Source organism: Ciconia boyciana, chromosome 2, assembly GCF_034638445.1.
Source record: "Ciconia boyciana chromosome 2, ASM3463844v1, whole genome shotgun sequence".
Lineage (NCBI taxonomy): Eukaryota > Metazoa > Chordata > Aves > Ciconiiformes > Ciconiidae > Ciconia > Ciconia boyciana.
The window spans coordinates 8,093,706-8,382,063 of NC_132935.1; the positions used below are offsets into that span (position 1 = coordinate 8,093,706).

Sequence of the window (288,358 nt, forward strand, 5' to 3'; positions counted from 1 at the left end):
ACGGGTAAAATAATTTTCATGGTTTTTAAATGAGACAAATCTGGGGTACACTGCAACGAGCAAGAGTCTTGTATAGCTTGAGGTCATGTTGACTGGCTTTTTAATCCACGGCATAATGAAAATGTATCTGTAAAATCTGCAGGTGTGATGCATCTGTGGCCACTTGTATCTGTCTTGGGCACTCATGCAGCAGCACTAGTACGCACAACACTTACACACACACATACACACACACAGTGCATGACATGCTATGACTGAAAAACAAGTTGGGATTAGGGCAACTGATGCAAAGCTTAAAGCCAACTGCAAGATGCCACAAATGACTTGCAAAGGTTACATTCCCTTCTCTGCAGGCTTACACAAAGCTCAGGTTGGGAAGGTCACGTGCCTGTTGACCACAGCCCCACTTCTACTCTCCTGCAGGGCACAGAGGAAACAAACACAAGAAGGTGCAGATTGAGGCAGTTCAGAAAATAGCAATGTTTGTTTTGACAACTCCTGACTTCTCAAGCATGAGTTGGTAGGATTTTCCTTGGCTTTAAAACTGTAGTTTCAAAACTCATCATGCCCAAAATGACTGTGCCAACAAATTAACACAATTTCAGACATGGGGGAGAACAGCTAATCAGAGCAGGAGGGTGGAGGAGCTGAGAGATTTTGAAGAAGAATATCCTGAAGGAAGAAATTGCTGCCCTTTCTTCCGGATAGTGTTTTGATTGCTTTTTGGTTGTTGCTGTTGTATGTTCTTCACAGTCATTTGATGAAAGACGATAAAAAATATAACACAGTAAGAACAGGCAAACCCTGAAAATAAAATGTCTCTGCCAGAGGGGGTCTAAAATTAGGGAGAGACTGTGCATTCACTTCTTATTGCCTTTTCTTTAGGCTGGGGAAATGGTGTGAGCTGCAGCTGTCCTTCAGGCCTCCTCCTGCTCCTCCAGCCACCCACCTCTGCCTCACCAAGCTGCTTTGTGTTTGTGAGCCCTCCTCAGAGAAGCTGTTGCCGACCTGGCAGCTCCTACCTGAGAGTGTAGGACTGCAGAGAAAACACTGTTTTTCTGTTCCCTCACCCTGCCTGATCCCCTTGGCCCGTGGCCGTGGATCTGGCCAGCTTCCAGAGAGTGAATGTGGTGATAAGGGAAGGCAGAAAGGATTTGGAAAGCATAGATATAGTGTTACACTGGGCACCAGCAAGGAAGGTAATGTTATTACTGTGATGCTGGCATGCGATACTGAAGGGCAACATAGTGCGAACTCAACCATACAGTCGTAATTTAACCCAACTCTTGGAAATGGCAGAACCAAATATTCAGTCAAAAAAAAAAAAAAAAGGAAAGAAAAAAAATGTCATTTGTAATAGTACCAAGCGAAAAAAGTAGCAATTCTTGCTTTAAAAACATTATCAATGCGAGTTCAATGGAAAGTTTAAGAAAATCCTAAGGGATAGGAACAGAGAACAGATATTAAAAAAAACCAAAGCCACCTCCTGTTTGTAGCCACTGGAAATGTCTCCTGCCCTGCTGTGGAGGCTGACAGAAAGCAGGGAAACGGGCAAGCTCCTTTCTCAGGAACCGCAGTGCCGGAGGGGAACTCAAACTGCACCACTTCCTCGCTCCAAGGTGTGATGAAAAGTACCTACACCCTCCAAAGATGCCCGCCACCCCATCCTGGCCTTTCATAGCCTTCCCAGTAACGTGTCCCAGTATGTCATTATCCTCCTAATTGCTAAGTGTTTCCTAATGTCTAAGCAAGGTTGCTCTTAGTATATAACAAACGGTTCTTTAGTCCTGTCCTCAACCTGGGGAACAAATGGCGAGTATCCCCTTTGTAGCACTGTCCTCTGTGCTTCGAAGCCTGTTTCCACATCCACATTTGATGCTCTCTTTATTAAACTAAAGACCCCCTTTGGTCACCCTTTCTTGATAGGTCATGCTGTCTGAATCGCTTAGCACTCCTGTCACTCTCGCAGAGCTCTCCCCTATATACACAGATGTACGCATGCACATACGCACACTCTACTTCTTAAAGTATGTGTGCCCAAAACGGGACACATATCCCAGGAAAGGTCTTGCCCCTGCTAAATAGAGTGGAATAATAGCCTTTCATCTCTTACATGTGACATACATGAGAATGGCTCAACAGCATCTGATCTGCTGGCTTATATTCAGCCTCTGGTCTAATACAACCCTGTACTCTTTTTTTTACTATAATGGGGCATAGACCAATATTCACCATTTTGGGGATTTTTGCATTTCATTTTTCTTTCAAAGGTGAAAGAAACTTTGCAGAAAGAAAAAACACTTTGCACTCACTGTTACTGAATTTTACTTTATCAATTATAGCCTATTTCTCAAAGTTATCATGATTACTTGAATTCTAACGCTGTCTTCCAAAGCACTTGCATTTCTTCCCAGAATGTTATCTTCTGAAAATTGTATGAGAGTGTGCTCTATATCACCAGGAAACTTGGCAACGAGAACATCCAACCATTCTGGAATTGGGGCAGACCTGTAAGCCCCAAATGACTTCAGTGGTGGAAAATGAATAATTTATAAATTGTCTTTTGAGCATGACTTTTTCAGGCACTTGTGCTCTCCGCCTCATAGCAATTTTCTTTGAACGAGGATGTTGCTCCTTCTCAGACAGCTCATGCCTTCCTCCAGCCAGTGGAGGCTTCCTCATGCCTTATCACAGAAAGTGGCCTCAGGGACTTGATGTTCTGGACTTTGTCTGCTGATGTGGGGTATCATCTGGGTTAAGCAGTGCTCATCTAGACCAGTTTTCTTTGTCAGTCAGTGAGGACATTTCACAGGGATATGCCAAGAGTTTTACTACAGCCAAGACAAAACTGTTTTGCCTTTATCCACTGGGTTAAAGAACTAAACTGAATTAATGTGATATGCTTTATTCTTAACAAATCCATTTGGCTGCTTCTCATAGGCTTATAATCCCCTAGGGATGAGCAAATAATTCATTTCAGTATCTTTCCAAGTATCAGAGCTGCAATGCTTGATTTACAGTTGTGGGACCTCCCTTCCCCTGTTTTTTGAAGACATAATTTATTTTAACATAAATCAGCAGAGCTGCGATGCATGTTACACCCATACAAATGGATGGAACAGTGCAGGGAAAGTTCCTGGGCACCGGGACTGAATCCTCCCTGTCTTACAATGTGAGAAGAGTGATGGTTTTATCTCAGCCAGCTAGCATTTTCCCAAACAATTCCTGCACACCATGCAGTCTAGATGAGGCCATCCTGTTTTGGATGGTAGAAGTTTAAAAATATAACTGTAGCCAACCATGCCAGTCAGCCCTGAGCAAGATAATGGACTCAATGTTTTTTATTTTGTAGATTTTGCCTCACTGATCACTGCAGAAAAAAACCAACAGAATACTTTCAGAGATCTGAAATAATTAACCACGTAGGTAAATGAAGGAATATGATCCACTTCCTACAAAAGAAAGAGACTTTGGGGAAATGGCTGACACCAAAAATTTTTGTATATTTGATATACCCCCATCAGCAGGGGTCTGATACAGTAAAACAGAGCATCACACACAGCCCTTCAGGATCACAGCTCAGTTGCTGGGGCTGGATCACTCCCTCTGCTCTCCATCCAGTCTGTCCTCAGCACCTGAGGTTTTTCAGAAAAAATTTGGATGGGGTACAGTTAGCTGTAGCAATTAATTCACAGCCAGTCTATGGAGCTACATTAAGCAATGTTTCCAATAATGTTTCCAATTAATTTTTAGGTAATAGTGGTGCATGGTGTTCAGCGAGGAATGCTGAAGGTTGGTAGAGGTCCATTCATCAAAAAATGATGGGAACCATGGCCTCTGTGGTGTACACAGATGTTGTTCTGATCTAGGGAAACATTACAGAGAAAAGTTAACATAGCAAGACAAAAGATATATCACAGTAAAGGATTTCTAGCCTTATAACTAAAAAGAGAAGAGGGTAAAAGTATATCTATTCAGCAGAGAGAGTGGAGTAATAACTAAAGATAATCTAATTACAGTCTAAAACAGAAAGAACTTTTTTTTTTCAGTTTTCAGTGAGACACATGACTCTGTAATGTGGAGGGGACTCAGAAGTGAGCAGAGACTATAATGATCTCCAGCAAAATCCTTCTGGCACGTGTAGCAAGAGAACAGAGGTGTGACAAGGGTGAGATGTGATGGCAGGTTTGACGCCCTGTGATGGGACCAGAGCGGAGCCAAAGCCTTAGTGCAGATCCACTTGCAAATTGTCCTCAAAGTGAGCACACCAAACCACAAAAAGAGAGTTGACTATGAAGAGTTTGTTTTTATTAGAAGACAAATTAGAACAATCAATTTTTTAAATAGAGAAAATTGGATGTTCTGGGTGAGAGATTTCAGTGTTAAAGATTTTCTAAGTAAGTTTTCCCTCCACTTGTGAAATAGTCAATGAAAACTTCTCAAGGGCAGATCTTGCCTGACCAGCCTCACGTGATGAGCTGAGGGGCAGCTTCGATGAAAGTCGAGCAGCCCAGCGTGTTGCTTTTGGCAGGGTTGGGCCACATCCAGGTGCTGGCAGGGGGCTGCAGGGCGGCCTCTGTGAGGAGAGACCGGGGCTGCCCCGTGCCAGACACAGCCGGTTCCAGCCGGTCCCAGCCGGCTCCAAGGGCCCCACCGCAGGACACAGCTGAGCCCCTCAGCCAAGCTGGGGGTGCCTGGGGGAAAAGAGGTTTCCGAAAGGGCACAAGGCGGCAGAGGCAGAGGAGGAGGAAGCCAAGGAGGGAGCAGCAGCAGAGGGACCCCGAGGCCGGAGGAGGAGGAGGGCAGGAGGTGCTGCAGGCCCGCAGCAGGGCTCCCCTGCAGCCCTGGAGAGACCCCGCTGGAGCAGAGACCCACCCTGCAGCCCGGGGAGGGCCCCACGCCGCAGCAGGGGGATATTTCCTGCAGGAGCTGCGGCCGTGGAGAGCCCGGGCGGGAGCAGGTTGTCCCTGAAGGACACCTGTCCCTGAAGGACCAGGTTGTCCCCCTGCGCCAGTTGCAGGGAGAGGAGTCGGGATTAAAGCAGTGAAGCTGGACCTGGGAAAGGTGAGGGTGGGAAAGAGTAATTTTATTTTTTTCTCTTTGTTTCTCACTACCTGAATCTATTTTAATGGGGAACAAATGAAACTACTTTTCCCCAAGTCCAGTCTGTTTTGCCTGTGACGGTACTTGGTAAATGATCTCCCTTTCTTTATCACTTACCTAGTTTATCACTTAACTACTTTTTCATCCTCTTTTCTCCCCCTGTGCTGTTAAGGAGGGGGAGTGAGAGAGCAGCTGAAGGGGTGTTGGCTGCTGGCCAAGGTTAACCCACCGCACCCAGATAAGATTGACTTTAGGACAGCTTTCAAGACAGTCTCTCACCACAGCTGAGGAAGCCTGAGCTCAACGAACAGAAGGGAAGCTGAGCTGGAAAACTGGCTGGATCTCTGGCTCACGCGGCTGCAACCAACAGCTGAACATCCAGCCGCAAGCTGGCAAGGGAGGACCCCCGGGGACAACACAGGGCTCCAAACACACTCGTCAGCAACCAGGAAGACGATGCAGAGTGCACCCTCAGCAAACGAGCGGGTGATAGTAAAGTGGAGGTGGGCAGAGAAGAAGATGGCGCTGACACAGTGAATGGCAGCACTCCTACCAACAGACACAGACCATGATAAACGCGAGGACAAGGCCAAAAGAAACCTCCTCATCAGATTCAAGAAGGAAAAGCGCAAAGCTCTGCACCCAGGGCAGAACCACCCCATGCATCAGCACAGGCTGGGGAGGGCTGGCTGAGTAACAGTCCTCCTGGAGAGGGCCCAGGTGTCGGGGCAGAAGCCAGGTGAAACAGGAGCCAACATCTCACTGCAGAGAAGAGAAACCGCAGAGAGGACTGCAGGTAAGGGATGTTAGCCCTTCTCTGCCTGCCACTGGCAAGGACACTCTGCAGGCACCAGGTGCTCAGGTGAGGACCCCCACTTCAAGGAGGATGCTGAGGAACCAAGGAGGGTCCAGCCCTGGGCTACCAAGGTGGTCAAGGGCCTCAAGGGCATCGCCCACAGAGAGAGGCTGAGGGAGATGGGCCTGTTTTCTCTGCAAAAAAAAGGCTAGGGACCATCTAAGAGCTGCCTACAGCTACCAAGATGGGAAGTATAAAGTCAGTCAAGCCTAATGCTTTCTCAGCACTGGCAGATAGGATAAGAAAGAGAAACAGCCACAAAAGCCAGCATGGAAAATTCCGGTTGGGCATGATGACAAATTTTTTCACTAGGAGGCTGGTGAAGCCCAGGAACAGGCTTCCCAGAGAGGCAGTGGATTCTGTCCCTGGGGGTTTTCATGGCTTCATAGGACAAAGCCACGGCTGACCCCACCAAGTGCTGGTTAGAGCCCTGCTTTGAAGAAATGGTTGGACCAGAGACCTCCAGAAGTCTCCTCTGACCAGCACTTCAATGACTCTGTGATTATTACAGCTGTAAAACAAAAATGTGGCCAACTAGTTTTGATAAGTAAGGAAAGTAATATAAGTCAAGAAAAATATTTGCAGTCACTGCAGAAGAGTTCCCATGTTTGGAATAAGGAGCTTGAAGGTTAAGTCGTCTTGAGGAAAAACTGCAATAAATATAAAGGTGGTATAAAGAAAGTTGGCGAGATCATAAAGATAGATGACATAAGGGATCACACCTTTTTTATTTTGGACATTTATTTTGTTTTGTTCTGTTCTGCTTTTTAGAAAAAAAACTGCTGCTGTCTTTTCAAGGGAAGCATAGCAGGGAATGCTCCTTGCAGCAAAGGTATAGCTGAGCAACTACTGCTATGTTCCTACAATTGCTGGAGGGCTGGTGGGCTTGGGATCCCTCGCAGAGCCCCAGCAGTGGTGCTCCGCTGTGTGGTAACATCTTTTCCCCATGCACTCCAAGCTTTTGGGGCTTGGACACAGGTGGCAGATCCAAAACTAAGCAGGAGCTAACAGCTGCCATCTTGAATACAGGTATGAATACAACTCATCTTGTACAAAGGGTTTCTGCACTTCTAGAAGTGAGGAGGAGCGGGAATCACTGCCTCCCTGGAGGCAAGTTACCACCAGCGAGAGGATCTGCAGGGTCCTGCCTCTGTTGGGGGGGAACGGCTGAGTCTGAAAACCCATGTCCCCTCAAGTACTCCATTGGGAGGAGCAGAAATGGGATGTAGGGACCATGACTGATAGCCACTATGGATGCTGTAAGTGCGTAATGACTGGCAAGGCTGAAAGCAGGTCTCAGAGACCTGTGGTGTGCAGCTATGGTCCCAAGCAAACGCTGCCATCCATCTAGCCTCTCTGAAAAACTGTGATCACATCTGACTGACCGAGTTCAGAAAAGACAAATTCAGTGTGGACTAGGTGAAAGGAATGGCTTTTTGAAGGACCACGGGAATGGAGAGTCTATCTTACAATGTCCTATTTCATAACAAGTCTTGTTTAGTCTGGCAGAAGAGTGGCTGCAAGGGAACATGACTGCTTTCTATAAATACAGCAGGGAGGGAAACACTGGGGAGAACTATTTAACTGAAAAGCCATTTTTGGTGCAAAAACAAGTGGTATAAATTGTCTCAGAAAAAAATTAGTCTAGAAGATTTCTAACCAGCCGAACAGGGATGTCCTAAGGCTGACTAATAGCTGCAGTGTGTTGAGGAGGGGCATCCAAACTATTTTTCTGACAGAGTTTGACAGGTTTTGAACCAGATCATGTGTTTTTGTAATAGCAGATGATGGGACTCAGTCACCCAGGAGCTGCTCTGCCTCTGGCCCTGCAGGGCTGGTGTGTCAGAGGGCAGAGATGCTGCACCCCCCCATGCTGTTCTGCCATCAGGGCAAAATTACACTGCTCTTTAAATTGCTTTAGTAAACACAGCCTAACTGTTTTCTTTTGCTTTCACAAATTTCTTGTTAATCTCAACACTCTTCTTCCTTCTTTGTTCCCCTGGTGTCCTGGGGAGACACTGTAGTCCAGGCAAAGGACCAACGCCTTCTTCTGTGCTTTATCCTCTGTTTTTTCCAGCATCGTCTGACACTGCCTCTGAAGCAGCGTACCTGTTATTCCTCTTCTCCTTTATCTTTGTGTTCTCCCATCCATCTCATTCTTCCTCCTTATTTCTTTTCTTCTGCCCTGTGCTACACCTGCTTGATTGTCCCCATCATCCTGGATCTCTGACTTCAACTCGCAGCTCTTCTTCCACCACCATTCAGCGCTTTGCCTCCCACATCTTCCTGAAGAGAGGTTGATATTACTTACCTGCAAACTGATATTACATGGGAATCCATACCTACCAGATTCTGTGGAGTGTGTGCCTAACAAGAGTATCATATGATAGAGAACATAAATTAAACAAGAGCAGATATACATTGATATAAAGTGTGGCTTGAGGGACTACAACTGCTCATTTCTATGAATGGACCATCAAAGACTGCAGGAGACTGCAAAGCACGTGTTGGGAGACAGAGAAGCAGCACAGCTGGGTTAAGGAGAATTTTTTGCTTGGGAATTTGCCTTCCTTTTTGAGGTGTCAGCCTCCTGGCTGGAAAGAAAGTCCCGGATCCCTGGTTCCTTGCTACATGGTTCCTTCTATGTGTGACTGTTTTCTGGTGTGCAGAGTGTTTAAATTAGTTGCCAGCATGCTCACTAAAGGGCAAAACACATCCTGCTCTGAAATATGTGTCATCTGAAAGTCAAGCAGAGAAGCATGATGATTATATACCCTAAAGTGGACACTTAAGGTCTGGTCAACGGGATGCTCTCTAGTCTCGACTGACTGGAACTCCGTTGACTCTAATGGGAATTTAGACACCCAGCTCAGAGGTAGATGGCCGCACACAGACACTTACATGTAACCAACTGATACGCAAGTGTCAAGTGTTATTGGAGATGTCCCAAGATATCTCAGATGTACTTATGGGACTGGCAGAAATTACACAGGATCTACAGTGGACTTGTCACCTTCTGAAGCAGGAGCTGGAGGTTAGGCAGAGTCCTCTAGGACAACTTAAATGGCACTGAAGTTCTATGTGTGGGCAACTGAATCAAGCTCTGTGTGTCTTAATGTGGAGCTGGATGACCCCTGAGATGGCTTACAGCTAAAATAAAAATTTTCATGTGGAGCTGAAGAAGCCAAATAAACTGGGTTTGAAAGCTCCAGAGTTTCAGTGCAACACTTGCAACTCAATATTGATTATCCACTACAATAATCTACTGTAGTGGATAGATTTCTAGTGGATTTTTCTAGGTCTGTTGAAACAGACCTAGAAAAAAAAGAAAACACTCATGTCTCCAAAGAGGAGCAAAAGTAAAGTCTGAGTGAAAAATGATAAAAGTAGGTGACTGTTAAATGATTTATATCCCAGGATACAGTGGCTGAAGACTTTGATACTGTAAATAGGAAAACAGTGTTAGAAATGTCCTAAACTGAAATAAGACCAACTTTGAATGAAAACAAAGTGTTCACTGGCTCGGAGATGTGAGATTAATTTGGCTGCTGATTCAATGGATCAAAAATTGCATTGATCTAATGCCTCTGACTTTCCACATTGTGTCTATAAAATGTAACCTAAGTACAGCTAGACTGGAAGATTGCTGCCTGACAAATGTTTTTTTTTTCTCTTAACGGAAAATTTCGGCTCCATTTTTCCAGCGGTCCAAAACATCCTCTGCTTCCCACATTGTGAGATGACAGCAATGCTCAGCTGTCTTTGGCCTGAGTTATGGCACCGTGCCAGAAAGTATCTCAAGTTGTGAAAAGTCTTAAATCAACACATTTTACCACTGAAGAGTGAGGCAAAACAGTTTCTAAACCGTATGAAATATTCATGTCTAGCATCTTGTGAGATACCATCTGGTTAGATCAAACCAAAGCAGAGCTGATAGTGACATAGAAACACACTAGATAGAAAGTAGGATGATGTGACTTGAAGATTCATTGTTTCATGACCTGCAAAAGACCACTGCAAAACCAGCAAACATTACTTCAGGAAAAATTAACTTTTCAAACAAAGAATAATCTGAAAGAGAAATGTTCATCCTTTGGGTCTGTTATTAGGAAAATCACCACGTACTTCAGATAAAATCATGCCTCTCATGAAGGCATTGACAATTTAATTGTGATTTAATATTTGCTGAAGGTGTCAAAAAAAAACCAAAACCAAACCCCAAAACTACCAGACAAGCACTTCTACAGCCAGAAGAATAAACAAAGGGCAAATCCTACTGCAGACACTGTGATCTCCAGGAATTTTATATTTATATTCCTAGAAGTAAAGAAGTCCTTTTTTTCCCTAAAAGCCATTGTTCGCAGGGCATAGTGCTGGGACTTGGGAGACCTGAGTTTTTCTCCTGCCAGAGCTACTTTCCTGATATATGACCTTGAGACAAACATTTTGGTTCTATTACCGCTTCCCCTCCCACTTTCAGTCTATTCCAGACAGAGACAGTTTTGCTGTGCCTTATACAATGGGGCCTCTAGGTGCTATTGCAATGTAAATAGTGGCAGCACAGGTGCAATTGCGAGTGGAATATGGCTTTTATTATCCAGTTACAAGGTCACCGTTGGGTGAAAGGATTGCTGCATAAAACATTACTGAGCCATCAGCCTATGGCTGCCTCCCGGTAATATAATAATCTTATTTCAAAGGCAGGGAAAGTATTTGAGGCTCTCCCAAGCTCGCCAAGTTTGCGTGCCATGGAGCATCAGGGGTAATACGGCCTCGCGCAGGTGAGTATGAACACGGAGACGCTTAAACTGCCGGGGCCTTCCCCACTCTGTCCCTGTCGTTTGCAATTTACCCATTCCTTTTCTCAAGGTTAATTAAGCTTCATGACACCTTGGAGGATAAGGAAATATTGTACCCAGCTTCGCAGAGGGGAAAGATGAAGGAGGCAGACATGAAATGGCTGACTTGGAGCGGCAGAGCCGGAATCAGGGTAACCTCCATTCCCTCGTGGCGCTGCGTACCTTGTGATAAAACTGAAATGCTAGAACTTTAACAGCAGTGTCAGTCACACAGCATGGGCTCTGCATAGGCTTTGAAAACCAGGGAAGAGAGCATCAAATGTTCCAGCCCACTTAATTTGAAAGCTGCCTATAATAAACCCTTGGGAACATGTAAAACAGACAGGTCAAATTACATAGTTACACAAATATCACTGGATTTCTGGCATTTAGGAATAAAAGGCTTTGATCTGTTCAATTTAAAAGTGCCTAAAACATGCATACACTATGTTAAAATCTAACATTAAATGCTTTTCTTTTTGTATTTTCCAAAAGCTTAGCTAGAGGCAATTTGTACACAGCACGACAAAACTTTCCCTTAATAAATAAATATATATGCACAAGTCATTTGGCACAATGTGGCATTGCAAAATATTTTATATTTGGTAAAATGACAGTTCTTATCTAGTTCTTATACACAGAGACCCTTAAAGAAACAATCTATTGCCCTTTAAAAGCCCCTCTCTATTCCTCCCTTTCCCATCTGTCTTATTTATAGCTCTCCTTTGTAAAGCTGTCCAAGATCTAGGAATGAAAAGTACTCATAAAAACTCTGTGTGAGCCGGGATTTGAAATCAGCAGCACTTATGGATGTTACGCATATGAAGGAAAGACTTCAGCGCAACGCTCCAGTATTCAAAATCAACCCTACATCAGCGTCCTTGTCAACAATTTCGTGTTAAACCAACGCTCACTCGAAGTCTGTATAAATGCATCAAAATGCCTCTTAGCCCTCCTCCCACTTATTTTCAGCAGGCATTTCACTGCGTCTATGAGCAGGGATCCTCTCTCCCTGTTTTCCCTCACTGCACAATTTGCTTTCCATGGGCCTCTTTGGCAGCTCCAGCCCTTTTGGAAAGCAGAGTTTATTCCTCCCCTCCTCTTTCAGCCTTGCATTGAGGAGGAGGTCTGTGGCAGGGACTCGATGCCGCAGAATGTCAATGCCAGAAGAGGCCTTTCTCATGGAAATCAGGCGCGGAGTCCGGCATTGTCCATGCAAGAACCAGAGACATTGCTTTTTTTTTTTTTCCTCTCCCTTTCTGGGAGATTATATTTGAACCGATGAGCTCTGGCTCTCTCATGCCTCATGACTGCCAGATCCTTCCTCAGGACTGATTTCTCCATCTCCTCCCTCACCAACATTGTTGTGCCATCTCCTCTTCATCATGTCCAATTAGTCATTATGGGCTTATCTTGCCATTTTTAAGATTTCATGGATAAAAATGCCAAGTAAGTGGATTTTACATGAATTTACTCAAGCCAAGAACTGTATTTACTTATGCCAATATATGGCACGCAAGCACTGATTACACCGTTTGACCCCCCAGGAAAAAAGAAAGTACTGTCCCTGCTGAACTAGAGGGCAACAGGCGATGTGCAGGAAGGAAACCACTTCCCTGGGGACACGCTGGTGTCATATTGACGTTATCCCTGGTGGTATATTTATTTATGCCCTTCCCAAGAGTTTGCAGTTCAAAGTCTTCCTCCTGATTTGACTCCAGAGGGATTTTGTGAGGGGATCAGTAACATGGATGCTGCAGTTTTCCAGCGTTACAAATATGAAGGTCCAAGTCCTGGTGTCTTAATACGCAGCCCATCGTGGTTGAGAGTCACATCAGCCCCAGGTGGTTGTCTGTTACGTTAGAATAAGGTTGCTCCTGGTTGCTGCTGACTGGCCAAACTCATCCCCTTCACAGCCCTGTGAGCTGGCCACCATCAGGCTCGTGGTTTGGAGACTGGAAGAAAAAAAGAGACCCATCAAAAAGCAAGCTCCAGCAGAGCTGTGACCTACCAGAACCACTGTGCAAAGCCAGCAGATCCACGCATGGGCTCCCCAGGACAGGCTGGCGTTACCCTCACCAAGCAGGTCAGCACCCAGCCCTGCGCCCACCACGCTGCACCTGTGCAAGAGCCACCTTCCACCCGAACGCTCCTGCTCTGAGTATCACCACATTTGAGTGTTTTGTTGGCAGTTGGGAATACAACACTAAATCCAGTTGGGCTGATAAGAAATAAGCCACATTAGAAATTCAGTGATAGTTAAAAAGCTCTCTTTAAAATAATTTTGGTCTCTGCCTTCAAATGAGCAAGACCCAGACCACGTATGGATTCACACTGCAGATCCTGGTCTTGCGGTGATAGGATTTAAACCGGTTTTAATTAACCCAGATTTAATACTCTGGGAGAAAGGTATGATGCATTTCAAGGCAGGGAAACTGTACCCGTGCCCTTTTATCCACCTTCAGGAAGGGTCTGGTGAATACATCTCAGTATGTATTTCTCATGAATACTGAATTGTATTTCTCAATGAATATTTCTGATTAAAAATCACTTGAAACTGTCATTTTGGAGCTCTGACAGATCCGTGGCACATATAAAGTACGCAGTGTGTTCTGCATGTAGGGTAGATGAAAAGCGCAATGTAATTGCTAATTGATAGCGTATTTAAATATCATGCCTGCGTACTTATCTCAACGTAGAGCCTGCAATACATAATGTGTTGTTTACGTGTACACCTTTCATGAAACAAGGTACAAGCCCCGAGTCTAATACACCGACCTCGCACAGGTTGCATGCCGTGTGTGCGTAACCTTTTCACAGCTGAGAGTGTTTGAAGCAAAGTATTTACACATAAAAAATTTATGCACACATTATGCACTGAGGCATTGAGATATGCAGCCTTCCATATGTTATACATATTACATATATGATATCTATGCCAAATATTGTGGAGAAAGTAAATGCAATTGCCCATCTGCTCCCCAAACAAGGGGAATGTACTGTAAGTTGTGGGACTGGGGCAGGAGCTCGATGCTCGGGGAATACTGAAGCACCGTGGGGTACGGAAGAACACTACAGATGGAAAGGAGCAGGCAAACTACGACGGCACTAGCTTGGCTTGTGCATGCGTGTGCGGAGAAAAGGCAGTGTTTAAATTCATGTGTTAAGATTTCCTTTCTCCCTCTGGAGAGGAGGGAAGGATTCACTCCATTGAGGAGTGTGAAAGAGCGTGTCCTCCCTCTTTCACCCCCATCCTTCCCCTGAAGGATGAGAGGCCTTTACTCCACAGCAGCCATGTGCAGCATTCCTCCCGCTCCTGCTCCACATCCCTCTACCTCTGCACCATCTCCCTCGCCAAGAACTTTTGTTTTCCCTCCAACGTGCTCTCCCGCGTGCTCCACCACCAACCCTCCCGCCTACATTGCCGACAAATATTTCTAGCGCTTGCGGTGCGGAAGCGGTGAACTGCATGCTGGCGGTGGCCGCAACACAGCACACGGTACAACGTGAACGACATGCACAGTTCACCACGCGTACATACAACGCACAGTGTGGTCCCTACAGACCACGGTGCTCTGCGCATCATGCACCATATACACCATATACACCATACACACCCCATGCACTCCGTGCACTCTCTGCCCCCCATACGCCATACGGGCGATGCACACCGTGCACCCCACACGCCACGCACACCACGCTCTCAGTGCAAGCCATGCACCGTACGCACCCCGCGCCCCATAGGCGACGCGCACTTTGCGCACTTTGCGCACCCTGCGCGCCCCGCGCACCCGGCACGCTGAGGCCGCGCGCCGCCGGGGGGCGGGGTGAAAGCGCCCCGGCCCGCGCTCATTGGCCGCGAGGGAGGCGGCCCCGCCTCCCCCGGCGGCGCGTGCGCGCGCGCTTGCCTGCGTGCGTGCGTGCGTCCGGGCAGAAGTGAGGGGGGTTGGGGGGGTGGGGGCGGGCAGCGCGCGCGCGAGGTGGAAGGGGGCGGGGATTGGTTGCCATGGGAGTGACGTCAAAGTGTGTCGGGGACAGGGAGCGGAGACACGGAAAAGGTCAAACTAAAGGCGAGGAGAGAGGCGGCCGCCGCCGGGCCGGGGCCGGGGCCCAGCCCGAACCCAGGCCGAGCCGGCCCGGCCCGGGCGGCTCCGCGGGACCCGCCGGCCGAGCGAGGGCGGCGGCCGCCATCGGGGGGCCGTGGGCGGGCCGGGCGAGGCAGCCCCGCGAGGCAGCCCCGGCGAGGCAGCCCCGGCGGTCCCCGCGGTGGAGCCGGCCGCCCCCCGCCGCCTCCCCTCACAGGTAACGGGCGAGCGGAGCCCCCGCGGGGCCGCCCCGCCGTGGAGGCGGGCTGGGGCGGGGGGCAGGCCGCGGCCTCGGGCGGCGAGCGGGGCGCGGGGAGGAGGCCCTGGGGCGGTGGGACGGGGGCGGCGGAGCGCTCTCGCTGCGCCGAGGGGCGAGGGGTGCCCTGGGCGGGGGGTTGGGGGGCGGGAGTTGGCAGCCTCCCGTCACCCGGCGGTGTGGGTGAGGCTGTGCAGGGGCCCCCCGCCCCGTCGCACTTTGCGGGCAGGGGTTCTTGTGGGCAGGGAGAGGAGCCCCGCACCCTTCACCGTGCCCCCCCCATTCACCCCCGGGCCAGGGGTCCCTTTCCCACCGTGCAGCCCTTGGGGATTGTGCTCCCCCCACACACCGCGATTTGACCCCGTTGACCTGGGAACAGAAGTCGGGCTTTTTTTTTTTTTTTTTTGTATTTTTCTTTTAGTGGGCTGTAGGGACTTCTGCCCCCGCCCCGGCCCCCAGCTTTGCATAACTTGTCTCCCGAGTTGACTGTCCCTTCCTCCCTGCACTTTGCCCTTGCCCGGTGGTCTGTAGCATGAGGGAGTAAAACTATTCAAGGACTGGGTTTTTTTCTTCAGTGAGAGAGCTGAATCATAAACAAGGCAGACTTCCTAATAATATATATATGTACATCCCTTTTTTTCCCACAGCAGCCCAGTGCTGAAGTAGGATTCTGTGATAGTATAGAACAAGGCCCTTGGGCGTGAATTTTTTCAGAAAACCCTGGAGTGAAGCTGCTATTAGCATGTAGAGTTTGAATGCCACAGGCAGTCTGTTGTCTCTTCATGCTCAAAGAATAATTTAGAGGAGCAGCAATGACTCACTAACAGAAAGAAACCAGGTGAAGTTTCTTACTTTACGACAGACTTACTCTGTGACCTTGCATCAGTCTCTCTGCATCAGTCCTCTGTTTGCTTATGAATCAGGAATAGTGATGCTTTCCAGAAATATCCTGTGAATAAATATACTAATGACTGTGAAATGCTTATCTGCCGTAGCAATAACAGGTAGATAGTGATATTATTTCTGCTATAGTAGCATACAGGCTGTAGCCAGGATGCAAGTGTTTTGCTTGCAGAATTTTCCTGTAGTAGCTACACGTCGATGGAAAGTGGCGCTTGCTTAAAAGACGTATAATAACCTGTGATATTGCATGATCTGCGCTGTGTAGTCATCTTACACTTCATATTTTTGTGAAGAGTGTGCTTTAATATGTTTTCAAAGAGCTGCTGTTCCACAGTGCAAATAGTTTGTGGGTTTTTTTTCTCCTGTTTGCCTAGAACAAAGCTGGTGTCCTCTTCCACTGCTAAGGAAACGGTGGAATTTCTAATGTGGCTGATTATCTCTGATAGCTGGCATCTCTGAGCTATATGGTGTTTTGGTAGGGAACTGGAAGAGGTATTCTGGTATACTTGATAGGATGAAGAAATTACTTCTGGCATTGGTTTGTAACTTATTGTGATGCTATTTAGTTGTACTTGCCAGGGTTGGGTATTTGCATTAACTTGATGCTATCTCAGGGCGCCTCTGTATTTGCAAGAAAATACTAAATGGAGTGACAGTTAAGTTCCTTACATGTGTAATGGAAGATAAACTGAGTAGTTCAGTTTTAGGGACAGTATTTTCCCCTCTCACCTTATATGAAGCTCTCCATAGAAACTCAAATGCCTTAAGTATGCCATAGGCAAAAACTTCAATACAGGAACCGTAGAACTGTGAAGGAGTTAACCTGTCATGGTTCACACACTGCTCTGAAGTGGTGTGCAGCCACTGCAATAACAGGTGAAAGCAGTCAAGCACAGAGCTGGAAGTTGCTGCTGTGAATACTGACCTGAGTCAGCTAAGTATTCCCTCTTTACAGTTTTGCTTTATGCTAACTTGTGCAGCTAGATTACTTGTCTCCTTTTTTTTTTTTAATCCATTGTAGAAGGATACACCAGGAGGAAGCACTATTTGACTAATATCTTAGGGGGTTTTTAAAAGTAACTTGATCTATAGTTTCTCACTTGGCTACTCATGGTAATATGAAATTTCCATAATCTGTTTTAACATTAAATAGGGAAACTTTTATGTGTTGAGGAGGAGGTAAGCACAACACAGTTGGGTTTTTTTGGAGGGGGGGAGGTTTGTTTGTTTTGTTTTGTTTTTTCTCCCCTTAACAAAACTGTAAGCTTCTCTGGTAAAATGGCAATTCATTGTTAATTCATAATATGTAGGTGCCCTGGAAAAATCAAATACCCGGTTTCATAGCTACCCTTAGGCGTCTTTAATTTATGCAAGCAGGGCTCACTGAGTAACTACTCTAAGTCTCATTGACCTTAGTAGGTTTGCAGAGGTCATATTTTAACACAGATAAGTTGTGCTTGAACTATTTTTTCAGTAAGTATTAAGAGCAAGTATTTATGTACATAATTACATGCTTTTTCCAGTTCTCCATTACATTTTCTGTTTTTCTTTAGATTCTTGCTTATAAGTGCTACGGTAAATCTAGAGTCTTCTTGGATTTTATTTTTTATCGCTCATCTTGATATTAGGAAGAAACACAGGTTTTTGAAAACAAGTTCTTTTTCAAGATCTCAGTAAAACAGAGAAAACTATGAGATTTTACAAACAGCTGGAAAGGCCAGTTTTAGGATCAGAGAAACTTGGCATACGGAAAGCCAGTGCAACCCAAACGTATACGAGTGACATCAGCATTTTTCTGAGCCATTTATGCTATTCGCTTCTGTTGGTTCCCAGCAGTGCCTTGTGTCTTATGTAAGCTTGCACTGTACATCCTGTCCTGCTGTTCTCATGCATGAAAATTCATTGGCGTTATCTTACTGTAGGTTTTGAGAGCAGAATAGTTACTGACTGCTTGTTGTCTCAAATGTCTACATGCAAATTTCTTACAAGCATGCCGAAGAGATCTGTGCCAGGAGCATAATACTGTCCTCCTAGGAGACATCAGAGGAGTAACTCGGAGTGAGACACAGCTCATCCTCCTGCTCCTTTTGGTAATGGGAACTGTAACCGCCGTGAAGTAATGTGGTTATGGAGATAATCGTGAGAGAGAGGTTTTACTGGACAAGCCTCGATCTGCATCGTACATAGATGGACCACTAATGCAATTGTGATGGCTGGTGATAAAACAACCATAAAAACCAAAGGACTGAAGTTTCAACAGAAGCTTCGATAATATTAAGACTGGAAAATAGAGGCTTTTATATACTATTACTGTGCACTTCCTGTCACAAGGTCTTGGAAGAGGAATTGTGCCTTCAGATACTGATGCTTTAAACTTGTTCTTGTAGTTAGCATTTAGTCATACATAATGAAGATACTGTCACTTGATGGGTGAAATAGAAGCAAACCCTCCATTATAAGCTTTCAAAACCAAACATTCCTTCTGTTTTTCTGCTTGCTAAATCTAGCTGAAACTTGCTGGCATAAAATCCTGCAGTAGTGCAATGTTTATAGTTTAAGTAAATCGGGCACCTTCTTTGAACCGTATCTAATGTTTCAGTTTAAAAAAAGGAAAAGTGTTTCTTAAATATACTCTAGTCTGTTTTGTTAGTGCCCTAGCAGCATGAGGGAGCCAAATTCCTGCTTACCTGTCTGGGTGAACGTGCTTGTCCTTGTCTGGCTCCATGGCTTGTTTTGAACAGCTGGAAAGTTTCCTTATGAGCACTGATGTAGTGCGGTCATGTATGTGACTGTACAAGACCTATAGCTCTGCAGTGGAACCACATATGGAAGGGAAGGAGGGTTGACATGGAGAAGCGCACCTGGAGAGGAGTGCTGATGTGGAAGGCCCGTGGAAGTAACGAAGAAATCTTTCCTGTGACTTTCCACAAGTGATCTGTTCCGTACTGCACAAAACAATCTCTTATTGTAATGGAGAAACAAAGGGAATATAAGACTTAACAAGGGGAATATAAGACTTGACAAGGAGACTGGTTATCTGAAAAGGAACAGGTGCAATGCTTTGACACTTAAAAGCTAAACAAATTCCTGTAAGTGAGCTGTTCTTGCAGAGTTTAAGGAAATTTCTTGGCAAAACATCTAAAAGGGACTTGAATTTTCATTTTGAGTAGGGAATTGAATTATCACTATTGCTTTTATCACACAAATCTAGGAATGCATGGGCTTTCTAGTGCTTTTGTTATTTTTGGAGGATATGCAAATCTGTTTTAGTACCATATACAGGAAAATGGACAGCAATGCAGTTGTATGCATTTTAGAGATGTAGCAGCTGTAAGAGTAAACTTTGTGTAAAAAAAAAAAAATTACTTCAAAAGCACCTGCATGTAGCAGATTCAGGATTCCATTACATTATATTTTATTGCTTTACAGATATTTATGTGAATATGAAAGTCCACATATATGTTGTCATTATTCAATAGCCTTTTTGTTCTGTAGATGTAGGCAAATAAAATGTAGTCTGGATGCTTAAATCTGCTAAAATATTTATAAGAAAGTTGGCTCTTGGAAAAAGTTTCCCACAGGATGCAGTGGGTGTCAGGTCTAAAGGTCAGTGGCAGATAAAATAAAGTGAAGGCTCTTTTGGATTTATTTTTCTTTTTTTTTTTTTAAACAAACCCTCCTTGTGTAAAGAAGCATGGAATCTTTCTTTGTTACTTCCTAAATTTCCGAATGCTAACAGGCATTTACAGCTTTGTTCGTACTTAAGCATTTTGTTAAACTTTTTTTTTTCCTCTCCTAAAGAAAAGAAAATAAAATCAGTTCAGTTAATATATTCATGAACCCTTAGCACAGAAGTTCCTGGTGCAAATCAAAAAAGCCAGATGGAGTTTTAAGTGACTGTCATGTACAACTTAGAAAACGAACATTCCTGATACTAATAAAAGGGCCAGATTGGAACTACATAATTAATCCCAGTGTCCTTTTCAACACATGATAAGATTTGGCTATAACAGCCATAGAATTAATGGAGACAACTGTCAAGTTCTGTGAAGCAGTGGGTTGTTTGCCTAAAATAAAAATACCTGCATGCTTACTCTTGTACATATCTACTGGTGATTAGCACTCATGCTGCAGTTTAAATGGGAAAATAAGCGTGAGTAGTGGCTGAGTTGGTCTTGAATCTATTTCCTGTCTTAAATAGGTATGTAAATAGATTTATATACATATTTAATATGTATAATTTATCTGCATACATATTTTATGTATATAAATCTATTTACAGACAGGAAATAAGTATACAGGGTTTTTTAAGTGTTACGTGGCAATACCTTCTCTCCATTGGAGTAGATTTGAAATGTAATGACTGGGGAGCCCCAGGGAGCAATCTTGCAATTAAGTTTATTCACCGTATGTATCAGTGACCTGGAAGAAGTGTGCAGGAAGGTGCTAAAAAGGCGGGGGGGGGGGGGGGAGGGGAGGAGGTTTATGAGATGGCACAAAGTCTGTGTCAGAGACAGACAGGAGGAGGAGTGGGCAGATGGTAGTCAGTACGAAACAGGTGAATAATCAGATTGAGAACAAGCTGAATAGACTGTGCAAGTGAGTATGCTGTTTGCATTTTTGGTTTAAAGTGATAGGGATTTTTCCTGTTGTGATCTATGGAACAGAGAGGTAAAAATCTTGTCGGTGGAAGCATATATAATGGTGAAAGCATGCCTGCCATTGTCAGAGGGAACTTCTGGGATGAGTACAAAGGTCAGTGCTTTCAGAACTATCTGGACTGGGAAACCTTAAAAAAAATCTATTCAGTTTTGTAGACTTCACCTGCAAGTTTATTCAGGTCTTTGGCATGTATAACATGGAATAATATTAAAATAATCTGAAATCTTAGAGCCTTGATAATATGGATGTGCTGTGTGACGATAGATTTTTATTTTTCCTGAAATGGTCTAGAAAGTAGCAAGATGTGTGATAATTTGTTTACATAATTTATTTTATCGAGTTTGTTTGAAAACTTTTTGGGTAGCTGTCTAGCCTAACTGTTTGTTGCCTGGCTCGGTGATCTTTTCCAGATTGTTGCTTGGAGGCACCATTGCAGTGATGAAGGTAAAGAAGAACAAAGGGATGGTTGTACTGTGATTGATCTCCTAACACCTAGCACAATGCTAAGGATTATACAAAAAATAAAAAATCCAGAAATGGAAAAAATCCTTCCCCACTGATTCTAGCTTCAAAAAGGTTATAATGTAAATTTATAATAATAATAAGGCATACACCTTATGTATGTGAGTGTATTTAGATCCCGTTGATCAGCCTATCAGTAACTCTGTCAATTCAATAGCAATCTTGGTCTTTCCTGTTTATATTTGTTTCAAAATGTTCCTGCTTTTTTCTTTTTTAGGGAGTTCCATAAGTTAAAACAGCAGTGAACTGCTCTAACTGGAGAATGCCCTGCTCCCCAGTAAAGAGGCATTGCTTTGTCTGAGCTGGCACTTAATGAGAAGAAGCACAACCCACCTTGCAGTTTAAAATTTATCTAGTACAGATACGTTTTCTATGCCTGAAGTTACCCTTTAGTAATATCAGTTTGGTCCTTGTATACTGTCATCTTAGGATGCCTCAGTCTGAACATGACCAGTAAAGTTTTAACAACACAAGAAGGTTGAGGGGAGTTAGGTCTATATTTCTGCAGAAATGAAGGTTAGAAAGATAAAGGAAAGAAGTTTAAAATATTCACAAGAAGTGCCCTAGGTAAGATTGTTTCATGTCTGAGGGCGTGTTGAATCCTATGGGAATGAGGAAGCTAAACTACTCAAAGGCTGTTTAATTCTTATGTTTCACACTGAATCAACATGATGTTTCAATATCAAAGTGGTATTAGTGGAGTTTTTAAGAATGTGGACATTTTATGTAAAGAATATAGAGATAAAATAAGTTAGTCCAAAACAAATTTTCTGCTGTGTCGGAGCTGTATGGAGAATGAATGTTGGAGGCTTATCATGAGTATAATAAATCAAAATGCCATATGAGCCTCAGAGGACTTTCTTAATTCACGTCATTGTTTTCTCTGCAGATACAGCATGGTTCAGCCAAATGCAGGGTTGTCATTCTTCTGATGTTGAAAGTGTTTCTAAATGTTGCTGAAGACTGAGCTCTTTTCTAATGTGTTATCTTAAACTGCTCAGTTCATCGTTTGGAGTGTTCAGTGCGGTAGCTGAGTACTTTTATATGCAGAAATCACAGTCTGAGTTCGCAGTTTTGGGTGAGTGGTGAGGTATGTTGTGTACTGTTGATAACCTACAGAAAAGGCTCAAATTATACCTTCTGGAAAGTACTATTTCCCAAAGCTGATGCTTGGCAACAGAAGATGCCCTTCTGACCCTCCGCAGCTTGGCAGAAAATGCTCCTTAGCGCATGAGCTTCCTAAGCATATATCCCAGGGTACAGACTGCTTGGAGCTGCTGGCACAGAGTATTTTTTTTCTTTTTTTAACCTTCACCAAACTCTCTCCTTTCCCCATATCCTCAGTACCAGGCAAACAGAATAGTAAAACAGAGGGCAGAGTTATTTAGTAAGATAGAAATTGGAAACAAAAGGGTAAAAGTAGAACAGACTGAAAACTCTGTTCTGGTTTAAGCACGTGGTGACCTGTCTAGCTCTTTAGCTGCTGTTGCCTAGAATTTCTAAGGCATGTCTCAGCTGTTGAACCTGGAGAGTCAGTACTCATAGCAATAGTCTTGCATCAGTGTTAGCTTTGATGAAGTAAGTAACGTTAAAATTGCTGTGAGTTTTCCATCACACCTTCCTTTCTTTTGCCTCATCCTTACTAGCGCTCTCGCTGGGGGTGCAAAAGCCATGTGTTGTTTGTGGCTCTTCCTGGAGTTGGGCAACTTTGTGCTTAAAGGCTGTTGCTTTTTCTTTTTATCCATATTCATTCTGCTGGCTGACTGGTCCGTATTTGATATGCATCATGATTTTAACACACATTCTTACAACACACTCGTACGCTTAGTGTAATGTGTGTTGCTAACCTGCTGTTTTCTGAGAGTATCTTTAGCTTTTTGTAGAGACCATGTGAGATATTATTAGTGCTGCTGATAAACTTTGTAACTAAATGATCTGATTATATACAGATCATGCTTGTAAATAAATATTCTTTCTCATTATTGCCCCTCAACCTACTTCTTTCTGAGTTTTGCTTATCTTAAATTATTGTTCAGTAAACTTAACCAGTAAAACTTTAACTTAAGAGAAATCGATATTGCACTCACTTCTAGAAGGATAAGTAAACACACTTTTCCCATCAAATTAGGTTAAGATAAGAAATACTACAGCTAACTAATTTTTAATATTAGTTTGACAGGTGTATGCTTTATGTCAATAAGACAAAGGCAGTGTTTTCAAAAATGTTTTTCTTGATGGTGGTTCTATGACCCAAACTCTCTGATCTCCCTGTAGGTCAAGGACATCTTCATTTTCACATGGCCCTTTGCTGTGGGATAACTAAGCCGTCTGCTCACAGGATCAGGCACTTTCAGGTCACTGGAACATTGGGAATGTTCTGGTATCAGGGAAGCTAGTTCTTCTGCAACCTGTCCCTCATCTGTTCTGAATATATCAAGGGAGTACTTCAAGGAAATATCAAGGAAAGTTAAGGTGACTTCTAGAGCTTTATGAAGATTTATATGCTGTATCTGTAGCCTTCATAGCAGAAAAGAAAACTGTAACACTAAACAGAGCTTGCCATGTTAAAAACTTGAATCAGCTGTGATATAAGACAGATTCTTTAACAAGAAAACTTGTGATATTTTCTTTGCTTAAAATACACATCTGCCTATTTTGACTCTTCCCTCTCCTCTGATTTTTTTTTTCAGTCGCTCTGTAACTTGAAAAATGAGTTGCCACATCTGATCCAATGCTTTTAATATTATTAATTACAAAATAAATGTAGTAGTTGATATCCTCAGATATTATGTGATTAGGCATGATTATCTTGTCTTGTATTTTTCATTTGATTGCAGCCTGTATGACTGCTTTGAGTTCAAAAGCCTATTACAATGAGTTTTTTCACTTTGAATATGGTGGCTAAATGACTGGTCTTGATAAACATGCTAGTTGGATCAGGAACTGCTAAGCTGGTGGTTCAGTTAAAAGTCAGGTTATGCCAAATATTAACTAGAAGCAGTAAAATCTCAGGAAAAGAAAATTAATCTGTGTACTCAAACATTCCTTGGTTCTAAAAAAATGATTGAAGCTGTGATTCTATATTTTAATGTGAAGTTGCATACTACAATATCAGGGAGAAGTACTGGTTTATTTGTTGCTCTTTCTTACACAACACAAATTTCAGTGCGAAGTTCTTTATTGTTGCAGTTAAGGATATCTGACTTCTTGCTTATATATAAATTAAGAAACAAGACCTTTATTTACACAGCTTGAATTGCTGTTATATGTAGTATTACTTTTAAATTTCTCCTAAGAATACCAGGCATGCCAATAAAACCAAACCTCTGCTGCAATTCTCAAAGACTGTTAATTATTAATTATTTTTCTTTTTGTGAAAAGGGGAATGTCTTCCTAAGTCACCTGCTTTAAATGAAAAGGTAAATACTGGTTTTCTGTCAATTTACTGGTACACTACAAATCTACTATTGCAGAATTTTCCTTAATAGTTTAGACAGTTTATAATATGCTGTTAATTTGAACTATGTGGCTGTCTGCTTTAGTAATTCCTTCATCCCCTGTAGAATCAAGAAGTTATTTTAGCTGTCTCGTTAATCTTTTACAGGTAGGACTTTCAGATCATTGGAGACTGAAGCACTGTGGTGTATAGGTTATTGATAACTCTGTTTCCTGTCTTTTAAGCTGCTGCTTTAAGTTGGAGAATATAATTCATTTGAGGAGTTCTACTTTTAAATAGTATTGTAGTTAAGTTGGAATTTGAAAGGTTAAATGTGAGATTTCGTTTGTGTATTGAGCTTGACAAATACTGCCAACTGGGATACTGTCTTTCTTGCATTTAAGTGGAGCCTAAGGTAGCTGACTTTTTGTGGCTTTGTGGAAGGACAGTGAGTTTTGGTCTGTTGTTGGTGCTTAAGTTTATTTTATACAATGACTGGAAGCCTGTATTTGCAGCATTTCCTTAAGTGTACCCTCATTGGTCCCATTGTACAGGTTAACTTTTATTTAACTATTTTTACAGACCATATTTGTTCTAGAAATGCTCTGGCTGATGCTTACTACTCTAGTACCAGTTACATATTAATTCGTCACATGGGAAGAAGATTACAAACTGCACATGAAATGGATTTTTTTTTTTAAAATTGAATTGATTCCTTAGAGGAATTTCTTGATGTTTTTACAACATTTCTGTTGAGCTAATATGGACTCCACTGACCTCTGCTTGAGATACCACAGTTCTGCAAAACTGACTGAGAATTTGCAGTTGGTCACTCAGATAAAGAACAGAAGTAGTGGGTGTCTGTAAAAAGGGCTTTCAGTAACATGTCCCACACTTGCAGGTAGACAACATGGAAGAGGTTGAGGAAAATAGCTGATTTACAAGTTGAGTCAATCTCCCAACACCCTGAGAGTTTTCTTCAGTTACCTATCCTGGTTCCTTTGGCTTCTAAAAAAGCATTTGAAACAGATGATAGCCCTTGTGGAAAGCTGAATGAAGATACCTTTCAGCTCTTTAAACAGGTGAAATAAGTCTTAAGGACTGTAGTATCCTTGCTCTTCAAGCCTCTTTCAGGGAGCATCATCTGGTTTTATGAACTGAGTGAAGAGCCACGCATTTGCTTATTTTTTAATTTTTGTAAACACATTATTTTCATATGTAAATGTGGTAAAATGAGGTGGGCAGCTTTAATTTTTTTTTTAGCTCATTTGTTTTGGGGAGATGCCTGGCTTTAATGAGATTTTATTTTGGGCACTAGTAAAGTTCACTTAAAAATCCTGATAAAATAAAATTTATAATGTAGAAACTCCAGGCTTGATGTTTTTGTGTGGGAGCTCTACTTTTGGCCTTGGCTTGCATCTCTCATGCAAACTTTTCTGCAGAGCTGTACCCTTGACCTAATGAAGTAACTAATGTTAATGTGTTAGTAGCCAGCCAGCCACAGAAGGAGGATTGAACCACATCCTTGGTTAGAGGTTTTCACAAATATTTTTCAGGAATATTAGTATTCAGAAATGTATTATACAGCCAAGTTCTTCAGGGGAGGTTTTGCCTTAGGTGCTTTAGATGCTTCTGACTACTTGGAAACATTTTTTGTTTATTTTTGCATTCTTTTGGTTTGTCTTTGCCTCTCCAAGGTCAAGATGCTTTCTGGACTAATCTGTACTGTCCGCATACCAGCAGATGGAGCATTGGTAATGTAAGACAGGCTTCTAACTCCCCCGAGCATTTAGAAAAAGTGATTGCCATGTAAGTCCTGCTCAGTTGATTTTCGTGGAGGTGGAGTCTGCGGACTCTGTTTGGCATAGAAGTCTGTGGGAACAGCTCCATGTTAACATGCAGTGTTAACAAAAAATGCTGAAGGACAGTTTTCAGACTTGCAGTTGGGGTGTGCTTTGATGCAGAGAGTGAAAGGCACCTTGGTGTTCCTCTACTGTGTTTTTGGTTGGTTGTTTTTTTTTTTCCAAATGTCAGTTTCCTGTTGCAAGGCATGGAAGTATTGAAGCCACATCTAAATGGTTATAATGTTGATACTACCTTTAAGGGAGCATGATTTTTCCAAATTCTCTTTTTTTTGTTGTTGTTTACTGTGTCTTTGAGATATACAGCTCTTTCACATTACTGTTCCCCACTCAAAACGTTGATACTAGAGGTCTTAAGTATTGCTATCTTTTTCTGGGCGGTGGTGGGGAAAGGTTCCTGTCGTGGTTAAAGAATTCACCTATATTGATTTGACACTATATTGCCACCAAAACGGGCAGTCTTGTCGGTGCTAGGGATTGTACTGCCATCCAGTAATTGAGATCAGCTACCTGCTGTAGCAGAAAACTGATCTTTTTTCTTTTTTTCTCCCCCCCCGCCCCCCCCCCCCCGGATTAGTTTGCAGCTTGCATAATGAAATTATAAAATACCTGTAACAGTGGAGGAAGCAGGAATCCCTCAGCTGGAAGACAGAGCAGGACTACTCTTCTGCGATAGTGTCCTTACTGTGTTCAATTTAAACCATCCTGAAAGTGCACCAGTAGTCAGGCTCTGTGGCGTGAGTATTCTCTTCATGTTTTTGGAATAGTCATTGTGCAACAGCCACCCTCATTAAGATAACTATAAAGCAATATTAAATTGCAATAAATGATGTTCTTACTGTGCAGTTGTTTTCTATTTGAGGTGTGAAAAAGATCTCAGCTGCATGTAATCGTTGCATTCATGCATTACTCTGTATTTTGCAGGCATGCATAAAATGTAAGTGTTTAGGTTCTGTGAGTTAAAATGCAGCTAATAAAAATTGCTTCAGGATTAACTTTGGAATAACTGTCCGTTATTATCTCCAGAATGCCTATCACTATAGGCTGGATAATGTCATTCTTTGCTGCTGATTCTGTTTTTTCCCCTAAGAAATAGATTTATTTTTTTTAGTTGGTAGGTTTCGGAGAGGAAGATGAAGAATCCTGAATAATTTTCTTTGACAGAGTACTGCACCAAGACTGAATATAGGGATAATTTGTAGCAGATCCTACAAAACTTGTTCTAAATCCTGCTCAGAGCAGGGCACTCCAAACAGTAAAAGTAGCTCGTACTGGATAGCATTTGGCAATGCAGCTTTAGGATATTTCTTGACACTGTGAACCCCAGAATAGACCTGTAAATTTCCAACTCTTTTAGAAAATTTGCTGCCAAATGAAACTGCATTGGGATATTATTCTAATTTGTATTACTGAATTATCTAATGGCTTAAAGCTTCAGAAAGGCTTTCCTACTGTATGTGCTTCTCCTGCCATTTACTTGACTTTGCACTCAGTGGACATCTCGCTAAACTGATTCAACTTGCACAACAGTTGAAAGGTCATGTAGTGAACTACATTCGTGTTTTAATTGGAATCAGGAATGCAATTTTGACCTGACTGTTCTGATGGTCTCCAATTACTGTTCTGTAGTTCTTGTGGAACGTGCAAATCGACTTCTTTTGGATGAAACAAAATTGAAAGGTGTGCTTCTGGACTTGACTAATGCATTTGGTTTAAGGCTATTGAGACCATAGATAGTACTAGAGCTAATTCTGAAATGAGATCCCCTGGAATATGTGTAGTTTGAATATTGTCTTCAGCATGAATGGTTTTGTTTTGCAGATCTCCTCCTCTTGCAGTACACTACCCACTAATGTGGGCCTAGGGATGGGTTTTTTTAGATTAATGCAATATATTAGTTAGTTCACCAAAAGGTGTGAAAACCAGCAGTCAATGCAAGGAAGAGAGAGTTCATTTTAGCTACTAGTCTTATTGATTAAATTGAGTACCTTTCTTTCTTATTTTGAAACTCAGTGACAGCATGAGATAATTCAAGGTTCACTAGACCAAAAGTACCCAAAAAGCAGGATTATAATGTCAGGTTTTGTCTTCACCAAGCTGTTTTGTCTATTGTATTGAATTGTTGCTTAATCCTAAGGTTTTAGAAGTGAGCTGTAGGAACCAGTCCTTCTAGTCCTAAGTTATTCCCAAACTGTTTGTTTACTGTAATTGGTTTAATTCTGATTATCACTAAAGCTCTGCATTTGTAGTGTGACAAAATAACAGTTTGATGGGTCATACTGTCAATCTTCTGTATTTAGTTTATTATGATTTGAAAAGCTATATTTAATAATAGGAGGAAACAAAATCAAGACTTGCTAGGGAAAAATAGACTTAAAATCTGTAGTCTGTCTTTAAATGTAAGGTATCCTTGTGTATTGCTTAAGAGTGACATTTTAAAAATTTTGTGGTCAAAATTGTCTTGTGGGAAACATTCCACTGCCTTTTTCAAAGTTGAGGGAGCTTCTACAAGCAAGCCAAGTGAAAATATCTTTCATATTGCCTGTTCTTAAAGATACTGGCATAAAATTATAATCTTGAAGGGTTTTTTCTGGAAGAACATTACAAGTGATCTACAAAGGTGACCATGGGATAGTGTTTGGCAGGATATTTAAATTCAGTAGGCTTAAGTATTCAGTTTCTATTTTCGCTGTAGTTTTATTTTTTTAAAATACTTGGCACCAGCTGATTAAGAACATTAAATATTTGTGATTTCAGAACTGTTGGAGCTGCTAGCACTGCAGTCTATTGATAACACCTGTCTGTTTATAGCAAAGTCTGTACTGATGTCATGGATAATTCTTTTTCCAAAGACTTATTGACTTCATCATGGCTGAGGATAATTATATAAACAAGGCTATAGTTGCTGGAAGCATATCACAGGAATTAATGAGATCATGGAGTTGCAAGTAGAATGGTCAGAAGAGACTTCTGGAGGTCTCTGGTCCAACCATTTCTTCAAAGCAGGGCTCTAACCAGCACTTGGTGGGGTCAGCCGTGGCTTTGTCCTATGAAGCCATGAAAACCCCCAGGGACAGAGAATCCACTGCCTCTCTGGGAAGCCTGTTCCTGGGCTTCACCAGCCTCCTAGTGAAAAAATTTGTCATCATGCCCAACCGGAATTTTCCATGCTGGCTTTTGTGGCTGTTTCTCTTTCTTATCCTATCTGCCAGTGCTGAGAAAGCATTAGGCTTGACTGACTTTATACTTCCCATCTTGGTAGCTGTAGGCAGCTCTTAGATGGTCCCTAGCCTTTTTTTTGCAGAGAAAACAGGCCCATCTCCCTCAGCCTCTCTCTGTGGGCGATGCCCTTGAGGCCCTTGACCACCTTGGTAGCCCAGGGCTGGACCCTCCTTGGTTCCTCAGCATCCTCCTTGAAGTGGGGGTCCTCACCTGAGCACCTGGTGCCTGCAGAGTGTCCTTGCCAGTGGCAGGCAGAGAAGGGCTAACATCCCTTACCTGCAGTCCTCTCTGCGGTTTCTCTTCTCTGCAGTGAGATGTTGGCTCCTGTTTCACCTGGCTTCTGCCCCGACACCTGGGCCCTCTCCAGGAGGACTGTTACTCAGCCAGCCCTCCCCAGCCTGTGCTGATGCATGGGGTGGTTCTGCCCTGGGCGCAGAGCTTTGCGCTTTTCCTTCTTGAATCTGATGAGGAGGTTTCTCTTGGCCTTGTCCTCGGGTTTATCATGGTCTGTGTCTGTTGGTAGGAGCGCTGCCATTCACTGTGTCAGCGCCATCTTCTTCTCTGCCCACCTCCACTTTACTATCACCCGCTCGTTTGCTGAGGGTGCACTCTGCATCGTCTTCCTGGTTGCTGACGAGTGTGTTTGGAGCCCTGTGTTGTCCCCAGGGGTCCTCCCTTGCCAGCTTGCGTCTGGATGTTCAGCTGTTGGTTGCAGCCGCGTGAGCCAGAGATCCAGCCAGTTTTCCAGCTCAGCTTCCCTTCTGTTTGTTGAGCTCAGGCTTCTTCAGCTCCCAGGTGAGACTGTGGTGGGAGACTGTGTTGAAAGCCATGCTAAAGTCAAAGTATGTTACATGCGCCATTCAACTTTGATGAAAGTAGCCTCTCAGCTCTTCATGTGAGGCTGGTTGAGTACATTCTGCCTTTGATAAATCTTTAACTGTTCATGATTTTCTTTTTGTCCACATTTTTGAAAAATTAATTCCAAATGGGTGTGTTCCATGTGCCTTCTAGAAGTTGGTGGTACTCCGTACCTCCTCTCTTGACTTTCTCAGTCATGAGTATGGTGGTTTTTGTGCTTGTCAGGAACATTCTGTGAATGCCATGACACTTTTTTCTAGATGATACTGGTAATTCTGTATAGAATACAGCAAAAGATGACTAATGCATTTGGTAGTTGGTAAGCAAAAATTTTTAACAGCCAGTATGAAAATCAAAGATTATTTTCATTATGTAGAAAAAGATTTCCTGCTAGAAGTCACTTCTGTCTTAAAAAAAAATTGAATGCCTCCTCTTATCGTAGTCTAGTAACTAAATGTTAAATGTTACATTGCTCCAAGTAGGGAAGCATGACTCAAATTTGTCAGATATACTCCTGGCATATTTACAGACTAGGAAAGTCTATTTTAATTCTTGTTGTGTTATAAATTATTGAAGGAGGTGGCTTGATTCTAGAGGAAATGGTGTTTGAGAGAAAGGGTATGAAAGTAGTAATTTTCTAAGTATATTTGTCAGATCCTATGTAAGATTGATTTGAGAATATGGAGTAATGTTTTCAAGATTAACTGTTTAGCCAGCACATTTTGGTTTTTTTTTTTTCCAATTACTGTCAGTAAATCGTGAATATTATTTTCTGGAAAGAACTTGGTGAAATCTACATTTTAAATACAGATAATTGTTCTGAGAGTAGTTGAAAGGTGTTTTGTATTTTTTTTGTTGTTGTTGTATGGTTTTTGTTTTGTTTTTGAAATTGTTGATCCTGAAGTGGATGCCATGACTGCGTGCTGTTCTTGTGTGGACTGTTTCCTTTGTGGAAGCAGGCTATATATGTGTACTTACAAGAATGAGTCTCTTGGGTATTATTGCAAAACAAATAATTAACTTTTTTTTGACTTGTGCATAAGGACAAAGATGCTTTGTAAAACGAAGTGCCATGCACTTATCTGATGGTCGTGACTTGCATGCTTGCTGGGTTGAGCTTATTTTCTTTGAAGTAATTAAAAAAAAAAATTGTATATGCTCTGGGAGCAAGGTTAGGATTGATACTGGTATACAGATCACTTCAGTCTAATATCTTTCAGGATTTAATTGCCATGCAGGAGTTGAGCTCACTTTATACAGCAGGGGAAATACATTTTTGTGACACTGTACTTTCACCAAAGTCTACAGGCTGCAGTAACAATCTCCAGGCTCTGCTTACCAAAATTAAGTGTGAGAATGCCAAGATTTGTCATGTTTGCAAGGACTGGAATATGTTCACACAGGATTATCTTTAAAATGGGGATGTTTGTCTTGTATTCCCTGTGGATCTCTGGGTGCCCTGGCCCTTACCAGCTTCTCCAGCAATCTAGTAATATGGTGTAGACTTAATTGTTCGACTGCTGATGTAAGCAGACTATCCAAATGTGTCCTTGTTCAGCAAAGGTAAGCAAAGGGACTCTGCAGTATGAATGTCTCCTTGCAATTCTCAACTTGTTTCCATCACAGTGTTACAGAGAACTATTGTTGCCAGCTGATATCACCAGAGAATTAGAATTGCAAATGTGCATGAAAAGTCATTAAGTGAAGGAGTGTGCTAAATGTGTCATTGATTCGAGTCTGCTACATGAGACTCAATTGATATCCACTCAAAAAAAAAACCCCAAACCAACAACCTAGCCTAGCTAATGACGTATTTATGTAGCTTTTTTGGTCTCGATCTTTTTAGGGAGGTTTTTCCATTCATGCTTGGCGATATTTGAGTCAGCAGGCATGGATGGCTTCAACATTTTAGGAAACTTGGTACTGGAAATAGTAAAGACTGAATTATTTGTACTTAGGTTATTTTTTTATGGGTAGAGCTCTTCTTGTACTACTGCAAAGAACATCTATTAAATGTATTCTTTGTTTCTATTTCTTGTCAAGTGTTAGGGTGGCTTTTTGCCCTCCTGCTTCTGTCTTCCACTCTCTTTGAGAGAGTGATCAGATCAGTTATTGTATATTCAGTAGTATGAACTTTCTTTGTATTTTTCAGATCAGAGGATCTTCTGAATCTTATACTTAAAGATGCCTTTAAAAAGAAAGAGCTCATTTTTCTACAGACAGCTTTGTCATCTTGGACCAGAGATATTGGTTATCTTGAAAGAAGAAAAGGCAGACTATGGGCACAAATTAGGAATTGGAAGACTCTTCAAGATAACATGGAGACATGTCATGTAGAGCTAGTTGTAAAATATTTTAAGTTATTTGTTTTAATAGTTTCTAATTAAGTATCTCCAAGAATCTACCCCAGATTTAAACAAGCTACTTTGTGTAGCTGTTTACCAGGAATGAGACAAAAATACCTTTCCTGTAAGAGTGACCAAAAGAGAAAGGTAAATAGTGAAAACTATGAAATTAGAACTGTACTGCAGACAGCAATATTGAGTTATATGTTAAACCCATTGAGTTTGTATAATCAAAATTTCTTGATGAATTTGAAGAAGGAATACATTTATGGGAACATAAGGAAAGGGATCGAATCTTTGAGAAGTCCGGCCTAATATGTTCAGAGTATTCAGGTTTCTACAAAGTTTGTAGTTCTAGTTGTTCAGGTTTCCCTTATGGTCAATGCAGTGCAATGTAGCTATCCTGCTAGGAAAGTTTAAAACCTAAAAAAGTGAAAATAGCAGCGCATGTTGCTATATATCATGTAGCAATATAAACTGCTGAATGTCTGTGCTCTGAGGAAAATAAATACAAGTAAGGGTGCTAATATTCTTTCTTCCTTTTTCTGTTCTTGCTTGCAGGTTAACCTATTGGTTGGGATTTTTATGAGGGTAATTCATTATGATAAGTTTAATGTGGTAGATGGATTTTTGGTTTTAGTTCATTTTTAAAGTAAAATTATCTTGGATTAGCCACTTCCTGCCCCCTGTGGTGACTGTGGAGATGACCGATTACTGCAGAACTTCCCGTTACCTGAAAGACTTAATTTGGCTGAATAACTTCTTGGGTATGTTATTCCACCTAATGGAGAGCCAAGATGGTATTCTGTAAATAAACACTGTTTCTTCAGGCTGAGCTGTGTTGCTTAGCCTGAGGAATACAAGACTGTGGTGGTGGGGTGGGGGATGTCTAACTGCTGCCATCATTCTTAGCCATAGCAGACTAATTTCATTATTTTGTTCTAACTTTGTTCAGACTCAGATGTGGGGCAATTGGGCAGAGGCCCTTTTGAGTCTGAACTTTATTTTGGCTCACACCATCATCCTTTTTCTGTAGTTTGTCCTCCTTAGGTCTCCTTTTGTCAGATAACTTCTTTTACAACACAAACTTCTAGGTGTTTGTTTTTCTGAAATGATTATGTATGGCATATGCATCCAGCTCTCACTTAAATTTGGTTTCAGCTGTGTTAGTAACATTCTACTTTCCTGCTTTCCCATACATTTTTAAAATATCAAGACACTTTTTTTCCCCTCTTCCTTTACGATTGGTAATGTTAGATTCAATCTCTTTCATTGTTTTAGAATTCATGGCCCAATTTAAAAAATCCTTCTACCTCTTGTACCAAAATTGCTAGTTGTACTGCATATGTATTAGTGATCAAAAGAAGCAGAGTGTGTGCTTTCCTGAGAATACGCAGGAAATGCAGTGTTAAAACTACTTATGTATGCTTCCTACTTCATCATAATTCATGATGCATTAACAACTTCTAGTGCTACAGTGAACTCTGGGGGGGGGGTGTTAGAAGCTCACTACAACATACAATCAATATTCAAGGCAGTAACACATACCTGAATCACTGCATGACATAGTGCTATTGGAGATGATGTGATTTGGATTACGTACAAGCTGCAAGCTACAGTTCTTAAAATGTAATGCTGATTCAGACATGCTGTTTGACCCAGGGCAAATAGCTTAATTTATTCTTTGTGATCCCTGAAAAAGTGTAATAAAAATGCTTGTGAACTATAAGGCTAGTTAAAAATATATAAAAATGGTGAGAATTTAATCACTTATACTTCAGAGTTGGATAAATTTCTTTGATTATTTAGTTTAGAAATAAACTGTCTAGTGGAAAGAAGTTGTTCGCCCCTCCCTGGCCCTCCTCCCCCCACCAAAGAAAGGAAAAAAAAAAAGGGACTTCCAATATAAAATCTGTACCTAACTACAGTATCAGAGGAATGGGTTCGCATTTAAATAGTTTGGTATAATTACATGACTATAAGGTAAAAAGGGAAATAATCTATTAAAACCAAATGTTTGGATTTATACTAATTTTTTTTGCCTAGAATTATACTGAGGAGTTTGGGGGGGAAGGAGAAAAGAGCATATTGAGAGCGTATCAATTCATGTAGCCTTAGTCTTTAAACAGACTGTACTATAGTATACTATAGAATTTTAAAATCCAGATTTAACTACTAGAAAATTGGTGAATGCTGGCTGTTGAATTCCATTGTGAAGTTCTTAGTATTTTTTAAATTTGTGTGCAGTTCAAGAATCCCTCTTATATTTAGGATTTAATGTTTAATTCTCAATTCTGTTCTGGTCAATATGCGTGACTAAAAAAATCATAGCAAAAGTGAGCATCTGTCCCCCTCTGTCAGTTCTAGTCACTTTTTTGCTTGCATCAGGCATCTGTGGCTAAACTGCTTTGACTGATGGATGGACTGATTGACAAGACCTTGACTCCAAAGCACACACACGAGCATGCATGCACAGACAGACTCCTTTGACGCCGTTTACATTTAACTATTTTTGTGTGACCGCTGAGGCTTCAAATTCAATGAATTACAGTGACCATGCTGGTTGTAGAGTGAGGATGTCTTAAGATGTGGGGAGAAGACAAGGAAGAAGCTCTCTTTGGTGGCTTGCCTCCTCACCTTCTTCCTTTCTCTTTCCTCCCCTCCTTCCTTCTATCTTGTTGAACTCTTTGCTCAAGGTGGTCACGTAAGGTGCAGTAAAAGTTCAGTGTGAGTGGTAAAATAATGCTTGAGGCTTGGAAAAATTGCAGTAAATCTCTGTGGCCTTCATGGCTTTGATTTGGAAATTGTGAATGAACACAAACTTTAGGTATCATAATGGTGTCCCTTTTTTTACTATTAAACCTTTTTTGTTATTCCAGGGTATTGACAGCTGCAGAACAGTTCCTAGGCAGGTGATCATACATTGCTGTTGGAAAATGACAAATAGGTAAATTTCCTGTGTCAAAAGGACTTTATGTAGTCTTAAAGATTTGCATTGTTCTTTATGTTCCCTACATGTGGAGTTAGGAGGGGATTTCACACTTCAAAGAGTGATATCTTTATTGCTGTTCTTAACAAAATCAGTTAAAGGCATTAACAGAACAATATTCTTTGGTTTGTGATGACATTAGAATAAATCCTGTTTGTTTTCAGTGCTTTTAAGCTCTACGAAAATGAGAGGGCAGTGCCTTTAATGAAAGCTGGAGTATGCTGTCTACTTACATTTAAAAAAAGAAAGTGTTTGGGAGAATAGCTGAAGATGCTTCGTAATAAATATACAGCTTCAGTTTTGATTGAACTTTTATAGAAGTTCAGTCTTTCAAGCGTGTAGGTGTACAAAGTGATCTGTAATGCCTCTACCTTTTTTTTAACACCACATTTGGAAATGACAATTTCAATGCCTTTTATACAAATATAATCACTTTGTAAGATGCTGTGTATTTGTAGTTGACGGTGAGTTTGATAAAGCAGCAAGAGACTTCATTGTCATGTATATTGGCTATTTTATGATGATTTACATGTTTAAACAAAAGGAGGTTGCAGGCAGTTTGTTCTCTTTGGGCAGGTGACATTGTAGTAACCTTCCTTATTCCTTAAGAAGTAAGTGTTAAAGGAAAGCAGTATAAGAAATGGTTCACTGCAACTTAATGCTCAGCAGCCTGATTAGTCAAATACCATGAGCCTACCTTTGCATGAAATAGCCTATTTCTTCCAATGTAAAATAGGAATTTTTAGTTTTGGAACAGCCTGAAGAGGCCTTTGTTGCAAATGACCACTGGCTTTTTAACTATTTATTCTCAAAAATAATGAAGGTCAGCATGGTATCCATAGTGACTGCATGCAGCTTCCTCGTTAATCTTGGCATACTGCTGTAATAGCGAAATTCACTTACTACTGACAAGTTTTCACGTTTCAGGAGGAAACCTTTATTTGAAAACTGGATGTGATTGGGTTTCTGTAACTGAGAAATCTTAAATATTGTAGATTTTCTTCACTTTGAAACTCCTTGTCATAATTTCTTTTTTTATGAGTTGCTGTGGAGGCCTAAACAGAACCCCCCAGAACAAGCAACCTTAAATTGCTGAAGTCTACATATAATCTGGCAGTAGAAAACTTTTTACTTGCAAAATTCTTTTCTTTCTGAAGGGATAAGGACTGCTAAACGGGAGTATATCAATCTGCTTTCAGCTCTGTTAGTAAAAGGAAGACTTTACACTATAAACTACAAAATGAAGGCATATAAATATTATGTGAATATGATCAAGCCTGAATTGGATGGTTAAAAAAAAAATCTGCTGATAGCAGTTTCAGACCCTCCATGTCCATCGCAAAGAAGGGGGAGACTTTAGCAACAGCAGGAGCGCCACAGGAGTCCTTTGAATTTTGACTTTTGGATTACTTCTATGCACGACAGTGTGGAATCGGGGCGTTAGGAGAATATGCAACAACTAACGTGGTGCAATGCACTTAATAAATTACTTTGGTTTAAATTATTTCCTCTTTAAGTGTTAGGCATTGTAAATATTAATTTTTAATATTATAAAGGCTCTCTTAACTTAGAGGAAATTGATTGTTGTAGAACAGAATGCAGTCTTGTGGGAGTTTTCGTAGTAACTTGTTGAAGATGGGAAGTAAAATGTTTCCATCCTGAGGCTGTTGGTGTTTTCCCTCCCACCCTGTCCCTTTCCTTTTAATGCTTACCCAAAGAGAAGTGGGTTTGGGTTTTCTTTTATTACTCGTTGTAATAGAGCTTTAAACTGATCAGGTAGGATTCTGACGCTGAAAGTAAATGTCTTCAGAATTTTGTCAAGTTTCTGTTTCTGATACTTTCTTTATCATGAATATGGCTTGTTTTGCTACTGTCTTTAATTTTGCATATACCTTTATTTAAAAATATAAATAATGATGAAAGGATGGCTATCTGCAAAATTCATAGGATGTCCAAAGTGGAAGTCCATTTATTTTTGCGAGCTCCAGAAATGAGGGTATAGGGAAATAAAGTCAAGGGATCTTTTTTAAAAAAGTCTATTTTATTTATATTTATTTAAAATGTACAAATAAAATATTTATTTATAAATATAAGATATATAAGATAAAAATAAATACATTTGAACCTAAAGAGGTCTTAAAATGTATATTAAAAATTAGAATACAAATGCTTAATATGTTGCATTTAGAAACTTTGTTAATTTAACGTAAGTTGAGAACTGTATTTTTGTTACTGAATGTGAAAATAAGGTTTTCTTCAGAATTAGCTGAACAGTAACTGGTTGGAATGTTACAAAAGCATTTCCTAAATTTTTTTCTTTTTTTATTTCCCCTCCTCTAAAGGTGACCGGCTGCTTTGTGCTGTTAGACAGTTGCAGTGATGCATAGTAGTCTGTTGCTGTAAACATCCCCGACTGGAAGCTGTACCAGTTCTAGCTTTCAGTCAGATGTTTGCTGCACCTGGCTATTCTTGGACAACATCGGAAGGAAAAGCTGTCATAAATACATATGCGCATCTCTCTAACACTGTTTCTATAGACACAGTTGAATTGCCTTCAAATGAATTAATCTGATTGTTATTGATAGCATAGGTATGATTTCTTGAAATCTAGTCTGCAATGGAGATACAAAGCTGGTGCATATGTAACACTCAAAACAGAGTTCTTCGCTGCTTTGTGGTATGAGCTACGGAATTATGCTTCACTGGAACATAACAGCAAGCGGTGGTTCATTTCTTGTACAATTATCCATAAACCAGACTTGTTTTATGAATTGTCTTTTTTAGTAGCTTCTGTTACTTATGTCTCTTAGGAAAAATTATTATAAATGCTGTCAAATACTTAGCAGGCATTTTATCTGATATGCCTTGCTTTTTTGTTGTTTTTTCTGAAATTCCACGTTCTGAGTCTCTTTATGAGTGGGTGGTGCTCTTATTGTTTGTAAGCTGGATATAACCCAAGGCCAAAATAAAGGTTAAAAAAATATGACACAGGATGTATTTTTGCGCTAACAATGCATAGCGTATACACTTGTTTGTGGTATGGTCATCTTGGTTTGTGCTACCCCCCACCATGGCACTGCAGAGGTTTATTCTTTATGTAAATAACAGCTTTTGAAAGTACTTCTTCAGAATTAACTCTTCACTGATTCAGTTTAAGTCAAAATGACTTAAAACAATCATGTCAACAGGAACAGCTATCTGCAAAAAAGCTTCGGCACTTTCCACTTTTCTCCGAGTGAGATCTGCGCATGCTGTTTCCTGGATCTCGTCTGGGATTTCTTTTCTCCTTTGTTTCTCTCTAGTCTTCTATTTTTACAGCAATGGCCTGTGCAAGTAACTTCTGCGGCTGCTAAGAAAGAAAATATTCTTGCGCTATTTTAGCTCTCCATTCTTCCCCCTCCCAAAATGTTATCTTTTTATTCCCTAACACTTAAAAGAAAAACTGTTTAATTTATTTGATATTGTAGTAAACCTAGGTATTTTTTGTTCAACTTTGTTATAGCGATTTTGTAAAAGAAGATTATGTTCAAAGATACAAATACTTAGAAAAGTGAAAGATTTTCTCTTTAATTTATCAGAATTACAACTATTAGGATTTCGTAGTCCTGGGAAAGCTAGAATAATAAGCATTAGAAAGGTAAGGATTTTCAAGCAGGCAGTGAATGACCAAATGTGAACCAAGGACAAGCCATTCTGTGACGGTCCCGTCACCATAACTATTTTGTTTCTGTTACCTGGGTGTTCTGTCTGGTGATGTAGGAACACGTGTGGTGATAGAAGGTAGTGAACTTATTTATTGATCCAATTCATTGCTAGCACCTCTACAAAGATTTGTTTTTAAAGCAATTGCATACTTAATACAATCTCAGTTAAAATCAGGTTTTTTTAAATATTGTCTGTTTGGCTTGATAATTCATGTAGGTATATTTATAAAAAGGACTTTTAAGCAGAATCTACAGATGTTGATTTCTTAAAAAAGGTGCCGGTAGTTGTTTTCTAAGTGTTCTTTGCTGTATATATTTAGCATTTCCTAGTTCTATATAGTATTTGGACTTGGAAGAAAGGAAGTGTTCTCTGTTAACAAACTTCTCTGATCAAAGTAAACATGTTATCTCATAATTAATCTAGTAGACATTTTGGTTAGTGCTGTCTTAGCCTTTCCACATGCCAGATAACAGTGTTTTTTTTATAAGCGTAGTTCGTGTGCAGTTTGTCAGTCCAGTCTTGTGGAATTTATATTGTACTAGTATCTAATACATGTATTCAAACACAGCTGTCATGTCTTCATATGAAAACAAATTGAAGTGGCTTGTAACTGCAGGAAATAAATAAATTAAAAAAAAATACACTCTGCATTTTTGTTTGAGGTTTTTTTGCCAAGTGTTTGAAATACAAGGATCTCTTTTTTTTTTCCTATACATGAAATACAAAGTACTGAACATCTTAACGTGTCAAACATGGCTGTTGTTTGCAGCTGAAGAAGGTGGGGTCTCTTAAAGTGTTGTCCAACTGCATATTTATGCTGTGATTCCAGGTGAGCTCACAGTTCTGCAATTTGCTGGGAAGGGACGATGGGAATTTGGCATGCTAGCTGTGCAGTTCTGCTGGTGGGGAGGAGGAGTTGAAGCAACTGATGCAGAATTAGGCAGCACAGGACCAAAACTCTAACAGTGAATTTTGGGAATGGAAGAGGCAGATTTGACACATCAGCCTGGTGATCAACAAGCAAGTTACCCCATCTCGTTATCCTGTGAGGTTAACCATCTCGTGAGGCCTGTGACTATTGCTTATACTCTGAGAAGTCATGGATCAGTTTCTGATGTTTTGCAGTGCACTAATTTCAAAGTGGAGGAAAATACCTGAATGAAAACCAGGTTGGTGGTCCAGAGGCCAGCAGTGGAATTGTGGAGACACAGCCAGTAATTTTGGGTGTCTGTCATATGCTGTATACGCAGGTGCAATGTGCAGTTGCCTTTGGAGATGGAAGCTAGGGAGGAATACAAAGGTCCTCACTTGCTCAGCAAGTGGAGTGCCTGTGAAGACTAGTGTTTGGGGTCTGGATTCGTTGCCTGTGGTTTTCCTCAGAGTGTTTTTTTTGACTGCTTAAAAGCAATATATCAAAGTCCTCGGTGACTTTGGACTGGCTTCCGTGAAGCGCCGTCTTCCCTTGCTGTGAACGCACAGCTGCATTCAGCAGAAATGCTTGAGCTCATGTTTTTCTTCATACAAAGAACAACTGTTAAACATTTGGAGGGCTTCCCACCCCTTCTCTATGTATGAAATAATCTGTAGCTGTGGTTCCTTCCCCCCAGTAAATCTGCAAAACACCTGTTCAGGCAAGAGCTTTGAGAAGGCTGGGGCTTGGCCTCTTGGCTGATGGAGTTTATTGAAGTATTCTTTTCCTGGACTGCTGAGATCTTGTTTGTTTGAGACTGTAGATGTTAAATTGAACATACCTGTAAAATCTAAGATCAGGTGTTGAAGCTAAAGTAATAGTGTTCTGCTCTCTTGCTGTTATAATGACTTGGATTTCTGAGTAGCTAAATCCATGTGGAGGAAAATAAGTGAAAAAGATTGAAATAATAGAAGTAGCTTGAAAAAGTTCTGGAGGAGGAATGGGAATTAGCTTAAAGTACAACACAGATAGGAAGATGTACAAATGTAGCAACAGAAGCTGTAAAATTTAGCATGCTAAGGAAACTTGAAATGTTCAACACCACAAAGGTTTATTTTTGCATAAACAGTTTGAGATGGACATCTTTGAGGACTGTTACCCAGTTTGTACCACCCCATTAATCTCCCATACATATTTTGGTGGTGAGTTTCAGTTTTGAAAATTGTTTGAATTTGGGATTTCTAGAAGGTGTCCTCTCTGAGCATCAAGGGCCTTGGCAGGTAAGTGCAACAGAATGCTGATCTCCACGGGCTGTGAGAAACTTTTCTTCTATTTTCCTTCTTGTACCTCTACAGCATCAGGGACCGTACCTGTATATTACCGTGTTCTGATATTTAGAAGATTAAATATTAAAAATATGTTCCAACTTCATAATGTTAGTAAGGCTTAAGTGTTGCACGTGCCTTAAGTTGCGCAAATTGTAGCTCACGCAATATGTTGAAGTATGTCTGTGCAGATTCATTTTTGGATATCATGAAAGCCAATGATGTATTTATATTGTTAAGCTAACTTTTAGTTCCTGTAAACATCCTACACTCAGCTATAACAAGTGGTAGGGCTGGGGGGTGGATGTTTACTTCAACTGACTTGGAAAGGCAGCTTTCCTCAATGATCAAGTGACATATTGGCAAGAACGGAATACTATTTTTCAGTAGTATTCAACTAAGCTTATTGTGTTGTAAATACTCTAATTTCTGTGGAAGTAGTATGTATTTCTAGAAATGTCTTAATACTCAAATTATGATTTATATTGGCTGTATAAAGGCGTACATGTTTATTGTGAAGCAGTCTTTAACTGATGAAATCTGTACCTTTTTTCTAATTGCAAATAAACTGTGATAATATGTCTTTGCTTGAAAAGTAACTTCTGATACCCTGATGATAAAGAAATAATCTAAAATCTCATATTGAATGTCAAAGTCTCCATTGCAGCAGTGATTTATTACTGCTATCTGCTTGCTCATTGTCAAAGGAGGAATAGATATATTGGGTAATGCTAAAAAAAACCCCAACAAACCAGCAGATCATTAAAGTAGTAAAACTACTAAGATTTAACCATTTCTGTTGCCCTTTATATCTAACAAAATGAGAAACATCTCGTTTTGACGGGGAAAATCTGGATAGAGCAAGGAAGGAGATGAGCATCTTTCGCTTTCTGTGTAACTCTTCTTATATCGTGTCTTACCTCCTGGAATCCCATTCCTACTTGTGATGGATGTGTTGTTAAATGAAGCATTTGGAGAATATTAAGTACCAAATTTAACTGTTCAAAAAGAACTCAAATATTTTTATTAAAATGGAAGATTAAAGGCCATGGGATTCATTATCCTTGTGAAGGATAACTTGGTTTCTTGAGGATCATTTTTACAATTTTGTATCCCCGTGAATATTTGAAAGGCTCAGACTGAGATGTAACGTATTTCTTACTTATAAGGCAAATCCATTATCAAGAGAATTTTTCTGCATTTAAATTCACATACATGAGCACCTTTTTGCTATAGTTAAGCTTTTTGCTGTGCTTTTTATTTTTTGCTTCCAAACTAAAAGAGGTCTTTTTTAACTTGCAGAAGTCCTTGCAGGCAGGTTATATGTAATATATGGCACAGCAAACAATTGCATGCAAGAAAATGCATCAAATTCTGTATTTAGGCAGAATTCTAGTGTGTGAACGCTGCAGTACAACCATGTATTTACTGTGTGTACGTGTCTATGTATATAAAAAGTTCTAGTGGATTTTGATTTAGTGCATCTGTTTAATGCATTGACTTTTCCAGTTGGGGTGAACCAAGGAAGTATGAGGGATGCGAGTTGTCCTCCTTAAGAGAGATCATGTAGTTAAAAAAGCTTACCTCCAGAAAAGAACCTGCATGTCTGTGTTCTGTTCCCGAGTTAGATGCCTCGTGGCATCCCTAACTATGTCTGAGAGAACTTCACTCGAGGTTGCTGGGGTATCTCTTCTCTCCATTCTGCAAAAGCATCCTAGTGCGGGTTGCCATGCTCTGGGATTGTCAGATTTTGACAGCAGGACAGAAGCACAGAGAAGGCGCTGAGAGGCGAGGAGGATATACTGTGAAGCTGTAACACATTGCAGCTTTGCTGTTGTGTGTTATGTGGTGATTAATGTTGACATACGCTCTTGACCTGTTTCACTCATGATCTCTACCCTTGCTTATATAAAGGAACATGCAGTGTGTGCACATCTCTCTTACCTCACTGCGAGTGCAGTGAAATGCACTTGCTGTTCTTTCTCAGTCTGGATCAGTTCCCTTGCTTGGTGTATTCTGCGGTGCCACATGCTGATGTAGCCATGGGATAGTGCAGTGACAAAAAAAAGGGTTTGATGGTAAGAAAGAATCCTCAAATCAACGTTACTGCCAACCAAAAGGTGTAAAGATTCATCTTTTCAGCAAGTGCCTCTATCTGGAACTAACTGGTAGCGTGGATAGTGAGTAAACAATCTGAGCAGATGTGGATGTGTATTTGGTGTTTCAGCAGGTTTGTTTTAAATGCATTTGAGATCTAGAATTCATATTGCAGAAATATAAATATGGCCAAAACTAGAGTCTTACTGGTTTTTTATTATAGAAAGAACAGTTGTGACTGCTGTTGATGGGACGCTTAAAAATTAAGTAAGAGTAAAATGTTAAAATCCAGTAAAAACAAAGAGCCTATTGAAGCTTGGAATTTAATTAACATATTTTGAATATTTGGGGTTTGCAGTAGTTTGAGTTCTATAGTGGTTTCAGGTTTGGGGGGTTAAATTTTGTTTAGCTACTCCTTGGATAAATGGGCAGTAGAGGAGGTTATAATGATATTCTCGTCAAACAATTTCAAGTAGTTTGGCTCCTCCTAAGGGAGATAACTCACTGAAAAGTGTCAGGACCAGTGTCACGAGATGAAGTTTCTAAAGGTAAGCCAAACTGTTGGAGTCTTTTTTTTGTTTGCTTGTTTTTTGTTTTGTTTTTAGTGAGGATTTGATAGGAGAATGAGTGTTGTGCCTGTGTGCATCCTTCCATGTACTTGGCTGCACGTGCAGGTGTCAAAGTGTAAGCTGCTAACTTGTTTTACTTCTGTGAAAGTCTTAATTTGAGAATTAAATAGACTAATTCTCATCCTGCTTCACCTCAGCTGTATTTATTGGGTACTGTTCATCATTCTAGTTTGTGCTAAAGTAAACCAAAAAGTTAAACTTCTAACCTAGAATGTGTGTTCAAGGATTCCAAGCATAAAATAACACTGCAGAATTTGAAGCTTTGTGTCAAATCATGTAGTTCACGTTTTTCTTCCATTGTGTTGGTGCTTTTTAAACAGATAAGTCATAATCCCCTGGCACCAGTGATGGCATAAAACAAAACTGGATAAATAGCTGGGAAAAGGATACAGTGTGCATGATTTATAAGATTGTCTGGAAGTTTTACATAGATATTGCAGCAACGGTAAGTCACTTAACATTAGTCAAAAATTAAATTTCTCTTGAAAAACGCATAGGCACAGTTAATGTTTTTTTTTCATGGCAGTTTTGAAAATATGCATTTACTCTTCTGTTTAATTCCTCCTGGTTTTGTCTTACGCTAAAAATACAAATGCTTATTTAAATAAAGGTGCATTGATAGCCACCTTTCTTGTCTATTGTGGTGTTCACTAAGATTGTTCTTCCCGTAATTCAGTGCAGTCCCTCTTAACCAGCTATGCCAGTTCTAACTAGCTTAGTTCATGTTCTATAGGGGTTCTGTGTGTGTGGTGAGTAAAGGCATAGTTAAAACTACTTAAAACTTCCACATAATACTCTTGAATCGCTATTGAATCCACATGATTCTGTAGTAGTTGAGTATGAATTGTAAGAGTCCTAACTCTGCTGAAGTCTGTTCAGACAGTTCAGGAAAGCTCTAAATTGTTTGGGGTTCCACCCCCCCCCCCCTCCCCCCCGTTACAGAATAGCAGACCTCCAACGTGTGCATCTTTAAAAGAGAGAAAAGCCTAACCCATGAACCAATGCATGGGCCCTGTAAGTAGAATGAAGGAAATGCAGTTTATGGCAGTCTAGATCATTTGTTGCCTGATAACATCACTTTCTCAGTAGAGAAATAATTTCCTGTAAACATGGCTTTACCTATCTTACAAATCTGCCATTTTAATAAAGTGGAAAATTATTTTTCCAAACTTTATACAAGCTTTATCTTTGACAGGAAAAAAGGGAGGTGGCAGGGATGAAAGATGCTTTTTGAATTGAACTCTGTTTACTTAAGGTGATGGAAAACATGCTGAAAATATATACATTAAGTGCATAGCTTAATGCATTTTTTTATAAACACATTTCCCCAAATATTAATAAATTAATTGAATTGACTACTAACTAGTAGAAAATGATTATATTAATATTCTTTTTTGGAGATGTTTCACACTTAAAGTCTAAGGAATTTGTAAGCTAGCAAATCTCTCCTTAACCTGGATTCCACTTTATTATTAATAGTCAACAGAAATGTTATAGCTGAGTGTGATTTCATGAAACAGGAGCTCTTTTGTGCCCACTACACATGAAGTCTTGTCTGTCCTATTAAACTGGCTGCTCTAGCTGTGCTAGGTTGCTTGCTTCCTCCTACCTGCAATGGAGACGTAACATATACCCGGTATTTCCACTTTTGCAGCTACTCTGGTTCTCCAGGCATAGGCACTTCTCGGTTGCATTCACCTGGTTTTACTGGTCTAGCTCTGTCAGCTGGAGACACACATTTCAGACAGTCACCTTCAGAGAAGCATTAATGAAATCTTTCTTCTGCTATTAAACAAAGAAACACCCTCTACCTCTTCCTGCATAAATCAGTCTTATAAAAAAAGCTGGTGTTGTGGGATAGAGGCAGGAAAACAAGAAGCAAACTGGATCTTACCAGAAGGAGGAATCTTCATGAGGAGGGGGAAAAAAAGGTACCTTAATATTGAGTTTTCCAGTCAGAGGCACTAGTGTATGTGTGGTGTTGGTGCTAGAGGCCAAGGCCAAGAGAACATCTGTTGGCTTCTGCTTCAAGACACCGAATTAAGTGAAGTGAAAGCTGCAGGTATGTCTGAGATACAAACACTGAAAAATAACTTCATAACTTTTATTTGAAAAGCTGAAAAAGGGGAAAAAAAAAACCAACAAACATGCAAAAGTGGCTATCTTAACTGAAGTAACCTGTTCTCTTTCAGAGAATTGAGGCATTCTCCTTTGTATCTTAAAATTACTGCTGCTTCCCATTTTTTATTTGCTAAAGCTGATTAAAAATCAAAGAACACCACAAAAATAAAAAAAAAAACCCAAAACAAAACCAAACAACCCCCCCAAAAAAACCCCAAAATCCTGTCATTTTTAAATGTGTAGAGACTTGGTTTCTAGCAAACTTACTTCCCAATAAGAAACCTAGGGCAGGGAAGGAGAAGCACTAAAATTCAGAGCTAAATTTGTATACAATACTGATCACAGAATTGTATAGGTTGGAAAAAACCTTTAAGATCACCGAGTCCAACCGTAAACCTAACACTACCAAGTCCACCACTACACCATGTCCCTAAGCACCTCATCCAAACGTCTTTTAAATACTTCCAGGGATGGCGACTCAACCACTTCCCTGGGCAGCCTGTTCCAATGCTTGACAACCCTTTCAGTGAAGTAAAATTCCCTAATATCCAGTCTAAACCTCCCCTGGTGCAACTTGAGGCCATTTCCTCTTGTCCTATCACTTGTTACCTGGGAGAAGAGACCGACCCCCACCTCTCTACAACCTCCTTTCAGGTAGCTGTAGAGAGCGATAAGGTCTCCCCTCAGCCTCCTTTTCTCCAGGCTAAACAACCCCAGTTCCCTCAGCCGCTCCTCATCAGACTTCTGCTCTAGACCCTTCACCAGCTTCGTTGCCCTTCTCTGGACACGCTCCAGCACCTCAATGTCTCTCTTGTAGTGAGGGGCCCAAAACTGAACACAGTATTCGAGGTGTGGCCTCACCAGTGCCGAGTACAGGGGCACGATCACTTCCCTAGTCCTGCTGGCCGCACTATTTTTGATACAAGCCAGGATGCCCTTGGCTTTCTTGGCCACCTGGGCACACTGCTGGCTCATATACAATACACAATATCAGTTTCAATTCAGAGGACACTTGCACAGTTTGAGATTTTTCAGTCAACTGTTTAAGTCTTTGAGTAGTTTTTAAATGACAGCTATATGCTAATAACAGAAGCCCTACTTTGCATACAAAGTTTCCTGCAGGACTGTTTGCCACTGCACCTATGCAGTTAGACTATATCATTTAGAAGTTCTAATGGTCAATCCTTAAAATGCTAGATTTGCATTAGAGATGACAAAATTTGTATGCTCGTTTGGGTGCGTGTTAATAAACTTCAACTTTTTAATAATGAAATAGGTTGTTTATAATTCCAATCAAGGAGCATTCAGAAGATGCTTAATTTTGGTTAACATACCAGCTCTGTATTTTCAATTATGTGAGAAATTCTTGTTTTCTACAAGTGAGTTAAGCATAAGTGGGATTTATACTTATTAGTATTTTATGTATGTAAACAAAGCTGTTGACGCCAGTTTAAGCTCCAGGGAGAACAGGATTGGACTTCTGTTTTTGTCTTAACTTCTTGGGATGACATTAAAATGCAGAGACATCTTTACTTTTGCTGAATTTTGCCATATAAACTTTCTTTTCCGTTCTCAATGCCTAAATACCACAGTATGTGCAATGTGTGCTGCTAGAGAGTAAGTGGGTGGCAGTATGATAAGAACATTTTCCATTATTTTACTTGTACATCGTGCTTTATATTGAACTTTGGGTCCAGAAATGGCTCCAGATTAATTTTGTATGCATTTATGCTAGAACAAGTGAAAGTGTTTTAAGCTAAATGGAAACAAGACACTCGTTTTCTCATGTGGAGTTAATCAGGAACAGCTAGGGTTTTTTAACTACTAGAATATACGCTTTCAAATGCTACTACTGACGTTCGTGTTCTTGCATTATTGGTTTACTTGAAATGAGCTGAAATTTTCAAACTCTGCTTCATATTCTGCTGCTCGGTATTGAATTTCTGGAAGCGTGGACTGGTTAGTTTTTGAGTTGCAGGGGAGCGATGGTGTCACTGGTCCATCGCATCTGTTTGACCTATTCTGGGCATTGCTACCTCTTGCCTTCACAACTCCCATCGGACTTGAGGGGAAGCTTCTGCGCAGAACCAAGCCTCTCAATACCTGTTACCTCTTCAGCAGGGCCGATAACGATTTCATTCAGCTGCAGAATGCTTGCCTGTATTGTAAAATGCATTGTATTTTAAAGACATGTTTTAATTTAAATTGCAATGTTGAAGAGAAACTTCCACTTCCAAGGACCTGATTAAATTTACCTAAGAAAGTAATATTACTCACTGAAATGCAGAATTCTTCAGTAAAGTGCTCTGTTGGAGTCTTCCTTTTTTTTTTTTGTCAAGTAGTCCAGGCTCCTACAGAGTCTTGGGTCCAAAATTTAAATTCTAGTGATAAGGCATATGTCCCCCTACCCCAAACTATTTTGATACGATTAATATAAATGCTATTTTTATAGCAAGATGAAGGAACTGATTGTTGAAAGGTGTGTTCCTTCCTCCACTCTTGTGGCACTGTTGTAGGGTCCTACCGGGCTTGTGTTGTGTTTGTCTCAGTTCGAACAGAACAAAAAAGTCTGAAGCTGCACCCACTTGTATTGAGACATTCTGGCTCTCATGCTGTCCAGAGCCTTGCTGGTGCTCAGGAATATACCAGCTGGCTGCAAGATTGGAACAAAGAACTGCTTCGACATAACCATCACTGACTTCCCTTCTTGAAGAGTGCCCCTGTAGCCACAAGGGCTAGTTATTTTCTAAAGAACAATTTAAAAAAAAAAAAGGGAGTAAGAACACGTTTTAGTATGGTCCTAATCACAAAATGGTGTTCCTCACAGCTTGAGATTACTGTGCAGTGACTTTACATGCAGGAATTTAGTATTGCTATTTCTGTAATAAAGTTTTATGTACTCCCATAAAGACTAATTAATAAAGCCTGCAGTGTCAAGTCATGTTATCAGAGAGACACGCACATATAGATCTGCCCGTCTTATCTGTACGGGAAATACTGGCACGTCACTATCTCCACTGCCTTTGTCCTTTTTCTGAAGCTTGTGGTCCCTACCATGTATACCTGAGTGTCAGAGAATGAGCATTACTAGGCTTTTGAATTCTTTGGTGGTGATGTCGTGATGTAGGTTTTCTTTTTTTAACTGGACCCTGTCAGTTTTTTTCCAGGAATAAAAACACTTTGGCACTTACATTGTTAGGAACAGATGTTTTGGGACTTTCTGGATTGCCATGTTTAAAAAGACATTGAAAGCAAATAGAAGAACATGTTTATGACAAATTTCTATTTAATTTGTGGGGTGTAGCATTGGTCCTTGAAAATTTTTTTTTAATCCACTCACAAAATTAATGTTCACAGCTTTGTCCAAACTTAGAAATTGTAGAGCGTTCCAGTTGGTTCCTTTCAGACAAAAGGAAATGCAGAGTTCCTTTAATTGCAATAAAGGAATTCTTTGCCTTTCACTCCAACTTGTCTCGTTAGAAGTAAAGGAAGAGTTCTCCCTCCCAAGGAAAGAGAACAGGGAAGCAAGTGCCAGTAAGGCAAAATCAGAGATAGTGTCTTTAGTGGCCTTAGTCTGAGAGCACAGGAAAGGGAGGAGCAAATCCTCCAAGTTTAACAAAGACAGAGGTACGAAGGACCTTTTTTTGCCAGAGTTACCAGAGTACAAACCTTATTTGTAGACAGTAAACAGAAGAAAGGATTATCCAGTGAACCGGGTTCACTCGATAATGTTCACAAGGATGCAGAAATGTTCACAAGGACCTCTCTCCTTTTTTGTTTGTTTTATAGGAGGGGACTTTTTGCGTGGTAGTTAAATTTGTCCAATGCACCCGTCTGAATGCAGTTTTGAAGAGTTGCTGTAGCCTAACATGGATTATTTTAAGACAGCCTTGATCTCTAAGGGTTGAGTAAGTTCAGGCTCCTTTTGCTTAGATCTGGTATCAGGAACAGGTACATAATTTTTCACTGCTTTAAACAGAGCCTGTTCTTCGCTCTGAGCTGTAAACGCGTGGAGTAGGGAACATGGTGCTGGTTTGTGTTTTAAGGAATTTGCATTGTCAGGGTTAGTTGCAGCTAGGAATATTTCACAAGGGTATCTTCTAGGGGGTTGACAAGATGGCATTTTCTTAGGTGTGGAAAGATACCAGGCAAGTCTTACAGATGATATTGTCCAGGGAAAGAGGATTCACCAAACCCTCTTAATTCGGAGAACACTTCTGTGAAGGCCCAAAAGCTTAACTGATATTATGGAGATAAACTGTCCATCTCTGACCACTAAATTGTCATAACAAACATTACATAGGACAGAGCCTGATCTCAGAGGTTTCTGGATGCGTGGCGATCAGTCTTCATATTTTATGTGGAATAGGAAAACTTCACAGAGCATAAGAATCCAAATTTTTTGAGATTATGAATAAAAAAGAAAAAAAATCAAAAATATGAAAGTGAATCAGGTGAGACTATCCCACTTACAAATGATTTACTAATTCTCAAGGATTATAAAGTAATTAGGTGCTGAAGTAGGCCTGAAAATAGTATTTCCCAAAGTCAGCATGCTACCTCAAAATTTTACCTTCTGCCACTTGAAGGTTTGCCAATGTGTGAAGTCTTATGACTTCTGTCACAGAGATAGAACAAAATATTAAGCAGAGGGAAGTATTCTGAGTACTCTTGTATCACTCTTGGTTTTAAGTACATTGGGCGTACGCTATGAGACAGACCTACTCAACTGACTGGTAAATATGGGAACACGGGGAAACTTGCTCCTAATTTATTCTCAATGTTACAAGAACACTTTAACATTTTATAAGGATTTTAAGGGCTTTGTAGGAATAGTTTAAATTGCACCCTTGGTAACTTGAATCATGAGGGTTTTTTTTTTGCTAGTTAAACTTTCGTTGGCTAGCAGTACTTAAACCCGGAGTTGGCAGGGAGAGAACAAGTAATATGTATCTTTACTGTAAAATGGAATAAAACTTCATTTCTTCAAGTTATCTAAGAATCAATATTTGACCATACTATAAACCGATTTTTCTGAACCAAAAATGGGAGGTAATTTTACTGAAATATATTAAATATAAGTATCAGAGTGGTAGACTTTGCCCACTTCTTTTACGCTAAGATACTGAAAAATGGCAAAAATGCCTCCCCACCACCCAAAAAAAAAAAAAGCTTCATGCCCAAACTGAAACTCCATATTTATTTTCTAGTAAATCATGATGTGGCAACACACAAGCAGCCCATCTGTATAATGTCATCTGTTCACTGCTGCTGTCCTGAGCACAGCTGCTGTTTGGAGTCGCTGCTTCTGAACATCTGTTAAAAATGAACTCACTACCCTTGGAAACCTTCATTAAAACTCCCTCTTTGTGTCAGGTCTGCTAAGGTTGGGTTTTTCATCAGGGTTAGGTGCTGCTCTGAGACAGCTGCCTGTCATACTGAGCAGTGTAACATTTGACTCTCGTACTTGTATGGATGTCGTCTCTCTAATGCCTATTGTAAACATGGTGGGCTAAGGACCCTTTTTAACTTGTTTATTTATATTCTTTCTGTTCTGCAGGAATTGTAACAGCTACGTGACATCTCCCACTAGTAAATATACATCTATGTGTATCTCTGGCTTCCTCCCGTTAGAAAAACTTAGTGAAAACTAAGTTAAGAAGTTGTGAGGAATCTTTTCCACGTACGTTCTCTACATTATGATCAGATGCTTCTTGATCAACTAAATTGATTGGTGTTCTGTAGGCTTTCGGTGAAGCACGGATTCCCCAGATTTCTAAATTTTTTGCTCCTTTCTGAACCTTTTTGACTTTTTGCTACTGCACTTAAAAGTTCCTATTTTTAACCAGTGAATTCAGGAAACAGAAACTTTGGCCATTTCAATTGTTTAGTAGCAGACAATAAATATAATAAACTTGGATCGTGTTTCATGGTAAGAGTGAAGTTTTGGATGTAGTTTTTCAGCTTTATTTTTTAAGACTAGAACAATCTATTGTGTCTTGAACAGATCATAATTAATTTCCATACAGATCTTAATCTTAAACTTTTTTCTATTTATTTTGACTGCTTAAAGTGTAAAGCTCAGGTATTGTACCACAAAAACTGTATATATAGTAGCGGTAAGAAAAATCAAGATCTAGTGAAGGTAAGGTTCTTCTAGGGCAATGTTGATAAGAAGGTTTACTTAGCACTACTTCAGCTGACGGAGCAGTAGTTATTGTGGGATGCACAACCAAGTCTGCAATACTTTATTAAAATAGCCCCTTTTGATGTAGAAGCATTTTAATGAAACCTCATACCTATCTTTGTTTGTTTGTTTTGATAAATACCTTTTTTATTTTACAAGCAGGCAAGCACGTTCTGTGCATCTGTGAACTGTTGTATAAAGGTAGGAGGAGTTTATGCTTTTTGGTTTAGGGATAGAAAAGTTTCCTCCTGTAAATAAGATGTAGGATAAGTCTTGAATCGGTCCAATGTACGTGCTACATCTATACTGATAAATACACTTGCTCCAGGGAGTGATTCCTTCCCCCTGGCTCTTTCCCACCACCCAAAAGATTCCACCCACAGTGCTCAGAGCTGTCCCCTCTAGACTGGCTGGCTCTGCACTACATAGCATCTGACCTTGGATCTCCTCCGTCACCTGTGTAGTGCCCCTGTCATAAGACAAATACATGGGGGTGTGTTCTCTCCTTTCCTTTTTGGAAGTGCCTGATACCAGGAGGCTGTGCTGCAGCTCATTGGAGTAGTGTTCTCGGGGCAGGAAACTGAGGTGCATGTTGCACGCCTGGGGGTGACGGTGGGGGTGTATTCTGGTGCCCGAGGGTGCGAGGGTAGCATTGCTTGGGTGGTGTTAGAGGACTCTGGGGCAGGAGGAGCCCACTTGGTGGGCCACTAGAAGGTGTTCCTGAAGCAAAATAGTCTTAAAACTCAGGGATGACTTTTGGAAGGAACCAATTCTGCACACTCCAAAAGAAAGCTTGGGGATGGATATAATCAATCTAAGAAGTTATTTAATGGCAGGGACTTACTCATTCAATTCTTACTTTGCTCTAGTTTGTTTCTTGTCCTCCTTCTACCAACTGTGCCATTCAGCCCCCCTGGCTTGCCACCAGTATATCCTAGTTAGGTATGTCCATGGTTGTAGTCATCATCGTGCTTTAATGTGGAGGGATTGGGGAAGACACTCAGCTGCTTGCTGTTGCTCTCTGATAGACCTCGGTGGAGGAGGACAACACCTTCTGTAGACTCTGCAGCCATGTCACGGCTCTCTCCCAGGCTACTGATGGTGCTGCTTCCCTCCAGGAGTAGAGGAATAGGAGAATCTCTAGGGCATTACATGTATTTTGTGAGAGGTGACTGAGAAACGTTGTCCAGGGATCTGTATAGGCTTGTAGATGGTGGAATGAAAAGCTGAGTTTCCACAGTTCCAAACGGATTGTTGGGGGAAGGAAGGAAGTGTGTGTCAGAGGGGGGTGTGTGGTAGGGATGAGAAGCTTTCCATGCCTCTCAGGAGTCAGGGAGAGGACTGAAATGCTTATTTCTGTGTGACAGCAGGCATGTGGAGGTTTGCACTATGCCAAGCTCTGACCTTTCACTGACAGCTTCGGCACTGAAGCCCTTGCAGACATGGCCTGCGTGCATGGGAACCGTGAGGTACGTCAAGGTTCTGCTGGCCCTCAGACAGATTTCCTCCAGTGCATCCAGATGGGATATTGGAAAATCCTAGAGTACCGAACTTCCCTGAATTTTTGTTTGAGCTGCAGCATTTCTGCTAGAAAAATAGGTGAGGTCACCCTAAACTAATGGCTTCCAATGCCTTGATCTCAGTGAAAGCTCACATGTAGAAATTAGATTTGATGGCTGTTTTTATAGCAGAATAGTAGTGCTGACTTGAGAGCATTTAATCAATCTGTAGTTGTTGTGACTGAAGGCCAGGTTCTTACTCCATTAAATTCCATTACATCTGGGCGACTTCACTGATTTCTAAGGTATTTTCTTCTGGCTTTCATTAATATGAATGAGATTATAATCAGGCTTCAGTTATGGTTCAGAATATATCTGGAGATGCTAAATATGAGCAAATGTAAACAGTCATGTAAAGCACATGAAGTGTACACAATACATAAGTGGGTTTAATCATAAACAAGTTTTGCAAAACTGACAGCTGAGATATGACAGGGATGACTAATTTATTAGTATAGCTTCCCTCTACAAACATGAAAACTGAACTCCTGTATGTTTATTAGATGTTTAAGTAATGGTGTCTGTGTTACAAAAATAAAACCCAAAAAACCAAAACCCTTGATGTGATATACTAATGAAAGTAGACTGAGCAGATGGTTTTTAGGGACTGCACTTCACATATTATGCAACTGTGCTGTTCTTTCAGAGAAACAGAAGTGAGGCAGAAAGAAATCTAGCTAAACCTTTAAAGCTTAATTTTTCACTCATTGTTAAAATAAAACGGGAAATGACCTGAAGAACACTCCAAAAATAGAGGAAATATTCAGGTATGCAAGCCACAAAACTTATTTTATTTTACCCTCCAATCTGAGCAATTATCTCATGGGAGCACTGGAGTTAAAAACTCGTTGAGTGTGTTTAATTTGTATCAGGGAGGAAGGAAAAAAGAAAATAATTTTTGGACCAGGGAAACCCTGGTAACACGGCCAAGAGAACAATCCCAGACAGAACATACAGTTGCTTGGTTTTGAGATATTACAGAATGAAACCTGAAGATACTAGCTTAAACTGAAGGCGTAATAAAAAAGGAAATTCAAACAGCTTATACCAATTAAGGAGTTTGACCAGAGCCTCCGTCAGCCCTAGTAGATGGAGTTTAGAGAAATTCAGTTATCTTCTCTTACATGGACTTCCTGTAGACAATCCAATTCAGTGTTGTTATTACATCTTAGTAGCTGGAGTATTCAAAACATGAGCAATATTTGTGATTTTAGGAAAACTGTATGTCTTGGTTTCAGCTGGGATAGAGTTAATTTTCTTCCTAGTAGCTGGTATAGTGCTGTGTTTCGGATTTCATATGAGAATAATGTTGATAGCACACTGATGGTTTAGTTGTTGCTAAGCAGTGCTTACACTGGTCAAGGATTTTTTCATCTCTCCATGCTCTGCCAGGTGCACAAGAATCTGGGAGGGGTCATAGCCAGGATAGTTGATCCAAACTGGCCAAAGGGCTATTCCATACCATATGGTGTCATGCTCAGTATAGAAACTGGGGGCTGGGGGGAGTTGGCCGAGGGGCAGCGATCACTGCTCGGGGACTGGCTGGGCGTCGGTTGGCAGGTGGTGAGCAATTGCATTGTGCATCACTTGTTTTGTACACTCTATTATTATTATTTTCTCTCCCCCTGCTGTCCTATTAAATTGTCTTTATCTCAACCCATGGGTTTTACTCCCTCCCTCCTTCCCTCCCCCCCCCGATTCTCTCCCCCATTCCACCGAGGGGCTGTGTGGTGCTTAGCTGCTGACTGTGTTTAAACCATGACAGTCCTTTTCGGCACCCATCGTGGGGCATGAAGGGTTGAGATGACAGATCTGACCAGAGCGTGTTAAAACAGATTTGTTATAAGCATTCGTTATATTCATTTAGTAGTCGCTGGTCACAATGTTGATTTATTTGCTCTCAAAGTTTTTGTATTTGTTCTCAGAGTTGTGTTATGTAACACCTTACTTGCTGTATATACTGTTTATCAGTATTTATGTGCTGTTTATCACCTCTGGGAGGTGGATTAAGGTTATGGCTTTGCTGTACTGTGTAACACTGGCTTATGGTATGATAAAATTATTGGTTGTGAGATCTATCTGGTATTTGTACTCAGCATTTCCATCTCCTCTGTACTTCAGAAGCCATCATCAGAAATTATTAATAATTACCCTTTTTACTTTTTGCCCTTAAAGAGCCAATCTATGGGGGAGACACCTTCCTCTGTCTTCCCCTTCTCCTCCAGGCTAGTTACAATAGCTCTTGAGAATTTTGAATATCCTTGGGATGTTCAAACCAGCATGGTCCTATTGCTATGTCTCCTGAATGTGTGTCAGGTCTTGCTTAGGGTTAAACAACTATTTAAGAACACTGCGGCTACTCCAACCCCAGCAACAGGCACTGCAGCTGAACCAGAGAACCAACCCATGCCGGTATCAGTTGTCCCCATACACAAGAAGAAATCCTGGAAGCGAAAGTCAGCTCGTTTAGTAAGGGATGAAGAAGCTTCTCTGAAGAGGGAACAGGAGGAAGAAGCATACTGCCCTGCCAGCGAGGAGGCAGACTACTCTCAATCACGAGAACAGGAGGAGGAAGAGGAAGAATTTCCCGCATTCCCCTGAGGAAGAACTCAGTGGGAGGGTTCCTCCTCTTCTTTGGAGGGCAAGAAAGAACTCATAGATGAGACAGTAACCACCTGATCCCTATCCCTGAGTGAGCTGCGAGGTATGTGAGAGGATTTCAGCTGTTGTCCAGGTGAGCACATTGTCACCTGGTTGCTCTGATGCTGGGATAACAGGGCCAGTAGCCTGGAATCAGAGGGTAGGGAAGCCAAGCAGCTGGGATCCCTTTCTAGGGAAGGGAGCATTGACACAGAGATTGGAAAAGAGGCACAAGTCCTCAGCCAGTCCTCACTCCTGTCAGGTGTGAAGGAAAGGTATACCTTCAAGGAAGATGTTATATGTCACCCAGGCAAGTGGACCACCATGGAGAGAGGTATCCAGTACCTGAGGGAATTAGCCATGCTGGAGGTGATTTATGGTGATATGGACCACAAGCAGTTATCCAAAGATCCAGATGAAGTCCAGTGCATGCGACCCATGTGGCGGAAGTTTGTACGGAGTGCACCATCATCATATGCCAACTCATTGGCAGTAATGACCTGGCAAGACGGAGAGGGACCAACGCTGGATGAATTGGCTGGCCAACTCCAGCAATACGAAGAAAGTCTCTCTTCCTCCCTATGGGCCTGCGTCTCGGCTGTGGAGAAACTGCCGGACATATTAGCTGAGAAACTGTCCCGGGAGTTCCAACGACTCAAAGAGGTTATGTCCTACTCCCCACCTGTACGAACCAGTAGCTCAGCTATAAGGAGTAAGCATTCCTCTGCTCAAGACACTGTAAATTTTCCTTAAAACATTTTGTGGTGTAATTTCTATACTACCTTCAAAATTCATCTGTAAGAGAGATGGAGGGTGTTTGGTTAAAATACCCACAAACATTGTGCAGTGCACGTGTTTTCCTCCTCGTAAGGAGCAAAGAACAAATAGGTGGTGATAGGACTTTTTGCCAGTCAAGCAGTATTACTCTGAATAAGGACCTATTGACAGCTTTTCCCTTTTTAAGGATTTTTTTTTTTTTCTGTCATCAATATTTACTATGTTAAAGAGTGAATTATTGGGCTGTGATAATTGTGGAAGTTGTAATTTAATATGCAAAGACTAATGAGCAAATCAATGATATCGACACCACACAAGTTAGATAAGATACCTTAACTTTTTTTACCTTGTTTCCTAAGGAGACATGTGTTCCTTTAAAGTGTTGTTTAGATGGTCACAATAGTCCCACCTGTCTCCTTCTGCAGTCAGTGGGAAAGTCTGGATGCTTCTGAAGACCTCAAGAAGCTGTGGGCAGACAGGCTTTGAAGAATTTAGTTTATTTTCCATATATTTTTCCATATATTAGCGTACTTATCCATACAGAGCCAGGAGAGGAAAGTATGCCCATACCTCAGTCACTACTGCTCAAAGTCCAGCATCTTGACTTCAAAAGCTAGTGAAAGTGGGTTTGCCTGTCAGCTGAGGACACTGAAAGGTGCCATCTCCAATCCCCAAGAATGGGAAACTCTTTACTTAATTACTGTCCTGTGTAAAAAATATAGTGAAAAGAATAGGGATAGTGAATGTTAAAGTTTCAGACTGCCTGAATTCTGTGGTGATTTTGTATGAGAGGGAGCAGTGGTCTTTGATTTGAAAAACATTCAGTGGCATGTATTTGATAGACAACCGTCAGACTTTCTAACTAACAGTGGTATTTTTTACCAGAAAAGGAGATCTTTCAGTAAACAGAAGAAACAAACTACCTTTTATTTGCTTATAAGGAAATTCCCTTTATTTTTCCTTTCTCCTTCTCTGGGTGAAATTCCTACGGATACAGTAGTGTATGTGTACTGTTTCTTGTAATTTTAAAACATTTTATTAATGAAGCAATGAGTTCTGAACAACCTTATGGCTGCCTTATCCATTGAGCTTGATGGCTAGATGAAAGCGTATCATATTCTATTTAAGCTTATTGGGGGGGGGGGGAAGCACCAGTGGTAAATAAAGTCTGAGACATGCATTTTAGTAGCACAAATAAAGTGTATGTGGAAAAGAGAACGTGGGTAATTGGGTGTGCATGTAAAATATATATGTACACGTATGTATTATTTAATTGGAGGAATTAAAATTATTTAGGTAGGTAGTGGTGGTGGTTCTCACTTTCCTAGGAGGGAACTTAAGGTATGAAGTATTTAATGACATGCTAATCTTGCAGAAAATGAAGATTAAGAATAGAACAGTAGTCTGCTGAAGGCAAACATACGATGCAATGTCTAATCAAACCAAAATCATACAAATCATGTAGGAACTGTCAGATTTGTATAGTTTGCAGTTTGGGTATATCATGGTTGTCAAATTCCAACTGTAGAGTTAATAAATCAAAACCAGCATGACTGGTGCTGTTTCTCCTCTCTGCTCTACTATCCTATAAATAGCTCACTGTTCAGTGAGAGGTGTGGCAACTTTCCCAGTAGGAATACGATAACAAAGATGTCTGTCTTCTACACCTGTCTTTGCGCCTTTTTCAATACCACTGTCTCTTAGTGGTATTGAGAATATGCTATTTGTACTATGAATTTACTTCTTCTATTTGGTACATACATATTTCCTCTTTCCCTGAATTACAGTAAAAGTGAAGAGAATGAAATCAGGGTGCTGTTTAAATGTCACATGGTATTTTTTAATACATCATCACAAATATAAATAATCTTCTATTTTGATAGTGCTGCATTTTGAAAAGCTCCTGGCAAAGTTTGCTCTCTCACATGCATTTCTGTATCAGTCCAGCTGTGTGGTGTTCGTTTTGTACTAGACTGAAGAAACAGCACATAGTAACATTTCTTCTTAACTTTCATTTTTTAATATCATTTCTTGTCTCATAGGAGCCTGTATGAGAAAGCAATCCCCAATCAAAAAGTCCTTAAAAGAACAAGGGAAAACACCATTTAAATCTGCACAGTGTTCCAGTTGTGCTGCTGTCTCCAGATAGTCTGACATCACCTAGCAAAGGAAAAACATGCTGTACAGTTGTAATAGGATTAAACAGTATAAACCTGCAAGCAGAAATGTGATTAATACAGGGTATTTCAAAGTCCTGCAGTGATTGTAGTGCTGCACTGAGAAAACTAGAATCTGTTTATTAGAAGCATTTTCAGTATGTATGTATTTTTTACTGAAGTTATTTATAATGGTTGCCTTTCTCTCAGGCCTGCAGGAGATAATTTCTAAATTAACTGTGCAGTGTAATCAGTATCAGTAGACTATACAATCCTGAGATGGCAAGAATTATGACAAGCCTCATACTAAGCTCTGGAGAGATTTGTAAATGTGCAGTTTGCACTGCCCTATTTTTATTAGCATTTTCATTATAGAGTTGTTACTGGAAGCATAAAGTTAATGCTCTGTAACAAGAAAACAGCAATTATGCACTGCTAAACACAGAACTCCACATTAAACATAGCAGATAAAAATAACAAGCAGATACAGTTACCTCAGACAGATACTATGGAAAAAAAAATGAAGCATTTACAGTAAAGCAATGACAACTTTTCTTTCTTAAGCATAAAACTAGTTGCAAAACAACCTCCTATAATTTCTGAGCATTCATCTCCTTTGCATTTTCAAGTAGGATGTCCAAAAGTGCACAGCATCAGCTTGAGTTGTTTTCCCTTTGAAATCAATGGGAAAATAAAAGTGAGGTAAAAAAAAAAATGTGAATAGCTTTGAAAATTCCTCTTAAACCTGTGTAGTGGTGGACTGACTTTTGCCATGCAGCTGAACAAACTGATGGAATAGGGATAAAGGGCAGTTGTTATTCACAAGAAGGTGAAGGTAAATTCACTTTAAGCACCTAATACTTTTGTTTAATATAGTGCTTTGAGCTTCTCTTTGGAGGAATCCATGTTTTTATTCAGATTTTAAAAAAAACTTAAATTAAATACCTTATATACTGGAAATTATATATTTAAAATACTTTCAGAATGCTCTCCTCCATGTCCTCTCCCAGAATCTATCTTAAATGGACACAGTTAAATACCTCAACAGTTGTAAATATTACTAGAGTTCTCCCTTAGTGGAAAAACAGTTTACAAAACCCAGGAAGAACTACTTAATTACTTAAAAAACTTTAGCCTTTGCTCTCATGAAACAATGGTGCTTTTATTTTAGAAATAATGAAACATATTCCCTATGTGGTAATACGTGTTCGTCCAGGTCTCCGAGTTGGGGGTGAAGGTGATGGACTCAGACTGTCTCCACAGCGTAAAATGAAAGCTGCTAATTGCACTGATTGGTTTAAAACCTGTTTAATTGTCTAAAATTAAAGAAGAGTTGTTATGGATCAACGAATGGTCGTACAACTCCTGTTCCCACTCTCTCCTGTCTGCTCAGTTGTTTCAGTGCAGTTGTCTATGGGCTGGTTGAGAGAACTTATCCAGGTTACAAATAACTCTTTTTAAACAAATTTTGTATGTAGATTGTTTTGCAAATTGAATATAGAGCACTTGGCTGCACAGAGGTTAACAGTTATAGTTAGACAGCAATAAACTTACTGGCAAGAAAGCCTGAGCAGCTCAGGGGAAAAAGAGTGGGAAGAGCTTCGAACTTTTTTGTCACCAGGAAACTGTAACACCTTGCACTGAAGAAGTTAAGCCTGGAATTAAGTGTCCATATCTTACATGGCTAGACTTGTGACCGAGGAACCGGCATGTCCAGTTTCAGGACTGTAAACTGGGCATTAATCTAGAGTATGTTTTGAGAGCGTAGTTTGAAAACTTGTTTCGGTGGCAGTGCCACTGGTTGCTGGGCTATCTGCAGGCTAATGAAGTTCGCTGCCCACCGCTGCGTAGCTACTGAAACAGGTGTCATGGTGTGAGTGCATGGGCCAAGCCCTGGCTGAATTTCGGTAATATCTGTAATGAATATTACGTCCTCAAAATGACCCAAGGGAAGTCCAGAAATATGAATTGCAGTGATGTGGGGGAATGCAAAATACTGAAATTTATGGCACGGTACTACTGGCAAACTGGGAAATATTTTTGTAAATATTTGTATTTTTGGTTCCAAGCATTCAGTTTTGGGGAGGAGAAAACTTTTGCTCTAGCAATTAAAAAAAAAATAATAAATTCGGGAACTTGTTTTGGTTTTTTTTTTAAGTGCAGCAATAATAAAAATGCATCTCAAAGTGGGAACATGCAAAGGGGGCTCAAGTAGTAAATACTCTAATTAGTATTACTACTTCATTCTACTTCATAAAATGCTAAAGGATTTTTGTCTTAAAAATACTGGTATTATAATACAAGTCAGTATGGTTGCAAAGTCAAGCACTGGAAGCACATTAAGTGTCAAAGTCAAGACTGATATTGTCTGTTACAGATCCTTAGGTCTGTGATGACATAATTTACCGTTTTCTCTCACAGGACTACTGCTTCATTTAGGCAATTAAATAGCACTTGGTTTGTGTGCTATATAGAGCTTTGCATCCTCCCCGTGGCTTAATTAATTTTCTTGTGGGTGCTTATGGGACATTTTTATTGATTTGCTTCTTCAATGAAAACAGCTTTTCATAAAATGCTTGTGGGGAAAAAAGGGAAAGTGATGCATTGAAGTTTAGGGTAAAAAGTTTCCCTAACTTTATATGTTCAATTTAAGACATCTAGGGTGAGGGTTTTTAAAAGCAATTATCACATTTAAGCACAGATGCTAAAAATTTCAGCTATAGAAACACATGATACTTTTCAAAGCACTCTGCAAGATGCCATGCTGAGCAACCATAAAAGGAGGAAGACACAATTAATGAACACTGTTTCTATATCACAAATTAACTCTTTGAGAAAAGTATTATTCTCCTGAAAAATCTGTTCCTAATTTCCCTTCATAAAACCTCATGTTTACTTCTCAGTATTTTCCAGCTTCTGTAACAACTGAGGCAGAGTCTTGTTTTACAGACACCCCGCTTTGCTATGTAGCCCTAACTCATATCTAGGTCAGGTCCATCAACAATGCTCAAGGAGTTAGAGATCCTGCACAAATGCAGTATATGACTCTGATGATAAAGAGTCCCAGAAATAGCTGATACAAAACCAAATGGAAACAAAAGCTGTACAAGGCAGTACTAATTTTAAATTGTTATTGTTTTTACTACTTCAGTTCTGTGGGATCATTCACACTGAACAGCTAAGCAAAGTGCACTTGTTTTCACACCTCTGAAAGTAAAGTGCTTTTCCTATTGTTTGTCAATAAAGCCAAACCACGTAACGGGGAAAAGGAGAAGCCGGTATCTGCTGTGCCCTCAATCATAGAATCACAGAATGGTTTGGGTTGGAAGGGACCTTAAAGATCATCTAGTTCCAACCCCTCCCCCGCAATGGGCAGGGACACCTTCCACTAGACCAGGTTGCTCAAAGCCCCATCCAACCTGGCCTTGAACACTTCCAGGGAGGGGGCATCCACAACTTCTCTGGGCAACCTGTTCCAGTGCCTCACCACCCTCATAGTGAAGAATTTCTTCCTTATCTAATCTAAATCTACCCTGTTTCAGTTTAAACCCATTACACTTTGTCCTATCACTACATGCCCTTGTAGAAAGTCCCTCTCCAGCTTTCTGGTAGGCACCTTCAGGTACTGGAAGGCTGCTATAAGGTCTCCCTGCAGCCTTCTCTTCTCCAGGCTGAACAACTCTCTCCCCAACTCTCTCAGCCTGTCTTCATAGGAGAGGTGCTCCAGCCCTCTGATCATCTTTGTGGCCCTCCTCTGGACTCACTTCAACAGGTCCATGTCGTTTCTTATGTTGGGGGCCCCAGAGCTGAACGCCGTACTCCAGGTGGGGTCTCATGAGAGTGGAGTAGAGGGGTAGAATCACCCCCCTCGACCAGCTGGTCATGCTTCTTTTGATGCAGCCCAGGATATGGTTGGCCTTCTGGGCTGCAAGTGCACATTGTCAGGTCATGCTGAGCTTCTCATCACCCAACACCCCCAAGTCCTTCTCCTCAGGGCTGCTCTCAATCCATTCTCCGCCCAGCCTCTATTTGCGCTTGGGATTGCCCCGACCCATGTGCAGGACCTTGCACTTGGCCTTGTTGAACTTCATGAGGTTCGCACAGGCCCACCTCTCAAGCCTGTCAAGGTCCCTCTGGATGGCATCCCTTCCCTCCAGCATGTCGACCGCACCACACAGCTTGGTATCGTTGGCAAACTTGCTGAGGGTGCACTCGATCCCACTGTCCATGTCACTGACAAAGATGTTAAACAGCACCGGTCCCAATACTGACCCCTGAGGAACACCAGTCATCACTGGTCTCCACTTGGACATGGAGCCATCGACTGCAACTCTTTCAGTGTGACCATCCAGCCAGTTCTTTTTGACCAAGTGGTCCACCCGTCAAATCCATGTCTCTCCAATTTAGAGACAAGGATGTTGTGCGGGACAGCATCAAACGCTTTGCACAAGTCCAGGTAGATGACGTCAGTTGCTTTTCCCTTATCCACCAACGCTGTAATCCCGTCATAGAAGGCCACCAAATTTGTCAGGCACAATTTGCCCTTAGTGAAGCCACACTGGCTGTCACCAGTCACCTCCTTATTTTCCATGTGCCTTAGCATAGTTTCCAGGAGGATCTGCTACAGGATCTTGCTGGGCACAAAGGTGAGACTGACTGGCCTGTAGTTCCCCGTGTCTTCCTTTTTTCCCTTTTAGGGTTATGTTTCCCCTTTTCCAGTCAGTGGGAACTTCGCCAGACTGCCACGACTTCACAAATGTGATGGATAGTGGCTTAGCAACTTCCTCTGCCAGTTCCCTCAGGACCTGTGAATGCATCTCATCAGGTCCCATGGACTTGTGCACCTTCAGGTTCCTTAGATGGTCTCGATCCTGGTCTTACAGTGGGTCATTCTACATTCTCCTAGTCCCTGCCTTTGCCTTCGGCGACTTGGGTGGTGTGGCTTGAGCATTTGCCAGTGAAGACTGAGGCAAAAAAGTCGTTTAGTACCTTAGCCTTCTCCATATCCTGGGTCACCAGGTCTCCTGTTTTTTTCTGGAGAGGGCCCACATTTTCCCCAGTCTTCCTTTTATCACGAACGTACCTACAGAAGCTTTTCTTGTTGCCCTTGATGTCCCTGGCCAGATTTAATTCTATCAGGGCTTTAGCTTTCCTAACCTGATCCATGGCTACTCAGACAATTTCTCTGTATTCCTCCCAGGCTACCTGTCCTTGCTTCCATGCTCTGCAGGCTTTCTTTTTGTGTTTGAGTTTTCCCAGGAGCTCCTTGTTCATCCATGCAGGCCTCCTGGCGTTTTTGCCTCACTTCCTCTTTGTTGCGATGCAATAAGGGCATCTACACTCTCTTCATGGATTCCAGCTCCAGAAGCAGGCTGAAGCCCTATGCAATACTTAACCTGCTCTATATGTGAACTTTGCATTCTCTAGCACTCTGTAGGGGTTTTCATTATTATTATATGAAAGTTGGCTAAGGGGAAGTCAACTGATATTGGCTAGGCATGGAGACTAGAACAAGGAACTACTCAGTGGACTGAAAAGAGGGAACTGGTGGCTGTGTTTGATGAACACTTGTGTATGCAGGAGCTTATCTGCGAGTGGCTAGACAGAAGTTGGGGCGAGAGAGTAACTGCAGAAAGTACCTGGAAAGAGCCTTTGAGGAAAACAGGAAAGATACACCTGTGAATGAAAACTGGGACTGGGAGCTGAAAGGTAGCGAAAGAGGTCAGACGAGATATGCAGGAAAGACAGGGAATGCATGGGTGGAGAGTGGACCTTGAACTTAGTCAATAAGGAAACTAGGACAGAATGAGATGAATAAACAGACCAGGATCAGATTCCCTCTTGAGGTGAGGGAAGGAACGAGTGTATAGAGACCATACTGCCTTGAGGAGCCTGACTCAAGATTCATAAATACTGTTACTCCTGTGTTTTCAGAAGATACCACTGAAACTCCTTTGTATCTTGGTATCTTCTGTTGTTGTCTACTTTGAGAGGGCACTTACAATTGATGCTAGTTATCCTCTTACCTGGATCTGCTGTTGTGTGTGACGAGTTAATCTGAACTCATGCTGGTGATGAATTATGTGGGTTTTAATATGATGGCACATGGTGGAATTTGTGGAAGAACTTAAGGGTATTTTTGTTTAAGCTGTGGAAACTGTGATTCAGAGTTGCAAAGACTTTGCTTTAATCTGGCTCTGTGACCTGGCCAAGCACCCCAGCAGTGATAGTTTTTCTCCTCCTCTTCTGACCTCCAACAGACAGAGCTCCCAGGACATTTTGACTAGGCCAGACAGCAAAGCTCAGAGATTCCAGCTCTGATTTTTAATCTTTGGTAAAGAATAAGCTTTTATGAATGTGGCCTTTACACACGCTTGTGATTGTGCAAAGCAGAACTGTATGAAGTATATGTAAAAAGTAACAAACCACGTGTCATACTGATGCTCAACCAGTGGTTCTAACTATGTGAAAGATTTGGGACAAGTACTTTTCTTGGCAGGAGAATCCACCCTACTTGCTGTAGTGAGGTGAGGAGGAATTAGGCATAGCAGGAGTGAAAGGGTTAACAAGATTGAAGTACTGAGAGTTTGGGTTATGCCTGAGGGAAGGAGGCTGTGTGTCAGGAGTAGGAGTGGATAGCATTGGAGAGAGATAAGGCGAGCGTGTGATTTTTTGTTGTGAAGAAAGGAACTGCAAAGTTGCAAAAAGATAGCCAATTGTATTAGCTGAAGGAATGCATGAAGGACGCGTGAACAAGACATCATATAAACCAATAAGAGTTCTCTCAGTAGCGCATGTACAAACAATTAGAAAGTATATAAGCCATGTAATAGTTCAATAGAGGGTCTTCGATTTACCCCTCGATCAGAGTCCGTGCATCAATCCGCTACAGTGAGGCTTGGTGACTCAAGGACCAGAGAATGTTCTTTCAATGCCAAGGTAAGGATGAATATTACTCATGTCCTAAAAAGAGCACAATCCCTTCCTTTCATGGGTGGTGAGTGCCTGAGCATGCATGTGCTTTCATCTTTATTGCTCCTAGTAGAAAACATTCTCCAGAAGCTGGTAGATACAGTAGTGAGCAGGGATGGGAAGAGGGGCAAAAAGGGGCACTAGGAGTCCCAGAGGTGCAGAGGGTAAGTCAAGGCAGCAAGCTAAAGACAAAGGCAGACTCCTAAATGTTGCTTTTCATCAGCTCAGAATATCCATGCATGACTCTGCTATAATGTTGCTCTGTCATTCAGATCAAATGAGACAAATTAAGTAAATTAGCAGAGGAGTGTGACCACAGCCTCTGGAAAGGTCTGGTCTTCCTTTCTACCTTGTATTTGGGTTCCTGACATAAATTCTAAGCAACACGTTTCTGTATTAGCTGTCTCATGCAAGTCAGTCTCAGCAAGAGGAATATTGGTGGGGTGAGCATTGGTAGAGTACAGCTGCTCAGTCAAAGTCTTTCTGCTGGGGCCCAAGACTCAGCCTGGCTGTGGCCAAGCCCTCCTTGGCAGTTACCTTTCTCTGTCCTTACATATCTGCATCTGCAGCAACTAATGTAGCAAAACTCAACAGAAGACTGTTTAATGCTGTGAGTAGGGTAACAGAGCAGAATGTGACACCAGCTAGGAGAGGTGACCTTGTTTTACACACAAATTATTTCATTTCCTCACACTCGCCCTTTCATACGCACAAGCACCAAGGATGTTTGTTCAGGTAGTCCAGCCAGAATTACTTGTGGTGACATGGAGGACAATGGACACAGACCACTGAGTCTCCATCATCGTGTCTCCTGGTTGTTCCTCGACTGGCAAGCTCGGTGTTTGGATGTGTCTTTTGTGCTGTTTAGGAGCTGACGGTAATTTTCATCTTTTGCGCCTTCACCTTGCCCCACCCCGTGAGTCATTGGCAACACTGCTGATTTACTGTCTCATGTCTTCTCTGGGTGCGGTCTGCCCTCTGCTTTCCTGATGTGGGTGTCTTGAGGAGCTATGCGTAGACATGCCATGGCATCAATGACCTGCTGAGCACATGCCCTTCTTCAGCTCCTTCTGCTCCCCACACTCACACTTCCATTCGTACTGATCTTAACGTTTTTGTTAGAAATCTCCACGCTCCCACCCCTGCTAGATCCTTGACTGCAGCTTCCCATAGGTCCTGGTGAGTTAAGGAGAGACCTGCCTTCCTTTTGGCTACGGGGTGTAGTTTGTTCTCTCTCTTCTTTTATATCTGATCTAAAGGCATTTGCTTCAAGGAGCCCTTATACGCGATGGATTTTTCTACCCAGGCCAAAAGACAAGAATAAAGTATGGGGTAAAACTGTGAGGCTGGTTGTTAGGCTAAAGATCCTAATTATTTCAGCATCCGGCAGAGAAGGCTAGAAAATAAAGAAGAGGAAAATTGCAGACATTAGCCCCCACCGTTTTTTGAGATGGGGTGGTGGTAGAGAGGTCGCTTCCACCGCGGCAGGAAGATCATCAAGTTGCCCTTACAGCTAAGCACTGGTAACGACACAGTGGAATACAGCAGAGATGGTCAGAAAGTGCCCAAGTGATGGCAAGAGATGGCTCGGTCCCAGAGTGGTGGAGAATGGGGTTTGGGGCTCAGGAGTCAATATTTGTGATGTGGATCATCATACTGATATTTTCTAGGTTAAAAACTGTTTTGTCGGACTAAGAAATATATAGGTTTTGTGGCCTTCTGCCTGTGGCTGAATTTTACTTGGCATACTGAGATATAAGCAGCGATGTTTAAAGAATATTTGTATAAGCTATGTCTCAGTTAATATATATGCATTATTTCTCTTACAATAGGAAATTATTTAGGTTTATTACTGTAATTAATACTGAAATGAATTCTTGTTTTCACAATTTCTACTCTTTACACTTAATTGAGTACATCTGCAGTATGACAAGAAAATAATAATGTTTAGGAAGGATAATGAGATTCCTACACAGTCATTTGTACTGAAATTAACTACAGTAACAGACATTATGGAATTCAACACTAAATTCATTAATATTTAATACATACAGCGTTTATGATGATTTAGGAGTGAAAGTGATAAAACTGGTATTCAATGGTTGTTAGGGTAGAAACACAACAGAAAAGCAACAAAACAGAAAAACATGAGGCAGAAGTGGATGTTTATAAGTATTCCAGTGGTACTAGTTGTGTTGCATCACGGAAGTACCTGTCTTCAAGATCCTATTAAGAAAAAAACCCCTAAAGAAATAATTTAATACCCAAATTCATAACCTAGGACCTGAATCAAAAAATTAGGGTGATTCACCAGACTGTTGATACATGTTGATATACTGCTCACTGAGGCAAATGTAAAACTTCTGAAGTACACCGGGATAAAAATAAACCTGTAAACAGTTACGGTCTTAGGAATGAGGCTAAATATCCGCCTGAACTACACATCTCAAATGTTTATGGACTTGTTAATATAGTGGAAATTCTTATTTTCCTCCAAGCTTGTCCAATTATCCTTTGCCAATATGCAAAGGTACCAGGTTCATTAAGACACGCGTTTGTAATCGTTGGTGGTAAATTAAAACGGCTTCGGTATGGAAGGGCTGTGTCACGGAGAACGGTGCAAATCCCATTCTCCCCAAGGCCCTGGGGCAGGGATGAGGCTGCTCCGGGCCAAGGCTGTGGAGAGGGGCACGGTGACTTCACCCCAGCAGGCAGAGCCTCGGCCCAACCGCGGCTTGAGCGGTGACCGCAGAAGTATCCCCCTTGCCTCCATGTATCTAATCCCCGTCCCGCCGGGACCCCGGCCCTTAGCAGCCCGCGGGAAGCGGTGGCGGAACGACGGGCACGGCTCAGGAGAGCAGGGAACAGGACCGTGCGTGTGAGGGGAAGACACGACGCCGCAACTGCGCAGGCGCCGCCCGACAGCCGCGGCTCAGCCGTTGGGCGGTGCGTGCGCTCCCTCCCTGCCCTCGCGCCCCGCCCTCTCCCCCTCCCTGCCCTCGCGCTCTCTGTGCGACGTCGCTGAGGAAGAAGCCGCCGTGTCGGACGCGGCAGATTCGCCATAATCCGCCGCCCGGCTAGTCTCACCCCCACCGCCCCCACCGATTAAAATAATATTTTCTTCACCAAAGGGGGAGGCCCGCGGGGCCTCGGCGCAGCCCGCGTGAGCCCGGCCCGCTGGCGCGGAAGTGATTTTTGTTTTTCCCTTCCCTCCCCTCCCTCCCTTTTATTTTTAAACCAGGCCGCGCCGCTTGGCTTTCAGTCAGCTCCCCCGCTGCCCCCCCACCCTTTCCCCGCCGCGGTTATGGAGGCTGCGGCTGCAGGTGAGCGAGGCGGCGCGGGGCCGGCCGCAAGTGGCGGGCCGGGGAGGGCGGGGGAGCGCGCACGGATCCTCTTACAGCAGGGCCGGCGCTGGCTGGGGGAGTGGGGGGGGAGAAAGTAGTTCCGGCGGCGGCTCGTGTCGCGCTTCATCCGCACGAGACCTAGTTCCCTCACAGCCGGGCTGGCTGCTGCTCCCCCCGTCCCGGCCGTCATCGCGCCTTCGCTGGCGGCAAACGGGGGGAGTGGGAGGCAGCGGCTGCCAGCCGCCCTGGGGGTGTTGTGGGACAGCCTCACCTGGGGAGCCGGGGCCTAGGCCGGGCGGCGCCCCACGGCCGGGTTGAGGATGGCCGCGGGCCGCCGTGTGCGTGTGGGGAGGCGGCGGGGCTGCCGCAGCGCGGGTTCCCTGCGGGGGTGGCGGCCGTGGGCCCCCGCACCGCTCCAGGTCCCTCTGCGGTCAGGGGGCTCCGAGTGGTGCCTGGGAGGGCGCTGGGGCAGCCCGGGCTCGGGAGCCCTGAGGAGCCCCGAGGAGCCCCGGCTGCCTGTCCCCTCGCTCCTGTTCAGGGGCATGTTGGGGAACACCTGGAAAAGACCAGCTGCCGGGCTGCCTACTGTTTGTATTGAACTAGTGCACGTCTGGATTTAAAACGGTCATGCTTTCCTTTGACAGCTTGTGTAAATAGTTTTAGCTCAAGAGCCTAAAAGTTCAGCTGCAGAAGGGAGATAAGTTAAAGTTAGATGCTTCCACTGCGTTGTCATCTCAGTCCTTTATGTGCCTTATATTGGCCTGACTTTCATGGGGATTACGCGTGTAAGTAAACTACACAGACGTGATAGCCATAGTAATATTGTGTACGTGCTTTCTGCATTTCACAATCCCTGTGTGTTCGTTGCAGCAGAAGTTTGTGAAGTGATGTTGCAATAATTTAGTGCTAGTTAATTACCCCGGATACTTAAATTTGGCTTTTGGTTGTCATTCCCTGAGATGACGTTTAAATTTTTAGAATCCTAAGTTATTTCTAGCTGTCCTATGGAGTGTTTACAAACAATTAGTTTACAACTCAAACAGGATTTTATGCCAAAGAGAACAGCACTATAAGGAGAAAACTTGTATGTAAATAGCAGAATATCTAACAGCTGCTGTGTTATTTAAGTGCTATTGTAAAAGCATTCTAGGACTGCTTCATCTTCTCATCCAACTTTAGATGAAACATTAATTCTCTTTCTACTAGTACTCCTACTGCTGCTAATAAATCCAATTTATTCAAGCACGTTTGTCTTAATAAAATGTGTTCTGAGGGTAATTGAACCCAGAACTGTCACAAGTGTCCAGCCTGTTCGGTGCAGAACTGTATCTGCCTCCAGATGCGTTTCTGTGAAGTGTGCTTCCAAAAATCAGGTTCTGAGCATTTCAGCCAGGGCATCCTGATGCCGATGGCTGGTCACATAGTTTGTGCTTATTCTTTGAGAGGTGCCCAGTGTTTTCGGTGTGTCTGATAGTGTGGATTAGGTAACGATACTGTCTGATGGTGTGTTTTAGTGGTAACTTCTACAGTGTTGTATTTAGCCACGTGAGGGCGATCTTAGAACATTAAAAAAACCTAAAGTCTTACTTTAAGTGTATATATTAAGGAGCGCTTTTTTTATGGTGGAAAGATACTTTGTTTATATGTTTGATAAACCGATTATTCTAAACTGCTGCAGATAATTTCGTAGTTATTAGAACATCCTTTTTCATCCAGTTCTGAATTTTGTATATTCTAGCCAAGATAAATGTGTGTAGGCAGTGTCTTCTTTTGAAGAACTTTATTTAACTTGTTCTGGGAACGTTTGTAAAGCTGATGTATGTAAAAGAAAAAAATACATATGCTTTCATTCGCTTTCATTAGCTGAATTTCAGTAGTTTTAAACTCAAGGTTTTTTTGACAAATCTAGTAACAGACTAGTTAAATACAGTATGCTTGGTTATGGTGAGAGTGTGAGGATGTGCTTCAGGCAAAGAAGAGAGATAAGAGCCTTGTGCCCTTTTCCTGTTCCATTGTGTGGCATGAGGCAGGCTCTGGTTTCTGGTAATGTCTTAGACAACTCTGAAGCAAGTCACCTGGATACTTAGCCTTCCAGTAACTCAAGTTAACCATCTAAAATTGATCTACCAAAAAGCAGAACTCTAGCCTGTTACTAGTCTGTTTGTCTACCTTTGTATTGGAGCTAATGATGTCTTTATGTCAAATATTTAGAGATTTCCACAGGTACTGTGTTATATTGGTGAAATACTGTAATATTTGAATGCTGTAGTAACTGAGCTGTATTAAAGTCTACATTGTGTAGTGCTGTTGTGACTTAGAAGAAATCTAAGAAAGCATAAATAATCTGGATCTTAATTTTGTGGCATGCCTGACACATCGTGTCTCTAGCAGTGACTCATGATGGATGTCTAAATAGAGAAGTGTAAGAACAGGGCGAGCACCCAGTGATATTTGTCCAGAAGACTCTCTTAGGCCTTCTTATGGGCTTGCTGAGCCCCAAATAGTGTCTTTCCACTTACCAGTTCTTGATGACTTCCCTTCCAAGAATTTTAACTCCAAGTGGATGCATTCCTGTCTTACAGTTCTATGAAGAACTCTGCTTCTTCCAGTGCAAGGAGAGATCAACTGAAAAGAGCAGACAGTAGTTTCAGAGGGATCATTTGCTGGTCATCTCCTCCATGACACACGTGGTTTTGTCGTTCTTCATTTTACTCTTTGCCTTTTCTCCAGCCCTCAGCTCCATCCTTCCCAGGCAGAAAAATTCTAATTTATTTAACTGTTTCTCGTATGGAACTGTGCTGTGTTGTCAATTGTCCTTACCTTTGTACCTTTTCATGGTTAGTTTTTAATTATTATTATTTTAGTTTTTTAGTTTCTCAAGTTAGAGGAACAATATCCAAAGATGTAAGCCCGGTGTGGACTTTTGCAGCAGTAATCTTCGTATCTGGTTTTTATAGGTCTACGTGTTACAGGAACATCTGTTTTATAGGACTGCCTACTATAACTGTAAGGTTTTGGTTTTGAGTAGTGCGGTTCTTAGCTTTGTTTTGAGGCTGTCTTTAAAGTGTTTGCCAGAACTCAGAGATCTTTCATAGAAAACCTCTCCAAACCCTTGTAGAGCGACAGCAAATTGAAAAGCTTGTTTTTCTACGGGCTCACCTTCTTTAAAGGGTCTTTTCATACACAGATTACTTTCTACTACACAGGCTCTCAGGCAGGCCTGTTACTGTTGAGGTGTGTTAAAATGCTGCATTCTACTTTTTATTTTTCAAGTTGATAAAATTATCCATATTGACCTGCCTTGCTGTGTTCTTACATTTAATTTGTCACAATTTCCAATCTTTTTTTGTTTTCCTTGTTTGACAAAACTTTAACTTTTATAAAGATGTTTTCTTCTACTAAAGCTTCCTTTCACTGCTATTTAGCTGTGCTAGATTTTTTCCTTCCCCTTTCTAAAATCTTCTTTGATCATTAGCATCAAATATGATGCTTTTAAATAGTCTTCATCCTGCTTTCAAGGATTTAACTCTTCTTGAAACCTTTCTAGTCCTTTTTGTCGTTTGCTGTTTTGTGAAAGATGCTTTTTATCTTTATATAGTTCACATTGTTGAAGTTAAACACAAACATTTGGCTCTTTATCACTCTTTTAAAGGATTTTTGAGTGCTGCTTTAATCACGGTTACAGAGTGTGTCACTTTGAATGTGGTCCTGTGTTTCACTGCTGGTAAAGTCAAGAACTGTTTCTCCTCCTGTGGTTTCCCTGACTGCTTGCTGTGTGAAGCAGTCATTAATGGTGTCTAAACGTTTAATCTTGGCATCCTGTCCTGACCTGACACTTAACCAATCTGCATAAGGGTAATTGAAGCCTACAATATATTGTTGTTTCTGTCTTTGTAATCTCTTTTATCCCCTTCAGTGTGTCACAGTCATTCTTACCATTGTGGTCAGACTGTTGCTAATGTAGTCCTAACACTGTGCTTTTCTGTACAATGCGAGTGTTTCAGTCCTCAGGGATTCTGATACTTGTTAAAAAAGCCTGTTAATCAGATTTGGCCCTAAGCTGCTTCTAACAGATGGCATTGCTTCACAAACAATACAGCCTACTTTCTGTCCTCAATATTTTGAGGTGGTAGTGTCCCCCTGGCATCACAACAATATTTTTCATAAACTTGTTTGAATGCATGTCTGCCAATAATCCTTGTCTACAGCTAGGCATTCTGCTTTTGACACCTTATTAGGCTTCTTGCATTATTGTAGTAGTATGTAGGTTTATCTTTTTAAAAGCAACTACAAAGAAATGGAAAACAAACCCGACAATTTGTTTCAACTGTTCTTTGTTGTTTGCTGTTAAAGTTTTACTAATTTCTGTGTCATCCTTGATTTGAAAATAGTCTTCATGATTTTACTACTGCAAGGTGAATCACCTTGATCTGTGGTCTTTTGCACTTGTCACCTACCCTTCAGTCTTTAATTTAAAAACATTTTCATAATCTGTTAAATTTTGGGTTGGATGAAGCCCGTTGCTCCTCTGTATTTTTTCTCAACTTGTAACGTTCCCTTAGGTATATATGAAGCTATCAATTTAGTTCTGCTCACATCATGCAGTCATGTCCCAAGCACCTTAACTAGTACTTTTTTTTCCTGCTTTTGTTTTCTCTGTCCTAGTGTATTTGTATTGTATAGATTTTTAAATGCAGTTTATTTCTTAATCAGAAACATTCACAAACTTCAGTATAATTTAATCTCATATACTGTGTACCTCTCTGTAATGTCTAAGAGCTTCTATAAATGTAGTTTACCTTGTAAACTAAACCTGTGGCCTTGTTAGAAAAGATTTTGAATGTATATGATTAGGTTTTCCATAAAACCATATTAAGTGGTATTGATTTTACTATCATCTTTTCATTTTTGCAGGAATGCATCCTATATCAACATTGCCATAAGTTTCTTTCTTAATGTTAAAATAAAAAATGTTTGTGGCATTTAGCTAATGATAAGTAAATTGTTCTGATTTTAGTTAGCAGCTAAAAGTGAGAACAGACGTGGTCAGGTGCTCCTTTTCCTTGACTGAACTTACTCTGTATTGCAGGTTTTGTCTCAGTAGTCATCCTGTGCTGGTGAATTAAAAAATAGTTGCTTACTGTTCAGCATAGTTCAAATTCAGATGAAGGAAGCCCTAAAATAGCTTTCTATTCTCTCTGGCCTGCTGCTTTTAGTACAGTTAATTTGTTAATTTTGAACATGGAATACTTGCGATGCTGCTGTTCTAATGGTAGCCAATAGTGGCAGGCTTTATATACTTTTTTTAAACACTTAATGAGGATAATGCTTTTGATTGGAGATATGCCATAATCCTGCATATTAATTTCTTGATGAATCAAAATAGAGAAAATAGCAGGAAACAGATATTGATTTACTTTTTTACTCTATCAAATGAAGATAAATAATATTAGTTTATAGCAGCATCTTTATTAAAATAACTAAAATGTTATAAGGTCAAGGAAGAGGTCTAGGGAATAAATCTATGCCTAAATATAGCCTTCTGAGGTTAAAGTGTATGTAATTAAAAGTTACATTCATTTAAAGATCCTTTTTTGTAAGATAGGAAAATGCAGCTGACAATTATTTACACTTTGATGAAATTATGAAATAGTACTGATCACTTGAAGGTATTAAAAACACATAATCATACATTTCACAGTATTTTTAAAAATATGTTGATTTCTTTTTTAAACAGATTAAAGTAGATATTAAGTAAAAAACCCCACAACAAAAAACTGTCCCTCCAGTGAAGCAAAAAAAATCAGAGATACATTATAACATGTTTTTGAAAATTTCATATATTTGAAATAGCATTGAAAATGAAAAAAATCTCTAACACAGAGGAATAAGATCTGATGTCTAAAAAAAATATTTGTAATGTATTTGTCGTTAGTATAGGACATCGTAATTCATTGTACTGTATGTGTCGATTCTTTCATGTTCAGTTCAAACTATTTTTTTTTGCTGAGAAATAACATTGCTTGTATTAAACACAAATTACTGGCTTTTTACATGTTGCTCTCATATTAACTGTTATCTCATGATTTCAATACTTCTATGTAAAGAAGCTCTCAAGGAAAGGTCTTGTTTATTGTTCTTAGATACTTCAATATCTTACATGCTCAGCATTTGTATATAAAGAGTTCTTTAATAAAAACAATAGTTTTATTGGAAGAATTATACCCACTTTTTATTGCACTTGAAAGTTGAACAGAAACCCTTGTATTTTCTCAGTAATTCTCATGTTAGCTTATTATTACAATGTTTAGTATTATAATGGAAGATTTAACTCCATTGAATAAAGACAGCTTGTAGTTAATAGAGCTGTGGTCTAATAATTACAGATTTCAAGATAACATAGTGCAGGGGGAGAGCAGTGGCTAGACAGTGAGGAAATCAGGTACTGAAGTGACGTAAATATATATTTTTTTTTAATAAGCGTGTTGGACAGCAATGCAGTGCTATGCTTTGCTAGTAGATGAAACTACAGTTTGTTTCTGATTGTATTGTAACATTTGTGTTACCTAGTTGTAGACATTGTTAAAGTGTTAGATATTGGGAGTTTTTATAAGAATAAGTAATTGTTTTAGGAATATTTTGAAATTAGTGCTGCATTTTAGGCAGTTGTCTCTGAATATTGTAGTCCAGTGCTGAGATATATTTAGGTGGGACTGTAGGATTTGTTTTTCCTTGGTCCTCAAGCCTAGCTGTCTTTATAGGTATGGGCTTGGAGATTTGAGAGTAGCACAACCTTAAGGAAGTAAAACTTGTTGGAGAAAGATCAGAAACAACATTCTGGGGGAGTCTCCGTCGCAGGCTGATGGACATGGCTGCTGCTTTCCCACCTGCAGATTCAACCAGCAGCAAAGCTGAGTATGTATCCCTAAGACACGCTCTGCACACAGCACACACGAGACACCAACATGGGAGGCGCTGCTTTCAACAGCACCTATGTATAGCACTGACATAAAATATTAGAGACAGCCAAGTCCTCCTCTTCGGCTGGTAGAGATTGAAAGTCACTGGTGAAGGCACACACACAGCACTCTTGAGATTCACAAGCACACGCACATTCACGGATCCCTCAGGTTACTGGCATGGCCCCTCTGTCTTTCCAATACAACACCCACACACCAGGTTTGGGGAAGATGCAGACACTTGTCCCGTCCCCCTGGCCCAGCACCTGGCACCAAGCACATGGGTTGTGACCGGTGTTCCCACTCCAGCTGCTGGTGCTGAGCCCCTTACTCACTTCACTCACCCCAGGCCCTCCCGCAGCTGCACCTGGGACATGCAGTGGTCCCATCCCAGTGGCTGGAGGTGGGGATGGTGAAGGGGGGTTGAGGTCAACTCATAACACTTTGTCTGTGCCGCTCCTTCCTCCTCACACTCTTCCCCTGCTCCAGCGTGGGGTCCTTCCCATGGGAGACAGTTCTCAATGAACTGCTCCAGTGTGGGCCCTTTCCATGGGGTGCAGTCCTTCAGGAACAGACTGCTCCAGCATGGGTCCCCCATGGGTTCACAAGTCCTGCTAGCAAACCTGCTCCAGCGTGGGCTCCTCTCTGTGTGTTGCAGCTTCCTTCAGGGTACATCCACCTGCTCCTCCATGGGCTGCAGGGGAATCTCTGCTCCAGTGCCTGGAGCACCTCCTCCCCCTCCTTCACTGACCTTGGTGTCTGCAGAATTGTTTCTCTCACATATTCTCACTCCTCTCTCTGGCTGCTGCACAACGTTTTTTACCCTTTCTTAAATGCGTTATCACAGAGACACTACCAGCATCACTGATGGACTCAGCTTTGGGCAGTGATGGGTCCGTCTTGGAGCCAGCTGGAACTGGCTCTGTCTCACATGGGGGCAGCTCCTGTTGTCTTCTCAGAAGAAGCCACCCCTGCAGCCTCCCTTCTGCTACCAAAACCTTGTCATGTAACCCAAATACACATAGTCCCACAGATGTTCCTAAAGTGTCCCAAATCTTCCTGTTCCTCATTTCCCTTTTCTTACCAGATACAAAGTCCAGGTGGCCTTCTCCAAAGCTGTGCCTGCAGTTTCTTGGCATCCCATCAATTAGTAACTGGAGACATTTGGTCCTTGGCATTGCCTGTTATCTCGTCTGCCAGATTTGTGTCTCTGTGTATTCTTGTTCATCATTTATCCCATTAACTTGTTGACCTCCTTTGCATTGGATATATCCTTGATCAGATAGCCTTACTATCTGAAGCAGACTCTCACCTTCCACATACCCTTATAAATGATAAGACTAAAATCTTATTTAAGAAGTTGATGTTTCTCATCTCATTCTTGGCTCACTACATTCTGCTTCCTGGCTGTACCCTTGGATGGACAACAGAAGAAGGACTTTTGTACAGTTGTTTTTAAGAGCTTTCATACAGAGAACATTAAAAAAACAAAACAAACTTTTCACCTAATAATTGAATTTGCAACAAGTGCTGCGTGCTATGGCATGACTTACTCCAGATTTGGTAAACCTTAGTGGCGAAGAGTAAGCGGTCCTCTGGACCAGCACATCAGGTGAAGCGACGGAGAGTCCGGGCTGCCGTGTGCTCCCTGCTGCACTGCTCCCTGTTAGCTCTTGCTGAGCTGCCCAGTGATCTGGAGCAGGGAGTTAAGTGACCCGCAACAAATTGGAAATGCAGCCAGACACTGGAGAAGGAGCTGGTGGTGTGGAACTGGGAGAAGGAGAACAAACCTGAGGACGTGATTCTGAGCCGAAGGAGTGTGTTTGTGTTTCTAATAATTCTAGCAGGTTTCGTAAAGAAACTACCACCACCCCAAGGCCTTTCTTTGCAAACCTTGATGTGCTTGTAGATAGGAAGAAAAAAGCGAAGGGAGTTTAGGATCAAGCACATGAGGAACCACATCTGTGGCTAAGTACATGGAGATCCTCTAGCTGTTTTTCTGGGGTAGAAGATGGCAAATCAGTGGCTTAAATTGTGTCTTTACAGGAAGAAGTAACGCTGGAGAAGAGACATGGTGGTTTTCTCTGTGGTGTAACTGGGTGTTAACCCTGGAAATAAAGATATCATTTCTTACTTAATCGGAGTTAAGAATACCAGAATCTTCTGGCAGGATTCAGTAAGACAGCGTCTGGTAGCCGTACAGTATAATATGCCCAATTAAGACTGTGGTAGCTTTCGTCTGACCTGTCTAAATCTTGTGAAACCTGGAAGCTATGTTTACCTTTAAGATTTTACGCTAAGAACAAGTACTGTTGGATTCTAACCAGGCCTCAACAGAGAGGGGCAAAGTTCTTGTAGCTGCAAGAAAAAGGGAGGTTGGAAACAGAAGTACAAGTTAACATGAGTAGTTATGTTGAAAGCTCGGAAGTGTATAGTAAGGAACAGGGAGAGAGAAGAGAGAGTCTGGTAGAGAGCATGGTGTAAGAGATGCAGGAGACAGAAAGGGAAGGGTTAAAAATGCATGATAGGAAGTGGGGGGAAAAAAAAGAATTGGGGACAAACACTAGTATAACTTAAGAGATAAAGGAGTTACTAAACTGAGAATAAAGATTATATTACATATGCTGAAGATGGGAAGAAATCTTTTAGATTTAATATACTTTATTCTTTTTTTCACTTTCACCATTAGCATTACGAATGTCTGTAATACAATCGCAAATACCTAATTGTCATTAAAAAAAAAAAAAGAAAAAAAACCCAGCAAGACCAAGTCCTAGTCTAAGAATGATGTATAAAATTTTTAATTGCAGAAAGTTCTTGTTAAGGATTTGATGGTGATGAAGCGGCAAGGTTTGTTTCAGCTCTGTTGTAAGTTGAGAAGCAAATAAGTAGTTATTCATATTCTGAACTTTATCGCTGTGTATTGTAAGAGGGTTGACCAGGTGCATAAGTACGCATGCTATCAACTTTGTTATTCCACAGACCAACAGATAGCCGGTGAATTTTTATTTTTGTATTTAACTACGCAGTTCTAGTTCCTTTTAACAGTTGCAGAACTTCAAAGGCTATTACAGAAGTTTTTACCTATTGCTTGCATTGAAAAGAGTGGTGAAAAGTTTTGGATACATTAGAATGATTTATGGCATATAAATACAGATTTGTTTCCTTGCTCTGTGTTTCTTGTGATAATAGTTATTTAAAAATAAAACAAAACAATACCCAAGTCCTAGCCTACCTTTTATTCAAAATTAAAGTTTTTGATTAGTTAAAATTAACTCTGAACTAGGTTTTGTCATACAATGATCAAAAGTATATACGACAACATATTACCTGATTCCCTTAAATACTGTTAATTTCAGTGATTTTTCTAATGTAAGTACTTCTTTATCCTGCTTTCTCTCCTCTCTGCTCCAACTTTAAAGCGAAACAGGACAGGTACTGTTTTATGCTTTGTGAAAGGGATTGGGAATAAGGGAACCTGTTTCCTAGTCTGCAATTTTCTGTTTGTCTTCAGTAATCCATTTGTTAATCTCCCTTTGCTGTATATATGCTCGGTGTAAAGAAAAAAAATTGACTAATTAAGAAATACCCTGAGATCTTTGGAGGAATTAAAAAAAACATTGAAATGGCTTCACTTACGTTACAGCTTAATTTGCCACTTCTCCATTTTAGAGGAAAATAACTGGTATTATTTATTTCAGTGTACACTTAGCGCAGTTCATATGGGCAAACTGAAGATAATGAATTAACACAAAGCATGTTTAGTGAATGGAATGTTCCAAATTGGTTTTGGCTGAAATTCCTGTTGTTTGTTTACCTGCATACTTGATTACTGTTCCTTTCTTTCTCTGCATATTTAATTGCTGTCTAATTAATTGCTCTGTTGATTTCCTACATAATTAATTATTCACTAATTAATCATTGATTCCCTGCATAGTTAATTAACTTATTGCTTATTTGATTTTTACACTTAATTGACTATAATTCATTGCTCTATTGCTACACCACCTAATTAGCAACTGGTTAATCAATTATCCTTTGCTTACTCCTAATGTAGTTGTTTAGGCCCGTGATCAGCACAGTTTATCCTCTACTTTATGACCTTCTTTTCTGGTCATTCTTCCTAAAATAATTTGTTTACTCAGTTGTGTTTCCACCTCTGAGCAAAGCACATGTATCGTCTGCATATTCTCCTGATGCTTTCGGAACCTTCGCTGACACTCACGCTGTTCTCTGCCACCTGGTCTGTTCGCTTCTGGTTTTGTTCCAGCTTTACTTTTGTTTGATGGTTTCCCATGGTTTTATTACTTCGTGTGAATCCTGAATGCTTCTTGGAAAGACTTTAAACAAGGGTTTGCGTAATCAGGCACTTTAAACAACCAAACGGACTTTGGGAGATTCTTCTTGCTCTTCTGCCCCTCTCCAAGTCCTCACTGAGAGGAGTGAAAGTGGTGTGTGAGTACTGATTATAGCTGTTGAAGGAGGAGACAGCAGACACAAAGCAGTGAGCCTGAACTTTTAGGGAAAACAACTAGCAGGTCAGGAAGCAGAAACAGTGGCACATAAAACCTGAAAATAGAAGTGTCAGCTAAATCATGGAGTTTCAATGTTCGGTGTTAGTTAAACCTTTGGGTAAACTCTCGTAGGTTTTATAGTGTGAATCGTAAATGTGCATTTACATTTAGAGAGAACAGTTGTCATCTGCTGGGTCAATAACAGGCTTCATTCACTTTTTTAAAAAAATAAAAGAATAATACTAGAGCAGAACTAGTTCAAAGGAACTGATTCAAAGGAACATCTCCATTATAAACATACTGCAATCAAAATAAAAAATGTGTGTGTGCTCAAGACAGCAGAATGCCTGAGAAGGAGCCCCACTGAGCTCTTAAGAACATGTTGAGTATATTATACATTTTACATAGCTGCTTGTGTGTGTATTATAGAGTATATTTCAAACAACAGGAACAGTATTTGAGTTGTTTTTCAGAGATGTTTTAACAGAGATGAAGGCGTACTCTGCCTTTTAGTTTTGAGGTAGTTGTATTGTTTCTGAAGACGAGGATGCTTTTGTTATAGTTTTAGGTGCAAACAACTGAGCCAGCAAAAGAGAGACAGCTCTGCTGTTCTTAACATTCAGAAGGCCTTAAAGATGGATTTTTCTTGAGTGGGGTGAACCATATAATTCATAAATCATGAAGGGAGGGGAATAATGTTGAATAGCGGTAATGATCTTTGCTTGGGATTGTTTTGAAAACAGGTCCCAAAATACAGCTTCGCTGTTCTCTTCCCCCCAGATTAATCCCAAAGTTCACAAAATATCACTTTATTTCTGTGCTTACCAGGCTAATCTGTGGTTTGGTTTGTACCTCAAATAACATTGGTTGTTCCAGTTTGATTTCAGTGAGTGTTTGTCCCTAATTTTCCTTAGGGAGGCGGAGAGGAAAGGAGCAATTTAAACTGGTCTCTGGGCTAAGAGTTTATATACGTAGCTGAAGAACAAGTGCGCTGTTAAAATTGGTTCCTGGTTGTTGTTAGGTTTCATTGGACACTGAAGGGAGCAGGGACTGTTGAAAAATCAAACCATTAAAACAAATGACAGCAGTTTTAGAAAGCAAACAAAGTCCTCTGAATTAACTTTCTGCCAAAAGTTTGTGAGCTTTTATTTAGCAAGATTTTTCTGAATTACTAACTTTATATTAACCCTCCTTTATTGTTATTTACTCTCTTGTGGCTTGGCTTTCACATCACACCGCCAGTACCTATGAAGTAAAAAAAAACAACCTGTGAAGTTTTGTCTAAAAAGTTCTGTAACATTTCTGTTTAAAGCATTGACCAAGGAAAGTTTTAATGAAATTCTTCATTTGCTGCTGTTCCGAAAGTTTTTAGTTTGTTGGGGTTTTTTTTTTGAATCAACAGGAATTTTTCAGAGAACTTGTATGTCAAAGCGTATGAAATAGTAGATGTTTTTGTTAATGTCAAATGTTAATACTGGCTCTGAGGCCGATAGGATGTGTTTTGTTTTGAGAGCAAAACTTTTTTTCCCCTCCTTAAATTTTCCTCCTATTCCTGCCCATTTTTCTCCATGTAGATGGGTCAAGATAAGGCCTGATTTTTTTTTTTTTCAAATATTGGGTTAAAAGAAGAAAAAATTCTGTGTTTGTACAGCTCTGAAGTGAATGGTCAGAAGGAAGAAGGAAGATGATGTGATTGCATAGCTGTGACTGTCATATGATGCAACATTTTGTGGTCTACAGTGCTGCAGATGTTTTGACCTTCCTCCCCACTCTTTCATTAGTGGCAGAGCCACATCTAAGGATAATGACCTCTGAAACCAAGCACTTAACATTTTTAACTCACAGTGTATGCTCATGGTAATGTGCTGAGGCAAAAATGACACATCAAAGCATACATTTATTATAAAATATATTTATTTTCTAAGAAACATTACTACAGTGGAGGAGAAGCTTCCTTTTATCTTTTATGGTATTTAATTCTTTCTAACCTTCTTTCGTTTCCAGCACTTACACATCTAATTAGAGAATTAGACTTGCTTAGGTGAGGTAAGTAGAAAGGTTAAGTACATGTAGGAAAGAACAGCGAGGTCCGTGAACATAAATTAGTATTTGGGGCCCAGCTTCTCTGTATTTTAGAGCTACTTTGTAAAGGATAAAATGTTTTGCAGTTATACCAATGTGATACACATCAAACTTGGACAATGACCTCATGTCTTATATAATTTTATCAGATGTTTGAAAAAATATGAAATTGTAACATTGTCTGAGGCTGGAAGGGAAAAAAGGGTCTTAATCTATCCTGCTTCGTTTTGGGTCTTGTTATTTCTAAGATTTGAGTCAGAAGGAATTTTTTGCCTTATGAGGATCTGGGTAGATGTTTAATAACTTCTTCAGTGAATTGATTTGGGGATTTATGATGAATGTCTTAATTTAACGGTGTAACGTTTTTAGTTTCAGCTCGTTACTGTCTGTTAAGTGTATTAAGTTAACCAATAGCTAATGTGTTAACTGAACTGAAATCTCAATAACTAGTGGTAATATAAATAAACATCTACAATTTGGGAATATTAACTCCTCTTTTAAACTTATTTTTCAGGGATCAATTCCATCTTCATGTGCAAGCTTTGTAACTTATTTTCACCAAATCAATCAGAACTATTGTCTCATGTCTCTGAGAAGCATACAGAAGAAGGGACCAATGCGGATGACATCATTATTCCGCTCCAACCTCTAACAGTACCCACAAACACAAACAAAGATGGAGAAGGTACATTCATAAATTGAGAGGAATGTAATTTTCAAACTGTAATTTAGTTTTTTAATAAAATCTGTGGTATGATGATTCTGCATTGTGTATAGAACGATTTACATAGCTTGTTTCTGTAATGGTCACTGTACATTGCCAACCTGAATTTCATTCAGTGGAGAGTGTATCGGGGGACAGATGTGGGTAAACTCAGGATGTGACAGAGGCTGTTGACATTGGGCCACTAATTATAAATGTCAAGCATAGCAAAGTCTGCTTTCTACAGCTTTAATTTGAGGCTGTGTAATAGCAGTGGGAAGGTTGTGTAATAGCCATGGAAAGCAACCAGGACACCATGGATGCGGGTCTTGAGGCTTAGGAATGGTGGTGTGCTTTGAGTTGTCTTAACTTGTTCCGTGTTGTGTTTCAGATGATATTAATAGTTCTGTTGCAAAAAGGAAATGGCATGATTCATAATTTGTAACTGTGCCTTGATATTGGCACTAGTAAATAAAACAATCTGGTAGTCAAAGGTTGAATTAGTTATACAAAACCATGTTACTGTGCGGTGCAAGAAGTCACATTTTTTCCATTTTTAACTGATTATAATGGCAATCCCTTGTAGTATTAGCAATGGGTTCAAAATAATTCAGACTTCATAATTAAATCTTCTTTTAGACCCTTATTGAGCAATAGATTTATATTGTTGGAAAACCTCTTACTTAACACAACTACTAGGATTTTCCCATCATTATGACTTCTGGATTTTAAAAAGTATGTGCTTATGAATAAAAAACATTCTAATACCATACTTAAAAGAATTTTTTTATCATTAACTTATGCATGTGATATTTCTTAATTTATTTACCAGCAGTAATTCAATAGTTATATTAACTTTGTCAACATAAGAAGATATTTCTAATAATGGTCATATAGTATTCAGCTATAGCTGCTATCTTGCCAGATGGTTGGTGAGGAAAAATTGCACCAAATTATTAGTTCACACAATGCCTAAAATTAACAGTGCATCAGAAGAAGGTGAATAAATATCAGATCTACATCAAGTTTCAAAATGCCATTCTAATTTTATTTTAATTGTACAGAATGAATTTCTCAGGCATGCAGAATGCATCTTCCTTTCTTAAATCTTTGTTTCCTTTTGGCCCTTGAATACAGGAATTTGAAGAGTTCTTCTTTCAAGGCATCAATTTTTTTTCCTCCTGTTATGGAATCTGCAGCAGATAAAACTTTAAAGGTTTCTAATACACATTTTTTTCGCAGTGGACCCTTCTTTGTAGTAGTTCAGTATTGTCACTAAAAGGAGAAGTGATTCATGAATGACAGTTTAGAAATTACAACTTCCTTTTAATACTTGGCTGATAAATGAACATCTTTTTGTCCTTTGAAAGCATAGTTTCTCTTCCAAGTATTGGTAAACACTGTAGCTGCTCCAGAATTGGTATAGATGAGTGAATGCTGAGTTGTTAATGGAGCTCTGTGTTCTGCCTGAGTAATAAATTAATGATTTTGTAAGTGCTGTGAACAAGTAAAATGCTAGGCAAGTAATATGTGTTTATTACTCTAATGTTATTTTATTGGCAATGCTCTCTGATGAATTTTATTTAGTCATGCCACTTTCCCATAGTTAGGTCATGATATATTTATAGTTGATTTGTCCTAACTATTTTGGTAGCATGATGTTAGAATTTTTTTTATCAAGTGGAACCAAGGGTACTGGGCAAATGTTGCTGTTATACAAATTATGCATAGGTCTTATTTTGTCGAGTGCTGGAGTGTGGCATCTTTGTTTGGGAAATGACAGGTATTTACTGGTTAACTGTAGTCACTCATACTACACTTTTGCATAGGGTTTCCTTTCATAACTTTTCATAATGATCTCCATCTCCTTCAAAGTGCTTGTCAAAACTCTCTGCTTTTTTTTTGCTTCTACTTATTCAGATTAGTAATGGTTTGAGGGACAGCATGGATGGCCCTAGCTTCATCTGTTAATAGTAATATTCCCTGATGGATTGTTGTTTATTTTAGGCTATGTCTGCATTATGGGATACGTGTTCTTTGCAGCACAGGCTCCAGGCCTGATCTGTTGGTTATGAAACCTGGCATAAAGTTAGAATCTAGGTATCGTAATTTTCTCCAAGAAGTTTAGCTCATTAAGGTCACTTAAAAATGTGGCGTATGCATCAGCCTCATCCTTACTTGAACACAGGATGCAACTAGAGCACGCATTCAGGCTTGGGTTCCTAGGTGCTGTGATATATACACATAACAGTAATAATATAAGGCTGTGAATGAGATTTATTTGCATATATTTGTATGACACCTTGTGCAGAAGATTGTGAATACAGCCATATACTGTTGTAATTGATTAAATAAAATGTAGACTTTTTATACTGGCATTTGAGGAAGGATTCATGTTGCATAATGCATCTAGCTGTTAAAATTTGTTAAGGATGTTTAATTGAACACTTGCACAAGTGTTCTGTGACTTCTGACAAGCTTTTTGTTTGAATGATGCTACAGCTACAGTGTGGTGACTGTGTTGAGCTACTCACCCAGGTTTGGAGAAAAAGGGCCTTTTTCTAAGTGATAGGGATCACTAAGTGATCCCCCTAAGTGATAGGGATCACTTACATCTCCTGCTCTTCTGGAGTCAGAGATATTTGCCCCATTATAACATTAAAATGGTGCATTGAAGATCTTTTGTACATGTGTAACTTTAATTATACATGTAATTGAGTTAAGGCTGAGGGGTACATTTTGCTGTATTATAATAAAGTAACTTTGGAAAATCCGACCCTTCAAGGGTGTTGTCCTTTAGTGAATCAGTTTTGGTAAAGCTTGGTTTTGAGGCAAACACTGTACTGAGGACCATTAAGCTCAGTGGAATCCATAGTGCTGGTCTGCCATCATCTACATGGTCTACAGTCTAATCTATAAGGAGTTAAAAATGCTCAACAGTGAAGTTATTTTTATTTTACTTTTATGCTTACTTTTATTCAACTTTATTTTTTTAAAAAATAAGCTTTAGAAAATGTTGGCTAGGACCTAGTGCTCCAGAGGTCTGGTTGTGACCTGTATTTTTATGTAGCATGATCCCAGACAAGTAATTCATGGGAACTATCACAGACCTCAGTAGAATTTAATTGAGAGATATCTATCTATCTATCTATCATCTACCTATATTTTGTTTAGATAAACTTCAAGGCATTAATTAAATATAATTCTGCTGTATAATAACATGAAGGCCTCATGAGTGGAAATGTTCTGTGCTGCTTATGTTCTGAACATTTTTGAGACAATTGATTATTAAATGGACTGATATGGAGAAGCTTATGTGAATACTTCCTATGAAGGAACAGTATAAAAATAGGCTTGTATAGTTTATTTCATTATTCTGTTTCTGAAGTACCTTTTTTACTTCTTTGCATACGTAATTGTATAGCATAGCACAGAATGTCTTGCCAGAATATTGCCATTGCGCATCCAATACCAGTCAATGTAAAGATGGGATTCAGTGGGTTTGTGATGAGTGTAAAATCCCCAGAAAAAGCCAAGGTGTTCATGGGGGAACAGGATCTTACTTTTAAAATCTTTTTAATGACCAATTTAAAACTTCTAACTAATCATCCTTGAAATAAGTGTTTGGGTTTTTTTTTTCATTTATTTAGTATGCTACTTTATTTTTAACAGTTAAGCAAATTCTTTTTTCTAGGCAAGTGATGATGTCTCTGATAGGCCAATGTACTACTATTTATTTACTGTGTTTTCTTAATCTTAGGTGGTGCTTTGAACTGTTATTAGTACTGTGCAGCGTGAATGGCTAGCTAGTGGCAAGCTGGGTAGAGAGATACAGCTGGAATTTATGGTCATGTGCACTGTTAAAAACTTAATGCTGGCATTGCTAGTTTAAAGTAGATTGAGATATGTTTTGTCCTGGAAAGAGGAAAACAAGGAGCAAGGCAATGAAATGACTGTCATAAGCCTCAGAAGTTCTGGTGATATATCAGTTGCCCATGTGAGTCCTCCTGTTCCTGTGTATGTTGCTACCCAGCGCTTGCCACCAAGCCTTTTTAAATGTTTGAGAACTGCTGTAAATTCTCCTGATACAGTTATACAACAATATAAAAGTGCTTGCGGTGTAATTTCTGTAAAACTGGCACTTTGACATCTGCCGATCTCAGTAACACAAATGTTATTGCTTTGCAGCTAGCAGAAATGCCAACAAATATTGCTTAAAAATAAGTTTGTGTGAAGCTAACCTTTTTTTAAGCTTTAGGGATAGAGGCTCTCAAACTTAATTTAATATTCCTATTTTTTCAAAGATCAGATGGATATTAGCTGATTAGCTGTGGAATTTAATTATAGCTCCTTTTTAACTTTAACTTTCTTTTCTAGAGCTTCTTGTAGTAAAGAGGAAAAGGGGCAGACCAAAAGGGTCTACTAAGAAGTTTTGTGTCGATGAAGATGTGGCAGAAAGTAACCCTGTTCCAAGCGAAGAAACTCCGCCTGGAACAGAAGAAGGACCGGAACAGGCGGAAGTCTCACCAGGCAGCTTGGAATGTAGAAAATGCAATCGGAAGTTCTCCAACACACGTCAGCTGAGGAAACATATCTGCATTATCGTTTTAAATGAAGGAGAGGAAGAAGAAGATGGAGGTAAGAAAATATCCAACAAAAATACATGAAGCATGTTGTAAAACAGTGTCTTTCCATCCTTTAACCTGATTGGTAACAACTCATAATCCCCAGTGTTAATTTTAAATGGAGTTGGATTGTCTGTTTCTTTTAACGTAGAAAGCATGTTGAAGCGAAACTGAGAATAAAGTTAGACAAGGTATTTTAATATTTTTTTTTCAAAAAGGTCAAAATGCTCATTGTACTAATGATTGTTAAACTATCTGAAATGCTTCTTTTGCATAAGCAACTGTTCTGTTTCTCACAAAGAGGATTACCATTTTCCAGTGAGAAGTGGTATGGGCCACATAGGTAAGTATCACACATAGGTGAGGAAGGATGATCCTGTAGAGGTGTTTCTATCATGTGATTTGGGAAACCTGAATTCTATCCTGTTCTTTTGATAGATTTAAAGACTGCTTTTCTGGATGACTTGTTTTACTGTATGAAAAATAATGTCAAACTCCTCTCTTCTATTTTACAAAACTTTATGTGAAGGACTGTCTCTGCAGTAGGAGAGTTCATTGTTTAAATTTAGCTTTAAGATTGATTTGAATATATTCAGCCTCTAAAAGTTTTAGAACAGAATAGAACAGAATATTTTCAGTTGGAAAGGACCTACAACGATCATCTAGTCCACCTGCCTGACCAAGTCAGGGCTGATCAAAAGTTAAAGCAAATTATTAGGGGCGTTGTCCAAATGCCTCTTAAACACTGACAGGCTTGGGGCACCGACCACCTCCCTAGGAAGCCTGTTTAAAAAGACAACAGTGAATATTCATTTAGAATAGCACAGAATAGAGCAGAACAGAACAGTTGGAAGGGACCTACAGCGATCATCTAGTCCAACTACCTGTTTAACTTTGGTCAGAGGTGAATGTCACACACATACAAAGTAATACATTTGTCCAAGTTATCTAACTTTATGTGAGTTTTGTGTTTGTGTTAAAATTGCTTTTGCTATAATTGCTTAGCATGATATCCTGTTGATTCTACTTTTAGACAAAATTTGCCATTGATTTTTCTCCAGTTTTCTATTACACTTTTGTGTCCAGTCTGTCATTATGGTACACAACTAGTATACTATTTTACTTCCAGTGAAATGTAAAATTTAACTTCTGTGGCAAAGAATAATTAAAATGGGCTTAGAGTCTGTTGACACAGCACAGAAACTCTTGCTTTGGTAACGTACCTGGTTATTTTTTTACTATCATCAGTGGTAGGATTTTTCAACTACGTATAGTGACCTTCACTCCAGCTGTCTGGCCTCTTGACATCACAAGTGTCTGTGCCCTTTGCTGTTTGTATGTGCTAGGTATGATGTTAACGTTTGCATTATTTTGGCAATGTTGCCTTTTCTAATGTCCTTTTAAAATAAAATCTCAGATCAGTGTATAAACTCAAATTAACTGTTCTTGACCTGTTAGCTCATTAGAGCTCCTAAATCTTATCTAGATCTGTTTTGCTACAAAACACACTGGGAGATTTTTCAAAGTAAATTTCTCAGCCTTTTTCTTTTTTAAAAAGAAAACAGCCGCAATTTTGGGCGAATGGATCATTTTTTATTTATTTTCTGGCAAAACCAAAGCAATCAAGCGAAATAAGTCATTCTTGAGCAGCAAATAATGAGGGCTTCCAGTTGTTGGTGACTAGTGCAGCTAGAATGTCTCCAGCCCAAAGCTTCGTACCTTGACTGCAAACTGTGAAGGTGCTGGAGGCTGTTTTTGTCCCGAAGGGGTAATTCTTCCTTGGAATACATCTGGGAAATTCAGTCGTCACCTATCTACTGATTACTGTCCCATCACAGGAAAACTTTTTGCTTCTGGCTTTACCATATGAACTGTTTTGGGACAACTTTTCAGTTTCTGAATATGTAGATAAAACAGCATGTGTATTGTTATTATCCTTTAAGAAAACGTGATTACATTGAGTAGCTCAAAACTTTCTGAGGAGTGGACAAGAACAGTATCGTCTATGCCTAGGATTGTTTGCAATACTTGTGTTGCTTTACCAGCTCAGAAAACATGTTCTTTAAAATTTGAGCTGTTGAATTGTTGTTATCAGACTCAAATTTTGTTATGAAGAAAGTTTTGAGGATGATGGATGAACCTTCTAAATGTGAACAAAAAGTCTAAAATTGAAAAGCCAAGCAAATAATCAAATTGTAAATGTACTTTTTATCTGCTCATGTAATTTCATGAGGACCTGTTCATAATTTAAAAATAAGAATACTTGGACAAATGCACCAAAATTCTTAGTTGTCAAAGTTGTTGACAGTCCCTGAACTAGAGGCTTCACCCATATCACTGGCAACTGAAAGCTGTTAAACTCTTAATTTATCTAAATGGGTTACAAAGCTGTCTGGTTTCTAGTTTTCAGTATGTTCTGTGTTAATGAGTTTAAGGGCATTATTACATAGTTTGTGAAACAGTGGTACTCTTGATTGTTTCTTAAACCTGATGCTGCTCATTTCATTGGGTGCCATCTTGCTCTATAACTCTGGGAAATGGTGAATAATAATGCTGTATTAACTTCTTGCATAAGGTTCATAACTTAGAAATCTTCATATTTGTGTTAAGATTATTCTCATCGTGTATGAGTTAAGTAACAGACTAACTAGACTATATGGAAATTGCTTATGCATCTGGTCAGTCTTATCATTCTTCTCAGCAACTCTGCTGTAACTGTTTTGAGATGGAGGAACAGAACTACAAGTGGTGTTCAAGACGCAAGAGCATCTCTGGTTTACACCATGGCATAATTTTTTTATTTTACTTTTCTATCCTACTCTTTTCTTAATGATTCCTCAGATTATGTTTGCTGTTCTGACTACTGCTGAGTATTGAATTTAGGTTTTCAGGGAACTATTTAGGCAGACAGCCAGATCTTTCTGGTGTTGTAAGAGTCAATTTAGGGCCCATTGTTTTATCAGTAAAGTTTTTTCTTTATGTGCTTTGCTTTGCATTTATTGTCGCTGTAGGTGGGAGTCTGTTCCAGACTAGCACCTGTCTGCATATATGTGTTTATGCACTAGGTTTTCTAAGCTTTAATTATACTTGGCAGAGATCACGTCAGTACTTCAGGGGAGCCTGTGGAGGGGTAGCTGAATTGCTCGTAGGCTCCACTGACTGTATTAACTAGAGCTCTGTCTAGGCAGTTAATAATGGCAGTTTAGAAATGTAGCTTGTGGGTGCCTTAATCTGGTTTAATTTCAGGTTATTCTGTCACCAGTTACTGATTATTGAGAGATCTTTCTGTAGCTTCATTGTCATCAAATGGTGTTGAATCTAAATGTATCATACACAGATAGTGGTGTAGCTGTCCCAGCACATAGTACTGCAAGTATTCCACCAGGTATTTATTTTGTGTGTGTGTTTTTGTGTGTGTATAATGTTCAACAGATATTTCAGTTACTTGAGCAGATGTAGTTGATACCAACATTTTCTAGAGTAAACTATCCCTGAGACAAAAACTTCTTGAAATCACACTTTGGTGTATATGAGGAAAGGAGTACTGAAACTTCTAATCTGATGAGATTTTCTCCTTTGCTGAAGTTCTTAGAGCTAGATGGAGAATTTTATTGAGGGTCTTGAATCTTCCAGAGTTACAGTATCTTCTTTCTCATTTCAGACACAGTAGTTCAGAGTATATGGCTAAAAATCATAAGGAGCTTTGACTGCAAGCTCTTCTCCCCATAGTATTTGACCTCTTACCTAATACATACAGGATGGTTTTTTTCCCCCTTTTTATCCATGCCTTTCCAACTTGAAATTACTTTTATCTGTTTTTCTAATGCTTCTGTGATTTTTCTGTAGTATTTTTTTACTGCTTTCTCATGTTTTTAATTTCTTGCAAAGTTTAGCACTGTATAGACATCTGATTGATAATCAAGTATGTTTTCACTTTGTACTGGGTCTGGCTGGGATGAAGTTAATTTTCTTTGTAGCAGCTCATATGATGTGGTGTTTCAGATTTGTGACCAAAATAATGCTGATACCACACTAATGTTTTAGCTATTGCTCAAATATGCTAAACATCTAAATATTGAAAAGGTATATATTGATATTCTGTGTGATATTCTTTATCGAGAGAAACATAATATATGTATCGAGCTGAAGTTGAAATATTAGGAAAGGTATCCAAGTAATAAAATATTTTGCTGTCTTTTGTAGATCAACAACGGAAGTGTTGAAATCCTTACCATATTGGACATTTAAAATTACAAGGAATAAGTCACTATAAAACTGTATTGAACCTGCGGTGCATATTGGTTAGAGGAATAATTGGTGGATGTAATAGGCCTCTGCTGTTCTTCGCTTCTGTGACTAGTGATCCACATTGACCTCTCAGAGATCAGTGTCTCTTTGATAGTTCTCCCACTCTTTCAGGAGTCACCAAGCCTTACTGGTTACTGACATCCTCTGTGTATCTAATTTAATCCTTTGATGCATAATGATTGCCTTCGCCTTGCGGGCCCGTTCACTAAAACAGCAAGAAAAGTGTGTTAATTTTTTGCACAGAAGTAGAAAATGTCCATTGTGCTTACAAATCCCCCATGTACATGCTTAGTAAACATATTTTTTTAATAGAGGGCTTATTTGCCTAAGAAAGTTGCTGCGATTTAAGCAGAGCTGTGTGTACGCCTCTTTCTGTTTTTATTTGGTTAAACCAATTTGACGGTTTTGGCTAATGATTTGGATCTAGCTGGCTGGAGGTACTGCCATCCATTCTTTTTATCCTAAGACAAAACTAGAAGAGTTGAGATTCTTCCCGAACAGACACATGTCTTCACTGTGTCTACTCCCAGCTGGAAAACGGAGCTGCTTCAGCCCCTGCCGCTGAGATGGGATGGGTTTGGAGATTTTGGCTGTTGCTGGATTGTATCAGTTCCCCAGCAACTGCCTCTAAACTTGCTTGTTTTGAGAGATGGACAACAGGCCATTATTTTAACCACCATCCCTCTCCCACACGGCAGCATACCTGAATCTCTGGCAGATATAAGAGAGGACGTTTGATGGCTAGAGAATCGGATTTGGGTGAAAGACGGATTACAGCAGTGGACAGCCCAGATTCTCGTCTCTGGAGTGAATCATTCATTCCCAGTGAATTAGGAGCCTGCATAATTCTTAAAGGTGGCACTTTTGGCCTTAGTTTAAAATGGTTTTGCCATCAACTGGATTCTAATTCAAAAGAATTATTTCTGCGAGTACTATGTCAGTCTCTGCAAGAGAAGCAATTGCATGTGTTCATTTTGAATGGCCAGTTCACTTTTTTTTCCCCAAGCTACTCTCTTGCTACTGTGAAATACCAGCATCTTTTAGGGGATTAAAAAAAAATAATTTGAATGAAGAGTAGTTTAAAAACATGGCAATTAGATATGTGTATCTGTGCCTGCAAAATGTTGTATATCTAGTTACAAATGCAGAGAGCAGTACCTTCAATTAATGACTCAAATAGAATCATGGGACAGATGAACAATCTAGTTCAACGGGACTCTGAAAGCAGTGATTCATTCAGAGTTGACGGTAGCTTTACTCGTCAACACAGACATGACCATCCCTTAAATGCGTTAGAAGGCACAGGCACACCGTTGTATTTCTTGCACAAACAGAAGCAGGCATTTAAAATGCGTGTCACTAGATAGGGAGGTCAGTTTATTCATCTGTTGAATTGAAGTGCCAGCTGACAAAGTGCTAAGCTGACTGCTTAGCAAGGGAGATGCAAAGTGAGGCAGTTTGTCTAAATAAATCTGTTTAGGAGCAGGCAAAGACCCTTACCACTTGAAGAAACTTTGCTTAGGTGTTCTGAGTTGCATACAGTCCATTTTCTCCTAAATCATCTTAAAATCACTTATGGGTGTTCCTTTATAATACAACAAGAATTTTTGTATTATACAGATGAATTGTCTCTCTTGAAATGAGAGACAAAACACTTATTTTGACTCTCTAATCCACAATAGTAACAGTTAAGTAATTTTCTCTGGGAAGACAACTAAATTACTGATGAGATGGTCCCATATTATGGAAAGGCAGTTTTAGCCCTGTGGTCAAAGTTGAAGCTCTCGTTTTTCATTAAAACATGCTTTTGTCTCCCTCTCTACCCTTTCCTAAAGCACACCTTCTAGTTCAGGGGGTTTTGGTGTAGAGAGAGGTCAGGAATAAAGCAGCTGTCATTGATCATTGAGAGTTAAGATTTTTTTTGGTTTGGTGATTTGATGGAGAGTGTTAGTTTTGGTGGGGGTTTTTTGAAGTCTCTATCAGGTTCCACACAAACTGAAATAGTTATGTTTGTAGCAAAAGGTATTGGCAACGTGTGCAGCTCCAGGTCCTGATCAACAAATTGCTTCTGGAAGATACCCGTTCCTCTCAGAATGGGGAAGAATGGGGCTACTGCCATCAATGTGCATCAGATTAGTGAATAAATTTTAATGTTTAAGTATCAGAACTTGACTTGACCACTCTGTAGAGAAGAGAGATTCTTTTTTTAATGTGTCATGTGAGTGTTGAGAATGTTCATACAAATATTTAGCACTAGTTGAAGATGTATGATTGGTAAATCAGTTGAATTTTCTCTCTTGCCTGTGTTTTGGCTAATATATTTGTGGACTTTTTTTGTGTTAACAAAATTTGCATAGCACTCAGTACCTTCCTCACATCTTTGCAGATGCTGAATGTAGTCCTGTTAGTTGCTGGATATTCTCAGCTTATATTGAGAATACTGAGAAGGTGGAAGTTAAGATTCAGTCCTTTGTTTGAAGTACTTACCAGCTTTGGGTTTATTAAGAAAATATTTTCACATGGCCATAAATTTCATATTTAGTGCTTAGCATCCGTGTACAAGGTTTCTGTGCATATGAAATAGTGACGTTTTCTTAAAGAAATATTTTTATTTTGCAATTCTATATATTATTGTAAAATCTCTTTTAAAATAGCATTTTTGGAGTTCTGTTTTGAAAGCAGGGAGTCATAGGCAGCTATATTTCTCATAACAGGTCTGTTCTTTTCCACAGCTTTTACCCTTGGTTGAACTGCAGGAACTAGCAAAGTGATCTGCCTGATAGGAGGACATTAGGAAAGAAAAACAGCATGAAAGATTTGTTAGCTTGTTACTGTGGTAATAGCAGCTAGTTATTAATCAGTGTGGATCACTAACAAACTCAACTCTGTGGTTTGTCCTTTTCTTCCTTTTCTGTTTTTAGTAGAATTCCAATATTCAAAAGTTACTAGAGTTACAGATTAACATGAAAAAACAATAAAATTATTTTGTCTTTTGGTTTCAACCACTTTATTTCCTCATTAAACTGACTCTTACTTTGTAATGGTTAGAGAGGAGGATTTAAGAGTAGCGTGCTTGGATTCTATTTCTATGCCTACTAGGAATTCATTATGTGATCCTGAGCAAAATGGAGAAGATTCTGTTGTCCTAATCACAGCTTTCCTTTCAATCTATAGTTCTGGATTTCTGTTAGCTAAAACATGCAAAAAATGCTTTAGAGTTTTGTCCACAGGTATATCAAATCTTTTTTTCCCCTAAAACTATCACTAACTCTTACTGAACAAAAAGCAGAATGAAACAAAACAAAACTCCACTGAACAAAAGCAGAGTAATTAACCAAATTCTTTTTTGTATTTGTTGTTTAACAGTATGTGAAGTAGCCTCAGGGAAACACAATTTAATAAGCAGCTTACATTCTTTGTGTATTCTGATTCTTTATGAGAAGACTTTCTTCTGCTGGTAGCCTGGTCCTGCTATGAAATTTGTGACGATTCATTTTGTTGATAATAAACTAACAGAGGCTGTTTCATGAAGGAAATGTGGAGGTAAGGACCCCTGTTCATCCCACCAAAAGAAAACACTGCACAAGCAGATTCTGGTTGAAGGGGATATTTCTTTATATTCAAATATCCCTTTGAAGTATTGCAGAGAAATGTCAGTGTTAGAATTACGTGGTTTCAGTATCAATCAATAATGTACAACTATATCAAGGAGTTAAATGGGGACATAATGAGACCCTTTATATCTATAAAGCAGCAATATTTTCCAAAATCATAGAAATCTACGGAGAAAAAGGTAGTTGAGAAGAGGCATATATCAAGGAATTTATCTAATGAAACTGAAGAAATCATTAGCAGGGACTGAAAAGCAGGGGGCTCTCAAGGCAGAGCATAATTTTCTGTTATCTAGAAACTGGAAGCTGGGGCAAAAACATTGCTAACATGACTCCATAGCAAGATTGCTTGCTAACCATATTTGAATTCAGTTTGCTGTGTGGTTGTTGGTCATTCTAGGTTTTGTAAATACGAATTTCAGATTTACAGATTAACATCAAGTCATTAGCAGTTGTCAGTATACATATTTCTGCCTCAATACACCTGAGAAATCTAAACTAATTCCTACATACCTTGTTTCCGTCTGGTTTTGTACCTGGTAAAGAGCTTGTGGTTTATCCGGGTCTAGTTACTTGATCAGTCCTAATATGATGCTTTAGTTTGTGCTTGTGCCCTTCATTTTTTTAAGGAACAGCCAGCACTCTTTAACCCTTGGTTCCATTAAGGTAAGTCCATGAGAGACAGACTTGTTTGGATCTTAGCTGAATATTAACAAAATATTACTGGAATTAAAACATAGCTATTTCCGTGTAGCATATCTTTCCACTGCTTTTGCTATTTGCATGCCATGAACAACTCTAGACACACTACAGCTTTGCTGTTACTGTTTTTTGTTTATATATTGTTTCCCTATCTCAGTAGAGCAGCTACAGCACGTTATGAATATACATTGAATGACTTATTCTGGAGATTGTGTCAGCTGCTTTATATTCAGGGAATAAAAAAACCTGAAATTCACTAGGTTCATTTATAATTTTCTTTCTTCCATCAGTTTTTGCTTTTCTTACTCATTACCTCAGGAACGTTTGCATAATGCCTTAATTTGCCAAGGTTGTTTTCTCTAGCCTGCATTTTCTGCCACTTCATCTGATGTAAAGAAATTTTCTTGGTATAAACTTGCACCCTCTGTTTTTATTCTTTATGCTGCTAATTCTTTACATATATGTGTGGGGGTTTTTTTGTTTTTTTTTTTTTTTTTTTTAGATTTTTAGTAAGGAATTCCTTGTTTGCTTTAAGGAAGAAATAGCTTCAAGGAACAATGTACCTGATTACTGATTATTCGTTCTTGTTTCAGATGAGTGTTTTGAATACAACTGTTCCGTTGCTTTCTAGTTAACAGGTCGAAAAGTTATCCAATTTAAGATGAAGACATTCTGAGCAGCAACAGTAAGGGTATGATTTAGAAGTGCAGGCCTTCAAAATGAAGAGTTACATGTCAGGAGTTAGACTGAACCAAAGAACTGTTTTGAACCTTAATTCTTTTTGAATCAACGCTGAAAAAGAAAAGTATGTTTCTGGCTATTGCTTCAGAGTAACAGTGGGGGGAAAAAGCCTAATCCAGAGAGACTATTGGAAGACTTTCCATTAAGTAAGATGGATAATGAATCCGGTACTAGGAGAAATAATCCTAAAATCATCAGAACAATTACATATGGAAAGGAGAAAAATAATTTGTTCATTAATGGTGAAATCATAAGAAATTCTACAAAGTTTGTAGAATTTTCACAAAAATCTACAATAATGTCAAGATAATTTAGAAACACAAATGTTTCTGAGAGTCCTTTTTTTAAATTTTGATTTTTTATTTATTTTGTCTATTTATTTGTATAAGTATCACACTAGTTTTATTAAATAGAGGGAAAAAAGTTCCCCTTTATGGACTCATGCAGCACGTCTTGTTTTGATAACATGTATTTCTTTCTACAGTAGCATTAATTTTCTCCTAATCCTTTCTTGTAGCGTTAGTGACTGTGTTACCTGCATTTCTTTTGTACATAGTTACATTCTTTTTGATGTTTGCTCTTTAGGTAATGATTCTGACGTTGACCTTGACAGGAAGGAAGATGAGCGAGAAAAAACTCCAAAGAGGCCCAGAGTTCAGAAAACAGAGAAAACTCCATCAACTAAGGAGACAGAACAGGTTTCAGGAGCTAAAAATCCTATTATAAGTGTGGTTTTGACAGCCCATGAAGCTATTCCAGGTAATCAGAATCACCGATTATATAATCAAATTTGGTTTTGTCCATGCTGATGCTGTATAAAATAGTCATTGGTCTAAGACTGAACTGCTTAGGATATTTATTATCTAAAAAATATTTAGTATTATTTGGTAATCTTGATACAGAATCTCTGCATCTGGCAGCTACATCATTTTAGAACTACCGTCACGTTTCTTCATAGGTATGACAAATGCTGGTCCTGGGTGTAGTTATCTGCATTAACATCAGTTACGTGTAGTCTGTGAATAGTTTTAAAGAAGAAACTGAGAAAATCAGTGACCAAAGAAAAGGAAAGTATTTTTCCCCTGGAATATCTTTATTTCAGCTCTTGATTTCTGTGTATGTTTATGATAGATGTAAATTTGATTATGAAAACACAAACAGCTTAGTGTATATATAACTTAATATTTATACATACGAATATTTTGACAGAAAATAGGTATATATATATTTGAAAATCAAGTAAAGTTCCTATATAATGATTAAAGGATTCTTCATCCATAAATTTTTATAGTGCCTTTTCATCGAAGGATTTTGGAATAATTTCAATTTATTTTAAAACTAGACTTGCATTTGCCTGTTTATATAAACCAGTCACTCACCTGACTGACAGAATCTCTTTTTATAGTTTTGTGCATTATTTTCAGCTTCGTAGCTTTATTGTTCTCCTTTTCATTATTGGTAACATTTCTGAATATTTGTTTTTGCTTATAGCTCTCAGAACAACTAGAATGTATATATTGTTGTGGGTTGGAAGCTAGCTGGATTTTCTGTGTTGTTCTTTAATATCTTTTGGTATTGAGATCTGTGATATGCTTGGACTTTGTTTGCTAGAACGCATTTCTAATTGCGATGGTAAAGGAAGCTGGATGAGCTCACCTACAAATATCCTGTGTGCTTAGAAGGGAAGTAAAAAAACACCTTCAAATTCATTGTTTGAGAAATATCACACAGGGTTTTGGACTTACACTGAGCTGTTAAAAATTTGGTCTTGCAATATTGTAAATATGGGGGAAGGTGTGAGAGGACCAGTGAGCACTGGAAGTGTGGAAACCTGGCTTCAGGGTGGTTTGAGGCCTGCGCTGCTTCGTTTCACTAACCGTAGGCGCCATGCTCTCGTGTGATGTAACCCTGGGCTCCTTCCTAGATGTTACTAAACACTCATTTTCCCGCTGTGTCTCCCATCTCTTTTGCCTGTTTCCCACTGCATGTAGCTTCTCCGCCATCCTGGTGCCCATTCCCCTCACTGCAAAACACAAGGCTCCCCTCATGTCCTCTACTCCTTTAGGCGAAGGGGAATATGCAATGGCTCGTTAAGGGGCTCATGTAGGTGTTTGTAAATGGGTTCATATAGGTGTTAGTTTATGGATTTATACATCCACCCTCCCTTCCTCAGGGCTTTTGGGAAGAGCTGTAATTGGGTATAAATCTCCTCTCTCCAGGTGCTAAATTTTATGAACCTTGTGAGAATTTTTGTTTTTGAGATCTTTAAATTTTTGGCAAGGACTAGAAGAATTTTCAAGAGGGAAAGGAAAGACATGGTAGACAGTGCAATCAAAGACCCGTTTTCTTAGGAAACTAGCCTAAAGAGGCGAATGAAATAATAGTAAATACAGATAGTGAAGAAAATGTAGTAAACGTGATGCGAGAGAGGAAATGAAAATCTAGGGGAGATTGGTGCCTTAATTATTACCTAGCAACATTTTTCTTTGGACAGCAAAAAGTTTGGGGTTTCTTTACACACATGCTTTTTGAGTGACTCAAAAATATTAAAACAACTTCAACTTTGGAGCTATTTGTGCATAGTACATGTTACTTTAATGAACCAAAGGGATTTATGATCAAATGTGAACCTGCAGCTATTTTTGAAGGTCCTCTCATTTATTTGGTTGAAAATTAGTAATCTTATTATATTCAAGTTCACAGCTAGAATATGTGTAATAAAAAAGTAATTATTGTTAAGACAGTTAGGAATTATCGTCCTACTTTTCAGAACTTGGAAATTCTAGAAGATATGATATGAGTGGTTAAGTCTTTGAAGATTCAAAAGAAAAATATTTCATTTAATACAATTATGTTTTAATTTATTTTTCATTGCTTTTCCTTCTATTTTTTTAATTCATTTCCATGATCTAACTATATTTTAATGTCACTAGCAATTCTTAGGTTCTTCCCCTTCCTCAGTAATACTTTAATATCTGGACTTCTTATAAAGATCTTTCATAGTCTTTTATTCCATTTTTCTGGAGATTTATTGTGTGCTGAAGAGGTGAGTTATTGCTATAGACTGCTGTTGAAGAATATGAATAGATAAAACATTTCTCCCTTCTTCCCTGCTTTCTGTGTGCTAGAGCATCTGTAAAGTTACGTTGAAAATAAAGTTTAAAAGTGCTTAAGCACTATCAAAACTTAATTATCTTTCTGCAAGCATTAGCATTGTGTAGCTACCTGTTATCTAGCTTTAAAGATGCCTAGAAAGACCCCATTTTGTGTCCAGTGCAGTAAAATCCTGTTGAAGATGTCATATAAGCATTCTGTCAATTAGAAAAATACAGAAGGCTTTAAGAATTAGTTGTATTTTATCCACAGTGTAGAGGAAATATTCAGACTGTGTCTCCCTTCTTAAATGAAAGATGCTTTTAGGAGTATTACATTAACAATTTGCTGTAATTTTGCTATACACTGTTTAGGTTTGGGACACTGCTTTACATCATGTGTTCAGTAGATGACTAAATCGATCTCTTCAAAATCCCTTTGAACAAACAGATTAGTTAGTTTTTAACTTCCCATGAAGGACAGTTGGACAACATTGATTTTTTTTTTTTTCCATGTTCCTTTTCTGTAACATTTACCTGGGAGGCATATGAAAGGTGATAGATTTACAGCTTTAGAAATTTGAAAGCTTGCATTAACCCACGGAGTAAATACAGTTTGAATAGAAATGGTAGATTTTTTGGGGGGGGCAGGTGTTGAAGTACCTCGACAGGCTAGAGAGGTGGGCCTGTGTGAACCTCATGAAGTTCAACAAGGCCAAGTGCAAGGTCCTGCACATGGGTCGGGGCAATCACAAACATGGATACAGGCTGGGCAATATGTAGATTAAGAGCAGCCCTGAGGAGAAGGACTTGGGGGTACTGGTGGATGAAAAGCTGGACATGAGCCGGCAATGTGCGCTTGCAGCCCAGAAGGCCAACTATATCCTGGGCCGCGTCAAAAAAAGCGTGGCCAGCAGGTCGAGGGAGGTGATTCTCCACCTCTACTCTGCTCTGGCGAGACCCCACCTGGAGTACTGCGTTCAGCACTGGGGTCCTCTCCACAGGCAAGACATGGACCTGTTGGAGCAGGTCCAGAGGAGGGCCACGAAGATGATCAGGGGCTGGAGCACCTTCCCTGTGAGGACAGGCTGAGAGAGTTGGCGTTGTTCAGCCTGGAGAAGAGAAGGCTCTGGGGAGACCTTATTGCAGCCTTCCAGTACCTGAAGGGGGCCTAGAGAAAAGATGGGAAGGGACTCTTTATCAGGGAGTGTATTGATAGGACAAGGGGTAACGGTTTTAAACTGAAAGTGGGTAGATTTAGATCAGATATTAGAAAGAAATTCTTCACTATGAGGGTGGTGAGGCACTGGAACAGGTTGCCCAGGGAAGTTGTGGGTGTTCCCTCCCTGGAAGTGTTCAAGGCCAGGTTGGATGGGGCTTTGAGCAACCTGGTCTAGGGGAAGGTGTCCCTGCCCATTGGGGGGGGTGGGTGGGTGGGTGATCTTTAAGGTCCCTTCCAACCCAAACCATTCAAGGATTCTGAGACCTCCCAAAGACCTTGAAGAGAGGGAGTGCTGTGTCCATGAACACATGCGCCTTGTATCAGATTAAACGGGGTACAGTTTTTTTGTAAGCATTGCAATTAAGAATGAGAATTAATAACTACAATTATGTGCCCATCTACAAATACTTTGTTGTGAATGGCAGATGCTTTTGTTCCTAGTCTATTTTTAAGAACCAGTGAGTAAACTCTGCCAAATATTCAATCTTCTGGTTTTTTATGTATTTTATTTCCCATGCTTAAATTCTGTAATCTTATCAAGGCTTCTAAAACCAATTTATTATTCATGCTCAATTAGTTTGATTCAGGAGACATTATACTTTGAACATTTAAATTGTTGTTTTATGTGACTCCTGTAATATTTTAAAGACTCAGCTTGTTACTAGGAGAGTTGTTTTAAGTTCCAGTAAAGATAGTCAATGGTAGAATTCTTTGGTTTTTTTGGTAAAGCTCAAGATATACAAAAATAACATAAAAGTATTTAAATTCTTGATGCTAATTATTTTTTGATATCTAAAGGAGTTGGATTTTTTTCTCCTACAGATTCTTAATACAACGCTGTGCAGGTTTTTCTCTCCCCAGTTTCCACTGAGGAACCACTTTCCGTACAAGACCAGCTGTGTTCTGCTGCTATACCCTGTGCTGTAATTTATGAACACTTGGTTCCTTCTCCCATCGAGATTTTGGGAAGCGGGGAAGAAGTGGAAGAATGTTGTTTTGCTTACTGTTTTGGGACTGACTTAGTTTTACTGATGACAGTCTGTTCTGTTAAACTGATAATAGTCTTTTCTGTTGAAGGTGACTTCTTTTTTTTGTAGCTCACGGAACGATGGTTGTGGGTTTATGACACATCTGAATGGATTTAATATCAGACTGTTGCCAAGGGAGCTTTCCTGCTTGTCTCTTATTTCCCAGTTCACCTCCCCTTTCTTGCACTGGCACTAATGCTTGTGCCAACCTGTGGCAAACTGATTCAAAAAACTGGCAAAATAAATACACATGCACATACTCATTTTCTCTGTCAGAGAAATTTTTTTCTACCTGTTTTGCTTACCAAACTGTCTCACATTGGGGCCGCACAGTTTTGGAAAGTGGGAAAGTGGAGACAAAATGAGTCTCTTAGGGGGAAGGAGGAGGATTGAGACTACCCCTTTTCAAAGTAGCTGAGTGGCTTAAGTCATTAAGCCCAGTACATGTAGACTGCTATCCCGTGGGCAGTACTGTCCTCCCACCCCACCCCCTGGCCACAAATTCCTGTCTTTTGGAGCATTGTACATGATTATGCAGTTGTGTGGTAAAACACACTAGACAAGTAATTCTATATTTGCAGAAGGAGACATGCAGTGTAAATTTTAGCCAGATCCATTCTCTGACCCTCTTCATCTTAATAAACTCCTATGCTGGCACTTTTAAGGCATCACGAACATGTAGTTGAGTGGAGGGCTAGAGAAAATAAGCTAACCTTATGTTGATGTAAATTAAATGTGCAATTAAGGAAGGTTAAGAAAGTTATCGCTTTCCCCTCTGAATGTGAGCAGGTATCTGTATTACCATGGGGTTACAGATTGGTTTAGCTCAGCCAGTCTAATGTCCAGCTTTGTTGAAAGGGGTAGTAATCTTCATCCCACCAAACACAGGTCTGTGATTCTGTTTCTTTGTCTGAGTTAAAATGTGCTTAACCTCATCGTGAGCTAACCTATAAAAATATTAAAAGGTTCTTCTGCTTTTTTTTAAGCTTTATTTTGGGGATGAGGGGTAGGTTTGCATGGGGAACATTGAGGATTATGGGTAGGGTTAGTTTCTGTTGGTGTCACTTTCAGAACTATTTTACCAGGGGTCATATGCACTTGGAGCACATTCCATAGGATATTGTAGAAACGGAAAAAATACATGCGTTCAAAAGGAGATTGTAAGAAAAAAATACTCACTGCATACCCTTAACAAATTATTTCCCCTATACAGACCAAAGTACCTACATTATGACGGTTTTTTTAAATGTAAAAAGAAAAAAAAAATCCATAGCTTAAGATTGATCTAGTTGGATCAGTTGTCTCTAAAGGCAGCTTGCAGCATCTCTATAGGAAGGAATAAGAAACTTATTATGTAAAGCCTCCCAGATTTTGACAGCCATCGAGCTGGTGGTTGCATCTGGATCATCGTATTTAATACATATCTATTAATTTGTCTAAATCCCTTCTTGAATACATTTATATTTTCAGTCTTTGTAACATCGCACAGTAATTGTTGCATAATTCAATTACACACAGGGAGAAAGTGTACATTCTTTTGTTTTGTTTTAAGCCTGCTAACTGCGTATTTCTTCAAACTTCTTTTTGTTCATGGTTTATGAGATAGAGCATAAGTATTCACTTTTTTCACAGTATTGCTAATTTTAGAAGTCTTTCTGATATTCCTCTTTCATTTATCTCTCTTCCAAGCTGAAGTTCTCTGAGATAGGTATCCCTTTTCCAAACAGAATACTTCTGATTTTGCCTTTGTTACTGTTTTCTAATTCTTCTATATCCTTCTTGTTGTCCATACTTGAAGTTGTAGGAGGTTCATGGAATTTAGTTGGATTTTAGTACGAATTTGGTTGATGATGTCTCCTGTTTTATTTCTGATCAATTCCTAATAATTCCTTTCATTGTGATTACCTTTTAGACTGTTGATAAGTATTGGAGAGTACTATAGTGAAGGGCAAGATTCTCTTCTAAGGGACAGACTGTAAGGGATTAGAGGCCATCACTGAGTTTGAGCCAGAGATAAGGCACGCCGGGTAATGCTTATCTGTAGAAGTTGCTGTCAGAATGTTGTGAGGAACTCAAATCTTATTAGTCTTAAAGCAGATTTACTTAGAACAGATGATATTGACTGAAAAGGGGAAAGCAAAAGGCATAAATAAAGTCTAGTAAACTAAAGTCCATTCTGCATTTGAAATAGAGATATAATAGTGCTGGAGGAAGGATTTTTTTTGAAATAAATGATCGGGACAGTTAACCTCTTTTTTCTTCCCCTGGTATTTGTATACTCTGACTTCTTGAAATGATCGTCCAGGGAAACAGTTAGGAAAATAGAATCACAGAATCGTATAGGTTGGAAAAGACCTTTAAGATCATCGAGTCCAACCGTAAACCTAACACTACCAAGTCCACCACTACACCATGTCCCTAAACACCTCATCCAAACATCTTTTAAATACTTCCAGGGATGGCGACTCAACCACTTCCCTGGGCAGCCTGTTCCAATGCCTGACAACCCTTTCAGTGAAGTAAAATTTCCTAATATCCAGTCTAAACCTCCCCTGGTGCAACTTGAGGCCATTTCCTCTTGTCCTATCCCTTGTTACCTGGGAGAAGAGACCGACCCCCACCTCTCTACAACCTCCTTTCAGGCAGTTGTAGAGAGCGATAAGGTCTCCCCTCAGCCTCCTTTTCTCCAGGCTAAACAACCCCAGTTCCCTCAGCCGCTCCTCAGAAGACTTGTGCTCTAGACCCTTCACCAGCTTCGTTGCCCTTCTCTGGACACGCTCCAGCACCTCAATGTCTCTCTTGTAGTGAGAGGCCCAAAACTGAACACAGTATTCGAGGTGCGGCCTCACCAGTGCCGAGTACAGGGGCACGATCACTTCCTTACTCCTGCTGGCCGCACTATTTTTGATACAAGCCAGGATGCCCTTGGCTTTCTTGGCCACCTGGGCACACTGCTGGCTCATATTCAGTCGTCTGTCAACCAACACGCCCAGGTCCTTTTCTGCCAGGCAGCTTTCCAGCCACTCTTCCCCAAGCCTGGAGCGTTGCATGGGGTTGCTGTGGCCCAAGTGCAGGACCTTGCACTTGGCCTTGTTGAACCCCATACAATTGGCCTCAGCCCATCGATCCAGCCTGTCCAGATCCCTCTGCAGAGCCTTCCTCCCCTCAAGCAGATCAACACTCCCGCATAACTTGGTGTTGTCTGCAAATTTACTGAGGGTGCACTCGATCCCTTCATCCAGATCATTGATAAAGATATTAAACAGAACTGGCCCCAACACAGAGCCCTGGGGAACACCACTTGTGACCGGGCACCAACTGGAGTAAACTCCATTCACCACCACTCTTTGGGCCCGGCCATCCAGCCAGTTCTTTACCCAGCGAAGAGTACACCTGTCCAAGCCATGAGCAGCCAGTTTCTTCAGGAGAATGCTGTGGGAAACCATGTCAAAGGCTTTACTGAAGTCTAGATAGACAACATCCACAGCCTTTCCCTCATCCACTAGGCGGGTCACCTTGTCGTAGAAGGAGATCAGATTGGTCAAGCAGGACCTACCTTTCATAAACCCATGCTGGCTGGGCTTGATCCCTTGGTTATTCTCTACATGCCATGTGATAGCACTCAGGATGATCTGCTCCATCAGCTTCCCCAGTACCGAGGTCAGGCTGACAGGCCTGTAGTTCTCTGGGTCCTCCTTCCGGCCCTTCTTGAAGATGGGTGTCACATTAGCTAATCTCCAGTCAGCAGGGACCTCCCCAGTTAGCCAGGACTGGTGGTAAATGATGGAAAGGGGCTTGGTGAGCACATCTGCCAGTTCCTTCAGTACTCTCGGGTGGATCTCATCAGGCCCCATAGACTTGTGAGTGTCTAAGTGTCTAAGATAAAACTTTTATCTTCCTTATTGGCATATGATATTTTTAATGGAAAACCAAACCTTGTATCTGTTTGCCTTGTTCTTACACTTTTCCCTAACCTGTGTCTGCTTTTAGAGACACGAATATTGAGGGCATTTTCTTGGGGTGTGGGACATGTGGCTTCACTACCTATTAGGTTGGGTAGAGCCTAGAAACCAAGTTTCTCACTTTCTAGGCATATGCGTTAGTCATTAGTTTATGATACAGCAGTGATTGCTGTGGCTACTGGTCCATTAGTAGCCAATACTTACACAGTATCCCAAGTGGATGGAGGCATCTAATGTTTCTTAATGCTTCTGTATCTTCTAAGGGTAGGAAGTTACTACCTAACATGAGGGGACGTGATTGCCCACTGTGAGCAAGTACTCTATCAGTATGTTCGAGGACTTGGATCTCCTTCTTCAGGTTTTTAGAGGTATTTGCCTCTCTGTTAACTGCATGGGGAATGTAGGCAGTACTGTTAAGATGACCTGGAGCATTCTGTCCACTCCAAGTATGCAAAACACTGGTGAGTTAGTATTATCTAGTCCACCTAATTTAGGTGATAAAAATTTTATACTGATAACACAAAAGTCTATTAAACAGTTCAACAGTCTTTTCAGGAAATGCTTAAACATCCTGAAAGGCAGAAGGGCACAGAGGAGGTTTAGTGCAGAGCATTTAATGAGGATCTTTGTCTCATATTCAGGAAATGAGAGGCCTGAAAGAGGTAGCCATGCATATAGAGCAGTTCAAGATCTGTTTTCTTTTAACTGAGTCATTCTAAGTATAGAAGAATTTGCTTCTATTTTAAAAATATTGAAGTATGGGAACACTGGTCTGGTGTCTAATGTCTGTTTTATCATCTTTATACTGAACCCACTGATGGGATCACATCTTCTCTACTGTAACGACAAACTCCTGTCTCACTGGGCTACTACAGTGAACTTGGGAGATGCAGTCCTCCTGGACAACCTGGCATTTGTGGGAGAGGGAGTTGCAGGAAGAATAGAAGTTATAATGTTCTAGTAAAATTTAGGTTGAAAACTTGGAAGATCAGTTCTGATCAGCTGGCAGAATCTTTAGTACAGAACTGAAAGCATTATTAAAAAACAGCAGTCAAAAAAAGCCTTTTTAGATCCAACCAGTTCAGTGAGCAACAGAGCTTCTATTACAGTCTGTTTATTTACAGAATTGGCTGATGTCCCATCTGATACAAAAACCTTCAATAGCCTTACATACTCCCAAATGGCCTCTTCTCAAAATATCTCAATTTCCTGCTTTAAATCACTCTGAAAGACCCACAAGATCTCCATCTTTCTCCCTTGTCTTGCGTACAGCACTGCTTTCCTCAACTTAATGTCCCTAAGTCTTTCACACGTTATTGGGTAACCCCCACTTATTCCTGATTTTTCCCATATACTCCACCTGCCTTTTTCCTGATGCTTTTGCTAGTCTGCAGGCCAAAAGTTTTTTTAGGGAAACTAGAATTGGTAATTTGCTAACCATCTAGTTTTTGTTGGACGGTGTACTCTCTGTGGTTTAGTTTTGTTGTTCTTGTTGTTTCAGAGACTTTATGTTAATACTGCGTATATTTTGTAAATAATATCTTCAGGAACTCTTTGAGTGGAACAAGTATTAATTTCATCCCTTTGTTAGAGGAATAGCTCATGCATTGTTCTTTGAACTTTCTTCTTTCTATTCAGGTGTTTCATTTTATATATATTTATATGTGAATAACAGTGAGAATCTGTTAAATATATGTTGAGTCTGTTGACTCTGTCTTTTGCTTTATAGGGCCTTTCTAGGCTTTCGTGTCTCAGATTTCTTTGATTCTTACAGTGAAGTCTTTCATCTGTCACAAAGGTGTATTGTACTTTTTTTCCCCTCTGCTTCTAATCAGGTGAAGTGAAATGAGATCAAATACTAATGTAATATCCAATAAAAAGAAAATAAATGGAAACTTACCAAATTTCAGTTTTACCTGAAGTTGTTAACTTCATTATTTAATTCAAAGATATTTTCATGTGCAACCTCTCTTGCTTCCTTGTCACCAGTATATGATAGAGCAATCTTTAATTACAGGTCCTGTAGTACTTTTTTCCTAGGACGGATGGGTGTTCATCTATTACTACGTATTCAATGTCATGTTTTCTTTTTGTTATTCAGTATATAGTCCCTCATTTACTATTCATTTTTCAGTATCAGACCAGAAAGCAAAATTTATTTTTTTCAAATATTTTTCTGTAGTACTTGTTAGTAGAATATAAAGATTTCACAAATATTTATGTAATTACAATATATATGTGAATAACTGCATAAATATACAAATATATATAATTCCAACCTTTGAAGTTAATAGCATTCCCACTGAACACGTGGGTGGATGAGTTACAGACAGATTAAGTTAAAAAAGAGGGGATCAATCAATAATGGGTGCTTGGTTTGATATACATGAGGGGTTTTTTGGTTGTTTTTTTTTTTTTTTTTCCCCAGTGTAAATTAATATTTATTTGGATTTTTGTTACCTTCAATGCTAACTGGGGGTGCCTGGCATTAAGTTTTTCCTACCACTGTTCAGAAAATAAAGAACACCCAGCTAAATAATCTCAACTCAATCACATCTCAAAATATGCTTATTTTTGCCTCCACTAACTGTAAAGCTCTGAGGGATAGAATCTGATCTTACTGTGTTTGGTAAAGCCCCTTTACTCCTGCTTCTAATGGAGATTCAGAAGTGCACATATTCTTTTATTCTGAGGGTATGGCAGCATGCCACAAAATATAAGCAATAAAAGATCTATTTAAGGAAAAGATGTGCAGACTTTTCAATACAGACTAAACAGTGTCTTTTCCCCAGCCTTATTTGCGGAACTGATTAAACAGCTTGGCTGAAGTTTTCTAAGGATGTAGTATGAGACAGAAACAGAAAAATTAAAATTTCATTTTGAAAAGTTAGAGTTTTTTAGAGGTGGAAGTATTTGGATATAGGATCTCATAATAGTAGGCATCAAGCACCTGGCATGTTATTTAAGCAGATCTGTGGTGTAAGTACTAATGTCTTCTGAAAGTGTATCCATCATCTTATGCACATGAATTTAACAACAGAAGCTAAAATAGTTGAACTAATGATTACAGAGTTTAATGTTTTGTTTACAATTGTGTATTATAGACAATGCACATTTTAATACGACATTTTTAATAAGCATTTTTTGTTCTTGCTTTTAGGAGCCACAAAAATTGTTCCTGTTGAGGCTGCTCCCCAAGAAAGCGAACCCACAACTCCAGAGGCAACAGTTCAAGACCCATCACAACGAAGAGGATATCAAGAATATGCTATTCGGCAAACCCCATATGAACAGGCAATGAAATCTAGCAGGTAATTTTCAACTACTTCTATTTATGTTCATACAAAATAAGACTGAAATGCTTCCCTATCCATTTTCATGAAACTGAAATATTTTCTGAGCCTTTTAAATAAAGGAACAGCTGAAAATAATCTGTGCATAAGTTGTAGAATTTAAAAAGCCTGTGGAGAATACCTTTTTAAAATAAATTAAAGTAAACATTTCTGTCTATTATGAATATCTAGGGAAATTTTGACATATTATGTCACTAAGTTTCAATACTGTAAATGTAACTGGTTTGGTTTCTTTTTAGGTTGGGTCCAACTCAGCTGAAGATTTTTACATGTGAATACTGTAACAAGGTGTTCAAATTTAAACACTCCCTCCAAGCACATTTGAGGATTCATACAAATGAAAAACCTTACAAGTGTTCATACTGCAGTTATGCCAGTGCAATCAAAGCCAACCTTAATGTTCACATGCGGAAACATACAGGGGAGAAATTTAGCTGCGATTATTGTACGTTCACTTGTCTCAGCAAAGGCCATCTCAAAGTCCATATTGAAAGAGTTCATAAGAAAATTAAGCAGCATTGTCGCTTCTGCAAAAAGAAATACTCAGATGTTAAAAATTTGATCAAGCACATCAAGGAAACACATGACCTTCAAGATAAAAAAGTGAAAGATGTCTTTGATGAGCTTCGCTTGATGACACGAGAGGGCAAAAGACAACTTCTTTATGACTGCCATATTTGTGAACGCAAATTCAAAAATGAACTCGATCGAGACCGTCACATGCTTGTTCATGGTGATGAAAGGCCCTTTGCTTGTGAGCTCTGTGGTCATGGAGCCACTAAATACCAAGCTCTTGAGCTTCACGTGCGAAAACACCCATTTGTTTATGTGTGTTCTGTGTGCCTGAAGAAGTTTGTCAGTTCTGTAAGACTCCGTGCTCACATCAAAGATGTGCATGCAGATTTGCATGAGACTTCTGTTTTTAACAGTTCTATCAATCAAAGTTTCTGCCTCCTTGAGCCAGGAGGTGATATCCAGCCAGAAGCCCTTGGTGAACAGCTAGCACAAAGTGCAGATGAATTCACTATCATGAACACTGATGCTATTAACACACCACAACCATCTGCTTGTAAAGGTGAATCAACACCTGCAGATGTAAACCATAATGGTCAACATAATGGTGACTTAAAAATTGATACAGTCCCTTTGTTAGAATTTGAAAATCCTCTGGTGGAGAATGTAACAGAGACGCTGTGTCAGACAACAGACATAGCAGTCCCAAATATTCAATCCTGTGTAGCATCAGATTGCTTTCTGCTGAAAAATGGTACTTCTGGTTCTGATGAGTTAAAAGTTTCTCCTGCAAATGAAGAGGAAGTTAATCACTGCAGTTCTGTAAATGAGCAGGGTGAAGAAATTCAGCTTTTGCTGTCTGAAGATAGAAGTTTAAATCCAAGTCAGAACAATGCAGTGACTGAGAACCTTTCAGTCTCTGAAGAGAGAAATCAGTCTGTTCATTCTAGTGAATCAGAAACAAGCGATCCACCAATTCAAAATTCAGCAGAAACGACAAACCCTTTGCCAGCACCAGAAGCTAATGCAGCCATCAGTCCCCAGGCAGCCTCTTCTAATGCAGTTACATCAGACAGTGGGAGCGGAGCTGTTGCCTTTATGCAGATCTTGGATAGCTTGCAGAAGAGACAAATGAATACAGAGTTGTGTGAGAGGATAAGGAAAGTTTATGGAGACTTGGAATGTGAATATTGTGGTAAGGAGTAGTAGAATGATGTTTTTTGTTGGGGATTTTTTTAATTTTATGTAGTGGGCCATCTTTTTCCTGCTCTACTAGTTTAGTTTTTGATATATTTGTGTATCTTTGTAGCAGTATTAATTTTGTAGTTCAGTATGGATTCTGGGGTCCAGTGAGATTTGCTTTGGGCTGTATAAATAGAGTGAAATGACTCAAATCTCCTCAAAAAAATCACTAGCGGAATATAGCATAGCAGTGCTTTGCTAGGCTCAAGTTTCTGTTGATAGGAAATTTTATAGAATTAGGTTATTTCTGTCCACATGCCTCTCCCCACCCTACAACTTTAACTGGGGCCAAACACAGCAGATTTAGGCATATGATCAGCATTAGTCAGTCCATGCTTTAATGCTTAAGCTTCATTATCAGCTTAATATAAAATTCAATGTCTTTTTCATATAGTGTGGAAGGATGTATGATAATATACATTCTGTACAATAGATACATGTACTGGCATTTTTGTGACATGTTTTGAACCAGTTTTTTGAGATGAAAATTTTCATTACATAGTATCAGATCAAGACTGTTCTGATTGTAATTGGTTTTTTGACTTTATGAAAGTGGGAAGAATACACTGCTCCCATTTATTCTAACTGAAAATTTTTTGTGTTTGCTTAGGTGGAAAGGAAACAGTTTAGGATTTATTTTGTAGCCTTCATTCTTGAGAAGGGAAAAGAGTCAAAGATTGGAAAAAAAAAAAAGTTTTTGAAACGCCATAACTTTGTATGTTAGATGAAATGCTATGCACTTTTTGGTGCCATTATGTCAGAAAAGCTTTTAGGAAGGAATAACACAAAAGGAAGTAAAAAGGATTTTGACATTCTCTTTTAGTGTACAGTTGCAAACAGATTTAAAAGACTTCCTCATTAGGAAAAAAATCCTTGATATATATTAAAGTTGCACTTGTTAGTCTGTTTCAGGACATATGACACAATCTTTTTAGACAAAAGTGGTTTTGTAAACATATTTTCAGTAGTGAAGGGTCTTTAGGACAAATTTTCCTTAAAGACAAAAGGGACAGGATTCAAACTGTGTTGCCCAAAAAGAAAACTGAGTACATGTTGGAATTTTCACTAACAATTGTTTAGAAATTACTTTCTTCATGTCTAATTTTATTTTCAGGCAAGTTGTTTTGGTACCAAGTGCATTATGACATGCATGTTCGTACGCACACTCGAGAACATTTATATTACTGCTCCCAGTGCAATTATTCTTCCATCACCAAAAACTGCCTTAAGCGTCACGTCATTCAGAAACACAGTAATATTTTGCTGAAGTGTCCCACAGAACATTGCGACTACTCTACTCCAGATAAATACAAGCTGCAGGCACATCTTAAAGTTCACACAGAGCTGGTAAGTAACAAGCAAAACAGTATGTTTGTCTAAATTCAGTGTCATCATCATAATGTTTGGAATTGTGTGGTAATATTTGAAGACATAGGTAAGAGTTCTTACCTGAGCGCCCTCGGCATACTTCTGTACAGGGAATACATGAGCCATAGCAACTAGATATTTGGTCCCTCTGATAGTAGTTTCCAGTAGAATATGTCTATATCCATTTTCTCCCTTTGGTTTTCCCAGTATTCTCAGATTCTTACGGTCTTGACAGAGTAAAATGGGGTCCGGTACTATTGTTACTTTACTTCATTCCTTGGAGCTGAATTCCTTTCCTTCATGAATACATAATTGTGGTAAAATGAAAATATGTTTCTCTCTTAATTACTATAGACGGAAGAAGTTTAAGTTGTTGAAAAGAATTAGTTTTTTTCGAAATAGCTCCAACTAGTTGCAGCCAATCTCTTTGAACTTCTATCATTTTCTGTTGTGGTTACAAAGATGAAGAGATCACTTTTTATCCAGTCTTTTATCCTATCTTATCCAGTAAGCCTTCCAGCTCTGAATTCCATTGTGTTAAAAACAGGTCTGGTCTACTTCTTCAACATGCCCTGTTACATGTTTTCTTTGAGACTATGCAAGGGGCTGCATGCCTGACTGGAAGCCCTCTCTGTGCAAGACACTGCTTTGTGATCTTGCCCTGATCCAACATTATCACATGAATAATCTTTTGAGGAAAAATGTTTTCTACATCAACCCTGCTTGCATTTGTTTCAAAAGTATGTTTTGAAAAATATATTACGGTATTCAGAATAAGAAATATTTTAAAACTAAGGAATGAGATTTTTTTCTTCGTTGTTGATTAAGATGCTTTTTTAAAAGTGAAATTATTTACATGCTTTTCTTGGAAGATTAAGAAAAAACAATTATTTTCTTTACATCAGTGTTGTCTTCTTTTCCTACCATGTGGCAGTATCCTTTCTGCTTGCAAGGTATAGTTGATCTGGGACAGTCCAAAGTTGTGTATACCCAAAGAGGTTATAACGTGCATACACTGACACAGTGTATGAACACAGGTAAGTTCCTTCCAGTTCCAAATTGACCTCTAGAAAAGGAAGTTTGGCAAGTGCCTGCTCTCCTGGAATAATGCATTTAGTCCACTTTTGACTGTAGTCTTTCCTGAAGGCCATCTGGGGTGCTTAGATGGAACATAGGACCTCATACGATATTCTATGAAGATACTGGTAGTGAATAAAGTACAATTTAGGATTTCATAAAATGTTTGACAAGCATGCTCTTTGTAATTAAACTTTTTTGACTGATAATGCCAGAAAATTGGCATGAACTACATCCTTGCAATTTGGATTTTTAATAATTTATGTAGTAAAATACTTCCAGAAGGTGATTTACCCTTCTCCTGAATTTATTTTTATTCTTATTCCAGCAGAGGAGAAAATACTAGTTGTTTAATTGCAACACTCTCTCTTCTATCCTTTAAGAAAAAGGAAATATTCACACAGATGGGCCTTTCTTTGTTCTTTACACAACATTATGGTTTTCACTGGCATTGTCTTGTAAATAAAACTTACGCACCTTAGATAGAATGCACGACATGACACATTCCTCCTAATCACATGAGAAAGATCACAACTCACTTAGTCCTGTGATAAATATTGTTGCTACACTTCTTTTACTAGTGAAATGTGATGCTTGAATTAAGGATTGATGTTAATTTTTCCCCAGATGTAGACAGATTTCTGCATAGCTACTTAAAAAAGCTGTTAACATACAGTGAGTGCCTGTTGGTTTCAGGTCGTCTTCTGCAGTCAGCAGGTGGGCTCTCGACCAATATTTCCAACAGCTGAAGTTACCTTAAAGGTGTTTGTAACAGAACAGAATACTTCACCTTCTACTCTTGTTAAGTCCTATTCTTTTGTAACTGCAGGACAGCTTTAAAAAACAAAACAAAACAGGTGACACAAAAGGGAATTTTTTTTCCTCCTTTTGTCCCTTGATTCTGTAGTATTATAGTACAGAATCTGAATTTGTTATGAAATGTGCAGAAAGCTCACATAGTAGACATTCTTTTAGGCTGCTTTTGAATTTTTTATGTTTATGATGTCCATCTGACAGCAAAAATCTGTGTAAATGGTATCTGAGACTACTTAAGAAAAAAGAGCCTAAAATTAGATATCTTATATCCTTACGTAAGTATCTGTTTTTCAAGTGTGATGAATGTCCGACAGTTCCCACCAGGAAGATCATTTTCATGATACTAAATAGAACCGAGAAGATGCATTTCATAATTAAAAACAGTGTGACAGTGAGATCTTTCAGAAGTATGCTTACTGATGCTTACTGTCAAATATATTTGAGTATTTAAATGGATTGAAAAATTCATGTATTAAAATTTACTCAGTAACTAAACTTGGCAGTTCTCATATTGGCCCTTGTGCCCACTGCTTGGTGTAGTTACTTAATGCATACCTCACTGAAAAGGGCCACTGATTCCAAAATATAGTGCTTTAACAAACTACACACAGTTAAATGTGGAAAGCTACTTTAATGTTAATTTTAGTTTGCAAAATCAATTCTTAATAAATATTAAAGCTTCACTGGAGATAGAAGATATCAAAATCTTAGTTCAGTTCCTTGTATGAATGCCTATCTTTCATTACCTTGTTGCTGGCTGCTTTTCAACTGGACCCCTGTCTTATTTAGTGAACAGGATTAATGATGGTAATTAAAAAGCAGCTTACTCTTCATCCCTGTCACTCAGTATATAGCCACCCATTTTATTCTCTATGCACCATCCAAGTCTTGCACTGAATTTGGGATTGCTTATTCCCTGGGGGATGATGATGGGGACTGTGTATGTGCTGCCTGTTGCCTCAGTATTAGCTACACATCGTTGTTACAGGGAAGATTTTTACTTTTGAAGTCTGGGAATTGAGGCTTGGCTTGATTTAAAACCAAAATTTTCTGTTTATTCTCTGATTTTTCAGTACCCATCTTTTACCTCTAAGGCTTGCGTAGTGTTTTTTGACAATTCTTGGCATTTATGGAGCTCTTTAGAAGTTCAAACCATGACATGTGTGAATCACTTCAATGTCATAGTACCTAGGAGAGGGAAGGTCAGTTTATAATGACTTTAGAATAATTTACAGTTGTGAATGAGCTAGTGGTAACGTTAGGGACCAGTTGTGGAACTAAACAATGCTGATGTAGGTACCGGGGTTTGTTTACAACCTCCAGTGGGTTTTACAATACTCAGTATGCTGAGCAGATAAACATCGCGGAGAGGTTTGTATCTGAAGTTATTTTAAATCTATATATGTAATTGATACTGCAAGATAAGCACCTCTGTAAAACTGGAGTTCAGACCCAGAACCACCACTTGCTCTTGGGTGCCTACATCTGCTTTCACGTACATTTTGGGATGTAAATGATTCTTGTCTTTGGAAGGATGCTTAGAAAATTCATTATGCTGCTGACCTTTCGTGTAATAGCATAGTTAGAGCTTTTGGTAGGAAGTGAGATGCTTGAGCTCTGATTGTTTATTTCCCCTTCCTGAGGAGTGTTCATTTTCAGACCGTCACTGGTATGGCTGTGATACCTTTGCCTCTGGAGCAGTGCCACTATGTAGTCAAGAATGCAAGGTACAGGAAAGGGAAGGAATTAACCAAAATATGTATGATCTAATGATCGGGCACTCAGTTGGAAAATAGCTTTTGTTCTTGGTCCTTGCTTCCATAATGAATGTCAGCTAGCCATTCATTTTTACTAGTAGTTATTTCACAAAAAAATGCTTAAGCAGTACTGTATGCAGGTGCTTGTCATTTTGTGAGCTGCGATTTCTGCTGCTTGCCAGACTTCATAAAAGTCTGTCTAGCCATTTGCAAATTTTTGTGTAGCCTCCTTCACACGTGTGCATAGCTGCCTCCTGGGTACATCAGATCCTTTTAGCTAAGTTGCATTTTAATAGGACATCAGCTTAATTCAAGAATCTTGTGAATATTCTGATTTGAACATCATGACAACTGTGGTGAAGATTTCTGGACGTTTTCACTCATTGGAAGTGTAACTCAGGGGCCTAATTCTGTTCCCATAGGTGACACAAATTAAATTTCTGTTGATCTGAGTAGATGCAGGAGCAGGCTTTGGCTCTCTATTCCTTTACGAAATTATACAATCAAATGTTGTGTTGAGTTGTGGGAAGTTTTGCTGGAAATGGTCTCAGAGTACCACTATTTAGTAGAGCTTTTTTCTATTTCCTGCTCATAAAATCATGCCACTACTACTAAAAGGAGGGGAATGGATTGTTGATATCTAGAATGTATTTGTCTAATTTGGGCCTAAACACTTCTTAGTATGGCCGTGGTCTTAAATTTACACTGTTAATGAAATTGATAACAAAGCAGTCAGGAGTTCACACAGTCTTTTTTGAAATTAGTGGCAGATTGCTGTATAGAACATATAATAGATGATCATATGTATTCTATGTATGTTCATAAGAGAAGATATTTGTGTTATCAGAATGTCTTTACTGATGAGTGCAATAGAATAGCTGCTAATGTTCTGATGTTTTGCCATGTAGGTCCCATTTAGTACTATTTGATTCATTAAATAAACTTCATAGTGGTCTGCTGGTTTAAATGCTACATATACAGAGACTTTTCATTTTTCTTTCGTGACTGTATACTAGTACATCTACCCCTTGAATTATCTTGAAACACATGCCTTAAAGAAACAAAATTATCTTCAGAGCGCTATAAATTGGTAATGCAATATAACTGATGCTTTCTTAGCACAATTTTGATTTATTTATATAAAGAGAAAGGCATTGTGATTCCTATGTAAGTGGCCTTATTTATATAATGAAACATAGTATAAACAAGAAAATTCTGTGATAGTATTAGACTAATTTTTTCACTAGGTTTAAGAATATTTATGGAACCAATTCATTCCTGAGTTGTGGAATGTGAACAGTACTTTCAGTCAGAAAGCTAACTTTATTTTGGAATTATTTTAAGTTTCTTATATTTTCTCAAATTGACTAATAGGGGGATTAAGCAAATCTCAGGAAGTGTGGAAATGACTTTGAAATTCAAGTAGGTGATTGGATTATGCAGCTGGTCTCTAACAAAGGTAGATCCAGCTCTCTTGATACTTTGCTTCTGTTTGTGTCCTTCAAAAAAACCCCCTCAAAGTCATTTAAAAGGCAGGCAGTCCGATAAGGCATAGGATAAATAACTTTTATTCTTACCAGAGGAAAACTTGCATGCTGAGAATGTGATGAAGGTATTACTACAAGCTGAGCCTAAGTCCTTCAAAGTGCCTCTGTCATCACCTATGACAAGAGCACTATGAAGAGCTAGAGCTGTGGTGGGGGAGAGCTTCTCTGGGGCTCTGTGTTGTGACATGGGTGCTCTGAAATACTTCATTTGCCACAGAGGATTTCTTAAAGGCTGGTTTTGAGAGTGATCTACTGAGGGACTAGCACTGTCACAAGGTCTCAGGGCAGCAAGAGAAGTACACTTAAACATTCAAAACTAATAATGTAAGCTCCAAAAGTCTGTGGCACTGATCTGGACAAACAACAGTGAAAGGTTTGGCTTCAGCTGGATGCTTTCTGTGAGAGACTGGAGCTTGACAGATACACTTTGAAGGGACTTGGTGCTCAGAAGTGCAATCCGTTTGTTACACTATAAAAGATAGCCCTTTTGAAGATCATTTACTGCAGAACTTGGTACAGATAACTTTCTAACTGCTTGAAGAAAGCTGTTTGGATTATTTTGTTATTGAAAAATTTTGTTACCGTCATGATGTGGAAAGATGTGTTCTTGGTGCCCATACTTTCATGTTGCTTTATAGCTCTTGATGCATTTACTGATGATTTTGATTTTTTTCTCTCAGGCCTAGGCTTATAACCTTGCCTTCCTAAAGAGTATTAGCAAGAATATAAAGTTGTCACAATTATAGCTTTTTAATTAAAGTAGCGTGTGTGGAGTGGAGTGTTGGGTTTTGTTTTGGTTTTTTTTTGTTATTTAACTTTATGAAACAGCAGGGTGTATTTGTCTTAGTGTTCTGGGCACACTAAAAAATACTTAATACAATGAGTATTAAATACCAACAACACCCAACTGTACATTAAAAGTATACTATTTTTTTTTCTTCAGTTATTGTATATTTTAAAATCAGTTATATCGCAAGTTTGAGGAACAGACTGAGATCTGTCAAGAAATTTCAGCTGGCCCCTCAACAGCCCCTAAATGATACTGTACTTATGGTTTTCTTATATGTGCCAAATTATGACTGTGGTCATGCAACCCAGTCTTTGAAAAGGTGCAAACATTGCTATAGAGTTTTATTAGAATTAATCTGCCAATTTTCATTTGAGTAACGTGTTCAGGTAGAAGTCCGATATCATCAGTAGCAGGTTTCGGGATAATAGGTTGTATCATTTGAGAGACCCTAATTCTGCAAATTAACAGCTCTTTCTCAAAGATTTTGTTAGCATTGTAGGCTCCTTGAATCTCTTCTTCCAAAAATGAGCTAGTATTCTCTTCTCTTCCTTCTTCACTTGAGATTCTCAGGGCTCAAAACGGTAACTGCCCCAACTCCATCATAGCAAGATACTGTCCTTGCTCTACTCAGGGTGGTAATCCTTTAGAAGCTGCCATCCCCAGTCCCCCGTGTAGGTTTTGTCACAGGAGCAAATGACCTTCTAACAGCACAGGCAGAATTCTCCACATTAATGGCAATGAGAGCTTCATATCCCATATCCTACTGTCATGAAATTATTTATTGCTATTTCAGCACATGAGTTCTAGGGCTACTTCTGCTTTTAACTTGTAGGTACTTCAACATAGGGATTTCTTTCTCAGAGGTAAATGATACTGAATGCAAATACCTGCATCATATTCCAAAACCTGCTTGCCGTGAAAACCCATCAAATTTTGCTTTTAAGAGAGATGTCCATTTATAGATGTATGGCTGCGGCATATAGACACTAATAACCTCCTTGTACATTTTTCCTTGCTATTTAGAGATGCTGTTTGGTCTCGGGTCAGAAACTGGTAGAGTCCAGGACCCTTATTTTCCTGTTACCTCCAAATTTCTCTTTCATAACACAGAGGTCTGTCTCTTTTTGATACAGTAATCCTTCCATGCTCTTCAAGAAGTTTTCTGTCCTCCTGAAATAACTAGTGAAATATCTGTACTGTAGCTTCAGCTTGCCTTTTACAGTGATCTCTTGGTAGTTTGGTAGGTACACATCTGCCACCAGGTCATATGTTATCTGGTTATCTACCTAGTTGTCAGGACTAACTAGATTTCACTCCATCTGTTGTTTTGATAATCCATTCATACATTAATCTGGTCAGTGCAGAGGTGACTAGACGACCCACTCATTTGATTGAGCATCCAGTCTGTTGTGTCAGCAGGTGCTTCTGGAAAGAACAACCTCTTCAATTTACATAATAAGTGGCAAAGATTATTTTAAATTGTGTAATTTACCAATTAATGGAGAAAAGTCCTACATTTTTATGTGGACTTAGATGCGTTTGAGGAATGATTAAAATTACAATTGCACTAAAATTGCATATAGGAAGAAATTTCATCAAAACTCTCCAGTGCAGCTTGTTTGATGGTGTTAAATCTTTCGTAGCATCAGTGACACTGATAAAAGCCAGAGCAGTCTGTCAGTTTTTAAATCAAAATAGTAGAATAACACTTTATTGGTAATACATAAAATGCTGAATATTTATAAAGTAGTTAGAAATGTAGACACTGAATAAGTAATGGCATCTGTCATTGTTAACTCTTGTGCTCAGTTTCAGGCCATTAAGTAGTATTATAAATACATGTACTGCTGGATATCTTCAGAATAATGAGATCTGATCCTTAGGTTTCGGAAGGGTGGACTTGTGAAAAAACTGAAAAACCCCTGAATATTACTGCTTATATCAAATACGTTTTCTTCAGTTATGTGACTTGATCTTTCGACTCTTGATTCTCTAAAGAGTCAGTCAGAAGCTAATGCTTATCTTTATTGTGCATGTTCTCATGTGCTGTAACTTGGAGCCGTTCATTCATGAGGATTAATGATGTGCTTAGAATACTTCAATGTTTCTCCTTCACTTATTTCACTATAAATATCTTCATTTTTTCCTTAAAAACTGAACCTTCAATTATAACTTTGTTGAGAACTGTGTATTACTGAATAATGACTACAGTGATTACAACAGTGGACTGATAATGCAATCTCTTTCTTTCTTTCTTTCTCGCTTAAGGATAAAAAGAGTTATTCCTGTCCTGTGTGTGAGAAGTCATTTTCTGAAGATCGACTTATAAAATCTCACATCAAGACAAATCACCCTGGTAAGAAAAAATCAAGGAAGATTTCTCAGTCTATTGCAATAAATGGATAAAGGTTTAGAGTGAGCAGTGTAATGTGATTACATTCCAAAGAAAGAATCTATGTCTAATTTAAGTGGTTTAGCGTAAGAATTGTATTGGGTTTGCAGATGTTAGAATTTAGAGTGTAAAATGTTATTGTTGCAGCTTGTGTGTTGTGGCGTATATCAGGTAATTGTGCTAAGAAATCTGTCTTCACCTGGCAAAGAACTAATTTCCAGAAGAGGACCTAGGTGAATTCAAATTAAGCATTGGGAAGCTTGGAATTAGTCATATAGACATCCTGTAACAACCCATGAGACATAAAATTCCCATTGGCCATACATAAACTGACAGAAATGCCTTCATTGCACATTATTTTGTCTGTAGGTAACTGACGTGAATGCAGAGGTACCTGAGCTGACTCTACACGTGCTCAGTTAGTGTGTGGCTGGGCTTTACCTCCAGGGCCAACTGAAGTCTGCAGCAGGGCTCTTACTAGAACCAGTTGTGATGTAGTATGGCTAGTATTAAGCTGGAGCTGACAAGCCTGGCTGGATCCAAGCTAACCACTGCAGTCCATTCAAACTCTGTTTATACCTTGTATTCTAGTGTCCTGATTTATCAGTGCAAGCACAACATAAAATGAAAGCGGTAAGTCAATGTGCTGTGCCTGAGTAAACAATCCTTTCTCAAATCTTGGGAATTCAGTGCCAAAGTGCTCAAGTGACTGGTGCAGGGGCTGATTTAAATCTGACTGATGGGAACTCGGCAGAGCCGCATTGGCGTGTCCATACTTTCCTCCTCAGTATCTGTGTTATGTTGGTTAGAAAGGCCCACTGCTACTGTGGATGAAGGAGAGTTGCACTGGCCAGTGTACTTTAATTAACTCATCTACAGTGTTACTTATCACCTGACATAATTTGATATTAAGAAAGAAAATACCGGCCATGCTCAAACTGAGTTTGGGGAAGAAAAGATCCAATTAAAATGATGTCACTTTTCTTGTCTTTGTCAGAAATACAACATAATGGGTAAAGCAGTAGTTTCTTATCTTCCTACTGCCACTAGATAGTGCTAGACCCGTGTTTTAAACAATTTCCTTCACTTTAATTTCAGACTAACTCCCACTTTAGCTCTTCAGTTACCAAACCTCTTTATTTGCAGACCACTCTACAACAGTGTGGTTGGAGGGCTTGTCATACGTCAGGGGACATGTCTGATGCAGCAAAATGAGATGAGGAAAGCCTTCTGTGCTATACTGTAGTCAGGAGGTATGTCACCCAGTAAGCATAGAAATTGAATCTCAAGAGCTGTGCCTATAAAGCCTTTGTGCTGTCTCAGCCAGGGAGTATAGGAGGCCTCCCTAAATAATGTGATCTGTGAACTAGCAGTACGTTATATACGTGCCCTTACAGGTTGCCATTGGTCTGCACTGGTCCATTGACTGCTGAATTATTAGTGTTTGCTGTGTCTGGGGTCCAGAAATACCAGTTAACTCTGGAGCCCTGACGTGCTAAACTCATGCATTTAAATACTTTTAAACAATTCATTTGGTATCTGAATCCCTCTAAAAGTATAGTGTACATTTTTTGATCCAGGAAAGTGGGTTCTTTTAAATCTGGGTTATAATAGAGGTAAGGTTAAAAAAGAAAAGCTGCGCAGCCTATTATTTTGTGTCCTCATTTTTAATTCATATATCACAGGCAAATAGAACTTAGAAGCAAAATACCAGATTTATTAGATATATTTCCATGGTACTAAAGAAATACTACATCTAAGATATGCCTATGCAGTAGTTATGCAACAACACTGTTTTAATATATGGAGGAGAATTAATGCACGAATCTTTTTCCTATGCATGCTGTCCTTGTAATCAGGAGGAAATCCTTTATTCATACAACATACTTAATTACAAGCCAAATAAATGTGAGGGCTCTGATGGTGTAAGCTATCAAGTACTACAATGGAACGAGTGCAATTGTTTTTAAAAATCTAAATGGAAAAGAATAAAGATGAAAGGAAAAATGGATAGTGTTAAAAGGAATTGAATTTTAAAACGACATATCAAAAATTAATTTAAACTGATACCCTTTCATATTTATCATTAAAATGCTATTTCTGGAGCTGCCCTCCCCTTCCTTTCTTAACACCATTCAGCATGACGCCTCTCTTGTCTCTTCTATTTCATCAAGTAGAAAGTACGAAATAAAACAGTACTCCTTCCCCTTCTAGGTTTGCAGAGAATAGGAGTTGAATTCTGGTCCCATGAAGGCAGTGGGACAAAAATCTCTGTAGGCTTTGGTAGAGCAGTATTTCAAACCAAAGAGATGAGAGAGCTTGGCTTTATTGCCAAATGATTTGGGTACTCAGCAGTGAAAGAGGAGTCTTGGATTCTGGTCCCATCTCTCAGAATTATCTACCTTTTCATCCACTGTCTGATTTAATATGATACTTGTTAATAGCCCTGAGACATGAGAGGCATCAGCTTTCATAGATCTCTACTGAGCAGACAGACTAGCCTGCAGTCATGAATGAAGAATCTAAGCCATAGAAGGCAGATGAGAGTTCAGGCTTGTGTCTGTATTTTTGTTTTTTGGGTACTTTAGAATATATCTCTGCTCAGTTCATGGGCTTTTATATTTCGCTTTTGAGGTTGTTTTCCTTGTGCATATGACTTCAGACAGGACTTTTGATTCCACTCAGGCACCAATCATCAGGAGACTAGGTATGACAGTTCATATTTGGTAAAAATCTAAGTTTAGACTGTAACTTTGAAATTTTATAAGAATTTGGGCATAATAAGTCATCAACTTCATGTCTTAATGTTTGAATTGCATGAGTGCTGTACTCATTGAGTCGTGATATTTAGCATTTTATTCATCTGAAATGCGTTGAGTAATTGGATTTATTTTTTAAAAGCATTTGGCAATGTTTTCATTATGTGTATTTGGGACGTTTTAATTTAAACTTCATTATTTTGAGCTTTTTCACTGTGACAACCAAAACATTAGATGGTATGAAGGAAAAACGTAGAAAGTTAAGAGTGTTTAGCCTGAATAAGTGAAGGCTAGGAGAGGAATCTTAGTTGCTGTCTTCAGCTATCTAATAGGCGATTAAAAAGAAGACAGAGCCAGTGTCTTCCTGGAACTGTACAGTGAAGGGACATGATTTGAAGGAAGGAGATTCTGGTTAGAAATTAGGAAAATAATTTTGACTGTAAAGGTGTCCAAACACTGGAATGGGCCAAGAGAGTTTGTAGAATCTCCATCCTTTTGATATGTTCAGAACAGGACTGGATATGACCCTGAGCAACTTGATGTAACTTTGAAGTTGGAACTCCAAAGTTGGCCCTGCTTGGAGCAGGTGACCTTAGAGGTCCCTTCCAATCGCATTTATTCCGTGAATCTGTTTTTTCCTTTAAAGTTTCTGATTATCAGGCATTCTGATCATTATAGCTGTGGCTGAAGTGAATTGTCTTCAGGTCCTTGACATCTGGAAATCTGGGGTGAAATCTTGAATAAAGTCTTTTGAAAATATTGAAGAAAAAAGTGCCAAGTTAGCTTATTGGGAAAGTTCATAGTTGGAAAATGATTTCTAAGCCAGTGGCACACCCAAGGTTTTTTTTATATTTAATTTATTTTTTTTTTTAACCAGGCAGTGGAGACACTGAGTACACAGATCAGGAGAGAAAGGACAGAACATCCCAGAAGCCCTAAGGAAAAAAATGTCCTTATGTTCTTTGCTCAGGTCTTATCTGAGTGGCAGTAGGGGAAGTAGATCATTTAAAAAGTTGGAGTAAATCAGGATCTAGCTCTTCAATATTACTTTTAGAACAAATTCCCTCATGTCCTTCTGGTTTTTATTACTTTCACATTTTTCTCAGAGGTTTCAATGACTACTATTTCTGAGATTCTTGGCAGAAGAGTTCAGCTGAAGGGACTTATTGGAAAACGAGCTGTGAAATGTCCCTACTGTGATTTTTATTTTATGAAGAATGGATCAGACCTTCAACGTCATATTTGGGCTCATGAAGGTAAAACTCTGGTTTTAAGCTTTTGGACATATAATCAGTCTCATATTCCACACAAGCTTTGCTGACATAAAAAGGAATTAAAATTTATTGCTATATCTGAATCAAAAACTTTAAGCTACAGTAGAGGTTAAATAATCAGTTTAATAGATTCCAGATCACCTATGTAACTGCACACTCATAACATGAATAGACAGCTTAAATGTTTTATAAAATTAATAAGTTTCTGACTCAGTTTTTTCCAAAACTCATTCATAAACGTCTATAAAGTATTCTGTAATAAATGTGAGTAAGGAGTAAGGAGGAATTAAATACATGCTCAGTATCTTAAAACAAGTAATTTTCTGTATCTTCTCATGAATAACTGCTGTGCCTTTCACATTTGTCTAAAAATACTTGATCTGGAAATCTATTAATAAAACAATTGAAATCCAGTTGCTTTGACGTATACATATAAATTCTGTGTGTATTTTAATTAAATCATGCTGAGCATGGCAGCTAGCTGACATGGACATAAACAGCAATGAAAAACCCATAAAATAATGCTGATTGTATCTATGACGTTTTAGGGAAAAATTCCAGCAATATGGCAACACACAGGTTAAAAATCCCTTGAATTTAAAATCTCTGCCCAGTAAAATCTTGTGTCTATCCAGTCTGTCTATTTTTATAACAGGTGGAAGACCACTCGTATGCTCTTTAGTCAGTTAATAATCTATGGAACAGATTACCTATGGTGTTTGAGCATTATTTTGGATTCTTTAGCCATCCCTGTGCATAAAGGAGATAATGGGATTGGGTACTCTCAAACTGATATTTTGGTTCCAAAGTGTTTGTTCCCATGCAGATAGTTCAGACATTTATACTGGTACTGCATATTTGTTGGAATGCTTTAACTATGAGCTTACCTGCCTGCGTACTATAGTAGTGGTCCTCTCCAGTAGCCTCTACTCCATTAAGGAGTTTAGGTAATGCAAAATTGTAGGCTTAGAACAATTACGTGTGTATTCCATAGATACAGTTTGTTTATTCTGCCAGGAAAGCTTGGAACGCATCTCATCTAACTAGCAGGAGAAAGAGGTGAATAGAAATTTATTCCCAAATCAAAGTGTGCAATCGAGTCTGCTTAAAGTAGGCTATAATTCCTCATGCTTGTAAATCTAGTTTTAAGGTCATGCATATCAATCTAAAACTGCCAGAGCCTCATGAAACTGTTGAACTACTCTGCCCGTTCAGATTTATTCAACTTTTCTTTGAAGGATTTATTTTGTTCTTGGAGACCTTCCGCTAGATGACATACTGTATGTCTCTCTCTTACATGCTTTGGACTGTTTGAGAGAAGTGAAATTGTAAGTGCTTGCATCTTACTGAGGGGCAAAAAACCCCCAAAAAGTACTACTGCGTGAGCCATTAACAAATCTGATACTAATTAACAATAAAATACAGCTTTGCACATTTAACTTCTCCTTACATATTAAGTACCTAATGAACCAGTCCTCCTTAAAACAGGTTTCTTCATTCTTTATTGTATTAAATAGAGAATTATAGTTATTTGAAGACTTTTAGAGGGAGATTTGGTATGTACACCAGCTAGGCATCAACTTAGGCAAGTCTGGATTCTACTTTTAAATGAAGGATGGACACACCAAGACCAAAATATTAGTATTTGCTTGGTTAAACTCAGTACCTGGCCTGAGTACCTGGCCAGTACCTCAGTACCTGATCTGAAATTTCCTTCAAAAAAATTCCACCCTCTCATCAAAAGGTACAGCTTGTTTGTTTCATAGTATATATTTTTTTTTTATTTTTAGGTGTCAAACCCTTCAAGTGTTCTCTCTGTGAGTATGCCACTCGCAGCAAGAGTAACTTGAAAGCCCATATGAATCGTCACAGCACTGAGAAAACACACCTTTGTGATATGTGTGGGAAAAAGTTTAAATCAAAAGGCACTTTGAAGAGCCATAAACTCCTTCATACTGCTGATGGTAAGTGCATGTTTATTAAATACAAGTTTATTTTAGGGCAATAAATACTGGCTGTACTATAGGACCTTATTAACAAGCATTTTTCAATCTAACGCTAAGTGCTACTTAGAAATTTTGTTTAGTCCCAGGTGACACTGTTTGTGAAATAATTCAAAACTTTGCAAAATTAATTTCTGAGAAAGACAGACAGCTGTTTCTTTCTGAAATTTTGTGTTGGCTTTATATCCCTTTATATTCTTACAGAGAATTGTTCATCTCAATAGAAATTTGGAAAAAAAAATAGTTCCATGGTTGTGTCTTACTACTTTCTTCTGTGAAAATACTGTTAGGAGTTCCTGAATTCAATAGCCCAATAGATGCAAGGCTTCTGCAGCTCTGTGTCCCCAGGTCTAGTCAGCCAGTGGCAAGCATGAACATGTATTCTCTATAGGCACGCATGCAGCACATGCATTTGCTCTGTAATTTTAACGTCTGTGATGATAACAGAAAAAAGTGAGATGCAAATCCAGAAAAATATCACCTTTTCTATCAAAATTTGGGACGCAACAATACTTTATTCCTCTGGGGTTATCAAATTGAAGTAAATGATTTAGCAGGATAAGTCATACAGACCTTCATTATGACTTAGTAGCTTGATCTTTGTTACTCATGCAACGTTGTGAAACCTCATTCCACTCTTTATTGACCATTTCATTTAAATTCTTTTTAAAAAAAATTTGCATATTCATTAGCATTTTACTTTCACAGTGCACAATGCTTTGTTACATCTTTAGAATATATGTGAAGTTTTTGTGTCAGAGATATTTATTTATTTTTATGTGTGCTTATATCTGTACATATAAGTGAAAGAGATGATCCCTTTTACTATATGATCCCTTTATCTATATGATAGATACTATAGGAAGCGTATAGTTACTGGAGTATTACCAAAGTTACTGGAGTATTACCATGAGTTAGTAAATCATTCATTATTCAAAAAGTACTTTCTGATATTTTGAAATACCTTGGTCAATAACAAGCAGGTCTTGCACATACATCTAAACGTCATATGCAAGAATCCAGATTTACTTATCAAATACAATCCTCAACTGATTCCTGGCTGGGAGAAAGATGCAGGTTGTGTTTGAATTAAAAGGAAATCTGGAGCACGATCAGACTATAAAGAAAAAAAAGGTCTCTTTCTATGATGCTGTAAAAAAATACCCTGCATGGGATTTCATTTCAAAATCTTTCTGTTTTGTTTTCACCATCTGGCATGTCCAAATAGTGAAATTCAGCAGTGAAAGTTGAATTTGCTTTTACCTGTGAGTTAGTTCTATTTCTTGAACAAATCTATATGTGTGTAAGTAATTATTGTAATTCAGCTGAGGCTGCTTTGAAATTTGGCACTGTTAAGAATAGCACTGTTAAGAGGCAATGTTATTACCAGGAGCCTTTTTTATCTGGCTTCAGACTGTCATCTTCTGCAATAACTGAGGTGACTGCATGTTCCTTTTTGATGCACCTCCCTTTTTGACTGATACAAATAAATCCAAGACTTATGCTCTTTTGTTTTGCTTTTTACACTTCCAAAAGTGTTCCAGGAAATTCCCTGTACCTTTGGAAAATTGATTTTGCCATTGGCTCCAGTGGAAACAGAATCTCACTGTCTGTGGAGTCTTAAGTAATTTTCCTCACTAAGTCCACCCCAATAAACCTTCATGCATTTCAAACACTTGTGAAAAATAAGATAACATTGTCACCAGGAATGTAGTGTATGATTTGTCAAGGGACTTTCAGCCTCTTGAATGCTGATAGTTTCTCTTTGCCCAGTGTCCCTTTCTATAGTGACAGTACTTCAAAAGTTCTTACTAGCGCACATCTAGTGTTCTTCAGTTATTTCACAAATAAATGAATTTGAAAGATGTTTTGCTGTTTATGAGTCTTGTCTTCCTGACTTATGAATCCAGACAATTTTTATTCAAATATCAGCCCTGCAAGGTCAATTTAACCAGTGAAATATAAAGTAGTTTTCTGTCTGCTTTATTCTTCTCTAGAAGACAGACTTCTCAAGAGTGGCATGACAGAAAACAATTCCGTAGTCCAGGCTTATTACTGTTTGTGATTAGAAATAAACCAGAAAACCTGGTTTTCGTTATTTTAATTAGATCTCAGAAATTGTCTTAAGGTTTTTCTTAGCTGTGTTTTATGGAAACTTTCACACTCAGTATAAAATGCTTGTAACTTTTTTGAGCGAGATCCAGAATCTAAAGAAACCTGATCTCTTTAGGATAATACAAAATATTCTGTATTGTACTTCTCCATCCTTGCTTTTGGTTCTTTTGCTTTTGGAGTCGTTTTTAGCACATACTTATTCCACGTCAGTCAAATACAGTTTGCCAGCCATGGGCATTTAATACAGGAATGAATCCTTTCTCTATTTAATACACCTTGTAATTTGGCTGGAGGTAGCAGGGCTGATAGAATCTTAAAGACAAAATATGGAGAAAGGGAGTATGAAACCCAGAGAATAAAAGGAAGGAAATTGTGTTATTTTAAATCATGAGGAGGAAAAAAAGATTTGGGAGAGAGAATGCTTTGAAGAGAAAGTAAGAGAAACCTACAGAATGGTATTATGTTTGGGAGTTTCACTCTTTGCAAAGCCACAAACAGCAACAGATGTTTCTTGAAAAAGTCAGAGAGAATTCATTCCTGTTAGAGAATCCTAAAAATATATCATGACAAAATCTGACCATCTTGCCTTAAGAAGGACTCAGACTAATGATTTCAGGGCCAAAAGCAGACTCTCATGATCACGAAGTCTGATCTCTTGCAGCGTACAGGCCATAACTTAATCTTATAATTTTGCATCACATTTCTGCTGGATTGTAGTATATATTTTTGGGAAGGGCTAAGCAGACTTGATTTAAAGATGTCATATGACAGGGCATCCATCTGATTTCTAAGCAAATTGTCATAGTCATTAATCATGCCTTCTGTTAAAAATACTGACTTCATTTTAGACTGAATGTTCTGAGCATCAGCTTTCATTAGTTGAAATTCCAGTTCTTGTTCTTCAATGTTATTGTTGCTATTTCGGCTTGGAGGGTTAATACCTTCAGTATTGATGCCTGACTAGAAAGCTCCCAGGCACGTAAAGAAATTTGAAGTATAATGTCTTGTCTGTGGAACTTAAAGTAACACCTTTCTTTGGATGATACTTCTGATCTGAAGTTTGTTTTTTTTTTTTTTCCGCAAAGCAATATATATAAATTGCATTGACTCTATTTAATTGCATTATGTTGTGTAGAAGACCGGCTTACAATGCAGATTTTCAGTCTGCCAAGCACTCAAGAGATAGAGACTGTCTCAAATCTTTCAATGACTTTTTAGGTTGGTATCTGAAGGAGCAATGTTTATGCAAATAGGCACCCATTGTCTTTACCCCACTTCTGGTCCACTCTATGATTTTTTGAAACAATTAATGCAGAAGAGTAGAAGTTCAACAGTTACTTTAACTCTATACATTCTGAGAAAATGTGTACCCAATTAAAATAAAGAAATATGAATCAGCACTCTCCAAGAACAGGTCACAGAACCTACCCATTATACCTAGTGTTTGGTAGCCACCAGCATGTAAGTCACCGCATAAAAAGTGTGAACTAGTCCCAGTATGTACTTTCTGTTGCCTTGTGTGACTGTATGTGAGACTTAGGGTTACTGCAGAGATTTAGATGAGAAAGGACAAAATGTCACGATGATCAAGGCAGGCAGGCATCATTCAATGTGGTGTTGATGGAGCAACTTGTGCCCATTGTTTTAAAATTGCATAAGCAGAAGTGAAAGGTTAAACACAAAACCTCCGTATTATTTGCTATTCTAATCTTATTTTTTGTCTATAGCATATTTTATTTCTCCCTGTATCCAGAGTTAAGCCAGTGTAGAAAACACATAACCAAATCTTGTGGTAAAAATAATAGATCATCTCATACCCTACCAGAAATACATCAAGAAAACTTACAGTGGAAAAAACAAGAAAATTTAAATGTATTTGAATCATAACAATTCAGTGCTTGGGACAGAAGTAGGTAAAAACATGTGAACACGACCAAACGTGTGTTTTAAGGATTTCCAAATCTGCTTTACAAATAGCAAAATAACTGCCTGCAGTTGTAGATAATTGATTTCCTTCTTCCATTTAGGCTGCACTGTAACAATTCTTTTTCTTCTTTCACCAGTGACTATCCCAGGAGTATCTAGACTATTTAATGCTTATAGTTTAAAGATAACACTCGAGCCTTTTTTCTTCCTTACTCTGCTCTTAGCTCTATTTAACCAAAATTTTGCAGAGCGAGTGCCAGACTTCTAGTATTGTTCGTTGTTCATTCTTAGCATTTTGGAAATTATCTTTATGAGGAAATATAAACAATAGTTTTCTGAACTTAAACAGAAAAAAGTTATTCCATTTTCTATTCCCATTTCAGGAAAGCAGTTTAAATGTACAGTGTGTGACTATACAGCTGCCCAAAAACCACAGCTCCTACGTCATATGGAACAACATGTCTCTTTCAAGGTAAGAAAACATATAAATTGGGCTTATTGGTAAGTCATTTAGAAATACATGGAACTTCAGACAACAGTTTTAAAATTGGCACATTTTCCTGTTTGGTGACAATTATGGCATCTTAACATTTTAATATTTTGGGACTTTTGACTTTATAGTCAGACTTTTGAGATAGGGTTATTTTGTTCATGGACAATTTTATAATTACTGTCTTTACTTGCCAAAAATATATGTATGTTGCAATATAAAACAGACATTATTGGGTTTTTTGACTGTCAGTCCTTGAGAAAACTAATCTAATATGTACCTTAAAATGTCCTAGGGAAGTAGGAAAGTGAATCCCATACATCACTGCTCATTGCCCACCTTAATTTTCTCTGAAAGTTTGCCAGTATAATGTACTATAGATGAGTTCATATACTTGAAGAAAATTGAAGAGGATTAATTTTAAAACACCACATTTATCTGAAACATGTCTTGGAAAGAGTTTTGAAGGTTATTAATGTTTCTATGAAGTGTTTAGATTAGAGATATGGTTTATTTTAATAAATTGTAGTATGGTTTTATTCCTAAATTTCACATTGGTTCTCAGCATGATAAGTATTGATGTAATGAATTGTGAAACGTTATATTCAGGAAATAGAAATTATACTAGTTTCTTTTCCAGAAAAATCCAGTATTTTGTATGTATGAAAATGTTCATTTTAATGTAACACTTTATCTTGGCAATAAGCATATTTCTCATTGAAAACATCATCCTATTTTCATATGCAACATCTTTCATTATCTAACAAATCATTTTGTTTCTACAAAGAGTACACTTCAGCCATTCTTCATAAGTACCAATGCTACGTACCTCCATAAAGCAGAAAGGAAGACAGTCTTTTGATTCATGGTTTAAGTTTTGGAAGACAAGACATATAAGAAAAGAAAGCAAGTCATCTAAAGGGATGATACCTTTTGAACAAATAATTTTTCTTTCTTAAGTAGGTAGTTTTGCTGTGGACTTATCTTTTTAAAAGGATTTTTTTCTAAATGAAAATACATAATTTTCTTTTTTTAATGGCTAATGGGATGAATGTACTCATAATGCAGTTCTTGAAATATAGCTGGTTCTGACCTCGGGATCAGCTTTAGAACTGTTGGCTCAGCACCTCTTTTCAGTCCTCTGTCAGCATGCATGTAAGTGTGGCTATTCAATGCATTATCAGGAGAACTGCAAACACTGAAATAGGTCAATCAGGAGTATTTGTCAAAAGTAGTTCAAAAACTGTCTGTTAGTAATGAGTTGCCTTCTTCTGGGACAGTTGTTTGCATGCATATCAAACTCAGAGGAATGTCAGTAGTTGTGCAGCCTAATGATAATTTAATCCATCATATTTCCAAGCTCCGTGAATTTGCAGTCCCGCTATCCGATAGCAGATAACGTGGGACATGCAAGTATGTAGAGAGTGGTACAAAACCACAGCAGCTGTCTGGATTATTTTATTGAAAAAAAGATAGTTTCAGCAATAGAAAAGGAGAGTACCCCTCTCTGAAAACTGGAATAGCTGAATGTTACAGTACCCTCTGAATTGTAAGGTTAAGGGAATTTGAACACCACTTTTCTTCCTTATTTTCACTGTTTGGAGCCTGAAGGAAGATCACGAGCAACAAGGTTAGGCGAGTGTACTGTTCAGTGGACCCTGACTGCAGACATTTCCCTGCTTTAAATTCAGCTTCTTAATAAACATTTCTGTACCAACCATTTTCTGCTGACTAGCTTTAGGTGGGCCTGGTTGCTGTGCATAAAACATTTTGCATCCCATTCTGGGGTACTTGACTTTTCCCCAAGGACTTTGGTCAGTGTCTGCATTCTTCTCCAGGACCCTAATGGTGCTGTCAAGCTTCCCATACTGTGACATATCTCAGTTAGAAGGTTATTCTCAAAGGCTGACTTCAGGCACAAACGCTTGTTTTCCTAAACTTTTTCTTTAGAAATGTCTCTCCCTGTCAGTTGAAGGGAGACGTATGTTCTTAAAAATTAAATAATTTAGTTCCCAAAACTTAGCTCACCAAATGGTCAGATGAATGCAAGTGCCAGTGAAAGGGAAGCAGTTGGGAGCATGTTGGAGAGAGAAGGAAAGGAAAGGGAAGAGATCAACCCTGTCAGGTACGGTTATCTGTTAAATTAGGTTGGCTGTACAGTCATATTGTACCTTCAGTTATTTTAGCTCTCTTACTCCCCCTTTTCAGACCAAAGCTTACGGCAGCTGAGTCATTTCCTTGTAGTAGAAAGTCTCCACGTGGTCAGACCTGTGATCATCAATTATGAAAACACAGAGTTTACTGAATTACGAAAAGTAGGTAATAATCTTATAATGTTGAGAATACTTGGTGTCTTGCACATAATAAAAAGTACCAAATTTTAGGTAACGTTTAGTTACAACTTCCATTTATATTGAATTTTGGAAGGTCTCCTTGGAAGATGCCTAAACCAGAAATGAACATGGTTTCTCGGGATCAAAACATTGCACCTTAGACCTGTATCCTGAAGAGATCAGGAAATATGTTCTAACATTCTCCTTTTTGGTCCTAGCCTTTCCGTTGTGCACATTGCCACTATTCCTGCAACATATCTGGTTCCCTGAAGAGGCATTACAACAGAAAGCATCCTAATGAAGAGTATGTAAATGTAGGTTCTGGGGAACCTGCAGCAGAAGCCCTTATCCAACAAGGTACATCTCCACCATATAAGACTTGTTATTTTTTTTGCTGAAGCAAACTTGGTGTAAGGGTAAACTTTTGTGCGATATGTGTTCCTCACTTTACTGGGTGTTATGTGATAAATCATTACTACTTTTTAGTAATTCTGAAATGACCACCTTTTATCCTTCATTCAGTGTCCTTTGTTATTGGTTTCTAAAGGTGGATGAAGCAAAGTTTTGATTTACCTTGCCTGCTATTCATTGTTGCATACATTTATCATTTTCACTTGTTTGTCTCCTTTTCTAAGTACAGTGTCGTTATGTGTTGAAATGAATGATAAATATCTATCGTTCTACTAATAAATTTATATGACAATTTTGCAAGGTTGAACTAAAGGTAAGGCTGAAAAAACGTAAGGAGAAGAGTAAATGGCAGCAAACTATTCCCCCACTAGAAAAATGGGGGAAAAAAGACAGTAAACAGGTAAACAGGGTAAAACAGGTTACAAACTGTTATGCTCAGAATCTTGTTTATGGGCAAAGGAAGCACATCTTGCCTATGTAAGTAAAGCCAAGAATTTATTGTTAGTATAATGGAAGTCTTAACAGTCTAGTTCAAGAATCACCATTAGTCTAGATCTAATTATTATTTTAAAAAAATAATAAATTGTAGTTAGAGTACTTATATACAGAAGAAGTCTCAATAGTATTATTATTACAATTAAAATTGTAACACACACACTTCTTAGTTTCTACTCCTTTTCTTGGTGTTATGGTCACCCTTCCACTGTTTCTCTGAGTCCTAAGATGGGTGGTTTCCCTCTGGTGTTGGCTTTGGGATGGGGGTTTCAGTAAGTTGTCAGCATCTGGAGTTCTTTGCTGGGAGGAGTATGATGTTCATCTTGATGTCCAAAGAGCAAGAAAGCTGGTGAAGGGTCTGGAGCACAAGTCTTCTGAGGAGCGGCTGAGGGAACTGGGGTTGTTTAGCCTGGAGAAAAGGAGGCTGAGGGGAGACCTTATCGCTCTCTACAACTACCTGAAAGGAGGTCGTAACGAGGTGGGTGTTGGTCTGTTCTCCCAAGTAGCAAGTGGTAGGACAAGAGGAAATGGCCTCAGGTTGCGCCAGAGGAAGTTTAGACTGGATTTTAGGAAAAACGTCTTCACCAAAAGGGTTGTCAAGCATTGGAACAGGCTGCCCAGGGAAGTGGTTGAGTCACCATCGCTGGAGGTATTTAAAAGACATGTAGATGTGGTGCTTAGGGACTTGGTTTAGTGGTGGACTTGGCAGTGCTAGGTTTACGGTTGGATTTGATAATATGAAGGGTCTTTTCCAACCTAAATGATTCTATGATTCTATGATCTTCCTCTCCCCTTCCAGTTGGGGCCATTGTTACATGTTTGCTTACGCACATTTACGCTTTTCTTTTTCCTTGGTCTGTAGCTGCAGGTTAAATCCAAATTTACTGTTTATAGTGCTCTTCATGTATGTTAAATACTATTTTTGTTGTCCCTAAAACCAGTTTTATCCAGCTCCGGATTTGTGTATTTTTAACTGACCATTTCTGAGTTGTTTATAGCTGTGGGTTCTTCACTGCCAAGCTTGTGCCCCACTTCTTATCACTCCATGCCTGCCCTCTGTGCTGCACCCTGGGTCTCTGCTTCTCAAGGCTGTCGTACCAGGCCTGCATTTCTCTACACCATATTTCTGTGTTGGAGTCCTAAATATCTCATTCTGCCTAGAACAACTGCTTGTTACTGCTGTCTCTGTAAAACTTACAGTTGTACCACACAAAGATAAAGACAAATAAAACTAATTAGATATAGACACCTGGCCAATTAGAGAAATTGCTGTGACAGATAAACTCAGTAAAGGCAACAAGGATTTTGGGGAGGATCGAAACTTCAAGATTAAGGATAAGAGCTAATGGAATGCCAGGGGGAAGAGAAAATCAGATTGTAGTAGTTTTTACCACATTTATATAGTAGCATAAAAAGTTATATGCCTGGCTGTTGTTTCTGTTTATAAATTTAATCCCAGCTGAAGCCCTATATCCTTCTGAAAAGATGGTCAATGCCACTAGTTTCTCTATTTCTCCTTGATACAGGTATCACAAATTGTAACTCATTCCTTGCAGTGTCTGGGTGGTAGCAAAGGAGACGTGTACAGGTTGTCTGACTCCTGTAAGAAGTTTTGCCATTGCATGCTGGGCAGGTGAACCAAAGCAAACAATTGACTACACAGTCAGATACCTTTTTGGGTGTAAATCTCCTTCAGTTCTAGTGCCTGGTGTGGGGGGAAGTGGGGAAGAAGAAGAGAAGGCCAAATTAAATATTAAATTGTGTTGAAAATATTTTAATGCTTGGTAGAGTTGAGTTTCTTACTTTTGTTTCTGATAATTTTAGAAAGTGTTTTCCCTGTTTTTTTAATAGAAACTACCAGCCTTTTTATAATATCTCTTGGGATCTTCAAAATTTCTGTTTTTGTTGAAGAATAGAGAACAAAATAATGCTGTTGTATTAGATAATGAATTAAATATAATTCGTTTAAGATGACATTATTTCTAAATAGTATTTCCAAATTATTCATCTAACGCAGAACATTTATCTGTTGAAGGCACTAATCCATGTTAATACTGAAATCATGACACACAGAAAGGCACTCAAATTCTGAGACTCTTCGTTTAAACTTGTACTATAATGGAGCAATGTATAACTACATTAAGGAGTTTGAGCCTGTGTTATTTTTATATGACATTTCTTTGTTTCCTTTTTGTCAAAAAACCAAATAATTTAAAAAGTAGATCTTTGTCTATAAATTTCAGGGCAGGAATGTATAGTAGAATTTTATGACTATTTTCACAGACAGTGATTGTTGTCAGGGAACTTGCAGTTGTTTTAAAGAGGTAATATTCATTTGGTCAGTACTCAAAGCCTCTATTCTTCAGTCATGCTGGTGAAGGAAGAAATGCGCTATGGGGAGCTTCGTTTAACTTTCCAAATAACTGAGCACTGCGGGGACTTATTTGTACACAGCCACTCTTAAGAATAGGTACCTGAGATTGAATTCTGTTAATATGATTAAGGATCATATTTATAATGTTTTGAACAATTAAAATTAATCGCATGCTAGTTAGGTTTTCCTTCCCCTTTGGGAGCCAGATAAATGCACTTCTGAAAATAATTGTTTTACCCTGAAACAAAAAACCTGTGAAGTTGTTGAGAATGCAGGAGTAGTCTTACAATGAAGGCATTAGAGTGAGATGAGAGAGAACAGCCTTTAATTTTTTCTGTGGTGGACATGCTTTGTCCACCACATTGGAGGACTGGACAATGATTAATGGGATGAAATGTAACAAGTCCAAATGCTGGACTCTGCACCTAGGATGGAGTACCGCGGGGCACAAGTATAGATTGGGAGAGGAGTGGCTGAGAGCAGCCCTGCAGAAAGGGATCTGGGGGTGCTGGTCGGCAGCAGGCTCAACAGGAGCCAGCAGTGTGCCCTGGTAGCCAAGAGGGCAAATCGCATCCCAGGGTGTCTCAAACACAGCATAACCCGCCAGTCAAAAGAGGGGATTATCCTGTGTATTCAGCGTTGGTGTGGCCTCACCTTGAGCACTATGTGCAGCTCTGGGCCCCACAATTTAAGAAGGATGTGAAGGTCCTTGAATGCGTCCAGAGGAGGGCAACAAAGCTGGTGACAGGGCTGGAAGGAATGTCCTGTGAGGAGCGGCTAAGGACTTTGGGCTTGTCTAGTTTGGAGAAAAGGAGGCTGAGGGGCGACCTCATTGCTCTCTACAGCTTCCTGAGGAGGGGAAGTGGAGAGGGAGGTGCTGAGCTCTTCTTCTTGGTATCCAGTGATAGGATGTGTGGGAATGGTTCAAAGCTGTGTCAGGGGAGGTTCAGACTGGACATTAGGAAGCATTTCTTTACTGAGAGGGTGGTCAAACACTGGAACAGGTTTCCTAAGGAGGTTGTCGATGCCCCAAGCCTGTCAGTGTTTAAGAGGCATTTGGACAGTGCCCTTAATAACATGCTTTAACTTTTGGCCAGCCCTGAAGTGGTTAAGCAGTTGCACTAGATGATCGTTGTAGGTCCCTTCCAACTGAAATAGTCTCTTCTGTTCTTTCCATCTCTGACTTTGCATCCTTGTTCCTCTTCCCTTCCTTACACAGCATTTATATTTCCTGTGCTACCACTAGTGCTGTGCCTGCTTTCCATGCATTCACCTGCTGTGTGGATTTTTAGAGCAGTGAAGAGCCTTCAAATCCATGTAGTAGCTTTTAAGTCAGTGCCTCTTACCAGGACTCTGCCATGAAGAAAGCCACGTTAATAGGCCATGTTTGTTGATCTACTTGAGGGTAGGAAGGCTCTACAGAGGGACCTGAACAGACTGGATCGATGGGCCGAGGTCAATTGTATGGGGTTCAACAAGGCCAAGTGCAAGGTCCTGCACTTGGGCCACAGCAACCCCATGCAACGCTCCAGGCTTGGGGAAGAGTGGCTGGAAAGCTGCCAGGCAGAAAAGGACCTGGGGGTGTTGGTTGACAGACAACTGAATATGAGCCAGCAGTGTGCCCAGGTGGCCAAGAAAGACAAGGGCATCCTGGCTTGTATCAAAAATAGTGTGGCCAGCAGGAGTAGGGAAGTGATCGTCCCCCTGTACTCGGCACTGGTGAGGCCGCACCTCGAATACTGTGTTCAGTTTTGGGCCCCTCACTACAAGAGAGACATTGAGGTGCTGGAGCGTGTCCAGAGAAGGGCAACGAAGCTGGTGAAGGGTCTAGAGCAGAAGTCTGATGAGGAGCGTCTGAGGGAACTGGGGTTGTTTAGCCTGGAGAAAAGGAGGCTGAGGGGAGACCTTATCACTCTCTACAGCTACCTGAAAGGAGGTTGTAGAGAGGTGGGGGTCAGTCTCTTCTCCCAGGTAACAAGTGATAGGACAAGAGGAAATGGCCTCAAGTTGCACCAGGGGAGGTTTAGAGTGGATATTAGGAAATTTTACTTCACTGAAAGGGTTATCAAGCATTGGAACAGGCTGCCCAGGGAAGTGGTTGAGTCGCCATCCCTGGAAGTATTTAAAAGATGTTTGGATGAGGTGTTTAGGGACATGGTATAGTGGTGGTCTTGGTAGTGTTAGGTTTACGGTTGGACTCGATGATCTTAAAGGTCTTTTCCAACCTATACAATTCTGTGATTCTGTGATTCCGTAATAGGTGTACTTTTCCCACATGGAACCTCCTTTGCCTGCTTCATTTCCTGCTCTATGATGCATCATATGGATCTTACATGTGGGCTCAAAATAAAAACAGGTGACCTGCAGATTTCTTATCATACTGTAGAAATGTCAGTTTTTCTCAATGTTTTGGTATCTCACTGGGGAAAAAAAAAATGTTCCTTGTAGGAGACTTGAGTTAATTAGGATTTGCATTTGGAGTTGATAAACTTGAGTCCTATTGAAGTTAATAAAAATTTTCCTGATTTTGGAATCAGAAGATCTTCTGTATCTGGGTCACACAGCACAACCAAATCATTGTGGACATATTATGCAGTATGACAAGGTATGTGTTTCTGACCTGCTTGGGCCAGCAGTTGCAACTTGCTGCCTGACTAGCCTCTATCAAGTTTCAATTTACCATATTCATAGATCTGAAAAGCAATTTTGGAAAATTATTCATGTATTCATATAAGGGAAGAAGACCCTTCAGACCTGATATTAAACAAGTCCTTTGAAATTAAAGGACTATAGACGAAAAGGAAAAGGCAGGAGAACTAGCAAGTGAAAGGGTTTGGAAGAAAAGTGAGAAGGGAAACTAACAAAGATTAATGTCTAATAAAAGCTGTCTATATCTATTTGTATTGTATTCTGCTTGTTCTAAGTTACTCACTGAGCCCAGAGTGAATTGCCTCATACTTGCTTATCTTTTCTTCTCTACTCTCAACTGGGTTTTGACTGCATTGCAGACATTGCAAATAATCTTAATTGGTAATATTTATATGAATGTAGACTGCTGGACTCTACTCAAGATTCCTAGAATGAGTTTATAAATAAATGAGTGATTCATAGAATAGAAGAGGGAACATGCTCATTTGAGCAACTGCATTGCCAGGGATAGACAGCAGTTTTTCATTTCTGGGCTTATATTAGAAATGAGGATCAGCCAGGATCAGGGAAATGCTTGGGGTTTTGGGGTTTTTTATTTGTTTGTTTAAATAGAAGTCTGTGTTCTGACAGGTATTTTAGAGTAATAAAGGAATTTGGTATTTTAGAGTAATAAAGGAAAATAAATACTATAAGAATTTGATGTATTCTGCATAGGGGACAAGAGTATTATATATGCATTACCCATTAGTTTTTTTGTGAGACCCTGCCTACTTGCTCATTTGATAGCTTCCTTTTTTAGTTTTATTTGCTTTGTGCTGGGCAATTCACATAAAATTTTTCCCAAAATTGTTTCTTTTCTCTTCACTGATATTCCCTGCCGTCCATTGTTTTGTTTATGTATTTCTGCGCTCTCTGGGAGATGGATTTTCTGTTTGTGTTTGTGTAGCAACTTGTGCAGTACATACATGATGATCCAATTGTGGCCTCTATGTTCTATTACACCGCTATCATCACATGTTTTATTTTAACATAAAATAATAGTTGTCTTATGGAGATTTTACGACGATAAATAAATTGTTTGGAGAGCACATGTCAATGCCATGATGGAAAAAAGTTGTAGAGCTGTATAATATATGTGTGCATTATTTTGTTGCAAACATCAGTTTTGGTATTTAAAGTAGATAAGGTGTGTAATTCGTTGACTTTCTCTAATGTTACCCATTACTTTAAAGAATCATCTAGAAATTAATTTTCCTGAGCTTTCATATTAAGTCACTGACATGGAGTTGTATATTACCAGTTTAATTCTATGCTTCCATTATTTTTTCTTTAATTAAAGTCATAGTGACAAAAGTTACATCTTTAATTTATCTGGTGTATTGTTATAATAGATTCAATATCAAAGGAATGCGGAAAAGTGTCCTCTCTTTCACGACAGCAGTTGTTTCCTAATACTACAGATTGGTGTGAAATGAATATTTAATGTCATTTTCTGTATATCATTTATCATTATCATTTCTGATAATATCTTTGTCCTAATCTGAATGAAGGTATTTTGCTTTTGTGAACTGTTGAGTGCTAAGCCCCTTGATAGGGAAACTATTTCTGTTTTGTATAGACATGGAGTATTGAGCATCTGCTACAATGGTGAAGACTTAAAATACATTGAGAGCAAAAAGGGAAATTTTAGAGGGATAATAAGTGTCAGTGAAAGACTCTAGCAACTGAGTGTAGTTATATTTTGTTTTATCAAAATAAAAATTTTATTTCTGTTCATGTGGTAGAATACCATATGGTAGGTTTCCATTACTGTAAAACTGAGTGCTTTTTCTAATCACCTGATTCATAAAAGACTATGTGCAATGAGAACTTGGCTTATAACCATCTTATGAGAGTATATTTGAAGCATTTGAACATGATGGGTAAGAGTCATCATTTGCCATGATAATGTGGAGACAGCCATCTGGTGGCTTAGTTCCTAAAGTGGCATAACGCCCTTCCCTAGCCATTAGATTTGTTAGAGTGAGTTCTGGTCACCTAATGCAACAATTTATCACATGCAGATTATTTCTGTTCTGCTTTAGTCAATAGGGGGGGGGAAAAGAGAGATACTTATTTGCATAATTACAAGCAACTGAGATCTGACATTTGACCAAATGACTTTCATAAGAAAAAGAAGTAAAAGCTGTTTAATCTAGTGTAGAAAATTGGACACTTATGATTTCGTCATGCTTAGTTTTTTTACCTGTAATGCTGCATACTCAGGCAGTAAGCATTGTGGTAAATTCATGCTATGCATCATTTTGAAGATAGTCAGAAAACTTAGGTTTACATTTTTGTATGTTAACAGAAACAGTGGAAACTCTCAAAAGCAAAGATAGTTGGGTGAAGATCACATTACATTGTTAACTCTTCCTGGTTTGCTTTGATAATGTGCCAAAAAACTTAATAATGTTTGTTTGAAACTTGAGAAAACTAGAACGGCTGTCTTAGAGAAGATAATTTTTAAAAAAATTATTAAAGTATGCCACTACTGTGTATGCTAAATATTAAGACCTCAGTGTTGTTTATAAGCACTTTAAAAAAATTCCAGCACTTACTGAAAGAGTACAGTGCACTATGGTTTTGCATTGTGTCCTGAAGGCTAGCACGCCAGGGCTTTGCAAGACAACAGGGACCCGGTATTTAAAGCTGAAGCTTGTCAGAGACCCATCTTGTAGATTTTTGGACTCTATGTACAATTTACATTTGAAGCCGCAATGATATGTAATGGAGTAGGCATTAAAACTAGTTTCTAAGGAACTCTATTATTTGAAGTACAAGAGTAATTACAGGGCAAAAACATTAGTTCAGAATTATTTAAAACATGTGCTAGGCTTTGTTTTTGGTGGGCCTAAAGCAGAACATAAGTCATAGACACCCTCAGACTTGAAAAAAATTTCACTTGGAAACTATGACTAGTCTTCCTTGGTGCTGCTAAACTTGAATTTCAACCAGAATCATGACTGTGGGAATGATTCTGCACAGGCTGAAGCATCCCCTACATTTGCAGTATTTGTTGTGGCCAGGGGAGAAAATGGGATGAGGTTGGTCAAACTTAGTATGTTGTCATTCTTTGAAAAAACTTTCCCCTCTTTAATGTGCATGCCACTTCTAGAATGACTTTTGTTAGCAAAGCAAGCACAAGTTCTCACCCAGCAGATAAGTTATTATTTACTTTGCAATTTATGTTCTCTCTGTTACAGTTTGGCTATCTCCCTTAACATTTAGCTTCTCAGAGATGAAACCAATACTTCTTACATGGACCTAATTGCAGAAATGATGCTGTATCTGAGACTAATGCAAATAGTCATCTGTTCCTGCTCTTTCTTTCTAATTGGTCTGTGGTAGGAGTTCCCCAGGGAGAGAGGTGTAGAGGGGCGGAAAGATGGGAACAGCATTCCTGCAACTTCACATCCACCGAAGGGGGGCATGCAGACGGGGAAGCAGGATGGCTATACCTTCCCAGATATATGAGTTGTTCCAGACTCCTTCCATTACCATTATCCAAAATTGCCCTCTAAGCATTGTGAGAGTTCAACTACTTTTTTTTTTTTCCCCTTTTTTTCATGTTGGATACGTGGCTAAAGGAATCCCTTTTAAATTACAGTTATGTGGCTTGATTGAGGTGGGGTCAAATTAAATGGGTCCTTACTGCCTTGAAAAAGAATTGATATGAAAATAACTCAAGGATTTATTTGTGTTTCCTTATAGGTGGCATTAAGTGTCCTGTTTGCAGCTTTGTGTATGGTACAAAATGGGAGTTCAACAGACATCTTAAAAACAAGCATGGAATGAAGCTAGTGGAACATGATGGGGAGACCAAGTGGGAGGTAAAGCAAAGTTGCCATGGCTTTGGCCCTAAGATTTTAAAAAAATCTAGGGAGAAAAGTAAGGATAAGAATAAGAAGTATTCAAAAATGTGTTCTTGACTTTATGTAATATCAGGAGGTCGTGTGATCTAATCTCCATTTTGAGTGCGTACCTTGCTATGACTGTTAAGCTTGACTGCTTTAATATCTGGTAGGATTAACAACATTGTAAGTGCTTATTTCTGTGTTTTAGGGCTCTAGTCCTCTATTTGCAGCAGAAAGGGTGAAAGTTTTAGCAAAAAAAGTGAAACTGAAAAATTTACTGCATTTTGTTACATGTTAAGTATTCACTGGTGTTAACTGCAAGATGCGCAAGGCTGCAAGCTTGTATTGATTTAATAAAGGAAGCTTATATCTTGGTCCAGAAAAGGTTAGAATCTAGAAAACTAAATTTGTAAATTGATCAGCTAAAAAAAAAGGTACAGAGTAAGTCTTCTGTCATTTGTTCTGTGTTTCCAGCTTCAGTCCAAAGTGTATGGGAAATCACAGTATCACTAAGATCAGACCTTAAAAATTTTTAAGTTAGACCTGAGAAGCTGGGTTCGAAAAAACCAAACCAACAACCTGAATTTTCTCGGTTTGGGGTGGGGTAGGGCAGCTACCTTGAGAGGGCTTACCCTTTCAAGCTTTCGTCTGCTGTCATATGTGTAGCTATTTGTTTTAAAATCAAAACTGTTACTCTTACAGAGCAGAGCTGACTGTAGATGTAGAAGCTATGGGAAAACCACAGAACTATCTAGACACTTCTATTCAAAAAAATTACAGTTGGCAAGCTGAGTCTTTTCCACTGCCTGAGTAGGCTATTGTTGCTGTCCAATGAGAGGAAAAGCCAGAAGTTAACTGCAGTTGGCTGACCTCCACAGTTTAAGACCTGTTCTGCTAAATTTCAGGCAGTCTAGCCCCCCCTTATAAATCTAATGCCTGATTTGGAAGAGCCGTCCTGCAGTTCTTGTTTAACAGTATTTGAGTATCCACGGATAGAATGTTAAGTCCTTGAAAAATATCGGAGTAGGTTCTGTATGGACAGTTATTCAAAGAAGGCAGGGCAAGCATTTTTAAATGTAGTCCTTCAAAGTCTTGTATCCACATGCATTTCATAAACGATTCTCTGTACACTCTCGCAGTAGATGCCCAAACCTGAAAAAAATAAGACGACATCCAGGATGCGAGCATGTCTCTGTTGCTGAAATGGCTATAAGTTTCAGTCTATAAAGTCCCATCTATAAAGTCCCATACTATAAAGTCCCATCAGAGCAGGAATACATATTGACAGCTTGTCTTGAGAAAAACATAGTTATGGAAAGGATAATTTTTCTAAAACAAAATGCCTTTTTCAAACTTCAGAGGCATTTTACCAGGTGTGCAGGGACATGCATTATAAACTAATTTTGTCCAAAAAGTCTTTACTAGACCCTGATGCAATAGCAGTCTGTTGTTATAAAATAACTACAACAAAAATGAAGTCAAGATAATTTAGCATGCTTGAAACAACTTTTGAAGTAGAATCTAGAAGAAAACTATGGGGTGATATCCCGACTCCCATGTAATATTCTTCTTGAATTCTGTTTCACCTGGTATTTCTGTAACTCTTGTTACAATATTTGTTGTCCAAAACTCATTCCTTTAAATTCAGAACTTTCATTGTTCTCTAAATTGCTAAAATGAGAGTGAGATTATTCATGTCTTGGCTGGGTTTTCTTTTCAAGTTAACTGCTGAGGTTTCTGAAGAAGCATCCACTCAGTATGTCCATATCACAGAGGCTGGAGAAGATGTTCAAGGCACTCAAGCTGCAGTAGCTGCATTACAGAACCTTAGATATACTCCTGAGAATGGTAAGTTACCTTTTTTAGATTGGAACACAAAATATATCTTTTTTCGTAAATATCTAATTCTTTTGAGTATACTGGGCAATATATGATCTCCTGTGAAACTATTAAAAATTATTAAATTTGTCATCCAGAACTTACTTCTGGGGGTTATATATTTCTTTGAGGATAAATAATGAGAAATCACCATTCTTTATGAATTTCTATATCCTTAAGTCATTAATACTTATCACACTCTGTTTTCCACTTTATTACTAGGAGTGTGGAATTTCCTGCCTGTATTATTAAATATATTGTGAAATCAGCTATCCTGGCAGAGTAGATGGTGTGTATCTAATGGCAATTCTCTAGCTATTATTTTTCTCCCTGCTTAAGTCAGCCAGACTGCAGAAGTGACACGGTGGAATAGCTCATTTACCATGTTCCCAAGACAGTACTAACAAACTTAATTCTGATGGTACACAAAACTAAGTAAGCTATTCTGTATGAGATTGAGGACGAACAAGAGTGCGATTAGATAATGATTGCTAAGTGGGAAATAACGAAAACTGGAAGAAAAGAAAAAATGTCCAGGTTTCTGAGAGTGTTAAAACATCAGAGACTAGAGTAGGTGTTCATGCGTTTTGTTTTTATATATATAAATAAATGCATTGGTTATCAGAAGATAGCATTTTACAATTGTTTACCATTGTGGTCTTTATAGTTCATAATACAGATACATTTCAAAAACTCCCTCTTTTAATGGAATTTCCAAGCATGTGGCAATTAAATTACATTACTGACAATTTCTGCATATTATTTTATTTTAATGACTGGGAATTCTGAATGAGTAAAAACCTCCTGAGAACTTTTCTTAAGCTTTTATATATTTAAATTAAAATAAACATGATCATGGGATATGCTGTACATAACAGTTTTGATTTTAAGCATGAGACTGTAGTTTTCAGAGTAGAATGGTTTGCTTTTTAGTGCATCCAACTACAGATGCTCTTCTAGCATATTCCCTCTAGGTATGAAAAACAGTAGTATCTTGTCTAAAGGCAGTTATATAGAAAAAAAATTAAAGCAAGCAAACATTTTTCAGTACTCAGATAAACTTGTTTCTTACGTAGATAACGAAATATAACTACTTTCTGTTTGAAGTGAAATTATCTGACCTAGATCCCCATCACAGTATCAGCCTCAATTTGAAAGGGTTTGGGGTTAAGAGATGAGCTTTATTCTATTTACTGTCTCTTTCCTAGTTTCTGCAGTGATTACAGGAAATATAAGGCAGCTTTAACATGACCCTGACAGTTTCTTTCTTTTTCTGATATACCTGTTATTGGATATGTGGGAATGGTGAGCCACAGAAGGGGAATTCATATTCCACATTTTCAAGCATCCAAATCTTTCCTTTTCACACTTTGGGAGAAGTGAGAGTACAACTATGTATGGGGTTTTTCTTGTAAAGTTGCCTTTCCTTTGGCAGGGCTACACACATCAAGAGGATTTGAAAAAAAAAAAGGGGGGGGGCAAACATGTTCTGATCCCATGCTTATAAAATCATAAGCATGAGCTCTCTCAAGCAATTAACTTTTCCCTTGAGCATGTTAGTGATAACAGTACTTCTTTTAGGTTGAGGCGTATTGCAGATGGCCAGACAGATGGTAAACACAGGTTTGTAATATACCAAATAGCTGCTGTGGTTATAGGTATAGAGTTCAGGTTCTGTTTAAGCTGAATGTCTGGCAAATACACATTTGGATTTGTGAAGTCTTGCAGCTTCCTAATTTACAGTTACTGCTGTGAGTCGTACTTATTGTTTGTTTATTCAGTGTATTCTTTTAGATCTCTTTCAAATAGGCATAAAAATGATCAGTGTGGCTTCACTTGCTGATTCATGCATTCCTCGGGCAAATTTGTTTTGTGAATACTTTCCTGCCATAGATCTATTATTAAAGTGTCATGTTATTGAGCTATTTGAAATTTATAAACAGCGCTGTGAGTCAGGATTAAGGCAGGAGGGGAAAGAGTGCCTGTAGCACTTAGATTCACATACCCTTAGAGCTGTTTCACTGTAATGATCTTATGGTTACTGTCTTTCTGATAAGGTGAAAGACTTGATCCAACAGCTGTAAACATCCTGCAGCAAATCATTGAGTTGGGTTCGGAAACCCATGATGCCACTGCAGTTGCTTCTGTAGTTACCATGGCACCTGGCACGGTGACAGTGGTAAAGCAGGTAAGAGCTCTTTTCTTCTCTAAACCAGCTATATTTAATTTTCATATATTTATTGTGAAATTAGTATTATTTTGCAAGGGCTAAATTTTGGATGACTGTGCAAGACACGTATAGAATTTTTCCTAAACTAATTTGTTACTACATGTGTGTGTGTGTGTGTTTATATACCCACACACATATGTGTTTATACATACATATTCATATATGTTTATACATATAAAAATGAATACATTTTTGCATGTATATAAAATGTGAGTGAACAAATACACATATATATGTACGTGTGTGTGTGAAAATACTGGGTTTTTTTTCTAGCAGGTGTGTTCAGGCTTTTTAAAATAACATACCTGCATTGTGCATGGGCACTTAGTTCCATTGTCAGCTAAAAGAATCAGGAGGTCCTTGGCACAGCATTCATCCAGATACAGAAGAGCATGAAAGGGTGTTGCTTGTGCAGAAGTGTGTGTGCTCTGCAACCGTAGTGCTGTAGGACCATACCCAAAGATGAACCATTGTCGTTAGTCATTGCAGTGCTGTCCTGTGGCTGAAGTTTGACAGACTTGTGGGGTCCTAAAGTCATGTACCCTGGGGATGAATGAGACTTCTCCTCAGTCTGAGTTCACACTGCCTTTCTAATGAGGGTTGCAACACAAGTGATCTGCAAGCGTGTAACAGCTCCGAGAAGAAAATTGCAGGTGCTCCTTACAGCAGTTGCTTATGTGAGAAAAAAGTTAGTGTAGCCTCCCACATTTGGGATAAATAAAGAAAAATTCAATTGAGTTGTAGTTGGTTGAAAAGATCTGTAGTTAATTTTGTTGTTACCAGGGAAATTGCACAAGACCAGAACATAAATATTAAAAAAAATGTGTATAAGATCGATTGTTAATTTCAGATGTCGTGGTTTAACCCCAGCTGGCAACTAAGCACCGTATAGCCGCTCGGTCACTCTCTGCTGGTGGGATGGGGGAGAGAATCAGAAGAGTAAAAGTGAGAAAACTCATGGTTGAGATAAAGACAGCTTAGTAGGGAAAGCAAAAGCCGCGCATGCAAGCAAAGCAAAACAAGGAATTCATTCACTACTTCCCATGGGCAGGCAGGTGTTCAGCCACCTCCAGGAAAGCAGGGCTCCATCACGCGTAATGGTTACTTGGGAAGACAAACGCCATCACTCCGAACGTCCCCCCTTCCTTCTTCCCCCAGTTTTATATACTGAGCATGACGTCATGTGGTATGGAACATCCCTTTGGCCAGCTGGGGTCAGCTGTCCCGGCTGTGTCCCCTCCAACTTCTTGTGCACTTGGCAGAGCATGGGAAGCTGAAAAGTCCTTGATTTAGTATAAGCACTACTTAGCAACAGCTAAAACATCTTTGTATTAGCAACACTGTTTTCAGCACAAATCCAAAACCTAGCCCCATATTAGCTACTATAAAGAAAATTAACCCTATCCCAGCCAAAACCAGCACATCAGGCTTTTGCACGAATTCTCTTTCCAGAAAAATGGTGGATTCAACTGATAATTAAGTGACATAATTTGTGGTAGGCAATATAATTCCTCTTAAAATGAGACAAACCTTACAAGAAACTGGTAGAAGCAAATTTAATGTATGTATATTTTTCTTGAAGTTTGGTATTGCCCAGTTTTTGCTAAAAATATTTGCAATATACACTATTACTAAAGCACTTCAGAGATTAAGAATGGTAAGATATACAAAATCAGTAAGTAAAAGGAAATAATTTTCAATTTGAGGTGTCTATTGAGTATAAACATCAAGACTTTTGCTCACTATTTCTTCCTCACAGGTGCCTGCTGACTTAGTTGCTGACATTTTATGTTTCTCCTCACAGTGTTCTCCAAGCTCCACTTGTTCTTCCTGTCTCATCATACCTCCCTGCTTATCCCTTTTCTCATTCTGTTCATTGATTCACTGGGGTCTCTGCATTCAATGTGGTTGATAGGTGAGGGAAGGACAGTACATGAGAAGTCTTAAATTCCTGAAGACTTTAAGTAACTCCTTTTATTTAAAGGAACTGAAACTCTGATTATTCTGAGTGCTAGGCCTAACTTTTGAGTTCAGTATTTTTTGGTAGCGCTGTGAATGTTGAATTCATGAGAGCTCCATAGAAGTGGGAAGTCTGTAGTCTGTGAAGGCGCTATTTGGATAATTCCTAAACTTGCTGCCCAAATGTCAGGAGGACAAGGCAGAATTTCAAGACAAAGCATTTTGAGATGTTCCTTTGCAGTACTTAACAGGTATTTTGATTAGAAACCACATAAGAGTTTTTTGGGTTTTTTGAAGAATAACAGATCCAGATTTGGAAACTAATTTCAGTCATTAAAGAGAAGAGACATTTTAGTCCTATTATGTGCAAGTTTCAAACAACTTTAAAGTCACTGCCAACATGCACGCCATGCTATACGTATGACCTATTTAAGGGTTGAATGCAGTATTAGCCATTGGTATTTGTCTGTTCTGTCTGTCAATATTATTGAAACCTGTTCTTCCCTTAAAAATGCATCTTTTGAGGCCCTTCTACTAAAAGTGTAGGAGAAAGCGACTGTTGAAGCAGCAGCTGCCAAGGAGAAACTACGTTTTGATATTTGAATGTTATACTTAAAAAATACATAATTAAAAAAAATCAGTGATTCTTCCTCCTCCAAGTATTAAATCTGATCAATGTCTGATTCATCTTAAAACGTATCGTCTTCCTTGTTAGACCGTCTGAATTTGCTGATAGCTTTTTGTAAGTAAATGTTTATATTCCATATTCATTTTCTCCCTCACTTTAATCCATATTTCTAGCCTTTTGAGTTTACAAGCTGCTAAGTATTGATCACTTCGTTTTCCCTTGCCTTGTATACATCAATGACTCTCACTGGTCTGATGTCAAACTGTTACAAGCTCCACTCCTATATGAAATCAAATATTGAATTCTCAGAGCACAGAATCTCTTTGCTGCTTTTCTTTTTTGTTTTCTCCTCCCCTGCCCCCCGCCTTAGAGTCTTGTTAATATAAAACATCTTTTTTCCCTTAACTTGAAGTTGCACAGAAGCAAAATCAGTGAAGAATTTAAGTACAACTCAAGCTGAGTGATCTTGTGCTAGCTCTGTTTATGCTGGATTTTACTAATGCCTTACTTTGTTGCTCAAAGCACCGTTCCTCTATCAACGTGTTTCTTGTGTGTACTGGAATACCTGCTGGAATACCTGCTTGTTCCTTTCTCTGGTAGCCTCAGTGACTTTCCACTTTGTGTGTGCAGAAGTGTGCAGATCTTTGATTTCCCAGGGGAGGATCAGGTGGCACTATGCCTGCTGACAGCTGGCTGACTGCTTAGTTACCTTTAGTGGGCTTTATGGAAGTAGAGCAAGGACCAAGGGAGGTCTGTACATGATGATGATTTTAATTTTAAATTTTAAATTATCTTTTAATTTTTTCTCTTTTTAATTTTTTCTCCTTTCATTTTTCTCTTTTAATTTTTTCTCTTTTAATTTTCTATATAAATCAGTGTTTTATGAAAGTCTGTTTGATCTGTTCTACAGCTTTAGTTAGTTTCCAATTCTTGTCTTCCCACCAGAAGATTGCTTCAGAATTAAAGCCACGCCCATTTTCAATTTGAGGGAAAGAAGTCTTTAAATGTTAATAACGTGACTGTAATCCTCTCCTATTCAGAACTGTCAGCTTTTCTTTTTTCTTCAATACTGAGTTGCTTTCTGTGGGATATCACTCATTCGTACCTACGACTTTGTCAGGTTTTAATTATGCTGAGTTCCTAATTGTTAACCTTGAAGTGATCTTAAGACATGTTCATATTTCACTTTCCTATTGGAAAATTTATTCCACACTTTATTCTGTGACCTTCAGCTTCTCTTGTGGATTGTGAGACAAAAAATTCATTCAGGGTGTCAGCAATATATCAGCATCATCTGTCACTGAATTTCCACTCTTGTTCTTTAATGGCCTCACCGAGTCCTTGCTTAGCAGCTTGGTTCCATTTTTTTCCTTAACAACATTTATTGTGGTTGTTCTGATTTCTGTGCTGTTATGTTGGTTTTTTTCTTTTTCTCTAAGGACATACATTATCCAGTTTTTTCTTCAGTTCTTACCTTCATATCTCATTTTTAGCTAGCCCTTGCAAGTTGTCTTCATATTTCTGTATTTGCACCAAGAAATTTCTTCTAAATCCTCAATTATTAGAACGTTTTAAAAGTATTTTTTGCTGTAAATGTTACACTGTATTGTTTCTATCTTTGCCTTCCATTTTCTTCCTGGAACTTTTCTCCCACAGCTGTCTTCTTCCTTACTTTTCACCCATAAGGTGCCGTTTACACTTGATCCTTAAAATAAGGTGTGAATCCAGATGTATCTATCAGTAATGCTGCCATCTTCATGCTTTAGCATTTCCCCTAACCTGTGTGCTCAGATACCTTCGGTGTGCAGTACTTGTAGTGTTTCAGGTTAATGCAAGACTTTTGCCTGCAGAAACAAACTCTGTCTTTATCCTTAACTCCTTTCAGCATATTGCAAGATGTCCAGTGTATTAGCTAGATCTGACTGGTATTTTTAAAATTGTTTTCTGCTAAGTCACAAGACAGAAAGGATAGCATGTTTGAGGTGTTCTTCTATTAAATTATTGTTCTGGGTTGCATGTAGTCTTATTGCAAGTATCGTAAATCATGAGTACACATTATAATGGAGGTGAAATCAAGATTAGATTGTCTGTTCAAAGCCCCCAGCTCCTGAATTGGGTGTTGAGAAGAAAAAAAAATTAGTTCTGACTTTGGAAACTTTATATTTTTTGTTCATAGGAATGATTTTATAAAAGAAAACACTTTGACAAAATAACAATAACCAGTGCCAGCCTGAATTGGGATTCAGGTTATGATTTTAAACCCAAAAATGCAAAGTTAGCCCTATTTAGCTTGGATTATGATTGGAAAATAGGAATCATTGTTGGCTCTGTTAGCGTCATGTGTACGAGGCCTTTCAAAGGTGGTGTCTAGAGCCCGAGATGACTGTAGCTCATTCTTGCCTGGGAGTCAGTATACTAACCTGTTATCAAAGTTAAACTTTTTCTGGTGTCTAATTTGGGAGAAATCTTGTTGCGTGACAGCTATGAAAACATACAGCTGCTAAGGAACATAATACACACCAAATGCCTGAGAGAAAAAGTTAATAATGGTGAAATTTTACCAGTATGATCTGAGATTGGCAAAAATCCACCCTGAAGCTTTGTTCACAGCATACAGGAGAAGTGTATCCTTGTCAATTTGAGTTCTTTTCAGTTACTGGTGTTCCAGTCTGGATCTCCTTCTGACAGAGCTAATGAAGGTATTTCTTTATGGCATGATATTGGAGTTGTTCTGCACGGCTTAAAGACCAAAAAAAGTAGCAAGGTGGGGAAAAGGAGAGAACAAAGAGTGCTAAGTTTGAAGAATATCTAGGAAAGAGGCTAATAAATGCTTATAAAAGGCAGGAAATACTGTTCATAGTGGATGGTAAACACAGACAAGAAATTGGGGAGAAAGCAGTTTTGTGGGAAAGAGCACATAGCAAGGTGGAAGGACTGGAAATGTAAAACAAGTCACTTTACTTTCTGCGCGTTTGACTTTCTGTGTCCTATTACAGATATACTTTTGCCCCCGTGCCTTAGGGCAGAGATTGATTCCTTTGGTTTTTTGCTTATTTTGCTAGCAGAGGCTGTTCAGTCCATTATTTATATAGGTGGACTATTTTCCTAGCTCACGTGCTGAATATAAAGGCAGGATTGGAGGATGAGCAGTCATGCCAGTATCACAGCCGCCCTTAATTTACAGTGTCTGCAGGTCTGTGTTCAAAGACTTGTTTTTCACACAATATATCTGTATGTAGACTAGAACACAGAGAGAGAGAGAGAGAGTTTAACTAAAAACTACCTTGATGTATAGTTATTTCAGTTAGCATGTACATCAAATAAGTATATTAATTGATCCTGAATAAGAAGTTTGTTCCAAATTAAACATTTGTTTGATTTAAATACTGAGTTTCTTGTGAAGAAACATTTCCATCAGAAATGAGCACTCCTGTTATCTTAGTTTTTGCAGAGGGGACTCCTTCAGTATGTAGTGGCTGTAAATTATTGTCCAATGAGACAAGACTCAAAGTACATTTTCTTGGTTTCACAATACGAACATCCTTGAAAGCTTATTTCCTGAATCCCTCACTGCATTGACCAGAACATAAGAAGAGTTGCCCCTTCTTGGTCTGTGTCCATCAACTCTAGTTTTTGTTATAGTTGTTACTCCTCCATTTCCAGTGCTTGTTAGCAGGAATGTGTAATGGTAGCAAGATACTTTCTGTTTTAATTAATTTATTTTTCATAAATGCAGTGTATTACTTGTACCAAATCTCTTTGAAGCAAAAGATAGAAACTATGTACGGTTCTTTGTCCAAATTTGAATTTTTCTTTTTGCCTCAAATTACTGAACTAGAGCAGTAGATTTCTGGATTGCTAGTCTCAACCAAAGTTCTAAATCAGTATACTATAGTAACCAGTTAAATTTGGTTGCATGTTACCTGATTTTCGGATCTTTTTAATTTAGATACTGATAGACAAATGTGCTGCTAATTTGCCATGTTTAGGCCTGTAATATGTTTTGTGCGTCATACTGGACCAGAGATTATTGTCCTGATGTGAGAAACTCATCAGCAGATGATTGCGTAAAGCTTTAAATCTTTTCCTCAATTTTATTTTTCCTGTCTGAACAAGCCACTGAGATCCCTCTTCATTCAGAGCAAATCCTGACTGCCTCATATACAGAGAACTGCTAAAGAGCAGAGCAGTAGTCTTTGTTCTAACAAAACAAAACCAACACCCCAAAAAAACAACTAACCTATGCCCATGGTCTTGTTCAATATGTCAACACCCTGTTCTTTTCCTTAATTTCTGATTCTTCTGAACATTATATCTGGGTGAGCACTGCAAACAGACATTTTCATGCACCTTACTTATAACAAATCCAGAGCTTCACATGCTAAGTAATACACAGACATTTGGCTTGCATTATCTTTGTTTGCAAAATTACATAGCCACTCTAGACAATCTTCTCCTGTCCCAAGTAAAGATTGCATCTATCCTCTAAAGTTTTCCTGTTGCTCTAGAGCCATCACTTCAAGCTCACTCTGAAGATGGCTAAGAAAACTGTATTAATCACTAATCATTATTATTAATCACTAAGATGATTATATCAGTCTTTCTGCACAACTATTCATCAGTAGTCTGCTTTCTTTTTCAACCCTATGGGATGTAAGTCTTTCCTGTTATTCAAGCCAGAAAGCTGATGTCCTCTTCAGGTAGGATTCTTGGGCCTTGCATGCAGGTGATGAGCTAAACGGTGCTGTCTTATTCTGCATGACAGCTTTCATATGGTCTCTTATTTCAACCACTTGGCTAAAATGGTTGTCCAAGCCGTCATTATTTTATGCTACAGTTAACTCTGATAGTCTTTTTTCTGACATTCACAGATTAAGTTTTGCCGCTTTTGTATTCTTTCAGAAAAATTCAAAGATTACTTTTCTCTGCCTCTCTTGACATCACCCTCTCTTATTCTGTTCACTTGATGTTCCTTTTTTGCCACATCAAACAAAACCTTGTTTTCATTTCCAAGGCTTTTTACTCCTTTCCGACTCCGTGTCCCATTTCTCATTAGCTGTAAAGATTTTGACTCCTACCTTTGCTCAGTCCATGAAGATTTAATTGCTCATTACTTTTTTCAAACAAGTTTCTTAATGCCTTCTTCCATATTGTACTTAGTTATGTGGATGTTTAATGAAGAACAATTTGTACCTCATTGCCTTCTCTCAATTACTCTTCAAAAATATGATGACAGTAATCTGTGGTTAAGCTATTGGTATATTGATACTAATGCCTGTCACACAAAACTACCACTCTCGCTTGTGTTGTGCTCCCCCACCTCCCTTCTTCTGGGTCTGCTTACTGTCTCTTGTTTTATATTGAAATTATAAGGCCTTTGGGGCATGAAGTACTTTTTGCATGTAGCATACCAGGTCCTGGTCCAAAGCACTACACTAATATTAACAATAAAGAGCAGTAATTGGCTGCTAAATTCTTTCTCTTTTTCTCCCATTCAGAAATAAGAGACAGAACTGATGGTCTTACTACCTCTGTAGATTGGAGTGTAGGGTTAACTCTATTCCTGAAAAGCATAGTAACCTGTTTTCAACCTAGACTTCTACATAATTTGCTCTGAAGAGTAAGTATATCAACTGTTTTAGTAACTAAGCAGATCTTTATCAAGCTTAAGAAAACACTGGATTTCCATGCATTTCACCCTTTATTTTAGTTCCTTTCATCCTTTTATTCTGTGATCTCTTCAGGCTCCAGTAAAATCCTGCCATGGTAACAGTCACTGTCTTCAAAGTGACAGCGGGTAGCAGTGCACACCAAAGATTACACATCAGCTTTAAGCTGATCACAGGACAGAATTTTATAGTGTAACACATCTTCAAAAATAAATATCTAATAATATTAGCATGGCTGTCATGTCAAAGGCTATTGCACGTTGTACTTCAGCAACACACCTTATATTTCAGTCTGGCTCTGATTTGTAGCTACGTGATGCTGGGTGCTGGTGTTCATCTAGAAAATTTGCCAATACATGGGGTTATATATAGGTTGATTGTCAAGTTTGTGGTTGCTTTAGGACATAGAGCAATTTGGTGCTTAATGTGACAGTACCATCAAAGGAAGGTTTCAACTGGGGCAGGTGGCCCTGTTTTCTCAGCCTCTATGCAGTTCTTGTCATCTGTGTAATATATAGATAAAATCTCATGTCAAGATTACTGTCCTGTTAGAGCTCTTGAAATGATGGCAGTGTTGCAGTACTTCCTCAGAAGGAAATCTGGTGATACAGCGTTTTGCCAGATGAGTGAAGTTGCCAGTCGTGGTCTCTCTGTGAGGATATATTCAACCAGACAATTGCTAAAACATGACCAGAATGAAGATTTGTTTGCCACCTTGCACTTTTTATTTTATGCAAAGCAAGTCTTTCATATTAAAATCTCTTATTATTCTGAAACTATTGTGCGCCAGATTGTTTTGTAGCTCATTATAGAGGTTCATATGATCAAATTACGGTGTTTTCTGTGTGTGTCTTTGTGTTTTTCACACAATATATCTATATGTAAACTAGAACTGAGGGGGGGAGAGAGAGAGTTCAAATTATTCAAATGGCACTGAACAAAATGGTAGAGACAGTCCTGTAGGCACCAATGTAAGCTGGCACATCACATATCCAGGTGCTCTCTGTGATCTAGAATGCTTATATTAATCTTTCCTTTTAATCCTTTCTGTAGATATTTTGTATATTTTCTTACTGTGGTGCCTTATGATATAAATGGGAGCATCTGTAACCTAGTGTAAGGTTTTGAAATCCTACAAGATCTCTGTGATTAACTTTTCTTCTTCATGGTAAACTGACGGGCAGCATTCAATCTGAAATCAAGGGAGAGATTCTGTAGAGGATTTTGGGTCAAGCCCAGCAAGACTGTTTTAAACACTATGGACCTGCAACTCCTGCTGACTTCAAAGAAAATTGAAGATATTCATTATTTCTCAGGGTGAGCTCTAGAATAAGAAAGCGGCTTTCACATCTTACTACAAATATTTTCTTTTACTCCTTTTCAGGGAAGGGAAGAACTATATTTTCCTTAATGGCTTGAATTAATTTCTCTCAAATTAAGAAAGACTTGCTTGTTTTGAGAGGAAGAGATTCCTCTAAGACATACCCATTTTTAATGTCACTTACATGTATTTGGATGGTCCTCGGATATTTAAATTAAGAACATTTATAATTTAGAAATGTCGAGCTTCTTGTGAAGACGTGGGGGTGAAAGTCCCATTGGCTTTTGTGAGAGACACGTTTAGCTAGTAACGAATATTTATGCAGGTACTGAATTGATTTAATATGCCAGCTGTGTGTGGCTTCAGCTTCTTGCTGTCATTCTTTAGCGAAGGATAAGCAGCCAGATGCTTTTCAGCTGGCTCTCAAACAGAAAAGAGGTCTTGGATGCTACTCTTCAAAAGATTTCAGATGCCAATAAAAAGAATTGAGTGTAGTGACTTTATTCATTCTGATGGCAGCTGTCCCACTGTTTCATCAATTTGAGGGATGTAAATTAACGTTTTGAGATTATTCCCCATGGAACAATCTAATAGGAACCAAGCAGAAGCATGTAAACATTGAACTGATTTGAAATGTAAATATCCAAAATAATGTGTTGATTTGTCAAACTAAAAGGATTACAGATAACTGTCCAAAAATGATACTGGAAGCTAGAAACACCAGAAATAAGGGCATTAGTCTTCTTTACCCTGCATGACAAGGGTAATAAAACCACATCGATAAAGTCAGGTAGGGAGGTTAAATTAACTTTGTTTATTGGCCATTTTCATTTCAACAGCATATAAAACTAAGTATTAGATTGCTTCTATTCAGTTGAACGAGATTCTGGTTTCATTTCATTTTCGTGTCAACTGTGCTTAATTTATTTTCCTTTCTTCGTTATTTATGTACACCCACAAAACTATATTTAAAATTATTTATGGGTTTTGATTTAGAGTGACTAAAGTGAGACGGTACGAGATCCTTCTCAGACTGTGTTGTGCATTCTTGCAGCTCTTAGCAAATGCAGTGTAATTTTTCTGGCCTGAGGCATGCTGTCAGATGATTATGTATAGTGCACTAACACAGGAAAAGTTAGTGTATATTACATAATTAAAGGGCTAAATTTTAGACACCCCATTTGTGTATTTGTTTGAGGATCTGTAGCATCAAGGGCTGTAATTGTGAGCTGATTCATAACAAGCTGTGAGATTTTAATTACCTAACATTTTTACTGCAGCTTCCTATCTAAATTCGCTAGTGATTAGACTTTTGTCTGCCTATTATGATCTTCATTAGTAGATCTTGTGTATGTCCTTTCCTCTCATACAGTAGCTGACACTGGAGCAGGTAGCCTCAGGAAAGAGGACAGGACAGTTATGAAGACGGAGTCCTGTGGATGAATTCACAAGATTCCTATTGCTTTCAGTAGGACTTAGGGTTTCTTTAATAATTTAAAAAAAAAAAAAAAAAAAAAGGGGGTGCGTGGGAACAAGAGAAGAAAGTTAACAGTGCTATGTTTCTTTTCATGATTTAGCCCCTTGGTTTTCTAAGAGAGCCTCAGGCTTCCATGAGTAAAAGGTACTTTGGTGATACCCATATTTTGTGACAACATAAATTAGTTTTTCTGAAAGTGGTTGCAAATTTTATTGTGTTAAGACAAGCATCCAGCGTCACCCACTTCTGTAGGATGTTGAGCTTGACCGTCAGCAGGAACTGTTTAAAGTAACTTTCAATTAAAATATTCAGATATGCTTGGTAAAAGAAGCAGAACATGGAAAGGACTTCAGCCCATTCCTGTAATTTTATCCCTATAATCTGAATCCTGTGCAACAAAGCCAGTGTCAGAATCAGTAGGTACGATTGTGCTCCTGCATTAAGGTCAGTGACAATGGCAAGATTCTCTTTACATGTTAAATCTTTCACCGGATAAAATCCACATATATTTCATCAGTATATTACAGGCATACTGACTCTGGGACCTCTGAATAATTTAACACCTGAACATACTTGTTATTGTTCAAGAAAAAGCTTTGTATAACCTGATGAATTGAGTGAAAGTTCAAAGTGATATGAAGTCCTAAGGGGTTTGTGCATCTCTGAAATCTTCTTCTTCTGACAGGTATTTTAAACAGGGAATAAAAAAGTTAAATGAAAAGTCAGCATACAACAAAGGGAATGGTTGCTTAGGGAAAAAAAATGAAATTAGAAAAGAGCATCAGGAAAGCAAACATATAGAACTACTTTTTCTCCTTGCTGGTCTCTAAGGAGTCAAACACATGCTTGGAAGCTTTGCTGTAGTTCGTCCCTTCTGTTCCCGCTCCCCTCTTAAGCAACAATACTGATGTTAATTATATTTTCTTGAGCTTGATTGTTCTAATACTATTGTTTCCAAAACAATGTATAAATGAGAATTGGAGAAGAACTTTTGAATCGGCTTCTAATTAAAAAAAAAATAGCCCCTTTCTAATTTACATAATTTACAGAATCACAGAATCGTATAGGTTGGAAAAGACCTTTAAGATCATCGAATCCAGCCGTAAACCTAACACTACCAAGACCACCACTACACCATGTCCCTAAGCACCTCATCCAAATGTCTTTTAAATACTTCCAGGGGTGGCGACTCAACCACTTCCCTGGGCAGCCTGTTCCAATGCTTGACAACCCTTTCAGTGAAGTAAAATTTCCTAATATCCAGTCTAAACCTGCCCTGGCACAACTTGAGGCCATTTCCTCTCATCCTATCCCTTGTTACCTGGGAGAAGAGACCGACCCCCACCTCTCTACAACCTCCTTTCAGGTAGTTGTAGAGAGCGATAAGGTCTCCCCTCAGCCTCCTTTTCTCCGGGCTAAACAACCCCAGTTCCCTCAGCCACACCTCAGAAGACTTCTGCTCTAGACCCTTCACCAGCTTCGTTGCCCTTCTCTGGACACGCTCCAGCACCTCAATGTCTCTCTTGTAGTGAGGGGCCCAAAACTGAACACAGTGTTCGAGGTGCGGCCTCACCAGTGCCGAGTACAGGGGCACGATCACTTCCCTAGTCCTGCTGGCCACACTATTTCTGATACAAGCCAGGATGCCCTTGGCTTTCTTGGCCACCTGGGCACACTGCTGGCTCCTATTCAGGCGGCTGTCAACCAACACCCCCAGGTCCTTTTCTGCCTGGCAGCTTTCCAGCCACTCTTCCCCAAGCCTGTAGCATTGCATGGGGTTGCTGTGGCCCAAGTGCAGGACCTTGCACTTGGCCTTGTTGAACCTCATACAATTGGCCCCAGCCCATCGATCCAGCCCGTCCAGGTCCCTCTGTAGAGCCTTCCTCCCCTCAAGCAGATCAACACTCCCGCATAACTTGGTGTTGTCTGCAAACTTACTGAGGGTGCACTCGATCCCTTCATCCAGATCATTGATAAAGATATTAAACAGGACTGGCCACAACACAGAGCCCTGGGGAACACCACTTGTGACTGGCTGCCAACTGGAGTAAACTCCATTCACCACCACTCTTTGGGCCCGGCCATCCAGCCAGTTCTTTACCCAGCGAAGAGTACACCTGTCCAAGCCATGAGCAGCCAGTTTCTCCAGGAGAATGCTGTGGGAAACCGTGTCAAAGGCTTTACTGAAGTCTAGGTAGACAACATCCACAGCCTTTCCCTCATCCAGTAGGCAGGTCACCTTGTCATAGAAGGAGATCAGGTTGGTCAAGCAGGACCTGCCTTTCCTGAACCCATGCTGGCTGGGCTTGATCCCTTGGTTATCGTCTACATGCCGTGTGATGGCACTCAGGATGATCTGCTGCATCAGCTTCCCCAGTACCGAGGTCAGGCTGACAGGCTTGTAGTTCCCCGGGTCCTCCTTCCGGCCCTTCTTGTAGATGGGCGTCACATTTGCTAATCTTCCACACATTGTGGAATCTACCATGTTTGACCTATTCGTTTCAAAATCACTTACGAGTTCAGTGCTGCCAACAGCACACCATATACTGCTCTGAGATACAAGGGTACAGTCAGATCCAATAAATTGATATCTATCAATCCTTTGTTCTCTTCTTATTACACTTCGTATGGTTATTGGAAATACCATGGACTTTTGCTTTCCATCATGAGATGCAAGTGAGCCAGCAATTCTGTCTTCTTTCCCTGTTGTTTGTGTAAGTGGATGATTTATAGATGCACTTGATGATATGAAAAAAGTATTTGTTGGAGAGAATGTGACCTCCTACAAATTCAATCAGCTACTTTTTTACAGTGAGAAATAAACATGATTTCTCTCTGGAAGCTTCCTTCATAAAACATTTGCTAAGCCTAAATGAAAGAGAAATAGGCCTTAACCAAAACAACCCATTTTCTGAAAAGAGAAGGAAGAGAGGATTTGATTAACTGCATGTTGCAGTTGCTGGTGGGTTGGCATTTATGATCCAGCAAATAAAACAGCTCTCTTCAATGAACACAGGGAGTGGTATTGTACTGAAAACATCTAACATATCTTTGCATATAAAAAAATTTGCTATTCCATTCTCTCCTCAAAAGTACATTATTTTATCACTAACACTTGAGAGAATGCATTTCCTCCACATGACTTACAGTTTTCTGATGTGTTGTTACTGGCCTGGAATACTATGCATAGGAATTTTGTATGGATCTGGTAAAGAATTAAGATTTGTTCTTGAATTCTAGTAAGTACTGTATTTTAATAATTCACAGAGAGCTGTTTGAACTCTTTGAAATTCGATACCAAATTGTGTTGGCTTTTTTCTTTTTGACAAGAAGCAAAATGTTCAGTAAAAATTCTGTTATCTTCAATTGTCACTATCCTTTCAATAATGTAAAAATTGCTGCCTCAAAAACAGTAGGTCTTAGGGATCTATTTCAGTAATGTGTACATTTCACAGTTTTCTAATTAAAGTCCATTAAGGTTTACAATGAAATTTTTACTTCTATGAACAATCATTTGGCTAGGAAAAAAAAAGAAAGAAAAAGAAAGAAACAGGTACAGTAGATGTTTTTTCATGTGGTTTTTGGTGGATTCTCATCTCAGTGCTACTAGGGGAATTGTTTGACTTCAGATTTATTCAAATAAGAGCAGTTTTGAATGAATGACTGCTGAGAGATTAAAGCTGTCCCCAAAGACCTATGTTCCTGGAACGTTGCAGCTCTCTGTGCATATGACTGAGATGCTGTGTTACTGCTTTCAGTATTCTCTCTAGCTATACACTTATTAATCAAAAGTGCTCACTACAAATTTTTGTGTAAAACTGACATTTTCTTTCAAAACTATCTGATTTCTAATTTCTGTGATGGATTTCCATTAATCATCACAATACCAGGTACTTATTGGAAAGGTGAAATTTCTGTAACCTCTTCAATTTCTCCTTAGGTAAAAGAAGAGGAGCAATCAGCCAATCACACTTTGATGATTCAAGAGACACTGCAGCAGGCTTCAGTGGAGCTGTCTGAACAGCATCACCTGGTAGTCTCATCAGATGAAGTGGAGGGCATTGAGACAGTGACTGTCTATACGCAGGGTGGAGAGGCTTCAGAATTCATAGTTTATGTTCAGGAAGCTATGCAGCCTGTAGAAGAACAAACTGTGGAACAATCGGTGCAGGAGCTCTAGAGAACAGTGTTCAAAGGAGATGGCTACTTAATTTGCCAAAGCCAAAAGTTTGGGGTTTTTTTCCTAGCCAAAAGCAAGCAAGCTGACAAATTTTCAGTTAATTTGTGAAGTGAGACCTTGTTACTAGATAGTGATCTGACTGGTTAGATTGTATCAGTAACTTAGATATATTACATACAAAACCTCCTCAGACTTTTTTTTTTTCCTAAAAAATGTTCATATTTTGCGGAAAAAGTATTCTTCCCTTTCTTAGAAGATCTCTCACTTGATTCCTGTAAATCCCCACAAATATTGTCTGTTCAAAACCGTGTTATCCCATGATAATAAAACATCTATAAAAGTAGCTAGAATGTCTAGAAAAGTCCATACATCCCATTTTATACATACTTAATATGTGCTCAACTTGACTGGAAGCAGAGTTGTTTTTTCTTTAAATTAGAAGGGCTTCTTATTTCTGAGTACATGCTTAGAATGTGTTTGCTTAGAGTTGTGGATCTAACCCAAACTAAGGCTCAAGACTTCAATTAGAAACATACCATGATGGACTGTAGTTTGTACTTGTGAGATGATCCTTTGAGTTTGGGAGGTATTTAAAGCCATATATGATAATTCTGGGTACCAGTAGGATGACTGTTATTTAGATAATTGAATAATGATAACTCTTTCCATGCCACTGGATAAATACCTGTCCAGTACCATATGATGAAACCAAATCTGTCAAATCAATGAAGTATTCTTTTGTTTTTAAGAAAAAAAATATATTCAGATGATTTGTAAATGCTATAAAAGATGTATGTTCATATGTTTTAAACAGACATGCTTGTAAATATGATTGTGTGAAAGAACTTGTACAAAAAACTCAAGTAAATATTGAAAAGATTCTAGATATTCTTAATTATGCATGTATATAGTTCCAGATTTTTCTTCATGAATCTTGAATTGTTTCTGATTTAATATTTTTAAATTTGAGCTATAAAAGTTATTAATTAATAAGAAAATTGTCATGTTTTCTGCTGATGCTCTAATTTCTTAAGTGTTGGCTTCCCTTTCACAGCTAAGTAAAAAATGCTATTTTGCATTGACTCTGACAAATTATTCCTCCAGTGAGTAGTCTCTAATCAAGAAAGTAGCATAATGAAGTCTAAGCGGACCTTTCTATGTGATTGAACTTATTTATGGGCATTCTGGGTAGAAAAGTGGAAAAAAGCTTTTGACTAAGTTGATGTAATGAGGTGGTTGTCTGCCCCTTCTAAGTCTGCTGGGTTCTATTAATGCTATACAAAATCAGAGTTGCAAAAATTTAGTGGTAGCGTCTCCCTTAACTGTGGTGATAGGGAATTTAAATTTCTTAATGGAAAAGAACTGAAAATTGTTTGACTTTGGTGGTAGCTATGTTTCCTCTGGTTTAATCTTGAAAGTGCACAAGAAGCCCCAGGGATGTTACATTTGCAGGATGGAGACCTTTTTGCCATTTGGTGTAACTGGGTGAAGCTGGTCACAAATGTCAGTGTTGATTTCTTCTATGTTCAGTAAACTTGACTAGAATGAGCCACGAAGTGTTTAATAACATTTGCAACATGATAGAAACTGATGCACCAAATGTATCACCTTGATTAATCTGCATAAGAAACTTTTTTTTTTTTTAATTAGTTGTTAAAATTTGGTGTTGATTTGCAAGAATAATGCTTTCTATTATCTAAAAGAGAAGAAACCAGTCTGAAAAAGTTTTCTTAGAATTTATTGAAATATTCATGGCCCACGTGCTGTTAAAACCACATTTGGAAGAGCATCGTGATCATATGTGGTAACAGCTATGTTCTTAACATAAAACCTTTCTGAATCAGTTCAACAATGTATTATTATCTGACTGTGGGGGGAAAACGGAAAAGTATTTTGCTATGCATCACTCAAGAATTCTTAAGTAAATTATTTCCAGATAGACTCAGTACTTATGTCTATGAGAGGTGTGTCTGTATTTAGAGGAAGGGTTTTGGTTTTGTTTTTGTGTTTATTTTAATTACAGTATATCATGGACATGCATCCCTACTGTAATTTAAGGCTTGATTTATAGTTGACGAGTTATATCACATTTTCCTACACTAAAGCATAAACATTTTTGTGAAATTTCTGTATCCTTTTTTTTTAATTTAAAAAAATACTTTTCAATTCAGGTCTTTTCTTAAGTTCCAGGTTTTTTTCCCAACTCTGCTTGGAAATGCAATGGTTGGAAACAGACGAGGTGTAAGTCAGGAAGGACTTTCTGCTGTGTTGAGTACTGCACATTGATTTCTTGCCTCCATAATTAATACATTTTCTTCTTTCTAGAATATGCAACATCTGTAATGCTATGAGGAGAGAAGTACTTTCTCATTAATGTAAGCCATTGTACTTTACAAAGTGAATGTCCAAAAACTTGGATTTTTTCAGAAGCGTAAAGAAAACAAAGAGAGCTTTGTTTATACCAGGCATTTGTTTTGAGAGGCCATGGCTGTTCCAGTTGTCTTTCGTCTGGATTTGGAATGGCCAAAAAGGTAAGAATTAAATCTTTTGCTTGGCAAGGTCTGCTTCTGTTACCACCTAAACAGCACAGGTTGTTTTTAGTGTAGATTCAGCTCCTTTATCCAATTAATCTTTTCTGAGAGTTAAGTGACCTTTTCAGTTCAGGGGAGACAAGCAGTTATAGTTTTCAGTTAGTCAAGTAGCTCCTGTTTCTGAAGATTATACATTCTTCCCACAGACTAGTAATTTTCATTAGCATTTACTACACTATGTGATCTTCTGTTTTTTCCTCTTTCTTTGACATCTGAGTAGTATCTTGGCTTTAGGCTAACACTTGGCAAATATTACTCTAAAAGCTTATGCATACATAAATCGAGTAACTGATGGGCTAACTGATCTGCACAGCTAAGAACACATCAAATGTTTCTGGGAATGTGTTGAGCACAGAGGAGAGAGAGGTCTTGGAATCGTGCAAAGGTTTAAAATGGAAAATGGAAGCTGCAAATAATTTTAGTGGCAGCAGAGTCTTATTTAATGGAAGGTAAGATTATGATGCTTGAAGCTGACTTCTTTGAAAGGTCTTATCAAAATTAACTAGGAACACTAGTTCTGGAAGGACCTCATGTAACAGAATGGCATAAGCATCTGTACACAAAGCAGAAAATTTGGACCTCACAGATCAAAAGGCACAGGAGAGGGTATGGGAAATGGAGGATCCAAAATTTTTTACATCCCTAATGTATTATATCCACAGAGTGTAATTCCTCTTTCCTGAGTAGAGAAGAAGATGGGATCTGCCTTTCTTTCTGATGTGGTTTGGTTTCTGTGGGTGGTTGTGGTTCCTCTCAGTCCCAGCACCATTTCTTGATACTAGTGATTTTAACCAGCTGTTGTAGCATCCTGACTTATATGAAGCTGCACTAATAAAGGCTTTGTACTGGATCTGTATCACTTATCTGCAAAATCCATGGGGTGAAAAGAGAAAGGAACTGAACACTTCTACTTTTCTGTCTTACCTCAAATTTTGGGTTGTATGAAATCACAGCTAGAGAGAAGAGTACTACAGAGATGATAGTTAGACCGATTGTTCCTACTATAAGAAGGAATTACACTCCTTGAGTATATATACTTGAAATGAATGCTTTTAATGGCACGTTTTCAAACAAGATTACAGAAGTGACATTGCTGCAAGTCTGAGATTTAAAAAAAAAACTTTTAATAAATTTCTTCTGAAGTTCTGAGTCCACACAGCATCCTAGCACTGCCATTTATAATATGGCACTTAATACATTCGGTCTTAATAAAGGAAAAGAAAAATGCTTTCACGTTCCAATAAATTTGCTCACAACATGGACATGTGCTTTACAAACTTAAAAAAAACTAAAACAAAACACATATCCTGCCCCCCCGCATCTCAAGAATGGGCAAGTACTGTTAGCACAGCAGAGAAAGGAAGAAAGTAGCAGAAATAATATTGCAAGATATTCAGATGATCAAATAAATGTTTTAAGATCCAAGTGGGCAGAGAGTTTGGCATGTGAGGGAACCTTTTGGAGCTGTGTTCAACTGCAGGATCAGGACTTGATTTTTGCCTTGAACTCTTCATGCCTTGGAGGAGGCTTATCATTAGCCGTTCCAGATTGTTAAAGCTTCAGTAAAGTCAGTGGACATGGGAAAATTCACCCAGTGAGGAAGTTTTAAGTACCTGGCCCTTCTGAACATCAAACTCTTGGGATAAAAGCATACTGAATATTCGAGACTGATCACTTTGGGAGAACTTTTTTCCAAAGTTCCACCCGATCTTTTATAGAGGTGGGAGAATTATCAACCAGTCTTATGCCTTAAAAGACTGCAAGCCTGTCTTGTCTTGCTTAAATGTGGAGTTGTATTTCTGTAAGAACAGTGAGGTTCACCTGAGGACTGTGCAACTAGTATTGAATTGAAAAGAATATTGATTTTTAGTTTTTAATTATTCTGATCTGAAAATAATGACTGTTATCAGAGTGCACATAGCAGAGCTGAGTGAAACAGATGGTGTACACAAAATCATAGTATATGGATTGTTACAGTTTGTTTTGTGGTTTGTGGGGGTTTTTTGTTGTTGTTTTTTTTTTTACACCAGATTACAATTTCTGCTTTTTGTAGGTATGTTTGAGCTGTATCTGAAAGTTTAAACAGGGAAAGACATGAGCTCATTTGCAGGCTGTATCATTAGCAACAATGTGGTTTCTTTAGGTAATGCTAGTAATACAGTCTTTGTTCGTAACATGATGAACAGCAGATGTTCTTTTCCCTTTTGTAATATGATGACAGGTTACCGAGTTATACTGCACATGGCTTGACAGCTTTTCAATTTGCATTTCCAGCTTTCTCATCATTAGCGGACATCATTTCCATCAATAGCAGCACTACTCCATTTGTCTTCTTTTCTTCCTTGAAATGAGGACAACTTCTCATCTTGGAAGACTTTCATGTTCACTCAGTCAGAGAGATGTATTTTGGCACATCCTGAGAGTATCAAACTTGTTATAATGTCTTAAATATGTAGTATCATGTTCACCTCTGCTATAATTCCACAAGGTACAGGTAATTGGTTAGGTGATCTTTCATGTGTTCCTGTTCTCAACGTGCCTGAATTGGGCTTTAAGTGATTAAAAGCAGTGCCACACATTTCAAAGGACAGTGCAAATTATAGATCCCTTGTTACATGTTCCTAACAAAAAAAATCTGTTCAAGTCTGTTGTGTTCCCCTCTGTCAATCTTTGAGATGGTTGAGGCAGAGAAAGGAAGCCATCATGTGTTTCTTGGTAAATATTAATGGATAAAAATACTCTGCTTATACGTAAACATAATTCCTTTCGGTCCTGTACAAAGCAGATTATAGTGCAAACTCACCATCCAAGAATGACTTTTTCTTTCTCAGAATGAGTTGCCAATGACCAACCTGATGGCCTTTTCTCAGATTAACCAGCAAAATGTTTTAGAGTACAGAACATGTTGATGCTTATGGGAATGACTTGCCCCATTGATAAAAAGCCATCAGTTATGACAGATATTTGTCAAAGGGTAAAGACTCAGCCCTCAATTGTAGCAGAGCTACAACATAGCTCAACAAAGTTCAACATAAGGTGCTAGAAAGAGATTACTGCAGCTGCAGCAGCATCTGTTTGGCAAGTGACTCCAGCTAGGCAGTGTATTCCTGATCTGATAGCACTATGTGCAGGAGGGGACTTCAACTGAAGAGTTAAAGAGTTGCTTGCTTGTTTTAGTGCAGCTGCCTATTTTCCTCTTTCTGCTCTCTAAATTAAGTTTAAGGTGCCTATAAATCTTAACAAATTAATTTGTAAGCCCTTTGAATTAAGGAAAGGGATAGCAATAGTTGTCCTAGTTTAAAAAAAAATAAAATTATCTTAGATGCACACATTACTCCCACACTCCCAACTCCTCTCCCCCCGAGGGGCGGTGGAGGTGGGGATGGGGGTTGCAGTCGGTCCATCACAGCCCCTCTCGGCCGCTCCTCCCTCCTCACCCGTCTCCTGCTCCAGCGCGGGCCCTGCCCCAGGCTGCAGTCCTTCAGGGACAACCTGCTCCTGCCTGGGCTCTCCACAGGCCATAGTTTCTTCAGGGGAAGGCTACACTTAGTAGAGCTTGATGTAATTGGATTGGCTTTTTTTAAAAAAAAAAAAAAAACTCAGTAGGGTTTTTTCTGCTGAGTTCAGCTGGTTCCGTATCAGCCTACAACTCCTCAGAAACCAAGACAGGAAGAAGTTGGAGCTAAGGATTACTGAAAATGTTCTTTGTCCTTTCCCCTCTCTCTCTTGAATTGGGTTTACATAAGTTGACCAGGTGATTGATGCCAAGTGCCCATGTGTACAGTGATAACAATATTTAAGGATTTAACCAGAGGAGAACAGGGAGGGCTTAGTGTGACAGAAAAGCATGAAATGATGGGATGTCATTGAGCAAAAGAAATATTAGGCCAAATAACAGTATTAACATACTGTTGGGGAGAACTATTAGCTTGAAAGACAGTACCTGAAATAGTAGAAGCTCCTCTTCTTGAGTTGCTCTGTTATTGCACTGAGTAAAATACAGCCAGACATTAGGACAGAGCCTGGTGGGAAGAACAGGGCAGCTGATCTCAAAGGATTCTCTTACACCTCAGATTTCTGGGCATTTAATAACAACAAAGGAGAACAAACTGACGTAAGACCTGTTTTATATTCAGAGGCACACCTAACAAGGATGCTTGTCAGAGCTTACTGTGAAGGAATTGATGGGATGGGCATTGATGGTTTGTTAAACAAGAGCAAAATTGTCGCTTATATTTTCTTATGTCACTTATTCTTCGTGAAAAGTCCAGTACAAGACTTGAAGTGAATAGTGGTTGCCAGTAAAATACAAAAACAGAAAATAAATGTGTCCGACAGTGCTATAAATGATCTTTTTATTCTCTATAAAAATATTTTTTTGTAGTCTTGTTTGCTAAAAGTGGATGAAGAAGGAAATTACAGTCAATACATTGCACAGAGCTCTGCCTGATTTTTTTAAATGCTATACATTTCTCTGGAAAGCTGGAAATAACTTTATCAGCCTAGGTAAATTAAAAGGGATCAAAAGGTCTTCAGTGTTTTGGAATGAAATCAAACAATTAGTAGGAATTTATAGAGTAAGCTTTGTTATGTTTTTTTCTTTAGTTCAAGGAATGTTATCTTCTGGAAAGTACGGGATCATTTTTGTGTCATTCACCCATATAAAATACACTGTAAGTGTATTTTACAGGAACACGTAAGATATATGAAAATGAGACTACAGGATCTACCTCATTTGTAGTATTCTTTATGGTCTAGCAATGAAATAAAGGACAAAATATCACCGTGGATTACAGAGCTAGTCAATGTTCTTACAATTTGTTTTGGAAATGGTTCGCCTTTTTTATTAGCCTTGATAGCATTTATTTCGCTACTACCATTAGGAGTGAAAATACTTTCTGGGAACTGAAAGCTGAATGGGCTTGGAGTATGAAAAATAGAGTACAGACTTTTTTGGTGCTAGGTAGCTTGTTTAAATCCGTATTCAAATGGTCGTAATCAAGTATTTCCTTCATCTAATGGTGACTGAATGAGTTAAGGAGCTCAAATCCAATATATGATAGAAAAGGTCCAAGTCAAAAAATCTCCATGTAATTGGGAATGAAGTAGCGTGTCAGCTTTTTCTGAAACAACAAAACTTCAAGCAGCTATGTGGAGACCGAATTTAGGTCATCCTCAGAGTAGTTGAAAAATACATTGATAGATCAGTGAAAAAGTTTCTGTAGCTGTGGTGATACAAGTTCTGTGACATGCCTTTTCTTCTCTGAAAAGATGATTTACAATTTTGGTGATGACAAGTGTCGGATAGTTGGCTTTTTAGATTATTCTGTCTGAAAGCTAACATCCAGTACAGAGATATTTTGTGTTAGAACCATCCAGTCCAAGCTGCCAGAATTGGAATTAAAAAAAAAAAAAAGATTTAAAGTTAACATTTTGCTGATGAGGGCACTCCTCACATGTGGGACTGGAGTCAGTGGGAAGTGAATAATCCTAGGGCAACTGTAAGAACTTCAGACTAGAAAAAGAATGGAAGACAAATTAATAAACTTTTTTTTGTGATCATGTTACCAGTTTTCATCATGTAACAAGCTCAGGACTTGTAATACACACCCAAATTTCACAAAAAAAATAATTGCTGATTTCACATTGTGGCTTGTGTTGTCTCATAACAGCAAGTACCTGTTCATGGCTCAACAGCAACAGGGTACATAAGTGATGCTCAGGAATACCAGTGTATTATAATTCTCTAATTGATTTTACAAAGCCTGGATGATTTATCCCCTGTCTTTAACTCTGGAATTGTTTTGTGCATCCCTCTTACCCCTTGATCAAAGGTCAATCGGCTTACCCAGCAGAAACAGCCATCCTTCACTTGCCACAAAGTTAGCCTAGACAGCAACACTCTATTTACAAAGTTTGGTTTTAGTTATTCAGGTTGCATTTTAAATCTTTAAACAATGAATTGCATGTGAAGCCTTGTCTGTTTAGAGTGCAGTCCCACTAGTGTGGAGATGCTTTCCATTTCTGTTTGGCTGATTCTGGTACCTTGGGTGTTGACATGAACTCCTGGGCACTGCCACGGTGCAAGTACTTCTTACTACAAATCGTAGTACTTGCAAGTTCTTCTGGCATAACTGTGCTGTTTTGTGAGGTCAGAAAACTGCTGGGGGACAGCAACACTTGAAACTACCAAAATTATTTACTGAAGTGCTAGACAGATGTCCACTTTTGAACCCAGAGGTGTTCACTAAAGACTGTGGTCTTCAGGTGCTGTTCTCTTCCATTTGCTAGAGGTTACTCAATAACTTTCACAGCAGAAAAGGTCATGTAGGAGCTCTCTAATCTACTCCAAGGAAACTGAAGCATTAACTTAATCCCATACACTTCCCTTGAAGCATATTAGAGAATTTCACCTGAGCCCTCTGCTCACAGAGCTATTGGGCAACCTCAAGGAGGCGGCTGATCCTGAGCATTTGGGGACTTCACTGTTATCAGCCAGTGTGGTTAGCTGTGGAAAAGGGTGCAACGGTGACCGGATAAAACTCCTTACACTGGTATAGCTAAGGCTGGGAATATCATAATAACATGTTTCAGTTTTGTATTACTTGAATGTGTTTCTTGTTTAGAATAAATTCTTTTCCAATTTGCCTGAATAGAATATTTTTTTTCCTGGCAAAATGTCTTTGCTAACATTATAGCATCTGCATTAGAAATGTGACCCACTATAATTCTCTCTCTCTCTCTTAAGGTGTGATTTAAAAAAAACCCAAAAACAACCCAAAAACATGGACAAAGCTGTAGATGGTGCACACTTTAGCCAGTGTCAGTACTTTTAATTTTCCTGGGTCAGAATGGAAAAAAAAAAAAACCAACCAAAACCAACTAGCTAATAGAAAATTGAAATTTTTATGTACTTTAGCAGAAAATAAATAACAGAGGGTCTGTCACAGTGACTGTGTTATACTTTTTAGTGATTAGTCTAATACTATTCTTATTTTACTTTTCCTGAAGCTGCACTGGAACTTCCAGCTTTCCATGCGATGCATTTAACTACAGTGCCTCTTCAGAGCCTTCTCTGAGTGAGGAGAACAAGGGGAAGCAGGCAATGCTATTAGACTTTTGTGTAAAGATGCAAGACGTTGCTTTTGACTAAACCAAACATTTATTTAGGGAGGGTGAAATCTCCCCTGGGTGGGAGGAGAGTGAAATCTATTCCTCATATTCTATACTAAGCAAGATGTACTATGTGCAAAGTTTACTAGCTTTGTTGTTTGGTTTGGGGGTTTTTTTGTTACCCATCACCTTAAAAACTGTTACAGCAGGAAGCAAAGTCCAACACAAGATCTGGCAAGAATTGATAAAATGGAAATATATTACTATGCCTTATATTCTGGAGTTAATATAGGCATATTTATTTTGCCATTAGTTTGTACTAGAGCAGAATTTAGTCACCGGTGATCTTCAGGTAGGTGCTGTAAAATTACACCAAAAATCCTTGCCCCAAACATCTTACTCTTTAAGGAGACAGGATTGATATGAGTTCTTAAAATACAGATTTTCCATATCTGTAAATGGAGAACTGGAGCAGGGGGTAGCTGTAAATCTGTGGCAGAGCCAAGAGAAGCCAGGTATGCTGCTGTTGTCTTTCCTCTTGAGATACAAAACATAAGGAAGTTGCAGAAAAGTCTACAGGCAGGTGGAGGGAAGCATATGTGGAACCTCTCCTGGAAGAAAGCTTTTCTCACAGCTGAAAGTGGTCTGAACTGACTCCTCTTTACTGCCTCGTACAGTGCAGTGTCTTTATGCAGTGCAGCATGGAGACAGTGCCATACGTAGTTGTATGGGTCTGTAGCTCTGTGAACAAGTGAGAGCCTCGAACTTCTTGAATTCTGGTAACTGATATTTCCATGGCAGGGTGAGTGGAAGCACAAAGGACAGATACTGGCTGAACGATGGCAGCATGCTTTCAGTTGAGTTGTTATGCTGTTTTTCAAACAGTTACATTTTTGGGAAGTATTCTCAGCATGGGAATCTTGGTGGGACTAACTTTCAACATATGTAGATGCATAAAATGAGTGTATTTTGTCAAATAGCTACTGTCTAGCCTCTAGTGGTAGATGCTAGTAGGTACCAAGGTAGGAGTGTAACACCAAGGCTGTGTAAACACAGCTTGCAAAATCGCATGTAAGGGATATTCTTGAAAAGCCCAAATTTGTAGTGTTGTGAGAGAGAAGTATGTCTGTCTTGATTTAACAATGTTAATGTGTTTAGCAGCAAAATTCTCTATTTATACTATTCTGTAGGTAAGCCACCAGGACTTGTTTCCCTCTGCTCACCCCTCGTGTCAATGAAAGTGTGTTGTCTTAAGCTACAAACTTTGTTTTTTACTTTCTTCTCTCTTTTCACTGCCTAGTTCACTAGCTGTTAGCATCTGTACTTTATGCTTAAGTTGTTTCACAAAGACTTCAGGGCACTGAGTGCTGTGAGGCATCAATAAGGTTTCCACACTAGATGCCCTACATCACAGCTCAGTGTAAAGCCAGATTGTCATTTAATTGCATATTTCCCCATTGAGCCAAGATCCATCTGAATTGGACATTCATGCTTATTCCCTTGTGCTATATATTCAGAAGAATATGCCTTGCCACTTTTGCTCTGCTTTCAGATCTCTTGATGCTCTTTTGTTATGCTGAATGCTTAGCTTTGTCCATTTTTCAACCTTTGTTCAAGGCAGTTTGCTTTATCCATGTACTCAGAAATTTAAAAGGATTCTGTGCATTAAAGGATTTTTACTTGTTCTGAGATGATAGATCCTGCTTATAAAACAGAAGGCACTAAGAGTTGGATACTGTGTGATTTACTGCGAACCCAAACCATTTCACTGAGGCTGACACCACAAGGGTATATGAAATTGTGTTTAAATCACCCTCCCAGTGATTTAGAAGGACTAGTTAAATACCTGATTTAGAAACTAATAATTGAGCCTATATGAGCTGGCAATTATGCATGCAAGTAATTGCATGTGTTAGGAGCATGTATCATGAAAATGGGAACCGATGGGATTATACCACTTCTCAGGAGGTTTTAGAGACTGAGTGGAACAGCTAGTGTGGTTAAAAACAAAATTAGCTGTGCGTATGTAGAGATTATAAAGCATCAGCACACAAACAACAGAACTAATTCTCCAGTGCCAATGAGCTTGGGAGCTCATCACCACTAAGTGAGCATCCAGCTGCACGGTGGGTTGAGGTGGGAGCTGGGTAGTAATTGCTGCGCTCCTGACACGCAGGTGGCTGGGCGACTCTTGCAGTATCTGGAATACGAGATGAAGCTGCTGTAAAAACGGATGCAGAAGAGTTGCTGAGGACTTGCTGAAGAGCTGCACCGCTGGTTTCTCAGCATCCAAAGGTCAAGTCTTATTTGCATAAACCAGAGCATTGCAATAGCTCTCCACGCAGGTAACGGCCCGCAAAGATCCCAGCATGCTGCGGTGTGTTTTGAGCCAAGTGCTCTTGTGATGATATTTGTTTTCGTAGTGGTGTAGGCAGGGGGTGAGCTTCTAAGAAGTCAGTCTGGTGGAAGAGAGAGTTTAAAACTTTCACCAGTAACATGTACATGATTAGTTGTGCATTTCTGCTAGGATAATAAGGCATTTCTCCCTAGATGTAGCTCTCTTACATTGTTACACAGAACTTGTGAAGCTCTCTATAATAAGGTTGTCTGCTGACTGCAAATAGTGTCACAATCCTTCTGAGTTATTCTTGCCATCCTTCTTTGTCATTTGTAAGATAAAAATAGCAGAGGTTAAAGCAGTATCATTCTTTAGTTAGTGACACGTAGCTACAACTTAAATAAGGATGCAATTCCTTTTTTGATTGAAAATGAATTTTTTGGTAATCTTAAAAAAGGAAATTCACAGGATGATGATCTGGAAGATTGCACAGAGCTAGATCAGGTCCAGGTCTGGTCATCAGAGGTGAGTAGTACTTTGCATGCCCTCAGAAGTGTTTGAATATCACAGTTTTTGAAAATCAAGCAGTATGTGACACAACTTGGGTTTCCAGTCTTAGTTTCTCCTTTCTTAACACGGGTATCAAGAGTACTTGCCTACATCATGACTGGTATAACAGTATGCTTATTAAGTTTGCATAACAGAAAACTGACAGACAACAGAAGGATTTTGGAAACTGGGATCAACACTGAAAAAGTCATGGATACTTTGGAGACATGTCTGGCCTTGTTTCCTAAAAGGACCTTGGACCTTGGTTGTAGGTAGCTTGTCTCCAGTGCTGCCTCTGCCCGTCTCCTGGATGGACCTGAGACCTACACTGAAGCTTTGTCTGCAGTCGTGCCTTCTGCCCAGTCTCCTGCTGCTCCTCACTGCATTCCCTAGGTGAACCCTGGACCTGGTTCATCACCTTGCCTTTTCTGGGACTGCTGATGGACCCTGTTCCAACCACCCGATTCTGCCCATGCAGTTTTAGGTCTGATTGACAGACTGAATAAAGCCGTTGGACCCTAGTGTGTGATGGCCTTGTGGTATGGCCCTACTGCAATATGAATATTTGGGAATAATTAGCTTGACCATGTAAGCATGTCTAATGCTCTCTGTGGCCTTTACGTAGCTGCAAAGCACAAATACAAGCCAAAGCAAGTACATCTATCCCAACTTCATTATGTATATTTGTAAGGAATTTGAACATTGTTTTCCTGAACACTTTTTAAATTTGTAGTGTAAAACTAGAACTTCAGTTCTAAATCCCAAATTAAGTTGTTTGGCATTAAAAAGAAGCCTGGAAAATTAATTCATCTGTACATTAAGAACTTTGAGCATTGGAAGACATCTTCCACACTATCTATCTATGCTAAGGCCTGAGATGTCGCTGAAGTTTTGAAAGGAAAATGTTGCCTTCACGCAAAGTAAACTACTCTATTTAATTTTTTTTCTAATCTGCATATTAATTACTGTCACACAGCTGATTCAGTGGGCTGCAGCTAGATTCATCCCATTTAAATCGGTTCCGTCCTTTGCAAGCTTGCAGAAGTAATTATTCTGCATTTCCATCTAACACTATGTAATAGAAACTTCAATCTGTTCAGCTCTTGCTCCAGACCCTTGGTGACCTTTCTGCTCATATACCAGCAACACTGACTGCAATTAATTTCTTCTCTCATTGGGAACCTTCTTATATTGATCTACTCTTCATAAAAGATGGTAAACTCTTACCTGCTGGATTACCCTTTGAATAACATCTCTCTCTCATTTTTACTTTTATCAGCCGCAATGTTTGGGTCATGCATTTCATGGCATGGCTTTCTTGTTCAGCATGTAGACCATATTGCCATTAATTTCTGGGAGCATTCCCTTGCTTTGGCCAGCACAGCACTCTCTGGGAGTATGGCAGCTTCTCTGCATCTGCTCCGTGTGTTACATTTCTGCCTTGGCAACGATGCATTCTGTGCCGCTTAATTTGTCCTTTGGCTGAATTCATCTGCTTTATCAGCTTGATTTAATTGACCATCTAGTGAACCTGAGGTACGAGTCATTTCATCTGACTGGGGGACAGCGTATTACGGTGGGTAGAGCCGCTTTGTGGTGGTGATGCAGCAAATGTATTAATGTGGCAGAGATCTCTCTTAAAAGGCTTGAATTCCGTTCTACTTTAGGATTATATAGTCCACAGAAAATGGCAGTAAATCACTTCCTCATGGATTTGGGTTTCAGATTCTCCCATTTATTTCTTACCTCTGTTGTAAAATTCATTTCCAATTCAGAGCTCATTGAGCCTGAGCCTTTCTTCTGTGACCATCATTAACACAACGATGGTAATCACTCTTTCAAGAGTGTTGCTATTATCTTGCTTGGTTTTCAGAAGTGTTAAGAGAAAACAGCAAAGACATCACTTGATGTCAAACATATATATATATATTTGCATGACATTCAGAGGAACTGAACGACTTGCAGAGCTGTGACAGTTTCTAGCAAGTGGCCCAGAGTAACTGAAGTTATCATTAAAAACAGTCTCGTAGCCTTTCTTCTGGGTACAGAAGGTGACAGTTTATTGCAGTTATTCTACATAGCTAAATAAGATGTAGAAAATACGCAGCTCTATAATACAGGGCAATTTCATGACTTTTCAGCCTCCACAGGTGATTCAGAGATTAGTCCACCTACAATTTTTCTTACATTACTTAGTATGTTATTTTTATGTGTAAGTTTAATCCTTTTATAGAATCCTGCTTCTTTGTTAATCTTTCCAGGACAGATAATTACAACGGTTTGAACTGAGGTGGAATCTCAACCATGTTGAGACCAGTGGGGATCCAATGGTAATGCAGAAAGGTGAGCAAGATGGAGTTTATTGCAAGTGTTATATTTAGATATGTGCATGTTATTAAATAACAGATACCATTTTATTACACATAATGAAATTACAGAGCAACGATAATCATTTACTTACCGTTATTAAATATTTCTGTAGCTGTAGCAATTGAAACCTCAGTTGGGGTCCTTCACAGTAGGTGCTTCTTATGCACGTGAGAAATTACAGTCCCTGTCCAACCAGTCTGCAAGTTGAATTCTGAGGTACTGGCATTGTCCAGTAAACGATCTTATCTGTCACGTATTCTGCCTAAACTGATCAAACTGTTACTGCACTGCAAATAAAGGACCTAGTGTCTTGGCAACTTGGGAATGATGTAGAGATGATGATCCTCAGCTGCCCACCCTTTCACACTCTCCCCATGGTTTTTGCCATGTGAAGCAGCTGCTGAACTTCTCCTGGTTTGCATTCTGATAATACAAGGTAATCTCAGACCATATTACCCATTGTGCGTCGGGTTCAGTATTTGCTTCAAGGAGCAGCTGAGCTGTTCGTACAGCAAGAGAGGGAACCTTCAATGGAGGGCAGTGTCAGCAGCTGCTGCAGCCATCTAGGCACACTGGCTCTGTTCACTGGTCAGAGCCCTACAGGTATGAAAATGAAAATTTGGCCCCAAATGGTCGAGGAAATTGCAGGAGGAAAGGAAATTTTGATCTCCCAACGCAGTCACTGTTGGATTAGTTTGTCCCTCGCTGAGATCAAGAAGAGTTGTTGATGATTTCAGAGGCAAAACTCAGTGCACTTTCCCACCATGGGACTGGAAAACATAGCAGTCTAGATGAATATGGAAAAATGTAACATAAAATCAAATTCTCAAACACTCAAGCAATAGGTTTCATTCTGTATAAAGGAGAAACCCATCTGGCAGCTGCTGATGATTCAAAATGTCAGAGATTACATGTTAATTGACTCTCTAGCTCGGAGTTGCTTATTACCTTTCAGTAAAGTCTGCGCGCAAGACGAATTGAGCTTTGAGAAATGCGTGGAACAGCCGTGAAAGTACTCTAATGGGGAAAAAACATCATGTGCAAAGGACATCAAAAGTCTGCCCCTGTTTGCTGTTCTACCTCATTCTTTCTCCCTTTCTACTTTCTAATAGTTCCAGCCCCGCTGTGCAGCTTTTTAATTAACATCTCTTATTTTATAAAAATGGTGGGGGCAATGCTGCCCCAACCTCCTGTCACTGGGTGTATAGATTTGAAAAAATGGTTTCTAGTCACAAACATGAGATGGAGAAGTAACAAAGGAATGGAAAAAAAAAACCCTGCTTTCTAAACCACCACGTCTCTCTGAGTCTGATCCAAAACCCAGTGAAAGAAAGGAGATCCTTTTTCCATCGGCTTCAGTGGGCTTTGGAGAGAGTGCTCTGTTCGAACGAGAGCCAGCTGTTCTCCTTTAGTGATTGTAATTGGTAACAGCGCTGCTGTAGCTAAGGATAAAGGAAGCAGCTTTCAATGTCTCCATGGGAAAAAGAATGCCCTTGTAACATCTTGTCCCCTGTGTTTATAGTAGCAACATGTAGTGAACATTTGCCGAGGGTATGATAGTTGAATGCTGGATATGCCCCATTAAGGCACTGCAGCCTGCTCCGAGGGCGTGGTGGATTCAATAGACTGGTATTGGCATCTCTAGTGATGATGACTTAATCCTTGTTTTGCACTTGCCTGCATCCATTTATCTGGGAAGATCAAAGTGCTGGAAATTAGGAAACTCATTAAGGCTTCCAGCCCCTTTCTGGAATCAGCATCCTGAACAGGTGCTTAGATACTCTGTAATGGATATTGCACGTTAAGTGAATAGAGCAATTTTGTCTGAATGCATCAAGCATGTGCCCCCCTGTTGCAGGGAGGGAGGGGGGCTGCAAGTTGCTGTCAGAGTCAGAGGGAGCCCCAGAACACTTTGCACTGCCTGTTGAAAACAAACCCACCGCTTCCAAGCATCTGAGAAAGGAAGCAGGATTGTTTTCTTTACGAGCCTCTGCAAAGCAGTTTGTGATGCTTCGGCATGTAAGGAAGGTACGCGGCATGCCCTGCGTGCGCTATCCTGCAAAGGTTTTGGGAAGCCTCCAGCAGTGCTGGGGGTTACACTGTGCCCTGCCAGCTCAGGCCCCAAAGCTCCTTAGCACCCATGGGAAACATGTAGTTCTTTCCATCTGAGGTCTTTTATTATCTGTCCCAAAATCTGGCATTGTCTCCTATCACTTTTGCTAAAAAAGAGAGCCTTTTTTTTCCTCCGTCAACCCTCTGGAGACACCATTATCATATAAGCTTTAGCTGGGTGCTGATGCCAAAGCAGCATTTAAAGTCTGTGCTTTTTGAAGCGTGGTCAATCCAAATACGAAACCGGAGGAAAAGCAACCAGCAGAAGCAGACCTGCACATCGCCAGGCATCATTAACATACAGCTTCTTCTTTTGGGGACAAGAGTGCAGAGCACACGTTGAAAAGTGGCAGATTTCTGTTATCGGAGGGTGAAGGCAATGACAGGGCATGCCAGCATTTGTCACAACTGTGTCAAGGATTGAATGACAAAGGAAGGACAGCAATGTGTCTCTCCCGGCAGATAGTCAAAGATAGCAGCCTGGAGTCAGAGCCACCGTTGTCACTCAGCCATTGTGAAATGCGACAAAGAAACAGAGGCTGCCCTGCCGTTTAGAAGCAGCATGAATTTTTAATGGAGCACTTGTAAAAGTAAGTGACAAAAAAAAAAAAAAAGAAAAATAAAAAATTCAGCATACTATGCTGCAAATACAATGATAACAATTCCCTCCCCTCTTTTTAATCAGAAGATGGAGCATTCTGGGTTGGTTGCTTCTATTTCCATTTAATGAGCGAGTGGGGTTGGAGTGACACTGCCTGGGTTCTGAACAGATTCTGCACTGTTTTTCCCCAGTAAATGTTTTGGATTTCTTTCTCCCTTTACAAAACCCTCTATATAAAACTCTGAAAGCAAACGGTAAAGTTTCTCTCCCCCCCAGCCCCTTCCAATCTGTAAGTTCTCTTTTTTTTTTTTTTTTCCTGAAAAGTTTGCCACCTTATGCAAACTGGCAAGATCGGGTCTGCTCTGTTGTTAAATTTTAAGTGGAATACCAATTTTTGTCTTCACAAAGTATAGGAGATTGTGGGGTTAAAGTCATGAATTGGATTTTAAAGTTTAATCGCTGCTGGTCTGTTGTCCACAGAAATTTCTCTTTGAGTGCTCAAACTGAAAGGCAGCTGTGTAGGCAGGCAGTACTGAGACAAACTTGAGATGACTGGCATTAGTGTTTTTAAGGCAATCAGGGATTTATAACCTATTACTTTGTACCAGTGCTCTTCTAAATCCTGGCTGCAGGATTTCTTTGAATTAGTGATGTGCTTGTGCTAGCATTTAATTTTTTCTCAAGTGCTCTTAGGTCCCTTCTTTCTATTTCGCCCTCACAAAGACACACAACTTGGGTCTGACAGCCTGAAAACATTCTTGATGGGCTAAAATTAGCCCCTTTTTTCACCTTCTTTGTGTCTGAGGTGCACTTGTAATGCTGGAGATGATTTGTAACCGCGCTGCCAGCGAAGCACGGGGAAATGGAAGTTCTGAGTCATCATTTCCATAAATGCAGTTTGTAGGACACTGTGGGGACCCTTCTGGGGTGTGAACAGTTTTGTGCTCTGCTGGGTCGAGGGAAGTGCTCTGGGTGTCTGTATTCCAGTTCATGCTGGTTTTCTGTCAAGCATTTGTTTGTTCCTGGCTGTCTCTAATCCTCAGTTTATAAAATAACTCGCATATTCCATCTCCTCATAACTACTGCGCTGTACAGCTGCAGAAAGGCAGCTGAGCCCATCCGCAGTGTAACAAAATGTGAGAAAACAGAAAAGGGCATCGGCAGCACTATCGGATATCGTAGTGAATCCCTGGACGCGATGTTTTGTTATTAAGTTCATACTCAGTAGTCATTCTGAGGAGTTGTTTTACTGGGCTCTGAATACTTTCCCTTAGGAGCAGCAAGGATGAACTTCACACCGGTTTAAGGAAAGGCTGTGATAAATCTGAGTGAGGTTAAATGTGATATAAATATCTGCGTTAACAAAAAAGCAGCTGGCAGCGGCTGTATCTCACAGGGTGAGATGATGGGAGTGAGATACACGTGGTCTAGCGGCAGCGTGGGCTCTCTGTGCAGGAGGAGATGATGCCCTCCAGCCCTCCCACCTCTGGTCCCCAGGACTAGAAGTCGAGGAGGAGCAGTCCCTTGGGCATGGGGCACTGCCCGGGCTGTTTTATGGACAGATGAACAGAGGATTTGTGTTTATGGCGTTGTCTGGCACCTTCCAACAGCATTATGTACAAACACATTTTAAAAGGAAAAATAAAATCCTCACCTTCCCCAAGAAGTTAATAGAAATACGTCTTCTGCTACTGCGATGCTGCCTATAACGTAAGTAGAGCTTCACGTTCCTCCAGAAGCTCTTTCATAGCCATTTAAACAGACATTACAAACTATTCTTGGTAGTAGATAATAAACCTTTCTTTGCATGATTGTGACTGAGAAACAAGCAGAAATGAACATACACAACGGCCAACTATGGAAAAAGACGGACACTTTTACATTTTTTCAGTTTAGTTTCATTGCACTACATTTTCAGATACTTTTTGTTTTTTTCAAATAATTTTAATATTAAATGAGTCCTCCTCAGTCTGGAGAAGGCAGCCGGAAATATCATCCTTCTTTTCTCAGTCCTGCCCTGTGCCAGTGTAGTCCTGGGTCGTGACAGTAAGGATCGTGGATCTGTCCCGTTTAAGACTGGAAAAGCAGAAATCTCAGCCCACCCATTTCCTGGGGCCTCAGTAACTGCCCTGCTCTGCACAGGCTGAGCAGTTGCATTTTCTGATTGTACGGGGTGCTTTATGCATGAAATAAATGTGAGAAACGGAAAGCGATTTTCCTTTCAAAACGTTGGCACTATTACATCCAGCTGAGACGCGGCTGCACAGGAACGCATGAAAATGAAAACTTACTTAGGAAGAAGGGAGTTAAACTAAATATGCAGGCTTATTCCAACGGCACAGCACGGCTTTGGAAACACAGGTAGTTTTCCAAATGCTGCCTCACCCACCTCCGCTCACCAGCCCACACAGGACATCAGTGTGACTAGAGAGAGATCATCTTCTCCACAGCTAAATTTAATGAGAGGGCTTTGTAACGGTGTAATAAGTAAAAGTCATTCTCTGTGGGGAAGATGAAGAAGTGATTAATTTACCTTGTTTTATAGAGGTGTCTTCCAATAATGATTTCCTTACAACTTACCCTGTTGGGAAGATACTGTGCACAGGGGAGTCTTGAATCTCTTTACCTCTGCCATCAATAATACATAAAAAAGGAAAGGGGGGGAGGGGAACCTATAATAACAAATCTTTTATTCGCAACAGTTTTCATGTGCAGCTTGCAAAGCGGTGTCCCTATAATACGACAGCATGCTTCATCAGTTTGATGTGGTATATTGGTAGCAGGACAGAAACAGGCCAGCCTTGGGACTGGACAGGCTGTCATCTGTTCTTGGGGTGGGCAATGGTCACCCACTTGCACTTAAATCAGAAAATTTAAATTAGATTTTTACACAAAGCAGTTAAAAACTTTACATTACTGAATTACTTAGCTCCTGGCTTTGAGTGCTGTAGATTGGAAAGCTCACCTGTATTACATCCCCAACTCCTTAGCCTTGTCATTCAGCATATAATAAATACATACATGTATGAACGCTGTGAGTTGTTGTTTCTTTCCCTCCCCCAAAGCACTTAGTCCTTGCATGACAAATGTAGAAGAAAAATCAAATGTTATCATTCCTGCCTGAGACAGCATCATTGAGATTCACAGCAATGAAAAGAACTTTGTTTTCTATTACCTAGTCATGGCTGCTGCTATTTCAAATGAACCAGAAATACTTTTGAGTCTCATCCTTCTAAGTTATCACACTTTGCCCTGCTAGGCTGAATGTAGCAAAAACTCTGTTTGTCAAGAGACTGGAGAAACTTTGACATGAAGCTTTTAAAGAGAATGCTTAAGGAGACGTTCATCACGAGCACACGCACCAGAGGCACCCGGGGCTGTCTCCTCCTTCTGGCTTTATCCGTAAGGTGATTTATCTGCGGTTTCTGAACAGGTTTCCAGTCTTCCTTTCATGAAGTGACTGGGATATTCAAGCTTCTCATTTTACGCCCGAGTGAAGACTAGTAGTTTTAGTAGGGGGAATGCTTGGCACGTTCTGAAAAACAGCATATCCCAGCTGTTTGAATTGGACACTAGATTAGGCTCTTGCAATAACCTGCTATTTTGGAAAAAAAGTGCATTCTTAATACATATAAATAGGTGAATATCACTTTCTGGGTGCTGCCAAGTATCTCTTCTGTATGGAATCATATAACATCTCAGTCTTACAAAAGTTATTTTTCTTGAATCCAAGTTACTTTCTCATAACTTAAGGAAATGTTTTTATCAGGTCAAATTTTCCACTCGGACTTCACTGAAGTTCTGCCTGTTTTTGCTAGCAGTGTATTTGACCTCTTGCCCTTCATTTAAAGAAGATATTTTGCTTACGGAGACATTTATCTAACAGGGACCTGTAAGGGAAGAAAAAATTTGGTTTACAGATGACTTGATTCCCTCAAGGTATGTGAATCAATCACGTAAATTGCAGTGCATCCTGCACTTCAGCTTCAATCAATAGGGGATTAAAACTCTAGTTTCAGTGTGGGGAAAGTAAATGTCCGTACTGATGCTGTTAATAACACCTGGGATTACTAAAAGTGTACCGATGCTTTAAAAATCTCACTTTTTAGCGCTTATGTGTCTTGTTTGGTATTTCCACTGTTCCTCTCTGCTGGGAGGGTGAGAACAGAGGAGGAACTTTGACTTATCCTAACTCGCTGCCAGGCATTGCTAAAAAGGTTTATTTCCTGCAGCTCGGTACCCTGTGTGTTGTGTCTGGCTTTGCCTGGCTGCAGCAGAATATTAACATGAAATGAACTCATGAGCAAAATTAAGAAGGACCTAGTTTAACACATGTTTTTAGAGGGCCTCTGCTCTGCTATGCCGGTCCTTGCTCTACCGCGCTCTTCCTACGTTGCCTTGAGCAAATCACTTAGATAAAAACCACCCATGGTTGCGTGGCTGTAGGATCCCTAATTTGAAAGCAGGTATTTCCATAGAGCGATTTGGGATGTGTCTGTACCACTGGATTGGCATACCTCTCCTTTGACTCCAGGTTTCTGGTCTATCCCCAGTCTCACTAACTGCCTACGAGTTTTTTCCCCATCTGCAGTCATTAATCTCTTTTAGAATAGTTTGTTTGAGATCCGTTAATATCTGTATGGTGGTGGGGCAGGGATCGCTCTGGTGCCTCCACAAAATACTGTCTCTGGGAGCAGGCTCCCTCTTGGGGGGGTGAAGCAATGTTCTGGTAGAAGATGAGGGGTGCTTTTGACACTGACTGGGAGCAGCCTGGAGGCAAACAAAGGAAATGCAAGTGCTTGATGCAGTGTCGCATGTCATGCTTGTTGTTCTGCTGTGTGGTCAGAGCATTTGCTCCTCTTGCAGAGATGATACCTATGTTGTATCATCTCTGTTGAGATGAGTCAACGTTATATGTTGACTACCTTTTCCATAGCATGTCCAGAGTCTGGGAGACCTCCATTCAGTTCCTTCCCCAGGATGAGAGGACTCAAACTTGCATCCCCATCACCTGGATGTGGCATTTTCTGTAAAAGTCACTTGGTTCACAACTAAAACCACTGAACCACATGGGAGAGCTAACACCAAGAGGCCTCGCTTTGTGGAGTGGGCAGATTACTGGATCCTGGTGCCTGCTACAGAGACCTTTTCAGTGTCTGATACCAGACAGGATACTTCAGCCCATTTCACAGGCACCCCTTGACAGCACTTAATGGTCTGTCTGACCTCTTACAACCTTTTGTTTTTTATACAGAGCTAGAGAGTCCTCTCCACAGCTCAGAGCCTCATCAGTTTGTAAGGAAATAATGAACTCAGTACATAAAAACCAGTCTACGTGTTGCCTACCCCAGTAATGCTATTTTACTAATATTTCTGTCTCTAGCGCAGCATCTATAACTTTACTTGAGGCTGGTACTGAACATTTTCTCCTTCTGATATACAAGCTTAAAAAAGAGACAGAAATAGGTCTCTATTTTTTAAATGCATAAAATAGTCTTTAAAGAAAGGACCATTCTTAGTTGGGATTAAGATCTGTTGCCCTAGCATTTACTACATGTTCTGATAGACCTTTCCAGTCCTAGACAAAAAGCCAGATTTACTTATACACATTTTTTGCTGGCCCACAGCTATTATCACATATTTTGTTCTTTTGTATTCAGAAATTGGAGCTTAAATAATATATTTCTTCAGGAATGAAATTGATAGAATATATTATGCCACATCAAACATTATTTCTGTATCAGTGTGCTTTTGAGCTAATAAATCCATTGCAGTTGTTAGTGAGTTTTAGAATGATCTCTTGTCTGCTTTAGATGGTTGTCATTGATTTTGAAAAGTGCTTGATGTACATTAAATATGGTTTTGTAGATTGCATGGTTTAAACTTTGGAGACTTCTGCTTTCATTTACTACAGGTCTCAAATGCTTTTGGCAAAGGAAGCAGCCTGCCTCATGTAGGTCTGAAACCAGATGTAAATAGGAATATTTCCCATCAGGAAAGAAAGAGTGTGTCCTGGCTCTTTAGATGATTGTTCTTGTATCATCATTTTCTGTGAAAGCTGTTGCAGGGAATTGGTGTCTGTCTTCACTGCAATCTGTCAGTGACTGGGAATCTTATAAGCTTTTTAGTGAATTTTGACTCACCAAAGACAAGATCAGCTTTAGCCAAGCCATCCTGGCAGATGGTGATCTAACCTGCTTGTAGACATGTCTGAGCAATATGGGCTTCACAATTCTCACAGGCAGTGTTCTTGCCTGAACTGGTCATGCTGAAATTAAAAGTCCAGCATTCTTTGTGCATCCCCCATTTAACCTATTTCTTTCCTAAACTACCCAAACTAGTCTCCAGCTGAGGTCTTACAAGGGCTGCATGAGGAGGAAAGATACACTCTTGCGGCTGTTGTCATCTTCTGCTGTCGGTGCACTGTGTCCATTGATCCATGGTCTTGCTTTTCACAGCATGACCACAGGCTTGGTTTGGTGGCAAAGAATTCATCCAGGTTTATGGGTGTGGTGGGTTATCCTTGGCTGGACGTCAGGTGCCCACCAAGCTGCTCTATCACTCCCCTACCTCAGCCAGACAGGAGAGAGAAAATACAATGAAAGGCTCGTGGGTCGAGATAAGGACAGGGAGAGATCACTTGCCAATTGCCATCATGGCCAAACCAAACTCGACTTGGGGAAATTAGTTTAATTTATTACCAATCAAATCAGAGTAGGATAATGAGAAATAAAAACAAATCTTAAAACACCTTCCCCTCCACCCTTCCCTTCTTCACTGACACAGCTTCACTCCCAAATTCTCTACCTCCTCCCCCTGAAGCAGCACAGGGGGATGGGGAATGTGGGTTGTGATCAGTTCATTACACATTGTCTCTGCCGCTCCTTCCTCCTCACACTCTTCCCCTGCTCCAGCATGGGGTCCCTCCCACAGGAGACAGTTCTCCATGAACTGCTCCAGCGTGAGTCCTTCCCACGGGGTTGCAGTCCTTCAGGAACAGACTGCTCCAGCATGGGTCCCCCATGGGGTCACAAGTCCTGCCAGCAAACCTGCTCCAGCGTGGGCTCCTCTCTGCACGGGCTCACAGGTCCTGCCAGGAACCTCCTCCAGCGCGGGCTTCCCATGTCACAGTCTCCTTCGGGTGCATCCACCTGCTCTGGCGTGGGGTCCTCCATGGGCTGCAGGTGGATATCTGCTCCACCATTAACCTCCATGGGCTGCAGGGGGACAGCCTGCCTCACCGTGGTCTTCTCCACGGGCTGCAGGGGAAACTCTGCTCCAGTGGCTGGAGCACCTCCTCCCCCTCCTTCTTCACTGACCTTGGTGTCTGCAGAATTGTTTCTCTCACATATTCTCACCTCTCTCTCCAGCTGCAGTTGCGCAGTTTTTTTCCCCCTTCTTAAATATGTTATCCTAGAGGTGCTACCACCATCGCTGATGGGCTCAGCCTTGGCCAGCGGTGGGTCCGTCTTGGAGCCAGCTGACATTGGCTCTATCGGACATGGGGGAAGCTTCTGGCATCTTCTCACAGAAGCCACCCCTGTAGCCCCCCCTACTACCAAAACCTTGCCACACAAACCCAATACAGGTGGGTTAACCTTGGACAGCCACCAAACTCCCACTCAGCCAGTCACTTACTCCCAGGGCAGGGGCTGGGGCAGCAGCTCGTGTCTCTGACTGGGGTACTGGGGCTCTCCCAGTGCCCTTGTGCCCCTGGGCTCCTCTGTGCATGTGCAAATGAGCCTTTTATCATATAACCTAATATTATACACTGGTCAAAACAATCCCATGTTATTTTGTATAATCTAGAAAAGTGCACATTCCATTCCTGGCAAAGGACGCCACGCACCCTGTGTTTAATAAACTTGTCTCCCTTACCCTGTTTTTACAGGACTGTTCACCTTGTGACATCCTCCTAAACTCCTTAGCATTATCTTAGGCAAACAGCTCATCTATGATCACATCTTCTGTGAGACCTGCTCTCACTACTGTGTCAGCAAAACCTTTATATGTTTACAAATACTAATCGATGTCTACAGCAAGGTCTGCAGCTTCACATGTTCTGTAGGCTGCATGCTGCTTTTCACGCATCCCAGGATCATTTTTGCTTTTTCACACACCAGGACATTGTTGACTCAGCTCCAAGTTGTGACTCACTATATCCCCCATCTCCTTTTCTGAATAGCTACTGCCTGGGGAGTTAGTCCATATTGTGTGTCTGTACACTGGATTCTTCCTGCCTTGCATGCTTTCATATTGAATTTCACCCTGCATGTTTCAGATGTCAGGATCATCTAGGAATTTGACCTCGTTCTCAAAGAGGCTCAGCAGTGCCTTCATGCCATTTGAAAAGTCATTAAAGACTCCCTGTTAAACACTGAGCAGAAGGATGGCACCCTATCCAAAGCACTTTTCCCAAATTGGCAAAGAACTACTGATAAAAGTCCTGACCAACACTATGAACGATACTAGTGTGAAACCCAGGTATGGTGTCCTACTATTTCTGCACCTACTAGCACCTACTATATATGATTTTGTTTAGACTGTGCTCTTTCTTATTTATAATATAATATCTTGGAAAATAGTATCCAAAACCGTGCCAATTAAACTGTATGAAATCCGAAACTTCTTCACTGCCATGTGAACTTGTATGTAGTTTTGGAAGGAAATTAGATAGGTTCAGTCATGATTTAATTCTTGGCACATCAGTATTTTTCTTATCTAACTCCTTCTTATCTTCCGGATTCTTACACATGGCTGGTCTGATGATTTGATCCAGAACTTCATTGTGGATTTAAGCCATGCTGAAAAGTCTGTATTTGCCCCAGGTCCTCTCTATTCCCCATTTGCAGGACTGGGAATGCTTTTGACCTTCACAATCTGTTGGTAGTTCACCCACCCGTTACAAATTCTCTCAGCTGAGCACCAGCAGACCCCAAGGTTAACCTCATAAGGCCAAACTGTATTGAGATTATCGAAGGCTCAAATAAATTTTTTAAACATAGAGTGGCATTTGGGATGCCTGAGTGTGTCTGAGCATCTACGTCGTGCGTGGGGTGTACTGCATCTCTCTGTTCTGGCAGATGGAGGTGGGGTGAACATCCCAAATAACACTAGCTACCTATGGCTAAGCAGCACAGTCAAAGGCCAGCTGTACGTACCTGCCTTCTGCTCTTTCTTGTTGGCATTAAATGCTCTCTCTGTTCAGAAGAAAAGGCAAGTCCCCTTTTGAGTTTCTCACCATAATTTGTCAGGAGTTTCCCTTCTCCACTGAGAACCTGATCAACAATTTCTGTGGTCTTCCTTTTCCTACTAATGTAGACCTGGTTTCCTCTTCCTTTTCTTCCCCTCTTTCTACCTTCCTTTTCCATAGGCATAGTTTACACTTTTGCTGTGAGTCTATTTTCTCTGAGGAACGGCTCATCATCCTTTGCTCTTCTCTCCTTCAGACTTACCTGCTATGAGATACTACTGGCTGTGTCCCTGGGATTTGTTCAAGACCACATACTAAAGGTGTCTATGGAGTGAGTGAAAATTCTGGATCTGAGATTGCACTGAATATCATTGGGAGCTGCTCTTTTGAGAACAGATATGGGAAGTTAGAGGACTCCCACCACTCGTAGAATCATAGAATCATTTAGATTGGAAAAGAGCCTTAAGATCATCAAGTTCAACCATAAACCAAGTCCACCACTAACCCATGTCCCTAAGCACCACATCTACACATCTTTTAAATACCTGCAGGGATGGTGACTCAACCACTTCCCTGGGCAGCCTGTTCCAGTGCTTGATAAGACTTCTGGTGAAGAGATTTTTCCTAATATCCAATCTAAACCTCACCTGGCACAACTTGAGGCCATTTCCTCTTCTCCTATCACTTGTTACTTGGGAGAAGAGACTGACCCCCACCTCTCTACAACCTCCTTTCAGGTAGTTGTAGACAGCAATAAGGTCATCCCTGAGCCTCCTTTTCTCCAGGCTAAACAACCCCAGTTCCCTCAGCTGCTCCTCATCAGACTTCTGCTCTAGACCCTTCACCAGCTTCGTTGCCCTTCTCTGGACACGTTCCAGCACCTCAATGTCTCTCTTGTAGTGAGAGGCCCAAAACTGAACACAGTGTTCGAGGTGTGGCCTCACCAGTGCCGAGTACAGGGGCACGATCACTTCCCTACTCCTGCTGGCCACACTATTTTTGATACAAGCCAGGATGCCCTTGGCTTTCTTGGCCACCTGGGCACACTGCTGGCTCCTATTCAGTCGTCTGTCGACCAACACCCCCAGGTCCTTTTCTGCCTGGCAGCTTTCCAGCCACTCTTCCCCAAGCCTGTAGCGTTGCATGGGGTTGTTGTGGCCCAGGTGCAGGACCCAGCATTTAGCCTTGTTGAATCTCATAAAATTTGCCTTGGCCCATCAATCCAGCCTGTCCAGATCCCTCTGCAGAGCCTTCCTACCCTCCAGCAGATCAACACTCCTGCCCAACTTGGTGTTGTCTGCAAACTTACTGAGGGTGCACTTGATCCCTTCATCCAGATCACTAATAAAGATATTAAACAGGACTGGCCCCAACACAGAGCCCTGGGGAACACCGCTTGTGACCGGCCGCCAACTGGAGTAAACTCCATTCACCACCACTCTTTGGGCCCAGCCATCCAGCCAGTTCTTTACCCAGCGAAGAGTACACCCGTCCAAGGCATGAGCAGCCAGTTTCTCCAGGAGAATGCTGTGGGAAACGGTGTCAAAGGCTTTACTGAAGTCTAGGTAGACAACATCCACAGCCTTTCCCTCATCCACTAAGCGGGTCACCTTGTCATAGAAGGAGATCAGGTTGGTCAAGCAGGACCTGCCTTTCCTGAACCCATGCTGGCTGGGCCTCATCACCTGGTTGTCCTGTATGTGCTGCATAATGGCCCTCAAGATGATCTGCTCCATAACCTTCCCTGGCACCAAGGTCAGGCTGACAGGCCTGTAGTTCCCCAGATCCTCCTTCTGGCCTTTCTTGTAGATGGGCATCACATTTGCTAACCTCCAGTGAACTGGGGAGGTTAGCCAGGACTGTTGATAAAGGATTGAAATTGGCTTGGTGAGCACTTCCATCAGCTCCTTCAGTACCCTTGGGTGGATCCCATCCAGCCCCATAGATTTGTGTGTGTCTAAGCAGTGTAGCAGGTCGCTAACCATTTTCCCTTGGATTATGGGGGCTTCATTCTGCTCCCCAGCCCTGTCTTCCAGCTCAGGGGGCTGGGTACCCCAAGAACAACTGGACTTACTCTTAAAGACTGAGTCAAACAAGGCATTAAGTACCTCAGCCTTTTCCTCATCCTTTGTCACTTTGTTTCCCCCTGCCTTTCCTCCCCGCTTTGTCACTTTGTTTCCCTCTTTCTTTCCCCAATAAAGGATGGAGATTCTCCTTAGCCCTCCTTTTGTTGTGAATGTATTTATAGAAACATTTTTTATTGTCTTTTATGGCAGTAGCCAGATTAAGTTGTAGCTGGGCTTTGGCCCTTCTAATTTTCTCCCTGCGTAACCTTACAACATCCTTGTAGTCCTCCTGAGTTGCCTGCCCCTTCTTCCGAAGGTCATAAACTGTCCTTTTTTTCCTGATTTCCAACCAAAGCTCTCTGGTCAGCCAGGCTGGTCTTCTTGCCCGCCAACTTGTCTTTCAGCAGATGGGGACAGCCTGCTCCTGTGCCTTTAAGATTTCCTTCTTGAAGAATGTCCAGCCTTCCTGGACTCCTTTGCCCTTCATGACTGCATCCCAAGGGAGTCTGTCAACCAGTCTCGTAAACAGGCCAAAGTCTGCCCTCCAGAAGTCCAAGGTAGCAGTTCTGCTGACCCCCCTCCTTACTTCTCCAGGAACTGAAAACTCTATCATTTCTTGATCACTGTGCCCAAGACAGCCTCCAACCATCATATCACCCACAAGTCCTTCTCCATTCACAAACAACAGGTCCAGCAGGCGCCTTTGCTAGTTGGCTCACTCACCAGCTGTGTCACATGCTCCAGGAACCTCCTAGAGTCTTTTCTTTCAGCTGTATTGTATTTCCAGCAGGCATCTGGTAAGTTGAAGGCCCCCATGAGAACAAGGGCTAGCGATTGTGAGACTTCTCCCAGCTGCTTATAGAATATTTCATCTGCCTCATCATCCTGGTTGGGTGGTCTATAACAGACTCCCACCATGATATCTGCCTTGTTGGCCTTCCCCCCTGATTCTTACCTGTAAACACTCGACCCTTTCATCACCATCATCAAGCTCTAGACAGTCAAAACACTCCCTAACCTATAGGGCTATCCCACCGCCTCTCCTTCCTTACCTATCCCTTCTGAAGTGTTTATAGCCATCCATTGTGGCACTCCAGTTGTGTCAGTCATCCCACTATGTTTCTGTGATTGATTGCAACTACATCGTAGTTTTCCAGCTGCACAATGGCTTCCAGCTCCTCCTGTTTGTTGCCTACGCTCTGTGCATTGGTGTAGATGCACTTCAGCTGGGCTATTGATCCTACCACCTTTACTGGGGAGGAGCCCTAATTCCTATTTGACTGTTCTCAGGTGCTTCCTTGGTTTCTAACGCATCAACAACCTTTACGTCTTTGCTGCCACATGGGTCCCCATCGCCTACCTCCACTGGGATGCCTAAGGTGCTGCACATATTAGTACAGGGACATTTCAAACGTGCTCCAGTTTACTCAGCACAGTGTGGAGCAGACCGAAGGACCTCACTAGCACACTGTCCCTCAAACACTGGCTTGCTGCCCCCAGGCTTATCTCTAGTGAGCCTGTTTTTATCCCTTGCCCCCTTCAAACCTAGTTTAAAACTCTTTCAATGAACCCTGCTAAATCAACGGTAGATACCATTGCTCTCTGGTCAAGCTGGCAGAGTTACAGAGCCCTTCCTGCACGCCCTTCCATGCAAACTCCCATGCAAACTGCTGCACCACGCTGTTTGCTTGCACTGTTCGTGGTGCTCCCCAGGGGTTTCTTTTATACATGTCGGGGCTTGGCCACGACTGTTCCTAGCACCACCCGGATCTTGTCAACCGCTGTCATGTAAGCTGTGGGCTCCTGGTGGGTTTCTCTGCTCCCCTGAGGTTTCCCAAGTTCAGGAAACCCTCTGTGCACCGCGCTAGAGCGCTCCGCTGCTGATCGTGCTGAGTTTTCATTTGCTTCTTTCATTTTGCTCCTTTCATTTGCTTCATTTGCTGTCAAAATACAAAGTTTCTTGTAATTCTTTCCATCTCTATCTAATCTCTTCTAGGGCTTCTCTGCTGAAAAATTGCAGCATTAAGAAAATTTGCATTTTCAATCAAGTATAGCCGATAGACAACAGTGTGCTGTGGGGCAGTTATAAATCAAATTTTTCAAGTAAATCATGGAAATGAAGTGTTGAAGATTATCAGCATGTAGCTGTTTAGAATTGACTTAAATGACTTCATCATAAAAGAATATCTAAGTAGTTCCAATAATTAAACTGAACCAAGTTCTCTGCTCCCACCTGTTAAGTAATGCCAAATGCAAACTGGTTTTCATTATATCTCCAAAATTGAAAGCACATTCTCCATAAAAATTTAATTGGTTTAACCTGGCTTTGCACTTATTCACAAGAAATAACTGTGTTGGCTGTAGGCCTGCAGCCGTGAAAACAGCGTGGTATTGAAAATCTTTACTTCTTTCAAGCTTCTCTTTTGATCATCAGCACTCTGGCTCCATTTATAACTGGAATCTGTGCTTTGAGAATGGAAAGAATGACCTTCCTGTTTAATTACATCCAAACTTTTCCCTTCTTTCTTTTTGTTGCTGTTTTGGTAAGCTGTTTCTGCTAGAAGGCACTGATGATTCTAGTTCCACCAAAATCCTTGGCAAGTAGATATTCATGGACTTTTAAAAGGCTGGTACTAAGGTACTGGTCAAAGCCTCCTTCCTCTGTGTTAATAACACAGCATTTCAACAGCATGGAAATGGCATACATCTTTAATGGTATACACTTAAAAGTAGGGGATAACACAAAATCAATGCAACTTTCAACCAGAATGAACACACAGAACATGATATACTCTGCCCATTTTTAAGTTTCACATTTGGATGATATAAAACCTGTTTTTCTGTTAGTTAAGAGAACCCACCACCAACTTTCCACTATGAACAATAAAATCAGCACTGCAGCATTTATGCTGTTATTTTCATCTTAAATCCAGTTTCTTTTATGCTGTATTTTCAGTTTGCTTTATGGGTTTTTTTTTCTATTAACAATGCAGTGTTGCATCATGAAAATTAGTTATTTTTAATTAAATACATTAGCCTGCAGTGCTTGTTAAAACTCTAATTCAGTCCAATAGTTAAATAGATGCTTAATTCCTGTGTATTTTTCAGGTCAGTCACAAATAAGGACAATTTCCTGAGTCATGGGTCACTCTTCTTTGGTACCTCGGAAGGTCAGGCTGTGCTATTTTACTTTACCTGGAATACTGGGCTTGAATGATCATCAGACTCTGCCTCCTGCTATTACAGGTACGCACAGTTTCTTATCCCTGCAACCTGCTCATCAGGATCTGTCTCAACACTGCTTTGTTCTTGTTATTGATGTTTACTGACCGTGATCCAGGCTTTCAGTGCTCCGAGAGCTGGAAACTTTCTACTGGTTTCTATCTAAATGTATTCATGCCCAGTTTGTTTGTCCTGCATTAATCTAGTTCTGCCCCTCTGGAATTGAAAACATGGAGGGAAGGAAGTAATTTTTACTAAAATCTTTCCTCCTTTTGTCATGACAGCTTGAGCAAGCCTTGTGTGCCCAGTTTCCTTTGGCACAGCAGCCCAGCCACATTACTGGCCTTTTCTTCACCATGCCCAGTTCTCCAGTGTGGGATCTCACTGGCTCAGAGTACAGCAGGTGAGGTTTCTCCAGGAATAAGGACACCAAGGTGCTGTGAGATACAGTCACATTTGTATTTCACTGTATATACTGGAAAAATCTCATCTCATATGCCCTAGGAATACCTTTGTCTTTCTCACAGATGCAGCAGTGGTGACTCTAAGTCGCTCGTGATGGGCAAGTACCACCCTTCCTCTTCAGTTGTTCCAAGTTATTACTGCTCTGCATAAATTATTCCACTAGCTAATTGTCCTGACAACTAAATGTCACCAATCACTTCCAAATAGCATACTTAAATTTCCACGCTTACTGACATTATTTTAACACATTCTCTAAATATTGTTTATCGCCTTATCTGTCAGGTGTTTGTTCTCTACACTGTATGCTGTAAATTCATTTAGCTGTTTTTCTCATGTCACACCTTGAAATTCTTCTGTTGGACTTGCGGCCCTCGTCTGGCATTATTCCACTTTATCTCAGACTTTTGGATGCCAATATATATCCGGTTTCTGCATGTCAAAATATTTGCAAGGGTCAGCAGGAAATGTGCCATTGTACAGAATCTTATTCTCTAGGCAGAGTATCCATTAGGCAAAAGAAACAGAAGACATTTCTACTACTTCACTTAATATCCAAAAAAAAAGTCACTTCATGTTGTATGAACTCTTTGGGACAGCCTGTGGAGGCTACACAATTTAACAGAAGGTTTAGAAACCATTGTGTCATTTAAGTAAACTGTGGCTCCTCTGCAGTGCTCCAAGCTAATTTGTTGTTTTTCTGAAGCCAAACATTTTTATGTCTAAATATATATCCGTGAGGGAAATGTATACATTAATGCATACGTACGTATAAAATAAAAACAAGCAAATAGTAAACCAGCCACTATTAAGAATTAAGTTTTTAAAGACTATAAGAAAATACTGTGGAGGTAAAATAGGTGCTGTACTCACTCATGTCTCTGTGAAATATTGTACTCATACAAATCAATTATCCTTTTACAGATGTGATTTCATAAAGGGATAATTAGTTCATGTCTGGAATTGCATCAGCAAAACCAATCTATTTTAATTGTTTCTGTATCAGTGAACTGCAGCACATTTTTTTTTTTTCTAGCCACAAAACAAATTTAATCAACTCTGCCAAAGAAGAAGTCATTTGTCACTTGAAAGATGAAATTGTTTATTTTTACTGTCAGCCAAAAAAAATATTTGCCATACATCTGCATGCATACGATTTTGCGTCTATAAATGCACCTATTTTGGCCTTTTGTAAAAATCCACTTGCAGTGGAGAATCATGTAGGTGATTCTCCTTTTCTTCCATTACCTTTCACAGAAGTTGCTCTTGGGTATACAAGGACTGTGCATGGCAGAGGTCCTGTTGACTCATATTCAAAGGCTTCTTTAACCAGGTGAGATTTTTAGAAATCTCTGCCTGCAAGGTCTTTTTTGAAAGTCACATATGACACATGAACGATGAAACATTGCCTTTTGTTTTTCTCAGGAGGAATTTATTAAATGGACCAAACTAATACAAAGATGAGAAAGCTCAGTGGAAAAACAGCACATTTTGAGTGAAATTCAGTCAAAATGTGGTAAATATTTCCCCATATACATGAATATGGGAGGTGCATCCCAAAGACTTTGCTCCATCCCAGCAGAGTGGGTGGATGTGGATGTATAGACCCATACAGGACACACTTTGCAAACCTCAGGCTCCAAGGGCAGTGAATTTGCCTGGTCCTCTGCAGTCAGCAAGCATGAGCCAGTGCCCTACAACCAGCACCAGGAGCTGTGGGTCTGCCCCATCCACCCAGCATGTGCTGTCACTGAGGAGGGAGCAAAGCACATCACCAGTCCATGCATTGTAGTCTTCTCTGTGCCGTGACTTCTCTATTATGTGATGGACCAGGTGCTCTAATTCATGTGTGTAGAGTAGCCAGCCCTACTGGTGACTTTCTTAGCCATGTCATGAGGTTGGTGGCTAATGAGCCCTACCACAGACTTTTCCATCACCATTCCTGCCCTACCAGTGAAGTACCAGTTCTCCATCCATTTGCATACCAAGGCTGCCTCTGTAATTTCCAGCATAGTCCTGGGAACAGGAATGTGGCTTGATATGCTGGTAAATCCCTAGACTGTTCCCTGCCAAGAAATTGTCCTGTTCCAACTTGTGCAGTCCCCAGCAGTCCCTGGATACAATTCAACAGCTGGCATGGTCCAGGTATCATTCCCCAAAGTGGTTTGTGTGCAGCCCCCTTGTTTTGGGGACTACCATGGTTTACTAGCGTAGGTGTGGACTGATGTATACCACTTGACTTCAGGGTCCAGGAACTTTTATTCGTCATCGTAGGCAGCCAGCATGTCCCACCACGTCCTTTTCTCTGTGCCTGTCAGCTACCCTGTGGCACCTGCCATTTCAAATCTCAGCTACTGCAATAGACCCTTATTCTCTCTCAGTCCAAACCATTTTCAAAAGCCTCCTGCATGTCAAGATCATGTCTGTGCTCAGATGTGAGCTAATCCTATCACTCAGCAGCAGGCACAAAGCTCTCTACTCCTACTGAGGCTTATGCCACAAGGCGCAGTCTAATTGTAGAGCAACAGCTCTCACATCTCTCAGCCTGTCATTGATGTAGCTGCCAACCGAAACACTAACCACAATAATAAATAGTCAGAATTTTCCCTAGAATATGAACAGTAGGGATCTATTTCCTGGCGTATTTCTTTTCTAGTCCTTGGAATACAATAATCTGATAAAATTCTTATTAATATTCATAATAATATATTGTCACTGCTTGAGGAGACAATTGGAATAGCTGAAGTCTACCCACAGTATTTTGAATCATATCTTTTCTGATAAGACTTAGATCTCTGGAGTAGAGGGCAGAGATTTGCAGCATGACTCTCATGACTGTGCATTCATAGCTGGATAATTGGGAAAACAAGAGCAATTCAGACTCTGATTCACATTGGATTTACCTGCAGTGGCTGAAGAGGTTACCAGCCTGGACGATAAACTCTTCAGCTGTTGCTGCTAAATCAGAGGTGATTGTGAATTTGAGTCGTCACCCTGCACAGTTTACAGCTTGAAGTTTTAAAGTCAACTGAGATTGATAGTGGTTTACATTTACTGGCAATAGCGAAATCAGCACCACACCTAATCAGTAATCTGGCAGGAACATTTGGGGATGGCAGGCTTTTAAATCACCCTGGCCTGAAGTGCCAAATCTTGTGAAAAAGGTGGCTTTAAGGACAGGACTGTAATATCTGACTCTGAATTCACAAGCCCATGTTCATCAACCCTGTGGATTTCAGTGGACTAATGAAAAATAGCTGACCTGTGGTATCGTGATAAGTATTTTTCCTCTGCACAGTTTCTCTGCATATCTCTTGATCTCATCAGAGATCTTGTCAAATCAGATGACTGGAGTAGATTTATCGAAGTGGGTGAAAGAAAAAAAGAACTGGCTAATTAAAACCCAATTAGTTTGATGCCAGTTATATCTAAGACTTTAGAAGAAATTTTTAAGGAAAATGTAGACGTACAGAGAAATGAATTAACATGCTACAAGACTTTGTCAAAAACAGGTTCCCCAGAATAATCTGAAGTCTTCTTTGATAAGATATGAGATTCTCTAAATTAGTCAACAATGCATTTTTCTCTCGACATGTAAGAAATCATTACTTAAAAGGAATAAACTGGATATCAGCAAAGCACTGTGAACTGAGTAGGGAAGAAACGAAAAGAAAATTTACAGTAGGTTGTGATGAAGGTTAAATTATCACAGGGGAAAAAAGGTCTCTGGCTTTGGAAACTAATATTTAAAAGCATGCATTAACAACCTCTACAGAAAAAGCAGGGGTAAACTTAAGAAAATTGCTTATGAGAAAAATTAAGCAGCACTTTCATCTCAGAGCAGGCTAGGGACATAATTTAGGAAGAGTTAGATGACCATAGGGTGGAGGTGGCCTAAAATGTATCAGAATGAAATGCAAATCACACAGGCCTTGAGAACAGGAATTTTGGCTGCAGCGTGGGAGATCATGGTATAAAATAGAGACATACTTGACTATCCAGTCAAACGTACTTCCAAGATTAGGATTACCAGGCAAGATGCTTTTAATGGAGATAAGGAAATACAAGACTGTCATGAGACTTTATCCGGAATAGCATGGGGATTCTGTTTCCCATGCCTGAGAAAAGGAAATTTGAACTGAAACAGGTAGAGAAAAGGATAAACCAGCAGTTTATTTTATTGGAGGCAACCAAAAGAGCTTAATTTATTTCACATGGAAAAGTGATACCAGAATATATCCATGATAGGTGTGTGCTTCCATCCAGGGAATGCAGTTCCTGGTGGAGAAGACTGGTGGGTCCCCTTCAGTGCTGCATGCCTGGTAGGGAAACAGTTTCATGCCAAATTGGTTCAAAATAAAGCATTTCAAGCCATTCTGAAAAAGTATTTCAGTTGCGTAAAGGCCAAAATGTTTCATTGCCCTTTGAAAGTTCCTGAACAAGCATGTGGTATATGAAAACTATTAAACTGGGGGAGGTGAGGGAGATCAAATGGAGAGGTGGGATCTCAGCTCCTCGATCTCTCACTGCATGGGAATGCAGAGGGATGTGACTGCCTCAACTTACTTTGGTTGAAGGCTCTCTTGTACATTCTCTGGCCTGTGCCACCTCCTGCAGATTATCTCAGGCACAGCTTGAGTGCCAGCAGGCTCCAGGAAACCTTCCCAGGAGCAGTTTGCTGACACCTCCGTGACAGCATGGGCAGATCAGAGGAAGACCACGGTACTCTGCCCCAGCTTGTGTGGTGTCTGCACTCTGCTGCAATGCGCTGAACTAACACTGAGTGGTAGTAAAACTCATGGGCTATGGAGACCAGACCCAGGCTTGCGAGGGAAGGATGAAGTTTCCTATCAGAGTTTGACGTGCAAGAAGGAATTTAATAAAAATATCGATGCTAGTATGTCATTCAAGCTCTGTGAAGAACCTCAAGGCTTGTTTATCCATTGGTTAAACAGATGTAACAGACCTTACCTGCTTCAAAGAGGATTCATAAGAGACGGCAATCAATAAATACTTGTGAAGACCTTTGATGCTTGAAAATGAAAAATGCTATTTTCACTAGACTTATACAACAATCCAATTACTGTTTTGGAGGACCAGAGGGAGAAGAGCAAACAGATTTGATCAAGACTGAGGTTCTTTGCCATGATTACACTGAGACCTAAATATAAAAAATAATAACAGTAGGCTAAGAAAGAACTGATTCAAATAATTATCTTCCAAACTTAGAATAAGTACAAGATCTAGAAATGTAAAAAAAAAAATTGAAGAAGATAGGCCAGGGACCTTCTGTCAGATCAGCTGTTTCTGTGTCAGGACTAATGGAAGCAGTGTATCAGGTTAGGACGACACAGTCACAAAACTAATGAAAATATAGGGGGATGATAAATGTGTTTTGATACCATCCTAAGACCCAGGTGTCCCTGAAGAGCTTACTGCAGAATTAAGTACAGGACACAATTCAATTCCATGTAATTGCAGTGAAGGCAAGATTGAAGTCACCTACATTAAGACTGAATTTAGACTAATGTATGTTCTGCAGAATTTGGATACCAACAGCTCAGACCACTACTTCAAAACAGCAATTCTCTTGAAATTCTCCTTATTGTCCATTGTCTACATGTCTCTTTGGTCAGCCCCAAAGTTCCCTATCCATACAAACATTGCACATCTCTGCTGTCACCCATTCAGGTCAGGTTGGTGCCCATGTCACCTTCAAGATCCCTTGACATTCAGATTTGGGACTAGTACCTAATTCCATCCAAGAGGCTGGAGAGCTTCTGGCTCGTGGTGCTATACTTGCAGGAGCCCTCTGCCATGCATACATCTGTAAGGCTGACAGACCGCAGATGTTCAAACCCACGACAGTGAAGAAGTCAGTACTTAAAAAGCAGGAATTTAACCTTCCCTGATGTGAGGGGTTTCGAGTCTCTGTCTCTCATGTCCCCAACCATCATGCTCCAAGGACATGCACTCCATCCCTCTGGATGCACAACTAGGCGTTCAAGATTTGTGAGACCAGGAGAAGAACAGAGAAACCACAACCTGACTCTACTCTGAGAAAAGTTTCTGTCTGGGCTAATAAACCTTGTTGAAGGAGAGAGCAAAGATAGTTTTCGCTTGGTCCTGAGCGCTACTGTAGTAACTGTTTAGCGGTTGGAAAATTTCTGCATTGTGCACCTGTGTGTGAAAAGGACCTGCCAGACTGACCTTTCTTGTTATTAAAGTTTGCTTCCATTATGCAGACTTGTTTAAAAATGCCTCTCTCCATGCATTTGTTATGTGCTTTTCCATCTGTCTCCTAGAAAAGGAAAAAATGTCATTTGAATATAATGGAAAACCTAGTCCCATGATTAAATGCAATGAAGAAACCATTGAATACAATGATTTTCTAGCAGGAGACTCATACATCTTTAAATCAATAGAGTTGCATTTGCTTGCTGTGATGAGCCAACAGCCCATCTATGGCTGGCAGAGGCTGGATCAGCTGGCTGGCTGCAGGACTCCTGAAGCATGTATTATAAAAACATCAAAAAGAGCAAAGCTGTCCTGTCAACTATTTTGAGAATAAATCCTGTGCTGGGCCGTACATGAAGAATGCACCACAATCGATCTCCTACCAAACATCTCAGCCTGTCTCTTATATCTCTTTTGTGCATGTGTAGTCTCACCACGGCCCTGAATCTGGCCCTAATTCTGCCCTCTGGCCTGCCCCATCTCTTGGCTTCGTCACTGTAGCAACATCATCTGTCTGCCTCTTTGTCATAACGTGGGCATCTTCCCTTTCCCCTCTCCTGCCCATTCAAAACACTGCTGCTCATGACATCCTTTATGTCTTCCAATTGCTTATGCTATTCGCTGGCTTACAGTATATCCAGGAGAAACTCGTTGAAAATATTTCACAGCCTACATTTTTTGTCCTCTTTTCCTCACCTTCCTCATCTTCCTGTCGTCCGTCAGGCCTTGACATCAGCTCGTTTGCTTGCTTTGTGCTTTCAAGCAAGCTCCTCTGTGCCTTCTCTGAAGTTTCCCTTTGCATTAGGCAGGAAAACCCCACAGACAGCTCTGAAACTACTCTGCTATGATTCCTCTTTGAAATTCCTCCCTAAAACACCTGTTTGCTGTGTGAGCAGGGCTTAGGTCCTTCCTCTCCCGAAACCACTGGCCTTACCACTTTGACCAACAGCGTGTGCTGGTTTCCTTGTATTTTCCTTGCCTGCCTGTTGCCTCTCACCTTACATTTACCCCATGAGCTCTGCAAGGCAGAGAGCTCCCCTTTGCCCTGTTTGCAGAGTTTAACTCCAGGAGGAGGACTGGTACAGAGGTATTGTCCAACGAAATTAATACCCTACGGGCAACCGTGTGCTCTTTTTGTTAAGGCAGGATCCATTTTCTTCCGTTGCCTCTCCATGTTATTTGTCATGCTCACCCCTATGAACAGAATACTGTCATTATTACTATATGGCATGTACTCTTCCTTACCCTAACCCCTAAAAGAGGCCTACATTTTTACAACAGCTCTCTTAGACTCCCGGCTCTCCAGGCTTGACGCTTCTTTTTCTGTGTGTATTTTATTTTTAAGCCCAGAAAGGATCCCTGTTAGCCTGACCTTTGCGGCAACCCGTGCCACGATGGCAATATTCTACCCTGCTATGCTGAATGTCATCAATGCCACTGCGCTGTTGGGAAACACACTCAGATTGGTCTGAAAAGCCCAGAGAGAGAGTTATCAACTATTTCTCCTGGCCCCTGCAGAAATTTCTGCAGCTGTTGTTTTAAAAAAAAATTTCCAGGCTGGATTTTTAAGTTTCAGATTTCAGCCCTCTTGTGTCTTCATTAGGCACATGAAAGAACTCCTTAAAACCCAATATATTCTACAACTGTAGTCTGATCACTACTACAGTCTGATCACTTTTCAGCTATATCCTGTACCTTCAAGAGTATAATGAATACTTTAATGCAAATAATAACTAATAATGATGATAGAATCCATTATTCACAGAAGAGACAAAACACACAAAGTGCAAAACATATAGAATCAAAAGTGGAGGCTTGAACACAACCCAAGATATTTCATAAGCTGAAGAATGAAGGCTTGAGAATAGCCCAAGACATTTCATAGGCTGGGACATAATTGCTCTTGATTTCTTTATATTGGCTTTTTATCTCAAAGAAGCCAGATGACGAATTGCCAAGTGATTTATCATAAGCTGTTAGTATGTGTTTGCCCTCCCTTCCTCCTCCTCCTCATGCCCTCCTCCTTTGCCTTTGGATTATTTCCTTTTGATATTTGTAAGTTTACACAATTTGGAGAGGCCAAAAAATGCAGAGCACAAGCCTTTTACACTCTGCAGCCAGCTGGCCTCCTTCTTACTATTTATACGCTGCAGTTGCACTCGGGGAACTCAGTAATCTTTGGTGTTAGACAAACCCATTTAAGAAGGTGCTCCTGCCCTAAAAGGTTTGCACTGAATAGATGAAGCATCTAAGAGAAAGAGGGTAAATGACTCGTCCCAAGTCAGCGGACAGGCAAAGAGCAGGCCTGGGAAGGAATTTGTATCTCAGTGATGCCTTAGTCACTGCTTTTCCCATAAGCTAGTGTCCTTTTTTTAGGACAAAGAATATTGTGGCTGAAAAATTGGGTGTTCGTCTAACCCTTCAATGGCCAGCCAGTCTGTAAAGAACCACTGGGGTGGTCTAATGGAGCTTTATAATCTTTCAACGTACCTGTATCCCTGGATAGCACAACTGCATTTTTAAGCTGATGGTCAGATCTAGGTTTCCTGGGAAAAACAAGGGACAGATTTCAGCGCCCCTTCTTCCTCCCACCCCAATAGACACCATTGCTATTCCTCCATCACAACACTCAAACCTTGAGCACTGTGGATGTTGGGGCCCTGGCACTCCCCACCCTTTGATCCTGATTGCTATTTGTGGGCAGCTGGAGACAGGTTGCAATGCTGGCAGCATCAGGGTATACAGTTTTCATCCTCCCTGTGATAGGAACGGAGGTGAGGAGTTCAGCACTCTCCCTTACCTCCACTGACATCAGTGCTGTGTCAGCCCTGATGGTATTAGCACAATCTTTTAAAAGCAGTTCATCTTATTACCATGGTGTGCACTCCCTGAAGGCCATGGACAAATGTTAAAGTCTGGAAGTGCGTGTGATGTCGTGGAAGAAATATGAAACAGCAGCTGAACTGCTAGCTGCTACAAGGGCAAATTTTGGTTAATGTTTCCTATTAACTCCTAGCTCCTTCTGTCATCCTGCTATCATGGTAGCGAGAGACTAAAGGAAATAGCTCTCTCGTCTTCTGCTCGAAATTGCCATTTGCCAAGGATTTGCTAGAGGTCTAATTAAAGCAGAATAAATGTATTTTGCATTTCTCACCCAAGAGGGTAGTTTAGCTCATAATCAGTGGAATGAATACAGCATGTTTCTGACTGAATTTCCAGTGCTAATGAAAAGAGATACTCTGAATAATGAAGACAAATGTACTCCAAATGAAGAATTAATACTGCTCATAACAGCACAAATATGAAAATTCATATTCTTAGAAAAAATGCTTTGCTACTATTAGGCACTTATGTGTCTAAATCTCTGTTAGAATCTACAGCTGGAATAGACAAATATTTATGCTGATATTTAGTACTTAGTACTAATGTGGCTGTAATTTATATTCCCCCATAATCATGTCAGAATGCCACTTTGTGTGCTTTGTGCTGTGGCATATCCACTTTCGATTTTAATGTCCCTGAAGCAACTCTTCATAGGGAAACCCATTCTTCCAGCCAAAGAACAACTGTTCTCAAATCTCTGTGGTGCTCTCTGAAATACAAATAATAACACTAATAAGGCCCAGAGCTTCTGCATTGAACAATACACAACTAGCTTGTGAGAAATGTTTTCTTCACAGGGGACCTTATGTTCTTAAACAAGATGCATCAAGTGATTTTTGTGAATGAGCAGTTATGGAGGGAAGCCATAGCTAGCCAAGATATGTGGTTATGAAGGCTATCTATAAATGTGACTTGAGACAATGTCTTGTTTTTACAGACAGAAACAAACAAAAAAATGTTCATGAGATCACAGGCCTTACTAAGCAACAGACTTGCTTGTTCCTGCTCCAGGATCACTCAGAGACCTGTGTCCTGTTGGCAGCTTTTGCACTGGATTAGCCCCCAGACAGATGCAGGCTTACATCTGCAGAGGTTCTTAAAGACAGATGAGATGTTTAACCAGATTGCTCTCTCCCATACTCTTTCTTGGAGCTCCCATAGCTTTCCCTTGATCATGCTCTTGAAAGCACATTCTTGACACCCTCAACTCACCCTCCCTGCTTCTAGCAGGCCAAATGGGTGAGCAAAGCTCACGTCTCCAGTAAAATGAAGGAGCATGTCTCATCCCCTTCTAGGCTGCATAAAGCTTTCCCACAAAACTAAATTGAAGCCCAATTTAAAAACTTAACATATGTTCCTGAGGGCTTTATTAGAAGAGTCGTGCAGACTGTTGAAAGTGGCAACTGATAAGAGGATTAGGACTCTGAGATCAGAAACAAGTTGTAAAACCTAGGATGTATTTTCTTGCTAGGTCTTGCTTTTGCATGGTGATTTGCTGTCACTGTTTTGCAGTGAAATTTCAGTAGTGGTGGATTGTCTATTGACTGGAGTGTAACCTGGAAGGCTTCTTCTGTTCAAATCTCATTTTGTTGACATAAATGACTTGAACAGGACTCGGAGTTGCAGAAGTCTTTAAGTAGCCTTTTTGGCTCACAGCTGCATTTAACGATAACTCACTATGATGGACTCTATACCAAAATTTGTCTTAATCTCTCAGTCTACTTTTTAGAAACAAAGATAGCAATCAGCTTTGCAGAACTGTTATGTCATCCTACACAAGACAGTATTTTAACCATTGCTACTAATAACTTAAGTGTATTATTGAAGGCTTGCCCCATCCTTGCCTTACAGACTGTAGCTGTCTGCCAGACTAACTCCATTTGCTCCCATTTAAGAAAATGTGGTAATAGTTTCTCCAAGTTAATGTTTTTGCAGGTTTTCAATGAACTATTGCTGTTTACTCATGAGAAAAGTCATTGGAGGTATCTTGGCTCCTTGTGATAATGAAGATGCTGGCTTACACAGTGAATAGCTGTTCCTTGGCCATCAAGTTTATGTTAGCATTCACAGTATCAATTAAACGACATCTGAGGATCAAATACCTGACAATAACTGGAGGGGCTGAAATAATTGCAAAGGTTAGGTCACGGTGATCAAGCTTCCGAATGCATTTTGGAGACTGCTGATGTGAAGTCTGCAGGTTATTTCTTCTTCCTTCAGGTGTCAGAACTCATTTAGGCTTTAGACACTGCCATAAAAGGCAATCAGATCTTCCTTTCCAATCTCCAAAATCATTTTAACACAAGTAATATCAACAGAGTCACATCATTTAAAGCCTTCTACTGCCGTACAGCTGCTCAGGCAGTTAATTACAATATGTTCCCAGGATGAGAGGCTGAATAGGCAGTCACATTTCTGCGCTTCATTAAAATGCGCTTAGCAAAATTAGGCTGATAGGATAATGGGGATACCTTGTGCAGTTTCCACTATTCCCAGCAGCAAGGATCATGCCAGATGTTGCTCTCTTTGTGTAAATTATATACCTTGTATTTGTTGACTGGGAATAAGTAATGGGCACATGCTTTCATCTTACATCAAGCTGCTAAACAGAATTATTTTAAAGCTTTATAAATGAATGCAGCATCTACTCATGCAAAATAACAGTATATCTACTATCAAGCTTATAATTTAGTGCTGAGAAGAGATAGGAGCTTGAAATATTTTTTGTTAGGAAAGTACAGGAAATGAGCCACTCCACGAGAACAGGTGCCTTACATGAAATACGTCGTTTTTGCATCTTCATAATTTCAAGTAGAAATGTTCTTTCTAAGTTTATGCAGCTCTTCTCTCTCACCTTCAAGAGTTATTAAGACTGGAAATTCAAATTATTTTAATAGTGTTGATTTGTCCATTGCTGAGTCATTTGCAGGGGGTCAGGGCCCCAAAGGTGGGATTAATCTCATCTGTCTTTCTCTCTGAAAAACTGCTATCTAATTAGCTACAGTCAGTGTAAAATAATTAGGGGAACAAACTGCCCTTCAGGGAAATCTGTCTTAGGAGAGGAAACACCTTTGATTACCAAAAGAGCTCCAAAACCAGTTTGAGACAAATCAGCTAAATGTGAGGCACCTAATGTCAGAAAGGGTGAATTCAGGCCAGAGAGGCCCATTTTTTTAACCCATCCATTAATAAGCTTTACTTGATTAACAGAAAGATGTCAGATTCAGATAAAATAAAGTTATTTATTGTTGTTTGTTGTTTTTTTTTGGGTGGTGGTGGTGTTTTGTTTTGTTTTGTTTTGTTTTGTTTTGTTTTGTTTTGTTTTTTCAGGCTGTACCTCTTAGTTTCTCTTTTTCCTTTTCATGGTAGTAAATGAGGGACATTGGCACTCCCTAGCATCCTTCTCTTGGCTTAGTACAGAGCAAAATGAATATAGGAGTGGAGGCTATGCTTTACCAAGCCCCTTTAGCCATTTCTCTGAGTGGATAATGAGGGGCCAGCGTGTGTGGCTCCCATGTATGACGTTAGGCATAGAAAAGTGCTATGTCCTCTTTCAGAAGCTGCTTTTGGTCCTCATATCTGGGACATCTGCAACAAGCTAAGTAGAATCTAAATTGGAGACTTCCAAGACCCAAACAATGAACATGAGTCATTCATCCTTGGGTGTAGCCCACTGGGTATTGCAGACCAGGTCCCTTTGCAGAGGAAGCATTTGAGGCATATTTGGCTGGATACTTCAAACAATTTTGTAGTTTCATGGTCAAATGCCAAGTCAGAAATAAGCCTTCAGTATCTGTTCCTTTACTATCCACACTGCAATGAAAATGACAAATAGCGTGAGGCTATTATTTTTAAACAGGCATGGGGGGAAAGTAGGTGTCCCTTTCTTTGCTGTTAGCAAGAGCTGTATTCTAAAGATAAGTGAGTGAAGCAATTGCTGAAAAAAGTAAGACATTACTCTGTACACCATCCATCACAGATATACATATTATTTAAGATATATGGATAAAACAGGAGGGATTTTCATTTTTTAAATGCCTATTGTTCTATAGCAGTGGGGTGTGTGTTTTTGTGAACAGACATACATGTAATTCCAGTGTGTGCAGTTTTATTGTATTCAGAATTGCTGAAAATAATTAGCCACAATACCAATTTCCCTTCTGGAGCTTAAGAAGCAGGTTGAGAGCAATGGTGTTATTAAGAATCATTTCAGAGCAGTAAATATAGCTATCTAATCATCTATAATGGCAGGCTAGACATCTACATTTGACTGAAATGAAGAAATATATCACTGCACATTCTATTTCAGTGAAAATATACATACATCTATCCTGCATGCAGCAAATGTGATGTATAGAAAACATTTTTCAAAACACATAATTCCTTCAGTGATCAGCTCCTAACCCTCACTCTTGCCTCCAAAGTAATAAAACCAAAACACTACCTAAAATATTGCATCTATTCTGTTATGCATCTTGATCTACTAAAAAGTTGGAATACTTTAAATATATTTTATACAGATATAAACCCCACTTTGGATCAAAGCCTACATCCTGGAAGACAATGAGACTCTCACTGATGGTTCAGTTGTTAAATTGATAAGGTCCTGGAGATCTTGTTGACATTCACTACTGGGTCCACATCAAAAATACAAAGTCAGTAGTTGTGGAGCTGCATTAGCAGATGGGACTGTTGCTCTCAGCTCTGGAGCATGCAACGTTCATGCCCCCTGACAGCAAAGCATATGGTCTAAGAAACATAAACGAGGGTCAACATTTAACTCTCTGCTCTTGAGGTATTTAGTATTCACCTAATGCCCTTCTGACAGAAAGCCTTATGGGACATACGTGGCCAACACTTCCCATTCAGTGTAAGTATAACCATTTATATTCTGCTTGGCACAAACTATAATTCATATTTTTAGTTTGTGAAATCTGCAGCATTTAACAACTTTTATGATGCTACATTTAGAGATGAGACCAGTAATACAGAGAGGTGGCTGAAGCCGAGCTTGTCACAAATTTTGCAAATTTTGTTGTCTTTGGAGAATCTCAGGGATGCAGACTGACTGTGACATAATCTGGGCTCCATGTGTTCAGCGCAATACACTGGCCCGCGTCTCTTGGGGCAGGCACTGCAAGCCAGAGCTTGCCCTCACGGGAGGAGAACCAGGTGGACTGACCCTGAAAACTGCAGCTGGTTTTGCTAAGGTATTTTAGTAGATTACTTTTGCTAAGGTATTTTAATGGATTCATATACTTCTTAGAGGAAAATTAAACTATTAATCAGGTTAAATAGTTTGACATCTGCAGTTAGCACCAGTGTTAGATGAAAATCCATAGTGCTGGTTTCCTGTTTCCAGGTGAGATCATCTCTCTGCTTGCATTCACTAGTGATGTCCCATCTGCCCATGAGTTCATTTTGACTCTGCAGGGCTCATGGCGAGTTGCTCTTTCCCGATGCATTCCCAAGGTATGGCTTGTGTTCGATACTTCCAGGTGTTTTCTCACATGGGCTTGATTTATTAAGTGGAGCAGGTGACTCTGTGTGACTGATCTGGCTCATCAATATCTGTATTTCATTGGCCTGGATGTGGTTTACAAACTTTATCAGGGTCAGTGCAGATGCACTTATTGATGAACCTCATCAGAAAGATACCAGGTGGCTGATAAAGGTGTCTTCTGGGGATCAGGTAGCCCATTATTCAAGTTTTTAAATATGTCCATAATTTCTATTTATTTACTTTTCTAATAATCATATGACAGTAAGTTATAACTCGAAGGACCTTCACTACACAGGGTATGCAGTGAAAAAGGTGAACAGTCAACAGCTTAGGCTTGCTGCTGTAACTAGACTTCACCCTCCCAGATGACATTTAACACTCTCTCCATTTAAAAATAGACCAGGGGTGTTAGTTCATATCTTTATGGCTTTTCTTGGCTTGGGAAGTCTTTGGGTATTACTTTCCATCTGACAAGGAAGAGAGGTAAGAAAACATGTCTCTATTCAGAAAATCAGCATCAGGCACAGCTTTTCAGTGTGGTTTTATTTTTTTCTCTTTCACACTTTCAAGGTTGTACCATCAGACATGATAAATAGTAAATGTGCTATGAGAAGACATTTAGCACAGAGAACATTAGTGTCATCGCTGCTACTAGTTTAAAAAAAAAAAAAATCCACAAACCCCCCACCCTCCAATGATTAGAGCTGTTTTCTTATGTAATTAAACCAACCAGCTCATTAGCATTAACCATACTACACATTTTAATGACCCAATTTATTTTAAACTACAGATCCAAGCAGATCTGATAAGGCCACGGTATCCTAATTCTAAAATAATTCCCAATTTAAAGCAGCCTTCTAGGCATTGGCTGCCACATCAAACCATGTCCCATTACAATTGGACTTACTCAGCAAACCAGTCCAGTTCAACATGAAGGAACTGAGAGAGAGAATTTGCAAGCTTTTGACTCAATATGTTCTTTATGGGAATTTGCTGAATTTATTTTAATTTAAATGTATCTAAGGACTAAAAAGCAAAACTATTATGGAAAATGAACTCTTTCCTTTATGTTACAGATTCTTCTCTCTCCCAAGGGCAGCATCTGGCAGATGGTGAGATACCGTCGTGCTGGAATGCAGCTCATACATATTTAAGAAGCAAGCTGTAATTACAAAAGCAAAGCTTAGAGGATGATTTCTTTTGACACAGCATTTTAGTCCCAAACACCAGCCAGATTTCTTGGCCCTCCTTGGCTTTAGCACTTCAGATAAGGAACCATAGACACATTCCCAGTAGTTTTATAATGCACCCAGAAAGTGACCATGCTTACATGATGCTGACTACCTCAGAACAATGAACTGCCTGGGCTCTGAGCCCCCAGGATCCAGCCCGGGTGCCATGCAAAAGCTTTATGACTCCATCAGCACAATGCTGGGCCTGACCTCCTTCTGCTTGCTGCCACCCTACACTGTCAAGGGGTTTTGGCCAGCTCAAAGCACAGGCAGAACATGTTCACATCTCCACACAGCATACAGCGTAGCCATACACTGAGTGGAGTCACTGGCTGCCACACTGGCATCTCCTGTTCCAGTCAACGTCAGTGCTTATCAGTGATCCTTGTTAGGACAGGATTTTGAGTTTAAATCCAATAAGCTCAAGTTATCTTCAAAGAGGAAGGTCATTTTCTGTGATCAGATGAGATGGCAGACACTTGCCTTTTGTAAGAGCTCCATTAAATGAAGAAATAAACCTCTCATTAGTGACGAATTTAGCTCAAGATGCTAAAATTTTACATCCTGGTATTGATTCTAGGCACACTTAGTAGACAGATTAATTTAAATGTTTACTGTATCTAATCTTTCATTATGTGCATCTGGATGTTTCATAAACCAATTTACCTTAGGTATGGAAAGATCAAGCAGTAGGGATGCAAACTATGTAAAAGTTCTATGCAAGAGCATCAGAACATGACATTAATCTCCTTTCTAATTTCCTGTGCTCCCATTTTTGTCATACAAGGTGACATCCCTTACAGCAACTGGGTGATTTATATTGTGGAGGGTAATTATTCTTAACTATCTTTAATATTGGTGCAATAGCTCATCCATCTTAAAGCAAACCATATATGCAAGATTATTTATTCAGGACAGGTGTTGAATCATTAAAAAAAAAAGTCTTATTCCTCAATAAATACAGCATATCTGTGTTTGTCTCTCTGGTATGAAGTAAATTACCTGTCCATTACGAGTATATGCAACCCACCCCAAGTAAATGGACTCTAAAGTCTTATGGTGAAATACCTCTCTGAAACAGAATAAGAACTTGAAAAATAAAACTAAAGGGAACTTATCGTCTTATTTTCACAGTATAAAAATTTATATAAGTACCATGACATGATGTCAGAAAAAGCAGAACCAACACAATAATTGTATGTAGTCTATTCTAGTCTAACAGTGTCAAGGATTTTTATGTAGACTGCATGAAGGGCAGCATTATAGTTTGTCCTTATCCATGTATTAACATCTTTATGCATAATAATTAACTTCCTCAATAACACTGTGTTTTTGATAGACTTGAAACTTTCTTCATTATTTCTCCCCAAATCGATAAAGGCTGTCAACCTAAATTGCCTTAAGTTTCTGCTTGCTTATGTCTGGGAATGAATGAGTTGGGCTCTTTGACTACAGTCTGGTGACCAGAAGTTTTGTAGGATCTGTTTGGGTTGACTGCTTTCCACTGAGAAAGCATGTAGCAAATCTAATCTCCTAGAGCGGTACATGTTATGTGTGGAGAGGGGATGGATGATGGAAGTCTACTATTTCTTGGCTTTAAATTGACAAATGCTCTCTTTTACTAACCAGAAACACCCTGTAACACAGGGACGTTAGAGGAAAATGAGGGGATTCCAGTGAAAGGCCTGGGGTGGTGGGAACAAGATACTTTCTCCCAGTTAAACATTGAGCTACTGTTTAATGCCGGTTGGGTAGCTCTTCTGAGGCCCACACTTGAAGGGCTCATTCAGGACCATGCATCCCTAACTAACTTTTGAGGATGTTGTGCAAGGCACCATCAAATAAAAAGCTTTGTAAAGGCTGGATATATGGTGCCTGCTGCTTATTCCCCAAGCCAGACCTCTTGGTCATTCACAAACAGTATTAGATTGCTCTGAAGTGACATGGCAAATCCAAGTCTGTAGTTACCTGTCATTTCATTCTCTTCTAGATGTTCACAGATAGTTTGATTACTTTTTATGCTGTTTTTCTTCCTACTACCATGTGCTTGCACCAAGGGTCCCCCACAGTATAACAGCTTCTGTACTTTGAATTCCTCCATAGTATAGCAACAAAGATAGCAACAGCCACAATTGCTAAGCTCAGGGCAGTCTTGACCATTTTTTCCCCCTTTGATTCATTTATTCTCATTACAATATTGCTCTCCATCTCCTTTCCCTCCCTAGTAATTGCCTCCTTGTGGGTGAGCTGCTTTGTCTCTTCCGAGCTTTCATTTTGCTAGGCCAACAAGGCAATTTTCTATACAGGTGGCAGAGTTAAATATTGCCTATGTCTACTAAAATCAGAGATAAGACAGAGGTAGAGAGAAAGTTCAGAACAGACTGAGGAATTCTGGGATAGCATTGGAGGACTGTCAAACACAAGCTGAAACATGCAGTTTTAAAATTTTTTTGGTCTTGGTTTTCAGTTAAAATGCTCATATTCAATTGTCTGCCTCAAATTAAACATACATCCATTGAGAGAGGAGGGTCTGTTCATTTTTAAGCACATTTGGCTACCTCATGCTGACATCTAGGAAAACAGAAACCAGCAGTCTTAGAAGCCAAGCAAACCTCAGCTTGGCCTGATCCAAAACTCATGGAGGTCAATGGAGAGATTATCAGTCTTCAGTGTGTTTTGAATCAGTTCTACTTGAGAGCAGCCATCATCAATCCCTGCTGTGAGGAGGACAGAGAAAAAAACCAAAGACAATAGGAATAAAAATGCAACCCTCTACTGAAAAATCCCCTGGTCTTTAAGTGTCAAATTGGGAATTACCCAAATAACTTCTTGCTTTGGAAAGTTGGGGTTCGTGTTTTGTGGCATCACTTTTCTTTCTTTTACAGGAATTGCCTCAAATATAAAATTCATGCCTGAAGAAAGAAAAATCAATCAAAGCATAATAACTTATTCAATAGTACAGACTAGTGCTGCCAGTGAAAATTGATAAAGGAATAATCAGAGTGCATTAGACCCCATCCTTTCCTGAATTACATGAATGCAGCTCTTGATATAGCAGAGGCAGTTTTGATACTTCAGAATTTATACAAAAAGCATGGGCCCAAATCTCCTCCCATATTAATTTTATGCCAAGGTAATTTCATACATTTTAATGAGATCACTTTGCATTTACACCACTGAGAGAGGCACGAGAGAGGCACAAGAAAAAGCTTCCACAAATACTGTGTCTTTTTTTTTTTTATATAGGGGGAAAAGCTATAATTTGGACATAGTCATTTTCAGAAACATGATTGTTTTCCTTTGTGAAAGGATGATCTACAATACCATAAATATACATAATGGCCATTGAGCAAGGTTCACATATTATACTGTCAACAAAATACTGACCTGAAGACCAAAAAAAGAAAAGGGAAAAAAAATCCCTAATGAAAATATTGATTCTAACATGGGGTCAAGTAAATTAACTTTTTGTTATAAGAGCAGCCATCTAAAAGGGGGAGTTTCATCCTGAACTATTTAGCTTTCTTTTTTTCGTTGTTGTTGTAATTTTTTTTCCTTAACCTTCATTCAGTCTGCATCCTGAAGAAGGTCTCTCTGCTAATAAGGTTACTCATTCAGCCCTTCTCACCTCCTGTAATTTGCCTAAATTACGGAAGGCAAATTAAACCAGCTCAAAACAATATTAACAGACTGGTGCTACCATCATAATTAAATCACAGCAGATGCAAAGGGACGATGGAGACTTGGCTGTAAATATATCAAGTGCTTCTAATGACAGTAATGCATTTTATTAGGGAAAACTATCATCATTTTTATGATCTAATGCACATTTACCCTTTTCTTGCCCTTCAGTCACCAGGTAGGACATAAGGTAAATTGGATTCCTGTATGTTAATTTTTTTTCCTAGTTAACTGATATTGATATTATATTCTACACTATTTAGTGGTTGCTCTTGCACCTACACTAGGTGCTGTCAATAAAGGAGAATCATTTTTTTTGACAGGTATTAGTGTCCTGCACTGTTATCTCAACAAGAGCCTCATGCAATAGGCTCCACAAGAGACGCAGACTCAGTTCTGCCTGTTCTTCCTCTGAGCAGCCACAAGCCTCAATGTCCTGAGTTGGACCCAAGCAGGAGCTGCAAGAGGGCTGTGGTGGAGTAATGACAGGACTGTGAGGAGCATAGGACAGAATCTTCTCAGTGGGGGGGAGGTGTGAACCTGAATTTGCAGTCCCTGGAGGTGTGCACTAATCACTCGGTTAACAGCAGGCCCACTGCCTCCTCCAGCCATAATTTAAAAGGATGCAATAGGATATTTGATGAAAACAGCTACTGGTGTTTGCCATCAGATGTGTAGTTGGAGCTGAGCATCAAGGAGGAAGGGAGGCGTTGCCTCGAAAACTCAGAAGTCATTATAGTTTCACATGATGTCCTGTGCAAATGGGGTTAATGGCACCTTAGGATAGATGGACTTGGATACCTCAAATCCCCAGGCCAAAAAGAAATATCAGTACTTTGTGAATCCTTAGTGCCCTCCTCTTTTGGGCTCTGCTCCAAGGCACCCTCCTCTCACTCTGCTTTGCAGGGCAGGTGCCTCAGGGTTAGGACTGGGCTTGAGCACTGCTGTGCTCCAAGTCCTTACCAGGAGGGAGCACACAATATGGTGTTGATACTTGCAACTTGCTATAGGGTTGTCACACATAGCCCATCTCTTTGAGTATTTATCAGGCCACCAGTGTTGGTGGCCAACGTTGGAGACATTGATGCTTTCCTCATTCCCACAGGACTCTGGGGTGTACTCAGTTCTGATATCCTTCATTTGATTTTTAGCTTGTTGGCTTCCTGTCCTACCCAGTCTACACATCTCTGCTTGTTTACACTTGAGAAAGAAAATCAGCTCAGAACATACAAGGCTCTTTTCCTTAGCTCGGAGCATCAATCAAACCGAGCAAGGGGAAATGAAGTGGAAATGGAGTGTGACATCTGGGGAAAAGCCTTCCTTTGATCTGTCTCGATATTGTTGGTTACAGCTAAAGGGGAAAACACTTCACAATTCCTTCATTACTCTCTGGTATATGAAGTAATTGTTTTGGATAAGGGTAGTGGTTGAATGTCTACATCCTGCAGCCTACGCTGAGGGACTATGTTGTGAAGTTAACGTAGTACAAGCCACAGAGGACAGCTTATCTGATGGGTAAACCTAATTAATAGACTTGTGTTCATCCAGACCTAATATTACCTATAAAATGTCGAACAAATTTTAATTATGTCAGAGAGGCTGCAAGGTGAAAACATGATTGGAATAGTGTAGACACTTTCCATTACACTTATTCTCCTATTACGATGCTGTATGTGCTTGCTAACTTGCCTGTATATCATATCTCTTTACTGGATTGTCGTGGTTTAGCCCCAGCCAGCAGCCAAGCACCACGCAGCCGCTCGCTCACTCCCCCCCCGGTGGGATGGGGTAGAGAATCGGAAGAGCAAAAGCAAGAAAACTTGTGGGTTGAGATAAAGACAGTTTAATAGGTAAAGCAAAAGCTGCGCACGCGAGCAAAGCAAAGCAAAGCAAGGAATTCATTCACTCCTTCCCATGGGCAGGCAGGTGTTCAGCCATCTCCAGGAAAGCAGGGCTCCACCACGTGTAACGGTTACTTGGGAAGACAAACACCATCACTCCGAACGTCCCCCCCTTCCTTCTTCTTCCCCAGCTTTATATACTGAGCATGACGTCATATGGTATGGAATAGCCCTTTGGCCAGTTTGGATCAACTATCCTGGCTGTGTCCCCTCCCAGCTTCTTCTGCACCTGGCAGAGCATGGGAAGCTGAAAAGTCCTTGACCAGTGCAGCAACAACTAAAACATCCCTGTATTATCAACACTGTTTTCAGCACAAATCCAAAACATAGCCCCACACCAGCCACTATAAAGAAAATTAACTCTATCTCAGCTGAAACCAGGACATGGATTAAATATGAAATATCTAAATTTTACCCTGCTAATTAGCCCGTTAGTGTCATCCATGGGGAAAGATAGCCCTACTGTCTTCTCAGGCTTGATCTGCTGAAAGGAAGGTCTAGATGGCTTGTGGTTGTAGAATAGGTGCATAAAGACATCATGTAGTGCACTTTTTATCATAAATTTTCCTGGCACCAGGTGATAGTAACTTTATTCAGAAGAAGATATTTTTCATGATCGGAATGAACAGAGAAGGTGTTTCAATCATAGACGACATCCGAACTCTCAGTTCAGCAATTATGAACTTCAGTGACCTACAAAGCATTTTTATTTTTATTTTTTTCCTTTTAATGCCAAACAAAACAATTTTCCCCCTGGAACAAATGATGGCTTTGCCAGTCTAAACTAGGGGTTTACACAGATGAAGCTAATATTTGGCAGGTTGTCCTTTCCAAACCCTTTACAGTCAAACCCTCTCTCTCCATGTAGTCAGAGAATTCAGATGCATTCATGCCTTGGATGCTCTTTTCAGACATATATCAAAACATTCAACCTTCCAGAGTGTGACAATCTGTGCTTTATGGGGGGATCCCTACATGACAAATAGAAAACAACAGCAGAAGGCAGCTACCCTTGTCTGGATGAGCATATTACACCTTGCAGAGAATGTTACACTCAGGACCATCACTGATCTTAGTTTCCATGGTACCTTGGCTGGCTAGAATACCCCATCCCTTCTTAACATACGATGATCTGAAACCGGTTAACCACACTTACATTACTTTCCACTTAGATGACCACTGTCTGCTTGCCAACCTATGGAAACTCCTGTTACTGCAGGACACCACAGTGGCCTCTGCGGTGAGGTGGGCTACCTTGGCATCCTCAGACCTGTTCTAGCCTCTCTGACGCCTAAGTCTTGTTCCTTATCGTCAAGGAACATGGCAGCCTGGCACAAGCATTTCTGAGTGGTGCCCTTACCGTTTTAAATAATTCCCATTCTAGAAATGTGATCAACAGTTCTGCCTCTCAGTCATAATAAAGTTAGCCCAAAAAGCAGCTAATTCCCCCAGGACTCAAGGGAACATTTCCAACACCTATTTCTTCCATTTTTCTAACTTCTTCCATTTTCATAACTCTTTGTAAGAACAACAGACATTAAAAACATGCAACCATAGCACTGAGACTCTCACACCAACCTTCTCTGGAAACCAAGAGAAAAAAGAGCCATGCGTGACATGTGCCATGATCCAGGCACATCAGTGCAGTGCCAGGAGGTGAGAAGGTGCTCAGTGATATGGCAGTATGGGCAGAATAAGACACCTCTGCAGAAGAGAACAAAACTGACATTCCATTAACAATTCACTGTTATGGTTTTAAGTAATTAAACCAGAAAAGCTTTCAGCCCTAGCAGCTTATGAGGTCCTCTTCTTTCTTCATGAACTTTACAATTCTCCTGGTTAAGTGGGCCAAGGCTGGTGACTTCACAGTCCCAGTTAGTGGCGACTAACCCTGCCACCCACTACAACTTTTTACCAAAGTGCCTCACTGTCCATTTACCTTCAAGCTGCTCTGTGAAGCTTCTTCACTACTCTAAACAATCTGGGTTAATATAGAACATAAATTCACATAAAGGAGACTTTTTTTCATTTTATGTGCAATAATATCTCTAGTGAGTTTCTTTTCCTGTGGCCTAAGCATTATAAATGAAAAAAACAAAACATAGCAGAATACTGTGGGATCATTGCAAGCGTCTGCCTCTAATCTTGTTGGTCTGACTGAAGTAAACAGTTCAAAAAGGTTGGGGGTTTTTTTGTGTGTGTGTGTGTTGTAAAGCAGCAAAAATGGAATATCGTTTAACCACTGTTCTGAACAATTCAGAATTTGAGGAGCATTAGATCTAGATCCAAAGATTGTGATCTATGTCACTAGCAAAAGATCAGTTAAAACCGGGCATCTTGTTTTGAACTTTGTGTTTGGAAAAACTGCAATCGTCCACATCAAAACCATGGACTAGAACACCTTTCATCTCTGGTCTCAGGTCTCTTGTCCTCCCACATGAGGGATTTTTTTGTTACTGAATTAAAGCAAAATTCACTAGTCACTAGAGTGCCCTGAAAAACTGAGAAACAAAGTGATTATTACTAGTTTCTCTACAATAGCAAATTGCTTCTGTTTTAAATATTTCCCAGGAAGGACATTTTTTTCCCAGGTCCCTCAAATAAAGCCAACAATTCCAGAGAGGGTGGCAGTACTTATATTTATTATCTGACAAACCTTATGTAGCAAAAGATTACATCTGTCTATATTTTTTTGCTGTTCTGTGGGAGCTGATGCCATCAGAAATGAAATAACCAACTTCTGAGAATGATTCTTTTTGGTTTATTGCCTCATTTTGTTTTATGAATGCAGCCTCCATAGCCTTTTGTTTTTATTCTGGCTTTCCATGTTGCTGTGCCTGCTATTCTAGCTAGTTGTGTCATCACTTACACCGTAAAACCCAGGGGCTCTATCTGGACATAAAAATAACCTCATATGAAATTTAGGAACCTCCACAAAATGAATTTGAAATAACAACAATAATAAAAAGCTTCATGCATTTAGAAGCAAATCAGTTTTTCCTTTTTGTAATGTAAAAAGAAGGAATCTTAAAAATGAAAGAGGATAAAATCCCACCTTTGTCTCTGTTGTAAGGCCTCTCTGTAACCAGCCAAAGGAGCAAATTTCTCCAGCAGAGAAAGCCCATACAGAGACCATGTGCATAAGCTCCTGCTCCAACCAAAACCACCCCTTCAATGTAAGGAGGACACTGCAAGAGAAAAGAGCTGGGGAAGTGACCTCTTATGCCAATTCCTATTCAACACAAGCCAGGGGAAATGAATGCATGTGGGGCCTGGACGAAAGAAGAGGGATGAAGGAGAAAAATATAATTTTCCCCAAATAAAATGCAAGTTTCCTCAACATATGTCTCCCTCCCCTCCTCCCAAGAGCACAAATTTCTATCAGATCTTTCCTGAACCTCATTTGATACTCAGCAGTCCTCCATGCCTTTTCCTCTGGAGGCCTTGCACGTATGCACATATTCCAGTTTTCATTTGCTGTGTCTGTGCCTTCTATTTTTCAAAGCTAATAGATGAGTCTGATGTTTTCTACTATTTTATATTCTGGAGAAGTTTTCCAGCAAAAACCTTGTGAAAAATTGCAGTATGCAGCTTTAACTCACACGCTGCAGGTTGCCCCATGGAATTGGAGCCCTGTGATTTTCTTCATTTGCCCAAGCAGAATATGCTCCATGTAAGGCAGAGATGTCAAACGCACTCAGAGAAAAAGGACAATTACAAGTTTTAGCCATGGTCCGTAGTCTTCGTCTGTAAAGTTTGAGCCTCATATTACACTAAATAAACAGTCTCGCTTTAAACTAAATATAGACCACTTGCTCATGCAAATTACATTATCCTGAGCGGAGCATACCATTACAGTAATTGCATTTACAAATGATGTGAGCATGCTTAAGCCTTTTGGGAAAAGTTTTTTTCCTCCACCTACATTAATCTTATGATTCAAGGCTCCATTGAGATGAAGGGCTTGTTCACACCTCAGGCTCCCTGTGACAGCCGTCCATCAATTTAGGTTGGAAAGCTGCCCTGGGAAGCAGGAGAAGGAGTGAGCATTTGCCCGAGATTCTCCAGAGAGTGTGGCCATACACATTCTCCTGGTGTGGCCACACACATCTGAGTGCTACGTGAATATAAAATGCCCTTAAGTGAAATGGGAACATTTTACACCTCCATTGTTCTGAAAGTAGTTGCATAAGAAGAGTGACAGCATCAATATGAAGCTATAGTTTAAAAAAAAAAAAGAAGTAAAAAAAAAGAGTTGTTATTCTTAGAAAGGAGGTGCATAAGGAGGTGCATAAGGCTACGAAGCAAGCTGAGATTATGGCTTTCCCCACCACCTTTCTACTAATATTTATTTTTGAGAATTAAAAGCCTTTTTGCAAATGCAAGTAGTTATATAGAAAAAATCACCTCATAAACTACTTTACCACCTCCAAATCTTTCTGGTGTGAAAACCAGCAACCAACTAGTAAAAAGGAAGATGGGAGTTCAGGTTCAGAGGAGGAAAATATCACATCAACAAGAAGGTATTTTTGGCGCCTAAGATATAACGTGGTATATGGAATTTAGACATGATTTCAGCACTTAGACTCCATGGCTTATTCCAGAGCTGTGATGAAGATGTGATGGTGCAAAAAAGGCAGATCTAGGAGGACCTGTCTCATCTTAGACATAGAACTGTAATTCCAGTAAATGGTGTCTTAGATAACAGAGAAACTCAGGAAAAAGGATAGTGGCAGTTGAATAACCTACACCAGACTGATATAATTGAACATATTTCAGAGAGGGTCTGCTAAGGCATTTTCAACAGAAAAATGAGCAGTTGGATCTGATAGGAATTTCCTTGCCCTCATGTGGGGAGCGAAACTTCCGAAAAAGGGGACATGATCACGTCCAAGCAGCTCTGCAGCCCTCTCTGCTCCTACCGCCAAGTCAAAGGGAGCATTGGGCACTCGCTAGGTAGAAGAAACCATTAGGAACCATTAAGGCTAATAGCAAACTTTCAGATGTTTGAAAGAATTAAATAAAAGCATGAGAGTTGTTGCAAGGAAACCCAAACGAGATCTTGATCAGTGTGCAGCTTGATGGCACATTCCCTGAGTGACGGGAGACACTAATGGATCTTGGAGGAGGTAAGGACAGAAAGAAGAGATAGCTGCAGTGAGTAAATCTCTCCCTGGGGGGCAGATGAGCAAATCAGATGGATTACAAAGCTCTGTGGCAGCAAATGCTCACAGGTGGTGGATGGAATAGCAAGCAGGGAAGAAAACCTCTCCCAGGTGGGTGCAATGAGCCCTGCACTGGGCTGTCAGGGCAGCATCAACATTATTAGCAACTGCAAAGGATGAGGGAAGAGACCTGTCTTCTGCTGGGCTGGTGGGACCAGACAAGGCACCAGGGATGGGATGTTTCTCGGCTGCAGTCGGCAGTGGGGATTTGCAGCTCCGCCGCTTATGACTGCTGGATAAGGTGTTGGGACTGCTGCCGCAGCAGCATAGCAAATCAGCATTAAGATCTGTCAAGAGGACACTTATTAATGTAAAGCTGCTCTTAATCAGTTCAAGGAAGCTGCAAAATTAGCCTCCCCTAGGAGAGCGGCTGAACAAATGTGGCACAGAGAACAAGAAGGGCATTGTTTAGTCAAGTCAGTATGGAAAACTTGGGCTAGAAACCCTGTGTTTTCAGTCCCAAGAAGGGAAAGCCATAAATTTAAATACATTAGTATCTGCCTTCCCCTCCTAGTCCCCACACTTCCCTTTCCTCCCACCCTCTCATTGGCAGCACTGGCACATGGAGAAAATGCAAGTACAACCCTGCTGTGTCCATACCTTTGCCATGGACTTCAGGGGCAGAAGGCTCAAACCAAACTTTCCCCTGTTCTATCCACATGGCCAGACCCGAGGCAGTGTCCTTCTGCTTCCCTGGGTGCATGAGCACTGGCAAAGCACAGAAAGCAAGATGCCAACAGCAGCGAGGAGAAACATAGTGGATGACCTTTAGGAGTGACTATATACAAGCATCAGGCACAGATGAGGAGGAAGAATGAGTAGAGGACCTGCCGCTGCATGCAGTGCGATTTGGTGCCAGGGCAGAGAGGGAGGGATGGATTTACTGATGTTGTAAAGAAACATGACAAGGACAAGTGAATTTCAGCTGGCCAGAGCCTTAGGGGAAAGCGCAAGTGCAGTAGCAAACAGCCTGCTTAGCCTCATTAAACCAGTGGCATAGGTGTGGCATAGGTGTGTGTAAACTCTGTGGCATAGGTGTACTGTAGCATTGCTGTTCTCTATAGCTCTGGGATGGCTTTTTGCTGGAGTTAGGTGGAAATGCTCGGAAAGCAGAGAATGGCTAGCTTGTCCTAGGCTAGCTCAGCTCCCAGAGCAGCTGCCCAGGATGCAGCACTCCCATGGCCTCACAGGACCTGGGGACCAAGAGCACCTCACCAGCTGCCCACAGCAGACATCTACAGGCAGTATCCTGGGGCTGCGAGGGTGCAATGCACTCAGGAACTGTCACTCCGGATGGAGCTCTCCCCTGGTATGGAGAAACATGACTGCCCTGCATCAGACACACTCTGAGCCTGCTAGACATTAATTTATCTGCAAAGACCCACCTAACGCTGCCTCAGAGTCCTTTTGTGCAGCCACACCAGAAAAAAGAGTTTATAAATGCACCGGTTATAAACTCAGGTCAGACTGGGCCAGTACCCAAGCAGTTTCAGACTGAGTTGTAGGTGTGCAATATAAAGATTCAAATACACCATCTACTTCATTTCAAGCAAATCTTTCTCTCCAGGACATAAAACACTAAATAAAAGCTGCTGTAATGCCTGGGGTATTCAGTTTCTCTAACAGTATAAAGCAGACCAGCCTCTTAGGGATTTTTCCAATTGACAGAAGGTGATTAAACAGAGAGAGGTGAGACGGGAAGTGCCCTAGGTGGTAAATACTTAAAGCTGGTTTGTGCCATTGTGTGTAAATGGAATCAATGCTCTATATCATTATTTAAACACTATAATTAAATTTGGAAAATCAGGTGCTTAATGTTGCCTCTGGCCTGCAGCCAGAAAAAATTACCGTCAAAGGAGAGGGGGCCAATAAACCAGCAAAGCAGCTCAGGTACGCTGAAGATCAGAGGAGAAATTAGTTCTGGGCTACTAATTGAAATCAGTGGACTTGAAGTGAAGCCCAGTCGATCTCAGGGAGCTGAGTGAGGTTTGCTCTCATTTTGCATTGGTTCTGAGGGATGTTTTCTGGCACTCTCTGCCTCCACCTTGGGCTGCTTCTCTATCGTCTCTGTTGAAGTGACCACGGTGCTACCTTGGAGGCGGATTTTGCAGTGATATTTCCCTTGAAAGGCTGCTGTTCTCCATAGCATCGGCCAAAGCACAGCTAGTCTAAAAACGTCTTTAAACCTTCACAAGCAGAAGAGAGAGGGACCACTGTTTCTAACGATGGACGCTGACTCCCAGAAGAAGGACCTACTGCTGTCCCTGAACAGATTGTCACTGCTTTTAAGTGGCCCTTGAGCAAGTTTCTGCATGCTCCCCAGCAAGGGACAGCAATAACACTCTCTTTGGCACCTCTGCACCTCAGTTCTTATGTGGTTCTGAGCTGATTATTTAGATAAGGGCCACAGAGAATGCCTGATATGGTCTCAGCCCAGTACTTATGGCTTAGAAACTAGCAGACTTGGTCTAAATTATGCTATAGTAATTGGAGCAATTTTTGTGCCTTTTTTACGTGGATGTACCTGTACAACAGGCTGAATAGGGAGCATTACATCACCTTCTCTGGATACTGCCTTCTGGGTAAGGCATTTTTCTACACAATAGGAATATTGGGTTAATGTCCCCATTTTTAATATGACAGAGTGGGGGCATGATGATGATGTTTCTGCCTCCATCATCTACAGAGGATAATTTAATTTTGGTTCCCCTCAGGTAGCATAATAGCTGGGAACTGATGTCAAGGAAATCCATAGTGAAAATAAACTTTGATCAGCAAATCCAGTTGGCCACTGGAACAGATTGCAAAGATTTTCCAGCTGCAATGTCTTTAAATCAAGAATGGGAAATTTCCGGGAAGTTACTGGTTAGGTAACTTACTGAGCTCAGCATAGAAATAAAAGAGTGAAAGGTGCCTGATAGTAGATTAAGGTCAAACTAACTGATCAAACAGTCCTGTCCAGTCCTCATCTGTTAGAATCTATAAATTATTGGTGCAAAAAGTTTTTGCAGCCACTAAATTTGTGACGCAATGTTGGATTTACTTTTTTTAATTTCAAGATTAATAGCTAAAGATAATGGGTGCCAAAGTTTTAAAAGCAAACTTAATCTTATGTATAACCCCAGGACAGCAAATTATCCGATCATATTTATGCTACTTGTGGCAAAACTGTGCCTCCCATTGCTTGAAAAATAATATCGTGGAGCAAGTTTTGTAAGGGGGTTTCTTATTTTCATCTAACAAATTTTAAGGTCAAGCTCAGTAGTTTGTCATTGACAAGGCTTTTAGTCATTTTGAAGAATAGGGAAAATAGGGCAATCAGTGATTTTCAATGCGTTATCCTACCAGTGTTGCATTCAGAGAGGTAAGTGTCCTCATTCAAGTTGCATTTTTCTTAGCATATTTTAACAGGTATATCTGTCTTTGGCAATCCACTCTAGGGAAAAAGAAAATAAAGATCAAAGAAAATTACAATGTGAATTGCAGAAAGATACCTTCGAGCAGTTTCTATGAAGATGAGATTGCCTACTAGAGATGATCTTTAGAGCAATTTCCATGGTACGTGCAAACAACCTTAATGCAAAATTATGCCTGAATCTCTTTCAGATGTTCCTTTATCTAAAACAAGCAGCATAAGTAGCTCATTCACACCACCACCTTACTTCACAAACAGTGCCACTGAAATCAGCAACAAGGATGGCAAAATCAGTCCCTGCGTAGTTATGCTGTTCAAGAGGATCTCAGTTCTGTAAGATGCTCAGCAGATCCTGCAGAACTGACATAGACTAGGGGACAATTAAGACTTTGCAGAATCAAACTGATAATTATCAGGCTTTGATTAGTGTTACCTCCTGGGTATGAAGCTTATATTTCAAGTTTTGATCTCATAAGTAATTTCTCTAACTTTTCTCGTTGCAGCTTCTTGAAATAAAGTCATCAAATATCTTTGGCATACAGATACATGAATGCCTCACCGTTTATTGGAGGTGATACTAATGATCTTTGGGGCATACTAATTAACCCAATGATTCTTTTACATTGTCCAGGCTTGAGCAAATAAAAAACCTGATTTTCAGATATTTTTCCCAATTTGTTTAAATAGATATATAAATTAATTATATACACAAATACAGACATTTTTGTATAGTGAGATGATAATTCTTATGTTGGTGTAGTGCAGCCTAAACAACACACCTTACTTAGATGTGTCTCTCTCACTCTTACATCAGAGGTGTCACCCTTAGATCTCAGGTATGACCCTTAGACAGTCAAGTCTTTGGGGCAGGCAACAGCCGTGCTCTTGCTATGTAGTAGAAAAAGTCAACTTGACAGAGCTGTTCCATTTTGTGCTTATGTTTGTATGAAAGAGGAATAGAAGTAGGGTTTTTTGTCTTTTATAGTAACACTTACATGTGTGACTGGTTGAATGGAGAGATTAAGGCTTCTGATGGGTAGGATAGGCAGAGATAGGGTGGTATGTCCCGTTCCCAAGAAATGTGGTGGGTATATAGTGGTTTCTTGTGAATGCAGAGGCCTGGGAAGTGTCCATCTAGGATCAGTGCTTTTGGTGCTACAGAGGTTCCCAGCAGTGGTGGCTGTGATAAGTGAGACCTCCACAACCTGCTCCATGAAGCAATATTGACTTCACAGCATCTGCATTTAAAAACTTGCCGATGTGCACATTGATCTGCCAAACATTTCGAGATTTCAGATGTTTTGGTCGGAAACCTTTGGGACCACAAACCTATGAATTAGATCATTCATCTAGGAGGGAGGAGAGCTAGTTTCTTTAAAAGGAACAGCCTTTTAGAAAATAATGTGGCTGGGAATTAGCAGGCTTGGGAAATAGCAGACTTTAGAGTATGTCACTGCCAGTTTACTTCTACATTTACAGATAAAGGCAGTAGTACACATACGTGCTACCTCAAGTTGTGGCTGCTCTTCTGAAAAGGGTTTTAAGACCACACTTTATTTTTAGGAGAGGATCCTAAAATGAATCAATTTTTTTTTTGGAAAGGGCCATACTGGGGGAAGGCTAAACAACTGTCCTAGTCTGGCACAGACACACATGGGGCTGCATTTGGTCTGCAAATAGAGAGCGTCCATCTCCAGCCCTTGCTGTCTGGCACATTTCACATGTATGAATTCTATAGAAAAAAAACACAACATGAATTTTGTTTTTTTAAAACAGATGTCTAATTAGCTACTGGCTGCTATTTTTCTCTTAGACATGCTTTTGGGAGATTAATGATAATGAAAAATTGCTGAATCCCCTTTATCCCAAAGAACATTAATTCCAATACTTTAGAACCAATGCCATAACATGCAACATACCATTGGATGCTCTACTGCTTTCAAGTATAATCCCCATCTCTGTTTTTGGGGGAGGGGAGGTTGTTTGTTTTTGTACATCCACGCCTGCTTTGATTCATACGTAATTGATGGTGTGCTTTCAACTGTTCAGTTAACTTGCCTTCTGTGCGTATTCCACAAAGTGAACAGAGTTTATAAGTCAGTTATACAAACTTTGAAGAGTTCTACTTTTTTGAATTGTTTGATGGATTACACGTATTTGTATAAGATGTGGTGCGCACATTGTTACAGACCATGCTTAATGGATTGGAAGTAGGAAGCTTAAAATCCCACTGTGAACATAAGCATCCGCTGTGTTTGCAGGCTACTACTCAGAAAAATCAGCTGAAGCAAAACATATGCTGCCAAAAAGGAAAGTTGTCTGCTGACAGTCAGCCGTTGTATCACAGTGGGAAGAAAGGAGGCAGTGTACTGTACCCTTGCATTGCGATGGAGGCAGGGAGCCTAAAGATCTCTGTCTGTAGAAATTTCCTTGAGCTGAACAGTCTTCCTGCAGAGCTCCAGTTCACTCTTTTTCTCAATTACTTTCATTCAGTCCTTTTCTGCCTCTGCCAGAGACCTTTCTTCTCTGAAAACCCAGGGATGAATAATCGCTCTCCATTGTAACCGGAAAGTTAAGGTAGACGGCCCAAGGGTGGCTTCACACCTCCATTTTAGCTGCCTTTGACTGCAACCTTTGCATCAGATTTTGTCATAATTTTTTTTCTAATCATACAGCCCTGACCTTCTAGCACTCCAGAATGTGGGTAGAAACTCTTCATATCACACTATATAAAATTTCTCTGTAATTGAAGTGCTCTATTGAAATAGAAACTTGGATGTTAATTGCACTCAGATATCGGAGTCTAGAAGAATATTCTTTTTCTTAACAAGTTCTAGCTAGTTGATCTCTGTAAGACAAGCGATGAAACCCCACTATCACAGCAGTGATGGTAGACCAAAAGGGCATCTCTTCAGTAGAAATATTTTTTATGAACATTTTGAACTGTTGTCCCATATGTTGAGCACACTTGGGAGAGGCTTGGCTGTGCAATGGGGCTTTTCATGCCAGATGAAATGGCAGATCTCTTAGGAATGAATTATTCATACTGATGTTGTGACCTTTCATTAATATACTCAGTTTAAAAAATAAACTTTAATCCTTTTTAATAAGTCTCCCTTGCTTTTTCTGCACATCTTTTTCTTCTAACTCAGGAACAGACAGAATCTAAAACTTGAATGTAAATTCCTGAGAAAAGTCTCTTTTTTTTAATCATTCCCCAACCTTTTTTGTTAATAAACTGAGGAAATTAAGAAAAGTTCCTATATTCCTTTCACAAAACACACCAGTAATTTCACCTTCAGTGGAAGAAAGTCACTGTAGCCCTATGTAATTAAACTTCCTACCACATCCTACTAATTATATGCCACTTCCTTTAGGGAACTTATTTCCCAATTCCTGTATCATATCACAAGAAATGTAAGGTATAATAATACTGATTTATCATACAACTAAGATCTCTTTCGTTCCCAGACTTCTCTCAGCTCTTTAATATTCAAGAGCTCTTACATTTTCATTCTCATTAGTAAATAATAGATCTTTAAATTTCAACCTCTTCTAAGAGTATTGCATTTTTCAAATATAAGGATTATCTCAGTATCATGATTTCTAACACAAATTTGGATTACTTGTAAGTTTCTGAATGTAGCACAAAGCTTTGCTTGCATACCATTTTTTTTCTTGCATTTGCATTTGCAAACAACGGGTTTCTAAATTATGTCCTCATCCCCCAGTGCGCACAGTATTTTTTAAATGATTGCCAATACATCTTGGTTTTCATCTAATTAAACCATACTCAACTGATGGATGTGCTTCTGTTTTATCTTTCCTTGCACAACAATATTCTCTTCTTTACTAAGCTTTCTGGGTCACCTTCCCTAAATCCTCTTAAAATCCTGCAAAAATTCTGGAAAAAATAGTAGGACAATATATCCTGGGAGTCCTAGTTCATTATTTCAGATCGGGTCTGATCCCATGCCCAGTGAAGTCAATAGAATGATACCTTGAGATTTTTGATTAAACATTTTGATTAAACCTGATGCATCCAACTCGGTTGTTCTCAAACCTCTTAGATCAAGACCTCCTCTTTCTTCTCCTCTTGAGTACCTTAAGCATGGGCAAGGGCCAAAAGAAAGGCTCTTTCCATGACTGCTACAGAATACAGATCTTTTAGTGAGACAGAAGAGAGGAAGAGAAACTAAAAATTGTATATGTCAGAGATAAAGACCTGGAGACTGTGCTTCTCTCCCACTCCGAATGCAACCTACCCCTTGCCATAGAGCCACGCTCTCTTGATTTGAGAATCAAGAGTTGGCTTTGCTCATATCTTCTTCCTGGATATCACTAAATCACTCAGGTGAAACAAAGACCTTCCCACCCTCTTGAGAAGCAAATGCACACACATCCCCCCCTCTCAAGACCTTTGAAACACAATCTGTGATCAAGAGAAATTAATCTACCTCTTTCTTACTTTTATAAATGAAAGTGGTTAAACGCATATGGCTTTCTACCCATCACCACAGCCTGAATTTAAATACAGATCTTGTGGCTGTCTGGAAAAAGAACAGCATCATTTCTTAGGGACCTATTCCAGTCACAACTATTATTTTATCTTACTGAAGGAAGCACTGCTAGTTCTTGGCTCTGGCTAAGATTATGGAAAAGGTGGCTGGGTTCAGAAAGGGGAACTTGATTATCACAGTGCTGAATATTTGGGTACCTATCTATAAGGCACCTTCCACCTTAGTGCATTTCTTGGTGTTCAGGCTTCATACAAGGCATGGGTATTGTTAGACATCCGGGGCCAGGAGTCATAGAGGTCCATGGGCTGTGCAGAGAGCTCTTAAACTTAGCCAATAGGATGCTTTAAGGGAAGGCTTAAACTCTTTGCCTTCTTAGCAATCCTCAGTGGAGTCTCTTCTGTGAATTCATGCCTTGCAATGCTCCCTAATCCCCCTGTCACGATTTAGGGACAAAACTATTATTGGGGAAAAAACAAAGCAAAAAAACTAGACACATGGAAAGGAAAAAACCTGCACCTCATGTTATACTTTGGTGATAAACTTCTACCTTTTTTGCCTGGGGTAACATCAAGACCTCTAAGGACTACATGGGTTAAACATTTACATGACATAAGGGTTCAGATCAGACAGATTACAGGTGTGACTATGCCTCTTGCGCATTTACGTGTCCTAGACCCTCTCCTGATGATTAAACTGCTCTTCTACTCTGGTGGGAGTAGGGAGCTTTCAGTTCCAGTTTCAGCTTCTAGTACCATACCCAAAGGCAAGCAGTCCTTGCAGCAGGGGCCAGGGCCATTGAGTAAGAGCACCTTTCTCAGAAGGTGTAATGGTTTAAACCCAGTCAGCAACTAAGCACCACAGAGCCGCTCGCTCACTCTCCATCCCTCCCCCCCCCCGCCCCTAGGATGGGGGAGAGAATCAGGAAAAAACAAGTAAAACCCGTGGGTTGAGATGAAGACAGTTTAATAGGACAGCAAAGGAAGAGAAAATAATAATAACAATAACAATAATATTATTATTAATAATAATGATAAAAGGATGTACAAACCAAGTGATGCACAATGCAATTGCTCACCACCCACTGACTGATGCCCAGCCAGTCCCCAAGCAGCGATTGCTGCTCCTTGGCCAACTCCCCCCAGTTTCTATACTGAGCATGACGCCATATGGTATGGAATAGCCCCTTGGTCAGTTTGGGTCAGCTGTCCTGGCTGTGCCCCCTCCCAGTTTCTTGTGCACCTGGCAGAGCATGGGAAGCTGAAAAGTCCTTGACTACTGCAAACATTACTTAGCAGCAACTAAAACACCAGTGTGTTATCAACATTATTCTCATCCTAAATCCAAAACACAGCACTATACTAGCTACTAGGAAGAAAATTAACTCTATCCTAACCAAAACCAGGACACAAGGTAAAGTTAAGAATGCAAATTCCCCCAGACCATGCTCTTCTTGATCCTTGGTGAGCTACTATATAACACTTAGATGGGAGGCATAACACTGTCTCTTCTAGTGTCTTCTGTGAGGACCTTCTTCCAGTGTTTGGTAGACACGGTCCAAGCATACTTACGGCACTACGTAAGCCTCTGGGTAAGGACACCCTCCTCTGTACATGCCAGACCCACAGTGGAGGGCAGAACCATGCCCCTAGGCCATCTGTCAGGTTGAGGCCATCTTAGACAGTGGTTCAAACTGAGAGAGAGCTGGGATTTTATTTTAGGGATCTCCAGGATGGTTGAGAGCAGCAACTCTAAGCAGTCTTTCCTAGTTCAGACACCTGAATTCCATTTGGTTTGAGTCATATGTGATGTTCACATGTTCAGAGTATGGCTCTGGGCATTTAATTCTCTCTTGTACATAGCCAAAAATGAGGTCCTAAAAGCTTTATTTGGGCAAATTGCTTTCAAATGTACTCAGCATGTACTTTTACATCTGACAATTTGTTTATATACCTGTGCAAAAATTCATGAATCTTTCTTTAAGTCTCCAGTTTTGAAAACCTTGTTGGAAAGCTTACATGGCTCAAGAGCTTCCATTTCAATGATTTAGAAAAGAAAGAAAAAGGCACAGAAAATTGCTTAAAACAGAATTGTTCCTGGTGTCAAGATACCGTGAAGTATAAATATCAGCACAAGGATTCGCTTTATTTATATACATATTTGAAACAGACATGGAGATACGTTCCTGTAGGAGCCTGCAATACTTGTACCAAATGGAGTGCCTCTTGGTTTTCATGTACTATTCTCCCTTGCACTTGATCCATGTGATTCAATATTCACTTGATCTTTTTGCACTGAATATGCAGCTAGTGCACTAATATTAATTTGGCACAATTTGGCATATCAGGTAGTAATGAACAAACCTCAAAAGTTTCATATAAGGATCTGCCGTCTATTCCCTACACCCTGCAGGTATTCCCTTCTTTTCACTAGTGTTAGGGGGCTAACTTAGTCAACCACATAAAACACCATAATCAGGTAAAAAAAAAAAAAAAATTGCAATACTTGATCTTTTCAGAACTGACTCATTCAGATCTCAATGCCACTATTTGAGCTTCTTTGCTTTGGTGGAACCTAATTAATAAACCAGTTAAAAAACCTTGATTAAACAAAACAACTTTGCATCCTGTTCTGAAGATAACCAACTTGATTCATCAGCTATTGCTTTATAAATGAGTATATGAATATTAATATTCATGTGATTTGTTGATGAAGCTATTCACACCTTTTCAGAATTCTGCATTTTAAAAAATATACTCCCTTCTGTACCTTCTTAGGAGTCTATCGTCTTAATAAAGAGCACATTTAGAGCCTGCTCCTTCAATGTGTTGAGTGCTCTGCTTGAGTCCTGAGTGCCCTTGGTTCGGTGAGCTCAGGGACATTTTGTGGAGCACTGTTTGTCCTTGGCACAAGAACAGAACATCCAGTTTCTTTGCTCTAATCCTTTGGTCCTTCTGTTACTTAAATAGTTGGTTTATTTTGGCTTAGACAACACTGCTTCAAATAATTCAGCTTTTATGAATTTTATCTTCCCTGTCAAGGCTATAGAGAAATGGCATTTGATGTTATTCGTTGTAGAGGTAGGTGTTAGAAAGTTCATCCTCAGCTTAGCAGGAGTGGCCCAACCTGCCATCTGCCACAGGCTCTGTTAAGGCAAGAGCATGGCAGACTCTTCCTGCAAGACATTTTTACAGTTTAATCAAAGGACAAAATTAAGAGGCTGCATTATTAGGAACCGTGACTGAAATATATCTCCTACTTAATTTCCCCAAAAGACTGCAGACTCAGCAGGAGATGCAGCTACTACTTTCTCTCGGGATCTTGCTTCAAAGTTACATGTGCGATACCCAAAGCTAAAGAACTGAATGAGAGTCTTATCTTTAAAAGTTTTAGAAACACAAAGCATGCTCACAGATTAATCTCTGTCCTGAGAGGATGCAGTGGATGGTGTTACAAGGTTCCTGTTATGGATTTGCATATCTAATGCCAGCATTAGGATAATACAGCCATGGAGCCGAAGCAGTGCTGGTATGTGCACACAAGGCATCCTTGGGATCCCATGGGTCAGTGGCACAGGACTTCAACTGGGGGAACCACGAGCTGTCCCTTCCTACCATGCCATGCCACAGCTTTTCTCAGTTCTCTGCATCCACTGGGGGATTGGAGAGAAGCTGCAATGCTCTTCCCAAGGCTGTAACAGGGAAATAAATGGAAGAGGAGAACTGAAGGTCCTTACCTCCGCATAACCTGTCCCTGAGTCCCTGACAGTATGAATACAGACTGTAGAAAGATTCAATGAAAACCATTTTTGCTTGGTTTGTCTCCATCTGCAGGATTTACCCTTGGCTGCTCTATTCCAGTTTCTAGGAGAAATTGGGATTCTGAATCCACTGGGCTGAACAGTGGCAAGAGTTCTTTCTGGCTTCTTCAGCAATGAATCCGAGCTCACAAGCTCATTCGATCTCCCAAGCTCATCCTCTTCCTTGGATGATGTCCTGTCTTCATATTTTTCTATCACCTTGCCCAGAGCTTGCTGGTCTATAGTAAGAAAGGGGCTATCAGCATGTTTTAGGCTTTAGTTTTTGGGTAAGGAAGCAGCATTTTTTTGGCATGCATAGCTGGACAGATGTATTCTGCAGTGAGTTAGGTTTGTGTGTGTTTTTGTGCTGTTTTGTGCTATCTGAGGACATTTTTATAAAATGTGAGCACCTCTTTGGAGTGGCCCGAGTCCATCAGCTCATTTTGTAGAGGATCTGCTTGCCAAAAAGCTGTCAGGTGATAATACCTACAGCCTCTCTGTCTGAGCTTGAAATGGTGACCTGGTGAGCTGGCTCTGAACCATTGGTTTGTTCTTCCAGGCAGCGATAATTCTGTGAGATCAGCACAAGCCTGTGGGGTCCTGGTGCTGCTCTAATTTCAGCTCACAAAGTGATGTCCAGATTGATGAGGCAGGATCTGCAGCACTCACACTGAGGGACATCTGGTTACTTGCTATCTTTTAAATGTAAGTGCACTTCAAAAAATAAAAAAAGAAAACCTAAGCACCCACAGCTTAAACCAGCAGGCACATGAACATCCATGAGAAACATAATGTTTCATAATTGAACAGTTTCAGTTTTAATTTAATTTTATGACTTTATTAGCCTGAATAATCATATTTCAGGAAAAATTCTCAAATCTCATGGTCTGGCAGGAAGAAAACCAAACAGAACAAAACATTAGCCAAATATGCAATAATGAAGACTAATCCTGTCTTGGCAATGAGAAGGAACAGATGACCAAAAAAGTCTTTACCATCTCAGGCCATGGTGGTTCAATAACAGCACCCTGCCAATAGTTGGCTTCATCCAAAGAACAGTCCCAAATTTTGAAGCACATCAGAACACAATGAAAGAACTGAGTTACAAGCAAAATTCTGGATTACTCAATCCTCGCATTAAAGATGAGTTAATTCCAACATGCCTTAAATTTTGAGATCTTCACTTCTCAGCCCCAGAGCAGCTTACAAAAATAAATTCATATATGGAAAAAACAGAAAATGTATAATGCAATATCAGGGTGCCCTAGCTAGATCATCAGGGGAGTTTAATCTTTTAAATCCACAGCTCTAGATACTACAACTCGAATGAATAGAATTGCTGATACAAGAGAAGGCCCCTGTCTTCCAGGTGGGACGATCATTAGTAGCATGTTACATTTGTGCACACACAAATAAGAGGAGTGAAGTTTCTTCTAATTTCTTCCTTGAAACAGATAAAGTGGCTGTGAGGTGAAGTGGCTGGGTAATGGATGTAACTTATGTCTCCTTCCTGAATGTTTACCAATGTCTCGATTTGGGACTGAAAAGGGGGAATGAAATATTCCACATACATACAAACAATCTTTTATTTGTCTCCAGAATTTGGAGTAAAAAAACCTGGGTACTAGAAAACGTGTAAAAAAAGTATAACTTCCCAGCTGTCCATGTGCAGAGGAGCATGTGGCAAACATACACTGAACAGTGTCCCTTGTGCAAAAATAGGTGTAGTATTTGCAAAATATGAGATTCAGAAAGTGAGAACAAATGACCAGCTGCCATCGGAGTTAGGTCCGTGGTCCAAATCTGGGATATGCCTAAATTGGCTCTGCCACCAAAGGATTCCCTCCTCTGACCTCAGAGCAGGTTCCCAAAACCTCCTTAATTGTGTTAGTGGGTTTGGTGGTAGGAAGGGACCCCAGTTTTGAGAAACCATCTACCTTGGATAGTTAATCCTGGGAACCAGAAGCAAAAGCAAATAAATAGGATACATTGAGCTCTGAAATGGTGATACGGTAGTCCTCAGCATCATAAGCTGCATCCTGTCTTGTTGGCAGCTCATATAGGTATTTTAAGCTTTCAAAACCCAAGCAGTGTCTTCATACTTCCCAAGGGGATCCATTAGTCTTTTCCAAAATTGGACTAAACCAGAAAGGAATAAAACGGCCACACCACGGCCCATGTGAGAAGGACACTGGGGTGCATACATATGCAGTGCTAGATTCACTGTTTGTATATACTACAAAATCTATAGCAGCGCTCACATTTGAATCTACAATGGAAAGAATAATTTACAACCATGGCTCACAGCTTCAAGTGCTTTTAACTATGCTGATTTTATCTTGACATCATTAAAGCCAAACACTGCCCATTAACATGTTTTTTAAAAAAACAAGAGAACTTGAAAGATGTTTTTCTTTTAGAATAAATTCCTGAATATCATTTATTCCAAGTATTCCCTCCCCTTCAGCTGTGCTAGTCCTAAGTTTACATATTACAGAATACTTGCCTTCTCCAATTTAATTGCAAAACTCAGTCTTTGGAATACTGACAACTGTAAAAACCTAAAACTACAGATGGCACAATTAGAACACAAAGGATGTGTTGACAGGCTGAAAAATGGACAAACTAAGCAAATTTGCCCTAGAAAGGTTTGGGAAAGCATTTCTTAAAGAAACAGGAGATTTTTATCTTTGCTTTGCCCTGCATAAATATTTTTTTCTCTACAGCATTAAGAAAAGAAGCTTTATATTGAGAAAAGGTTAACAAACAGTGTCTTCAAAGACAGGAAGAGTAGTTTTCTACCAAAATACTCAATGTAAGAAATACACTGGAGTTATTTTTATTTCTGAATTCTTTTCAATAATTTTTGTCTCTGCTTGAGAGAGTGAGAAGATAGCTGTGAGGCTTTCTTACTCAGTGTGTTTTCTCCCTGTGTATATGCAGAGTTCCGTTTGCCTAATGCCAGAAAACTGATCTGCTTGTCCTGTAGTGCTAGAAGTCATGGGAGCTGGAAACGGGTTTCATTTTGGCTTATGTGTCATTGATTGTAATCTTCATTAAAATATAAGATCTGATAACTTTGGGATATGAGTCACCAGGATGGAGAGCGTGAAGAGTTTATGTTTGAAAATGAAATTACAAGTCAACTGATGAAAGAGAAGGGAAAAAGCAGCGATGGAACATTTTAATCCCAAATTTGTTGGAGAATCAGGGGAAACAGCAACTCCAAAGCCATAGAACAAGAGCTGTCTCAGATGCAGTCCATACACGCCCAGATTATAAACTTTCCTTCTGTGTCAAGTCCATATCAGCAAAGCTTTGCTGGAATGGACAATTTTGGAGTAAGAGAGGAACATAAATTTAGGAGGCATCATCCCTAAATCTGGGTGGCAATGGCGCTTTTTGATGGAGCTTTTTGACAACCAGCCTAGCTTTAAGAATGCAGAGGCTGTTCCAAGAGGTTGCTGGCAGCATCCTGCAACCCCTAGTAGAGCAGAATTAGATCTAGCATGGGTACAATGAGCTTCAACACCCAGCAGCCAGCTCTAGCAGAAAAAATCAGGACTAATACAGCTGAGAAAACATTCAGCCAGCCCCTGTCTCCAAGCCCATGAGCAGAAACCAAGGCAGTTTAAGATTTAAAAAATAAATAAATGTTTCACTAAGTTAATTAATTTTCAGCTGTGAAAATGAAAAAAAGAAAAACACACAGTGACTCATAGCTTGTAACTTAATATTAGTGCCCAGAAAAAAAAATAGACATAAATCTGAAATACTATCATCTGTTGCAGTGGACTATATCACAAATCAGGCCTTCATGAGGCAAAATTACCTTTTTCAGTAAGTTATTCTTGGTATCTGAGTGGAAGTGGTGAAAAAAAATTTCTGAAACACAAGGGATATAGCTGAAGTGGGAGTTTTAATGAGAGGAAGTTCTGACATTTCAGTCAACTGCTTCAAAAGCAGTTTGGCAAAGCTTTAAAAAAGCCTTCATTAAAGTGTCCATCAGCTGCACTAATGTTTTAAACATAGTCCATATTTTCATAGCGGCGTGTGACTGAAAGGTGAAAAGGACTTGTGAGCAGCAGGTCCCATCTGTGTGAGTGGAAAGGAGACATATGCCAGGTGATTCCTCTCTTTCAAGCTCTGTAATTCTTCACAAGAAAAGTATTATTCCCTTCAGTCAATTGGGGACATTGAAAAATCCTACAGAAAAATTGTTTCTGGTCAAATTAAAGCTAGAATATATATGCTTTTAAAGATTCTATTAATTTCAAAGCTGATGAAATTTTATATGACTCTAAACAAAATCTTTCATTTTAATTTGAGGTTGTAGAAACACCTTAAGAACTTATTTATCTCTTTTCCTCTTTCCTTTTTAGTGAAAGTTATTTTTAAACAAAGATGGTGCTTTGAACAAAATACAAAGAAAAGTCTTGTTTACAAAAAAAAAAAAAAGTCAAAAAACCCCATACTGACATTTTATAAATGAAGCAATGTACCTGTAGAGAGGAGGAGAGTGTGATGCAGGTGTGGATAATAAGATACAGCGCCATTCCAAAGAAGGAATATAATGAAGAAAAAGAAACTTTTAATAAATTGCCTTCACAATGAAATGAGAGACTGAGCTCCAAGACTTCCCACCATCACTCTTGAGAGAGCTTCTTGTTCATGGAATACTTAAATTGAGCAATACATGAGGCACATACCCAAACAGTGATAGAAACAGCCTTTTCAAGATGATCAGTTCAGCATCATAATTCAGGGGCCCTTTGAAGAGTCAGGATAACCAAACAGTTTATTTTGTCTGCAAGATCTTGGTATGTCATATTTGTACCTTAGACTTGCTATCCCAAAATGAATCTGATACATTCCCAGATGCTCCTATATTTATGGTTAATCAGCTATTTATATTTTTTTTTCAAGGATGGAGGAAAAATAAAATGCATCAGCATAACATAAGCACAACTTATTTGTTTCACGTTGATACTTAGAAAAGAAAATTATTTTTAATTATTTTCAGTCCACAGCAGCATAAGAAATGCCCTATGGACAGCAACCTTCAGCAACTCTCTCATAGTATGCACAGAAATAGACAGGAAATGTCGGTCAAGGTAGGAGACAGGGAGATAAGGTGCTAAAAAAAAATCTTAGAAAGGGAGGTGGCAACTGAATGGTGTCTTTAGAAATGTAGGAAATTAAAAAGAACTGTTTTCCCTCCTTTCTGTGTTCCTGTCTACAAGTGAGCTGCACTAACCAGCCGTAGGAAAATCCTAAAATCAAAGGCAAATGGACTTTTCTGCTGTTGATGGACTTGGACAGGCTCCTACTGTAGTCACTCAAGTTTAATCTCTTCTTGAATTTCAAGATAAAAAGGTCTCATGTTCTTTAATGCAAAGGAAGGTATCCTTCATATTCTAGAAGAATAAGTCAATGGGCCACCACCCAGCATGAACATGATTGTTTCCTCCTCTACCCATAAAGCAAATCCTTGTCCTCTTCTTTGTGAGGGCTTTCCAAAGGGCAGATGGGATTTCTGTCTCTCATTTTGGAAAAAGAACCAATAAAATGTCAGGAATACGAAGTCTGAGCTTTCCTGAGCTGCTCTTATAGGGCTGTAAATCTGAAAACTGAGATGCCAGGAAGCCCTAGTACTCAGAAGTCTTCAGACTGCAAGTCTAGACATCCTGGTTCACCTGGAATCCTTTTTTTTTTTTTTCCTTATAGGTGATCTACAAACAAAAACCAATACCATCCTTCACAACCACACAAGTCTGGTAAGAGTTTTAACTGTCCAGTTTTCACGTTCCCCAGTTTTACAGAAACCACTGTTCATAGACATGCAGTGTTTTCTATCACTCAACGGCCCATAAGCAATGAAGATCAACATTTCTGATTTTTTGGATAAAGAATTTGAAAGGAAAAATAATTTTTCAATGTCATGCTATGAATCAGTGGCAGAGTTCCGAACTGTGAGCTGTTTTCCTGAGTCCTGAAGAGCAGCTGGAGTATGTTTTTATTCCCACCAATAAAACCAGCAATTAAAAAAAATAAAAATGTTTCAATAAATATTTTTTGAAGAGCTGAGCTATTCCCCTAGAACACAGGAAGTTTTTATAATTTTATTTGGTTTTGTTCACTGAAAACACATTTGCCTATTAAAAAATGTATTCCAATGGGAAATATTAACCTAACCTCTTTCTAGTTCCTTGCCAGATCTCAGAGCTGATAGATCACAAATCTTCAGCACTGAGACAGGGATTTCCTTTCAGGTTATTATTTTAATAAGCCACCAGCAATGGATCTACCTATTCTGGAGCTTTAGTCAATAAGTGTCAAGGGCTGGGATTCATTAACTGCCCACTTATGCAAACATGGTTTTCTGCATTCAAAAGATTTGCAGTAGAAGACACCACCTGAGCTGAGTTGCCCTATCTCCACACTCAAATCTTCCCCTAGGAACCAGAAAGGCTAGCAGCAAAGTGTGCTGCTACATGCACAGAGTGACTTATGTTGAGGCCAGGCAGGTGCAACGTAAAACCTGGTTGCAGCTTCCACTAAGGAAAAGAAAAAAAGTAATACTGTAACCAATGGAACAGTAATTTTCATCCTTGCTAATTGTGTATGGTGCCAGCATCAGATAAATCCTTACCTCAACTAGGTTAGATAGAGCTAAATTGTGTTATTCTTTAATACAAACAGAAGCAGATAGAAATAAACATATATAAATTTCTAGTGCAGTTTATTAAACATACTCCTCCAGCTTTTGCAATCTCTTTGAGCGTGATGAAGCACCAGTCTCCAGGTTCTAATTAACCTGCAATGATCAGGGAGGTAAGAGTTTGGGGAAACTTATCTCAGGCCAGTAACCACTAGCCACACTCAGCCTCAGAATGGATGGCAACACATTTTTGCTTTATTGAGCAGAATTAATGCTATTTTCATTTGCTGTCCTCCTGACAATGTTAAACTGCATCACAACACTTCGGGACAATGACCGCACAGCTATAACGGGCATATCGAGAGAATTAAACCTTGTATGGAAGCCACTTAATTTTTTGCTTTTCATCTCAATTGCTTCTATCAGAAACATAAATATTAAATATTGCCCATTCTGTGCATAATGAATGAAACCCTTAAAAAAATCTACAGAACTAAGTGGGAAAACAATAGTAAACTACTATTTTGCGATTTGAAACACTATAAAGTAGAGTTTCTCTTTAACTTTCCCTCAGCGAGGGGAGATGGAAAGCTCCTTTGTGCTGCTGATTAGTTTGGGAGCCTCTCTAAGCCAGGAGAGAGGCTTAGAGGAAGGCAGTGAAAGGACAGGTATGATGCCACCCCACCAGGGGATGCAGGGACAGTTACCTTTTGCAGAGTAAACACTACAAGACCACCTCACAATGAGGAAAAAAACCCCCAACTCTGCTGTTCTTGATGACAATTACAGCAGGGGGACTGGGTACCTCTATGTAGCAATGCATAAGGGATCATAGGGTTGTAGGATAACCCAGGTTGGAAGGGACCGCAGGAGCTCTCTTGTCTAACCTCCTGCTCAAAGTGGGGTCACTTATAGATCAGACCAGATTACCTGGAGCTTTATCTGGTCCAGTCTTGAAAACCTTTTAGGATGGAGATAACAAAAATTCTCTCAGCAATCTGCTGTATTGCTCAGCTGTCCTCACAGTGAAAAGTTATTCCTTATATCCAGCCACCTCTCTCCTTTCAACTTATGCCCATTGTCTCTCATCCTCACACCATGCACCACTGCAGAGTCTAGCTCCATCTTCTTGATGACCTCCCCATAGATACTGGGCAGCTGTTAGATCCCCCTGAAGCCATCCCTCCTCCAGGCTGAACAAGCCCGGGTTCCTAATCTTCTGCTCAGTGGGCAAGTGCTCCATCCCAGTGGCCCTCTACTGAACTTGCTCCAGTTTGTCTATGTTCTTCTTGTACTGGGGCGGTAAAACATTAAAGTTGTGATTGAACATGTTTTTAAGTGTAGGACTTAAGCCTACATGGTCTTAGGCCAGAATTTCCCTTACTCACAACCAGATGTGTAGGAGTGTGCTGTAAGCCACCCAGCTGCTGACCTTTCTGCCAGCACCTGCTTCACTTCACAGATTTTAAAGATGAGCACTAATCTGGTCTGATACTCTGCACAAAGATGGTCCAGGGACACCTACTGATCACTGCATAATTCCCAAACAGTTTATAGATGGTACATAGAAATAACAGCTTGGGTTTTTTCGATTGCAAACAGGACTACAGAATATCACATACTCTGAGTAAAATGGAAAGGTATGAAGAATATGAAAGATGAGTAATCATTGCTTGTTCCTCTTTGGAATGTCCACATTTGGCTTTCAAAGGAGCTGTTCAACTATTTATGTTTAAAAATAAAGTACCATCTGGTTCCATGGAGCTCTGGCACATCTGGATGGCATATATGAGGAACTGTTTCCATGGCATCATTCCCTTTTTCCATATTTTCCAGTGCCCCAGAACCTTCTGATTGGATGTTAAAATGCAGACGCAAGAGAGGGGCAGGATCACAATTCTTCAGTGCTTCAGCTATTTTCTTCTTCTGTATGAAATTTGGGTATAACTCAAACACATTCACTTACCTAAATTAGGGTAGCAACCAAGCTGATATGACGACCGTTGTTATGACTATTAACATCAGATTCTCCTGTCTGTAAAAAGTCAAAACCAGGTTTTGATCATCAGACCACACTGTATTTTGTCAGAGATGCTCACTCCTCAAACTGGATCATGCATTAGGTGTGGATCATGTGATACTTGGCAATGAAGCAAGAAAAAGAGGAAAATGGAGGGGAATATAAACCATCCTTGAACGCTGATTTCAAAAGAAACAGAAAGTTAAAGGTCAGGTCCTTATCCTTGTGGCCTTATTTAGTGACAGGGTCCTACTGACATTGATGCAACTTCTAACAAAGGTATGAGAATCTAATTTAAAAAAAAAGTCGGATTCCTGCATTTATGAGAAAGGAACATATGAAAGCAATGGCCAAATTCTCCTTTGTTGAAATTTTTATCTTTTGCTGTCACTCTCTTCTCCATCTTAGCTGAGCTAAGCTTGAACCAGCTATTCCTCATGCATCTACAGCTTTCTTGTGGGTTAAGCAGTCTGTAAGAAGCCAACTCATATTTTGGAATTTTGGAATCTTTTCTTGGTCTTTTGAAAAGATATCATTTTCTCTTTGAGTCCAAGATGTATCTGATGACCCTGTGAGATGGAAAAGGCTCAAAGTAAATCATACTGCTCTTTATGGAGTTTTCTCTCTCTTCCTTAGCATCTTCTTTCCATGGAAACACATTCTGTTTAATTTTTCTGTTACTTAACAAACTCAAGCCCTTGTATTTTATACACCCTAACCTCTGAGAACTTGAAAAAAACCCCATAGGGTTCAGGGTTCCATGATGAAAATCTGCCAGAAAAAGATGTTTATAAAATAGGAAAACCAAGCCTGCAAGCTGTTCTCCCATCTGATTTCCCGGAAGAACTACTACAGAGAAATCACAGCACACAAGTGATTCCTCTTTAGATGGACTCAATATTTGGTTCATAATAGATAGTACTGACGCCCGCAAGAATTGTCACACGCTAAGCTCATGTAATGCAAGAGAGTAGTATTACATGCACAACTGCTTGTGGGAAGAGCAATACTGGCAGTGGATGCTTGTGCTCAGAGCATGTGGAGTACCCAACAGACCTACAATCTCACTACCACAATCCACACATACCTCAAAGTATTGACTTGAATCTAGTCTGGATGCAATAAATGAATCACCTTTGAGGTGTTCATTGGGTAAGGGTAGACTCATCTCTCGGAGATGCTGCTCATCACTGTGACACTGAGAGACAAGGGCTCTCGTTGGAGGTGAACCTGCCCCTGTCTAGAGAGGTGTTTGTGGGACCCAGAGGAAGGACCCTGAGTGAAGTGTCCTAATCTATGACCCTCTCTAACAATCATGAAATAAACTAGTCAACTCAGTTCAGACCCTTTTGTAGAATGACCTGTTTAGGGAAATCTTTCTGTAGCAACAAATTGTAGATTGGAAAAATGAAAGCAAAGTAAAAAAACCCCAGAGTTTAATGGCTGAGTTCAGATACACCAAAGCAATATCCACTTCAATCTAATTATAAACCAGTTAGTATATAGTCCTTTGTCTGGAATACTGGACAGTGATGTATTACCATGTATAACCTACATATACCTAAGGAGTAAATGTTCAGAACCCATCAGTAACCAAGTTCAGCATTAATTGCTTTACTGAGCAATTTTCCACTAGTCAAATGTCCCCAGACATGCCATAACAGAAGCAGTTGCTTTCCCTGAGATTTTCTTCTGGCCGATGGTGTCATCAAACACCACCTCTTCTACAGTAATGACTCTGTTTCCTATAAATATAAAATACAATGGTGGGAAAAAATGTCCTCCACCCTGTAGGGGTTTTCTTTTTTGCCTCATGAACCCAGAATAACTCATGATGATAATTTGATTCTACTTCTCAAAGAACACTCAAATAGGACTAATTTTCTGCACAGAAATAATAATAATAATAATAATAATAATAATAATAATAATAATAATAATAATAGAATTTGAGAGATTTACAACAATTCTTAACACAAGGGTTTTATCTGGATAAGACTCCTTCAGAGCTGATAAAATCATTTGGTATAGCCCAATGCTAAACTTGTCTTTGATGGCCAAAGCTTTCTGGTGAATTTTAGTTTCATTAAAAAAAAAGGAAGACATTTCCAAACACCTGGCCTCATGGGTACTCAGGTTCTATCTGTTCCTCAAGGGTTTTGGCATTAAGTAACCTCTTTCTGCAGTTTGTTGGTAGAAATAGACTGAAGTATTTTGTGAAGAGCTTTGTCTTATTGATGTACATTAAGAATTCTCCAAGCACATCACTGAATTGCCTACTCAAAAGATACAGGGAAAGGATTTCTACTGTATAGAACCCAGTCAGCGGATGTTTAGGTGTCTACAAATTTACGTGAGTTTGGGCATGCATCTTTGGCCATAGTTTTGGCGTTTAGCATTTAAACATCACATAAGTCTCTTGTTAGACTCCAAAGGCCCATTTATTATTCAGCTCTAATAAGCCTTCCAAAAGAAGAGAAAGCTCCAGGCCACAACAGGTAGCAATATTCTATAATGCTAAGCATCATGTAAGTTAAAAACAAGTTAAAAACAAACAACAGAAATAACTTATTTTAGTAGATGTTTGCAAATTTAATGTGGTTGTCAGTCATCTAGCGAACTTTAACATTACCTTGAAATTATCACCACTTTTCTGCAATAATAATTTTTGCTAAGAAAGTTGCCTTGAACCACTTAAATACCAGGTAATGACTGAAAATCGCTGTTTAGCATTCTAAGGACGTATTTTCTTATGAGTGAGCTTTGCAAGGGAAAGCAGTCCCCACTTAAGCTTCTCTAAGATCCGTTCTTCCTGAGATCAGAAATGTCGTTGTAAACAGCACTTCCTCTTAGCCTAATTGGTAAAGGTTTTCATATTTAGTCAATAATTCATCAGAGCTAAGTAAAATGTAGAATATGAATTTTATATAAATTTGTAATTAGCACATTATGAGGTCTTTTCCTGAGCTAGTTTCCTGCTGATGCACAGTTGCCCTGACATGGTTCTTTGTTTTCTGCTTTTAAACTTTGCTTGGCTTAGATATCTCTGTAATGCTCCACGGTATGATGCAAGCGTTGCCTTTCTTGAGTGAGGGGACCCTGGGTCCTAAAATGCTGTTGGTACAGGGGACATCAGAGTTCAGTCCAAAATCTGTTGTTGCCTAGGTTTTTAGTATGTATTTTTTAGGCAATTGTTGATATTTTGAAATGACAGTGACAAGTGAACTACTAAAGGAGGGTAAATTGCTTAGTAAACTACTTAGAGCAGGATGAAACAAATCTGTGAGCCAGGAGGCCAGGACAGAAATCTATCTTTATTAGTAAAACAATATTTGTAGCCCAAAAAGGGACATCTTCATCTGGAGACTGTTTCCAAAAGGCTGGGAAGAGCAACACATATACCTGGGATCAGCTGCTCTGTTAAAATAAAATACTTTCCGTTTCAATGACTATTTGAACAGCAAAAAAAAAATTACAAGGTTCATAGCCTGTAACTAGTTTTAGAGATCACTGCTTCTATTACACATCTGAGAAGCCTCAAATGCTCAGAAACACAGATATTTTTTCCTATTGTACCATGCTGTCTAATATCATCTCCCTACAAGTCTGTCTTGACTTGTGGACTTGAACTATAACAGTTACAGCAACACTATCTCTAAAAAGAGATAAAATCCCATGGAATTTCATGAATAACTTGCATAGATCAAGTATCCCCTTGGGCACAGCAAATGGCCATCTGTGGTTCCAGAAAAAAAAAAAAAAAGAACTCTTTATTCTCCCTATTTTCTGTAGCAACTGAATCCCCAGTGAGAGCAATGTAGCATCTATCCACACGCTCTGTGCAGTTAGCGTCGTGCCTTCCTATGAGGAATTTGCAATATACAGGAATGGGAGTGGTAAAAAGGAAACGGTATCTTTTGTCATTGAACAGATAGCCACACCAAGAGACATGCCTGAGATTTCATAAGATGTCTGTAGCACAGCCAGGAATTGCCTTATATTTATCTCAGTGACGGGCCACAATATTATCCATAAACCCAACCTTTTCAGGGCTGAATTAATACAGAGGCATCTAAATGAGAAATGAGTGCAGCATGTTGATTTTGCAACTTCAGTTAGAGTTCTTTCATTTCTTTGTTTGCTATTTCTTTATGGTGTTAAGGCCATCCTAAGGATGGAGGAAAATATTACAGAAAGCATTCATTGCATTTCACGGCATAAGAAAAACATTGGTAATAGTCTCATTGCCTAGATGCAAAATGAATCTCAAAGCAATTAGAGGACAATAACAATTTTAAATTAAAATGTGTACAGTGTACAAATTGATTTTGCTAAAGGCAAGCATAATGGCAAAAAGACCCCTACTGGCAAAGTAGCTTTGAATATTTAGATCAAGTTTATTTCTTGATAAAGATTCCTAGAAAAGCCAAGAAACCCTGGCTCTTGTGTTTATATTGCAGATTTTTTTCTACGATTTCCTACTTAGTCTGCATATCCTTAGGTGAAGATGCAACATCTTCATTTTATCCATGCATCTGTTACTTTTCTCTTCCTGTTAACATTTGAAATGGGGGGCTGAGAAGAAGTACAGTGAGGAAAATAGTAGCTGATGTTTTTACAGTGAGGCACGTTAATCAATCTTCTGTTCCAGAAACAGCTTTTCAGCATTGACTACAGCTACTGTATGAAAGAGAATGGTAGCTTTTTATGTACAGTAAGGCCCTTGGACATTGCAAACAGAAGCTTAAACACCTTCTACTGTCTGCCACAGGAGGCTCCTAGCAAATAGAGAGAACATGCCCACAATAGGCACAACTTCAGGCCAGTGTTTCTGAACTTTCACAGGGCAAAGATCATCCACGTGAGCTCTCATGCTGGAGACTGAATTGTATTGTTGGTTGGTAGGAGAAGCCATGGAGAGGTCCCACAGGGCAGTGTCTGTGCCAAATAACAGTGGTGAAGCTCCTGTGCATCACTGATAAACGTCCTGCTAGATACTGAACTGTTTTCTTGAACAGCTGAAGGACACTACCATGTTGGATTTAATCTCACAACAGTCTTGGACTTCACCTTTCTTTCCCTCCTGTTGTGCTGTTATTTACTTTTCCTTTAGCTCATGCATCTGATTAAAAGAGTTCTGAAAACCAACAAGTTATCAGACTGTTCAGTTTTGATAGCGCTTTCTTTGGTACCTGATATACCCAAGAAATCAATACGGATACTTGACTGAGATGTGTTATAGGACTCCACAGTGAGAGACTAAAGAATGAACAGAGCAATCTCTAAGTACCATTCATGTACACACTGCTTTGTGGGGGCATGGAAAATCTAGTTAAAAGAAATCTTTTTTTTTAGGATAGTGGTGCCAGGAGATAGGTCTCTGGGCAAAGAAAATCTCTGACTTCATCCAGGAAATCCTCTTTCTTTAGAAATGCAAAACATACAAGGAGTTGAAGGCAAGGAAAAGTATCAGTTCCAAATTTATTTTCCCCACGCATCACTATTAAATTAAGTATGTCAATGTATTGCTTAATTTTATGACTTTTTAAGTATATTTGAGCATAACAACCCCCACAAACCTCTACTGAAACTATTTCTACAGAGACAACCCTTTACCTGAATTGCTGGGTTCTAGTACAGGGAGCCTTTTGCATTCAAAGAAATATATAGTGACAATAAAGCATGTGAGAATGGCCACATCTCCAGGGAAGATAGGTTTGATAGCCACATTTTTTCATGGCTATTGTTATCCATTAGTCCTTAAGTGAACTGAGCTGTGGAAGAAGAATAAGGAAAATGGGCATGCTTGTATCTTATTTTAGCAGAGTTAGGAGAACTAGTTCCCTAGTTCAGGAGAAAAGCAGGAACTCACTAAATGGATATCCATTGGACGTTTTAGTGCTGATAGTGGAGAAAACAGTTCATACAGTTGCATGTTAATTTAGCAGCTATGTTAAACAAGAAAAAAATCCTCTGGACAAGCAATGTTGTAGTGAAAATGCTGGCTCTCCCTGCCATCTCTAAGGCTGTGGATGTAGGAAGGTTTTGATAGAACAGAAGAGGCATATTTCATTTCTATGTTAAAATTCATAGACTATATAGATAACAGAACCTTTCATTTCAAGGAGTAACATACATGATGATAACAATTATTTTTTTTACCAGGTAGAATGATGATTACACAGAAAATAACAATAAAAACCATAAATACATGTTAACAGTCAGTAATTAAAATAGCTGTAAGTCCCACAACTCTCAAAATCCTAGATAATACCCAGCACCTGACAGAATCACAGAATCACAGAATCGTATAGGTTGGAAAAGACCTTTAAGATCATCGAGTCCAACCGTAAACCTAACACTACCAAGACCACCACTATACCATGTCCCTAAGCACCTCATCCAAACGTCTTTTAAATACTTCCAGGGATGGCGACTCAACCACTTCCCTGGGCAGCCTGTTCCAATGCTTGATAACCCTTTCAGTGAAGTAAAATTTCCTAATATCCAGTCTAAACCTCCCCTGGTGCAACCTGAGGCCATTTCCTCTCGTCCTATGGCTTGTTACCTGGGAGAAGAGACCGACCCCCACCTCTCTACAACCTCCTTTCAGGTACCTGTAGAGAGTGATAAGGTCTCCCCTCAGCCTCCTGTTCTCCAGGCTAAACAACCCCAGTTCCCTCAGCCGCTCCTCAGAAACCTTCTGCTCTAGACCTTTCACCAGCTTCGTTGCCCTTCTCTGGACACGCTCCAGCACCTCAATGTCTCTCTTGTAGTGAGGGGCCCAAAACTGAACACAGTATTCGAGGTGCGGCCTCACCAGTGCTGAGTACAGGCGCACAATCACTTCCCTACTCCTGCTGGCCACACTATTTTTGATACAAGCCAGGATGCCCTTGGCTTTCTTGGCCACCTGGGCACACTGCTGGCTCATATTCAGTTGTCTGTCAACCAACACCCCCAGGTCCTTTTCTGCCAGGCAGCTTTCCAGCCACTCTTCCCCAAGCCTGTAGCATTGCATGGGGTTGCTGTGGCCCAAGTGCAGGACCTTGCACCATCAGCTTCCATCAGCTGATCTGCTCCATCAGCTTCCCCAGTACTGAGGTCAGGCTGACAGGCCAGTAGTTCCCTGGGTCCTCCTTCCGGCCCTTCTTGTAGATGGGTGTCACATTAGCTAATCTCCAGTCAGCAGGGACCTCCCCAGTTAGCCAGGACTGGTGGTAAATGATGGAAAGGGGCTTGGTGAGCACATCTGCCAGTTCCTTCAGTACTCTTGGGTGGATGTCATCAGGCCCCATAGACTTGTGAGTGTCTAAGTGGTGCAGCAGGTCACTAACCATTTCCCCCTGGATTATGCGGGCTTCATTCTGGTCCCCGTCCCTATCTTCCAACTCCAGGGGCTGGGTACCCAGAGAACAATTGGCCCTGCTATTAAAGACTGAGGCAAGGAAGGCATTAAGTACCTCAGCCTTTTCCTCATCCTTGATCACCGTGTTCCATCCCCCGTCTACTAGGGGCTGGAGATTCTCCTTAGCTCTCCTTTTGCTGCTAATGTATTTGAAGAAGTGTTTTTTTGTTGTCTTTTACAGCAGCAGCCATATTGAGCTCTAGCTCAGCTTTGGCCCTTCTAATTTTCTCCCTGCACAGCCTTGCTACACCTTTGTAGTCCTCCTGAGTTGCCTGCCCCTTCTTCCAGAAGTCATAGACTCTCCTCTTTTTCCTGAGTTCGAGCCAGAGCTCTCTAGTCAGTCAGGCCGGTCTTCTTCCCCGCCGGCTCATCTTTCGGCACCTGGGGACAGCCCGCTCTTGTGCCTTTAGGACTTCCTCCTTAAAGAATGCCCAGCCTTCCTGGACTCCTTTGCCCATTAGGACTGCCTCCCAGGAGACTCTGTCGACCAGTCTCCTAAACAGGCCGAAGTCTGCCCTCCGGAAGTCTAAGGTGTCAGTTTTGCTGACCCCCCTTGCCGCTTCTCCACGTATCAAAAACTCTATCATTTCGTGATCACTCTGCCCAAGACGGCCTCTAACCATCACATGGCTCACAAGTCTTTCTCTGTTTGTGAACAAGAGGTCCAGTGGGGCACCTTCCCTAGCTGGCTCACTCACCAGCTGTGTCAGGAAGTTATCTGCCACATGCTCTAGGAACCTCCTAGACTGTTTCCTCTCTGCTGTATTGTATTTCCAGCAGACATCCGGCAGGTTGAAGTCCCCCAGAAGAACAAGGGCTAGCGATCGTGAGGCTTCTCCCAGCTGCTTATAGAATAGTTCGTCAGTGTCCTCATCCTGGTTGGGTGGTCTGTAACAGACTCCCACCACAATATCTGCCTTGTTGGCCTTCCCCCTGATTCTTACCCATAGACAGTCCACCCTATCATCACCATCATCGAGCTCTAAACTATCCAGACACTCCCTGATGTATAGGGCTACCCCACCACCTCTCCTGCCTCGCCTATCCCTCCTGAAGAGTTTATAACCATCCATCGCTGCACTCCAGTTGTGCGAGTCATCCCACCACGTTTCCGTGATGGCAACCATATCATAGTTTTCCTGATGTACAATGGCTTCCAACTCCTCCTGCTTGTTGCCCATGCTGCGTGCATTGGTGTAGAGGCACTTCAGCTGGGCTGTCGTCCGTGTTTCCTTCATAGAAGAACACCCCTTGTGTGCTTTGAGGCGTTTCACTGGCATTTCCCTCTTGGCTCCTGTTGCCTCAGTATCCCCTAGCTCAGCTCTGTTTGACTTCGGCTGTGTCCCAGCGTACCCCGCACATCTCAGAGACACAGGCCGAGTGCCCTCACTGGCACCCTCTCCCTCTAACCGTGGCACGTTGTCCCTCAGCTTCCCTCGGGCAAGCCTGATGTTATCCCCCTCCCCCTTCGAGTCTAGTTTAAAGCTCTGTCGATGAGCCTCGCAAGTTCCTGAGCAAAGATTCTCTTTCCCCTTTGAGAAAGATGAGTCCCATCAGACGCCAGCAAACCCGATGCTGTGTAGGCCATCCCGTTACCAAAAAAACCAAATCCGTGGCAATGACACCATCCACGGAGCCATGAGTTAATGGATTGGGTGTCTTTGTTCCTTCTAGTGTCGCTGCCCACAACTGGAAGGAGAGAGGAGAAAATAACCTGTGCTCCAGAGTCCCTTACTAGCCGTCCCAAGGCCCTGAAGTCTCTTTTGATTGCCCTAGGACTTCGTGTTGCAGCTTCATCACCCCCCACATGGAAGAGCAGTAGGGGGTAATAGTCCGAGGGCCGTACCAGGCTAGGGAGTATCCTCGTGACATCCTTCACCCGGGCCCCAGGGAGGCAGCAGACTTCCCTAAGAGGAGGGTCCGTCCGGCATATCGGACCCTCAGTTCCCTTCAGAAGGGAGTCACCCACAACTATAACCCGTCTTCTCTTCCTTGTGGAGGTGGTGTTAATACGAGAGGTACGTTCATCTGACCTGGGCGACACCTCTGGTGTAGATAGACTGTCGTCCCCATCCTCCATTGCCTGGCCTTCCACCTCCAGGGCCTCATACCTGTTGTACAGAGGCACGTGGGGAGGTGAGGTGAGCAGGGAGGGCCTTCGCCTGCCACCACGAGCGTGGACTCACCTCCATTCACTCTCCTCCTTTGAGCTGCTGCCTCCAGCCTGGTGGCAGGAGGATACAGGATCCCCTTGATCGTGGGTTCTTACTGGTGGCTGCTGCTGCTCCTGTTCCTGTCTCGGGGGGGCAGAGCATGGCACCACCAGTCGATCTCTTTCTCAGCCTCCCTGATGCTCTTTAACGTTTCTACCTCCTCCTGTAGCTCTGCCACCATGCAGAGCAAATCATCCACCTGGTCACACCTCACACAGCTGTCCGCATGGCTGCCATGCGTGAACAGCGAGAGGCTCAGGCACTCCCTGCAGCCTGAGACCTGGGTGGCCGCATGTTTTTGTGGGAGCTCCGTCTGGGTAGCCACATCCACTCTGGCGAGCACAAAGGGCATCGCTTTCTGACGCGTGAAGACCATAGCTGAGTTTCTTCTGGAAGGATGGGGACTACCGAATGAACTCACTTCACACAGTACCTCTTGAGCTGCTAGGGTGCCTTCGCCTTCCCTACACGCCCTGCCTGCGCGAACTGCTGCGCAAACTGACAGCAGCTGTTACACATTTTGAAAGTCTTACACTGAAATCTTACTACAACAACAGACATACCTATAAACAGACCACAATTTCTTTTCAAGGTATTTCTTCCACAGCTATCTGTGAGTCCCTTTCTCTCTGCAGCTGCGAAGTCTCAAATTCACTGTCAAGAGGCTAACCGAGGTCTCATGGCTGCCAAGTGCCAAAGTAGCAGGTAGCTCAGTAGCTCTCTCTGCATTATCCCTTTTTGATATTGCTGGGGAGAAGGGTGCTTTTTTCCTAGTTGCTGTGAAATGTTGATTTTGCATTGAAAGGGGATGTTTCCTCTGCTGAAAAGTACATTTTTTCCCCACATTTGGCCCTTTGTTTCATGCAACATATTGCAGATATGAAAACCAACTCTACATACACTGGGGAAAGTGAGAGACATTTTATGAGTCCAGCTGGGAAGGAACACCAAACAAGCGTCATTTTTCTCTGGTTTTGGTTTGGTGTTTTCTTCTTTTGCAAGAGCTGTTGTGAGCAAAGAACCATTTAGATCAGAAAGAACAGCACAGTGGTAAAATCACTCTGCATTACTTTGTTTTATATTGGCTTACGTTTAATTTCAGCTCCTCTACATACAGCATATGGACTTTGTCTGCAGTGCCTGGATGTCTATGGAGTCTTCTGACCTCTGACCAGCTGTCTTCTGATCTCATGCATGCTATCCCTCTTGTGTTTGCCTGTAATATTTCACTGGGTCAGTTGATCTCAAATTTCTGTATCTGTGATGCATTTATGTCCAACACATGACACCTAAATCTGCAGAGAAACTGAAACGTAGGTCCTCTTTCAATTTATTGGGAGTAACAGATTGTTTTTTCTCCTGTTTTTCTCCTTCGTCCTCCACTCCTTTATTTCTCCCTTCTGCTCACAAAATTGGGGGAATAAACTGACATCTTAGAAAATTATGGGAGATTTGGGGTTATATCCTCAGCTGATGTAAATTATGATGGCTTACTGGGTTCTACATCAACAGGGTAACTAATTTTTGGGTTTCTCAGACAACATTTCCTGTTTCTGTAAATGAATCACATATTTTAGAGACAAGCAATCTGAATCACAATAACAAACAAGTAAAAAGACGTGGCACCTGTTGATTTTTTACCACCTGATACCTATGCACGCTGCGTTCAAGACTATCAGATCCAAACTCTCTGTTCATTCACCCTGGTTGTAGCATTTTACATTGTCTCCATGTAGGTAAAGAAGACACCCTAAGGAGTCAGAGAAGCCAGTTCAGAAAACAAAGTTATTTAGGTCTCCATTAGTGTTTCTATTCAAGCAGCAGGGACTATGAGTTTAACACTAAAGAACATTCCACCCCGTAAGGACAATGCATCTTATCTTAAATTTTGGAAAAGAATATTAAAATCATGCTCATGTTTCATAGCAGACACTTGTAAATGCACTTTTCATTTTGTGGCTTTGCCTGTACAAATGGGTGTTAATTGGCGTTTCCTAGGAATCGATGCAATCTGGTAAAATTGCAACTGAAAGATGATTATACTAGCAGAAAAACAGCTAGTTGTGTTGTAAAAGTGCTCTACCCAGTCATCCCACTATTATCAAAGCTGCAAATCATCCTTTAAAAGGTCTGGGAAGTTATAGCATATCATGAGGAACAGGGTGTAATCCCAGCAGTCTGCCACTGTGTGAGTGTGATTTAGTATTAATGTTCTTTTTATCCACTGTGAAAGGTGCCTCCCTGGGTAGGGTTGTGGACCCTCTTAGCAGAAATGGATACCATTACAAAACCACCCGTCTCTGAGGATGTTTCTGTAGCACTGATAAAGAAATGAAGCTGTTGCTCCCCAGCTGGTTTTGAGCTGTGATGCTGAATAAAAGGAAATGTAATATGGGCAGTGGCTAGAGAGAGATCTTGTCATGAACATAAAAAGAATAAATAGAAATGTTTCCCTCTAGGACCCACAAAGCTCTCATTTGAAACGCATGTGTACCCCACACAGGTCCCTAGGGTCATCATGTGCTTGTGCTCCAACATTAAGAAATTTAGTGAGAAAAGACAGGCGAGAGCTAAGCTGAAAGATGCTTGGCACAGGAAGGTACAATAATAAGACTAAGCAGGATACTGCTTTCACCCTGGGGTCATCATATGAGCTGCTGTATACAGTGAATCCGGCTTCCTCTGGTGGAACACTGAACTGGTCATTAAACTTTGATTTTATTTTTTTAGTGGGACAGACAATCCCTAATCACTTTAGGCTTGGTACCACCGTGTACAGTAATAGCTCGTCTGCTGTGGAGGCAGGTTTTGCCTTAGGCAAAAGTGATATACGGAGCTCTGGGACGTGTTTCAGCAATGGGCAAATGTCATGGTAGAGGAATCAGTGTAGAGCAAATGAATTAACACTGTTCTACCTTGCTCAGATCCACCGACACGTTTTCTTTCAGAGGCTGACCACTCTTGACTTTCAGGATATCTTCATTTTCCAGGCCATTTTCACCAAGGCTAAGTAGACAGAATTGCCAGTGTGCTGGGGGAAGCCCAGACATTGATCTGGGTCTAGTTCAAGCTGAATTCCTTGGATTTCCCTTGTTATTTCCAGAAATGTGTGCAGGTCCTCACCTCAGAACCCTCTTTACTAGATGCCCACTAAATCTGACTGCCACATTTCCCTCCAGGAAAGCACAGGCTGATCTCCCTTCCAGGATTATACATAAATCCCTACACTGTCCTCTGATCTTGTATGTATTTCCCAGCTATGCTCATCTTCCTGTTACCCAGTGTTAGAAAGTGGATTTAAGAAGGAAAAGGATTTGAATGTGGGTCTCTCATGTTTTGATGAAGTCTCTAAGTAATGAATGGTCAGATGAAAGAGACAGTGGGTCTGTCCTAATTTCACATGGGACCTGAAGTAATAAACTTGCTGTGAGAGTACTTTTCAGTGTGAGCCTCAGAGGTGGGAGAGGTGTAGGAACATATTGGGAAGCTTGAAGGGTTTAGATGTGAGGTGGATGTTTAGTGCTTTAACAGGCATCTCCTAACATATTCAAAACGCATCTTTAGAGTCTATTAGTGTAATGAGCATACGCACCTACTGGGTTTCAAGTGCCCCCAAGGTTCAGCGGCAGGCACAGAGAAGCCTGGTGAGTCTACATTTGGAAGTAGAGAAAGTGGCAGGGATCTAAGTCCTGTCCAGGGCACCAGTCTTCAAAATGGGCTTAGAAACAGAGCTCCTATTAAATGGGTGGGGATTCAGATGCTGAAACACTTCTGAGGACCAAACCCTTTGCAGATCCATCTGCTTTCTGTCATGCACTGCATGAAAATGAAAGTTGCCACGTCTTTCACTGCATATGTGTGCGGTTGCATGCTGTGGTGAGGGATAACCTGTGAAAAGCCATTTTCCTTCAACTCTAGATGAACTTGGGAGCAAGGGAGGGTGCTGGGTGCCTCAGGGTACTGAACGCAAAGATCACTGTGAGGTAAATGCACATATATCTTTCTGCAGCATGAGGTTGATGTGTCTGTGCATTCATTCAACAGCAGCACTCTCATGATTTCAGTGGTGCAAGATCACATCCTTACACCTATCTCCTTGAGAAGATGTGAAAGGACAGCCAGAGATGTTCTTATTTTTCCTGCAGAAAAGAATAGTCTCAGGTAAAAAAGGGAATAAATGAGGAGGATTAAAGTTAAAAGCATAAAAGAAATACTGAAAAGGCATCATATTCCAGACCTGTGCATACAGAATAACATTTCAGATTGCATCGAACAGTGCAGGAAGACTGTCCTGTAGTTCATTAGCCTGACTTGGTGTTGACTGTGGAGAGCTCTTTACATATGTCATTTAATGTAATATTGATTTTTCCTATGTGAGTTTCATTATTTGTGAGCTCTCCTAAGATGAGCAAGCACGATGGAAAAATAGAGTTTTTCTGTTGACTGGCATTAACACTCTACTGTCCCCTATGCTGCTGTGTGCATAGCACAGAGCTATGCTGAAATGTAGTCAGCACTAAAACAGCACCTTGCTCCCAAGCATGGTTGTGTCCCATGCAACATTTCACATCTCCCTGGGGCTGCACAAATATTCCCATTTTCACTGTCCCAGTCCCAGGGAGAGAAGGAAGGTCTGTGAACACTTCACAGGTTGAAGAAAGTGGATTGACATATAGAAAGCAAGCTGCAATAAACCGGTGGGAGAGCTGGGTCCAAAGCGTGTGGTTTTCTGACCAAGATTCAGATCCTGCTTTGCTCTGAGGATCTGGACTAGGACAGGAAGAAGCAGATATTCTAAAAAACAAGACAGAGACTGTCTTTAAAATTCGAGCTTGTCAAATTGCATTTCTTGAACAGAGCAAGACCCAGAGCCCAGTGGCTGGAGGGAAAGGGATTCAGCAGCCAGTTACAGACTCTCCTTGGTCTAAGTCTAGTTTTCATTCCCCTGGCTTTTTATCAAGTTTAGCTGTGGGGATCCCAGGCTAGGAGAATGGAAGTCTGACTTATACCAGCTCTAGCAGCTATAATTCTTTTTATTCTTTGACATGCCAATTTTCTCCCACCTTCATGGTATAGTGGGAGAAATAATGCTGGCAGCTCAGATATTATATTCTTATGTTATCTGCACAAAGCTCATGTTTATTAAACCTGATCCTGGAAAAAAATGCTACCAAAAAGGACGTGATCCTATTGAAAATAAAGGAATAGTTTGAGAAATGAAGTTTAGCAGCCTTACCAGGTGTACAGGAACAAAGCTAACTGAGATGGCCATCTTGCAAAGATTTTCATGCATTCATAATTTTACATGTACGACCAGACCCACTGCAAGCAACACATAAACAGAAGCATGATCAAGGTGCCAACAGAAATAGATGCCACCCAGCCCACCCCCTGATCTGTACCCAATTGCCTCACAGCCATGTGGGAAAGCAGCTGTGTCGTGGTTTAACCCCAGCCAGCAACTAAGCACCACACAGCCACTCGCTCACTCCTCACCGGTGGGAGGAGGGAGAGAATCAGAAGAGTAAAAGTGAGAAAACTTGTGGGTTGAGATAAAGACAGTTTAATAGATAAAGTAAAGCCGAGCACGCAAGCAAAGCAAAACAAGGAATTAATTCTCTACTTCCTATTGGCAGGCAGGTGTTCAGCCATCTCCAGGACAGCAGGGCTCCGTCATGCGTAATGGTTTCTTGGGAAGACAAATGCCATCACTCCGAACGTCCTCCCTTCCTTCTTTTTCCCCCAGCTTTGTATGCTGACCATGACCGCCATACAGTATGGAATATCCCTTTGGTCAGTTGGGGTCAGCTGTCCCAGCCGTGTCCCCTCCCAACTTCTTGTGCACCCCCAGCCTACTCACTGGTGGGGTGGGGTGAGAAGCAGAAAAGGCCTTGACTCTGTGTAAGCACTGCTCAGCAGTAACTACAACATCCCTGTATTATTAAGACTGCTTTCAGCACAAATCCAAAACATAGACACATACTAGTTACTATGAAGAAAATTACCTCTATCCCAGCTAAAACCAGCACAAGCTGCCATGTACCTGCATGGTTGCTGAATTCCCTGTTCCCCTAGATCCAACAAGGACTCAAGCATGTGGGCAACCACTCAGGGAACATGCTCAACTTGTTTTTCTGATCATACCTTTCATTTGGCTGCTCAGGGACTCTATTGTCTGAGATCTTCAATAGAATCTGCTGGGCCAGATTTTCTTTGAATTTCAACAAATTAAATGCCTGTATTATTTCTCTGTCTAACTGAAATCAGTTGTGTGTGGGTTTGTGCTTTTTTTTTTTTTAATCAAGTAGTGATTGAAAATGTGGAATAAAAAAGGGGAGTTAGGGTCATATGAAAGTAGCTTTCATATTCTGAGTGAAGACAGATGTAATGTCATTACTTTTTGTGAGGAATTGGGAAGGCTAGAAATTGGATGGCTTTTAATTTTGTTTTTCAGTACTTCCTTCAGTGTTAAGTTAATTAACTGGAAGGTGGCCAGATAACTTGGAGTCTTTACAATGTTTGGGGGGTTTTGCATAAAGAGAGACAAGCCCACTATTTGGCGAAATAATTAGATTAGCTTGAATGATTTAGAGCCTTTGGAGGAGGAGTTGTATAAGTGTTGTGTGCGTAATGCGAAAGCTCTTCTTGATTTCTAACAGGGACTTACTGAGGCCCCTGAAAATCAGATCTTGTCTATCAGACACTGCTCTGAGAAGTTCACAAACCAAACAGAAAGCACAAAGGAAGCAGAGGGAGCTGCCAGTGGTTACCCAGAAGCAGGGTAGATCCCAGCAGTGAGTAGAGCTCAGGTCTCTGTGTGCCCATGAGTTATAGATACCCTTTTTGACCCACTCAGATGCACAGACCAGCAGAGAAGACACCAGGAACAGTCCCAGTGCTGTGTCTGAGGTTGTGGTGCCACTCAAGTCACACCTGTCATGGAGGATGCTCTCAGATGACAACCTCTCTGGGACATGTCTTGCTGAGCTCCTGGTCCAGATGAGCAAGGGCTGTTCAAAGTCCTACCTAGCAGGGGGCCTGGGCTCTCTCTGGCATATTGACACGTGGGGTAGGGCTTTGGCACACTGGTGCCCTCTTTCCTCATGGAAGAATAACTCCTCACATGGTGGTTTCCTCTCAGGATAAACTGGGCCTTCTCTGAAGATGCAGGGTCTAAGTTATGACAGGGATGTGGGTCTAAAGTTATGACAAAGTGAACACAGGATATTAGATACCAGTGAGTGTCCAATGGATCTGTTCATATAAAGACAGCATTATCCAAGGCTGATTAATTCTTCCAGGAAAGGATCCACCCATGGTTGCCTTAGTGAGTGGACTTCCAGCTGATATCCCAGTCAATGACCTTGCTTTACCAGAGGGACCGGTGATGAGGAGCAGTGACAGAATCTGTGCATGTGACACCCCACCCCCACTCAAGGAAATGTTTGGAAAAAAGTGAGCTGCTGCATCTAAAAGGCTTTGGAAATAACAATGTGTCGCGGGGGCAGAGGGGGGAAGCAAAACACTCTCTCAATGTTGAATATCAGTAGCACAATGCCAGCAGGCTTCTTGTGAATACTGCACCTTGTTCTACATTCTGTCACAAGGGTTGAATTTCACTCCAGCTGCTAATGAGATAAGCCTTACATCATGCCTTTTTTTTTTTTTTCCCAAAAGAATACACCAAGATCTCCATTTTATAGGAGTGTAACCTCTCTACAATTACCAGGATAATAGATGTGGAGAGCACTACCTCTGTAGTACAGCAAGACCCCAGGTCACACACTCAAACCCGACATGTTGACCCAAGGAACTGGAATTTCTTTCATTCTTCCATAAATGCCTGATCCAAATGCAGCTGAAATCAACACGAAAGTAGGCTCTGAGCAAAAATGTTGGGGTGATCCATTTGCTTTCAGAATTTCATTTAAAGTCTATTCCCAGTTGGAGTTTCATGTAACTGTTTGCAGCTGAACCTGGCAGTCTCTCTGTCTTTTGTAGTACTACATAGGTAATATCTTTCTGCAGGGATGAATTATTCTTGTACTCTTCCATATTAAGCCTAAATTCAGTCTCTCAGTCTTTTCAGGGCATATCTTATTTTCTCCTATCTGCTTTTTTAATATAGAATTTTATGCATATACTGATATATCTTATTTATAACCTTCAGGCATTGGATTATTTTTATTTATAAGGCTGAAGTTATTAGATTCACTAAAATTCTCATGGTAAAGACCAAGTACGTGATGTATATGACTTAGGCACTGTTGGAAGAGCAATACATATTAATTTAGTAGCTCCAAAGTGATCCCAAATCATACAGAAACATTACTTTTGCTGATTGTTTCTGCACCAATTAGCTGTCCTGCTCCCTGTCAATTGAAAAACCACTCTCTGCTACTCCATCATTTCATTATGAAGTCAAAATACAGTTTGCCTGTGTAGGAGGCTCACAATAGGTTGCTTCCCCAAGTGAATATATCAACTGTTTCATTGGAACTTCTACTGCATGCTTTTGGTAAAGCTACACTTGCCTTACTTAAGTGTTTTAATCTCTTTTTTCCTCCCCTTGGAATGTTTTTGGAAACTAGAGCTAAATGACCCCCAGGAGACTTTTCCTTGAGCAATTGTTTGAGTTCCTACTCTGAGTTTCCCACTTCTGGGTGTGATTGTTCACAGCCTTGAAGAGCAAGTCTGAGTTGCTCGGACTGTTTGGCCATGTCTGTGCTGCTCTGCTAGGTAACTCCCAGGGGCTAGAGCACCCTGCTCACATCACACTGTGAGCCCCTCGGGCACTGCCAGACCAAGCAGGCTCAGCCTTTCCGAACTCCGTACAAGCTTGCGAGACATCTTCTTCCAGCTCTTCTAGCAGTCAGCCTGAGCTCTGCCTCCGTGTCTCCTGCATGCACAGAGATCCCCTCCAGCCAGTCCCTTGGTCAGCAGCGGTGCTGTACCCAGACAGCACACAGGAAACCTTGGATGCCAGATGTAGCCCTGAAATCACCACACTGAAATGTAATAAGTTCACATTTGGAGCACTAGAAATATATGGCATTTCTACCAAATGCATTAGTGTTTAAGACACAGCTTAGCTTAGACAGCAGCGCTTACTTTAAGAATGTTTAGGATCCTGTAAAGCTTATATTAACAAAAGTGTTTCTCCTTTTTTAAAAGTGTATCTTCTCATCATTGTGTGTTTTCTCATTGTTACTCATATTTTCCATTCCTGTGATGCTTATATTTCACATTGATGTCATGCATGTACTCCACTGCCCTGTACTTATAGAAGGCTCAATTTCACTGAGGATTTTGAGAAGCTGTACCTAACTGGCTTGCCTGGACTGGTTTGTTGTACTTGACAGCATTTGCAATCACAGCATGCAATCAGGTACCTTTTCCAGGAAAACTAAACAAAATAAAAATCCCAGTTGTCCCTGACCCTACCCCGAGCAACATCATTATTTTAACATGAAGCAAAAATTGTAAATTATTTGCTTTAGGACATGTAAAGAAGCATGACATAAAATAAGAAGGTTATTGGCTGTAGTCAGTGAAGTCATACAGAAATTATTAAGAGAACTCAGACAAGTAAAATTCCTAGTTATGGCTGTCTTCTGTTATGTTCAGTTGATTTATGTGATTTGAGTAGTAAATTACAATGAAAACCAATTTGGGAAAGGAATATTAAACATATGATTCAGACATGGTTTTCCATTTAAGAAAAATTGTAATATAAAGTGTGCTCAGTCAATCGGCCCAAGGTGATTACTCACAAGGTAAACAATCGGAGAGAAGATAGACCCCAGTAAAAGGGGAAAACACATCAATCATCTCAGTTCTTCCCGTGCTGAGTAAGCTCAATCCAACTCCATTTGGTTTCTCAGCTGGAGTCCAATAACCTCCTGAGGAGTATAGATTTCTCTGTTACTCCCAGTGTGGTATATTTTACATGTGATGAGTGTGAAGTGTATTACATTAATAGGTCTTAGACATGGGCATGGCCTGAAGACACTTTCAGCTGAATGGGAAGATCAGTGCAGGATCTTGGTCTTTTGATGTATTTAAATTTGACCTTTTTCCCAAGATTCATCCCCACCTACTCACCTGCCTCCCACTGTCCTTCTCTCCTGTCTATTTTATTTATTCCCTCCAATATCCAGACTTTCAGACACACAGAAAATAAGGACTACATTCAGAAGAGTAAAATCAAAGTCCCAGGTAAGGTTTCCCACCATCTAGCCTGTGTCTAATTGTAATCCTCTCTTTAGCTGATGCTTAATCCTGGAGGTCCCTGGATGTCACAATCAATCAAACTGCTTAAATACTGGCCTACACCCTGGGATAGGTTTTGTGTGGGATCACACACATTCTGCCTCTGAGAGGGCAGGTTATAGCTTATAATGGGGTTATCAAATGGCAAGTGATATACATAAACTCTGACTCTTACAGGCCATAGTATGCTTCAGATGTTCTCACTGCACTCATGAAACTGAGCTGAGCTGCAGCAGTGAATGACAGGTTGAACAAGAATCACCAGTATGGCCTTGCACCAAAGGCGGCACTTGTGAGACCACATCTGGAGTCCTGTGTCAGGTTTTGGGATACCTGGTACAAGAAAGACATTGAGGAACAGTGGTGAATCAAAGGGATGGTCATCAAGATGGTCAGATGGTTGAAGAACATGACATTTGAGGAGATGCTGAGAGAACTGGGCCTATTCAAAGTTAAGAAGAGGAAGCCAACATCCTTATTGTTGACTTCAACTGCCTGGTGGAAGGAAGTAGAGAAAGTAGAGCCAGACTCCTCTTGGAGGTATACAGGGAGAGGACAAGAAGTTTCTGAATGCACACAAGTTGCAATTTGGAAACAAATTATGACTTGGAAAACTGCATTCAGATATAATGAAAATAATTGTTACCATGAGGGTGATCAAACACTGGAATGGAGCCCAGTTTGCATCCACTGAGATATGTAAAACAACTGACAAGACTCTGAGCAGCCTGCTCTAACTGGATCTACTCTCAGCAGGGGTTTGCACCAGACAATCTTCAGGTCCCTTTCAACCTCAGTTGCTCTGTGATTCTGACAGCCTTTGTAAAACCCAGAAAGGCTTTGGTCATGCAGACCTCCACTCTGAATATGCAGAGTCCAAACCAAGAATATTAAGTAGGCAACCCTGAGCTCATTTGAGGCCACTTCTACTGCATGGCTTGGTGGGTAATTTATATTCTCTGCTTTACCACTAAACTGAGGGCTTCAGAATTTTTTTTCTCTTCCTGTTTCCTTTTCTTCCCTTTGTCCATCTGGTTTATTAAATGTGAATTTTTCAGGATAGGGTCAGCATTCACAGGTCAGTTAAAGGTTCGGCTAATGTCTCTACCATCAATGACAACAAAAGGGAAAGATTTGCTATGGCATTTAGCCTGACAAATACACTTGTAAAGAGAGATGTGTATATTTATTAAAGTTGAAGTAAGTGCACTGGCTGCTTTTCTTTCCTACAATGTTTTCTGTTTTGGAAGTACCCCAAGTCATTTCAGGTCTTTCTATATTTGAGATAGTAATTGGGAGAACAATTGAAGGGGATTGAGCACACAGTGAAGAAAAAGCAGTAGGAGGCAAAGATTTCTTCAGAAGAAAATATAACACTTTACCGAAATTGAGTGCTCTGCATTTAATAAGGCAAGCAAACAGACAAGAGGAAACCAAAGAAAAGGCACAATGGAGAGAAAAAAGGCTTATTATGACAAGAAAGCCAGAGCTGTTAACTATCAGTGTGGTGATAAACTATTACAGTATTACCAATGCTTTCTCCTGAAGAATGTAAATTACGTGACAAGAGATTTGGTCCCACACAGAGATAAAGAAAGTGCATGCAGTTATACTTCCAAAAGGACAAGAAGATAAGAAAAAATTGGGGGTGGGGAGACAGGGGAGTTGATTTATTATTTTAAAGTCAGTAGCACGGGCAAAATTACATAAAAAAGGAAAAAATGAACAAACCATTGAGTAAAATAGACCAACAGATCAAGCTTAACTTATGCAGATGTAAAGAGAAAGCAGATCTCACACTGGGTGTTGCTGATTTGATTTTAGTTGAAATTTAGTGCTCCGTTAATCAGATTTCACAAATACAAGGGAATTTAGCTGTCAGGAGACCCTGAGAAATATTTATCAGTCAGCTAGGAAGAAAAACACCCTCCTCAAAGACCATGGGTGTCCACAGAGGGCCTGAAAACTTGCAAGAACAATCAGAGAAAAATGGAGTGAAACTGTCTGGAGGCTGGGAATGGTACCAATCAGCTCAAATATGTCTTCTTAAGTGGAATCCCAGGTTGTGTACACTTTCAGGGAGAAGGACAAAGGAGTGTTTTCTCAATGTATTATACCTTATAGACAAGTATTTCAATGGGGCATCCATGTGAAGTTACAGATGTCATGGCCATGTGTTACTAAAAGCATGCTCAAAGAGAGCAAAAGGGATCCACTGCATGTGGGAGGGCTGTTGTGCTCTGTCTGGGACAGTGGAAGCATATCTCCTTCGCTGTAAGGAGAGTTTCATCATGAAAAGTTTCATCATGGAGACTGCAATTTCTTGCATTCCACGTTTGTGCAATTTCTTGCACACCATGTTCTACTTGAACCACATTTACGCCTCTCATATCTGACAGCACTGCACCCTCAAAGATGAAGTTTCCATCCACCACATGTAGGAAAATGGAAAGCACTCACACCCCAGGTAATTTTATGGGTATTCTGTGTATGTGCTCCCGCAAATGCAAACTGAAAATGCAGCTATTTGTGTTGCAGGAGGCCCCCATGGGTGTCAGGAGGAGAGCTCCCAGGCTTCTCCCACCAATGCCAGGAGAGATGCCAAGTCCCTCCTGGCCATAGAAGCAGATCATTCACACATACTAAAAACTATAGTGATCGGGTGCAAGGCTGCCTGACAGGGACCCCTTGTATCCCAGCCCCCTCCCAAATAAACAACTTGCCACTAATAACTTTTTCCCCAATGGTCCCTGGTTTGATACAACCATACCCAAATCTGGCACTTCTGATACTGTTACTTAGGTAATGCTTATGTGGTATTACTGATATGGTTACCTTGGTGCTGGCGGCCTTGCAAGATTTGCTTCCCAAAAGACCCCCAATACTTTCCTTCAGTTACCTACGGAGTTTGGCCATTGCTCCCTTTAACTGCTTGTGAAGCCCAGGCATCCCTCAGGGCACCATCCGTAACTTTTTTCAGCTTCTCTTGCTAGTATCAGTGTCTTCCAAAATTTTTTGTCATGCCCAGAGATTTATCATGGCCTGTTTAGTTAGTTTAATCTCAGACCAGGGACTAATCAGCAACCAGGTATTTGCTTGCAGCTGTGACAATCTATAATCAAACATCTTCACCTTCATGGGAGATTGAGTATATTATGGTTGGGCTGAATGAAACTGGTCTGGAAACCCCTGACCCAACACAAGACTTTGCTAGTTTGGAAATTTAACCATACTGCATTTGGATGAAACTTTAGAAGCTTTATGAAAACCATAAGAAGATGTATCCCAGAGCAGCCAATAGTCCGGTGGGTGAGGGTTCGAGATGGGATTGCTTGTGTGCTGTGTAAATGGACCTGGCCTCTGGGCAATTGGCTCTCTTGGGACAGAGCAGTCATCTCTTTGACAAAATATTCTCACTTAACATCAGGAAATTTCCATGAAGGGAAGTTTTATTCAGCTGCTAGCTTTCAAAGGGTGTTTTATTTAAAATATATGTACACATTTTCAATTCAATAAAAAAGTTTCATTAAGAAATTTCCACCCAGATCTTCTTCAGCTGTTATATACATCAGCTTTTGCAAGAATACTTCCTGCAAAAGTTAAGGACTGTTGTAGTGCCCAACATGAAATGTTGTTGTTCCCATAAAAAGCAAGAATAGCTACCACTGCAAATCTTATAAGAATCCAGGTTTCCCTGAAAGCAAAGACTAGACAGCATAATGAGAGTGTGGAAAGCTTTATTAAAACAACTTGACTCTGAAGGATTGTTTGCTGATTCTGAGCAAGGAATCCAAAGTGGTTCCTAGCGCATCTGGACCAGGTCTGAACCCAAGAAGCTCCAAAGAAACAGTCTTCTGACAGCCTGCTGGGAGTCTGCCAGCTGGAGGGAAAGGGATGCTGGAAAACCCTGAAAAAAAACCCCCTAGAGATTAACCATGTCATCAGTCAGTAATACTGATAGGTACGACAATGCAGCAGTTCTAGCAGTCCTGGGTTACCAGAACTGGTGAAAAAAAAAAATCAGTTCTGTATATCCTTCCGAATCTAAATGCCAGAAAAAAGGAAAAGAGGATGGTACCTCTATGGCATTGTCCTTACTATATAGGTGTTTACTGTTGCCTGGGGTCATAGAATCATAGAATCATAGAATAGTTTGGGTTGGAAGGGACCTTTAAAGGTCATCTAGTCCAACCCACCTGCAGTGAGCAGGGATATCTTCAACTAGATCAGGTTGCTCAGAGCCCCGTCCAACCTGACCTTGAATGTTTCCAAGGATGGGGCAACTACAACATCTCTGGGCAACCTGTTCCAGTGTTTCACCACCCTCATCATAAAAAATTTCTTCCTTATATGTAGTCTAAATCTACCCTCTTTTAGTTTAAAACCGTTACCCGTTGTCCTATTGCAACAGACCCAGCTAAAAAGTCTGTCCCCATCTTTCTTGTAAGCCCCCTTTAAAGTAGTGAAAGGCTGCAATAAGGTCTCCCCAGAGCCTTCTCTTCTCCAGCCTGAACAACCCCAACCCTCTCAGCCTTTCTTCATAGGAGAGGTGTTCCATCCTCTGACCATTTTTGTGGCCCTCCTCTGGACCCGCTCCAACAGGTCCATGTCTTTCCTGTGCTGAGGACTCCAGAGCTGGACACAGTACTCCAGGTGGGGTCTCACCAGAGCAGAGTAGAGGGGCAGAATCCCCTCCCTCGACCTGCTGGCCATGCTTCTTGTGATGCAGCCCAGGATACGGTTGGCTTTCTTGGCTGAGAGCTCACATTGCTAGGTCATGTCCAGCTTTTCATCCACCAGTACCCCCAAAGTCCTTCTCGACAGAGCTGCTCTCAATCCCTTCATCCCCCAGCCTGTATTGATACCAGGGGTTGCCTTGAACCATGTGCAGGACCTTGCACTTGGCCTTGTTGAACCTCATAAGGTTGACATGGGCTCAGTTCTCGAGCTTGTCCAGGTCCCTCTGAGTGACATCCCGTCCCTCAGGTAGGTCACCCATGCTGCCCTTGTTAGCTGTTGTTTATTTTTCATGGGTGGATGCTGTTGGTTTATAATTCTGGAGATGTCAGTGCTAGCACATCTGCTGTCCAACCCTTGTCTCATAAAGCATGACCAAAGCTTTTGTTTGGTGGCAAATATTCAGATAGGTTTATTGTCTCAGAGGGATGGCCTGAAAATGAGCTTTGATAAGGTGTTAATGTGCATGGGTGCCTGTGACAAAGCACTACTACGGCATTATAACCAATAAGTCAATAAAAAGTCGACATGATGTCTATGTCTGCTTTTATAAGGCACTCAAAATGATAACGTATTCAGTTTTGCTTGCATGTTGCTGGATGTTCAAAACTCTCTCATATAGCATTGGCGTATTATACCATTATTATGTAAATATTAATATTATGCTCCCTAAATATGTTACCCTTAGTCTTTTTTTTCTCTCTGTCATTTGGCAGGACTGTCCATTTTGTACCTCTCTTTTGGCCATGTAAGCATGTCTGATGTGTACAGAGTTCACTTGTTGGGCATAGCTTCTGTGAGACATGCTTTGATTAATAATTTTGATGATATTATATGAGTCTACACACTAATCAACAGCCCAGCAGGACCTGGATTACTCTCTGCCTTGTGATGTTATCTACAGGAGAAAGACAGCTGGAGACTGGTACCTGTTAGAGGCCAAGGTTGCATGTAAGCACAGGAGCTTGTGAACAGCAAGGCATGGCAGAGGCAGGTGGTTCTCATCATGCAGCATTTCATGCTGAATAAGGCCTCTCAGGTACCCTCTGGAGAGATGCAGACAGTTTGGTAGTGGCTGTTTCAGCCCAGTGGTTTGCTTCAGGAAGTGAAAAAACATATAGTGTAGGCATATTCTAACAGACTTTAGACACCAATCACACCCCTCGCAACCTATGCCTTGATCTTAACTCTTCCTGTTTATTATTTTACAATCAAAACATTCCTTTTTCTCCTTTTATTTAAACATACACAGCTATCACGGCACAGAGCATCTATTTCATGTACTTCAGTTAAAAATTCTCTTTGCACTCAGACCAAACTTTTGCTGGTTCAAGATCAAAAGAATTTCTGTTTATACCTTCTCATATCAGCGAATTTAAGTGAATGGTCTTTCACTTTGGTCTATTAATGCTGCTGGTTTCATAACAGAACATCTCCTCAATCTACCATGCTGTAGTGTTATTCCCATTAGCGTGAACTATCATCCCCAACAGCCTGGAGCCCATGACCCATCATTCTGTTTGTATGGTTTCATAAAACAACTAGCAAAGAAAACCCACACTCCAGACAAAGTTTATTTTTGGTTCAAATTAAATGAGTCACCTATCTTTTCCTCTTGCCTTCTCCTTTGCCTCCTCGTGAAAAATAAGGATCATCTCATATTTTCATAACACCATGAGAAAGTTTTACTTCCTTTTTCTTAGGAGCATGTAATGAGAAAGAAGCACAAGGAAAAAAATGTCTTAAAGGGTAAAAGCCAGCTTAGTGTAGAATGTTTAAATCATACTCCTAAAAGACATCATTCTACAGGATGTAATTAAAATTGTTCAGATGTTTTATTGTGTGTGTTTGGATTTCTCTTCAGTGTAATAATTCTGTTTCTTGCATTCAGTATGTCAGGGGTTTGGAAACATGTCTTGTAATGGTTTTGTCTAGCCCTTAAATACCTGATACATACTCCCATTCCTACCTCATTTTTAGGCAGACTTTTAGCTGCTGAGATCCTACAGTTCTTTATATTCCTGTGTTTTCTCCTATTCTTCCTTTTCTTCTCTCTGATGTTTTTTGTTCTCCCCTTCCCCTGCCTCCATTGTGCCTCCATTAATCTAACTTGTAAGAGACAGGGAAGGTCCAAGGAGGACAACTTGGTTATACCGCTTGAATAAGGACCCTTCTACGTCTATTAGGGGCACTGAGTGACAGGGCTAAAGTGAATGACACAGCCCAATAGCTCAGTATAAGCAATGGGTCAAACCATCAGCCCACCCAACAGAAATAGAAGCAGAAGTACATTTCAGTCCCTTTTTCTCAAGGTTGTGGTGTCTTTTCCTACATCAGAGAGTCACAAACTTCTTTTGCCAGGTGTCACCATTAGCAATAATTGCAGACCCCAGTTGGGACTGCAGCTCCTGGCTCTGGGCTGGGCTGTGCCCTCTCTGAAAGGCAACGCAGATGGAGCTACACAGTCCTCGTGTTTTGGAAAACTCAACTTTACCACTTTACACAGTCTGTACCATGAGCACATTGAATTGTGCACAAATAAACATGCTTTTTTAGGGCTTTATCAATTGACTTCATTTCTAAGTGGTTCACAAAGTCTTTACTCAGGTTGCTTTTGGTCCTGCTCTTAAGAAAATATTTAAGAAAACACTGAAAGCTGAAATTTATTTTGACCCAGAGGCTAAAGACTTTGACGAAGAAGAAACTGCTTTTCTAAATGCAGAGCTTATTCCTGGAGAATCAGATAAGGCAAATCAACCCAAGTGCACATCATTAGGATGAGGAGGGAAGGAAAGGTCACACCTCTTGGGAATCAAGCAAATGAAACCGAAGATCAGTGGATTCGCCTCCAGCCAAGTAACTTCGGCATTGTATTATCTCTGCTGTTTAGTGATCATCTGACCTTTCTTGAGACACTTTATTTTCATATCCCTTTTTTGTCTGAGCCCAGCCTCTTGTTACTGAATAAATCACCAGAGGCTAAAGAAAAGCTTCAGCTGCCAATTCAAAAAACATATTAGATGTGCCTTCTTAGATATACTATTTCCATCATATCCAGCACAGATACATGAATATACATGTTGCCTGTGCCTAATCCATTTGAGGTAGCTCACTATTGCTTTGGATAATCACTTCCTGCAAGCCTAGTCACACGGTTGGGGATTGCCTACACTTTGCTCACCAAGTAGCTGTGAAAAAATACAGATCTCTTATGAATTGTTTCTTTCCTCCTTAGGCACACTTTTTAAAATGACAGGGTTGAGGAGCATGCATAGAGGTTACTGTGCTTTCCACCTCTAGTCTGCTGGTTTTAAAGTGGAGGTCATATTTCAGGAAAGCAATTAAGCATATGTTTAACTTCCACTGCATTTTATGTACCTTGACTGCCACTGTAATACTCATAAGATTAAGCACATGTTCAAGTGCAGGGTTGCACCAGAGGGCTTCATAGCCAGTGTAATGTGAAATATTTGGATGCTTGCTTGTGTTCTGGATGGACAGGCTGAGTCATTTACAAACAAACTCCTCCTTTATTATTTGTCATTTGTGTTTATATGTATATATGTAACATGACAAATATGTTTATTGTCATATATTCTTGAGCATCCAGATACGATCTCTCAATTTATGGAGACTGAGAAAGACAGTTCATGCTCCTTTAGTGTCACAGCCTAAATGAGACAAATATAAAATCTGAGATGATGAACAAAGAGGAGTTACGGAAAGGGGTGATAAACCACATAAAAATAACTTGGGCCATACTGTTGTCAGAATGAGCCATATTTTTAAAAACTTAAACAAAAGAAGGTATTTGAGGGTTGTTTCTTTTTTTTATTATTATATCTGTACATTTATGTGTCTATACATCTTTGTGTGTGTGTGTGTGTGTGTGTATTTTATCCAAATGTGTATTTTATCCAATGTATTTTATCCAAATATGTATTTTATCCAAAAGTTCAGATGAGTTTTTGTAGGGCTTTTTCAATGACAAACCTACCATGACATTTTTACACCCTTTAAAAAACAAGCCAATCCAAGTTGCCAGATAAACTGAAATGCTTCCAATTTTCAATACCAAAGAGAAGGAGTAAACAGGTGGCTGGGAGTGGGGGTGTAAGACTGTTGTGGTTTAACCCCAGCCGGCAACTAAGCACCACGCAGCCGCTCACTCACTCCCCCCTCAGTGGGATGGGGGAGAGAATCAGAAGGGTAAAAGTGAGAAAACTCATGGACTGAGATAAAGACAGTTTAATAAGTAAAGCAAATGCCATGCACGCAAGCAAAGCAAAACAAGGAATTCATTCACTGCTTCCCATGGGCAGGCAGGTGATCAGTCATCTCCAGGAAAGCAGGGCTCCATCACGCGTAATGGTTACTTGGGAAGACAAACGCCATCACTCTGAGCATCCGCCGCTTCCTTCTTCTTTCCCCAGCTTTTTATTGCTGAGCATGACGTCATATGGTATGGCATAGCCCTTTGGTCAGTTGGGGTCAGCTGTCCTGGCTGTGCCCCTCCCAAATTCTTGTGCACCCCCAGCCTACTCGCTGGTGGAGTGGGGTGAGAAGCAGAAAAGGCCTTGACTCCGTGTAAGCACTGCTCAGCAGTAACTACAACATCCCTGTGTTATCATCAATACTGTTTTCAGTACAAATCCAAAACATAGCCCCATACTAGCTACTATGAAGAAAATTACCTCCATCCCAGCCAAAACCAGCACAAAGATATAATCCTCCTAAGCATTGTAGATTTTTTTAAAATGTAATAAAGCTGCTTTATTCCTGCATATTTTTCAGAGGAAGGCTGTTTCCTGAATAGGAACAACGATTTTTAGCTGAGAGAAGGTCAGGAAGGAGAGGAATGGTTAGTGTAAGGCTAAAAATGAGGAGGTGGAGGAAGGGGTGAGAAGGTGGGAGGAGGCTTGAAAGAGGAGATGTTTGAAATAGAGATATTTGAAATGTTTATGCTATCCAGTGCAAGAAAGCAGCAAGACAAGTGCCAGGAAAGAGATAGAGAGAGAAAAAAGGCAGAGAAATGAGAGGAAAGACAAGGGAGAGGAAAGAGCTGAGCAGAATTGATGAGAAGAGATAGAGGAGCAGGGACCTTGTAAAAGTGAGACAGAGAGCCGAGCAAGGTACCAAAGGTGCAGCCAGAGCAGTGGCAAAAGTCTGTATTGTAGCTGCCAAAAACTGAAAGAATGAAAAGGAGAAAATTAGAGTGCTGGGAGGAGAATACAGTAGCACAGACATCATAGGAACCAATGATTTTATAGGTTTTCTGCCTAAAAGGAAGGCAGATGTTGAGGCACACTGTCTCAGCTCACTGGGAGCGTGGAAACTCAGGACTGAGGCAAAGGGTCTCTTCCAGCAAGCTGAAGCAGGGATAGAGCAGGGCCAGGGACGTCAAGCGAGACATAGGCTGTAGTGGAAAATCCCCTTGCTCTGGCTACAGCTGCTCTGAAATATGGTACAGAAAGTCCCATTGCCTAAGCCTGAGGTGAGCCTCTCCCTAGGGTGTGCTGAAAGTGTGATTTGCTGCTGTGCTGAAAATGCTTGTGGCTTGCACACGGGCATGGTGTGGACAATTAAATTACTGCTACCTTTGCTCTGCAGGTCTTTAGAGATGACTTTAGAGCTGCTGGGCTGGCATCTTCTGTGAACCCTAACAAGGTAGGAAAAACTGTAAAAAAATTGCTAATGCTCATGGAATGTCCTGCCTCTCCTGGGAAGGCACCTCTAGGGCCAGTGTACCTAATCTGAACTCCTTGATTAAATGTGGCCAACATAAAAACTGTCCTTACTCATTTGTTTGGAGACAGGGAACAGTGTTTTTAATAAACACTTAATCCCAGCCTCTCCAGCCCATTCAGGTAAATTGCTGGTAGATGATCTGGAGAAGGCAGTGAAAAGGCTTCAATATCTGAGTGGGACTGGGCCTAGGCTGTGAAGACAAACCCTCTCATGTCAAAGAAGTCATGTCAATCATAGAGGAATATCTGAGAGCAGACATTTTGTATATCCAGATCCAGATTTTGCACCTCAGCTCTAATTCTTAAAAGAAGTGATCTAAATGGCTCAAAATATCATCATCATCAACAAAGGGTGCAAATACTTCTTAGTCATGGAGGGATTTTACACATACAGTAGTGCCATATGAAATTATGTAGGTCATGTCATCCACGTAACCTGCAGGAGCAAAGCCTAAGCTGTTTGCCTGAGGCAGTCAAAAGGTCGAGTAGAGTCAAGGCTCTCAGATGTCAAGCCACCATGGTACACATGGCAATGTTCTTCCAGGATCTTGAAACTGCCAGAAAGAAGATGGCAAATTGAAAAGAATGTACTGAATAATTAAATTGAAACAGATTCCTCAAGGGAAAATAGTAATAAAAGTCTCCAGTCTTATCTGAAAAATGATCTGGAGTTTAAAGCTGTTAGAGCGATTACTAACACAGCTGCACCTCCAGTTCCAACGCATTTCCTCAGATAAGTAATATGAATCATATTTCCACATCTGGCTATGCCAGCAAGCACATAAATTTTATACTTGCTTTACAGAATATATAATGCAGAGAGGTGGCTGGGTATATTTCAAGTGCTTTCGCCCTGACAAAACCCAGTCACCGCATCTCATTGCCAAAGGAAGCTACAGATTTATCATGGCAAATTGTACCGAACATGCTGCACAGCTGAAACCCACTGAACCAGCACACGTCAGCTCTAATCCCTGGTCACTCGCAGAGCAGAGAAAAGGAATTGCTGCCTGACTACATCCCATCCACGAGAAGATGTTTCGCAGCTTTGTCCCTAGAAGACCATCAATCCCCTCCACTAAGACCAATTCTCTCTCCCACCCCTTGCATGGCATCTCTGCTGCCCACTGCCAGGCAGCTGCACAAAAAGAGACCGGATTTAACTGATTTCCAGTTTAGAAGATGGTATGAGACAATATCTGGTGGCAGCAGACCCATGGGTAAAGACACTTAGCGACACGATGTTTATTTCCCTCTGAGGAACCTGGGGGATCTTAAGAAAGCTTTGTATGTGGAGAGACTGATAGGGGAAGTAGGAATGTCAAAAACAAGCATGCAATTCAAAAATGTCTTTTGCATTTCATTTATCTTTCATACTGTGGTATATTAAGACTTCCAGCTGTCCTGAATTGCCTGTGAAGCCCTACCTCAGACGGGCCAGAAGTACTGGAAAAAAAAAAATCAGAAAGAGCAATCACTCTTGTTGCTACTGCCATAAGTTCTGGTGCAAGGGAACTGAGGGGCTTATTAGAACCTGCAAACCTGCCAGGAAGCAGTTTTTCCCCTTTGGTGATAAAGTATGAAAAGAAAGAAGCGAGTCTGAATCACAAACACGCATCAAAGAGATAGTCTGAAGTGTCTATCAAAAGCCATTAAATATTTGTCTTCTATAGAGAGCACAACAGTGGAATAATTGTCACGCTGGGACACTGGGAGGAGCTGAGTGAAGGCTCGTTCCTGCAGGAGGTCTTCAGGCTTTTCCACACAAGGAGCGCAGTACCCTGTAATGACTTTAATCAAATGCCTGATCTTAAAAGCACAGCAGAAATGCAAGCAAGGCTGTGCACTGCATACTTACTGTCAAGGCAAAACATAGCTGCGAATTGATGACAAACCTTTTTGAGAATGACTCACTAACCTTCATCTCCCATCCCCAATTCCCCTCTCCCCAGACTCCCCACCTCTCCTGCCATTTCTTAGAGGCGAAAGCACTTGAAATCAGTTTCCAGCAGTGGTCCATGGTTACCTTCAGCTAATCCAAGGTTTCACTGCTGTTGAAGGGGGGGTCCCATTGTCACCACCTCCACTCTTCGGGTTCATGCATCAGAGCAGTCAGCCAAACTTGTGTTTTTCCAGTCCCCCCTAGTCACTTTATTTCATGGCCACACAATGCTGATATGGGGAAGACTTAGGCATAATTCAGCAAATAGGAGTTTGTGTCCCTACGAACTCTCACACAGCCAGTTAAAGTCATCGCTTTTGGAGCTGAGGCATAGGTGGCACATTTACCCTGGCTGGGTGACATGGCTTTTCTTCATCTCTGTCATTCATGAGAAGTGCAGTCAGAGTGAAGGATTTTGGAAAACAAGCTGTATAAAGATAATATAAATATATAAAAGCAGATAATATAAATATATAAAATATATATAGAATATAAATATGTAAAAGCAGATGTCTGTCTGCAGTGGCATGCACACTGGGCTGCATCATGAAGGCTCTTCTTCAGTCAGGTGGGTATGGAGTGGGGAAATGAGGATAACTGGAGAAGTTTTGGAGGTAATGGGAGCTACCACACTGTCCTAGGTTTTTCTGAAGAGAGCATCTGAGTGGCTTGTCACAGCCTCATGCTTGAGGTCCCTCCATGTTGTTGGAATGCTTTTTTAGAAATAAATCAAGATGAAAGAAAATGCTGGATGTGCAAATATTTCTGATTATGCCAGACTTTGCTTTATCATATCAATTTTGTGTCATTTTCTTAGCTGAATGAGCTCTTTCAAACGGCACCAAACCTGGGTATAATAAGAAAATACAGCAAAATAGCTGCTTTTCCCCCTTCACTATGTCTGTTGGCCTAAGATATTCAGTCTTCCAAAGAAGGTCTTAGAATGGTAATTTTGATAATGCACGGCTGGTTATCTTTAGATAAGGGTAATGCATATAAAAGCCTCATAATTATGTCCTTTCCCTGACTTAGGTGTCAGAATGTGTAAAGGTAATAATATTGCATTAAAAAAAGCATGAAAATCTACCAACACCATAAAATAGATTATAAATTTATATTAACACTGTCATGTGTTCCTGTTCTTGCTTCGAACCATTCACTAACTGCCCAGCCAACAGATTTACCAGTTACAGTGAGAGAATGAGGGTCTGATTGACTCCTCATCTTCACTTAAGGTTTGCTGAAATCAGTCAACCCACTCTGGCATAAATGACAAGTGAATCAGGCCTGCAGGGTTAGGACTTTAGGCAAAATTTCGTTTAGGCAAAATGTTGTTCTATATAAATCTATATGACATACATATGTGCACTTGGCTATATTGGACTAGGTCTGTCTGCTGATGCTGTCTTTTAGGGGGTCTCATGAGCATCATCTCAGACACAGAGACGTCAAACCGCTCTGTACTCAGATTATGCCAATAGAGATCCAAGCTCCAAGACAGTGCTCAAGTCCAGACTCATCTATCACATCATCACAATCCCATGCTCAAATGCAAATTTAGGCTGAGCTCCTGAATGTCTTGGGGCAGGAAAACTTGGGTCCAGCACTTGATCTTTGAACTCATCATTTTCCTAAGCAGATCCTGGATGTTTCACACTGAGCAATGAGGCAAATAACCAGCAAGGCAGATGGAAATTGCACAGTACATGGGACTGCTTGTGTTTGAGCTAGTTCTTAAGGCTTGTCTTTATCCTGTAGTATAGATATAACCTCAGAGCTATTCGGCATAGGCCAGGCTGCCCAGGTCACATCATCCCATTCCTGAGTGCTGTGATGCTAGAAATATGCAATTACAAGTCTGGGAATTCAGTCAAGAGCCACAGTCATTTAGAGTTTATAAAGAGTCATTTAGAAACTGTATCAATGGAACTAAAGATGGGCAAATATTTTACCTTGCCTGAGCAATAATTAAAGGGAAATGTGATATTTTACAGTAAATAGTAGGGAATAAAAAGCATTTTATCCATCTAAGGTTTTGCAATAATTTTCATCTATGCAGTTTCTTTATACCACCTGTGTGCCAAACGAAGCACAAGGAAACTAATTGAGTATTCTTCCTGACAAAGAAGAAGCAAACCTAACTGAAGGAGACAGATTTGTTTTTTTCCCACTGGGTTATAGCTAAAAGCAAGAGGAAGATGCAGAACCTACTGTCACCAAATCTGGCCCTGGTAAGCAGACGAAGGATAACAGCTATGGAAAAACATTTGTCTTCTTTGGAAAGCTGTAGCTAGCAGGTGTATGTACAGTGCTGGGATCTGGCAGGACTGTACCCCTCTCTCCTAGGAACTTTGAAGTTTTCTGCATCTGTGGCAAGGGTGTGAGTTCAGTTTGTTTATTTTATATGATCCAGCTGTATCATACAGTTCCAATGTACTCTTGGACTCTTACAGTTCCAATGGTAAGCAAAGACAGGAACAACGTCTTGTATCCAGTTCAGATGATAGGGGCTATTAATGTTCATCAACATAATCTACCTGGCTAACTTAATGCATACCCCATACCTGCAGGGTTCTTCCTTACAGAATTTAGTAATTAAGCTGTGAATCCTGCAAAGAAAACAATGTCTTTAAACACCTGATAAAACTGACTTGGATTCACTTCCCAAAGGCCATAAAAAGGATGATTCTATTTAAGTTCTCACTATCGTCACATAATCACTAAACATAGATGTTTGGTGTTATGTGAGGTGCCTTACTATGTCCAAGACATCACTAAGGGCTGGAAGACATGACACAGGAGCAATGGGAGACCAGCACTCTTCTTAGCGGTGTCTGGAGGCCAAGTGGGGTAGGGCATGCCAGATGTCTGTATGTGGGCAAAGGAACAGAGTCCTTGGTCCACACAAGCAGTGGTGCCTAGCAAGCTATTCAGCTGGCCAGTCACCACAGGGGGAGCTGAACTGTTCTGCATCCACCGACTTACACACCTAAGCCTTGTTTCTGTTTTCTGTACACAGGCATCCAATGCCATTTGAGATACCTTCAGGTATCCAACCTCAGGCAGCCTCCAGCTGTGGTTTTGGAAAAGCAGGAGTCTACCGTGTGTTCTGTGTCATATTATCCCTGAGTGGATGGTTTGGATACCAGGTCCATGGGGTCACCATATTGCTGGTTGGGTTTTACTGAATGTCCAATATGCACTTGCATTAGCACTGTAGTGCATATACTGCTTAAGAGTGCCTCAGCTTTTTCTGTAGGTGCTTTGGGAGTTCACACCCCTGAAAAAGAAATCCAGCTCTTTTGGAGAGTTTGGGTCTTAATGCACATGCTGCTCAGACACATACAGCAGTTGCCTCTCGATCCTTGTTGGGATGACTTTCACAACAGAAGAAAGAAGGAATGCCCAGGGCTAAAGGAACTGATGTGAATCATGACCTATGAAGTTGCTCCAAAGGTTTCTTGTTCTCAGATCTTTGGGGTTACGCTTACAAAAAATCAGAGGAAGGGCCTAGATCCTTCTTACTCAAGAAACTTTAAAGCATGAACACTGATAGTCAAAAGAAAAATAACAGAATCAAGGTTGTGGCACATAAAGGTTGTGGCACCTAAATCTGTATATATTAATGAATTCTCCATGCCAAGAACCAGATCCTTGGCTATTACAAGTTGGCACAGATCTATTAACTTCAGCAGAATACTGCCACTGTATGGGAAGATGTGGCATTTAAAAGTTCAGTATATTCAGCCTTGAATGAGAAAGTGTGGGGTTTTTTTCCCTACAAGATCCAGACAGTGAAGATATTACACATTTCAGCACTGCAGAATTATAGCATGCTGTTCACACATACTAATTCACAGCACTTTATAAAGTGTAAAGCCATTTCGGTTGTCAATAGATCACAGGAAAAAAGAGAAACTAGTGAACTCATGGTAAAAGAAACACTGTGAAGAGCAAATTGATAAGAAATCTTTAAAATATTTAGCAGTCTTGCAGACACAATCAAGAACAACTGACCTGTGACCAGAGATTTGTTTCAAAATGGCCCTCATGTAGCAGAAAATGAATGCACAGAGAGGGTGTAAAAAGAGATTAACAAAGGGATTTATTCCTGCTGCTTTGGGGCATATGTCCAAAATTTAAATACTCAAAAACTGTTGCCAGTTGCTGAGGAACCTAAATTCCTCATGCAACTTAAATGTCCACCAGCAAAACTTATCTAATCATATAATTTTCTGCCAGTGGCATGCATACTGGAGGTCAGGTCCTGGGGACACCAATATGTTTGATAATCTACTCAGAAGCTTTTTGAAATCTTGTGATAGGAAGGATCTCCTGATACTTTAGATTGCTGTTACCACTGTTCCTACGGGAAGGCTGTTTCTGAGCTTCCTTCCTCATGCAAAGCCTACTGTAAACCAATCTATAGCCTCCACCTATGTTTTCTTGTATGCTACTGCTCTTTGGTTTTAAAAACTCTTTCTAAACCTTTTGTAGTTACTCCTTTTCTGCATTCACAGGATACAACCATGGCAGTTACAGCAAAACTGTATGGATTCTGGTTGCTTTGTGGCTTAACTGGATACATTAAATTCAGACCACTAGGATGACGGTGAGACTTGGACTTTTGTATTAGCATAATTAGCAATCTGGAGACTGGGAGAAACATACAAGCATTCTGTAGGTAAATATTTTTAAGTATATAAAATCTACTGATACCTTGGTCTCTGCCAATTAGTTTGGTTGTAAGTCTGACACTTATGAGTGCTCAAAGTTTTCAGGCCATATCTCTCTAAAATCAATGAAGAGAGCCCCGAAGTGAGTGACTTTTAAAAAGTCATTGACATTTTCCACTTTTTGTGGTTTAAATCATTTAACACACAAAGCCTATGGCTGTAGGCTTTGTGGTATGAGAAGCTGCATCTAGATTTTAAAACAATTCAGATGGAAAATGCAAAAAGTTCACCCAGCGAACCTTTGATTTTAAATATATAAAATAGGCAGGATTATTTTTTGTTAGTTAAAATTGATTTTTAAAAGATGAAAGATAAGCCAAAATAAGCAGCTTTATCTCCAACAAAAAGTTGCACTGGTTTCATGTAAATCCTTTTTTGCCTTCACTTCCCAAATGCCGTAAGACAAATAGAACATGCATGCATGTTGGAATTTTCAAATAAAAATCTGTAAAATTTTGAGTTCATAAGCTCTCAGTTGGTAATTAAAGAAATTGATGGCATAAAATAAGAGATGTTATGTTCACCTCCCTCCAAAACATCATGAATGGTGAGGGCTCAACATTACTATGAAGTTACTAAGGCTAGCAAGCTTCAAGAAAGTGTCTATCCTGTGCTTTGCGTTCTCCTCACCTACAGCAAATTCAGGTTAAGGTGAGCCACAGTGCAGTTCAACTTATGTTTTAAGCTGCCACCAGTACTAAAAGGAGAAGTGCTACCTTTCCTCTTTTCTGGGCTGATCATCTCCAAACTTTACATGAGCTCTAAGAAAAAATAGAGCTGAAAAATACCCAGTCTTCAGGATAACAAGAACAAGAACAATAATAATAATAATAATAATAATTTGTTTTCCAACTGGATCAATTCCCTAATTTGCTTTACCACACAGCTGTATAGATGTTTCAACCGGTAAAGAAAAGGGAGTGTGGTAACTGAATAGCAATGGAGAGAGTGAAGGACAGTTTCTTTCAGTGTCGCTTGATGTTGTCTTGCCGTAACAACCCAAATACCAATGTAGCGAACCTAATTTTACTACAGGCTACAAGAAATGTAATTATCAGACTGTTGCTATGCGATAAGGGTACACATAAGGGCAGCTACTGCAGCTCCACTCATGCTTGGTAGCTCCTTAAATTGAGCTAATTTAACAGTGGGACTAAGCCTTGAGAAAAGAATGTGAAAAGAATGTCTTAATTATAACAATAGCGCCAAGTGTATAGCACTTCACATTTTCATAGTGCTTTACCATCACTAGCCAATTAATCAATTCAGTTCCTAATGGCATACTGATATTATGAGTAATTTCAATGTCTTTTGCTTAAGGCTGGAGAAAAAATGCTATTAAATCTTCACTCAACTCAGAGAAACCTTTCTGTAACCAGAAGTCCGAAAGTGCCTGGCCTATCTGAATGCTAACTGCGTCTTAGTGTGCTGCTTGCTGGGCAAGGCAGGCTGTGCTCTTCCCAGGAGAAGATGACAAGGTACTTTAAGGGCCAATGACTGCAGAAATAAAGGTATTGCAAGAATATGGAGAGGTATGTTAAGTGCTAATATTTCCAGGAAACTAAGGGCTATGAAACAAAGACATATGAAACCCATTTTGGTTTGTTTCTGAAGCACTTTTGTTGATTGCTAAATGTACATGGGGCTAGCACATGTGGAAATAGATGCATTAGGACAGAATATAAGCACTGAAACACCAAGAATAAAGAGCAAAGCCTAATTTTGTAAATATAAAATCTTCAGAGCAGAATAATTTTGAAGAACTGTGACTTCTGGGAACAGAAACGTTTCTCTAAGCAAAAAGAGAAGGTGTTACACAAGGCACACAGTGTGCTTGCTTGGAGTCAAGAAGTCCAGAGGCAACTGGAAGTGGTCCAGTCCTTCCTTGATTTAATCCTTAGAGGCTAATTTAGAATTGGGTATATATACGTTCAGAAAAAAATAGGATATGGATCTATGCTACCATACTAAGGAATTAATTCAATTTCACATCAGAGGAAGGAATTCTGCTTTGAGTTACTCTGGTGGAGCAAGAAGAGCCCAGTAGGCCCATAGGGCCAGGTTTAAACTGGTGAAACTTGGATTTTCGTAGGTGGTGTCCTGAGTTGGGTCTTCTGGCAAAATGTGAAAAAAGTTTTTTCCCCTTTTTACAGCTGAATTATATTAGCGAACAGATTATAATGGAAACCAGAACAAACTCTTTATCTGCAGCAGTGTCAATATCTTGCACTGAAAAATAAATTATGTCCTGTATGAGCTTTTGTTATTCTCTAGTATTTCATCCTATCCTTTCATTAGTGTAGTAATCTCCTCCTCCATTAATCTCCCATGTCCATGTCTGTACTTGCATGTAGGAATGGGAATGTGCGAGAAGAAAATGTGATGAGATTTTATCATTTTATTTTTCCTGAATACATTTGTTATTGTTATCAATTAACATGAGAGGAACTTAAAGACTTTTTGTTAGGTTGTCCACAAGTATTTTGCATCTGTGGTCATTTGAATTGATGTTCCCTTTCCCAACACAGTGTTATAGGGAAATTTCCTTTATTCTGGTATGTGCAATATAGTTAGACCAGTATTCCAGGCTGAACAGACTTTGCCGGTGAGGATTTGGACCAGAGACAGGACCATCAGCAAAATCATGGTGTAAAATACCTTATTGTATTGAGGCAGAGGAAAAGGGGAAAGACTGCTCAATTTAGACGCATTTATTTATTTACTTATTTTATCTATGGTAACATTTTGATGTGTGGAAGACATGGAAAAGGGCAGCTGTGAAAGCACTGAACTTTCAAGCAATCTGCACAATGTCAGTTATGCAAAAGTTTAGTTAGTAAACTCAAAGAAGAGGTTTTCAGAACTGGGTCTGGATTAGATGTCTTGCTTTCTTCTTCATGTACACTTGTTTTGCACTGGAACAACTGCACTGACTGTACACCAACTTTAACAAAGTTACTCTTGATTTAATAGTTCTAGATGCAAGAGGCAACTCAAGCTCTCAGGTTAAATGATGGATCAAAACTTGGTTGTAGATGGAATAAATCCATGCGTTAAAGCCAAATGCTTCACAATTACAGAATGGATGACGCACAAGGAAATGAAACTATAACTCTGACTTGTCAGTTCCAAGAACAAAGGCCTTTATCTCCTGGATAAAAGGAGATATCTTATAAGTGTTCTTGGCAATGGGTGCCTTCTCATCATTACGGGTCAGTTACTGGAAGGTGGACACTCATACCTCCAGAGCTAGTATTTTACAGCAACTGATTCAGCTAGGGATCAGTTCAAAAAACAGCAAAGTTTCCTCAGCTGTTCATGAGTAACTTTCATATGAAAAGGAGGAATCATGAGTGATGCTGAAAGTCAGAGGGAGGACAGAAAGCTCAAGAGAAAAAAATGACCTTGGAATACCACAAGATAACTTGTGCAAACAGCTATTTCTGTGAGTTTTCAGTAGAATCAGACAAGGGCAGAACAGGCAATATATGTCACCATATCAACATGCCTCAACTCTGATGAGGTGGTGGAACTGCTCTTGCAGGTGACTGACCAGCTGTTGCTCTTGGCTAACAGCAAGATACCTGTTAGCACCGAATGTGCTTTAAATAACAAAACAAAAGCACGACTCTTGGCATTATTCTTAAGAAAGAAGGCATCAACAGGCATCATTGACTGTGATAGTCAATGTAACCAGAATTATGGTCTAAAAATCTAATGCTGATCCTTTGTTATATTTTGGAAATAGCTTTTGTTTTCATTAATGAACATCTTATTTTCCAAGACAAAATATTTCATTGGATCCTATTTAGTTGCTGTTATCTAGTGAACATAACTGCTTTGTCTTGTAGAAAAGGTTAACATTTAGAAAGATTAATTTCCTCTTTCCCAGAAAAAACATTGTAATTAAGTTCTTAGTGTAACAAATGGACTGTTCCACCCACAAAATAAAGGTATTTATGCAAATATCACTGAACTAATTGATGCTCAGTTGCATCAAAAAGAAGCACAGAAGATGCTTTCATGGTGTCAACATTTCTGACTATGATTTACTATGATAATGATTTCTCATAGTGAGCCATTATCCTAAGGGAGAACAAAATCTGTAACTCTTGGACCCAATTTATTTTCCTGATCAATGCAGTTGCATGAAAAGAAAATATATTATGTTAGCCTGACCATAAATGACACATCCATAGGAAAGTGTAGATCAAGTTTGCTTGGACTTTCTTCCATAAAGAAGTCACATCATTAAAAAATTTACAGTTTCTCAGGATCCTCTATATTGTATCATTTTAGAAATAATATGCATTTAAAATTATTTACTCATAATTAATTACCATTCAGCTAATTTATAGCTCTTGAAGAAAGAGCCAAACATGAACACCTCATTAATTTCAGTTAACCAACAGTAAAACATTCAGAGGGATCACATGCTTTAAGCCCTTCTTTATTAGAGAGATCTTTACCAGACTACTATGTACAAAACCCTCTCAAACTGTAGGACAGTTCACACTAAGGCTAGAACCCTTAAAAGCAACTGTAAAGGGGAAAATGCATGTTTCGCAAAATGCTGATGGGACCCATATCAATCTCCCTTTAATATGTAATTCCCCTGTAGGTAAAGAAATCCTATATATAAAAGCTTCAAAATATAAAGTGACATGGGGCTAAACCATAAATCTATAACTTGAAATGAACTCTGTTACCTTTACTGTTCACCTGGAGTTGAGAAGTTCATGGCTTGGAGATACGTCTGATGATTTCACCAGGAGTTTGTAAAGTAGAGAGGGAAGACGCCATCAGTGTCTGAAAGGTAGCTTATATGCAGTCGATTAATCTGAGCAGAACATAAATATCAGATATCATTGACTTGAATAAATACTGTATGCATCAGAATGGAAGAAAGTCTTCAGAAGAGACTGACGTTTTTGCAGGGCTATGTTAGTGTTGAAGAAGCAGGACAAAGAACATACCTGAAAAGGAGATGAAAAAACATGGGCATACATATGCAGACAAGTATGAGACAAAATGGAAGTTTCAAATTGACCCTTGAGGTCATGGGAGGTTGGTGGATTATCAACAAGTGAAAGAGTAGGGCAGGAAACCTAAAGTTTCTGATTTGCCCAGGTTACCTTTAAGTCCAGTAGGATGGCAAGTATCCTGTCTAGGTGATCAAAAATTAAGGTGTTTTTTTTCTCTTTCTTATTTTTTTGCCTAAGATAAAATTAGATGCCACAAACGTGAGTTCGGCTCAGCACTACTCAGTACACTTAACTCAGCTGTAATGTTGGTCATTTTATCATTAATTTGGTGTTGTTATTTTTACTGCTGTTTTCAGCTGGCACATTCACATGTAAAACACAGGATTTATTTTTTTTTTCCCTTGCTTGGAATTATTTCTCATACCTCTTAGAGTTGCCACATTCCCTTTCTACTATTGCCTGTATGTAGGAAAATTATGAAAATGGCTTCTCTTACCTCCTGGGAAAGGTTAACAGGAAGTAAATCTAATTCCTTTACTTCCAGCGGAATCATTGTAACTTCTATCGTTACTGAAACAGATGGACAATTGCACACAATAAATAAAATAATAGTGTAAATATCACTGAGCTAATTGACGTTCATCTGAACCAAAAGAGGGAAAACAAGATACTTACATGTTGCTAACAGCTGTGAGCATAATTTACAACATTAATGGCTCCTTACACTAAGCCATTATCATGGGCACAAAGATTCTGGAATCTAATTTATTTTCTTGATCAGTGGAGCTGAATGCAAAGATGGCATGCAGAGATTGTTGTATAATAAATCATACATCTATGGCAATAAAATGTAGACACCCTCAAATATATTTTTTTTCCTGAGGAGAAGATCACATCAGGGTTTTAATTTTTCATCTGCTTTTAGTTATCTAAGAGGGAACATTTTTCTTTAAAGAATTTTTTTAGACATTTCTTCCTCTAGAGAAAAGTACAAGATTCTATCTATTATCCATCCATAAAACCTGAGCTTTATGTGTCTGTGAAATTTCCCAGAAGATTTACATCGTTACCACTGAGAACAGCATTTATTCTTTTCAGTGAAAATACGCAACAGTATCACTGACTCCACAATTATGAGGACAAATTTCCTGCTTGAAGCTGAATAATAAGTATGTAACATTGTACTTCTGGAGATAAAACATAAAAACTGGATGTTTTCCTTGTTTGCCTTCATTTTATATGTGGGTAAACCCAATACCTGTTGGAGTGAGACCAGTACCCCTCAAATATGTGTAAAGAAATTCAAGAATTCTTTTGCTTTAACTCTGCAAACCCTTTAATGCAACATCTTCCAGCACAGCAATATGTTGAAACTCACTAAATCAGAAGTCAACAAAGTGATTTTTTTTCTGAATTTTATTATCGCCAGCTGCACTGGTGGCCAGTACCACTGCTTGCTTTTTTGGGGGAAGGATGAGATGTATAAGTCTGGCACAGGGATTAAGTAATCATATTCACACAGCTTCTATCTAGTTCAAAGCATGGCAAACAGCATCGTATCTGTTCTTGCAAAATACTGTTTGGACACACTAGCAGGTCCCACTATTCAGTGTGGGGAATATAAGGCACAGTAAAATGATAGGTGGTGGAGTGTGCAGCTGGGAAATATGATAATGGCACCTTGCACAGTGGGAGCTCCTAGGAATCACCCTAATAATTAATTAATTAATGAGAATATTTCACATGAGATTTGCTGTAATACTTGTTCCTAAAATTCTGTAAGAACAGTACTTTTAG

The 288,358-nt window shown here is 40.1% G+C and overlaps 1 protein-coding gene across 5 annotated transcripts; it reads left to right on the forward strand.

Annotated features, from left to right (window-relative positions):
• The first annotated feature begins 14,869 nt into the window (after window positions 1-14,869).
• On the forward strand, window positions 14,870-165,988 carry ZFAT (zinc finger and AT-hook domain containing). 5 transcript variants are annotated; one of them, XM_072851842.1, is made up of 17 exons: window positions 70,030-70,338; window positions 77,121-77,274; window positions 84,429-84,599; window positions 88,995-89,255; window positions 99,190-99,363; window positions 111,069-111,219; window positions 111,501-112,969; window positions 114,131-114,363; window positions 122,640-122,727; window positions 126,629-126,778; window positions 128,587-128,760; window positions 133,224-133,312; window positions 135,882-136,020; window positions 145,346-145,464; window positions 147,210-147,336; window positions 149,424-149,554; window positions 164,591-165,988. In XM_072851842.1, the coding sequence occupies exons 3-17, from the start codon at window positions 84,446-84,448 to the stop codon at window positions 164,828-164,830; spliced, it is 3,699 nt and encodes a 1,232-aa protein (XP_072707943.1). In that variant the 5' UTR covers window positions 70,030-70,338; window positions 77,121-77,274; window positions 84,429-84,445; the 3' UTR covers window positions 164,831-165,988. The 5 variants fall into 5 exon arrangements, 4 of the variants coding, with proteins under 4 accessions (XP_072707944.1, XP_072707942.1, XP_072707943.1 ...); XM_072851843.1 differs by lacking the exons at window positions 70,030-70,338; window positions 77,121-77,274 and adding an exon at window positions 14,870-15,099; XM_072851841.1 differs by lacking the exons at window positions 70,030-70,338; window positions 77,121-77,274 and adding an exon at window positions 66,807-66,982.
• Window positions 165,989-288,358: the final 122,370 nt, after the last annotated feature.

Bases quoted from the DNA above. Each gene is read 5' to 3' on its own strand.
- ZFAT (XM_072851841.1), top strand. The intron at 122,728-126,628 runs GTAAGAAAAAAT...CATTTTTCTCAG, and splicing joins CATCAAGACAAATCACCCTG to AGGTTTCAATGACTACTATT. The intron at 126,779-128,586 runs GTAAAACTCTGG...TTTTATTTTTAG, and splicing joins TCATATTTGGGCTCATGAAG to GTGTCAAACCCTTCAAGTGT.